Here is a 288,358-nt window from a genome sequence, read left to right as displayed (position 1 = left end):
TTTGCACATTCATCTTGTATCCTGCAATTTTGCTATATGCATTTATTAGCACTAATTGTTTTTGTGGATCCTTTACAATTTTCTATAAATAGGACCAGGCAGTCTATGAATAGAGATAATTTTACCTCTTTTTTTCACATTTAAATGCGTTTTATTTTTTTCATGCTTAATTGCACTGGTTAGAACTTCCAGTACAATGTTGAATAGAAGTAAAAATAAGCATCTTTGTCTTGTTCTTAATCTTAGGGGAACACTTTCAGTCTTTTACTATCTAGTATGATATTGAGTATGGATATTTTACATTAGGCATTTTTTGAAGCACTTAAAAAATGTTTTAATTGACAAATAAAAATTGTATATACTTACCACATTAAAATGTAATGTATATGTCATTTTGAAATATGTATATAGTTGTCCCTCAATATACATGGGGATTTGTTCCAGGACTGCCCATATATAACCAAATTTATGCATACTCAAGTCCTGTAGTGAGCCCTATGGAACCTGGGTATACAAAAAGTTAGTAGCCCTCTGTGTACGCAGATTTCACATCTCCTCAAATACTGTAGTTTCAATCCATGTTTGGTTAAAAAAAAAAGCTGCATATAAGTGGACTCACGAAGTTCAAACTCATGTTGTTCAAGGGTCAACTGTACATTGTGGAATGACTAAACTGAGCTAATTAACATATGCATTACTTTACACACATTTTTTGCTCTCATCAGTTTTCAAGAATACAATACGTTGCTATTAAATATAGTCACCACGTTGTACAAAAGATTCCTTTGTACAAAAGATTCCTTAGGCTTATTCTATCTATCTCTGGTAAACACCACTTACTCTCTACTTCTATGAGGTTGATTCTTTTAGATTCTACAGGTAAGTGAGATCATGTGATATCTGTCTGTCTCTGCCTGGCTTATTTTACTTAACATAATGAAAATATGATATATATATATATATATACATATACACATAGTGGAATACTATTCAGAAATAAGAAAAGAAGGAAATATTGTCATTTGCAACAACATGGATGAATCAGGAGTACGTTAGGCTAAATGAAATAAACCAAATATTCAAAGGCAAATACCATATCATCTCACTTGTGTATGGAATCTAAAAAAATTGAACTCATAGAAAAAGAGTAAAATGATGGTTATCAGGTTACCAGAGGTTGGGGTTGGTAGGATTGGGAGATGTTGGTCAAAAGACACAAACTGTCAGTAAGATAAGAGGAATAAGTTCAAGAGATGTATTGTAAATCATGATGACTATACTATGTAATTAATAACACTACATTGTACACTTGAAAATTGCTAAGACAGTAAGTAGATTTCAAGTATTTTCACCACAAAAATATAAGTGAGATAATACATATATTAAATAGCTAGATTTAGCTATTTCAAAATTAATACATGCATCAAAACATTATATTTTATATCACAAATATATAATTATTATTTGTCAATTTAAGAAGATGAATGGAAATCAGGATTTTATGCAAATGCTCAAAATTTATTTTTTTGCCATGACAGCCAAAAACTGAAAACAATCCAACTGCCCATCAACTTACTAAAATAAATTGCCTGAGGTCACACAGCTGATACATCCTGGTACTGGGATTTGAACCTGGGCAGTCTCCCAGAAACCAAACACTTAAGACACTATCCTCTATGTCTCTCATATTGACGGTAATATTTATGTTAAGGATAAGATGTTCTCTTCATTATAAGGTAGAGGGACTACTACAAGGATAAACATTAACCAGAATATTCACTGAAACACAAAGATCAAGGTACATTAGAGTGATACTATCAACAAGGCAATAGCAGAATGATCATAGTACTTACCATCCCAAGTGTAAAGCAAAAGGATCAGTTAAAACATAAAGAAATGACCATCTAAGTCAATAACAAGGATAACTTAGATGTATTCTCAGGAAGCAGTAAGAAAAAGCGCATTTTTAGAAAAAGTTGCAAAAATAGTGAAGGATGTTTTAAAAATGTAGGTCAGGCCCAAACTGGTAAACACCAGGACCTTCAAGTATTAGTTTAAGATGATTTAAACAATTGAATGTATAACAAATAATTTCCACTTTTAGATTACACATCCTTTTTAAGTATGTAAAGTCTTTAACATAAAATTAATATTGGAGGGATCTAGAAAGCAACATGCATCTGTGGAAAAAAAGGACAATACTTGGCAACTTCCTCTGGTTTATAGGCTTAAAAATTGGCCTAAGTTGTTTAGTAAGGCTAAAATAGAATACCTGTTGTCAAAGAAGGAGCTGCATCTGCAAAGCATTTGCTTTCCTCTCCATTCCTCCTCAAAAATTTGACTGGTATTTCACTTCTCTGGCTCAGTAAAGGATGACTTTAAAAGGTCAGAACTATTGGTGTGCCAAATGAGAGACAAAAAACGTAAAATTCAGAAAAACTATGATGATATGCCTCATGCTTGCAAAATGTCTCCTTTAGTCAGGGGCCGTATTACTTTGACATAAGTCTGATGTATTCACCTTGCTTGGCACCTAAGGCTTATGCTAACAACTGCCTCGTACCCCATTATGGCAAGTTATCACTATAAGTATCTTTTCAGAGCTATATTTGTCTCTTTTCACTTCCCTCTGATAAATTTAGAGGGAAGTTCAAACCACTTTAGAACAATTTAGTCTTTACACTATGTGATTTTTAGATAATCCCATTTCTTTCTTGTCAAGCCAATATGATGTTTCTTTTAGAAATTTTCTTTATTTTTCAACTTCAACTAGCATTTTCACTTCACATAGCTGCATTTATTCGGTGTGAATAAAAGTTCATTTTTGATTATCTACTTAAACTCAATGATTGATCTTATTGGCCCATCAGAAACCTGAGCTAATAGATCAGCCATTGGAAACTGCAAAGAGTCATTCTCATTTAGAGACTGGATACTTCATGGTGCTTCAATAAGTAGAGTAGAGGAAACAACCCCCTTGGCTCATGTTAATTTGATAAAGTATATACCTTCCATGCCTCTGAGAATACAGAAATAGAACAGAGTCAGTTGAATTGATATGAGATAGACAATGATTCAATGTATTAAAATACACTGAAGAATGCACTGTTTCCTCTTCCTAGCCATTTGTTAACCATTCCACTAGGTGGTTAAAAAAAAAAAAAAAAAAACTTTGAAAGAAATTCAATGAATTGGCAATATGAAGAATTTCCACTAATACTAAATCACTTGGATAGATTTTAATGTATGTCTCTGGAGCCCATTTTAGTCTGTTTCTATTGTTTGTTGCTCTGCTGATTTTTGTTCCTGTAGCCTTGTTGTCTTTTGTACATGATTATTTTAAATTTTTGGCTCTGCATTGTATTTGTACAATTGTTTGCAGAAATAATCATTTACCAGAAAGAATATATATTTTCTTCTGCTGAATGCCTATTAGTACTTGTGGATTGATATCATCTCAATCTAATTTTAGGAAAGGAGATGGCCTACCTATCCACTGGTGAGTGATAGACTCCAAATCTTATCTCCATAAACCTGAAAGTCATTCACAGTACAACTCAGCATCTAAGACTCTCAATTGCCTGCTCTGGATTCACTTAACACCCAAATGTTCAATGAGTAAATATTTTAAGCTTTAAAGGCCATAAAGTCTCTGTTGTACCTACTTAACTCTGTGGTTGAAGTAGGAAAATAGCCAAGCGCAATAACTAAACAAATGGGTGTGGCCGTGTTACAATAAAAGTTTATTTACTTTTTTTCGTTGTTGTTGCAGTTTGGCCAAGGCCAGGTTTGAACCTGCTACCCTTGGGTGCCACCCAAAAGTTTATTTACAAAAAAACAGGACATAGGCTGGACTTGTACTACATAGTTTACCAATCCTGCCATAAGAGAAAAATGGCTTCTTATTTCCATCCATCTGCAATTTTTCCGTGCTATCCCACATCCTAACACAGTAATTCTCTGCAGTGTTGTTAGATCACAAATAGTTCTAAGAAGATGACTTACTTTTTAATCAGCTACTGTAGTTATCCTCAGTAGGAGGATTAGTTGAATTACCTAGCTCACCATTACTTAAATTTAAGTACTTTTTAAAATATTTTGGGTCAAAAACATTCGATGAAAGGAAAACCCATCAACTCTAATAAAATCTAGAATTACTATTGGCTAGAATTGGATTAACTATCTGCACATTGTTAGGAAAATCATATTTTCATTAAAATCTCTATGGATGTATTTTCCCCTTTGGGTTAATTATCAAAAGCCTGGAAATTGCCTTCTATGTTAATTATCAAAAGCCTGGAAATTGCCTTCTATGTCTATGCTCATGAAATGTTAAATATTTATTGAGCAAGCGCTTGTCACTTGATTATACCCAAAGGCTACAAAATCGAATTATTTACATTTCATTATCTAAAAGTAAGACATTAGCAGGGATAATTCCACTCTTTGGGAAAGGGTTCCCAGTCCATTCTTCTCTAATCTTACTGGTTACTTCTACAGAATTTGCCACCAATAAATAGGGTGATATGTTATATGCACTACTAAAGAGCTGAACAGATTTCTCAATTTAATCTCCACACATAACTGGGTACCCTTTCTTTTAAATCAAATCATTTCTTCAATTTTCAATAAAATGTACTGGGTAAATCTAACATATTTAAAACTTTTCCCATAATTATGAGGATAGTATTCCTTTTTATTTTTTTTTTTACTTCAGATTAATAAAAAGGCACAAATGTTTAGGTTACATTGCTTTCATTTCTATGGTAAAATTAAAGTTGTAGCTGAGCCCTGCACCCAGGGAGCATGCTGAATACCTTCACATTGTTTACATTAGGTGAGATCTTGCCAATCAATCTCCCTCCTCCCCCATCCCCTTTTGCTTCTCTCTCCTCACTCTCACCAGACTATACTTGTGTTTTTATTTCATGTGTGCTTGTAGTTGTTTATATATTGGTTTCATACTAGTATTTAATACATTGGATATATTTTTTTCCATTTTTGAAAAAAAAAAAAACAACTCATTTTCCATTTTTGAAAAAAAAAAACAACAACTCATTTTTACTAAGAAGAATGAGTTTCAACTCCATCCAGGGCGGCGCCTATGGCTCAGTCAGTAAGACGGCGGCCCCATATACCGAGGGTGGCGGGTTCAGGCCCGGCCCCGGCCAAACTGCAACCAAAAAATAGCTAGGCATTGTGGCGGGCGCCTGTAGTCCCAGCTACTCGGGAGGCTGAGGCAAGAGAATCGCTCAAGCCCAGGAGTTGGAGGTTGCTGTGAGCTGTGTAAGGCCACAGCACTCTACCAAGGGCCATAAAGTGAGACTCTGTCTCTACAAAAAAAAAAAAAAAAGCACAAAATATGTAAAGTCTCCATCTTTTTATGATTTAATAGCACTCCATGGTATACATATACTACAGTTTGTTAATCCATTCATGGTTTGGCAGGCACTTGGGTTTATTCCATGTCTAGGCAATTGTGAATTGAGCAGCAGTGTACATTCTGGTTCAAATGTCCTTGAGGTAAAATGATTTTTGTTCTTCTGGGTAGATACCTAGTATGGTATTGCAGTGTCAAATGGAAGATCAACTTTTAGTTCTTTGAGAATTCTCTATACTTCTTTCCATAGAAGTGATATTAGTTTGCAATCCCACCAACAGTGCATAAGTGTTCCCTTCTCTCCAAATCCATGCCAGCATCTGCAGGTTCAGGATTTTGTGATGTGGGCTAATCTCACTGTGGTTAGGTGATATCTCAGAGTGGTTTTCATTTGCATTTCTCTGATGATTACTGACAATAACCATTTTTGTGTGTTTGTTGGCTATTCATCTGTCATCTTCAGAGAAGTTTCTGTTCAAATCTCTTGTCCACTTATAAATGGGGTTATATGCTGTTTTCTTGTTTATTAGTTTGAGTTCTCTATAGATTCTAGTTATCAGCCCTTTGTCAGATTCATAGCATGTAAATATCTTCTCCCATTCTGCAGGCTGTCTGTTTGTTTTAATATTGGCCCACCTTAGCTGTGCAGAGGCTTTTTAGCTTGATCCTGTCCCATTTATTTTATTTTATGTTTTTTATTTTTATTATTTTTATTTTTTTGTAGAGACAGAGTTTCACTTTATGGCCCTAGGTAGAGTGCCATGGCATCACATAGCTCACAGCAACCTCCTGGGCTTAAGCGATTCTCTTGCCTCAGCCTCCCAAGTAGCTGGGACTACAGGTGCCCACCACAACACCCGGCTATTTTTTTTTGTTGTTGCAGTTCAGCCGGGGCCGGGTTTGAACCCTCCACCCTCGGTATATGGGGCCGGCACCTTACCGACTGAGCCACAGGTGCCACCCTATTTTATGTTTTTTTTATGATGTTGCTGCTATTGCCAGAGTGGTATTATCATGAAATCTCTTCCCAGGCTGATTTTGTATGTTTTATGTCTTAAATTTAAATCTTTTATTCAGCAAGAGTCAATTTTTGTCAATAGTGAGAAGTATGAGTCCAATTTCAGTCTTCTACATGTAGCTAAGCAATTCTCCCACCACCATTTATTAATAGGGATTCTTTTCACCAGCACATGCTTTTGTTTGGTTTATCAAAGATCAGATGGAAATATGTGGCTGGGCTTATCTTGTAGGTTCTCTATTCTATTCCATAGATCTATATCTCCATTTTTGAGACAGTACCATGCTGTTTTGATCATTGGAGACTTTTACTATAGCCTGAAGTCTGGTAATGTTATGCCTCCAGATTCGTTTTCATTTTTTAAAATTTTATTGACTATTTGAATTTTTTTTGTGGTTCCATATGAAACAAATTACTATTTTTTCAAGTTCTTCAAAGTTTGAAGTTAGTACTTTGATGGGGACCACATTAGATCTGTAGATTCCTTTGGGTAGTGTAGACATTTTCACAATGTTGATTCTTCCCAGCCACAAGCATTGTATGTTCTTCCATTTGTTAATGTCTTCTGCTATTACTTTTCTCTGTATTTTATCATTCTCCTTATAAAGGTCTTTTACATCCTTTGTTAGGTATATTCCCAGATATTTCATCTTCTTTACAGCTACTGTGACAGGTATTGTGTCTTTGATTTTATGCTCAGATTTTTTTCTGATTGGCATATATGAAGGCTACTGATTTGTAGACATTGATTTTATACCCTGAGAGGTTACTATGTTTCTTGATCACTTCTAAATACTTTGTAGTTGAATCCCTGTGGTTTTCCAGGCATCAGATCATGCTGTCAGTGAAGAGTCAGAGTGTTAACTCTCCTCTGTCTCCATTTGAATATCCTTTATTTCCTTCTCTTGCCTGATTGCAATGACTACGATTTCTATCACTAAGTTATATAATAGTGGCAATAGTGGGCATCTTTTTCTAGTTCCAGTTCTAAGTGGAAATACTTTCAGTTTTACTCTATTCAGTATGATATTGGCTGTGTGTTTGTTGTATATGGCCTCTATCAGTTTAAGAAATATCCAATCTACGGGTGGCCCCTGTGGCTCAGTGAGCAGGGTGCCGGCCCCATATACCGAGGGTAGCGGGTTCAAACCCGGCCCCGGCCAAACTGCAACAAAAAAAAAAAAGCCGGGCGTTGTGGCGGGTGCCTGTAGTCCCAGCTACTCGGGAGGCTGAGGCAGGAGAATCGCCTAGGTTCAGGAGTTGGAGGTTGCTGTGAGCTGTGTGACGCCACGGCACTCTACCGAGGGCGATAAAGTGAAACTCTGTCTCTACAAAAAAAAAAAAAAAAGAAATATCCAATCTATGCCTATTTTCTTAAGTGTTCTTACGTGTCAGAAAAAGATGCTGAATTTCATCAAAGGCCTTCTTCTCTGCATCAATTGAGAGAATCATTGGGTCTTTGTTTTTTATTTTATTTATGTGATGAATTACATGTGTGGATCTATGTATATTAAACCCATCTTGCATCCTTGGGATAAAACTGACTTGATCATGATGTATAATTTTTTTCATGTGTTACTGTACTGTTTTTGCTAGGATCTTACTGAGTATTTTTGCATCACTATTCATTAATGGCATTGGCCTATAGTTTTCCTTTTTGTTATGTCCTTTCCTGGTTTTGGAATCAAGGTGACATTTGCTTTGTAAAACATGTTGGGGAGGATTTATTCCTTCTCCATATTTTGGAATAGGTTATGCAATGTAGGTACTATTTCCTCTTTGAGGGTATCATAGAATTCTGGTCCAGGGCTTTTCTTTGTTGGAAGATTTTGTATTGTTGATGCAATATCAGAGCTTTATATAAGTCTATTCAAAATTGTAATTGTTTCTGGTTGAGTTTAGGAAGGTGGGATGCTTCCAGGTATTGGTCCATTTCCTCTACATTTACAAATTTCTGGGCATACAACTTTTTGTAGTAATCATTGATGATCTTTGATATTTCTGTGGTATCTGTTATTATTTCCCCTTTTTGTTTCTGATTGAGGTTATTAGATATCTCATTTTTCTGTTTCTGATTAGTTTGGTGAAGAGTTTATTGATTTTATTAATCTTTACAAAGAACCAATTTTTTGTTTTGTTGATCTTCCAAATGATTCTTGTGTTCTTGATTTCATTTACTTCTGCTCTGATTTTGCTTATTTCTTCTGTTGGGTTTGAGGTTGAATTGTTCTTCTTTTTCCATGTGCTTGAGATGGCCCATTAGGTTGTTGACTTGCTCTGTTTTCTGGATGAAGGCATCTAATGCTATAAATTTGCCTTTTAGTACTGCCTTTGCAGATTCCCATAGATTTTGATAGCTTATGGGCTTCATTATTGTTTTGTTCAAGAAATCTAATGATTTATTTCCTAATCTCATCCTTAATCCATCTTTCATTCAGTATAAGGTTATTTAGTTGCCATGACTTTCTGTGGGTATGAAGACTTCTCTTGGTGTTGAGTTCAACTTTTATTCTGTAATGGTCCAAGAAGATACAAGGAATAATTTCTCCTCTTTTAAGTTTGCTGAGGTTTTGCTTGTGCCCTATGATATGATCAACCTTGCAGGATGATCCATGAATTGATGAGAAGGATGTATACTCAGTTTTATTAGGATGTAAAGTTCGATATATGTCTGTTAAGTCTATTTGTTCTAGGGTAATGTTTAAGTCCATTACTTCTTTGTTTAGTTTCAATTTGGCAGATCTGTCCAGTTCTATCAGAGGAGTTTTTAAATCTACTATTATAGAGCTGAAAAATATTGTATTGTTCAGATCATTTAGGGCTTTTTCTATGTATCTAAGTGCATTTAGATTGAGTATATAAATGTTAATGATTGAAATCTCTTCATGTTGTATGCTTTCCTTGACCAGGCAAGTACTGTCCATTCTTGTCTTTTCTTATTTTTGTTGGTTTAAATCCAATTGTATCTGCAAATAAGAACGCAACTCCTGCTTTTTCTGATGTCCATTGCCTGGATAATGGTTTATATCCTTTAGCTCTGAATCTTGTTTGTTTTTTTTTTTTCCCCCTTAGATGTTAGTTTATTTCTTGGAGACAATAGATATTGTGTTTTAGCTTTTATATCCAGTAAGCAAGTCTCTGCTTCTTCACTGGGGAATTCAGGCCATTCATATTTGTCGAGAGAATTGATAGGTATGATGGAGTATTGTTTTGTTTTGTGGGGGTCCAGTGCTTAGTTTTATCCTTTGTACCATTGTGGAAGATAGGTTTTGTTCTTTAATTTCTGGATGTGTTTCTTTGCTGAAGGACCATTGTGCTGGTCAGGATGAAGAATAGGTCTGAGCACTTCCTGTATTGCCTGTCTTATCATGGTAAATTTCCTCAACATTTGCACGTCAGTAAAATATTTGATTTCTCCATCACAAATTAAATTCAGGTTACCAAGATACAGGATCCTGGGCTACAATTTTTTTAAGAAGGTTCTAGTCCAATAATCACCCTATTCTGGCTTGAAAAGTTTCAGCTGAAAGGTCTGCTGTCATTCTGATATTTTGCCCTTGTTAGGTAAGACTTTTCTTATACCTGGCTGCTTCTGGGATTTTCTTTTTCGTATTGACTTTGTCAAGTCAATGCGTGTAGGAGGTGCTTTGCTTGGATTGAGTCCTAATGGGGTTCTAAAACTTTCTACTACCTGAATTTCTGTCTCTCTTGCAATGCTTTGGAAATTCTTCACCATAATATCTTAAAGTTGAGCTTCAGTGATTTTAGGATCATCCTCTTCTCCTTGAGGAATCCCTATAACTTTAATGTTCAATATTTTGGAATAAGCCCATTACTCTCTCAGGGAATATTCTAATTTTGTTCTCTCTCTCTCCTCCCTTTGAATGATTTTATTGGTTTAAAAGCCTTATCTTTGATTCCAGAAATTTTTTCTTCTCCATGTTCTGCTTTATTATAGAGGCTCTCTACTGTGTTTTAAAGTTCCTTAAATGCTTCTTTCAATTCCTTAAACTCTGCTATATCTTTCTCATTATGTCTATACCCTTGGTGACTTTATTTTTAATTTCACTAATTTCTTCAGAAAAATTTTTGACTATTATTTTTATTTCTATTTCCATCTTGTCCTCAATTCCACTTATCTTATTTGCCATCCATATTTTGAATACTATTTCTGACATTTCAATAATTTCTCTATGGGTGGTATTCTCTGCTGTAGCTCCCTTATAATCTCTCAGGGGAGTTGGTCTGTTCTTATTTTGCATGTTGCCAGAATTCTTTTGCTGGTTCCTCTCCATGTGTATTTTCAGTTTTTTTTTAATATTAATTATTTTTTTAGCTGAAATGTTAGATTGTTCCTAAATAATTATTGAGAGATAATCTAAGTGGAGACCCTTAGGAAGCATCCCAGACACCTATTTGGCAACTAAAACTGGTGGGGTGAGATCAGATCTTGAAGCCCTAAGAAATAGACTTTACCACCTCTTTGCCTATAATGTGGGGTTTGTGCTTGTGGCCCTTTCCCTGAAGCTTCATGAAGCTCCCTCCTTTGCAGGGCTACAGAATGAGAGGCTCTAAGGGCCAGCCTTGATTAGATAGAGAAAACTGATTCTATCCTTGTGTCCTCAGACTGTCCTCCACCCAGTTTAAAGGAGCCACTGTATTTTGTTAGAGTCCCTGCTGTAAAATATTTGATTTGCTGCTGCCTCCCACTGGGGACAGCTGGAGGAAGTGAATCTGCGGACAAAACCCCTATTCTCACCCCACATAGCACCAATACTCCTTTACACAAACAAATTCAAATTAGGTGTGAACGCAGACCCACTTCCAGTAGATATCTGGTTCCTGGATCTTTCCATGGGAAGGGGAGGCATGCCTGAGGCTAGGCCTATCTCTCTCCTAGTTGGTAGGACGGTATCTGGGGTCTACCAGGCATAGACAGTGAGAAGTGCCTCTCAAGAGGGCAGGGAAATGGTTCCCTCTAGCAGGCAGGGAAGCCGGGAGGGACCACACAAACCAAAGTTAGTGGTGCAGCACCACAATTTCCTCTCATAGTAGGGAGTGGGTTGCACTGGGCATAGTGGCCTACACAATGCATAAGTCTCTCAGAGATCTTGACAAACACATTGGTGTCCTCAGGGGCCAGTTCATCAAGCATCCAGAGATAGGGGAGGGTGGTCTGTGAGCTCAGAACTGCAAGAGAAATGTAGTCACTTTTGTGCTAGGCATAATGGGGATGCAGAGGTGAAAATTCCTAGGTTCAGAAGATCTGGGACTTTTGGCTCTCTCCTGTGGAGTGAGATAAGATGTCCTTTGTTCCCTGCTTTGCTTGAGGAAAGACCATGGCTGGGCCTCCAGATTGGGGGTGTCTTCGTTCCCCTTCTACACCAAGCACCTTAAGTTTAGTTTCTCCACACCTAGTCTCTGTTATCTTTCTTCCTCTTTCTCACCCCTGCAGTTTGTCTAAGTGGGGATTATGTGCACCTTGATTTCTTCTCCTTATGCTCAACTCCCCAATTTCAACTTCTATGAGTTCACTTCAGTCCAACTTTTCCTCTTCTGGAGAGGAGCTTCCAGCAAAAGTTGCCTCTAGTCAGCCATCTTGCCCCTCCACCCCTTTTAAATCTTACTTGTCAGTGGTATCTCACAACTGGCAAAAGAACTCTCAAAAACTTAGTAGGCTTCTTATCCATTTTATTATAGTCAGTTTCACATGCCAGAATCCTTAATGACAGTTCTGTTCAAGACACAATTTCCAGAAATACTTTATTGGTTTTAATACTTCTATTAGTATCTATTCAATTACAGGCAGTCCCCAAGTTACAAACATCTGACTGACATACAACTCACATTTATGAACAGAGACTATTAAGGTAATAGGTAAATATACTTGCTCCAATTTAAATACAAATTCAATTTAAGAATAACATATAGAACCTACCTCCTTTGTAACAGAGATACTGCCTGTAATGGCCAGTAGTTTGAGCCTCTAGGACTTTAGCATGAGAGATTCTCTTAGATTCTGTTCTCTGACCCATTTTATCCAAGGGAAAAGTTTTCCTTAAATTTGTTTGCAGTCTCAGATAGGAGTTTTTTCTCCGCCAAACATTACTGGGCTTTAAAGTTAATGCCATTTATCATAGGGATTTTTGTTGTTCTTGTTGTTAAAGCAGCACTTCATTTCTGGTACCAACATTAGTATCAGTCAGAGAAGGCTAGGTTATGCTGTGAGGAGCAAACAAGCTCTAACTCTCAGTGGCTTACAAAGAACAAGGTACATTTTTTGCTCTCTCTACATACCCATTATGTGTTTCAAGGGCTCTTTGTTCCACATCATTTCCACTCAAGAGTCCAGAGTGATGGAGACTCTACCATCTGTAACTCCACCTGCTGGTAGCTAGGGGGAAGGAGAATGTATAGAATTGTCCACAAAGTCTTTTATTTTGTGCTGTATATATTTTTTTATTATTAAGTCTTTTGTACATTGATCATAAATACATTTATGCCATTTTCAATGTGTTGATTATTTGTACAAATTGGAGTGCTTACATCATACTAATCAACATAGCTTTCACCTCATTTACCCAATTATAGCATTAGGACATTTTTGTTCTAGACATGATAGATCCAACTTGTACTTGCAATGTGCTCCATAGGTGTGGTCCCCATACTATCCCCTACTATCCCTCCCACCTCCTCCCCTCCCCTCTCCTTCCCCCTCATTCCTTCATCCTAGGCTAAAGTTGTGTTTCATTTTTCATATGCAAGTGTGAGTGATTATAAGTTGGTTTCATAGTAGTACTGAGTACTTTGGATACTTTTTTTCCATTCCTGAGATACTTTACTAAGAAGAATATTTTCCAGCTCCATCCATGTAAATATAAAAGAGGTAAAGTCTCCATTTTTTTACTGCTGCATAGTATTCCATGGTATACATATACCACAATTTATTAATCCATTCATGGGTCGATAGGCACTTGGACTTCTTCCATGACTTGGCAATTATGAATTGAGCTGCAATGGACAATCTGGTGCAAATATCTTTATTGCCAGATGATTTTTTGTCTTTTGAATATACACCTAGAAGAGGAACTGCAGGATCAAACGGCAGGTCTACACTTAAATCCCTGAGTGTTCTCCAAACTTCCTTCCAAAAGGAATGTACCAGCCTGCGTTCCCACCAGCAGTGCAGAAGTGTTCCCTTTTCTCCATATCCACGCCAACATCTGTTGTTTTGGGATTTTGTGTGCTATATTTGAAGCAGAATCAATCTCTATGTTGCTCCTCCTAGAGTACAATGGTGTCATCATAGCTCAATGTAACCTCAAACTCCTGGGCTCAGCCTCCTGAGTATCTGGGACTACAGGCATGAACCACAATGTTTGTTGTTGTTGTTGTTGTTTTGTTTTGTTTAGACAGAGTCTCAAGCTATTGCCCTGGTAGAGTGCCATGGCATCATCATAGCTCACTGCAACCTCAAATTCTTGGGCTCAAGCAATCCTCTTGCCTCAGTTTTTCTTTATTTCTTTTTAGTAGAAACAGGGTCTCAGTTTTGTTCAGGCTTGTCTCAAACTCCTGAGCTGAAGCATTCAACCCACCTCAGCATCCCAGGGTGCTAGGATCACAGGTATGAGCCAGCACACCTGGCTGATGTTTTTGTTTTGTAGGAACTATTGCTCTTGGTCAGGCTGATCTCCAACTTGAATTCCTGAGCTCAAGAGATATTCTCCCCTCAGCGTCCCAGAGTGCTAGATCACAGACATAAGCCACTCCATCCTCGCTGACTACTAATTTTTAAATGCTTCAACCCAGAAAGAGTACATGTCACTTCAAAGTTTCATTGGCCAAAAGCAAACACACACCTAGCTTTAAGAAAGTAGGGAAGTGCTCCTGGTTGGAGGCAAGGTAAAAGGAACAGACATATTGGTGAACATTATTATTCTCATTATGCTCAGAGGAAGGGTCCTTAGAGATATGTATATGAATTCTATCATTTAATATCTAATACTTGAAAGCCAGAAAAGGGGTATTGCTTTTTCACAAAGATAATACTTGTTAGATCTTGAACTAGAAACAATCTCTAGAATCCTATTTCAATGTTGTTACTGTGTAGTTTTGTCTCAGCTGATTGTTATTATTCTATCATATGACACTATAACTTAGGACCTGAAAACTTCAGTTTTCATTTACAAGTTACATTTTTTTTTTTATTGTTGGGGATTCATTGAGGGTACAATAAGCCAGGTTACACTGATTGCAATTGTTAGGTAAAGTCCCTCTTGCAATCATGTCTTGCCCCCATAAAGAGTGACACACACCAAGGCCCCAACCACCTCCCTCCTTCCCTCTTTCTGCTTTCCCCCCCATAACCATAATTGTCATTAATTGTCCTCATATCAAAATTGAGTACATAGGATTCATGCTTCTCCATTCTTGTGATGCTTTACTAAGAATAATGTCTTCCACGTCCATCCAGGTTAATACGAAGGATGTAAAGTCTCCATTTTTTTTAATGGCTGAATAGTATTCCATGGTATACATATACCACAGCTTGTTAATCCATTCCTGGGTTGGTGGGCATTTAGGCTGTTTCCACATTTTGGCAATTGTAAATTGAGCTGCGATAAACAGTCTAGTGCAAGTGTCCTTAAATTAATGTATAGTATATATAAGTTTACAAATTTATTTATCATTGACACAATTGAATTTTGTGATTCCATAGCAATGACACTAGAGTCATGCAATGTAACGGTGGTTGAACATTTTTCTATTAATATCCAATAATATATGTAAAACAGAAGATATAAGTAGAGAACAGTCTTTTACATTGAAGAGTTTTTAAATTGAAGGCTAAATTTTATCTGTATTCTATATAGACAAAAATAATACCATTTAAAATTAACAAAATTAACTTTTTAAAATCAAGAAGAGCTAACACATCTATATATTAACTGAATGTGATGTTTCCTAATGAAAGCTTTTGTTCATACATCTTCATACACTCTGAATGGTGTATATCTACAGTAGTACACCAACAAGGTAATTGGACTCAAGGAAATGGGAAAAATCACTTGGTCTAAATAATGCCTTGGCTATTAGGTCTCCAGACATTTAATGGAGTCCATATAATTTATGTTTTCCTCTTATGTTTGTATGAAGTTTTCTTTAGATTATGTCATCAATATATTTCCATAATGAAATACATTGAGAATCATTTCAGGATTATCAAACAACATCCTTAAAAGTATTAAAATAATAGTATAGAAAATGCAGTCAACCCCTAGAATAGTGTACTTGGAAGATTGGTTCTGGGAACATCACTCCCACCCCATACCAAAATCTGCACATACTCATGTACTGTAGTTGGTTCAGCAGAACTACTTATATGAATAGCCAGCCCTCCTTATGTGTGGGTTTCACATCCACAAATACTATATTTTCAGTCTCCATTTGGCTAAAATATCCACACATGTAGACCTGTGCAGTTCAAACCCATGTTGTTCAAAGTCAACTGTACACATTTACTGGTTTGATCAAGCAAGAGACATTGTGTCCTATTTACATGCTTTTCTAAAGAAGTTATCCATAGCACTGGCTGCTTAGGTAGTTTTTTACATTGTGTGACCTTCTCACAATTCAGTGCAGACTTGATAGATTCAAATTGGGCACTGGCCAGAATGTAGACAGTTTTTAGGCTTGCTAGCAAGCTATGATTTATAACCGGTTTAAAAAACAAAAAATGACTTTGTCTACTCAGATTTACCAGTATAGGATTTATGTGAAGTACTATAAATGAAGTGCTTACCTACTTGGGCCTGAAGTTGAGAGAGTGCCACCTCAAGCCATGGGAAAGGCAAGATTATAAAGGAACAGTAAAGAAAGACAATAAAGAGCAAATATGCCAGGCAAAAGAAAAGGGAGCAGGCTACTAAGGAAGAAGGGATAAAAGAAAGAAAAAGGGAGTGAAAATGAAATCTCTGGTAGACCTATTTTGATTTCTTGATAAGTTTTTAGTTTTGGTATGTGTATATCGTAAACTCTTTGTTTTGTGATCATTTGAATGTCTCTATGTTTTGCATTAAAATAAACTAAAGCAATATCTCATTGGAGAAAAGAGTAAAGATCTTCTGGGGTTTTTTTAATACAAAACAAATAGAGTTTTATTTTATTTTAATTTTATTGTTTGGGATTCATTGAGAGTACAAATAATTAAGTTACACTGATTTGTTAGATAAAGTCCCTCTTATAATTGTGTCCTGCCCCCAAGAGGTGTGCCGTACACCACGACCCCTATCCCCCTCCCTCCTCCTCTCTGCCCACTCCCGCATTTCCCTAACCCCACTTGTATTAGCTCATTTTCCTGTGGCTACTGCCTTCATATTGGAATAGAGTACATTGAATACAAATAGAGTTTTTAAAGGAGAAAATTAAAAATTAAGCCTTAACTTTAAGAAAACCATACTTTGCATTCAGTTTTGGGGTCTATGTTATGACAGAAATAAATGTTTCCACTTAAATATTGTGATTTTAGGTACTCTAGTATAGAGGTTTTAATTACTGTGATGCCTTTTTTATGTATCATTGATAGAAAGATTTGTATTGTCTGCATAAAAGTAAACATTATTTTCACTTTAATGAATATACATTGCTTTTTGAGGATGATTACTGACCACTGAGCTCATTGAAACTTGTTTAATATTGCTAATGGCTTTTCTAAATGTAATTGCATTATTGAGTTGAAATGTCCATATGGACACATTACACTTGGTAATCATTTGAACTCACCACACAGCAGTTAAATAGAACATATTGTCTTATGCAGAATTAATAACTTTGTCACTAATATTGTATTTCTAGTGGATTAAACTTAGGATCATCTATAATCACAAACTAGTTTTCTGTTGTCACTGTCTTTTTTAAATAAAAGCTTCATTGAGACATAACTCACACAGCATAAGATTCACTGATTAAACATGTACAATTCAGTGCTTTTTTATTATATTCACAGAAGTGTACAAACCCACCACAGTCATTTCAGAATTTTTTTTAATTATTAAATCATAGCTGTGTACATTAATGCAATCGTGGGGCACCATACATTCAGAATGTTTTCATTATTACAAACAGAAACCCTGTATGCTTTAGCCATCACCCCCCATTTCCACATCCCTCATCCTTATACAACCATTTTTCTGTCTCTTCAGACTTACCTATTCTGGACATTTATGGTCTTTTGTAGTTGGCTTCTTTCAACTAGCATAATGTTTTCAAGGTTCATCCTTGTATAACATGTATGAGTAATTCATTCTCTATTAAGGCTGAATAACAATATTCTATGGTATGGATTTTATCACATTTTGTTTATCTTTTTATCAGTTCATATAAATTCGGTTTGTTTTGACTTTTGGCTATTATGAATATACTGCTGTGAACATTTCGTGTACAAATTTTTGTTTAAACATACATTTTTATTACCCTGGGGTAGACACCAAGGAATATAATTCTTGCATCACAGAATAATTATATGTGTAAACATTTGAGGAGTATCCAAACTGTTTTTCAAAGTGACCAGATGTGTATAAGGGTTACAATTACTCTGTACCTCAACAACACTCAATTATAGCCACCATAGTATGATGTAGTATCTTTCCTTTTTAAAAAATTTTTGAAACAAAGTCTTGCTCCATTGCCTGAGTTCCTGGGCTCAAACAAGACTACAGGTATGTGCCACTACATCGGGCTATTTTCTTTCTTTTTTTTTTGAGACAGAGTTTCAAGCTGTCACCCTGGGTAGAGTGCGGTGGCATCACAGTGCACAGCAACCTCCAACTCTTGGGCTTAAGCGATTCTCTTGCCTCAACCTCCCAAGTAGCTGGGACTACAGGTGCCTGCCACAACACCCAGCTATTTTTTGGTTGTAGCTGTCATTGTTGCTTGGCAGGCCCAGGCTGGATTCAAACCTGCCAGCTCTGGTGTATGTGGCTATGTGGCTCGCACCCTAGCTGCTGTGGCTATGTGGCTGGCACCCTAGCTGCTGAGCTACAAGCGCTGAGCTGAGGCTACTTTTTTTTTTTTTTTTTTCCATTTTTGGTAGAGATGTTATCTTGCTCTTGCTCAGGCTGGTTTTGAACGCCTGCCCTCAAGTAATTCTCCCACTTCAGTCTCCAGAGTGCTTATAAGCATGAACCACTAAGCCTGGCCTTATTTTGGTTTTGATTTGCATTTTCTTTATGACTAATGAGTACTTTTCATGTGCTTACTGGTCACGTGTATTTTCCCTAGATAAATGTTTATTCAAATTCCTTGCCCATTTTTTAATTGGGTTATTTATTTTTTATTATTGAGTTATAAGTATTTTTTATATATTCTAGATAAAAGACTCTGCAGAGTGATGATTTGCAAATATTTTCTTCCATTATGTGGGTTGTATTTTCACTTTCTTGATGGCATCCTTTGAAGGAAAAAGGTTTCTAAATCTTAATGAAATATAATTCATATATTTTTTCCTTTGGTTGCTATTTCTTTTGTCTTTTAAAGAAAGTATCAGGTTAAGATAAGCAGTCAAACTGTTTTGTTTTTCCCCACGGGCACAGACACAATCTTATTATTTACTTTTCCCATCCCTATAAATTTATAATCACTACTTTTTAAAGACTTTACTATTCACCTTAGAATGCAATTATACATCACTAGTAATTTTATTTTCTTGCATACATGGTGAAGTTTAAGTGACTTTTATTTACTATACTAAAGTTTGCTTTATAATCATATAAACCCAACTTACTTTCAGTTCTTGCAGGCATAATTTTTATTCTATAATTCATAATTATTGTTAGAAACTTCCTTGCTTTTGCCTTCCTTTAATCTGGTTAAAAAGTTTGGATACTTTACAAAAACAAATGACCACATGAGATGTGAAGCTAGGTGCACAAGTTTGTGGATGCCATGAAAATGTACCAGATAGCTATCTTTACGTAGGGAGCATAGTTGAATGATAGCCTTATCTGTTGCTTATCTACATTCACCATCATATTAGAGCCAAGGCCTTACTTTCCCTTAACTATTCATAGCTGAAGACTGAGCAAAACAGTAGAATTATTACAGGCTGTTACTTATGTGGCATGTGATTCTATTAATGGGAAATTTTGCTGGCCAAAATTGTCTTACAACTGCATTGCTTTCTGAGACTTTTCCTTAAATCCTACTTGCTTTCCATTCTCCTTTCATAGGTACCATATCTGTTTCATAGTAGAAAGGCTCTTTCTGTCTACTCTGCTTTCTTCTCATTTATCCTTCACAAGATTTAATTTTCTTCCCCATTTAATTGCATCTTAGTATGTGCTTCTTGGAAGAACTAAACTGACACAAAAGGTTACAGAGCTTCTTCTGAATCATAAAAATGAACATAAATCTTGGTCATGACATGAATATCCACAATAAGGTCAAGGATCAGAGTTATTATCTGAATTTCCGTCAAGATTAAGATTAGATTTGTCTTCAGAAGAGAGATTGTAAGGCACACTTTCACACACATCCACAGGGCCAATGCCTGCTAAGGATGTGAATGAAAGAGGAGAGGAATTGGTAAGTTTAGAGGAAACAAAAATATGATCCAAGATATAAGGAAAGAAAGTTAGAGCTCTAACCACTGAGGAGAGAGGACTTTATCACTAGCCCTTGTGAATATAAGAAATTGTATGGAGTTGAATGAATTGGCACTTGAAGGAAATTGAATGTTTTGATACTTTGCAAAAAGAATTTCCTACCCCTCAGGATTCAGACATATAATAGTTAAATGGTGGTTTTTCTCTTTGAGAGGGAGATTAAAATGTGTCACCTAATTTAAAATAAAAGAAGGATAGCATAGTTGATTTTTTATTTAAGAAAAGTTAATTTAAATTGAGATTAAAAGTACAAACTCTAAAGTCATATATGGACTCATGATCTGACTCAACCCCTCAGAAGACATAGCTGAGACTTAGTTTTATCATTATGAGAGCAATATTACATACCTTATAAAGATATTGTAAGAGAAATATAATATGTGGGTCATTATGAAAGTTTTGAGAAGCACAAAGATCAAGAAATGCAAAATCCATGAGGATGGAAAAAATGAAGCCTTCCCAGCAACACTGATAAGCTAAGCAAGTTGAAACTTGCACAGATGAATCAGAAAGACACTGTTGACTGTGTTTCTTGGAAATAAAATAATGGATCATACTGAAGTCTGTCTCAAAATGTTTGTAGTGAAGTATGTATGAAGGAAAGACACATGTCAGTCTTAAAATAATAATACATCAAGCAAAAAGGATGGAGTGACATCAATGTAAATGGCACTGCAAAAGCAGGTAGTGTGGATGAAGCAAAATTGTAAACTATCTGGCTGAGTGTTGAAGGCACATCCCAGCATAAACACAGAGTTCCTAAGAAAAGACTGAGAGGCTAATTGGTTCTAAGTATTTAAGAAAATTTTTGATGATTATTCACTGACCACTGAAATAACTGCAAAGAGATTTCAATGTCCACACCTGGCAAAGATACAGACTTTACAGAATTAGTTTAGAAAAGTCATTTTAAAAATTGCAAAACCAGCAGCAACAACCAGAAACCCTGGGGAAGAGGGAGAATATGATTTCCAGGATTGCCACAGTATAACATATAAAATATTCAAATTTCAATAAAAATTATAAGGCATGCAAAGAAACACTAAATACATAATAATAAATAATATTAACTATCACTGAGGAAATTCAGATATTGGACTTACTAGATAAAAACTCTAAAATCAAGCTAAATATTCTTGTTATAAATTAGAATGCTAATTGTCATCCCCCAGGAAACCATTAAGAAATGAAGTGGGCCTGGCATGGTGGCTGGCATCTGTAATCCTATCCCACTGGGGAGCCAAGGAGGGAGGATGGCCTGAAGCTAGGAGTTCAGAGCCCAGCCAGAGCAAGAGCAGAGACCCTGTATCTACAAAAAATAGAAAAACTAGCCAGGTATAGTGGCATGGACCTATAATCCTAGCTATTTAGGAAGCTGAGGCAGGAGGATCTCAACCCAAGGAGGTGGGGTTGTAGTGAGTCATGATGATGCCACTGCACTCTAGCAAGGCTAGCAGAATAAGACTCTGTCTCAAACAAATAAACGATAAGCAAAAAATTAAATATACACCAATATTTTAACTCTTCAATAGAACAAAATGGCAGTCCATAAGTAAACTCATTCTATGGCCAACTGATTTTTGAAATAGATGTGAAAGCAGTTCAGTGGAGAATGAATAGTATTCTCAAAAAATGCTGCTGGGACAATCATATATATATATGTGCAATACAATGAAGGTAAATCCTTGCCTCATACCATATATAAAAATTAACTCAAAACAAATCAAAGAACTAAGTATAAAAAACAAACCTTAGTGATACACACCTTTGAGACTTGAATCTCACAATGGTTTCTTAGATATGACACAAAAAACATAAGCAAGAAAAGAAAAATAGTAAAGCAATCAAAGTAAGAAGGCTCGGTGATTTAAGGGACATTACCAATAATGTAAAAGGAGAAACCACAAAATGGGAGAAAATAATTGTAAATCACATGTCAGATAAGGCCCTAGTATCTAGGATATATAAAGAACTCTTTACATTACAACAATACAAAGTCAAATAACTTAATTAAAAATGGAGAAATGACTTGGATAGCCATTTGTTTAAAGAGAATATACAAATTGCCATTAAATATTGTGGCAATGCTCAACATCATTAGTCATTACAGCAATGCAAAGCAAACCCATATTGAGATACCACTTCATGTCCACCAGAATGGCTATACTCAAAAATTCAAATAACCAATCCTGACAAGAATGTAGCAAAATTAGAGCTTTTATACATTGTTGATGGAAATGTTAAATGATGCAGATACTTTGAAAATCAGTTTGCAGTTCCTCAAATAGTTATATAGAGTTGTCATATGGCCTAATTATTCCAGTTTGGGGTATATATCCACAGAATATGAAAACATATATTTATGAAAAACATGCATACAAATGTTCAGAGCTGCTTTATTCAAAAAGTAGAAACAGCTGATGAATGGATACACAGAATATGGTATATCCAGAATGGAATATTATTTGGCCATGAAAATAAATGAATTAGTAATTCATGGTACAACACAAATGTCTTTAAAATATGATGCTCAGTGGTCTGGGTGTGGTGGCTCAGGCCTGTAATATTATTATGCTAGGAGGCCAAGGCAGGTAGATTGCTTGAACTCAGGAGTTCTGAGACAAGCCTGAGCAAGAGACAGACCCTATCCCTACTAAAAATAGAAAAAGTAGCTGGACATTGTGGTGGGCAACTGTAGTCCCAGCTATTTAGGAGGCTGAGGAAAGAGGATTGCTTGAACCCAAGAGTTAGAGGATGCTGTGAGCTATGGTGCCACTGCACTCTACCATGGATGACAAAGTGAGACTTTGTCTCAAAAAAATAAAATAAAATAAAGCAATGATGTTAAGCAAACAAAGTGAGACATGAAAGGTGAAGTATTGTAATGATTTAATTTATAAATTTTCAGAATGACCATATTGAGACAGAAATCAGATTAGTGGTTTAAAGTGATGTTGAGGATGGAATATAAGAGATACAGGGTTTCTCTGTGGAATGATGAAAATGTACTGGCACTAGGTACTGTTGATAGTTGCACAATTTTGTGAATATACTAAAAACAATTATATTTTTCACTTTAAAATTGTTAATGGTGAATTTTATGTTGTGTGTATTCTATCGCAGTAAAAATAATATGAATTTAATGAATTATCTGAACAAAATATCAGTTTAAAATATCAATTACATTTATTTATTTAACTCTAAATTAATATGAGGGTACAAATTTTTAGGTTAGATTGTTCTAACTTCCAAACTAAAGTTGAGATCATAGTTAAGCCCTTCACTGGGGCCGGGGGTGCTGAACACCCTCACATTGTGTACATTAGGTGAGATCCCACCAATCAACCTCCCTCCTCTCCCCAATTGCCCTCCACCTCCTCCTTCCACCACCCCTCCCTCCTCTTCCCTTCCCCTTGCTAGATTATATTTCTTTATTGTTCATGTGGACATGTAATTGTTTACATAATAGTTTCCATATTAGTATTGAGTATATTGGATATATTTTTTGCCATTCTTGAGTTACTTTACTAAGAAGAATGTGTTTGAACTCCATCCAGGTAAAAAATAAAAGGTTTCAGAAAGTCTTCAACTTTTTTTCTGTTTTTTGTAGAGACAGAGTCTCACTTTATTGCCCGCAGTAGAGTGCTGTGGCGTCACAGCTCACAGCAACCTTCAACTCTTGGGTTTAAGTGATTCTCCTGCCTCAGCATCCCTAGTAGCTGGGACTACAGGTGCCCACCACAACACCCTGCTATTTTTTTTAGCTTGGGCTAGATTCGAACCTGCCAGCTCTGGTGTATGTGGCTGGCATCCTAGTTGCCTGAGCTACAAGCTCACAGCCTTCAGCTTTTCTGATGACTGTATAGCACTCCATGCTATACATATGCCAGTTTGTTGATCCATTCAATGGATGATGAGCATTTAGGTTGCTTCCACAACTTGGCAATTATGAATTGAGCTGCAATAAACATTCTGATGCAAATGTGCTTGTGGCCAAATGACTTTTGTTCTTCTGGATAGATACCTAGTAATGACATTGTGGGATCAAATCGAAGGTTGACTTTTAGTTCTTTAAGAATTCTCCATACTTCCTTCCAAAAAGGTTGTATTAGTTTGGAATCCCACCAGCAGGGCAAAAGTGTTCCCTTCTGTCCACATCCACACCAGCAGCTGTGGTTTTGGGACTTTGTGATGTAGGCTAATCTTATTGGAGTTAGATGATATCTCAGAATGGTTTTGATTTGCATTTCTCTGGTGATTAATGACAATGAGCATTTTTTCATGTGTCTGCTAGCCATTCATCCGTCATCTTCAGATAACTTTCTGTTCAAGTCTCTTGCCCACTTATAAATGGGATCATTTGCTTTTTTCTTATTGATCAATTTGAGTTATCTATAGATTTTAGTTAGCAGGCCTTTGTCAGATTCATAACATGTAAAAATCTCCCATACCAAAGGCTGTGTGCTAACCTTGGTTCTGGTACTCTTAGCGGTGCATAAGCTTTTTAGCTTGATCAAATTCCAGTTATTTATCTTTGGCATTGCTGCTATTGCCAGGGGATCTTCTTCATAAAGTCTTTTCTCAGACCAATATTTTCAAGTGTTTTCCCCATACTCTCTTCTAGGGTTTTTATTGTTTTGAGTCTTAAACTTAAATCTTTTATCCAACAAGAATCCATTTTTGTCAGTGGTGAGAGATGTGGGTCCAATTTCAGAATTCTACATGTGGCTAACCAGTCCTCTAAGTACCATTTATTAAATATGGATTCTTTTCCCCAGTGTCTGCTTTTGTTAGGCTTATCAAAGATCAATGACAATATGTATCTGGGTTTATCTCTATATTCTATATTATATTCCATAGTTCTATATCTCTATCTTTGTGCCAGTACCATGCTGTTTTGAACACTGTAGACTTGTAGCATAACTTTAAGTCTGGTATGATGCCTCCATATTTGTTTTTATTACCAAGTACTATTCAAGGTTTTTTTCTCATTCCATATGAAGCAAAGTACTATTTTTTCAAGTTCTTCAAAGTATGCCTTGGTATTTTGATGGGGATTGATTGCATTAAATCTGTTGATCGCTTTGGCTAGTATGGACTTTTTAATGATGTTGATTCTGCCTAGCCACAGCATGGTATGTTTTTCCATTTGTTAATCTCTTCTGTTATTTCTTTTCTCAGGAATTCATAGTTCTCCTTATAGAAATCTTTCACTTCCCTTGTTAGATAAATTCTCAGATATTTCATCTTCTTTGGAGCTACTGTAAAAGGCATAGAATCTTTGATTTTATTTGCAGCTTGATTGTTATTGACATATATAAAAGCTACTGATTTATGGGCATTTATTTTGTATCCTGAGATGCTACTGCACTCCTTGATCACTTCTAAGAGCTTTGTAGTTGAGTTCCTGGGGTTTCCCAGGTATAAGATCATGTCATCAGTGAAGAGTGAGAGTTTGACTTAATCTGACCCCATTTGAATACCCTTTATCTCTTTCTCTTGCCTACTTGCAATGGCTAGGGCTTCTAGCACTATGTTGAATAGCAGTGGCAACAATGGACAGCCTTGTCTAGTTCCAGTTCTGAGTGGAAATACTTTGTTTTACTCCATTCAATATATGGTAATGGCCATGGGTTTGTTTTAGTTGGCCTCTATCAGTTTAAGAAATGACTCACTTATGCTTCTTTTCTTATTTTTTAAATTAAATCATAGCTGTGTACATTAATGCAATCATGGGGTACAATGTGCTGGTTTTACATACAATTTGAAATGCTTTGATAGAATTGGTCAATATAGCCTTCAAGGCATTTTCTTATTGCATTAAGACATTTATATTCTACACCTAGTAAATTTCATATGTACCCTTATAAGATGCACTGTAAGTGTTCTTATCAAGAAAGAATGGTGGATATCATTAAAAGCCTTTTCTGCATTACTTGAGAGAATCATATGATATTTTTTGTGTTTTATTTATGTGAATTAGTTTTATGGATTGTGTATGTTGAACTAGGCTTGCATCCCTGAGGTAAAACTGACTTGATCATGGTGTATAACATTTTTTAATGTGCCTGTATATTCTTCTTACTAAGATATTATTGAATATTTTTGCAGGAATATTATTAATGATATTGACTATAATTTTCTTTTTTACTTAGGTTCTTTTCTGGTTTTGGAAATCAAGGTGATATTTGCTTCACAGAACATGTTGGAGAGATTCCTTACTTCTCTATGTTTTGGAATAGATTATGTTATATAGGAATTTGTTCCTCTTTGAAGGTTTGATAGACTCCTGGTGTGAAACCATCTGGTTCAGGGTTTTTCTTTTTTGGAAGATTTTGTATAGTTGATGCTATTGCAGGCCTTGAAATAGACCTATTCAAAATTTCTAAATCTTTCTGGTTGAGTGTAGGAAGGTGCTGTAATTCCAGTTATTGGTCCATTTCCTCTACATTTTTGTACTTGAGGGCATAGAATTTTTGTAGGATTCATTGAGGATCTTTTGTATTTCTATGGAATTTGTCGTTTTTTTCTCTTTTATCATTTCTGATTTCTGTTATTAGAGATCTTACTTTTCTGTTTCTGGTTAGTCTGGCCAAGGGTTTCTCAATTTTATTAATCTTTTCAAAGAACCAGTTTTATGTCTTTTTGATCTTCCAAATGATTCTTTTGTTTTTAATTTCATTTAATTCTGCTCTAATGTGGGTTATTTCTTTTCTTCTGCTGGGTTTGGAGCTAGATTATTCTTCCTTTTCCTGTTGCTTAAGATAGCCCATTAGGTCAGTGGTTCTCAACGTTTCTAATGCTGCAGTTCTTTAATACTACGGTTCCTGTGGGTTGCAACACAGAAGTTGAGAACTGCTGCATTAGGTTGTTAACTTTCTCTTTTCCTATTTTCTTAATGAAGGCATCTAATGTTATAAATTTCCCTTTTATGACAGCCTTTGTAGTATCCTACAGGTTTTGATGACTTATAGGTTCATTATCATTTATTTTTAAGATATCTAATGATTTCCTTCTTAATCTCATCTTTGACCCAGCTGTCATTCAGCATAAGGTTATTTAGTTTCCACGACTTTATTTGTGTATAAATATTTCTGTTACTGTCGAGTTCAACTTGTATTCTCTGATGGCCTGAGAAGACACAAGGAATAATTTCTATTTTTTTGAATTTGTTAAGGTTAGACTTGTGCCCTAAGATATGATCAATTTTGGAGGATGATCCATGAGCTGATAAGATGAATGTATATTTACTTTTGTTAGGATGAAAAGTTCTATATATGTCTATTAAGTCCACATGTTTTAGGGTCATGTTTAAGTCCATTATTTATTTTTTTTTAGTTTCTTCTTGATCTGTCCAGTACTGTGAAAGGGGTGTTAAATTATCTAACTATTATAATTAAGGAAGATATAATAGTGTTCACATCATTTAGAGTTTAATGAATCAGGGAGCCTTCAAATATGGTGCATAAAAGTTAATTATTAAAGTCTCTTCATGTTGTGTACTTCTCTTGGCAAGAATGTAATGTCCATCCTTGTCTTTCCTTATTTTTGTTGGTTTGAATCCAATTGGTTTGAATACAATTAAGATTGTAACCACTGATTTTTTCTGATTTCCATTTGCCTGTATCAGTGCTTTCCATCCCTTCACCTTGAGTCTTGATTTATCCTTTGAGGTTAGTTGTGTTTCTTGTAGACAACAGATTTCAGACTTGAGTTTTGTGTCTATTCAGACAACCTGTGCCTCTTTAGGCATTTATTGACAGAATTGATAGGTATGGTGGAGTTTTGTATCTTTCATTTTTCAGAGGTCCATACCTTATTTTTCCCCCAAGAACCATTGTGGAGGCTAGGCTTTGTTCTTTAATTTCTTTTATTTATTTATTTATTTTTATTAAACCATAGCTGTGTACATTAGTATGATGTGTTTACTTCAGTGATGATGGGCCATAGTGCTGGTCATTATGAAGAATAGGTCTGAATATTTCCTTTTTTGCTGGCCTAGTTGTGGCAAATTTCCTCAATGTTTGCATGTGAGAAAAATATTTGATTTCTCCATCACAAATGAAACTCAGTTTAGCAGGATATAGGATCCCAGGCTGCAAATTGTTTTAAGTAGGCTAAAGGCCAATGACCATTGTCTTCTTGCTTGAAAAGTTTCTATTGAAAGATCAAAATGCTCATCATCTTTAATAATCAGATAAATGCATATCAAAGACATTTTGAGATATGATCTAACTCCAGTAAGAGTAGCCCACATCACAAAATCCCTCAAACTACAGATGTTGGTGTGGATGTAGAGAAGAGGGAGCACTTCTACACTGCTGGTGGTAATGCAAGTTAATACGTTCCTTTTGGAAAGAAGTTTGGAAACACTCAGGGATCTAAAAGTAGACCTGCCATTTGATCCTGCAATTCCTTTACTATGTGTATATCCAAGCGACCAAAAATCACTTTGCAACAAAGATATTTTCACCAGATTGTTCATTGAAGCTCAATTCATAATTTCCAAGTCATGGAAGAAGCCCAAGTGCCCATAGAACTATGAATGGATTAACAAATTATGGTATATGTATACCATGGAATATTATGCAGGCTTTAAAAAGATGGGAACTTTATCTCTTTTATGTTTATATGGATGGAGCTGGAAAATATTGTTCTTAGTAAGGTATCTCAAGAATGGAAGAAAAAGTATGTACTCAGTACTTTTATGAAACTAATTTATAAATACTCACACTTTCTTATGAAAGATAGATCATAAATATAGCCCAAGATGAAGGAGAGAAGTTGAGGGGAAGGAAGGGGGAAAGTTTGATATAGGAAGGGTAAATGGTGGGACCACACCTGTGGAGCATATTGCAAGGATACAAGTCAAATCTATGAAATATAGAACATAAATGTCTTAACATAATAATTAAGTAAATGAGGTAAAAGCTTTATTAATTAGTTCAATGTAGACACTCCAAATTATATAGAAAATTAACACATTGTACCCCACAAATGCATAAATGTATTCATGATCTATGTGTATATGACTCAATAAAAAAAAAAGAAAAGAAAACCACTTTGCAGTAAGTATGAGGAAGAATACTTATTAGGCTAATAACAGCAGAATCATAGAAATGAAGCATAGACAAATCTGCCTATAGAAAATGATATGGAGTTACAGAAGGTTAAAAATCTGTAAAGATCAATGGATGCCAAAATCTAAAAATAGATAAGCAGCATGAAGAAAAAAAAGTGAGAAGATCTGTGGTCATCTTGATATTTTTCCCTTTGTAGGTAAGACTTTTCTTGCAATTACAGAATTTTTTTCCTTCATATTAGTTTTGGTAAATTTAATTACAATGTGTCTAGAAAGTACTTTGTTCAGACTGAGCGTTGTTAGAGTTAACTATCTGCTATCTGAATTTCTGTGTCTCTCACAATGCTTGGGAAATTCTGCACCATAATGTCTTAGAGTAGAGCATCAGTGCCTTTAAAACTATCCTATTCTCTTTCAGTAATCCCTATAATTCAGATGTTTTATCTTTTGGAATGATCCCATAATTCTCATTGAATATTCTGTTTTTGTTCTCCTTCTTTCTGCCTCGTTAAATGCTTGTAATAGTGATAGGTCAAAGGTCTTTTCTTCAATTTCTGAAATTCTCTGTTCTCCACAAGCTCCTTGACTGACTCTTTTAATTCCCTACACTCTACTATATCTTTCCTCACCATGTCCATATCCTTGGTAACTTTGTCTTTAAAGTCATTAATTTCCTGAGACAACTTTTAGACTATTTTTTGGATTTATTTTTTTATCTTCTCCTCCATTCCAATCATCTTATTTACCATATTCCAATCATCTTATTAGCCATATATATTTGAAATTCTATTTCTGACATTTCAGCAATTTCTCTTTGGATGCTATTCTCCACTGTATCTCCCTTATAATCTTTTGTGGGAGTTGCCAGAATTCTTCTGCTGGCTCCTCCCCATGAGTATTTTCTGCTTTTTAAAAAAATATATTATAATTTTTTAGTTGGAATGATAGGTTGTCCCTGAATACTTAATGAGAGATAAACTAGTTTGGTACACTTAGGACATGCTGTACTGATGTAATTGATAATTAAAACTGGTGTGGTTAGACTGGATTTGAAGTCCCCAGGAACCAAAGCTGACTGTCCCTTCCCATATTAGCTGGAGATTGTGTTTGTGGCTTTCCCCTACAACCTCACAAAACTTCCTTTCAGGGTTGTAACCAGAGTCTTTGAGTGCCAACCTGGCTAGACAGCGCAGGTTGGCTCTGTCCTGGAGTTAGCTTGCCTTCCACCCAATACCAAGGAGTTGCATCACTTTTGTGGAACCTCCACTGAACCAAGATCTGCACACCAGTGGCCTACCAGCTATAGCTGGAGGAGAATTTGTGATCAGACTCATGGGATCCATCCCTCCCTATTACAACCTCACTTACCAGAGCACAAAGTCAAACACGCTGTGAACCTGCAGCCTCAGTCAGTGGCGCAGGACAGCATGATTCCATGGCCAACTTTGACCAATATTTTCAGCCAAGCTGGCTCAGGCAGCATGAGCAGCACCCACCCAAACAAACTCAGAGGGATGCCAGCCACTAGAGAACAAGAATCCTCAGGCAGTTCTGACTGAGAATTCCTGGAGGGTCCATGGGAGGGACTCTTTCCATGGGAAAGGGAGGCAGCTGAAACCACACCAAAGTTATGACTGCAGAAGCAGCACTGTTTCCATGCTGCTGCCACCACTCATTGACCCATGCAAAGCCTAAACACTCCATCCTCTAGCAATGGTTCTCAATCTTCCTAATGCCATGACCTTTTAATACAGTTCCTCATGTTGTGGTGACTCCCAACCATAAAATTATTTTCATTGCTACTTCATAACTGTAATTTTGCTACTGTTATGAATTGTAATGTAAATATCTGATATGCAGGATATATTTAGGTGACCCCTGTGAAAGGATTATTTGACCCACAAAGGGGTTGTGACCCACAGGTTGAGAACCACTGTGAGAGGGAACAGTCAGGCAGGCAACCAGATGTGGGGGAAGGATGGACTGTGGGCCCAGAACTGTGGAGAGTAAGTTTGTTTTCTTTTGAGCCAGGCAGGATGGGGACTGGGCTCAGCTGGATCTTCCAGGTGCAGGATAACTGGGAACTAGCAACTCTTTTCTGTTGGCCAGGTGATAGATCCTTTGTTCTTTCCTTGCTGTGGATAGCCCTTGGCTTGGGCCTCTCTGTTGGGGGAGTGGTCTCCCGACCTGTCAACAACAGGAGCCTTCCTAGTAGTTGCTCAGTACCTGTATTCTGTTAACTTTCTTCCTCTATTTGGCCTCACAGTTTGTCCTAGTGGGAATGGTGTGCACTTCGCATTTTTTCTCTTTGTGCTCAACTCCCCACCTTCGGCTTCTTCCAGTTCACTTCTGTCCAGCTACTCTCCCTCTGCACAGGGGCTTATGATGAAAGCTGCCCCTAGTCAGCAATCTTGCTCTGCACCCATGAATCATCAATTATGTTTCAATATCTATCTATATTAGCAAGAATATTAAAACATAAAGAATACAACCATTATGGAAAACAGCATGGAGGTTCCTCAAAAAAATATATATATATATAATTACCATATGATCCACTAATCCTACTTCTGGCTATAAATCCAAAGAAAATAAAATCACTGTTGTAAAGTGATGCATGCATGTTCAGAATAGCCAAGGTATAGAAACCTAAGTGGTTATAGACAAATGAATGGATAAAGAAAATGTATGTGTGTGTGTGTGTGTGTTGTGCAGCCAAGGTCGAACAATTAACTTCATGAACTCATCTTACAAAAAGTGCTACCTACAGAAGATGGAAAAACATATGGAAGGGGGAGAGCAAGATGGCAGCCAAGTAACAGCTTCCTTGCAACTGGGCACAGTGAGTCTGGGGAGACAAGACTCCAGGCATCTCTGGCATGTGGGATCTGCCCATAAACATCCCTTTGAGGACACAGGGAGTCAGCAAGAGACTTCTGGACCCCATGAGGACAAAAGCAGTGAAAAACTGGCAAGTGGTTGCATGTGTTCATTTGGTCTAATCCCTCCGGCAGCTGTTAGTACAGCAGCAGTGACATTGCAAACTGGAAAGGCCTTATCTGTGAGCTGTTTTGGTACTTTTGGACTTGGAACTCAGTTGAAATACCTTGGGCAAGACTAGGGAGAACTTGGGAGAAGTTCCTTGGGAGAACTTAGGCAAGAGTGCAGAGGAATTTAAACATTGTCTAGGGCCCCAGTCTGAGCTGCTGAGCCAGATGGAGCTAATAGTGTTCAGCTGTGGGCTGTGTGGAGCCATTCTGGGAGAAGTGCCCTGGCAAGCTTTGCCCTCAGGGTCACAGAGCAAAGATTGGGCAGGGGCGAGTAATCTAGTGACTGAGCAGCCTAAAGGCTGCAACTGAGATGCCTTACAGCCTTAGCCCTCAGGGGCATAGAGTGAGACAAGTTTTGGCACACTGGGTAAGTGGATAGCCACTTCAGGAGTGATACCAGTGACAAGTGCTTTCCTGGGAAAGCTTCTACTTAGCCAAGTTTAGCAGTTTAAAGTAACTTTTAAGAGGGCTGAGGTGAGATTTAGGCTCTCCACACTGTGGGGTTTGAGAAATCAGCAGAGGCCTCCAGTCTCTATCTTGTACAGCTGTATCAGCATTGTGATTAACATCTCATACCCCAAAAGATCACCTGTTGCCCAGACAATGTTCAGCAAGATATATATACTGCTTTGTTTTTGGTTTTGTTTTGTGGGTTTTTTTGTTTGTTTGTTTGTTTTGTTTTTGAATTTCAACATTTTCCCTATAGATTTTTCTTTTCTTTTTTTCTTTCTTCATTTTTCTAGTTTAAATATAATTTCCCATTGTTACCTTTTTCAACAATTATAACTTCATTTTTGCTAGTGTTTCTATCTCTATTATTTGTTTTCTCCCCCAATTTTATCCCATAAATTTTTCTATTTGCTTGTTTTGGTTTGATTTATAGCATTTTTGGCTTTCCTCTCTACTTGGTGGAAATGGGGTACTATGTCCAAACAGGATAGCAAAGAGCTGCTGACCTCAAGGGAACCACCCAACCCGGCACCCCAAGAGGTTGGGGGTTTTAAGGTTGTGTCAATGTACCCTACTGTACACCTATATTGCTCTGTCTCCCTCTTTCTGTGCCTCTCTTATTTTTGTCAATATTTCCTTTACCCACCCCCTCTCCTTTCTCTTTTTTCTTTTTTCCCTTCTTGCTCTTCAACCTTCTCATCCTTCTGGTCCTGCCCCAAAAAGGCTAATTGAAACCTTATTCCAGAGGAACAGCAACTTAAAGAGCAAGAGGAAGTGAAAGGAAAATTAGGACAAGGAAACAGATAAAATAAATCAGTCATGAGGAAGAATCAACAGAAAACTCCTGGCAACATGAAGAACGAGTCCAAAGCAACCCTCCCAAAAGACCGTGATGGAGCTACTGCAGAGGATTCCACCTATAAAGAATTGTTAGAAATGACAGAAAGGGAATTTAGAATACAGATGATGAAAACAATGAAGGAAATAATGGAAATAATAAAGGAAACTGCTGATAAAGTGGAAAATAACCAAAGGAAAACCAAAAGCAGAATCAAATAAGAGATGAACGATATGAAGAATATAGAAAGGATGTCGCAGAGCTGCAGGAACTGAAGCAGTCAATTAGGGAATTTAAAGATACAATAGAAAGTATCACCAACAGATTAGACCATGCAGAAGCAAGAATCTCAGAGGTAGAGGACAAAATTCTTGACATAACTCAGATAGCTAAAGAGGCAGAAAAGAAGAGAGAGAAAGCAGAACATTGATTGACAGAATTATGGGACTTTTTGAAGCATTCAAACATGAGTTATAAGTATCCCAGAAGGGGAAGAAGAATGCCCCATGGGAATGGAAGCCATACTAGAGAATATTATAAATGAAAATTTCCCAAATATCACCAAAAATTCTGACACACTCCTTTCAAAGGGATATTGGATCCCAGGTCACCTCAACTGTAACTGAGCTTCTCCAAGACATGTTGTGATGAACCTGTCTAAAGTCAAGACAAAAGAAAAGATTCTTCATGCTGCCAGGAGTAAGTGCCAGTTGACCTATTGGGGCAAATCAATCAGGGTGATTGCAGACTTCTCTAATGAAACTTTCCAAGCCAGAAGACAATGGTCATCTACCTTTAATCTACTTAAATAGAACAATTTCCAGCTCAGAATTCTATGTCCTGCTAAGGTAAGCTTTAAAATTGATGGAGAAATCAAATCATTTACTGATATACAAACATTGAGGAAATTCGCCACAACAAGACCAGCTCTACAGGAAATACTTCAACCTGTTTTACACACTGACCATCAAAATGGATCAAAAGCAAAGTAAGAACTCAGCAATTAAAGGACAGAACCTAACCTCCACACTGATGCAAAAGATAAAACTAAGTAATGGACTCTCCAAAATAAGATGAATAGAACACTGCCACACTTATCAATTATCTTAATAAATGTTAGAACACTCCATCCCAAAGGTAAAGTATATACATTCTTTTCATCGTCCCATGGAACATTCTCCAAAATTGATCATATCCTAGGCCACAAAACAAGCCTCAACAGAATCAAAAGAATTGAAATTTTACCTTGTATCTTCTCAGACCACAAAGCACTAAAGGTGAAACTCAACTTAACAAAAACTATTCAACACCACACATAGGAATGGAAAGTAAACAACCTTCTGTTGAATGACAGTTGGGTGCAGGAAGAAATAAAAGAGGATATAATTAACTTCCTTGTGCATAACAACAATGAAGACACAAGTTACCAAAACCTGTGGAATACTACAAAAGCAGTTTTGAGAGGAAATTTTATCGCAATAGATGCCTACATTCAAAAAACAGAAAGAGAATGCATCAACAAACTCACAAGCCATCTTATGGAATTGGAAAAAGAAGAAAAATCTAAGCCTAAATCCACTAGAAAAGAAATATCCAAAATTAAATCAGAGATCAATGAAATTGAAAACAAAAGAATCATTCAGAAAATTAATGAAACAGGAGTTGGTTTTTTGAAAAAATAAATAAAATAGATAAACCTTTAGCCAGACTAACTAGAAATAGAAAAGTAGACTCTCTGGTAACCTCAATCAGAAATGATAAAGGGGAAATAACAACTGATGCCACAGAGATACAAGAGATCATCTCTGAATACTACCAGAAACTCTATTCCCAGAAATTTCACAATGTGAAGGAAATGGATCAATATTTGGAATCGCACCCTCTCCTTCGACTTAGCCAGGAAGAAATAGAGCTCCTGAACAGATGAATTTCAAGCACTGAGATTAAAGAAACAATAAAAAAAAAAACTTCTAACAACAAAATGCCTTGGTCCAGGTGGCTTCACACCAGAATTCTATCAAACCTTCAAGGAAAAGCTTATTCCTATACTGCAGAAATTATTCCAAAAAAAATTGAGGAGGAAAGCATCTTCCCCAACACGTTCAATGAAGCAAACATTACCCTGATACCAAAACCAGGAAAAGACTGAACTAAAAAGGAGAATTTCAGACCAATTTCACTAATGAATATAGATGCAAAAAATTCTCAATAAAATCCTAGCCAATAGATTATAGCTTATCATCAAAAAAGTCATACATCATGATCAAGTAGGTTTCATCCCAGGAATAAAAGGCTGGTTTGGTGTGTGTCACACTTTATGGGGGCAAGACATGATTGCAAGAGGGACTTTACCTAACAATTGCAATCAGTGTAGCCTGGCTTATTGTATCCTCAATGAATCCCCAACAATAAAAAAAAAAAAAAAAGAAGGAAAAAAAAAAAAAAGGCTGGTTTAATATACACAAGTCCATAAATGTTATCCACCATATTAACAGAAGCAAAAACAAAGACCATATGATCCCCTCAATAGATGCAGAAAAAGCATTCGATAAAATCCAGCATCTTTTCTAATTAGAACACTGAAGAGTATAGGCATAAGTGGCACATTTCTGAAACTGATTGAAGCTATCTATGACAAACCCGCAGCTAATATTCTACTGAATTGAGTCAAACTGAAAGCTTTTCCTCTTAGGACTGGAACTAGACAAGGTTGTCCTCTGTCACCATTACTATTCAACATAGTGCTGGAAGTTCTAGTCAATACAATTAGGCAAGACAAGGAAATCAAGGGAATACGAATGGGAGCAGAGGAGGTCAAACTCTCCCTCTTTGCTGATGACATGATCTTACACTTAGAGAACCCCAAAGACTCAACCATAAGACTCTTGGAAGTCATCAAAAAATACAGTAATGTCTCAGGATATAAAATCTATGTCCGCAAGTCAGTTGCTCTTGTATACGCCAATAACAGTCAAGATGAGAGCCTAATTAAGGACACAACTCCCTTTACCATAGCGTCAAAGAAAATGAAATAACTAGGAATATACCTAACAAAGGTGGTGAAGGACCTCTATGAAGATAATTATGAAATCCTAAGAAAGGAAGTAGCAGAGGACATTAATGAATGGAAGAACATACCATGCTCATGGCTGGGAAGAATCGACATGGTTAAAATGTCTGTACTTCCCAAAGCAATCTACCTATTCAACGCCATTCATATTAAAATACCAACATCGTACTTTCAAGATTTGGAAAAATTGATTCTGCGTTTTGTATGGAACCAGAAAAAACCTGTATACCTAAGGCAGTTCTTAGTAATAAAAACAAAGCTGGGGGCATCACCATACCATATTTTAGGCTGTACTACAAAGCCATAGTGGTCAAGACAGCATGCTACTGGCACAAAAATAGAGACATAGACATTTGGAATCAAATAGAAAACCAAGAAATGAAACTAATATCTTACAACCACCTAATCTTTGATAAACCAAACAAGATCATACCTTGAGGGAAAGACTCCCTATTCAATAAATGGTGCTGGGAGAAATGGATATACACATGTAAGAGACTGAAACTGGACCCACACCTTTCTCCACTCACAAAAATTGATTCAAGATGGATAAAGGACTTAAATTTAAGGCATGAAACAATAAAAATCCTCAAAGAAAGCATAGGAAAAACACTGGAAGATACTGGCCTGGAGAAAGACTTCATGAATAAGACTGCCATGGCAATTGCAACAACAAAAATAAACAAATGAGACTTCATTAAACTGAAAAGCTTCTGTACAGCTAAGGAGACAACAACCAAAGCAAATAGACAACCTACACAATGGGAAAGAATATTTGCATATTTTGAATCAGACAAAAGCTTGATAACTAGGATCTATAAAGAACTCAAATTAATCTACATGAAAAAAGCCAACAATCCCATATATTAATGGGCATGAGACATGAATAGAACCTTCTCCAATGAAGACAGATGAGTGGCTAACAAACATATGAAAAAATGCTCATCTTCCTATTTATTTGAGAAATGCAAATCAAAACCACCCTGAGATACCATCTAACCCCAGTGAGAATGGCCCACATCACAAAATCTCAAAACTGCAGATGCTGGCGTGGATGTGGAGAGAAGGGAACACTTTTACACTGCTGGTGTGACTGCAAACTAGTACAACCTTTCTGGAAGGAAGTATGGAGAAACCTCAAAGCAGTCAATCTAGGTCTCCCATTTGATCCGGCAATCGCATTACTGGGCATCTACCCAGAAGGGAAAAAAATCCTTTTATCATAAGGACACTTGTACTAGACTGTTTATTGCATGTCAATTTACAATCACCAAAATGTGGAAACAGCCTAAATGCCCACCAACCTAGGAATGGATTAACAAGCTATGGTATATGTACTCCTGGAATACTATTCAGTCATTAAAAAATGGAGACTTTACAGCCTTTGTATTAACCTGGATGGAAGTGGAACACATTATACTTAGTAAAGAATCACAAGAATGGAGATGCATGAATCCTATGTATTCAATTTGATATGAGGACAATTAATGACCTAGTATATGGTGGGGGTGGGGGAAGTGGAGAGCAGAGAGAAAAAGAAGGAGGGAGTAATGGGGAAAGGAAGAGCAGAGAGAGGGAAGGAGGGATAGGGGTGGGGGCTTGGTGTGTGCCACACCTTTTGGGGGCAAGACACAATTGTAACAAATGCAATCAGTGTAACTTAGTTTCTTGTACCTTCAGTGAATCCCAACAATAAAAATAAATGGTTAAGATAATAAAAAAAGTGCTACCTACATACCTCATTATTGAATATAACTGCAGTCACCTTCAAAGTACTCCCCTTTGCCATCTGGAGACTATAGTGTTATTCAGCAATGACTTATGTAGCACTTTTTCTAGGCTGAGTTATCCAACTTCATTGTCAGAACTCTTATGATGACAGAGGTGATGGCCATTCCAGAAAAACGTTTCTATATGCTTTGAAGTTTGGACTAGGTACTTGCATTGATGCATAGCTTCTGTAAAGGAGTACCTCAAACGTGACTATAGTGATATTTAGCAGTGAGGCATGTAACACTTTTTCTAGGATGAGTTTGCAAACTTAAATGTCAGACATCATAGGAAGACAGCTCTAATGGTCATTCCAGAAAAAGAGTTCCAAAATTACCTCAACGAGTGGGCTAGGTGCTGGTGTTGGTTCTTAGATTCCCAAGGGAGTGCCTTGAAGTTGACCATAGTGGGATTCAGCAATGAGGCCTGTGGCACTTTTTCTAGGATATTTTGCAAACTCAATTGCCTAAATATACACACACACACACATACGTGTATATATATATATACACACACAAATATATATGCAAACACACAAATGGAATATTATTCAGCCTTTAAAAGGGAAGCAAGTCTTGTCCTTTGTGACAACATGAGTGAACTTGGATTATATTATGTGAAATAACTCAGATGCAGAAAGAGAAATAGTACATGATCTTTTTTATCTATCAAATCTAAACAAAGAGTCAAATTCATCAAAATAAAGAAGATAATGGTGTTACAGTGGCTGAGAGATGGAAAAAAATGGGGAGATGTTGATCAAAGGGTATAAACTTTTAGTTACATAATAAATGAATTCTGGAGACCTAATGTACAGCATGGCAACTATAGTTAATAATAATGAATTGTATACTTCAAATTTTCTGAGACATTGTATCTTAACACATACAAAAAAATTGATAGCTAGATATGTTAGATAACTTGATTGTCGTAATTATTACACTATATATATGTATATATATCAAAATATAATGCTGTACACTATAAATATTTACTATTTTTATTTGCCAATCATACCTCTTAGAAAAGTAGACAAACGAAAAAAAATTAAATTAAAAGGATAAAATTCCCACTAACATTAATAATCTCAAAAATCAAGCTATACAACTACATGGGAATCTACAAACATTATTCAAAGACACTAAAGAAGCCCTAAATAAACAATTATACTATATTTGTATATTTGAAGGTTCAACATTATAAAGGTATTGTTTCTCAAAACTTTCTCTGTAGATACTATTCAAGCATCATTAAAGTTGTAATTTTCTTTGTGTTTGAAAGAACTGATGCCTGATTTAAAAATTGCTATCCGCAGTGTTATATTGGTACAGGGCTATCATATAGACCAATGAAACAAAATAGAGCTCAGAATCAGACTTAAATATACAAGGAGAATCAAGTTATAACACAATTGTCATAGCTAAGTAGTAAGGCAAGAATGACCTTTTTACACAAACGCTGATAGAATAATGGATATCCAAGTGAAAATAAAATGAAATTGAACCCCGACTTCACATTATACACAAAAGTAGCTCCAGTTAGTTTTTAAACTTAAATGTGGTATAAAAAACAAATAATGCTAAAGAAGTTAACATAGAAGAGTATCTTTATAACCTTCAGATAGAGAACAATTTCTTAAATAGAACACAAACTTCACCAAATGTAAAAGAAATGACTGATGTCTGGCCTCCATAAAATAAAGAAATTTTGTTCATTGAAGAATGCCATTAATGGAGTGAATGTGCAAGTTGTGAAATGAGAGAGGATATTTGAAGCACAGACAGATGAAAAAAATTGCATTCAGAATATGTAAAGAATACCTCTAAGTCAATAAGAAAACAACCAGTAAACAAACAAAAAAAAATTAGAAAAAATGTCTTGAATAGGTACTAGTTGAATATGGAAAACTTATTAGCCATCAAGCGTATGAACACTTTCTCAATCTGGCCATTATGGAAAGCAAGATAAAAACACATTGGATACCACCACATGCCCAAGAAAATAGCTAAAAATAAAAATTCTTTCAAATACAAAATGTGAACAAGGTTATGAAATAACTAGATCTCTTATACCCTGCTACTGGGAATGTAGCCACTTTGGAAAAATGTTTGGTAGCATGTAAGAAAGCTGTACTTATGCATATACCCTTTGACCTAGCAATTTCATTCATAAGAATATACCCTAAGCAGCGATTGACAAACTATATTCATTGGGTGAAATCTGCACCATGAGCTAAGAATGATTTTTACATTTTAAATTATTTGTGAAAATAAAACCAATAAAACAAAAAATAACATGTGACAGATACCATATGTGCCCAGCAAAGCCTAAAATTTATTACTTGGACTTCTACAAAAAGTGTTTGCTGAGCCCTGCCCTTGAGCAGTTTGTGCACGTGTGCCCCGAGAGGTATCTTTAAGAATATTCACTGCTGTATTATTCATAAAAAGCTTTATCTTTGCTTTTGTTTCCCTTCAAACAGACTCTGAGGCAGGGATTTGAGTTCAGGTGGTTTATTTGGGAAGTGATCTCTGGAAGTACAATTAAGGAAGTGGGAAGAATGAGACTAGCAAAGAGGGAAAACCAATAAACTTTGCATTTTTAAACTGAGCAGTATTCTGGGCAACTGGGGCTCATTTGTGTAATGAAGAACTACATTGTATTCACCTAAAACTTGTCCCTCCAAAAGCCTGCTATTCCTCACTGGTTGAAAACAGATCCTGGGAAAATGAGCTTCTATGTTTTTCTTGGCTGCCCTGCCAGCAGGCCCGGCAATCAACTGAGGCTTTGGGGAAAGACTTGAAAAAAAAGCAAAAATAAAATCTAGACTGTCTGTAAGCGTTGATTCAGCATGGTTGCTTCTGTGCTAGCATGCGGGAGCACTGCTGCTCACAGCTACAACTGAAATCTGATGGTGGCCACAGGAATGTGGTGCAGGGCATATATAAGAAATGCCCAAATGTCTATTAGCAGTAAACGGATATATAAATCATGGAATATTCATACAATGGGATATAACACAGCAATAAAAATAAACCAAGTATAGCTAAAAACTACAATATGAATAAATCTGAAAAACAATTACTATGATTTGAACATTTGTCCCCTGCAAAATTCATATTGAAACTTAATTTCCAATGTGCCAGTATTAAGAAGAAAAGCCTTTCAAAGTTGAATGGGTCATGAGAGGTCTGCCCTCATGAATGGATTAACTCATTCACTGGATTAATGAATCAGTGGGTTAATTGGTTAATGGGTTATCATGGGAGCAGATCTGGTGGCATTGTAAGAACAGATAGAGAGACCTGAGCTAGCACTTTAGCATGCTCGACCCCCTCACCATATGATAGTCTGTGCTCCCTCAGGACTTGTCAGTGTCCCCACCAGCTAAAAGGCTCTCACCAGATTTTGCTCCTTGACCTTGGACTTCTCAGCTTCCAGAACTTAAGAAATAAATTCTTTTTCTTTATAAATTGCTTCGTTTCAGTATTCTGTTATAAGCAACAGAAAATGGACTAATACAACAATAGTGATAGAAGCAAATTACAAATACATACAACATAATTGCATTTATTTAAATGCCAAAATTTGGCAAAACTAAACAATTGGTGTTTAGGAATACAAACTTAGGTGAAAAAATATAAAGATATCAAAGAAAGGATTAAGAAAATCAAGATGGCAATTAGTTTTATTGGACAAGAACAGGTATTTAATCAGAAAGGGCCCACACTGGGCTTCTAAGATGTAACTATCTTCTATTTCTTGACTTAGATGGTGGTTACACAGATGCTCCCTGTATAATTATTTATTAAACTATGTTTATGCTTGATACAGTTTTTTGCATGCACATCATATGTCGCAAGTTCAAATGGAAAAGATATGGTTGCTCATGCTTACAATTCCAGTACATTGGGAGGCCAAGGTGGGAGGATTGCTTGAGGCCAGGAGTTGAAGACCAGCCTGAACAACATAGCAAGACCTCATGTCTAGAAAAAAAGAAAAATAATAGCTGGGCATGGTGGCACATGCCTGTAGTCCTAGCTACTCAGGAGGCTGAGGCAGTAGGATCATTTTAGCCCAGGAGAATGAGCTTGCAATGAGCTATGATAACACCTCTGCACTCTAGCCTGGGGCAACAGAGTAAGATTCTGTCTCAAAAAAGAAAAAAAAAAGAAAAAAAAAAACTACATTTCATTCCACATACTTTCTCAAGCTACTATTCATTTTTTCTTTCCCATTAGAGTGAAACTCCTCTAAAGATTCATTGGAAATTTCTCTTTCCCTCCTTCCAATTAGGCTTTAAAACTCACCACTGCCCTGAAACTACTCTTGCCCAGATTGCCAATATCTCCACATTGCTAAATCCATTTGTCTGTGTACATTTTATTTATCTATCCTCAACATTTGATACAAACACTGTCTTCTCCATAAAGTACTAAAATTTAAGTTGCCCTTCAGAATTTCACACATTCCTATTTTCTTTTCATTCATTCACTTCAATTCCTGTTAAAATTGTAGTGTCTCAAGACTTAGTCCTTAGATTTCTTCTTTACCTTCAGTCACTCCCTTGGTGGTCTAATTAGTTTAATTTGGGGTGTCCAAACTATTTTCATTTTTGCCATTCATTGGAAGAATAAGAGGCCACACATTAAATACAAAAACACTAATGAAAGCTGATATGCAAAAGAAAAAAAGATCTGTGCATACTTTTGGAGATATCCAACACTGCAAATAAGCAAAACAGGCCTCAAATAATCTGCATGTAGCCTAGGGGCTGCAGGGTGGACAGCCCTGAATGTTTTTAATTGGTATTTATTTTCTGATGATTCTTGAGTTTTTGTCCCCATCCCAGACATCTCTCCTAAGATGCAGACTCCTATGTCAAACTGCTGACTTGACATTTTCACTGGAATGTTCAATACGCATCTCAATCCTAAAATGTCCAAAATTGAATCCTCGATTGTCTTTAAAGATATCTTCTTCTCTCACTATCTTTTCCGTATCAATAAATGGCATATCAGTAATTGAGGTACTTTTGGTTATCAGTTTTAAAATGTTAGGGTCATTCTGGATGCCATTTTCTCTTACTCCCCACATGCAAAGCATAAGAAAATCCTTTGGTAGTACCTCAAAAATATATGAAAAATCAATCTTTCTGCTGCTATCTAATTGCTATTGCCATGGTACAAGTTACCATCATTCTCTCATCCAAATTACAGCAATAGTTTCCTAAATAATCCTTGTACTTATATCCTGGCTCCTTTATTCTCCATTCAGCATCTATAAGGATCTTGTAAAAATTTAACTGTGATCATATCCCTTATTTGCTCCAAATACCCCAGTGGTTTCTCTTCTTATTCAGAGCCTTTGAAGTCATCTACAACATCCCACAAAATAGGTCCCTGCTTCGATTCTCTGACATCTCCTATTTTTCCATCAACTCACTCAGCTTCAGCCATGCTGGCTTCCTTGCTGTTACTAGAATATGCCAGGCCCATGCGCTAGATTGCTCTTGGTCACATAGTCAAAGCTCGTTCCTTCATCTCTTTCATGTTTTTGTTCTAATGTTACTTTTTCAGGGCGCCATCTCCTGACTGCTCCTTTATACACACAGATTCTATTGTTATTTCCTGCTCATTTTCTTCCTAGTATTTCTTGCTATTTGCAAAAATATGTGTACACATTTTAAGGAAGGAAAAACTATTACAGTTATAATAATTAAGTCACTTTTCACTTCTACAATTATAGGAGGTGCTCGACATGATTTGTGCAAATCTTTTGTCATCAGTATATATTGAATATTACAATTTTAATACAGTTTTTTCCTTTTCTATAATGCGTATACACATTATATGTGTATGTGTGTGTATATATACACATTATTAACATATGCACACACTGATTTGTTGTTTGCCTCTACTCAAAAGAATGCGAGAGACATAATGGCAATAATTTTTGTTTAATTTCTTTTCTGCCATGATCCCAGTGCTTAGAAAAGTGTTTGCCACTTTGTAGTCACTCAGTAAATATTTGTTGATCTGAAGGAAGAAAAGGCAGATAAATCTCTCTGACTTTTCTAAGTCTCAACTGGCAATTTATGATACTTACAGAAGTTTTATAACCTTCTCAGTATTTGTTATCTTTAATCAACTCACATCCATTTCCCTGTAGTGAAAAGCAAGAAAGAGCTTATTTTAAAAAAAAATAAATTGTAGCTTTTGATTTTTAAAGACAGTCTGGAGAGGAAAAGTTGCAAGTTTTATTGAGGGGTGCTGCAGGAGGCTGAGAATAAAAAGTGAAAATTGCGGAAGTATTAACTAGCTCCTCGTTCTCTTTCTTTGAGAAAAAAGGTAAATAAATGTACACATTTATATATGCACAGGTGGCGTTATATAGGGATAGCAAAATGGGCCCTGAGGAATCAATGTGTATAGATGACAATATTGACACTATTGAGGTTATAGCAGTCACTCAAGATCACACAGCTAAGTGTTGGAACTGGATTAGGCTAAAACTCAATTCTCCCAACTTCTATCTCAGTTCTCCTTCATCCATATTAAAAGATGAAAGGAAATGGAAGCAAAGTTTTCATTATGCTTAGGTGGGAAGGGGATATTTGCATAGATACTTGATACCATGAAGGACAATGATCTTCACTTTTGTTCTTACCACAATAGAAGACTATTTGTCTATTGAACATGCCAATTCTCCCAGTTTACACTTTGTGCTCTTACAGTCTCCCCACTTCCGCCCTCCCTGCTTTCCTTTATTTTTCTCTCTCTCATTTGTCTCTCCCTCTCTCTCTTTTTCACACGCATGCACACACACATGCAAATGAGCCTACGTATGAACGTGTACTTACAGACACTACTAGTCTATGTGGGTTTCTGTGAAAATCATAACAAGCCACACTCTATAAACAGTTAAATCAGGAAAAATAGATGGTTCCGTAGGCACAAGGTTTGGTGATCAAATGTACCCTTTTGAATATCCCTACCTCTCGGCATTATCCACCACTACACCAAAGTATTTGTGGAGGGCAGAGTGGATTTCAGCAACCTCTGTTCCCTGAATGGGTACAGGTGCGTGCACACATACACAAGCACATTCTTTGGTTTAGCTAACTACTCTTTTTCATAATGTGAGTTTGATCCATCAAATCATTAAACAGTGGACTATTTTTTCATGTGGACAAAATTTCCATTTCTATCACAGTGAACTTTTGCAGCACACAGGGAACAGGATAGAACTAAATGATCTTATAGATGATGGAATTGTTTTCAAGGGCATAAGGGGCAACAGACCTCAACAGACTGAAAGGCAAATAAGAATAATGGAACCACTTTGTGTGGGCTAGGGCCATTGGCATTCTTCTGGACTGAAGAGAAAGAAATAGCTGGAGCTACTTCTTTTTCTTTGAATCTAGGATGAAACTGGAAATGTGCATAAACTGAAAGCTTTTTGAAATGGCAGAGAATCAGTATTTGGAACCCTGAAACTGTAATCATTAATATAGAATGATTGGGGGAGTGACTGAATTATGACTTTTGCTATACCTTGTGGGTGGCTGTTTTCAACATGAGGAATATTTCTGCCTTCTACATTGCCACTCTGCTGTGACCATTCTTTGAAGCTCAATGACTAAGTAAAAACTGAATGTCACTTTGAAAAATGAAATTTTCAGCAGCATCAAGTTTGATGAGGAAGAAAGAAGTAGCAGAGTAAGCAAAGAACACAGACAAATATAATTTCCTATAACACCTTGGTGGCTACTTAGCTTAGTGAACTAGAACACTGAAATAACAAGGTCAATTTATAAACCATACTGAATGCCTTGTCTGTGCAAAGCTAGTATGAGTTCTTTTGAGACTATAAAGGTGATTTTAACACAGAGTCAACGGAAGATAAGACTGGAAATGCCAGAACAGGACAAAGGGATGGTGTGTCTCCATGTCCAGCCTGTACTTAATCCCAGAAGGCCAATGTTTTTTAGCCTTAAATGAGTATCAATATTCTTCATGGAGCTTGTTAAATACGTAAGTTCCCTGGCCTTGGAAATTACATTTTCTTCAAGCTTTCTAGATTCTTCCGATTTATGCCACATTTGAAAAAACACTGTCACAGCCATAGGGAAAACACTGAATGTTTTAAATCAGGCAAATGGCAGCATTAACTATTTGCTTATGAGATACAGCTCTGGAAATCATGTGCATGTAACATGGAGTAAGACGTGTAGCATGGGGAAAGGCTGGAAGGGAAAAAGAACATTTAGGCTTAACTCTTCTGTGAATTCATTTGTTTGTTTCTAGCCCCTATCACAGAATGCCACCTTCACCTCTGAAACTAACTGGCCAAATCAGAGTTTTAATGAACAGGGGCGATGGATAGAAAGGTTATGGTTCATCAGCTCAAAACCATTCCCATTCCTGGAAAATAATTTTGATATAAGTCAGGAAAAACAAATTTAATATATGGTATTAAAAAAGTATGATTTTTTTTTCACGTTAATGTCAAATATTCCCTTTCATGAGTGGTTGAAAGTAAAAGAAAAAGGACAAGAAAGTTCATTCAGATCTTTAATCTTCTCTGGCTACAATTACCAAATTGTTGTCTCTGTTCTCAAGGAGCTATTATTCTCTTTCAAATTATTTGCTAAAGTCCCTTTCTATACAGAACACTGTACTAAAATAAACCCTTTTTATATAAGCAGTACAAAAAGATTTAAGTTTCAGCCTCTCTATTAAGAATGAGACATGAAAAAAAAAAACACTGAACAACACTTACAAAACAATATTTAGTCAAAAGCAAAGTAAAATAATTCACAGGAGTATAGAATGAAATAGGTGGGACTACAGGTCCTTCGGAGCCAGATTGTCTGCATTCATAATCCAGTCTCTTTACTGACTAGTAGCTCTCAAAGACTGGACAAATTACATAACTTCCTTATATTGAAGGGTCCTCACCTACAAAATGGGAATTGCAATGGAATCAACCTCAAGAAGGTGCTGTGAGTGCCAAATGAGTCAGTTCATGCACAGTGCCTAGAACAATATCTGGTGTATAGTAGACCTAGCAAATGTTACCTATGATTATCACGTGAAATACGGAAGTACAGTAAATAAACAGAGAACATACGTGTGATTTGAGCTAAGTGGTATTACCAGGAGGTACCTAGAAGAGTTAAGTTTCAAACTAGAATTTGAAGAAGATTGGGAAGGAAAAAGTATCTTCTAAGGACCACTGAAACACTGTGGAATACTGAAACAAGTACAGTAATAGGCATTGGAAGACATGAGTCCCAATCTCAATATTGCCACTTATTAGTTATATCATTTAATTTTTGGAAATTTCAGTTTCTTGATGCATACAACAGTGAACAGAGCATCTTCCCTGCCTATATGATGTATAACTAAGAATATACATAGCTTATGTGTGTGTGATATATACAGTGTACATAGATAGATAGACATATACATCCATACATAGACAATGTAAAATATTTTGAAAACCATAAAATGATATATTAACACAAATGTAAGTTTTCACTACAAAGGTTAATTATATGATGCTCTAGCATTCTGTAGTATACAGTATAATAGTATTAGGGAAATAATGTGATCTAACAAAAAGAGAATGGGCTTTGGAGCACACACACACAAAAAAACCTAAACCCCAAACCCCCCAAAACCTGACCTTCAAATACTATTTTGGCTAACATCGTAGAACATTTAACCTTATGAGCTTCAGTACATTCATCTGTAAAATGGGGTAATAAAATCTTCCTCAAAGTGCTGCAATAAATATTAAATGAATATTACACGTATATAAAAACCTTAACATTATCTAGAATATACTTGGTTATTATTAAAATTATGTTCAAATAGGGTACACAGCTTCAGACAGTTGGAGACAAGAAAGAAAACACAATTTACACAAACAGTAAATGATTCTAGAAGTCATCTAACTTAACGTTATTTATCCATTCAATATAACATACTTTAGTCTCCCACTTTGTGCCAGACACTGTGATCAGAACAGCCACTAATCCTTATGCCAATAGCTTTGACTCTGATAGTGGATTCTGTTTTCTTTTTTGTTTTGAGACAGAGACTCACTATGTTGACATCGGTAGAGTGCTATGATATCACAGCTCACAGCAACCCCAAACTCTTGGGCTTATGTGATTCTTTTGCCTCAGCCTCTCAAGTAGCTGGGACTACAGGCACCTGCCACAATGCCCAGCTATTTTTTGATTGTAGTTATCATTGTTTAGCAGGCCCAGGCCTGGTTCAAGCCTGCCAGCCTCAGTGTGTGTGGCTGGTGCCCTAACCATGAGCTACGGGAGCTGAGCTTCTGATAGTGGATTCAAATTATATTCTTCCTCTCCCTGTGTGTGCCTGTTCACTGTCATAGTCCTAGCACCTAGAACACTGCCCAGAACATCGTCAGCATTCAGTAAATATCTATTGACTGAACAGAAAGAGGAATTTGAAGAGGAAAACAAAACACAAGTGAGAAGAATGATTTTTTTGAAGAGATGAGAGATTCTTTCAAGTGCACCTGGAATGATACCATGTAAGCAGTTTTTATGCTTCATCCTGCATCCTCTGTGTCTGAAAGCCACCTGTAGAAAAAGACAGCCAGATCTCACTTTAACCTTACCTTCAATCCCCCACTCATTATCTGAATGGGACTTCCGGTTACTTTGCCCTGGGAACCCCTTGTATCACCTGTAATCTCTATATGTTTTGTGTTGAGGGGATTCAAATCATTTTATTGAGGGGAATTGGGGGCAGGGAACAAAGAAGTGCATGGGATGATGGGATCCAGCAGCTTTGGCCAGACTGGGATGTTGTTGGCTTTGCAACCAGGGAAAGTTCCATATGTTTTTTTAAGATTCTGTGGCAATTATTGAGAGCCTCACTTCCTTGCTTCTGTAAGCCTGAGGAAACTGAAATAGAGGGTGCCACTTGCTCTTTTCACACCCTCCCAGCATGGGCTTACTTAGAAGGTCTCCTACCTTCAGAACTATCTAAACCAGAAATGGAAACATGATCTCTATGCTCCTGTGGGCTCCTAAACTTCAAGAAACAACTATAAAGGGATGTCAAGAAACCAATGTTCTTACCTTTTGCTCACAAGAACATAAGGTAGGCCTGCTGCTCTTATCTTGGCAAGCACATATGCCACGGTGAGTGATGTAGTGTTTCCTTCTTAAAAGTGATGTCCAGTCTTCAGATGATCTTTCTAGAACTCCCCTTTACTTGGCATAGAGAGAGAAGACTGAGGAAAAGACTCTTCTCTTACTAAAACCCTGTGAAACTACCACCCCCATTTTTTCTTTTTTCTTTTTCTTGCTTTCTTTTTTTTTTGAGACAAAGTGTCACTATGTCACTCTCAGTAGAGTACTGTGATGTCACAGCTCACAGCAACCTCTAACTCTTGGGCTTGAGCAATTCTCTTTCCTCAGCCTCCCAAAGTAGCTGGGACTATAGGCACCCGCCACAACACCTGGCTATTTTTGTCTTTGTTGTTGTTGTCATCATTGCTGTTTAGCAGGCCCAGGCTGGGTTTGAACCCACCAGTCCTGTGTATGTGGCCATTGCCCTAACCACTGAGCATGGGCAGCACACCCAAATTTTTCCATATCTAATTATCTCGGGTAGGGTTGGAAGAATAACAGTTTCTTAGAAAGGCCTATAGGAAATAGTATAGCCCTAAATTGGTGGCTAAAAGGATTCTTTTCTTTAGAATATGAGAGTAGTTAGCAGTTTTTGCTTTCAGCTCAATAATTTTGTCATCAATTCAGTGTAACAGGGGAAACGTCAGGCAATAGAACAAATGCCAATCAAGATCTTTGTGTTATCACCCTACCTACATCTATAGCTACATCTACGTAGCCATCTGTCTACTTGTTACATAATTGTCATACTGCTAAAACAAAAATGCATACATATACTTAATTTATCTATGTATCTATCCTCATCCTGTGTGTGTGACTAAAAACTACATTAGAATATAAACTCCATGAGGGAAGAAGCTGTGGCTATTTTGTTGTAACTGTTTTAATTCCAGGACCTAGAATAATGCCTGGCACATGGTTGGCACTCAATAAAAATTGTTAATGTAACCCCAGTGAGAATCGTCCACATCATAATATCTCAAAACTGCAGATGCTGGCATGGATGTGGAGAGAAGGGAACACTTTTACACTGCTGGTGGGACTGCAAACTCATACAACCTTTTTGGAAGGAAGTACAAAGAACTCAATCTAGACCTCCCATTTGGTCCTGCAATCCCATTACTGGGTATCTACCCAGAAGGAAAAAAAAATCCCTTTATCATAAGGACACTTGCACTAGACTGTTTATCGCAGCTCAATTTACCATGCCAGAATGTAGACGCAGCCTTAATGCCCACCAACCCAGGAATGGATTAACAAGCTATGGTTTATGTATAGCATGGAATACTATTCAGCCATTAAAAAAGATGGAGACCTTAAAAAAATTGTTAAATAAACAAAAGAATCAAAGAGACAACGGGCTTATTGAGGCCTTTGAGCCACTGAATTTGCTCCATGATCAAATCTATCAAAACATAAAGACAATGAGATTTTTAATGTCAATATTGCAATGGTGTCATCTTAGATATCAGGGGAAGATACCAAACAACAATGTGCTTGAGTGTGTGTGTCTTGCATGCGTGTATGTGTACATTTGTTGTTTATGTGTCTGTGCCCATTTATGTCTGAGTTGATATCTTAAATATTTCAATTTCTATCATAATTTTCAATGTATTTTTTTCTAATGAGAGTTTAAAATGTTGGTTAATAGGAAAAATGGAAGAAGGGGTTCACAATCAATCACAATGCAATTGCTATGTTTTCTTTAATTGCTGTAATATTGTTTGCTAGAATCTTGGAAGATCAAATAAATCAAAGGGCATGAAAAAGCATTCTGTAATTAAATTGAAGACCTTAAGAGTAACTTGAATATAGCTTATTTTATTGAGAATTGCATTATTCATTTATTCAAGATCTTATGGAGAAGTAAAATGAATAAACATTATCTAACAACTTTCTGTTGATTAGTAAACTCCATATATCCTATGTTGTATTTCAATGACTAAATGTAAAAGAAGTTCAAATTATGTGTGTATATTTAATAAAGCATATAATATAAAAACTATGTAAATGCATATCAATATTAACAAATCTTTAAGACTGCAATGAACAGCATCAAATTTATAATGTGTCAAATAATGGCGAGAGGAAATTCAAACCAATTAATATAAAAATTAAATGAACAATGGAATGAGGTCTCAGCACAACCAGAATTTATTTCATCCAAGCAGAAATTGCCTTTAAGATTATTCTCTATAGTATAATTGAAGTCTATTGATGTTTCTTGCTTAGGTTTACAGTGCACTACAGTGAAAGTCAGAAAAAATAATTTAAAACCAAAAATTTTTCTCTTAGTTAGAGTTATTTTCCTCACTAGCTACTGAAAAATGTTATTGTATCTTGAATTGTACATGTAGCAAGCTGGTTTCCTCAGGGGAACAGAAGTAAAGTATTGACTTATTGACTCAATAGAAGTGCCTTTAATTCCTGTGACATTCAGTTGTTAAACTGCTTTATAGTTTCAATCAGCCAAACCATTCAATGGTACATAAAGTTATTTTCTCAGAAGTGTTTCTGCTCTTTATCTTCATCTTTAATATAAAAATATTAAAAGGGAAAGAAATTAACTATGAAAACTCAATATTTGCAATTCTAATTCATAATATAAATTATTTCTACCTTTTTAATAGGCTTTTTTCTAAACAATGTCATTTTCTAAACAATTTCTTATAATATTTTGAAGAATCTCATAACATTTTATTTCATTTTTCATTTCAAATAGCATACTGTGTTTTTTGAATTTATGATTCATACATAACAATGGTATATATATTGAGGGGACAACATTATGTTTTCAGCCAGATTGAATGTCCCAAATATGACAATCTGAAATGCCCCAAAATCTGAAACTTTTTGAGCACTGACATGATGCTCAGAGGAAATGTTCATTGGAGCCTCTCAGGCTTTCAGATTCAAGATGCTTAACTAGTAAGTATAATGCAAACATTATAAAATCTTCAAAAGTCCAAATTCTGAAACACTTCTAGTCGCAAGCATTCTGGAATATGGATCCTCAACCTGTGTGTATGTGTGTGTGCATACACACATACATATATATAGTGTAATGATCAAATAAATCAGGGTAATTAGCATATCTATCACCTTAAACATTTATCATTTCTTTGTGATGAGAATATTCAACCATATCTCTTCTATTTTGAAATGCATGTTATTGTTAGCTATGGTCATCTAGAGCACAATAGAACACCAGAAATTAACTATAGCTTTATATCCACTGACAAATCTCTCCCCATCCCATCTCTTCCCCACCCTCTACAGCTTCTGATAACCTACTATCTTCCTTTCTACTTCTATGAGAACAACTTCTTACATTCCACAGGAGTGAGTTCATGCAACATTTTTCTTTCTGTATCTGGCTCATTTTGCTTAATAGATTGTCCTCCAGGTTCACTCATGTTGCCACAAACGACAGAATTTCCTTCTTTTTTATAACCGAATAGGATTCCATTGTATACACATACTACCTTTATTTTATCCATCTGTCCATTGATAGATACTTAGCAGAAAAAAGCATTTGACAAAATTTAACACTTCTTGATAATAACAAACTAGGTTTAGAAGGACCATAGCTCAACTTAATAAAGTCCACGTATAACAAATACACAGCTAGCATTATACTAAATGGATAAAGATAAAAGCCTCTGGAACAATATAAGAATACCCACTTTCACTTTTTTATTTTTTTCTTTTTCTTTTTTACTTTCACTACTTTTATTCAACATAGTACTGGAAGTCCTAGTCAAAGCAATCAGGCAAGAAAAAAAAAAAAGGTTGTCCAAATCGGAAAGGAGTAAGTCAAATTGCCCTTGTCTGCAAATGACACGAACATATATATATGTGTATACACACACACACACACACACATATAACTCCCCCCAAGACTTTACAAAAAGACTATTGGAACTAAAAAGGAATATGACAAAGTTGGAGGATACAAAATCAACATACAAATATCTGTAGCATTTCTATACACCAGTGATTTTCAACATTTTTTATCTCAGGCACACTTGAAACACAAGTGTTAAGCTTCCACAGCACACTTAAATTACATTGATCAAAAAAAGGAGCAAATAAAAAATATACTTACTATGCTTTGAACTTCTTTCAAAAATAATTTTAATGGATTTAAAGAATTTTTAGAGCATACCTAAGATCCTCTCATGGCACACTGGTTGAAAATCACTACTATATACCAATAGAGAGTTATCTGAGGAAGACATTTTAAAAAATCTCATGTACAAAGCTAACAAAAAAAAAAAAAAGCCACCAACAACCCTAGGAATAAATTTAACCAAGGAGGTGAAAAATCTCAAAAATGAAAACTATAAAATGTTGATGAATGAAAGTGAAGAAAACACAGAAAACAGAACTATATCAGATATTCATAGATTGAAAGAATTAATATTATTGAAATATTACCACCCAAAGTAAACTACAGATTCAGGACAACCCCAATCAAAATACTAATGGTATGCTTTACAGAAACAGAAAAAAACAATCCAAAATATCATATGGAACCATTAAAGACCCTGATAAACAAAGTAAGCTTGAGCAAAAAGAACAAACCAGGTGGTATCACACTACCTGACTTCAAAACTTACTACAGACCTATAGTAACAAAACCAGTAATGTACTGCAAAAAAAAAATAAAAATACATATGACCAATTGAACAGTAGAGAGCTAAAAAATAAATCCACAAACTCACAGTCAATTTTATTTTCCAAGTTGCTAAGAACACACATTAGAGAAAGGAAAGATGCTTCAATAAATGGTACTAGGAAAAATGAGTATCCACATAAGGAAGAATGAAATTAGACCCTTATCTTTTACCATATGTAAAAATTAACTCAAAATAGATTAAAAATTTAGATGTAAGACCTGAAACTATTAGAAGAAAATATAGGGAAGAAACCCCATGACATTGGTCTAGACAAGGATTTTTTAAATAAAACCTCAAAAGCACAGGCAACAGAAGCAAATATAGACAAATGCGATTGCATCAAACTAAAATGTTTCTGCACAACACTCAACAGAGCAAAACGACAACCCACAGAATGGGAGAATATATTTGCAAACTATACATCTGTTAAGGGGTTAGTATCCAAAATATATGAGGAACTCAACTCAGCAATAAACAAAACAAATAACCTGATTAAAAAATGGACAAAAGATCTGAATAAGCATTTCTTAAAAGAAAATATAAAAATGAACAATAGAGACGTGAAAAAAATGCTCAACATCACTGAATATCAAGGAAATGCAAATAAATCAAAGCCACTATGCAACATTCCTCACTCTTGTTAAAATGGCTACTATCAAAGAATCAAAAGGTAAGTAAGTATTGGTGAGGATGTGGAGAAAAGAACCCTTGCAAGACTACTTGTGGGAATGTAAAGTAGTACAGCCATTATGGAAAACAGTACGGTAGTTCCTCAAAAAATTAAAAATAGAACTACCATGTCATCCAGCGATCCCGCCGCTGGGTATGTATCTAAAGGAAATTAAGTCAGTATGCCAAACAGTATCAGATTGTATTGGTTCCTCCAAGATGCAGCTGCAAATAAGGCAGATAAGGTCCTGGTCAACATCCCCCTGGAAATGGGTTACATCAGACCCCATGTCTCATCACCGACACCCAGGTCCTTCCAAATGTTGGGGGGAGGTTTCTGTTCACAAGACTCCAATCCCCTGATGCCTCCACCCTGTACCTCTTAGGAGATGCGCCATGGTTATTGTACCATGGTTATTTGGCGAGGAGGATGGAAGAGCAGGAAGATTTCCCTGACGCCAAGCTGGGGGACTGCCGTCTCCGCCGACCTATCGGATTCACTGAAGCTGCTTGAGGTAAGCTTGAGAACCCTGAAACTGGAAACGGCTCTGTGGCCACGCTGTGTAAGTGGGGCATTTCCAGCAAAAATTAAAATTGAAACATGGGAGGAAACAATATGAGTATTCAGCAATTCTCAAGATGTGGAATCAATCACACTGTGTTTTTTCTATTTATTTAACACCTGTTTCCTTATTAGGCTGTAAGAACTTAAGTCATGTCTAGTGTTTACCACCTCAGGACCTAGCACAATATTTGATACATAGTATATGATCAAGAAATGCTTATTAAAATGATGTCTGTGACCTTCTTCCCCCTCCTTCCGGTCCCAGAAAAGGCTGAGACCCAAAGCCCAGGATGTCGCGGGGCCAATGCAGCTTCAGCTCCAACCAGTACAGAGTACAGAGAATCCGGGCTGCCTTGGGTGGTATGCACTGCGCCTGCGCCATCTTCCACTTATCAAATGAGGGCTCCTGATTGTGACGTCATATCCATCTCCACCGGCAGAGAAGGCAGACTCCACCGGACGGTAGCCAACAAGATGGGTGACTTGGCGCATCTCCTGAGTGGTACTGAGTGGAGGCATTAGGGGATTGGAGTCTTGTGAACAGAAACGTCCCCCCAACACTTGGAAGGACCTGGGTTTCGGTGAGGAGACATGGGGTATGATGTAACCCGTTTCCAGGGGGAGGTTGATGAAGACCTTATCTGCCCTATTTGCAATGGCGTCTTGGAGGAGCCAGTACAGGCACCCCACTGTGAACATGCTTTCTGTAGCTCCTGTATCACCCAGTGGCTCTCTGAAAAACAGATATGTCCCGTGGACCATAGCGTTTTGACGATTGTCCACCTGTGCCCGGCACCTCGTATCATGCGGAACATGTTGTCGAAGTTGCAGATTGCCTGTGACAACGCTGTGTTTGGCTGCTGTGCCGTTCTTCAGCTTGATGACCTCATGTCCCACCTCAGAGACTGTGAGCACAACCCGAAGCGGCCTGTGACCTGTGAACAGGGCTGCGGCCTGAAGATGCCCCAAGATCAGCTGCCAAAGCACAATTGCGTTAAGCACATGATCTCAGTGATACAGCGGCAGCAGACACGCATTGCTGAGCTGGAGATGATGTCAGTGGAACAGAAACACCAGCTGGAGGAGCAGAATCAAGACATCCAGCTGCTAAAGGCATACATGCTTGGGATTCACAGCGTCAACCCCAACCTTCAGAACCCGGAGGAGACAACTGACTACAACGAGGTCCTAGAGTGGGTGAGTTCTCTTAAGCCAGCAAGAGTGACCTGCTGGGGAGGGATGATCTCAACCCCAAACTCTGTGCTCCAGACTGTGATCAAGCACTCCCTGGTGGAGAGTGGCTGTCCCGCCTCTATTGTCAACCAGCTGATTGAAAATGCTCATGAGAGTAACTGGCCCCCTGGTCTGGCCACGCTAGAGACAAGACAGACGAATAGGCACTACTATGAGAACTACATGGCCAAGTGCATCCCTGGCATGCAGGCTGTTGTCGTGATGGCCTGTGAAAACCAGCATATGGGAGAAGACATGGTGCAAGAACCAGGACTTGTCATGACATTTTCTCATGGTGTGGAGGAGATATAGGAGAACTCCAGAGACTATCAGGAAGAGATGGAAGCAGGAAAATCCCATTGCTCCAGCAGCTAAATCCTGAGTCCTCCCCACTATCCTTAATACTATAGCTTATATTTGAGCCATACATCTCCCGTTCTTCTGGCCCTGAAGGGACCTGGAGTATTTTCTCCAGCCTTTCAGGTGGGAAACCTAGATTTTCTCCCTTTGCCATATTTCTTCCCCTAAAATGTTTGTAAATTCTGTGGTTGGGAAATTTCCACTTGTATCCATTGTCCTGCCTAGGATCTCTTGTTCTACATATTTTCAGAAAGCACAAAGAGATTGGTTTTCCCAGGAGGATTAAGAGAAAGTGAGGAATCTAATCAGTCCCTCTCCTCCAAAACCAAGGACCAGAATAGGCAGGCCTGTGGACTCCAAGCAGCATTTAGAGGGCATCTCTGGGGAGCATACATCTCAAAGAAAAGTAAGGGCTGAGCCAACACCCTGGGAATAGTGAGGCCTGTGACTGGCCATCATTGACAGCCCTTAAGAGCAGACTGGATTTCTGTGCCAAGCAGTATTCTTGTTAAGCCCACCTTAAAGGTGCAGGCTCCCACCAGGCCTTGGGGTCTACAGGTTGGGATGCTAAAAATTTCCAGATTTCTTCTTTCCTACACTTTTCATAATTAGGGAATGCCAGGGTCGGGATTAAGAATTAGTTTCTCTGGTTTTCTGCATTCAGCAAGAAGCTGCTGTCTGGCTTTTGCTGAAATGGTGTAGGTCCTGCCTCTTATGGTACAAGCCATCATATTTCCACAGCAGACCCTTCACTAGCCCTGTGAATGTAGTTGGTTATTTTGATAGTTTCCCTTGGCCATTATTTGTTTATATTTCACAAGCCCCACCTTCTCTCTCTCTCTCTTTAAAGAATGGCTTGGTTATAGCTACCCTACTTTCTAGCCCACCCACACTGTTGGCAATTTATTCATTTTGTTGAAAAAGGAAAAGAAAAAAAATCAACAAAACTGAAAACAAATAAAATAAATTAAAAAACATAATATGATGTCTGTGTCTTAAAATGTCTCAAGTATTCTTTAAAGTAACTTTTTTTTGAAAAAAAACCACGTGCTCCATAATATTCCATGGTGTACATATACCATGATTTATTAATCCATTCGTGGATCGATGGGCACTTGGGCTTTTTCCATGACTTAGCAATTATGAATTGGGCTGCAATAAACATTCTGGTACAACTATCTTCATTATAATGTGATTTTTGGTCTTCTGGATATATACCTAGTAGAGGAATTATAGGATTGAATGGCAGATCTATTTTTAGATCTCTAAGTGTTCTCCAAACATCTTTCCAAAGGAATGTATTAATTTGCATTCCCACCAGCAGTGTAGAAGTGTTCCCTTTTTGTATCTCAAGAATGGAAGAAAAAGTATCCAATGTACTCAGCCCTACTATGAAACGAATTTATGGCTTTCACATGAAAGCTATAACCCAGTTATAACCTAAAAATATGGGGAAGAGGGAGAGGGAAGAGAGGGAGGGAGCAGGATGGACAGAAGAAGGGTGATTGATGGGATTACACCTAGGGTGCATCTTACAAGGGTACATGTGAAACTTAGTAAATGTAGAATATAACTGTCTTAACACAATAACTAAGAAAATGCCAGGAAGGCTATGTTAAGCAGTGCGATGAAAATATGTCAAATGGTTTATAAAACCAGTGTATGGTGCCCCATGATTGCATTAATGTACACAGCTATGATTTACTAATAAAAAAATTTTTAAATGCCATTATATCATAAAAGAAAAAATCATGTGCAATCTTAATAATAGTAGAGAGCACTGTACATTTCCATATAATAACAAAATGACACTCTTCTTGTATACTTTGCATTCTAATTTGCATTACATATATTAGCATAAGCAATGTAATATGTGAATGTGCAAATCTCTATCTCTTAGAGGTACCCTAATTAGAAGGCAACAATGCGAGTGATTAGTTGACATCTCAAATACCCAAAATTAAAATCTACAGGAAAAGATTTATTAATTAAATATAAGGTATATTAGAGATATTTTACCACTGGTACAATGAACCATGTTGAAAATAGGCAACTGATTATGCAGATTTGTACAAGTCCCATTGCCCTTGCATGAACAAAGTATAAAAATCTGACAAGACAGCTTAAGATTCTTCGGGCAGTGCTTGAGGTCTGCAGCCCCATTATTCTTGAATCCTGTGTTCAGCACATCATTTTATTTGTCTTTCAGTGAGTCTTTCACATAAGGTATAAGTTAGAAAGCCTAGGGCAAAGTCCGGAAAGTCTGGTGCTTCTGGAAAATTTTTTAGGGAAGGAGATATAAAGGCCTAACTTGGCTGTAAGTCTAGGACACTACCAATATTCACAAAAGCAATCTGTCATTTGCTTAATGCTGAAATTGTCTAGGTCAGCTCACATCAACTCTTAAAATAAATCCCTGCTTATAAAAAATGCTCCTTATGAACCTATTCATACTATTTGGACACATGCCAACCCTATAATCTTTGACAAGCGTTAATAATGGTGTGATTCAAAATGATAATGTAAATATTAAAAGTAATACCGCTTAAATTACTTTATTTTTCACAATGTTTATACATCTGTTTTCTCATTTGAGACAGCATTCCTGTGATAATAATAAAATTTTTTATTATTCTCAGCTTTTAGTGAAATTAGGTGACATGACCCTGATTATTTAGCAGCTAAACTTCAGATCTGACTCCCAGCTCAGTGCAGTGTAATTTTGTTTCTATCTGTTCTAAGTTTTGCACAGCTACTTTTCTGAACAGCCTGGAATCTTAAGATAATCTCAATAGTTTCTGAGATAAACATTTCATCCTTTTAGAAGTCAGAAGAGTTAAGAAAGGTGAAAATGTATGTTTCTGAAAAAGCTTAAATGAGAACTACTAGTAACATTCGAAACTGCCAGGGGTTTCCTCTGAAAGTAAACAATACTTCAGCTTATTTTCTTGCTAACTGCTTTATTAAATGTTCCACAAATCTCTTCAAAAAGTATTTTAGAGTGAATTAAAATACAAAAGTAGAAAATAAAATGCTAATGCAGAAAATAAAAGCAATAACAATTTGATTGATAGATTGGGAGTTTATGTATAATAAACAGTAGCAGGCATTGCACTTAATTGCTTGGCTTTTTAAATAATGTATATGTAGTATTATTTTAATTCCTGGCCAGTATAAAACATTCATTCTATAACATTTCTATGATTTAAGTTAATTTTATAGTAACAGTATAGTAACAAGCATTTCATTAAATCTTCCATTTTTCTGGAATATTACCCATAAATATTCTGGTATATAACAGAAGGACTTTTACAGTGTTTTCATCTAAAGCTAGGATAATGTATTTATTTTTGTATTTTATTTTATTTTTTTTTATGAGACAGAGTCTAACATGTCACCCTCAGTAGAGTATCATGCCGTCACAGCTGACAGCAACCTCAAACTCTTGGGCTTAAGGGATTGTCTTGCCTCAACCTCCCAAGTAACTGGGACTACAGGCACCCGCCACAATGCCCAGCTATTTCTTGGTTGTAGTTGTCATTGTTGCTTGGCATGCCCGGGCTGGGTTTGAACCTGCCAGCTCCAGTGTATGTGGCTGGCGCCTCACCGCTGAGCTACAGGTGCCAAGCCAGTACCATTTTTTGTATTTATTTTTCTAATGATCTACAAAGTAATGTAGACTATGCATCTGTGTGTTGATATCATTTAATATTAGCATAATTAAATACATCCCTTTACATTAATTATGATTTTTAGAGGCCCATTTTTACTTTTGCAAATTCTTGAAGAACAGAATTCACTTGACTGAAATGCACCAATAAGACAAACTTTAAAAATGTCATTCCCTTGACTCACGTTGGCTGTGAAGTGAGCATGATGCAACCAGCAGAAAAGCTGTTTTGTTTAATTCAATTGTTTTCAAAATTTTAGTGAGGGAAAGAAAGAAGGAAAGAAAGCATAGAGCTTCAAGTCAGAATCAATTGGGATCAGAGGTCTGGGGCACTCTGTCAACATTGCTTATGTGGCCACTTCTATAGGTAAGAAGGGATCAACCAGGTGGAATTGTAGGGAATGAGGAAGTGAGAGGTAGGAAATGCAAACAAGTGTGGAAGTAGGACTCAAAGAAACCTCCTGAGGTGCACTGTGAACTCAAAATTATTTGCTGAATCTGGAGTCCAAGCAGAAAGCCATGCCTTTCTTATTTGGTCTCAAGGGAAAGAGAAAGCATAACCTGGAAGCTTAGAGGGTAATGCTCCAGATTTAAGATTTCTGTTACTAAGGAGCTTGACACTGGGCTATGCTCTCTTCTTCATGGAGCACCCACTTAGTGGCAGGCATTGCACTTAATGTGTATACTGTGGAGTTTGGGACAGGGGCAAGGTGCAGTGGGGGATGAAAATAACTAAATGAAATGATGACATGGTTGCAGACCTTGAGGATTGGAGAAGGTAGGAAGACAGGTAAAGATTATCATAAAGTGTGAAAAATATTCTAGTGAAGGATGTTACAATATCAGTAATAACTAACACTTATGAAGTGTTCACTATCTTCCAATTTCAGTGTTTCACATTTGCTTACTCATTTAATCCTAATAACAGGGTCATGCAATAAGTAGTAATATTATACTCATATTATAAATGAGGGAACTAAGACTCGAGGTTAAGTAACTGGTCTAAGGTAGCTTGTAAGAGACAAAACCCAGAATCATATTCAAGAAATCTGGCTCCAAGTCTCATGGGTCAATTAATTTCTTTTTTTTATTGAGCAATAATAATAATAATGCAAAAAAGTAACATTGACATTGTCAAATAAGAGTATGTCTATTATTGAATTCTTTGACTCTGAGGTTCAGTATGGAGTCATCAGTTAACTTCTTATTTTTTTTCCAAAGTCTAAAAAAATAGACAACTAATATTTATGAATAAAAATAAAAGATAATTTGAAAAAGCAGATCATGCCCAATCTTATCCAGGGGTCCTCAAACTGCGGCCCATGGGCCACATGAGGCGGTGTGATTGTATTTTTTTCCATTTTGTTTTTTTACTTCAAAATAAGATATGTGCAGTGTGCATAGGAATTTGTTCATAGTTTTTTTTTTTTTAAACTATAGTCTGGCCCTCCAACTGTCTGAGGGACAGTGAACTGGCCCCCTGTTTAAAAAGTTTAAGGACACCTGTAGAGGCGGAGCAAGATGGCAGCCGAGTAACAGCTTCCTTGCATCTGGGCACCGTGAGTCTGGGGAGATAGGACTCCAGGCATCTCTGGCTGCTGGGATCTGCCTATCATCACCCCTGAGAGGATACAGGGAGTCAGCGAGAGACTTCTGGACCCCAAGAGGAGGACTAAAACAGTGGAAAACTGGCAAGTGGTTGCATGTGTTCAATCTGTCTAAACCCGCTCGCAACTGTAAGTTCAATAGCAGCGAGACTGAAAACCAGAAAGGCCTTACCTGTGAACTGTTTTGGTGTCTTTGGACTTGGCACTCAGCTGAACTGCCTTGGGGAGAGCCTGAGCGGGAGTGCAGAGAACTTTGGCCTTTGTCTAGGGCCCCAGTCTGAGCCACTGAGCCAGACAGAGCTAATAGTGTTTGGCTCTGGGTCACAGGCAGCCATTGTGAGCGATCTGCCCCGGCAAGCTCCGCCCTCAGGGTCGCAGACCTAGAATTGGGTGGGAGCTGGTAACCCAGCAACCAAGTAGCCTAAGGGCGGGGTCTGAGCCGCCTTGCAGCCCTAACCCTCAGGGGCAGAGGAAGACCAGTTTTGGCACACAGGGTAAGTGGATAGCCACTTCAGCAGTGATTCCAGTGACAAGCACTTCCCTGGGAAAGCTTCTGCTCAGCAAGTGAACAAGTTCAAAGTGCCTTTTAAGTGGGCTGAAGAGAGATTTAGGGTGTCTACCTGCTGGGGTTTGAGAAACTAGCAGCCTCCAGTTGTATCAGAACTGTGATTAATATTTCATACCCCGTGTTGCCCAGACAATAATCAATAACATATACATACTGCTTTGTTTTTGGTTTTTTTTTTTTTTTTTTGGTTTGGTTGTTTTTTTTTGTTTATTTTGATGTTGTTAATGTTGTTCTGTTTTATAAGTTCAACCTTTTCCATACAGATCCTTTTTCTTTCTCAATTTTTCTAGTTTAATTATACTTTCCCATTGCTGCCTATTTCAATAATTAGAACTTCATTTCTGTTAGTGTTTCTACCACTATATTTGGTTTTCCACCCAATTTTATCCCGTAAAGCTTTCTGTTTGCTTGTTTTGGTTTGATTTATAGTATTTTTGTCTTTCCTCTCTACTTGGTGGAGGTGGGGTACTGTGTCTGATCAGGTTAGCAAAGAGCTGCTGACCTCAAGGGAACCACCCAACTGGGCACCCCCAGAAGGTGGTATTTTTTTAAGGTTGTATCAAAGTACCCTACTGGACACCTATAATACTCTGTCTCCCTTTTTCTGTGCCTTTCTTCTTTTTGTCAATATTCCTTCTACCCACCCCCTCTCCTTTCTCTATTTTTCTTTTTTTTTCTTATCACTTGGTCCTCCTTTCTTTCATCCCTTTTTTGCTCTTCAACCTTCTCACCCTTCTGGTCCTGTAACCCTTAGTCCACAGGCACGAGAACTTAAAAAGCAAGAGGAAGTGAAAGGAAAGTTAGGGCAAGGAAACAGATAAAAGAAATAACTCATGAGGAAGAATCAGCAGAAAACTCCAGGCAACATGAAGAACCAGTCCAGAACAACCCCACCAAGGGACCATGAGGTAGCTACTGCAGAGGATTCCACCTATAAAGAAATGTTAGGAATGACAGAAAGGGAATTTAGAATACACATGTTGAAAACAATGAAAGAAATGATGGAAACAATGAAGGAAACTGCTAATAAAGTGGAAAATAACCCAAAGGAAATTCAAAAACAGAATCAAATCAGAGATGAACGATATGAAGAATATAAAAAGGATATAGCAGACCTGAAGGAACTGAAACAGTCAATTAGGGAACTTAAAGATGCAATGGAAAGTATCAGCAACAGGTTAGACCATGCAGAAGAAAGAATTTCAGAGGTAGAAGACAAAGTTCTTGAGATAACTCAGATAGTAAAAGAGGCAGAAAAGAAGAGAGAGTAAGCAGAACGTTCACTGTCAGAATTATGGGACTTTATGAAGCGTTCCAACATACGAGTTATAGGAATTCCAGAAGGGGAAGAAGAATGCCCCAGAGGAATGGAAGCCATACTGGAGAGTATTATAAAAGAAAATTTCCCAAATATCACCAAAGATTCTGACACACTGCTTTCAGAGGGATATCAGACCCCAGGTCACCTCAACTCTAACTGAGCTTCTCCAAGACACATTGTGATGAACCTGTCCAAAGTCAAGACAAAAGAAAAGATTCTGCAAGCTGCCAGGAGTAAGCGCCAGTTGACCTACAGGGGTAAATCCATCAGAGTGATGGCATACTTCTCCAATGAAAATTTCCAAGCAAAAAGACAATGGTCATCGACATTTAATCTACTTAAACAGAACAATTTTCAGCCCAGAATTCTGTACCCTGCTAAGCTAAGCTTCATAATCGACAGAGAAATCAAATCATTTATGGATATACAAACATTGAGGAAATTCGCCACAACAAGACCAGCTCTACAGGAAATACTTCAACCTGTTCTGCACACTGACCACCACAATGGATCAGCAGCAAAGTAAGAACTCAGAAATTAAAGGACAGAACCTAACCTCCACACTGATGCAAAAGATAAAACTAAGCAATGGACTCTCACCAAATAAGACAAATAGAATACTACCACACTTATCAATTATCTCAATAAATGTTAATGGCTTGAATTCCCCACTGAAGAGACATAGATTGGTTGACTGGATTAAAAAACACAAGCCATCCATTTGCTGTCTGCAAGAAACACACCTGGCTTCAAAAGACAAATTAAAGCTCTGAGTCAAGGGTTGGAAGACAATTTTTCAGGCAAATGGAATTCAGAAGAAAAGAGGAGTTGCAATCTTATTTTCAGATACATGTGGATTTAAAGCAACTAAAGTCAAAAAAAGACAAAGATGGTCACTTTATATTGGTCAAGGGAAAAATACAACAAGAAGACATTTCAATTCTAAATATCTATGCACCCAATTTAAATGCTCCCAGATTCTTCAAACAGACCTTTCTCAGTCTGAGCAATATGATATCTGATAATACCATAATAACGGGGGACCTTAACACTCCTCTTACAGAGCTGGACAGATCCTCTAAACAGAAATTAAACAAGGATATAAGAGATTTAAATGAGACCCTAGAACTACTGTGCTTGATAGACGCATATAGAACACTCCATCCAAAAGATAAAGAATATACATTCTTCTCATCACCCCATGGAACATTCTCCAAAATTGATCATATCCTGGGACACAAAACAAATATCAACAGAATCAAAAGAATTGAAATTTTACCTTGTATCTTCTCAGACCATAAGGCACTAAAGGTGGAACTCAACTCTAACAAAAATGCTCGACCCCACCCAAAGGCATGGAAATTAAACAATCTTCTGTTGAATAACAGATGGGTGAAGGAAGAAATAAAACAGGAAATCATTAACTTCCTTGAGCATAACAACAATGAAGACACAAGCTACCAAAACCTGTGGGATACTGCAAAAGCAGTTTTGAGAGGAAAATTCATCGCTTTAGATGCCTACATTCGAAAAACAGAAAGAGAGCACATCAACAATCTCACAAGAGATCTTATGGAATTGGAAAAAGAACAATCTAAGTCTAAACTCAGTAGAAGAAAAGAAATATCCAAAATCAAATCAGAGATCAATGAAATTGAAAACAAAAGAATCATTCAGAAAATTAATGAAACAAGGAGTTGGTTTTTTGAAAAAATAAATAAAATAGGTAAACCACTGGCCAGACTAACTGGAAATAGAAAAGTGAAATCTCTAGTAACCTCAATCAGAAACGATAAAGGGGAAATAACAACTGATCCCACAGAGATACAAGAGATCATCTCTGAATACTACCAGAAACTCTATGGCCAGAAATTTGACAATGTGAAAGAAATGGATCAATATTTGGAATCACACCCTCTCCCTAGACTCAGCCAGGAAGAAATAGAGCTTCTGAACAGACCAATTTCAAGCACTGAGATCAAAGAAACAATAAAAAATCTTCCAACCAAAAAATGCCCTGGTCCAGATGGCTTCACACCAGAATTCTATCAAACCTTCGAGGAAGAGCTTATTCCTGTACTGCAGAAATTATTCCAAAAAATTGAGGAAGAAGGAATCTTCCCCAACACATTCTATGAAGCAAACATCACCCTGATACCAAAACCAGGAAAAGACCCAAACAAAAAGGAGAATTTCAGACCAATCTCACTCATGAATATAGATGCAAAAATTCTCAACAAAATCCTAGCCAATAGATTACAGCTTATCATCAAAAAAGTCATTCATCATGATCAAGTAGGCTTCATCCCAGGGATGCAAGGCTGGTTTAACATACGCAAGTCCATAAATGTTATCCACCAATATTAACAGAGGCAAAAATAAAGATCACATGATCCTATCAATAGATGCAGAAAAAGCATTTGATAAAATCCAGCATCCTTTTCTAATTAGAACACTGAAGAGTATAGGCATAGGTGGCACATTTCTAAAACTGATTGAAGCTATCTATGACAAACCCACAGCCAATACTTTACTGAATGGAGTAAAACTGAAAGCTTTTCCTCTTAGAACTGGAACCAGACAAGGTTGTCCTCTGTCACCTTTACTATTCAACATAGTGCTGGAAGTTCTAGCCAATACAATTAGGCAAGACAAGGAAATAAAGGGAATCCAAATGGGAGCAGAGGAGGTCAAACTCTCCCTCTTTGCTGACGACATGATCTTATACTTAGAGAACTCCAAAGACTCAACCACAAGACTCCTAGAAGTCATCAAAAAACACAGTAATTTTTCAGGATATAAAATCAATCTCCACAAGTCAGTAGCCTTTGTGTACACCAATAACAGTCAAGATGAGAAGCTAATTAAGGACACAACTCCCTTCACCATAGTTTCAAAGAAAATGAAATACCTGGGAGTATACCTAACGAAGGAGGTGAAGGACCTCTATAAAGAAAACTATGAAATCCTCAGAAAGGAAATAGCAGAGGATATTAACAAATGGAAGAACATACCATGCTCATGGATTGGAAGAATCAACATTGTTCAAATGTCTATACTTCCCAAAGCAATCTACCTATTCAATGCCATTCCTATCAAAATACCAACATCGTACTTTCAAGATTTGGAAAAAATGATTCTGCATTTTGTATGGAACCGGAAAAAACCCTGTATAGCTAAGGCAGTTCTCTGTAACAAAAGTAAAGCTGGGGGCATCAGCATACCAGATTTTAGTCTGTACTACAAAGCCATAGTGCTCAAGACAGCATGGTACTGGCACAAAAACAGAGACATAGACACTTGGAATCGAATTGAAAATGAAGAAATGAAACTAACATTTTACAACAACCTAATCTTTGATAAACCAAACAAGAACATACCTTGGGGGAAAGACTCCCTATTCAATAAATAGTGTTGGGAGAACTGGATGTCTACATGCAAAAGACTGAAACTGGACCCACACCTTTCCCCACTCACAAAAATTGATTCAAGATGGATAAAGGACTTAAATTTAAGGCATGAAACAATAAAAATCCTCCAAGAAAGCATAGGAAAAACACTGGAAGATATTGGCCTGGGGAAAGACTTCATGAAGAAGACTGCCACGGCAATTGCAACAACAACAAAAATAAACAAATGGGACTTCATTAAACTGAAAAGCTTCTGTACAGCTAAGGAGACAATAAGCAAAGCAAAGAGACAACCTACACAATGGGAAAGGATATTTGCATATTTTCAATCAGACAAAAGCTTGATAACTAGGATCTATAGAGAACTCAAATTAATCCACATGAAAAAAGCCAACAATCGCATATATCAATGGGCAAGAGACATGAATAGAACTTTCTCTAAAGACGACAGACGAATGGCTAACAAACACATGAAAAAATGTTCATCATCTCTATATATTAGAGAAATGCAAATCAAAACAACTCTGAGATATCATCTAACCCCAGTGAGAATGGCCCACATCACAAAATCTCAAAATTGCAGATGCTGGCGTGGATGTGGAGAGAAGGGAACACCTTTACACTGCTGGTGGGACTGCAAACTAGTACAACCTTTCTGGAAGGAAGTATGGAGAAACCTCAAAGCACTCAAGCTAGACCTCCCATTTGATCCTGCAATCCCATTACTGGGCATCTACCCAGAAGGAAAGAAATCCTTTTATCATAAGGACACTTGTACTAGACTGTTTATTGCAGCTCAATTTACAATCGCCAAAATGTGGAAACAGCCTAAATGCCCACCAACCCAGGAATGGATTAACAAACTGTGGTATATGTATACCATGGAATACTATTCAGCCATTAAAAAAATTGGAGACTTTACATCCTTCGTATTAACCTGGATGGACGTGGAAGACATTATTCTTAGTAAAGCATCACAAGAATGGAGAAGCATGAATCCTATGTACTGAATTTTGATATGAGGACAATTAATGACAATTAAGGTTATGGGCAGGGGGGAGGAAAAGCAGAAAGAGGGAAGGAGGGAGGTGGGTGGGGCCTTGGTGTGTGTCACACTTTATGGGGTCAAGACATGATTGCAAGAGGGACTTTACCTAACAATTGCGATCAGTGTAACCTGGCTTATTGTACCCTCAATGAATCCCCAACAATAAAAAAAAAAAAAAGTTTATGGACACCTGTAGAAGAAATACTTCAAAATCATTCTACTTCATCTGGATATTCCTGATATTAAAATTGGAAAAATATATTATTATAAAGGGAAATTAAAAACATATTTCACTTATAAATGAGGATGCAATAACCTGAGCAACATATTAACAAGTTTAATTAAAAAATAATGTTTAAGTAATGTATTTTGGTCAACATTAAATCCAATTTATGTGAGAATTAGTCACTATTTTCTTTTCTTTTCTTTTCCTTTCCCTCATCCCCTCCCTCCTTCTCTGTCTGCTGTCCCCTTCCCCTTCCCATCATGTCATTGTCATTAATTGTCCTCACATCAAAGTTGAATACATAGGATTCATGCTTCTCCATTCCTGTGATGCCTAAGAATAATGTGTTCCACCTTCATCCAGGTTAATACAAATGCTGCAAAATCTCCATTTTTTTAATGGCTGAATATTATTCCATGGTATACATATACCACAGCTTGCCAATCCATTCATGGGTTGAAGGGCATTTAGGTTGTTTCCACATTCAAGCAGTGGTCTCAAACTGCGGCTGACGGGCCACTTGAGGTGGGTGTGATTGTATTTGTTCCCATTTTGTTTTTTTACTTCAAAATAAGATATGTGCAGTGTGCATAGGAATTTGTTCATAGTTTTTTTTTTTTTTTAACTATAGTCCGGCCCTCCAACGGTCTGAGAGACAGTGAACTGCCCCCCTGTTTATAATGTTTGAGGACCCCTGTAAGAGATTGTAATTGAGCTGTGATAAACAGTCTAGTACAAGTATCTTTATTAGAAAAGGTTTTTTAATTATTAAGGATCTTAATTAATGGAATTATACACTTTATTCATAATCAAATGTCTCAATATTGATAATACAATAATTCTTCCCCTATCATCTATAGATTCTAGACAAATCTAAATTCTAATTCCAGCGGGAATTTTTGGAGAAATTGATTAGTTTATTTTCAATCCCAAATAGAGGTTCAAATAACTAGGAGCATTAAAATAAGTTTTGGAAAAAAAAAACAAACTTATATGTAATAACTTGTAATAACTATATCTTGAATTGTATCTTGCCAAGGACCACCTTTATGCTTAAGGACATTTAATTACCTCTGTGGTCAACTTGGTGGGCACAGAATATTCTGCACCTACAATATATAAAATTGTAATTATAAATTATAAGTAATGACAGTTTTTGAATTATATCTTGCCTTCTTTGCATCCCCCTTTTATCTTAGAAAGCAGGAAACACCAAAGTTCTCAGCACCTTAGTTATTGTGAGGAATTTCTGTCGTTTTTTTCTTTCAAAAAATAATTGCTTCTGGGCAGCACCTGTGGCTCAGTGAGTGGGGCGCTGGCCCCATGTGCCGAGGGTGGCAGGTTTGAGCCTGGCCCTGGCCAAATTGCAACAAAATATAGCCACCCCATTGTGGGTGGCAGGTGCCTGTAGTCCCAGCTACTGGGAGGCTGAGGCAGGAGAATTGCCTAAGCCCAGGAGCTGGAGGTTGCTGTGAGCTATGATGCCACAGCACTCTATGGAGGGCAAAGGAGTGAAACTCTGTCTCTAAATAATAATAAAAATAATTATTGCTCTTGATAGAGTTTGGATGTTTGTCTTCTCCAAATCTCATGTTGAAATTTTTTCTTTGCTTTATTTTAATTTTTATTTTATTATTAAATCATAGCTGTGTACTTAATGCAATCATGGGGCACATGTGCTGGTTTTATATACAATTTGAAATGTTTTCATCAAACTGGTTAACATAGCCTTCACTGCATTTTCTTAGTTATTTTGTTAAGACATTTCATTTTACATTTAGTAAATTTCACATGTACACTTGTAAGATGCACCATAGGTGTGGTCCCACCAATTACCCTCCCTCCACCCATCTTCCCTCTCCCCCCTCCTCCCTCTTCCCTTTCCCCTTCTTCTTGGGCTATAATTGGTTTCATAGTAGGGATGAGTACATTGGATACTTTATCAGATCCCCAGTGTTGGCGTTGGGGCCTGGTGGACGGTATTTGAGTCATGGGGGTGGAACCTTCATGAATGGCTTGGTCTGCAATGAGTGAGTTCTTGCTCTATTGCTCATGCAAGATCTGGTTGCTAAAAACAAAAAAACCTGTGCTCCCCATCCTCTCTCTTCTTCCCTCTTTCTATGTGACATATACAGTTACCCTTCACCTTTCACCTTGACTGGAAACTCTCCAAGGAGCTCAACAGAAGCCGATGCTGGAGTCATGTTTCTTGCACAGCCCACGAAACCATGAGCCAAATAAATCTCTTTTCTTCATGAAATAACCAGCCTCAGGTCTTCCTTTATAGTAACACAAAATGGCCTAAGACACTTCTTCTCGATACATAGGTAAGAGAGAGTGACAGATTGATCATTACAGCAAAGGAGACAAGACACTGAACAAGAAATAGAGATGTATAGAAAGGCGTAAGAACATTATTGAAAACATTAAAGATAACTATTGCCTTCTCCAAAATTTTACTGAAGTCTAATCCCTGACATTAGGTGATAGAAGATTGTGACCCAAAATACTGAAACTTCCTGAAAAGGCTTTTTTAGGTTTCTCTTTTCCTAAAATCCCACTCATGGGTGCAACTTTCAAAAAGCAGATTTGGACTAAAAGCTAGCCTTGCTTACAGTTTATTTTTCTCCATATCACCTGAATCTTTTGAAATCCTAGCAAAACTGAAAAAAAAACGTAGGAAACAAAATTGAGAGCCATCCAAAGATTGTTTTCTATTTAGAATTGTGGACCTGAGAAACAATTTGTGTATTCACAATTTTATCTTCTCACATGTACATAATGACTTCTAGGTCATCATGTTTTAGTAAAGAAAACTATGCTGCACTGCTACCTAAATCTGACAGAAATGAACATAGGCTGTGAAATGAAACACGAGGAACTAAATATTTAATTGTATTGCATTTGTGTTAACCTGTCCAACTCTTTGATTCAGGATGGACTGAAATTTCAGTGTTCTAATGTCCTCATTGTAATTTTATTTTCAGTTAATTTTGGTGATATTGTTGGTTTGGTCTTGAAAAAAAATAAAGCATATTGTAAGAATATAGCCATTTTGGTAAATGTGCCTCTAAATTTCAAAAATAGAGATGTCAATTTATAAGAATTACTTGATATTTCCCTGTTAGAGTACCAAATCAATTTTAATTAGCTTATCAGGCTTTGTAAAACGTATTTTTAAAAAAAGAACTGAATGCTACTTTCTGTTATTACATTGGGAGGAAATTAGTGAGACTATTAGATCCATGGCAGAGTATTTTTTAGTAAATACAATTATTTTACAAACTAAAAAAAATTTTTCTTAAGCCTAATCTGAATTTATTTATGTAGGTTTTAATATTTTTATTAAATTTATCATAGAAATTTATATGTCATAAATAATCATTTAAGATTTTACTTCTTACAAAACCAAAATTTATACTCAAAAAAGTTTAATAATCATTTTTAAAATTAATAGAACATTGGTATGGTTTAGATGTTTAACCCCTCCAAATCTCACGTTAAAATTTGATCCCAGGTGTTGGAGGAGGGGCCTGGCGGGAGGTGTTTGGGTCATGGGGGTGGGTTCTTCCTGAGTGGCTTGGTGTCCTACTCAAGGTAATCTGTGAGTTCTATTTGTTCCAGAGAGCTGGTTGTTTAAAGGAGCCTTACCCCTTCTCTCATCCTCACTCCTGTTCACCATGACCCTTTACTGCTTCATCTTCCACCTTGGTTGGAGGCTTCCTGAAGACCTCACCAGAAGCATATGCTAGTGTGACACTCTCCTACAGTCTGCAGAATCTAGAGCCAAATAAACTTATTCTCTTTAAAAATTACCCGGGCTCAGATATTTCTCAATAGCAATGCAAAACAGACTAATACAAACATGATTGGGATTTATCTCTAACTTTCATGTGCCTTTTATCTTATTTAATTAATTTATCTTTTGCTAGACACATAGTTGCTTCTAATGTTTGTTCTTCCCAAAATACGTGTTGTGGATAAAAGGGTATACGTATTTTACAATGTGCTAGATTTTGCCCAATTACCCTCCAAAGATGTACAAGTTCATACTCTTTCCAAAATGTATAGGTTCAGGTCTGTTTGTTTTTCTCTGACATCCTTACCTATAATGAGTCCCATCAGACCTTGACTACTCTATAGGCGAGACATAATATGTTACTATTATTATTGCTATTGTAATTGATCTTTCCTTAATACTTTGATAGGTTGAGTAATCTTTTAATCATACCTGTATATTTTTTTCTTTTCTGACGTGCCTCTTTATGTCCAATTACCTTTTTTTCTCTAGTGTTTGTTTTTCATTGATTTTTAAGGATTTTTGTGTTGTACGAGACATCATTCCTTCATGCTTTCTTTAGAATGGGGCATAATATTTATGCACAATTATTGACAAACAGATAAAGTTGTTTAAAACCTTAAAAAACTTATTTACATAAATTATCAGAATTGTTGAATAAAATTGCGGATAATTTCATAAGAGGAATGAACTATACATTCATTGAATGTCTGTTTTATGTTAGAAAGTCTCCTATACACTGTCATGTATATCTCTGTATAAATGCTTTCAGAAAGCCAATGAGGTGGTTATTTATTTTATTTTATTATTATTATTATTTTTTTTTTTTTTTGCAGTTTCTGGCCGGGGATGGGTTTGAACCCACCACCACCGGCATACTTTTTGAGCCACAGGCGCCACCTGAGGTGGTTATTTTTAATCTCTGGTTTTATAGTTGAGAAAACAGAGTCTAATATTTAGGCAAATTGATGAAAGACAAACAACAAGTAAGTAGAAGTGGAAATTTAGCCTAGATCTTTCTTTTTCTGAACAACAATTGATAACCTCAAGTATATGTTGCTCGTAGAAGGAAATCAAACAACCGTTGAAAAAAACAAATGAATATTAGGAATACTGTCAAGTAGATTAGCTTGCCTGAAAATTGTTCAAATACTTGGCAATGAGTCTACTGTGAAACAAATGAACTGTCCCTGAGAAAGCATGAGCCATGCTATAGCCAAGCATCTTCAACTATTTTACCAAGAACTGTAAGTGAAGAACCAAGAAAATTCACATGCACTCATGGAAAAACTCACCAGTAAAGTTGTCCTATATTTTTCCAGCTTTACTGAGGTATAATTGACAAATAAAAATTGTATGTATTTGTAGCATACAATGAGATGTTTTGATATATGTATACATTTGTAAAATAATTACCACAATCAAGCTAATTAACATATCCAACCCCTCATACATTTACCATTTTTTGTGGTAAGAATATTTAAGATCTATTCTCTTGTCAAATTTCAAGTATACAGTATGATATTATTAACTATAGTCCCTCTGCTGTACATTAGCACTCCAGACATTATTCTTTCTGCCTAACTGTAACTTTGTTCCCTATGATCAACATTTCCCTCAATTCCCCCACAGTGCAGTCTCTGGTGACCATCACTCTACTCTCTGCTATTATAAGTTCAACATTTTTTAGATTTGACCAATAAGTCAGATTATACAGTATTTGTCTCTCTGTGCCTGGCTTATTTCACTTAGCATAAAGTCTTGTAGCTTCATCCATGTCATTACAAATGACAGGATTTCTTTATTTTTAAAGGTAAGCAATATTCCACTGTGTGCAAATAACATAATATATACATATATCATATTTTCTTTATTCATTCATCTGTCAGTGTACACTTAGGTTGATTCTATATTTTGAATATTGTGAATAATGCTGCAAGAAACAAGATACAAGTAAAAATTTTTTGGATATATATCCAGAAGTAAGATTGCAGGATCATATTGTAGTTCTATTTTTTAATTTTTTGAGGAAACTCCATGCTGTTTTTGATAGTGGCTGTACCAGTTAGTGTACAAAGGTTCTCTTTATCCACATCTTCACCAAAAATGCCTCTCTCCTTTTGATGAGAGATATTCTGTTAGGTGTGAGGTAGTATCTCATTGTGGTTTTGATTTGCATTTCCCTTATGAATGGTGATATCGACCATTTATTCATATACCTACTTGTCAGCTGTATGTCTTCTTTTGAGAAATGTGTCTATTCAGGTCCCTTACCCATTTTTTAGCTGAGTTATTTATTGTTGAGTTGTTTGAGTTCCTTATATATTTTGGATATAAATCATGACTTCTTTATAAGATGTAGGGATTATAAATATTTTTGAGTAATCCTTAAGTTGTGTCCTTGCTCAGTTGATTGCTGCATATGTACAGAAGCACTTTAGCTTGAAACAATACTGTTTGTCTATTTTTTTCTTCTGTTGCCTTTTCTTTTAAGGTCATATCCTAACAATCAGTGCTCAGACCAATGCCGAGGAGCTTCTTCTGGTAGTTTTACAGTTTAAATTTATATTTTAGTCTTTCATCCACATGAGTTGATTTTTTTTATATGGTGCCAGGGTCTAGTCTCATTCTTCTGCATGTGGATATCCAGATGTCCCAACACCATTTATTGAAGGGACTCTTCTTTCCTTATTGTGTGTTCCTGACATCTTTGTCAAAGATCAATTGACTTTAAATGTAGGGACTTATTTCCAGACTCTTTATTATGTTCCACTGGTCTATTTGTCTGTTTTTAATTACCAGCATCATGCTGTTTTGATTTCCATAGCTTTATAATATATTTTGAATCAAAAAGTATGATGCCCTAGCTTTGTTTGCTTTGTTCAAAATGTTTTAGGATATTTTGTGGTTAATATAAATTTTAGGGATGGTTTTTCTATTTCTGTGAAAAATGTCATTGGCCTTTTGATAGGAATTGCATTGAATCTGTAGAAAGCTTAGGGTAGTGTGGACATATTAATGATATTAATTCTTCCCATCCATAAACACAATATATCTGTTTATTTATTGTGTCTTCTTATATTTATTTCATCAAAATTTTGTAGTTTTAAGTGCATAGATCTTACACTTCTTTGGTTAAATTTATTCCTAAGTATTTTTTTGATGGTATTGTAAACAGGATTGCTTTCTTAATTCCTTTTCTGGGTATTTTGTTGTTAGTATATAATAATGAAACTGATTATGTATGTTGATTTTTCATCTTGCTATTTTACTGACTTAGTTCTATCAATTTTTGGTAAAGTCCCTATGGTTTTCTATATATAACATCATGTTGTATTCACACAGAGACAATTTTATATATTTTTCATTTGAATTTTTATATTTCTTTTTCTTGCTTAATTGCTCAGGTTAGAACTTCCAGTACCATGTTGAATAGGAGTGGTAAGAATGGGCATCTTTACATTGTCCCTGATTTTAGAGGAAAAAAGAAAGATGTTAACTGTGGGCTTACTATACATGGCCTTTCCTATATTGTGGTACATTCCTTTTCTAACAAATTTTTGAGAGTTTTTATCATGAACAGATGTTGAATTTTGTCAAATGCTTTCTCTGTCCCTATTGAGATGATCATATGGTTTTTATCTTTCATTTTGCTAATGTATCCACCAGGATTACTGGAATTTGTGGGGACAAGCCTGGAGCCTGAGTTGTTGGCCGAGTGCCTGGATCCTTTTTCTATGGGTCCTGGCTGGCCTAATGCCTGGGGATGCAGTAACTGAACTGCAGCATGGGTCTGTAAGAACCATCTAGTACTAGGGTAGGCCTATAAGCTGGGGTTCATGGGTGCTGGACAGGAGCCTAAAGCCATGGTGCCAGTTTGACAGAGAGGTGGTCCTGGAGCCTGAGTCTCTGGGGAATGTTAGATCCCAGGGCTATAAAGGCAAGCCTAGTGCTGAGGAAGGCCTACATCCTTGAACTACAGAGGGCAGCCTAGAACCTAGCATTGTGAGAACTGGGCTGGTTCTAGGGCTCACTTCAGCCTGGTGCTGAAGTTTGTAGTGACATTGAGGACTCACTTCACTCTCCTTTCCACCATGCAGAAAGTATTTTTCTCCATGCTGTGCTTCTCACAACCCAAGTTGTGAGTAATATGAAACTGTCCTTTCTACCCTCTTAAATACTTTTAAAAAGTACATCGACAATGTGTTTACAACATTTCAGGGAGGGATCTGACTACATTACAAGCCCAGAATTGTTTATTTAGTAGCCCCACTATACTATCCCCTGAGTAGGTAGTTGAGCACTGGTGAATAAAGCTGCATCTATATCAATGTTGCTGACAAATCTATCTGCTAATTTTGCCGTGGACAGGAAGAATCATACTACTTACTCTACACAGGGAAAAAAGAAGGTAATATTTTTGTGCTAAGTTATTTTCAAATTGGTAAGCCTTTGTATTCCTAGCCTTATAATTAAATAGGCTTATCTTCCCCTATATTTTTATGCGATACTTTATTCCAGATTCATATAAATTGTATAAATATAAAATCCATCTGTGATCCTTCCTCTCTTGTTCTTCTTTCAAATGAAAAGCCACTGAAGAACATAGTATGGATATGAAGACTATCTGCTATTTATTCCTATCTTCTGCCTTTATTGTTTGACTAATTATAAATGATATTTCTCTTTCTTTCAACTTAGTTCTGTTTATAACATATAAATTCTATTTTCAAGTTTGTCATACACATTCTAGTGTTCCAGACAGAGGGATGCTTAAAAGATCATGACATCCAGGATGGGTTTTCCCCTAGTTATGAAAATTATATTCTATAGCCATTGGCACACCACAGGTATAATTAAGAAAACATAGCTTATCAATGACAGATATCATAGCGAGGTGGCATTTTTCCAAGGTAATAACATTTATGTCATTATCCAGATAACCCATCTGGATCCATGTTTTCTGAGCAGTTAGTGCCCTGTAAAATTGGCACATTTCATAATGAGCAGGCACAATGCCATACAAACATAGGAACAGAACTGTAGATAAGTCAAAGATGCATACCTAATAATCCATTTAATAAGATTATATTTCTGCCAGAATAGTCGTCTTCTATTGGTGTATGCTCCCAAATCAAAAGAATTGTAGTTACATTAACTTATAATTCAAGTTTAAAGTCACAGATAACTAAAGTTAATAGAAAGGGGATGTATGTGATCATATAAGATACATTTCTAAGAGGGGACCAAATTAAATCAGAGAAGGAAAAAGTCTAAGATCATAGGAAAAAAGAAATAAATTTGTGATATATGGAAAATAATTTTTCTTCTATGCTAATATACAGTTTATGCCTTACACATTGATACTTTTCTGAAAATACAATTTAAATGTAACATTTAGGTAAAATTCTTCACTTAACCTCAAGCTGCAAAGGAAAATAGGATTTTAGAAAACTTGTCAGCTTGAAAATTAATTACATAAAATAAAATTTCACAGAATGCTATAGAAGTAGACACCTATAAAAATGAGAAGCTCAAGGACGGTGCCTGTGGCTCAAAGGAGTAGGGTGCTGGCCCCATATACTGGAGGCGGTGGGTTCTAAACCTGGCCCCCGCCAAAAACTGCAAAAAAAGAAAAAAAATGAGAAACTCAACATTACAGCTTCCTGCTTTTTAGTCTTTTATAACACTACACACACACACACACACACACACATTGGAATAGTGTATGTACAACTCACCTCTGATGTTGTTAAAAAGATTATTTTCTATCCTCACTAACCATATGTTTGATTACGTTGGCACAGATTGGGGTATATTATATTACTACATTCCAAGAAATGTTATTGTTCACCCACTCAAATTATTTTAATTCACATTGAGGAATATTGTGAAATAAGATTGATCTCAATAATTTCACCAAATAAATGTTTATTTGGAGTTTCTTACCAGCCTTTCAGTGGGCAAATCCAATAACAGTACTTTACTCTTTTAGAAGGAATTTCCCAGGTTTTCTGTGTGCCCTTGTCAACAGTCTGAGAGAGACAGAGAGAAGTAAAATAATTTTTATCTTTGGTCTGCACACATAAAAAATTCAATTTAATTAATTTCTCCTTTTAGGAAGTTCCAATTTGTCTTTTCTGGTCTGTGTGACTTCAGATAAATGGTTTATGACATAGTGTTTACTCTTCAATTTATTATTTTGTTATTGCTCTAAATTAGGAGTAATAGAGAATAAGATCCACAGATATAATTTATATGATTTGTATGGTTTATATAAATATATGAGGGTTAGAATCTGACTTAAGGCTTTTCAGAACTATTCAAACAATAGGAATAGACTATGAAATTCTTAATTGACACAAACACAGAAGAAATGCAACACATAGCAAAATGATGGCTTGGGCATTTATTCAAAACATTTTATACTGAACGGTTTTAAAAAATAATGTTAAAGTATATATTTCTAAGATCTGTTCTAGCTTTTCACCACCATACTAAAAATGTAAGTGATAAAATATAAATTGACTCATCAATCACGATGTAGCAATAACATTATTGCTGCAATCATTTGGCTGGTAAATTATGATTTAATTATATCCTTTGATTAATAAATTTATTCTGTATTTCTTTTCCTGACTTCTGTATATCAACTCAGAGGCTTTTTTTGTTTTTATTCATTTTATTAAGTTCAAATTTTATTTGTGAGATGCATTTCATGAACAAAGCATTTGGCAAAGCCTAATGAAATTATTAGATTGTAAACTACACAAAATTAAGCACTTAGAAATAAGAGAAATGAAGGACAAGAGTTAAGATCCTTTTCCTTATTTACATAACTGGAAACTCTGAGGCTATCTTATTCCTATCTTTTGCCTTTTAAGAAGGACCATTTTAAACTTGTTTACTTGTCTGGTTGTTGATTTTCCTCTTCAGAGGTTGCACCTTCATCAGGTGTTGCAAGCTTACTTGGTATCTAGTGAGTTTTCTACTTGAGACCTCAAACAATTTGATGCCATGCTATATACATTTTGTGCTGTGGTTGCTCAAAATGGGTATAGTTGAGGGACGGTGTCTGGACCTTTGGGGGGAATATTGGAATGTCCCTCTTGAGATGCACAAGTCATACCATATGAATGCTCATCACACACGTTCTTCAATTCATATCCGCTCCCAGTACTGTCAGCCCTTTACTTGCTCCTTCCTGCCATTCATTGTTTTCCTGTCCGAGTTAGTTGGCATGGACTGTCACTCCATCACCTTTACAATATTCTCAGCTCCTTTTCTTCTTTATATTTTTGCTTCATTTCCTTAGCAAAATGCCAGTCTTGCCAGGCTATCACATGCGCTTATACAGGCTAGTCAGAGGTGTTGCCATTTAAACTATAATGTGAATGTGTCCCTCTACGGTAGCTCAATGCACAACTTGCATTATCATTTTATGTAGCCATTACTGGGTCTAACTCAGTATTCCCTATACTATCTTCTGATTGCTGAATATAAGATAAAACTCACACTACAATACCAACTGTTGCAATATAGTTTTGCGGTCTCCAACCTAAACTTAGCCATAATGCTACCAAGTAATTCTTTTTTCTTCTTTTTTTTTTTTTTTTGCAGTTTTTGGCCAGTGCTGGGTTTGAACCCACTGCCTCTGGCATATGGGGCCAGCGCCCTACTCCTTTGAGCCACAGGCACTGCTCCCAAGTAATCCTTTTTCCTTCATTAATTCTCTCTTCCATCCTTCACAGCAACTGCTATCCATTCTACCTCATTTTTGCATCGTTATTTCCCTTCCTTTGATTAGGTAAATGTGAATGCTTCCTCATTGAGAAAATGCAAGAAATATATACCATTAAGGTGTTGCCATGAGTTCTACAATATTATCTGTATATTTTTCTCCTTCTCAAATTTTAGGATGAAAGCAATATCCTGCATCCTTTGTAACAATCATCTTTCCACCTATAAACTGCTTCTTCTCTTCCTCATTTTCAACAACCTAACTTTATTTATCCTCCCTGCTTGATCTTTAAACTCTTTTATACTGGCTCCTTCTCACCATAATTCATGTCTTCTTAGGCTTCTTTTCATGGTAAAGAAAAAGAAAACAAGCAAACAGAAAAACCTTCCCACACTCCATATATTTCATATTTTTAACAACAAAACTGTATGAATGGATTATCTAATCTCATGAGTATCACTATTAAAATCTCATCTCCTACTTACCCCTAATTAACCCCTGGCTTCAGCCACTTCTACGAAATTGCTTGTGCAAAGGTCTCCTGGAAATTCTTTGTTGTATGCCTAATGGATACTATTTTATATTTACCTTATCTGACTTCCGGGTTGGTTTTGTCGATGTTGATCATTCCCCTCTTCTTACGTTGCCCTATTTCGATTCTATGGTATCACTTTTTTCTAGTTGTATTCCACTAGCTGCTTAATCACTTTCCTTAAGGGGCTCTTTATTTTCTTTTTGCCTCTTTGGCTGAGGAGAGCTCAGAAACGAAACGTGCCAATTGAGGCAACCAGTGATCTCAACAACTGTTAGGATACACTGTGGGCTACTGGACATTCTTTGGTTTCTTACTGATCAAAATGATTCACCTAAGTTGGTTTCAGTTCTCACTATGTGTACAAATTATCTCAGACCGAGTTTTAGGAAATATTGAGAAGAGTATGATGCTTATAGACTCAAACCCAGTAACAAAACAGTAACATGTGTCACCAAGTTTTGTTTGCAAAATGAACAGAGCCTACAGGCCTCATTCTCATCAAAGGAACATCTTGTTTGAATGCCTATAGGTGTTGCTCGCATTTGAACGATTAAGAAATTTTGCATTCACAAATTTCTTGTAAGTTCTCTTTTTTTATTCTGCACCCACTCTCTGAGTTTATCTTGCCCATGCCCATTCCTTCAATATAATGATGATGCCCAAATCTTTAGCTCCCGCCTACATATCCATTCGTAGTTACAGAGGCGCACACACTCAAATGGACATGTTCACGTGAATGCTCCCTAGATTCACTTAACAAGGTCCAAATTAAACTTCTTCAATTCTTAAACCTCCCAGTTAATATGCTCCATTGTGACACTGGTCACCTCCATGGAAACCCTGACTTCTTTTTCTTCCCCACTCATAGTTCATCAAGCAGTTATTCTTCCTATTACTATCTTTATAAACGATCCCTTATTTTTGTCCACAGCTTCCACTTTGTTTATCTTGTTTCAGCCTCAATTGTTCCAAGAGTTTTTCTGTACTACCTCCAGGGCAGACCCCATTCTTCTCCCCTTGTCAGCCATTTAATCAGCATTTTAATAAGGTTCCTTATTCCTCAGTTGTTTAGACTTGCCACACTGCATAGTGTGTCTCATCCCCAGGCCTTTCTTCTATCTGACAGCTGGAACACTATTAACCACTATCTCCTCTTTTTCTTATTCTAGCTAATGACTTGTCATTCGTCATAGCTCACATTTTCTGGGAAATTTTTCTTGAATCTCAATGTATGCTTCAGACATTTTCCTTACATTTTCCCATAACATTTTTCTCCTTTATAGCACTTAAAACTGCAATTTTAATTGTTGAATTGTTGAATTTTCTACTTCTCTTGGATTAAGAATGGTTTTGGCCTCTGCCTACCTCTCGGGTTGCTTCATCCACTGTTATCAGCTGAGCGCTCTTGGATCTTTCATTTCATGGCTCACTAGACCCCCAACCATTTTTGAGTCTTTTTTTTTTTTTAGCTATTCTCAGGTCTGGAATGCTCCTACCCTCAATTTTACTGGTTTACTAATATTTATACTTTATATACGGAGATAAATTTCACTTCCTCTAGGAAGCGCCCACCCCCATCTAATCCAACAGACTGGCACTGATCACCTTGTTTTATATTCATCGCATTTAATAGACTTTAAGGTTATATACATATATGGATTATTTTATTAATGTCTATATTCTCTAAACTGTAAATTCCAAGAGATCTCTAGTGCCCATCATGTAAATTGGTTCATTAGTGAGTAACTGAATATAAGCTGTTTCTGCAGAAACCTTCTGGTTACTAAGTAAATATTTTCCCCTTTTTTTGATATAAAAGTATAGACTTTATTTTATTTTAGAAAAAGAGAGGGAGTGAGAGAGGGAAGAGTGTGGAGGAAGGGACAGAGAAGAGAGGAAGATGACATGGGATGGATCCCAAAAGAAAGGAAAGGAATGATGCCTACCACTAAGTAAATATTCTCAAACAAGGGTGATACATTAGCCTCCAATCAAGCAAAAATGCAATTATACAGATTAACATGCCACCTTGAAGAATATACATGTGTCAGAAGGAATAAATTCATGGACCATAAACATTTTAATATAAATAAAAAAGGAGATGAGACATTTCAGGTCATTAATGTGCTGCTAGAAGAGATCACCACTAGGTAGGGCATCAAAGTCTATTTTCTTATTTGTAAAGTGAAGAATCATGCTAGTACTTAGCTCATAGAGTAGCTGTGGGATATTAATGGGTACTTGGAGTAATGCATGTAACTAAGTAAGCAATCACTAAATGTTATGAATTCAATTTCCTTAAATGAAAATTAATTGCAGTGAGTGGAGCAACATAATGGAATCAGACACTCAGAAAAACTACAGAGGAACTTCGAAAGTAAGGTAAAGTCTTCAGCTTTCTTTAAGGCTGCATAATATTCCATAGTGTACATATACCACAATTTATTAATCCATTCGTGGATCGATGGGCACTTGGACTTCTTCCATGACTTAGCAATTATGAATAGGGCTGCAATAAATATTCTGGTACAAATATCTTTGTTATGGTGTGATTTTTGGTCTTCTGGGTATATGCCCAGTAGGGGGATTACAGGATTGAATGGCAGATCTATTTTTTGATCTCTAAGTGTTCTCCATATCTCTTTCCAAAAGGAATGTATTAATTTGCATTCCCACCAGCAGTGCAAAAGTGTCCCCTTTTCTCCACAGCCACGCCAACATCTCTGGTCCTGGGATTTTGTGATATAGGCTAGTCTCACTGGAGTTAGATGGTATCTCAAAGTAGTTTTGATTTGCATTTCTCTGGTGATTAAAGATGATGAGCATTTTTTCATATGTCTGAAGGCCGCACGCCTGTCTTCTTCACAGAAGTTTCTCTTCAAGTCCCTTGCCCAGCCTGTGATAGGATCCCTTGTTCTTTTCTTGCTAATGCGTTTGAGTTCTCTGTGGATTCTGGTTATTAAACCTTTGTTGGAGACATAACCTGCAAATATCTTCTCCCAATCTGAGGGCTGTTTGCTAGCTTTACTTACTGTGTTCTTGGCTGTGCAGAAGCTTTTTAGTTTGATCAAGTCCCAATAGTGTATTTTTGAAGCAGCTTCAATTGCCCGGGGGGTCCTCCTCATAAAATACTCCCCCAGACCGATTACTTCAAGGGTATTCCCTGCTTTCCTCTAGTATTTTTATAGTTTCATGTCTTAGGTTTAAATCTTTAATCCAGTGAGAGTCTATCTTGGTTAGTGGTGAGAGGTGTGGGTCCATTTTCAGTCTTCTACAGGTTGCCAGCCAGTTCACCCAGCACCATTTGTTAAATAGGGAATCTTTTCCCCACTGAATGTTTTTAATTGGCTTGTCAAAGATTAAATAACGGTAAGTAGCTGGATTCATCTCTGGAGACTTTACCTCTTTCATGTTTACATGGATGGAGCTGGAACATATTCTTCTTAGTAAAGTGTCTCAAGAATGGAAGAAAAAGTACCCAATGTACTCACCCTTATTATGAAACTAATGTAGGACCTTCACATGAAAACTATAACCCAGTTACAACCTAAGAATAGGGAGAAGGGGGAAAGGGAGGGGAGGGAGGGGGAGCGAGGGGGAAGGAGGGGGATTAATGGGATTACACCTGCAGTGCATCTTACAAGGGTATATGTGAATCCTAGTAAATGTGGAATGTAAAGGTCTTGGCAAAATAACTAAGAAAATGTTACAAAAGCTATGTTAACTACTGTGATGAAAATGTGTCAAACGATCTATGAACCAAGTGTATGGTGCCCCATGATCATACTAATGTACACAGCTATGGTTTAATAAAAATAAATTAAAAAAAAAGTAAGGTAAGAGAATGCTGGATACAAATGACAGCCCCTGAAATTAGGTCTCAGTTTGAATGGTAAAAACAGATCCTGGGGCTCTAGGTCATGTACTCAAAATGCAGCTTGACTAGAAATATGACTCATTTAATAAAAGTCAGGATAAGAAATTGACATTTCTCTTCAATCCTCCATTTTTAGGGTGGTACAGATGGGAGTAACTCACAAAAAAGATCAGACTTTATTAAGCTAGGATTTGAATTTCTTGAAGAATTTCATTATCTTACTCAATAGGGCCTGGCTTTGGTCATGATTCTTGGGTTTTTCAGTAACCTCCATCAGTGGGAAATTATCTTAATGTCTAAAACATAAAGTTACATGTGTGTATGTATATACTACATAATGTATAAAAATATTATTGTATTAATTTCCTTGCTTTTCACTTATTATAATTTACCTAACTTCCTTTTTTTTTTACAGATTTTGGTATGAACATAAGTTTTTATCAATGAGTGCAATTGTGCGCTACATTTTTTAAATGTTATTTTTACATATACATGTATTAATTAGATTTCCAGTTTTTTGCCTTCACAAAATTAAAACGACTTAAAGTTTAATAACAATAACAATGTTTAAGATAAGGACTAGAAACAAAAACCTCATAAATAACGAATGAACATAAATACATTCAGAAAAGGAATCAGACAATTGCTACATAGAAATCTTAAGCAATAATAATAATAATAATGCAAAGAAAGTAACATTCACATTGTCAAATAAGAGTATGTCTATTATAGAATGCTTTGACTCTGAGGTTCAAAGTATGAGTATGCAGTCATCAGTTAACTTCCTCTTATTTTTTTAAGTATCAAAAATAGACAACTAATATTTATTTATTTATTTTTATTATTGGGGATTCATTGAGGGTACAATAAGCCAGGTTACACTGATTGCAATTGTTAGGCAAAGTCCGTCTTGCAATCGTGTCTTGCCCCCATAAAGTGTAACACACACCAAGGCCCCACCCCCCTCCCTCCTTCCCTCTTTCTGCTTTTCCTTCCCCCCGCCCATAACCTTAATTGTCATTAATTGTCCTCATATCAAAATTGAGTACATAGGATTCATGCTTCTCCATTCTTGTGATGCTTTACTGAGAATAATGTCTTCCACTTCCATCCAGGTTAATACGAAGGATATAAAGTCTCCATTTTTTTTAATGGCTGAATAGTATTCCATGGTATACATATACCACAGCTTGTTAATCCATTCCTGGGTTGGTGGGCATTTAGGCTGTTTCCACATTTTGGCAATGGCAAATTGAGCTGCAATAAACTGTCTAGTACAAGTGTCCTTATGATAAAAGGATTTTTTTCCTTCTGGGTAGATGCCCAGTAATGGGATTGCAGGATCAAATGGGAGGTCTAGCTTGAGTGCTTTGAGGTTTCTCCATACTTCCTTCCAGAAAGGTTGTACTAGTTTGCAGTCCCACCAGCAGTGTAAAAGTGTTCCCTTCTCTCCACATCCACGCCAGCATCTGCAGTTTTGAGATTTTGTGATGTGGGCCATTCTCACTGGGGTTAGATGATATCTCAGGGATGTTTTGATTTGCATTTCTCTAATATATAGAGATGATGAACATTTTTTCATGTGTTTGTTAGCCATTCGTCTGTCGTCTTTAGAGAAAGTTCTATTCATATCTCTTGCCCATTGATATATGGGATTGTTGGCTTTTTTCATGTGGATTAATTTGAGTTCTCTATAGATCCTAGTTATCAAGCTTTTGTCTGATTGAAAATATGCAAATATCCTTTCCCATTGTGTAGGTTGTCTCTTTGCTTTGGTTATTGTCTCCTTAGCTGTACAGAAGCTTTTCAGTTTAATGAAGTCCCATTTGTTTATTTTTCTTGTTGTTGCAATTGCCGTGGCAGTCTTCTTCATGAAGTCTTTCCCAGGCCAGTATCTTCCAGTGTTTTCCCTATGCTTTCTTTGAGGATTTTATTGTTTCATGCCTTAAATTTAAGTCCTTTATCCGTCTTGAATCAATTTTTGTGAGTGGGGAAAGGTGTGGGTCCAGTTTCAGTCTTTTACATGTAGACATCCAGTTCTCCCAACACCATTTATTGAATAGGGAGTCTTTCCCCCAAGGTATGTTCTTGTTTGGTTTATTGAAGATTAGGTGGTTGTAAGATGTTAGTTTCATTTCTTGGTTTTCAATTCAATTCCAAGTGTCTATGTCTCTGTTTTTGTGCCAGTACCATGCTGTCTTGACCACTATGGCTTTGTAGTACAGACTAAAATCTGGTATGCTGATGCCCCCAGCTTTATTTTTATTACTAAGAACTGCCTTAGCTATACGGGGTTTTTTCCAGTTCCATACAAAAGGCAGAATCATTGTCTCCAAATCTTGAAAGTACGATGTTGGTATTTTGATAGGAATGGCATTGAATAGGTAGATTGCTTTGGGAAATATAGACATTTTAACAATGTTGATTCTTCCCATCCATGAGCATGGTGACAACTAATATTTATAAATAAAAGTAAAAGATAATTTCAAAAATCGGATCATGCTAAATCTTATAGACAATAGAAAAAGAAGAAATACATCAAAATCATTCTACTTGATCTGGATACACCTGATATTGAAGTTGGAGAAAATAAGTTATTACAAAGGAGAAATTACAAATATATGTCACTTATAAATGAGGGTACAATATGCTAAACACCATATTAACATGTTGAGTTAAAAATTAATGTTTAAGTAATATACTTTGGTCAAAATTAAAACCAATTTATGTGAAAATTAGGCAGTACCCTGTTTCCCCGAAAATAAGACAGTGTCTTATTTTAAGGTGTGCTGCCAAAGATGGGCTAGGTCTTATTTTCAGGGGACGTCTTATCTTTCCTGTAAGTAGGTCTTCTTTTCAGAGGATGTCTTATTTTCGAGGAAACAGGATATTTTCTTTTCTGTTCTTGTTCTTTTTTTTCTTCTTTTCCTTTCCCTTACCCCTTCCCTGCTTCTCTGTCTGCTCTCCTTTTTCCTCATGCCCCACCATGTCATTAATTGTCATTAATTGTCTTCAAATCAAAATTGAGTACATAGGATTCATATTTCTCCATTCCTGTGATGCTTCACTAAGAATGATGTGTTCTACCTTCTTCCAGGTTAGTACAAATGCTGCAAAATCTCCATTTTTTATGGCTGAATAATATTCCATGGTATACGTATACCACAGCTTACCCATCCATTCCTGGGTTGAAGGACATTTAGGTTGTTTCCACATTTTGGCAATTGCAAATTGGGCTGTGATAAATAGCCTAGTACAAGTGTCTTTATAATAAAAGATTTTTTTTTTTCCTTCTGGATAGATGTCCAGTAATCGGATTGCAGGATCAAATGGGAGGTCTGGGTTGAGTTCTTTGAGGTTTCTCCATACTTCCTTCCAAAAAGGTTATATTAGTTTGCAGTCCCATCAGCAGTGTAAAAGTGTTCCTTTCTCTCCATATCTGCACCAGCATCTGGAAGTTTTGAGATTTTGTGATATAGGCCATTCTCGCTGGGTTAGGTAATTTCTCAGGGTGATTTTAATCTGCATTTCTCTAATAATTAGAGATGATGAGCATTTCTTCATATGATTGCTGGCCATTCTTCTGTCGTCTTTGGAGAAGATTCTATTCATCTCTCTTCCCCATTGATGTATGGGATTTTTGGTTTTATTCTTGTGAATTAATTGAAGTTCTGTATAGATCCTGGTTATTAAGTGTTTGATTCAAAATATGCAAATATCCTTTCCCATTGGGTAGGATGTCTATTTGCTTAGGTTGTCTCATTGGCTGTACAGAAACTTTTCAATTTAATTAAATCCCATTTGTTTATTGTTGCTGTTATTGCTATTGCCATAAGCAGTCTTTCTCATAAAATCTTTCCCCAGGCCAATATCTTCCAGTGTTTTTCCTATGCTTTCTTTGAGGATTATTATTATTATTATTATTATTATTTGCCTTAAATTTAAGTCCTTTATCCATCTTGAATCAATTTTTGTGAGTGGGGAAAGGTATGGGTCCAGTTTCAGTCTTTTACATGTGGATATCCAATTCTCCCAGCACCATTTATTGAATAGGGAATCTTTCCCCCAGTAGATGTTCTTGTTTGGTTTATCGAAGATTAGGTGGCTATAAGTAGTTGATTTTATTTCCTGGGTTTTCTATTTGATTCCAAATGTCTATGTCTCTATTTTTGTGCCAGTACCATGCTGTCTTGACCACTGTGGCCTTGTAATACAGCCTAACATCTGGTATGGTGATACTCCAGGCTTTGTTTTTATTACTAAGAACTGCCTTAGATATACGGGTTTTTTTCTGGTTCCATACAAAACACAGAATCATTTTTTGCAAGTCTTGAAAATAGGATGTTGGTATTTTAATAGGGATGGCGTTGAATCAGTAAATTGCTCTGGGAAGTACAGACATTTTAACAATGTTGATTCTTCCCAGCCATGAGCATGGTATGTTCTTCCATTTGTTAAGGTCCTCTGCTATTTCCTTTCTTAAGGTTACATAGTTTTCTTTATAGAGGTCCTTCACCTCCTTTGTTAGGTATAGTCCTAAGTATTTCATTTTCTTTGGGGCTATGGTGAAGGGAGTTGAGTTTTTAATTAATATCTCATCTTGACTATTGTTGGCATATACAAAAGCAACTGACCTGTGGACATTGATCTTATATCCTGAAACATTAGTGTATTTTTTAATGACTTCCAAGATTCTTGTGGTTGAGTCTTTTGGGTTCTCTATGTATAAGATCATATCATCAGCAAAGAGGGAGAGTTTAATCTCCTCTGCTCCAATTTGGATGCCCTTTATTTTCTTGTCTTGTCTAATTGTATTGGCTAGAACTTCCAGCACTATGTTGAATAGTAAAGGTGACAGAGGACAACCTTGTCTGGTTCCAGTTCTAAGAGGAAAAGCTTTCAGCTTGACTCCATTCAGTAAAATATTAGCTATGGGTTGTCATAAATAGCTTCAATAAGTTTCAGAAATGTGCCACCTATGCCTATACTCTTCAGTGTTCTAGTTAGAAAAGGATGCTGGATTTTGTTGAATGCTTTTTCTGCATCTATTGAGAGGATCACATAGTTTTTGGTTTTACTTCTGTTGATATGGTGAATAACGTTTATAGACTTGCATATATTAAGCCAGCCTTGCATCCATAGGATGAAACTTACTTGGTAATGATGTATGACTTTTTTGATGATAAACTGTAATCTGTTGGCTAAAATTTTGTTAAGAATTTTTGAATCTATATTCATTAGTGAAATTGGTCTGAAATTCTCCTTTTTATTTGAGTTTTTCCTGGTTTTGGTATCAGAGTGATGTTTGCTTCATAGAATGTGTTGGGGAAGATTCCTTCCTTCTCAATATTTTGGAATAATGTCTGCAATATAGGAATAAGCTCTTCTGTGAAGGTTTGATAAAATTCTGGTGTGAAGCCATCCAAACCAGGGCAGTTTTTTGTTGGAAGATTTTTTTTTATTGTTTCTTTGATCTCAGTGCTTGAAATTGGTCTGTTTAAGAAATCTATTTCATCTGGGGTAAGTCTAGAGAAAGGGTGTCATTCCAAATATTGATCCATTTCCTTCACATTGTCTAATTTCTGGGCATAGCGTTTCTGGCAGTATTCAGAGATAATCTCTCATATCTCTATGGCATCAGTTGTTATTTCCCCTTTGTCATTTCTGATTGAGGTTACCAGAGATTTTACTTTTCTATTTCTAGTTAGTCTAGCCAATGGTTTATCTATTTTATTTATTTTTTCAAAAAACCAACTCCTTGTTTCATTAATTTTCTGAATGATTCTTTTGTTTTCAATTTCATTAATCTCTGACTTAATTTTGGATATTTCTTTTCTTCTGCTGGGTTTAGGTTTAGATTGTTCTTCTTTCTCCAATTCCATCAGATGGCTTGTGAGTTTGTTGATGTGTTCTCTTTATGTTTTTTAAACGTAGGCTTCTAAAGAGATAAATTTTCCTCTCGGACTGCTTTTGCTGTACCCCATAGGTTTTGGTAACTTGTGTCTTCATTGTTGTTATACTCAAGGAAGTTAATGATTTCCTTTTTTATTTCTTCCCTCACCCAACTGTCAGTCAGCATAGGTTTGTTTAACTTCCATGCCTTTGTGTGAGGTCAAGCATTTTTGTGGAGTTGAGTTCCACTTTTAGTGCCTTGTGGTCTGAGAAGTTGCAAGGTAGAATTTCAATTCTTTTGATTCTGTTGAGGTTTGTGTTGTGTCTTAGGATATGATCAATTTTGGAGAATGTTCCATGGGACGATGAGAAGAATGTATATTTTTTATCTTTGGGATGGAATGTTCTATATATGTCTATCAAGCACAGTTGTTCTAGGGTCTCATTTAAATCTCTAACATCTTTGTTTAATTTCTGTTTAGAGGATCTGTTCAGCTCTGAGAGAGGGGTATTGAAGTCCCCTATATGGTGTTATAGGATATCATATTGCTCAAACTAAGCAAGGTCTGGTTCAAGAATCTGGAAGCATTTAAATTGGGTGCATAGATATTTAGGTTTGAAATGTCTTCTTGTTGTATTTTTCCATTGACCAATATGAAGTGACCATCATTGTCTTTTTTGACTTTAGTTGCTTTAAATCCACATGTATCTGATACATGTGGATTTAGATTTACCTAACTTTCTATAAAAACACGTAGAACTCCACTTCATCCTTTTAATAGATGTATACTATTCTATTTTAATGATGAATATCAATTTAATCTAATTTAATTTTAAATCAGCTTTACCTCACCACCATTTCAAACAATGTTGTAATGAAACATTGTTAAGTAAATTTTGTCATACTTTTGTCATAATTTTGTCATTTTGTTAAGTAAACATTGTTAAGTAAATCTTGTCATACTTTTGTGAGTATAATCAAAGAGTAGATTCTGAGTAATGGATTTTCTGGGTCAAATATATACCGTATATGGGTATGTAGATATCTATATATTTAAGTGTACTTAATAGCTGCTTGTTCAATGAATGCCCAATGAATGAATGATTTTATAATACATATATGCAAATATTTTAAGGTAGAGGTGAGAGAACATTTAGGGTATGTTTTCTTTTTACAGTTAGTAAACATACATAAATGGCATGTGTAACTAGTTACCCAGAAATGGTTCAAGCTCAATATTGCTTGATAAAGTTTATGTTACTGAAATGTTTTATGACCTCTAACTTTACCTACTTTTTCATATTTCCTTAACCCTTCCTGAGATCTGTATATCTGAAGAAAATTCCTGACAAATTTTAACATCAGCTTAACTCTTAACATTTTTCAAAATTTCTTTTTGAAAGAATGCTCCTCCATACACACACATTTAATACCTATATTTACTCATCCCCTCAAATATGAACATATCCATTATATGTCTTTAGAGAGAATCTATTGTGTAATTTGCATGATCTGCATTCTAAAAATTATGTCATTTGATTAGGTTGGAATAATTTGAAGAAAGTTAGAAAGCTGCTAGAGAGTTACCAAATCTATCTAATTCCAAGGAACAATAAATCTAAGAAATTGTTCCTTGAAGTAGCACACTCTGTTTGACTAGAAATTAAATAGACTGCTAAGAGGGAGAAAAGAATACCCTCTTACAAAAAGAAGGTAAATAAAAGATCTGGATCTCATATTAAAATAATCCTGTAATAAACACCCAGTCTCTAGAGCAATGTGAATGAGGTACCCTTCTGCTATGGTACGAATTTGTATCCTCTAAAATTCAAGTGTTGCCAATATGATGGTATTAAGAAGTGAGGCCTTGAGGAGTTAATCAGTCCATGGGGGCTCCTCCTCCCTAGTTAATGGTATTGAGTCATTTGTAAGTATTGGTCTTCTCAGCCTTCTGCCTTCTACCATATAAGAACACAATGTTCTTCCTCTCTAGAGGAAGCATCAATAAGGTGCTATCTTGAATGCAGAGAGAAATCCTCACCAGACAATTGAACCCGTTGGTCCCTTGATTTTTGAAATTCTTAGCCTCTAGAACTCTGAAAAAAATAATTTCTGTTCTTTATAAATTATTTCCATCTCAGTTATTCTGTTAAGGCAACACAAACAAACTAAGACACCTTTACTCCTTCCATACATAACATCATGGTGTCCTTGATGATATGTTTTACATGTCAGGATGACATTAATATCCCTACAAATCTATTTTTCTGACAATGGTGAATGTTTGGGAGAAAGAGATAATGGAGCAGCATTTGCTAGGAAAAAGCTCTGTGATTTTTCTGTGAGCCCAACCTCACTTTTGGGCAGTCTTTTCTCCTAGTTAACATGCATGCATACTTTATAGCAATCTTACTTATCCTAACTGAGTATTATAGACAGTTTGTGCTTTCCATCACTACGAATTTCCTGTTTAAAAAAGCAAACTAACAACAACAACAAAAAAAAAAAAAACAGGCCCTAAGCATCATCTGGAGAGGGTGCAAGTCTGCAATTTCCCACCTTAGCCACTAGATGGCAAATATGCAACAGTAAGCCAGAATGCTGCTGGGTTTCCAGAATCCCCAGGGGGATTTCTAATAATTCTAGCATTAAGGTGGCAAAAAGTGAAACATAGGTGTTTTAAGGAATAATGCAATGACTGTATCAGTAAAATAAGGGGAAAATTGAACATAACCAATTCGAACATGATGAAGACTTTTTAGCAATTTCTTAACTCATTCTTATTTTTTTTAATTTTTTATTTATTTATTTTTTTATTTTGGGATTCATTGAGGGTACAAAGAATTAGGTTACACTGATTGCATTTTAACTCATTCTTATTGACAAGAATTTGGATTCCTCCATTGCAGGACAAAAACTACCTCAAATTCAAAGTCCAAGAATATAATTAGTGATTCAAGAGAAAAGCTATATATTGCAAGTGGGTAATGTAGTTCCTATTGGGTATGTTTCCAGATTAATGTTCTGAGATACTTCTGAGGATTAAAATGGTCTTATTGGACTAGATAGTCCTAGATATCTCTATTTTTTTAAATTCTTTTTTATTATTATATTTTTATTGTTTCAGGTTAATTTGAGGGTACAAAGAATTAGGTTACAATGTTTACATTTGTTAGGTAGAGTCACTCTTATAATTTTGTTCCACCCCAAGAGTTGTGCCATTGCCATACACAGTAACATTGTGCCCATTATGTGGGAGCACACCCATCCCCCTCTCTTCTTCCTTCTCCATACTCCCTCATTCTTCCCCTTCCTACCTTTAATTGATTTGAGTTTTTCTTTTATGTGGGAGTGTATTAGATCATCTACTGGCTTCATATTAGAATTGAGTACATTGGATTCTTGCTTCCCCATTCTTATAATACTTTATTAGGAATAATGTGTTTTAACTCTATCCAGGTTAATAAAAAAGGTGTAAAGTCTCCATCTTTTTATAGCTGAATAGTATTCCATAGTGTGTATATATGTGTATATATATATATATATATATATCACAGCTTGTTAATTCATTCCTTGATTAGTGGGCATTTGTCTGTTTCCACATTTTGGCAATTGTAAATTGAGCTGCGATAAACAGTCTAGTGCAAATTTCCTTATGGTAAAATGATCTTTTTTTCTTTTGGGCACATGCCTTGTAATGGAATTGTAGGATCAAATGGAAGGTCTAATTTGAGATCTTTGAGAATTCTCCATACTTCCTTCCAAAAAGGTCATATTAGTTTGCAGTCCCAGTTAGAATTCTTAAAGATGCCTATATATCTTCATTCCATGTGATCTAGTAATTCCACACATAGGAGAATATCCTGAACAAACAATGCCAAGTACAGGAAAAATATTAATCACCTGTTCTTTAAAGCATTATGATATCTAAACATCAGAAACATTTAAAATGTCTAATAAAAGGAGTGAAGTTTAAGGAAACGTTGATGTTTCCATGTGATGAAATATATTATTCTTCTGTTCAAAATAATGTTTATTAAAATTTTGTAATAATACAGGAAATATTTATAGTATAAAGAAATCTTGTAAAAACAAAAATGTGAACTGTTTATATGGCATCTTTAAACATAACAAGGAAATGCTGTCCACTAAAACAGTATGAGTTATCTCTGAGGAGTGAGCCTGTGAATTGTTTTTCCTTCTTCCTATTTTTCCTTATTTCTCAAATGGCCTATAATTTTTTCAAATGTTCTGTCATGAGAATGTATTATTTTATAACTTGAAAAATAAACAAATATTTTAAAACAGAAAAAGTACATTATTTAGACAAAGGCAGTTCAGAAAATTGAGGACAGAATCAAAATATAACAGAAGTTGCGCATTTTAATTTCTCTCTAATGATCTATTTTCAGGGGTGATAATTGGGGAAAAGAAGAGACATAAAGTAATGGCATCTTGAGGTAACTAACTTCCACCTGTTCAAGCAAAGTCGACTTCTTCCTCTTGGCAAGAGACATAGTCACTCTCTCTAAATACATGTGAGTTTATTTCTAGATACATCTGAATTGAAATAGAGCAAAAGGTAGAATACCTCCACTCATTTGGATTGTTTTAAAGCTGTACTTTTATTTCATATGGGTGAACCATTTTATTTCCTCTCACTATTTGGCTTCTTGTACTCTTCTTTCATTCATTAATTCATTCAAAATAATTATCAAGCACTTATAGCTGGTCATACATTGTGCTAGATACTGAGGATACAATAGTGAATTAACTAGCCCTTGAAGGACAAAGATAATAAAGAAATAACCAAATAAGTATATTATTTAGAAGAAAAGGGGAGAAAGTTATTTTTTATATTTTCTAAAAATTCATATTTAATGAGTACCAAATAGGAAAAAAAAAGAGAAAGAAATACTGATTACATAGGGTTTATGAAATTTAAAGGAGTCATTCAATATAGTTAACCTAATATAAACAATTTGCTTTTATGATTTTTAATAGGCATTTTCATTGATTTTTTTTCTCTTAAGGCTTTATTTAATAACATATGGCTATCATGAATAAACAATACCCCAAAGTGACAAGTTCAATGAACTGCAGTCCTCCAATCACTTATCCTAGATTGTAAAATCTTAAAGAGTTCTGGAAACTTGAAGTTTTATTTACAAAGCATTTGGTAGCAAAATCTAATATTATCTAATCTGACCACAAAACCTTCCCTGAGCTTATGTGAGGGTGTGTATGGTTTTTATTTATCCCATCTATCATTTTCATAAATTTTGCTCCAGAAATATTTATTTCTTTGATTATGCAGTGCTGTCCCAGAGTTGATGGATGATGTTACATAATATACAGCATATGTACTCATTATCTTTCTAAAATTCAAGCAAGTCTAAACTGTGAGAAACACCTGTTTCCAAGAGTTTTAGTTAAACAATTGAAGACTTATGGGCGGCACCTGTGGCTCAGCGGGTAGGGCGCCGGTCCCATATGCCGGAGGTGGCGGGTTCAAACCCAGCCCCGGCCAAAAAAATAAAAAAATAAAAATAAAAAAAAGTAAAAAAAAAAAAAAAAAAAAAAAAACAATTGAAGACTTAAATTAAGGTTATATTAAGTCTACTTCAACTCTTCTCTTCTTACTTAAGTTACAAAACTCAGGTTATACAGTGTACTAGCATTAGTAGTACATGTGCATGTACTAGTACTGCATGTACTACTAATGCTAGTACACTATATATTAGCCTAAGGAAGTTATACAACTAATAATACTTTTGGTGTTTTATTGCCTTGGTCTATAAAGGGAAGGTGAGATCACAGATGAAGGGCCAGTCTTACAATATAAAATAAATTAAGGAAGCCACCAAAAACTCAATAGAAAAAGGATACAAAAGTCATAAACAGATAGTTCATACAAAAATGTACAACTTAGCTTTAGCTCAGCTTTCACTTAGCTTAAGATACAAAAAAATTGTTAAACTCATAGTAAGAGAAATGCAAATCATTTCTTAGTTCTCAGTTTCGCAAAAGTTCAAACACTTGCCACTAAAATTGTTGGAAGGTTTTAGGAAAACTTTTATTTTCATACATTATCAAAGGGAACATAAAATGGTACTAATGCTATTGAGTATCCAGCAATATCTAACAAAATTAAACATTTGTTTACTCTTTAAATTATCCTATGTCTAGGCCCTTTTCAACTGTCTTTAGGGAAAAATACATGTACAAGTTTATTCATGGTGGTATTATTATTATTCACATACTGGAAACATCCTGGAAACAACCAAAATGTTCACACTTGGTATATCTAAGCTATGAAAAATAAGAAAAACTAGTTAACTAATATTGAGTAATTTTCAGAATATATGATTAAGTAAAAAGAGGAAGGTACAAAGATTATTTAGGATATATTGCATTTTGTGTAAGAATAAAGGAATATGAGTATGAATGTACTTATATTTGCCAAAATAAATGCAGGAAAGGTAAATCAGAAACTAATTAAATTGATATCTATAGCAAGTGGGTAGTGATGAGGTTAGAGTAATAGAGAAGACAATGAGTCTTCTTGCAGTATCCTGTTTATATATAGTTTTTGTTTTCAAACCATGTTAATGTTTTGGATTGTAAAAAAAAAAAAAAAATCATAGCAAGAGGGCAAGCTCACCAAACCTAGCCCCACTCAGACATACTCTCTCACCTGCCTGTGCCATGGGTGGGAATAAGGACTCATCTGAAGTTCCAGGGACCCACCCACCACCTGGGGCAATCAAGTCCTTCTGAAGAATGAGAACTGGTCATAAGACCCAAAGTTCACATTGCAGCTTGTTCCTTTCACCAAGTGCTACCCATTGACAGGAAGGTCAATTTGCATGCACTTTAAAACATTCACCAACTCAGTCATAGAGTGTGTAGTAGAGTCTTACCCACAAGCACCACCCCCTTTTTCAGGGATTAAACTGGACATGTGATTATCTAATAAAAGAAATCTTAAAATAAGCAAAAGCTGCTCCAAATGAGAATAAATCAGTGAAAGATCTCCAGATACATGAAAAATCAGAGGAAAAGGACCACCCACACAAGAAAACAATCACTACATACCAATGAAAACCAACCAAAATGAGGATATTGACATTACTGGTAAAGAAGTTCCAATATGGATTGTTGGGAAGCTCAATGTTATGTAAGACAAAATAGAAACTCAACACAAAGAAACCACAAAACAATGAAAGAAGTGAATAAAGAAATAGAATTATTGAAAAAAAAAACAGAGCTTCTAGAAATGAAAAGTTCATTCAAAAAATATACAAAACACACTGTAAAACCTTAAGAATCAGGGCCCTCATAGCTCAGTGTTTAGGGCACTGGCCATATGCTCCAGGGCTGGAGAGTTTGAACTTGACCCAGGCCTGCTAAACAAACAAACAAAAAAGACAGCCAGGCATTTTCCCAGCTGCTAGGGAGGCAGAGACTCGCTTGAGCCCAAGAGTTTGAGTTGCTGTGAGCTATAACACCACAGCACTCTATGGAGGGTGACAAAGTGAGACTCTGTCTCAATGAGAAATAAAAAGGGAAAACCTTAAGAATAGATTAGACCAGCAGAAGAATGAATCTTAGAACTAGAAGATAATGCCTTTGAATTAAACAAGTCAGTCAAAGAGAAAGAACAGAGAAAGAAGAGGAACAAAACCTACTAATTCTGTATGGAATTATGTAAAGAGGCCTAATACAAGAATCATAGCCATCCCTGAGGGTAAAGAAGAAATAAATACACAGGGTTGGAAAACCTACTTGAGGGGATACTGGAGGAAAATTTCCCAGGTCTTACTATAAATCTGGACATCCAGGTACCAGTGGCGTGATGGACTCCTGAGAGGTTTATCACCAAGAGGCAATCACTATGACAAAAAGCCATCAGACTGTCCAAAGGTTAACACAAAAGAGGAACTTCTATGAACCATAAGGTGAAAGCATCAGGAAACTTACGAAGAAAAACCCATGCAACTAACTATGCAGACTTCTCAACCTAGACCTTATAAGCCAGAAGGGACTGGGACCCTATTCTCGGTCTTCTCAAACAGAATAATGGCTAGCCTAGAATTTTGCATCCTACAAAACTGAGTTTCTCATATGAGAGAAAAATAAGGACTATCTCAGACAGGAAAATGCTGAGGCAATTTGGTAAGAGCAGACCTGCCTGGCAGGATGAGCATTATACACTGATCAGCACAATTGACACCCACCCGTTTACAAATATACAAATGTTAAAGTTCAGAGCCCTGATACCATAATGGCTCAAGAGGTAAAACAAAGCAACACTGTTCTATGAAACAGAATGGTCAGAAATCCACCCCATTTTTCATTTCTTTCCATACATGTGGATGGCTTGAACTCTCCACTGAGGAGACATAGAATAGACTGACTGAATGGACAAAAAAAAGTACAAGAGTCTTCTGTCTCTAGGAAATGCATCTAACCCATAAGGAGTCATTTAGACTCAAGGTAAAGAGATAGAAAACAATATTCCATGCAAATGGAAACCAAAAGGAAGCCATTGTAGCCATTATCATATCAGATGACATTGAATAAAAGTCAATAAAAGTAAATAAAGACAAAGCTGGTCACTATGTAATGGTGAAAGGAAGTTTAACAAGAACATTTAACAATTCTAAATAATTCTGCACCTAGCATAGGAGCACCCAGATTCTTAAACCAAATTCTACTTAATTTAAAGAGCTAATGAGACATTTTCTAAAACTGATCACAACCCAGGCCACAAAACATGTCTTAACAAATTAAAAAATAAAAATTATACTATGTATCTTTTCAGACTACAGTGTAATAAAATTGGAAATCAATTCCAACAGAAACACTCAACTTTACACAAAGTCATGGAAATTAAACATCTCACTGAGTAATGATTATTGGGTCAAGAAGAAAATTAAGCTGAAAATCAAAAGATTCTTGAAATGACAAAATGTCATTCTAAATGACAAAGGGAACAAAAATTGCCAAAATCTGTGGGATGTTGCAAAAACAGTCCTAAGAGGAAAATTCATAGCCTTCAAATGCCTATGTCTGAAAGACTGAAAGACCACAAATCAACAATCTAAAGGATCATCTCTAGAAATTAGAAAAGGAAGAGCAAAGCAATCCCAAACAAGATGGAAGAAAAGAAGTAACTAAAGTCAGAACAAAACTAAATGAAAATTATACAGAAGATTAATAAAATGAAAAGTTGGTTCTTTGGAAAGATGAACAAAATATATAGGCCTCTCACTTGATTAACCAGAAACAGAAAATAAATACCCTAATAAGCTCAATCAGAAATGAAAAAAAAAAAAAACATATTACAACTGATACCACAGAAATCCAAAATATATCTGAATACCACAAAAATCTTTAATACAAAATATCGTATCTGATATCTATAAAAATCTTTATGCACACGAACTTGAAAATGCTGAGGACATACATAAATTCTTGGAAAGACACATACCTCTTTGGGCTCAATCAGGAAGAAACAGAACTCCTGAACAGACCAATATAAAGTAACGGAATTAAAGCAGCAATAAAAAAATCTTCCAACCTGGTTATCAAATCCTTGTCAGAAATATAACCTGCAAATATCTTCTCCTATTCTGAGGGCTGTCTGCTTGCTTTACTTACTACATAAAATAAGCACATTGTGTCCCATAAATGCAGTAATGTACACACTTATGATTTTTTTTGTTTTTTATTTTGGCCGGGGCTAGGTTTGAACCCGCCACCTCCGGCATATGGGACCGGAGCCCTACTCCTTGAGCCACAGGCGCCACCAACACACTTATGATTTAATTAAAAAAATCTTCCAACCTAAAAAAGTCTTAGGCCAATGGTTTCACAGCTGAATTTTACCAGACATACAATGAAGAACTCATACTTATACTGAAGAAATCATTTCATAATGCGGTGCATCTTACAAGGGTATATGTGAAACTTAGTAAATGTGGAATGTAAATGTCTTAGCACAATAACTAAGAAAATGCCAGGACGGCTATGTTAACCCGTGTGATGAAAATGTGTCAAACTGTCTATGAAACCAGGGTATGGTGCCCCATGATCACATTAATGTACACAGCTATGATTTAATAAAAAAAAGAAGAAGGAACCCTTCCCAAATCATTCTATGAAGCCAATATCACCTTAATACCAAAGCCAGGAAAGGACACAACAAAAAAAGAAACCCATAGAACAATATCCCTTATTAATATAGATGTGAAATTTTTCAAAAAAATTCCTACCAAACTATATGGAGCTGCACATCAAAAAAAATAATCCACCACAACCAGGTAGGCTTCATCCCAGAGATGCAAGGATGGTTCAACTTACACAAATCTATAAATGTGATTCACTACATAAATAGAACACAAAACAAAGACCATATGATCTTCTCAGTAGACATACAAAAGCATTTGACAAAAATCAGCACCATTTTATGACAAGAACCCTTAACAAAATAGGCATACCTCAAAATTATAAAAGCCACATATGACAAAACCGAAGCATACATCATAGTGAAAAGGAAAAAAATGAGAGAACATTCCCACTTAGAACTGAAACCACTACTTCTCTTTAATACAGTGCTGTAAGTTCTAGCCAGAGCAATCAGGAACAGAAGAAAATCAGGGGTATCCAAATGGGGAAAGAAGAGGTCAAAGTATTGCTCTTTGCTAATGATATGATCTCATATATAGAAAACCCCAAGATTCTACCAAGAGAATCTTGGAATTGATAAATAAATTCATCAAAGTCTTAGGGTTTCAACATCAATTTACACAAATCCATAGCATTCCTATGCACCAACAACTGTCACACTGAGATTCAAATCAAAGACTGAATACCTTTTGCAATAGCAGCAACACCAATAACAACAAAAATTTCTAGGAATGTATTTAACCAAGAAGGTGAAAAATCTCTTCAGAGAGATTACAAGACACTGAGGAAGGAAATCACAGAGTATGTAAACATATGGAAAAACACGTAATGCTCACGGATCAGCAGAATTAACATTGTTAAAATGTCTATACCACATTTTACAAAGTGATTTACAAATTCAATGCAATTCCCATTAAAATAACAACGTAATTTCTCTCAGACTAAAAAAATAATTCTATGCTTCCTATGGAACCAGAAAAGACCCCATATAGCCAAAATAACCTTAAGCAAAAAGAACAAATCAGGAGGCATCATTTACTACACTTCAAGCTATTTAGCACTGGCACAAGAACAGAGACATATACCAATGGATCAGAACAGAGAACCCAGGTATAAAATCATCTTCATATTGCTGTGTGATCTTTGACAAAGCAGACAAAAACATACACTGGGGAAAAGAATCCCTATTCAATAAATGGAGCTGGGAAAATCGTGTAGCCACGTGTATAACACTGAAACCTTTCACCACTCACAAAAATTAATTCATGATGAATAACAAACTTAAACATAAGGCATGAAGCTGTAAGAACTCTAGAAGAAAATATTGGAAATATTCTTATAGACATCAGCCTAGTTAAAGAATTTATGAAGACCTGAAAACAATCACAGCAACAAAAAAATAAATAAATGGATTTTTATTAAATTAAAAAGCTTCAGTACAGCCGAGGAAACAAACAACAGTGCAAATAGACAACCTACAGAATGGGAGAAATTGTTTGTATACTATACATTTGATAAAAAGCTGATAACCAAAATCTACAAAGAACTCAAGCCAATCAGCAAGAAAAAAATCAAACAACCCTATTACAAAGTGGGCAAGAGACATGAATAGAAACATTTTCAAAAGAAAATAGACTAATGGTCAACAAACATTTGAAAAAAGGTTCAAAATCTCTAATCATCAGGGACATGCAAATCAAAACCACAGTGAGATGTTATCTAACTCCAGTAAGGATGGCTTTTCTCAAAAAATCTCAAAACAACAAATACTAGTGTGGATTCAAATAGGTAGAAACACTTCTACACTGTTTGTGGGACTGTAAACTAGCATAACCTCTATGAAAAGTGGTATGGAGATACCTCAAACAACTAAAAGTAGACTTACTATTTTGTCCAGCATTCCAATTTCTGGGTATTTACCCAAAGTAAAAAAATACGTATATATATTTTATGAAAAATATACATGGACTTAAATGTTTATAGCAGCATAATTCACAATTGCAAAGATGTGAGAACTACCCAAGGGCCCATCAATACTAGTAGATTAATAAAATGTGGTATATGTATATCACAGAGTGCTATTCAGCCATAAAAAGTGGTGAATTAATACCTCTTGTATGAATCTGGATAGAACTGAAGACCATTTTTCTAAGTGAAGTATCATAAGAATGGAAAATCAGGTCTAGAACTTTCAACCCACCCAGCCTGGTCAGCGGTCAGCAAATTGGAGAAGAATCTGACAGGAGTGTGTAAATGTGAGCTAAAAAATGTCTTGATTGTACCTGTTCATGGTTTAGCTTTGTATTTAAACAAACAAAGGAAACAAACTTGAAAATTATTCATTATCATAAAAATGAAGCAAAAAAATTAAAATATTTATAGCCAGGAATACACACACAAAAGGAATGGAAAATCAATCAACACATGAACTCACTATTAAATTGGAACTAATCTATCAACATTTACATTCATATATAGAATTAACACTCATTGAAAATCAAGCATGTAAGTGGTGGGATGAGGGAAAGGGTAATTTCACATACAATGGGTACAATGCATACTATCTGGGTGAAGAGTACACTTATAACTTTGCTCCAAACTGTACAAAAGCGATTTAGGTAATCAAAATATTTGTACCCCTATAATATTCTGAAAAAAATTAGCAAAAGTTAAAACAGCTAAAATTGAATATTAAGATAAGCAATGGATTTAATTATTAATCAAGTTGCTAACAAAATCACAGAGAGAGAGAGAGAGAATTAATCCAAGTAACACAGGACATATACCATTCTGACCATAAGTCCTCGGTGAGTTATATTCTAAAGACAAAAATATCATAAAGACATTAAGAATTTGGGCAGCGCCGGCTCAGTGAGTGGGGCGCCGGCCCCATATGCCGAGCGTGGCGGGTTCAACCCAGCCCCGGCCAAACTGCAACAAAAAAAATATAGCCGGGCATTGTGGCCGGCACCTGTGGTCCCAGCTACTCAGGAGGCTGAGGCAGGAGAATCGCCTAAGCCCAGGAATTGGAGGTTGCTGTGAGCCATGTGACACCACGGCACTCTACTGAGGGCAATAAAGTGAAACTCTGTCTCTATAAAAAAAAAAAAAAAGAATTTTACTTAATAAACTTGTTATTATAACATGCAGTGCTACTTATACAATTAATTTGTATAAACTGTAGAATTGGGCGAATAGGGAAATATATTTTTATTTAGGGGAAAACAGTGTTCTAAATATGAGAATGGAAAATACAAATATGGAATGGATAAAGAAGAAAAACCCTCTGCTATTAGATTGGAATTGGAAATACCAGTATAAATTCATGAATTAAAGCTCTGTCCTAACTCTAATCCTAGACACCTAAGAGCAATAAAAACATCTAGTGCCCAAGTCTTAGTCTCTAAGCATTATTCTCCACTGAAAAGAAACATGACCCTTTGAGTGATTCCATGTCTGAGGAAGGATAGTATAAGCTGAGCTGGGAGTATCTTGTTGAGCTAAAATGCAAGAAAGTACTCAAACACTAAAGGAGATATGTCAAGAGGACTTGAAAATCAGCTTGAAGAGGAATTGTTGGATCATTTCTGAAAGAATTTGACCATTAAAAATAATGATACAGTGAATTGAAACATGGTGACTAAAAAACTGAGTATAAAGCTATGTTACCAAGGTGGAGTAGGGATATAAATTCTCCTTTATGGAAAATTCTATCTAATGAAAAGAATGATAAAATTTGAAAACCAACATTTTACAAACACCATAGCAATAATTTCTTCAATCAAGAATCGTCAATAAGAAAAAGCTTGAAGAACAAGACATTCTTATAGTCTAAAATTATCACTGGACAAATCACTTGTTAATTATAAAGGAGAAAGATACCTCCACAAGAGAAGCCTATTGCACACAGTAATCAAGTGATCTAAATCGAAATTCCTGATAGTCAGACAAAATTACTTGGTTATGTGATATACAAAGGAGGATAAAACGTCATTTATATGGTATTTTTGTTGCACATCTTTAACCTAAATTCGGTCATGAAGAAATAATCGTACTAGTCCACATTGGTAGATGCTACGCATAACAGCTGGCTTGGACTCCTCAAAGGTGTTAATTTCATGAAAAATAAAAAGGGAATATGGCTGAAGAGCTATTCTAGATTAAAGAGATTAAATAGGTATGAAAAACAACTGCAGTTCATAATCTTTGATTGGACCCTGCATTAGGAAATGAAGATCTATGAAACACTGATGGGGCAATTGAAGAAACTTAGGTATGGATTGTATGTTAAATAATAACAGTATCACTTCAGTGTTCAAGTTTTAAATGTGATTATTGTATTGTGGTTATGTAGGAGAATGCCTTTGTTTTAGAATTTACATGGTAAAGAATCTTGGAGTGAAATGCTATGAAATACAGTATTCAATTAACATGTAAGTACTAAATAAATATGGGGGGAGAGACCCAAGAAGAGGGGAAAGAGTAAAGGGAATAGGAAGAGGATGCACAGATATAGAATCATTATATTAATAATTGGTGATTACAGGTAAAGTTTATGTGGTAGTTCATTATATTTTCCTTACAAATTTTGTGTAGGTTCAAAATTTTTTAAACTAAAGACTTGAGTAAAGAAAATATAGTTAGAAATTACATGTATTCTATTGATAGCCTCACTACCAGATGGCACGTTACAATGAAAGCAAGTCTTAGGCTGCATTCTGTCACATTTACAAATATTAATGATGGGAAAAAATACCATACATCCTGTCTTCTATGTTCTTTGGAGTCATAATCAACTATTTTCTTAGACACTAGGTACCTTGCATGAAAAGTTCAACTTGGAAATGGGTGCACATTCTGATGGCAGGATCAACAAGTCTTTGTATCACACCAGACAGCAGATTCCTACAGTAAGTATGGGGGCTGTGAGTGGATGGTTGGGGTAAGTTCAAACAATGTCTTGGATTTAGGGAATTTCTTTTAAGTTGATAGTTGGCTGAGCTTTCCAGGTCCTTATACACAGAAGTGGAGGTTAACATACAACTTTCTAACCAATCAGAAAATTTGAGGTATTCTAATTTCACTAATGAAAAATTATTTCATATACTAAAGAATTCTATTTTGTGCATTTACATAGAAATATTTGAAGAACTTGGAGCATGTCCTTGGAATGATAACTACCCACTACAGGAATATGGATCTCTAAATAAAAGTAATTCATTGTTAACTAACTGTACCTAGCTTATAAATTAATATTGACCACACCTATGTCTTCACCACATTGTGAAGTTTAAAGCATTTAAAATTACTGACAAATTAATGTAAGCTCAATGTCTTTTTCTTCAAATAATCGTATTGCCTTTGTTAGATATGATATTTGCCGACCTTGGTTGTTCATTTGTTCATGAATTCACTTATTGATTCATAATTTATGAATTCCCTCATTCAATATTTAACACGTATTCATTGAGTGTTTATTATGTACTATGTGTTAAAAAGGATACAAGTGGGGATGGTACATAGTGATTGCCATCAAGCTAATGGCAGACTGAGGTGTGTAATGTAAGTCCTAGAAAGAAAGAGTTGCGGAAAGTTTCACAGAAAATAGGACATCTCCTCTGGTTCTTCAAGGATGGGAAGACAGGCAACAGATAGTAAGGTGAAGAAAAGCACACCAGGAATAGGAAACTTGATGCCTAAAATCACATTGACCAAACAGAGTGTGGGGCAATTCAAAGAAGGGTGAATAGTTTGAGGTGGTTAGAATAAATGCTGCCTCAAACAGTAGGTTAGAAAAATCAATTGGGATGAAATTGTGATGTCCAATTTTGTGTCATTTTAGATTATTTAGATTTGTTTAGAAGAATCACCTAAAATGTTTAGAAAATACTGATTTCTGTGCACTGTCCCTCCAAATTATGCATAAGAAACCTGGAGTGACTCCATGGCAAGTAATAACTTTAATATGTTCCCCACACAAGGGAAGACTCAAAATAGGACAGGTTTGGAAAGTAACATTTTATACAAATTTTATGCCACATTTTTTCTGCTTGATATTCTGAGATTCCACAGAATCTCACTTCAGAAACAAACAGAAGTCAGCTGACTCTTATTTATTTATTTATTTAGATTTAATCTCTCCCCCACCTATCTTCATTCTCTTACACTTCTCCCTCCCCACACATTATCACTATGGAGATTTTGTACATGGAAACAGCCATTTGACAAAGTCTTGGGTCTTTTTTTCTTGTGGTGTCACTGGTTTGAGTGTGATGTGAGAACTTAGGCAGTTCTGGCAGGAGTGAGCACGTGAGGCAGGGCCGGGCCAGGCGGGGCAGGGCGGGGCGGGGCTGCAGGTAGGACCCCTTCCAACACGTGTGTCCACCGCCATCTTTTCATCTCCACAGTCTCACTTGGTGCTTGGGGCACCTCACCTAGAAGTTCTCTTCAAGCAACAATCTGCGTCAATGGCACACACATAATGGTATGGGAAGGAGAAGTCTTTGTTGTATCAGCCCAAGGTGGCGCCAGCCTCCTGGCAGCGGGAACATTTCATCTCTCTGGCTGTTTCCAACGCGTCCTGCAGAGCCTGCCACAAACCAGGTAGATTCCATTGGCCCAGAGAATACAACCCCCATGGACCCAAAATTCTTTGCTGTCAAGCAGTAGTTCAGAGATTTTTAACTCCATCTCAGGGCCACCTTCTGAAGTGGTGGGCACAGAGGGCTTTGAGTCCAAAGCAGTCTTTTTGCTGCCGCCTTTAGTGGCTGCTTTTTAACAAGGGAAATACCGGGACAGGACGGGGGCCTCCGCCACAGTATTCTGAGAGGTGGCGCCTCTTAAACCTGGGGTACGTGGCCAAGTTCCTCTGCACTTTCTGCTGCTGCTGCTGCTGCTCCTCTTCCTCCTCACCGTCCATCTTGGAGCCATTCCTTAGAAGCACTTCTGTGCTGTACCTTCCTTTTGCTCTGCATTTCCAAGGCTCTCTTAGAGGGTGGATTCTTCCAGAGAGTGGCTGCATGCTCTTGGGGGGAAAGGGTCCAAAATGTCACCCATATTTCAGTAACTGGCCAACTTGCCACACAGGCAGCAAACCAAGTGCCCCATAACAGAACACTCTGTCCCAGTAGGTCCCTGCCGCATGAAGGGTAAAGCTGGAAGTGCCTTGCTTTCACTGCTGCTGAGTGAAGGGGTCAGTGACCTCTGACCCTTCTGACCTCTTACCAATTTGGTTTGTTCTTCTTCCACGCTGATGACTGTACAAAAGGCTCTAAGTTCACACTGATTTTGGAGAAAAGACTTGTTCTTGGTATCAGTTTTATCCAGTGGCTGGGTGGTTCTTGGGGTTTTACAATGGGAACAGCTTGTTTGGTTTTTATCTTCCTGGGCTGGGCCCCAGGCTTTTTTCTCTCCCTCCTTTGCCTGTTCCCTTTGCCTTCCCTCCTCCCCCGCACCCCCCACCCCCGCCCCTTTGGCTTTGGCTCTCCATCTGCAGAACCTTCTGGTATCTGAGGGGGGTGGGAGGGTAGAGGTGGTGGCTGCTGTTGTTTCTTCTGCTTATTCTCACCACCAGTGGGTCTACCCCTCTTTCCTGATGGGAAATATCCCTTTGGGGTAAAACCCTCTTATCTGGGTGAAATTGTAACTGCATTGTTCTCTTTCTCTTCAGCCTTGGGGTTTGCCTCAGGGGCCAATATGCCCACTGGAGGTAATTTCTTCAAGTCAGGGAAGATTAAAGGTGCTGTTCCACCCAGGAAACCATCTGACCTCCCTTGGTAACTGCCAAGTTTTTGTGAGGTTGCAGATGTCATGACACCAGGGGGTTCTTTTCCAGTAGTAACTGTTTCTGTATGTGTCTCTGTCTTCCCTTTGTTGTCCCCACTGCTATGCCACTCTTTTGAAGACCTTGGAAGAGGTTTCTCAATATTCATTTCCTGGCATCCTGGTTTGTTGGACCGACTAGGTCAGATACTAACTCTCCTTTTCTCTTCTGCATCTCAGCATCCTGAACAGCAATACTCCCACCTTCTGGAGGACCACTCGTTAAAGACAGGGTGTTGTCAAATGTAACTGTGTCTCCTCCAGCCTCTACACTGTTGGAGGATATTTATCTTCCTAATATTTGGGGACGTGATCTTCTGAACAATAGCTTCCAATTTCAACCCCCATCCTTTCTGCAGGGGCAGTATTTTGGTTTTAGCAGGGCTTGTGAGGGCAACAGAAGGGCAGTTTCTATTATGTGGACTTGGAATGTCCTTGGAGGACTATCTGTTAGGTATAGACTTGATATCTTGACTGTGAGAGAGGTGAACATAGGAATTGAATGCTTTCTCGCTGCCTTCTTTTGATGGGTGAAGGAGGCACCCTTTATCTTCAGTGTTGCTGTTCTTTACATCTTGTGATTCTCTCTCTCTCTTTTATTTTATTTTATCTTATTTTTTGAGACAGAGTCTTACTATGTTGGTATGTAGCCCTCAGCAGAGTGCTGTGGCGTCACAGCTCACAGCAATCTCAAACTCTTGGGCTTAAGTGATTCTCTTTGCCTCAGCCTCCCAAGTAGCTGGGACTACAGGTGCTTGCCATAATGCCCGGCTACTTTTTTGCTGTTGTTGTAGTTGCTGTAGTTGTCATTGTTGTCAAACCTTGCCCAGGTCAGATTTGAACCCACCAGCCCCATTGTATGTGGTCAGTGCCCTAACCACTGAGATACAGGTACCGAGCCCTTGTGACTATCTCTTACTGGGAATCAGAGAGATGAAAGAATGGACATGCCTCCTCATGATTAAGGGGTTCTGAGAAGAATGATAATCTTGGCTTGCTTAGCATAAAATTACTGGATTACTGGGTTTGGATGACTGTGTAGACTCAGCTACTCCATGTCCATCAGCCTCGTGGGGTGGCCTATACCTTTATGACTGGACATTCCTGGAGGATCACTGCTTTTGGCTGGGGAAGTTTGCTGCGAAAGATCCCAACAAGATTCTTGTTGTAAATTCTGGGAGCTGTGCTTTAATTCCTTGCTTTAGTTAGGCAGATCATCCCTAGATGTGAGGCAGCACCCCACCTCCTGAGTGCTGGGTTCATGGTAAGTCCCTACGGTGGGGGCCGCACACCATATCATCTTTGTCATTTTTCAGAGAGCTACATACTCCGTCAAGAAACTGCTGCTGCCTTGGGCTCTTTTGTGGCCACTCCAGCCTGTGTTGTGCCACAGCAATTACTCCCTGAGCAGATGTGCTGCCAGTTTTATAATTCTCCTGCTGTTCTTGGTACCTTTGTCTCTTATAGTGGAGCTGAGAAATCAAACCTGAATTAGGGTTCCCATAAGCATGAACCTGTGTGTTCATTTGACAGGCAGAGGCCAGGCTTTCTGAGATGGGAGAAAAGGGAGAGTATAAGGAACTCCTGTTGGCCCTTTCTGAAAAGGTCATATGTGGAGTCATGCGATGACGGTCTCCCCCTTGGCCTCTGCTCCTCTTAGGACAGTGGTTCTCAACCTTCCTAATGCCTCCCAATGCTATGACCCTTTAATACAGTTACTTATGTTGTGGCAACCCCCAACCATAAAATTATTTTTGTTGCTACTTCATAACTGTAATTTTGCTACTTTTATGAATCCTAATGTAAATATCTGATATGCAGGATGTATTTTCATTGTTACAAAGGGGTTGCAACCCACAGGTTGAGAACCGCTGTCCTAGGAGGCATCTTCAGTTTTTCTGAAAAGTCATGATACTGAGAAGGAGACCAACCCCTCATGCCCTCTCGACCCCCAACTCTGCCAAGGACCTAATGCATTGGTGTGGGTCTGCTGCATTATGGGCCGTAATCTGAAAAGGAATCATGGGTTGCTGCTCCAGGGCTGGTGTTGTCATGATAAGACTTATGCTTGATGCTAGTAGGATGGCAGTGGTCTCCAGATTTCTTGCTGTTGATATTAGCTTAGGATTTTGATTATTCAAAGTCTTCTTCTTTAATCTGCCCATTCTCGGATTATATCTTTGTTTCTATGGACAACAAACCACCTGGAAGAATGACTGGCAGATTTAAACTTGTATTGAGACCTTCATTCCTCCCAATTCTGGTCTTGGCACCCATTCGTCCCCATGAGTGAGCTCCTGGATCCCTGACAATCTGTCTTAGTGGAGAAATATCACAGATCATTGATCTTTCAGAAAGGGAACCACCAGGCTCATGGGCTGATGACTGAGGTTCTATTTCAAATGTTCTAGGAATTGGATAGTCAGCCAAATTGATGTGTTTCATTTCAGAAGCTGTGCTGTTTGATTTCCTTTCCCAGGTTCCCCATTGTAGGTTTTCTGATAGAAGGCCCCTGCTAGCGAATTCATTGGTTTGACTCACTAAGACATTGGGCCTTGTGGTTCTTTCTAGGTCACTAGCCATCCCCTGATGCTCCTGAGCACTTCTAAAATATCATCTATCAGGGTGGTGATGATAACCCTGGAGCACTTCCTGAAGGAGGCTTGGGAACTTCTCATTTCTACCCTTTCATTCTCTGTGGCCAGTGAAATACCCCTTTTTTTCTCCTGTAGGATACTGAGGAAAACCACTGACATTCTGTGGCACAGCTGACCCAAAACTATCTTTGTAACTATAGCACAGGCTTCCAGGAGATTTGCTGGGCTCAGTCCTTCCTGTAAAACCAGGGCCCATTGTGGAGTGCTACTCCGGTCATTTCCCTATCCATTGTGGTTGGAGTTCATATATCCATTTTTATTTCCTTTGCTCCCTCCTCCTAGAGGCTCTGGCTGTGGAAGTGATGTATATCTGGTTTCCTTTTTCACACCACTGCTAGGTGACTGCAGGATAATTTTCTTAGGAGCTTTTATTTTGTCCACCAGGCTTTGCTACCCAACATGTTGTGGCTTCTCAGGAGATAATCACCCAATTGTTTTCTCATTGACATTTGGGTTCCCCAATGATGACAATGGAGTGTCCTTAACACCTGGTGAGGTAGCCTCTTCTTTTGCCTTGGGACTGGCACTGAGTCTGGGGGGTCCATTCTGAGCACCTGATGCTGGCGGAAAGGCAGCTTTCTCTGAGGCTTCACACTTATAGGTAGTGTTAGAGCTAGTGCTCTGACCACTCAGTTGCCACACTCTCTTTTCTTGGTCCTCTAAACTGCTGGAGGAGCCCCCCCCCCAGTGACTCTACCATAGGGGACTTCAGTTGTTCTTCAGAGTTTGTGCAGATATCTACTTTCTTGAAAGATGAGTGTCTATTGGCGGTCTTCTTCAGAGGAGTCCTGGCATCAGAAAGTAATGCACTGGACAGTATTAGGAAGATTGGCCACTTGAGTACTCAGGGCACTCAAACTACTCAACCCAGGATCTATCAATTACTTTTCTGGCATCTTTCTAGACCAAACCCTTGGAAGCCTGCAGCATGAGAATTAGAACTGGGCAGCATTGATGGGGTTGGACTGAGTTGAGACATTAACTGTAAAATTATGTTTCTGGAACCCATGTGCACACCACCTTGTCCACAGTAGAGATCCTCTCCACTCTGCATTAGAGAACATAGGGTAGAGCTACAGCTTGGAGACTGAACGACATAGGCAGTTGGAGAAGGGTTATAAATGGGGCTGAAGTTCTGGTGAAAGTGCATGGAAAACTTCAGAGGAACCTCAGGCTGACTGTACTGTCCCACTTGGATTTACAGGGGCAGCTTGGTGGCAGTGTTGAGATGCTGCATCACATGCTGAGGAGGATGTAGTTATAGTTGCTGCTGGTGCTGCTACCACTGCTGGGTCCCTTGGAATCTTTGCTTGCCTAAAATTCTTCAAAGATTGAGGCTGATAGCTGTAATTTGATTGTGTCTGAATTTGCCATAAGCCTGTGCATTAGAGCCCACATTATGTCCTTCATACTGGGATCCAGCATTCACACTGTAACTGCCATCATAGCTCTGTCCAGACTGACTAAAATGTTGTGGTGAGGGGAAGAAGGAGGAGGAGGGGAAAGAGGAGGAAGAGGAGGAGGAAGAAGACTGGTAGTGTTGGCCAAACTGACCCACTCTTAACTGGTAACCAGCAGTAAAGGATGACAGAGTTGAGGGCCATTGCATTGGCTGGAGATGGGATGAGCCAGATGCTGGCTGCCCTGCAGCTTGTGGCAGAAGATGATGGGATTGGTAAAGCTGTTTTCTCAACTGCTGGACTTGCAGCTGCTGATGGACTCTTATTTCATTTTGATCTTGTTTCTGTTTTAGGCATCAGAAGGGAAATGAAACATACAAATTTATGTTTTAGAAAGGTATTTGACAACAGTGTGAAGAATAGATTGGACATGAAATAACTGAGTCAGAATGTCATCTTAAGAACCCTCTGGAACATAATGAGGACTTCAGGTCAGGTCTCAGTGGAAGGGATGAGGATGAGAAGATAGATGTAGGCTCTATGGAGAAGGTAGACTGGATAGGGCTAGTTTTGACTGGAAATTAGCTGTGAGGGAGAAGGAGATTATGAAATGACTACTAGGAGTTTAGTTTTAGTGATCAGGTGGATGGTGAATCTATTAACTGTTAAAAAAAATATGAGGTGAAGTGTCAAGTTTAGTATGATAGTTCAATTTGAAGTGACTCCAGTACAAACAGGTTGAATTTTCCTATAGGTAATTGAAAATAAATGTCTAGAACTCAGGAGAGAGGGGCTGAAAATAAATTTATTCATAATTCATTTCTAGGTCAAGGATTCTTAATCTAGGCATTGGGAGAATATAACACTTCTGAATACATGTGAAAAATATTGTGTGTATATCCACATATATGTATCTATATAATTGTGAAAAAATTATGAAAATCAGACAAAAACGTGTGAGTTTGGAGATGGGCCTACATTTCATCTTATTTTATAAAAGTTCTCTGACCTCCTAGCAGATAAGAACAACTGATCTAGATAGTGATTCAAACTTATGTAAAGTTGAGCATTATTTGCATTTGGGTTATTTTATCCCTACTATGGGATGTGAGAGCTCACCTGGAATTTCCCCCTGATTATAATATCTCCTTATAATATACAAATTTAAAAATAATGTTTATTTTAGACACTTTGAAACAGTGCTGTGGTGTCATAGCTCACAGCAACCTCAAACTCTTGAGCTCAAGCCATCCTTTGACTCAGCCTCTCGAATAGCTGGATCTACAGGCACCCGCCACAATACCTGCATATATATATATATATATATATATATATATATATATATATATATATTTTAGAGACAGGGGTCTTGCTCTTGCTTTTGCTCAGGCTGGTCTCAAACCTGTCAGCTCAAGTGATCCACCCACTTCGGCCTCCCAGAGTTCTAGGATTACAGGCATGAGGCCCCATTCCCAGCAAAAAATTTATGTTTTAAATGATCATCTTCTGTATAAAACTCACATTATTAGTATTATAGCTATACTAGGTATTTCTTATATAACTTGAATGTCTAATATTACTTGGGAGAAAATGAAGGATAAACCTTTTGTCCATTTCCTTCAATTGCAGCAAAACACAATGTTCTAAGTTAGTAATTACTCTCCATGTCAAAGAAGTAGTGTATTTAGGGTGGGCTTACTCAAAACTTAGAAAAGAGTAGAATAGTTTGTTTCATTCCATATCTTAACATGTGAATAAAAATGTGTTTCTGAAAACAGATGTTTTCAACTCTCTTTCAACTTTAAAGAGATTTGAGTTTTTATTTCATTAATCTGTTATTAATGATGCTATTTGTAACTTCATTGTAAGTTTATTGCCAGCAGTTTTTTCTGTGATAAGCTTGAATACACCTAAGGTTAATATTTATATTTAATAAGAGGAAAAGGGATATAATACCATTTCTAGTGTTTCAAAAATTAAAGAGAGTTCCCTTTCTTGTTAATGTGGAGTAAGCACACTTCACTCTGTCTTTCCTCCTCAAAGATTGCAAGAAAATCTCAGGGCAGATGGAATGGTGCATCAATCTGGGGCATTTGAAAAGTAAATGGGAGCAGGATGATTGAGTCAATAAACTGGAACTGGAAGAACAAACAATTGGCTGTTGAAAACTTGATAATACCATATCAAGAAAAAAACTTGATAAACTACCATAATTGTGTCATGTTAGCAATGAAAAATTGGCATATTGGGTTTAGAGCCTTCCAATTTAGAGGTTAGAACTTGGACTCAAATGGAGTCCAAGAACTTGGTCTTGGAACAACACCAAGTATAGAGAGAAAGAAGTTCAAAGGAAGCCCCCGCTTTCTGGGTCTGAGTCAGGAAGGAGGATACCGAAGATCTGTATTCCTGCCCACCTACGCCTGGCCAGTAAGCAAGCCCCATTCCTAGTACTGCAGCCCCGTGGTGGAGGTAGAGCATCAGGCATACAGACACCTAAAACCCGGAGGAGGGAAAATCCCCTTGTCTGAAGAATTGTGGCCCAAAGAGTATGGGGGAAAGCCTGTTGCTTAATTTTCTATTTCTACTTTTCTGCCACTTGGCCCCAGAGATAAAGCCAGATACAGAGAGTTTGTGACAAATCATAGAAAAAAAAAAACAAAACAAAACTGGCTTTCTAGTGACATAACTAAAAAGCAGGACTTTGTAAAATGGAGAACATGGATAAGACCAGGGAGAAGAAGAACCTCAAGAATGGGATCCAGTAAAGTTGCCATTTATTTATTCTGGACTCACATCCAAATTGTACATACATTAATATATGCTGTTACACAGTGTATCAAAGGTCTCACACTGGGCTTGGTGCCTGTAGCTCAGCTGTGAGGGTGCCAGCCACATATACTGTAGCTGGCAGGTTCCAATGCAGCCTGGGCCTGCCAAACAACAATGACCACTACAACTAAAAAATAGCCAGGCACTGTGGTGGGTGCCTGTAGTCCCAGCTACTTGGGGAGGCTGAGGCAAGAGCATCGCTTAAGCTCAAGAGTTTCAGGTTGTTGTGAGCTGTGATGTCATAGCACTCTATCCAGGGTGACAGCTTGAGACTCTGTAAAAAAAAAAAAAAAGTCTCACACTGGCCCCTGGATTGTGCACACAGCAGAAAGATTCAAGTAACACTGCTAAAACTTTGGAAACTGAACTTGTGTTGGAACCATCGCCAAATGAAGGCAAGTTGAAACATGTTGCCTGTACCTAATTGGTTCAATAGTTTAAAAAATCTTCATAGGATTTGTTTAAAGAACCCAAATCTTATAATATTAAAAATGCCCAAGAGATAATCCAAAAAGCACTAAATACACAAAGACCAGGAAAATCTGACAAATTTTCAAGGGAAAACATAATAGACATCAGCTCAGACACTGACAAAATGCTATAACTATTCAGCAATACTTTATAGCCGCTATTATAACCATACTCCATGAAGTAAGTGAAAATAGTCTTAAAGGGAGGGAAAAACAAAGTCTCTGGAGACAAATATAAGGCAAAATATATATTTATATATGTATATGTAGAATATTTGATATATATACAAATATCAAATGTGACTTTTATTACTGAGCCATCCAATAAAAGAAAAATTTCACCAAACATGGTCAAAAGAAAAGGTCAATAGAAAATGCCATAAATAAATACCTCTGGATCCCCTATAATGTTGGAATAAAGATTTCTGAAAAATGGCTCCTCTATAAAAGCAGTGAAAACACAGGCAAAAATTTTCAAAATTAAATTTTTCAGAACTCTGCAAATTAATAAGGTTTGCATCAATCCAATGTAGGAAGATCTTGGCAAGAGTGATAAATGCTGTAGCACTTTACCATGACCTTTTCTAATTTCTCTATCCCCAGTTCTTTGATAGCCTTGAAAACCAACATCCCTGCAATTATGGTAACTATAAAAATCAGCAGCCTAGAAACCACTGGAGTGAGAGTATTGGGTTTGGAGGTCTCCAACAGGCCTCATTCCTGGAAAACTATTATTATTTGACCTATGTGGCAGTATCCTAGGGCTCCCACTCACAGGAGTTTTATTTATGTTACCTGACTCAAATATTTCTCAATGCTAACAGCCCTTTCCCTGGGAGCATATGTTGAAAACAATCAGATGCAGTTGTTTCACATCATAGCTGCCTGGCAGGGTGATAATCATTAGGGCAAACAAGGATTTAAAAAAAAAAAACTTAAAAGGAAAACATGGGGAATGAGATGACCATAGGGGGCTTTGTAAAGTTCCAAAGTATTCTTGAGACTCTATTAGATAGTGCACATATGCTGAGCTGTGCAAGTGCCCAAGGAAGACCTGAAAAGGCCAAATCTATCACCTGTGACTGACCCTGGGGCTCTTTGCAAACACTAAGTGAAAGTTAAGGGAGAATGGTAAAATGCCTGCCTGGAAATTAGAAAGGTGCCCCAACAGACATGCACAGAGCCACTTAGCAAACAGTGGGAGATATATTAGTTCTAACCATTGAAGAAAATCTCTGTCCAGTCACTAAGCAGAGATTTCAGTAGCCACACATTGCAAAAACAGAGACTTTACTGAGTCTAGGAAAGTCACCCCAAAATACACAATAACAAAGCTAAAAACAAACATTAAAAACAACAAGCCCTGGGAGGGAGGGATGTGATTTACAGAATTGCTATGTTATTTAACACATGCAGTTTTCAACAATAAAAAAATTACAAGACATGCAAAGAACAGAAAAATAAGGCTCAGAAACGGGGAAAAATCACAATATACATAAACTGTCTCTGAAGAGGCCAGATGTTTTACTTACTAGGCAAAGAATTTTAATCAGCTTTAAATATGTTCGAAGAACTAACTGGCATAATTGGTAAAGAATTAAAGAGGTATATCAGAAGGGTGACTGACAAAAGAGAATATCAATTAAGAGATACAAATTACAAAAAAAAGAACCAAATAGAAATTATGAGTTAAAATTACAATATCTGAAATGAAAAATACAGTACGGGGCTTAACATTAAATTAAGCTTGTAGAACAATCAGTGAACTGATGGATCAATTCAAGATGGATCAATTGAGATTATCTGCCCAGGAAACAAGGAAAAATAAAGGATGAAGAAAAATGAACAGAGAACTGTGGCTCACCACTAGGCACATAATGGGAATAGAGGAAAGAAATCATGGGGAGAAAAAATATTTCAAGGCTCCAAATTTATCACATTTGATGGAGATCATTAATCTGTGCAACCAAGAAACTCAATGAACTAAAAGTATTTATGCATATACATGAATGTTTTCACCAGGAATGTGTGTTGAACTTTGTCAAATGATTTTTCTCTACTTTTACTGACATGATCATGTGGAGTTTTTTTCCTTAAAAAATATGGTAAGATGGTTAATTTTTCACATGTTATATCAAATGAGCATTTCTAAGATAAATTTCAGTTGGTCATGGACTCTCAATGTTCTTACCAAGATTTAGTAGATTTTTTAAATCAATGGGTTTGTTTTTTTGTTATTGTTGTTCACTTTTTATATGATCATAATACTATTTCAATAGACTTTGCATGGTTGTTTTTAAAAAAGTAATTTTTAAAAATTATGAATGTTTTGATGGGAAGGCAGATTGTGCAGCTCCTTATACACCACTTTGTCTCAACTGATTTTGACAAAAGGGCAAAAGTAATTCAATGGAGAAAGGAAGACCTTGCTTACAAAAGGTATTGGACAGATTGAACATCCATATACTAAAAAAAGATAACTTCAATCTATAATTTATAGATTATAAACATTAACTCAAAAATGAATCATAGATATAAATGTAAAACATAAAATTCTAAAACTTTTAAAATACTGTAGAAGAAAATCTTTATGACTTTGAGTTAGGTAGAGTTCTTAAATATGATAGCAAAAGTGTGATCTGTTATAAAGTGATAAATTAGGTTTTGTCAATTTAACTGTTTTTCTTTGTAAAAAAAAAATTGAAGAGATTGAAAAGCACCTGGAAATATTTAGAAATCTCAGATCCAACAAGTGACTTTTATCTTGAATATATAAGGAATTCTTAACACTCAATAATCAGAAAGCAAACAAACTAATAAAACAATGTGAGGATGATTTTGACAGATATTTCACTAAGTAAGCTATATGGATGGGCAAATAAGCACATAAAAAGGTGTTCAACATAATTAGTCATCAAGGAAATGCAAATTAAATCCAAAATGTGATATTGCTACCCACTTACAGGATGAGAAAAAAAAAAAAAAAACTCAAAATATACTTAATGCTTGTGAAAATTCAGGAGCAACCGGAAGACATTGCTGGTAGGAATCTTGAATAGTACAATCAGTCTGGAAAGCAGTTTCTTGTAAAATTAAATGCATAATTGCAAAATGACACAGAAATCCTACTCTTAAGTATTCCTTTAAAAAATGAAAACTTACATTTATACAAAAACTTTGACCAGGTGTTGGTGAGAATGTGAAGAATTAGAACCTGTCATACACTGATGGGAGGAATATAAATGGAAGTAGCCACCTTGCAAAACAATAAGACAGTTTCTCAAAAAGAAAGTTAAAGAAATATCATCTTACCCAGCAATCCACTCCTGGGTATATAACCAAGAAAAATGAAAATATGCCTATACAAAAACTTGTAGATGAATGTCCGTCACAGCTTTATATGTAATCAACAAACTAGAAATAACCCAGATGTCCTGTAAGGAATAAATAGAATGGAGAAACAAATGACAGTAGAGCAATTAAAAGGCTTAAGTATTGATCTATGAGACAGCATGGATGAATCTCAAAGACATTATGCTGAGTGAGAGGAGCCAGTTTCAAAGGGTTGTATATTTTGTATGAATCCATTTATATGACATTTTGGATAAAGCAAAACTATAGGGACAAAAAGCAGGTCAATGATTCCTAGTGTTTAAGTATGAGAAAAGGCTTTGACTACAAAGGAGCAGCATGAGGGAATTTTTTTAGGTGATGGACTTGTCTTGTGCACTAATTGTTATGATAGTTACTGAATATGTTCCCGTGTTAAACTCAGAACCACACAAGAAAAAGTTAGTTTTACCATACACTAGTGCAAACTATTTTTAAATGGTTGAAGCAACAATTATCAATTCTAACTGGTATCAATTTTAACAGTATTAAGCACAATGGAAGCCAAAATTCTGTAAATCTGAATTATACTAAATGATATTTATTACAACTTACTACTACAACAAAGCTAATGTTTTCATTACGTTGAAGTAGTATACATTAAACATACAAACATTTTTCTATAATTGTACATGATCCCAAGAAATTTAACTTTCTTTTTTCAGATTGTAACCTCACTTCATATTTTCTTGTTCTTATTCAGTAAAGTAGAAGCTGAAGATCTTTCCATTGATACCTAATATCAAGGCTTCCATAAGCAGTCGTGCCCTACTTTAAACAAATGTGATATGGAAAAGCATCACCAGCACCCTAGTAATGTGAACTTTAACTTGATGAAATAATTTTTTAAACCTAAATCAGTGAAAAATACCCAGCTTCCACATAAGAATGTCTAGAGAAGTTTTGAAGTCGGGAGGAGACTTTCTAATTTTAGGGAAGTGATTCTCAAGAGAGAAGAACTGAAGGAGCAGGAAAAGAGGGATGGGAGAGGAGGAAACATTGGAATCTAGGGGCTGGAGATAAGTTCACTTAGAAAACACAAAGTAAGTTCTAAATTATCTTTGTTTTATTTTAAATTTTAAATGTTCAAATAAAATTAAATATAGGTATAAGATAGGGTAGACTTCTGTAAACAGACTTAGCTCCATATCTCTTGTTCTGAACAGTAGTTGAAAAACCAAAGATCAGCCCCATGTCCCTGTGGAATCCAGCATCCTCAAGGCAGCAGCAACAAAGACGTGGTCAGTGTATGTACTCTGTTGTTTTTTTTTTAATTATCAACAAGAAATATGGAAAGAAAGATAATTTTCATTGGTACATATTAAACTAGAAGTTCAGTTAAATAGAAGTTAGTTTCTTTAGCATTCTTAATGGAGTTTTCACCCTGATAATATGAATGTTTGTAAGTTTTTCTTAAGCTAATATAATATTTAGTGACACTCAACATTATACTGTAACAGAACAAAGGTGGTGGCGGGCTGGAGAGGCGTGTGCTGGCTGTAAAATGCAGATTTCAGACTTTGCCTCATAAATTCTGATTTTCATTTTTGAGATATGGGTCTGTGATGAGGGTGCAGGAAACTGCTAGTATACAAAAGACTCCTCTATGATTCTGATGTAGATGGTCAGCAGATCACACTTTGAGAAACACACATTTGTGGGGTAGTTGATCATTGTAGAATATGATTGTTATTTATAGCACATTTTTACAAGATTCCTTTAAAGAACAAACTTCCTTATGAAATTTCAATATACTTTTATGTATAGCTCCTAGATAGTAATGCTTTTTCTCCCAAATAAAAGATTCAATTTGCAGTACGACTTTTGAGGTTATATGAATGTTATTTTGTGTCCATTGATACTACCTGTGACTTTGGAGTTCTTAACAAGACAGAAACCTACCTCTGTCAATGCAAAATCCTATTGATAGAATTACTCCACTGTGGTCATGTTAACCTATGTTCTAGCAATCTCCCTTTAATGTCAATTCTTCTTCGTTGTTTTATACTTATAAATACTTTTATACTATAATTAATTAATTGTTTAATTAAAACAAAGTGACAGCACACATTAAGTTCTGTTAAAAGACAAAATTTCAACAGATTTAGCTTAAAAGTCTATTTGGCTTTTAGTTGCAATTCTAGAATTAGGCAACACCTCACTCTATAAAATGAGAGTTCCATTGAGCTGAGCAGAGGAGGTTGGCTTTAGAGGCAGAAAAGGGCTGAAGAAAACAGAACCAGACAATAAAAAGTAGATTGGTTGTTTCAAAGTTACTTTTTTAATAAGGCTAATAAAAAGGGTTTTTCTTTTTATGCTAACTCAGATTAACTGGAGTCTTCTGCGTATTTTTTTAAAAATTGGCCCATTTCAACATTCAGTTTAATTAGCTAACATTTAGCACAAGAGACTACATTTTGGTTTGGTGTAATCTGCTGGGCCTAGTGCAAAACAATGGTTTCCCATAAACTTTGTTTAACAGGTCTATCTTGACAGTACACTGTGTGACATCAGTTAATTCACCTGTTTTTTTTTCTGGTCACAGGTTTCATATATCTGTGCTTAGAGATGGATAATGTTTGATATCTTTTTCATGTCTAAAATTCTGATTCTTTGATTTGTTTTGGAAAAAGTTAATCTACCCCTTAAAACATTTTATTCAAAATATTATTGAAAAACTATATACAAAATACAGTACTTATTTAGGAAACTGTTCTTTTTGAACTCGTTGAAATAATAATCTGTAGTCTGAAATAGCCAAGGTAAAATAAGAGTTAACATGCTATAAATCTTATAAAATCTTATAAAATTGTGTATATATATATACTTATATAATAGTCACATTACCCCCACCTTATAAAACTTACATGTTGGCCTGAATAAATTTTTTTAAGTACCAACCAAGTGATAAATAATACTATATTGGTGTAAGTATACCCCAATGTTGAACCATTTATTAATTTTTGTTACAATAAATAAAAATTTTTTCTATTGTCAACAAAACTCATTCAACACAGGACTTGATATGTGGGATTAGAGCTATCAACTATGCCTCCAGGAAATTATTATGATCTTGTAGCTCTGGTTAGACTGTTCCCTGAAGATATTGCCCCCAAAGTGTGAAAGTGGTTAACTAAGGAAAGAAAAATATTGGTAATTGCAAGGAAAGTTTATAGGAACTAAATGTATTTTTCCTTTGAATCTATAAACTTCCCCATAAATGCACACAGTTATAATCTAAAAAAAAAAGAAAGAAAGAAAAGAAATAAGATGAGCTACATTTATGGGGGAATAAAGAATATACAATAGAACTTATTGTCATAGACTGGACATCACATGCACACATCAATACAGAAGGCCTAGTTCCTTACGTTGACCACCTCTTTATATTGACCACCTCTGTATATTGACCAGTTTGTTACAGTCTCCTTGGGTGGTCAGCTTACAGAAGTTCTTTGAAACACCCATGGAAATGCTAGTATAAATGACTTACATTTAGGATTCTGGCTAACCCTTCAATAAAAAAGGAATTCATACTGATGTTGCAGAATTAATTTCTGTGATCATTCTTTGATACCAAGTAATTAAATTCAGAAGTAACCATTGTCAGAGCAAATAAGCTGTAGAAGAGTCTGTTGGAATTTAAATCACAGTTGTCTTACAATGCACCATTACAGCAGCAGCAAAACAATCTTCCCCTCCACTGATAAAAGTACTTTGTAGATCTTCTCTGAGCTAGCACTGAGTTTTTTCAAATGGAAGTCAAATTTAAGCAAAGCCACCTTAAAATAATTGGTTTTTCAATTCAACATTGCCATTAACCAAACAAGCATTATATTATTTCTACTTTATTGACAAAATGAACTACACAATAAGAAGGTATCAAAAATTACTGGTACAATTTAGTTTCTCACCACTTGACAATCTTGGAAAACAGAAAAAAAGAAAGTTATTTGCTGTCTACACACAGTTGCTTATTATTTTTGTTGTACTTTAAAGTTCTAAATGCATAACATGGAAAAATAGCAAGAAGGAAAATAGGCTTGAAATTTATGGTAAATCTGAGTGATTACCCAGTTGGATTATATATTGTAGCATATTGTATGTAGATTTAAGTGATCACAAATAATACGTATTTACTGCATCAGTTTGCCTCACTTTTTCATTTGCCTTTAGAAACACTTTTTATTTTGCTTTACAAACATTTGAAATTGATGTATATTAACACTTCTGAAATTGATCTCTAAGCTATATTTTGTGACTAATAGTTTATAGTGGGAGCTCATACTAAGATCGTAACAGAGAGCACTATTTTGAGAAAGAAAATGCAGTCGATTCCAAAATACTGCATTGGAATTTCTTCCTTTTGAATGATTTGCCACACTGATAATATAATCATTTACTGTGTCAGGCGGGGCTCATACAATAACATTAAAGTGCACATTTAGAATAAAATCAAGGGGGAGAAAAGCAACAAGTGCGTGTTGGAGCAACATGGCATACACCATCATGTTCAGTCATTTTCTTTTTAAGGTTAATCAACTTTTTAGAGCAAACTTCCTTTAAAACTCTTAAAAAGAAATATGTTGTTTGAGCAAACTAGCAGTCTAGATAATCACGGTGCCTAAGTGAGGCTTAGGAAGCTAACTGAATCATTCAATTATTTTATTTCAATTAGCTTATTACAAAAGAATAAATGAACTAAGGAGTGAGAATCTGATTGACAGATCCTAGTGGGACAGAGTTGAAAAGGAATTGAGTAGATGGTGAGGGACAGAGTCCTATGTTCCCACAGAAACCTTCATTGTGTTTGACATAGTAGCTTTTATTGGTTTTTGGATTCTCTTGTTTTTTAGAACTAGGAAAAAGAAGTCCAAACAGCCATTCAACAAGATAAATAGAGACACGTAACCTAGGAAACCTTAAAAAGTGCCAGTGGAGCCTGGAATCAGTTGGATAACAACACTGATAGGCTAGATGAAGAGAGAAAAGTTTATGTTGTAAGTGACACAAACAAGTTTACAAAGTATGCACATATGTGGACATTGATGGATGTAAAAATATGTATAAGCATCCCTGAAAGAATTTATAAAGCAACATGTAAATGAGTGAAAATACTTTAAAAAACCACTTCTTTTTTTTTTTTTTTTTTTCTGTAGAGACAGAGTCTCACTTTATAGTGCTGTGGCATCACACAGCTCACAGCAACCTCCAACTCCTGGGCTTCAGCGATTCTCTTGCCTCAGCCTCCCGAGTAGCTGGGACTACAGGCGCCCGCCACAACGCCCAGCTATTTTTTGGTTGCAGTTCAGCCGGGGCCGGGTTTGAACCCGCCACCCTCGGTATATGGGGCCGGCGCCTTTACTGACTGAGCCACTGGCGCCGCCCTAAAAAACCACTTCTTAAGAAATAAAGAAATAGAGACAAGGAGGAGTAAGAAATAACAATATATTCAAGATTTCCTCTTGCCTCTTACAGGTCAACCTCACCCAGCAAACATTCAGATTATGCATTTCCACAAAATATAATGGCAATCATATTTGCATATCTGCCGTTTCGCGATGTTTCAAAGTCAAGATTATCTCTTTGTAGTCCTCAAACTTTTATGCCTAATTTAATAGAATTAAAATAGTCTTTAAGAGTTTTATAAAAAGAACAGCATAAATGGTAAAATATTAGGACATCTGATTTAATTTGGTTAATTACTTTAGTATATCATGAAAAAAACACGCGAATGATACTAAAAACCTATTCGATGAAACTCCAAATCCATTCTTAGTTGAAAACAGTTCAATTTTTAACAAATTAGAAGTACAAGAAATTATTTTTGACATGGTAAAAATATTTGTTCTAAACATAAAATAAAAAAACTCATCTAAGAAAAACTTAGAACTAAGTCAAGGGAAGAAAAAGATAATAGGATATAGTAGCACTTTGAAATACTATATTAAAATATAATATGTTGGAGAGTTTTGTCAACACATAAACATTGAACAAATAAGATGTATAATTATCAATTATCATTAGCTGTAGAAAATATGACTACATACCAGAAAAAAACACACAAAATTTTGAAACTATTAAATTTAATTTATTGAAGTACTGTGTGTAAATTAAATATAAAAACTTGAGAGATTTACTGTAAATCAAGGATAAATTATTATCAAATATAACAAATACACTTTCTTCAGTTTAAAGACACATAGACACAGAGGAAAGTCCCTAGATAGAAATGTGTAATGTACTATGACAAAGACCCAACAATTTTACTGAAGGATACACAGATTTGAAATAATAAAGTTTATTTAAAATTACAAAACAATAGTCAGAAAATATTTTTAAGAGTAATGAAAATTAGTGAAAGATATTCAAAACATACTGTAGAAAGTAAGAAAACTTTTAAAGACAAAATCTTGTTGCTGCAAGAACAAAATTCTGAGCTAGGCATAGTGAATCACGCCTATGATCTCAGCCAATGGGGAGGCTGAGACAGGAGAATCACTTAAGCCTAAGAATTTGAGGCTACACTAAGCTATGATAACATCACTGTACTCCAGCCTGGGTGATAAAGCAAGACCTCATTTCTAAAAAAAAATAATAATAATAATACTAGAACAAATTTTGGAATAGAAAAGAAAAGCCCCAAACAGACTCAACTACTTGCCATTTTACAGCATATGCTAAAGACAGTTCAAAAGCAGTGAGGAAAAAACAGAATCCTTTATTATGTGGTGCTGGAAAAACCAGCTAATGATTTGACAAAAAGTTAAAACTTTTTCTAATATCATATATCAAATAAATTTCAGATAGAATTAAAAGACAAAGGTTTAAAGGTTAAAAATTATAAAAAACAAAATATTGGTGAATATTTACATGGAAAGAGAACAATTGCCATTCTAAGGATGACTTTAAAGGCAGAAACCATTAAGAAAAAGACTGATAGATTACAGTATATGAACACACTAAGTAGCTATATGTTCTATGTCCAAAAATGAAAATAGGTGAGATTCAAGTGCAAATGACTAGCAAGGACGTAGTGGTATAGAACTAGGCTGTTACATATGGTGCACATAAAAGTCTATTATATTATTGTAAATTCAAGAAAAAACAATAAGAAAATGTGCAAAGGGCACAGTTGAAAAGAAAAACCAAATACAAATGACAAAATAATGGTATGAACCAAAGGAAATATTTGTTTCCTTGGGTTACGCAGAGATTCCTTGATAAGACATAGAAAGCATGAATCACAAACGAGTATATTACAAAATTAGAGCTCACCAAAATTAAAAATGTTTGCATTTTGAAAGATACTCTTAAGAAAATGAAGTCAAACACATCCTAAATACATATATAATCAGATAAATGCATTGTACTTACAATACATGAAGGACACTTAAACTCAAAAATTAAAAAAAAAATGACCTAAAAAAATAGGCAAGAAATTTTAACAGACACCACAGCAAAGAAAATATACAAACAACATATAAGCACATGAAAAGATGCTCATCATCACGAATTCTAAAAAAAGCAAATGAAAATAATAATAAGAGAGTACACACCCTCTAAAATTGTCACAATTAAAAATACAGTCATGGCTGTGCAGAGCTTTTTAGTTTCATCAGGTCCCGGTAATGTATATTTGGTGTTGCTTCAATTGCCCAGGGGAATGAGATGTTTGTAGGTTATATTTCTGACAAAAGTTTGATAACCAGAATCCACAGAGAACTCAAACTAAGAAAAGAACAAGTGATCCCATTTCATTGTGGGCAAGAGACATGAACAGAAGTTTCTCTGAAGAAGACAGGCGCATGGTTTATAGACACATGAAAGATCTGTATACTACATTGTGGAGCAAAAGTGAAGAACTAAACAACTGGGAATATATACCATGTTTATTGACTGTAAGAGTTAATATTATTAAAGTGTTAACTCTCTTCAATCTTATTTAGATATTTAATATAATCCCAGTCAAATCCTGGCAGTATTTTTGGTATAAATTGGCAAGTTGTGTATAATATTTATATAAAATGTGAAGAAACCACAATAGCCAAAATTATTTTCAAAAGAAATATAGAAGGCTTATGCAACCAGATTTCAATATTTACTCTAAAACTACAGTAATGAGGAGAGTAAGGTATTGTGGTAAGGACAGACAGTGTAACAAACTAGAAAGTTTAGAAAAATATGTGTGTATATATGGTCAATTGGTTTTCAGCAGATGTTTCAGGTAATCCTATAGGTATGGAAAAATCTTTTCAACAAATAGTAATGAAAATTAGTTATCCATGTCGGAAAAAGAAAAGTAAAGGAAAGAAGTAGCTTTGGCTCTTGCATTATACCAGATACCAGCAAATGAAGGCTTGGGACAAACACCATATGACTTGCAATGGTGAAAAGTGGTTTTGGTTTGCCAATTATACCTTGGTTTGCATTTCTCTCCCAAATACTTAACTCTTCCATTATAATGTGAAAGCATCCAGAGACAATACTTACATGTCTATGACTATGTTCCAATAATATGTCACTAAGTATTTTATGATTTTCTTATTGTTTGGGATTTATTGAGGGTACAAAGAATTAGGTTACACTGATTGCATTTGTTAGATAAAGTCCCTCTTATAATTGTGTCCCACCACCAAGAGGTGTACTATAAACTGTGACCCCCCCATAATCTTCCCTCCTTCCTTTATCCCAAGATTTTTCCAAATCTTGAAAGTATGGTGATGGTACTTTAATGGGGATTGCATTGAATCTGTAGATGCTTTGGTAGTATAGACATTTTCACAATGTTGATTCTTCCCAGCCATGAACATGGTATGTTCTTCCATTTGTTAATATCTTCTGATATTTCTTTTCTTAGGGTTTCATAACTTTCCTTGCAGAGGTCCTTCACCTCTTTTGTTATGTATATTCGAGGTATTTCTTTTTTTTATTGAAGTTACTGTGAAGGAAATTGTGTCCTTGAATAGCTTCTTATCTTGGCCGTTATTGGCATATACAAAGGCTACTGTTTCGTGGACATTGATTTTATATCCAGAGACATTGCTGTATTTTTTTTATCACTTCCAGGAGTCTTGTGATTGATTCTTTGGGGTTCTCTAAGTATAAGAGCATATTGTCAACAAAGAGTGAGAGTTTAAACTCCTCTGCACCCGTTTGGATGCCCTTTATTTCTTTCTCTTGCCTGATTGTATTGGGCAGAACTTCCAGGACTATGTTGAATGGTATTGGCGATAGAGGATAACCTTGTCTGGTTCCAATACTAAGTGGAAAAACTTTTAGTTTCACTTCATTCAGTATAATTTTTGCTGTGAGTTTGTCATAGATAGCTTCAATTAGATTAAGAAATGTGCCATCTATGCCTATATTTTTAAGTGTTCTAATTAGAAAAGGATGCTGAATTTTATAAAACGCTTTTTCTGCATCTATCTCAATGGATTGTTCATGCTTCTGTTCACATGGTGAATTACGGACTTACGTGTGTTAAACTAGCCTTGCATCCCTGGGATGAAGACTACTTGATTGAGATGAATTATTTTTTTAATGTGTAACTGTAATCTACTGGCTAGGATTTTATTGGGAATTTTTGTGTCTATATTTATTAGTGAAATTGGTCTGAAGTTCTTCTTTTTAGTTCATTTTTTTCCTGGTTTTGGTATCAGGGTGATGTTTGCTTCATAGAGCATTTTGGGTGAAGATTCCTTCCTTCTCAATTTTTTGGAATAATTTGTGAAGTATGAGAATAAGCTCTTATGTGAAGGTATGATAGAATTCTGGTGTGAAGCCATGTGGACCAGGGCATCTTTTTTGGGGGGGAGATATTTTGGTTCTTTGAACTCAGTTCTTGAAATCCGTCTGTTCAAGACATCTATTTCTTCTTGATTAAATCTAGGGAGAGGGTGTGATTCCACGGATTGATCCGTTTCCTCCACATTGTCAAATTTCTGGGCATAGAGTTTCCTGTAGCACTCAGAGATGATCTCTTGTATCTCTGTGCATCTGTTGCTATTTCCCCTTTATCATTTCTGATTGAGGTGATTAGAGATTTTTTGTTTCTGTTTCTAGTTAATCTGGCCAAAGATTTATCAATTTTATTTATTTTTTTCAAAAAAACAACTTTTTGTTGTTTTGTTTATTTTCCGAATGATTCTTTTGTTTTCAATTTCATTAATCTCTGATTTAATTTTGGTTATTTCTTTTCTTCTGATGAGTTTGGGATTAGATTGTTTTTCTTTTTTTCCAATTCCATAAGATGGTTCATGAGTTTCTTGATGTGTTCTCCATCTGTTTTTTGAATGTAGGCATGTAATGTGATAAATTTCCCTCTTAAGACAGATTTTTCTGTATCCCACAGATTTTGGTAACTTGTGTCTTCATTGTTGTCATGTTTGAGGAATTTAACGATTTCCTCTTTTATCTTTTCTTGAACACAACTATCATTCAGCGTAAGACTGTTTGATTTCCAAGTCTTTCTGTGGAAATTAATGTTTTTTTGGAGTTGTGTTCCACCTTTATTGCCTTGTGGTCTGAGAAGATACAAGGTATGATTTCTATTCTTTTTGCTGAGGTTTGATTTGTATCCTAGGGTGTGGTTGATTTTGGAGTACATACCATGGGCTGATGGGAAAAATGTATATTCTTTAGCTTTGGGATAGTGTGTTCTGTGTATGTCCATTAATGCCATTTTTTAGGGTCACATTTAAGTCTTTTGTATCTTTGTTAGTTTTTTTTTTATTAAATCATAGCTGTGTACATTAATACAATCATGGGGCAACATACACTGGTTTTATAGACCGTTTGACACATTTTCATCACACTGGTTAACATAGATTTTCTGGCATTTTCTTAGTTATTGTGTTAAGACATTTACGTTCTACATTTACAAAGTTTCACATATAACCTTGTAAGATGCACTGCAGGTGTAATCCTACCAATCACCCTCCCTCCACATACCTCCCCCCTTACTTCCCTCCCTTTCCCACTCTCCCTTATTCTTGGTTTATAACTGGGTTATAGCTTTCATGTGAAAGCCGTAAATTAGTTTCATAGTAGGGCTGAGTACATTGGATACTTTTTCTTCCATTCTTGAGATACTTTACTAAGAAGAATATGTTCTAGCTCCATCCATGTAAATATGAAAGAGGTGAAGTCTCCATCTTTCTTTAAGGCTCAATCATATTCCATGTTATACATATACCACAATTTATTAATCCATTCGTGGATCGATGGGCACTTGGGCTTTTTCAACGACTTAGCAATTATGAATTGGGCTGCAATAAACATTCTGGTACAAATATCATTATTATGATGTGATTTTTGATCTTCTGGGAATATGCCTAGTAGAGGAATTATAGGATTGAATGGCAGATCTGTTTTTAGATCTCTAAGTGTTCTCCAAACATCTTTCCAAAAGGAATGTATTAATTTGCATTCTCACCAACAGTGTAGAAGTGTTCCCTTTTCTCCACATCCATACCAACATCTCTGGTCTTGGGATTTTATGATATAGGCTAATCTTACTGGAGTTAGATGATATCTCAAAGTAGTTTTGATTTGCATTTATCTGATGATTAAAGATGATGAGCATATTTTCATATGTCTGTAGGCTGTGTGCCTGTCTTCTTCAGAGAATTTTCTCTTCAAGCCCCTTGCCCAGCCTGCGATGGGATCACATGTTCTTTTCTTGCTTATACGTTTAAGTTCTCTGTGAATTCTGGTTATTAAACCTTTGTCAGAGACATAACCTACAAATATCTTCTCCCATTCTGAGGGCCGTTTGCTTGCTTTACTTACTGTGTTCTTGGCTGTGCAGAAGCTTTTCAGTTTGATCAGGTACCAGTAGTGTATTTTTCAAGCTGCTTCAATTGCCCAGGGGGTTCTCCTCATAAAATACTCACCCAGACCGATTTCTTCGTGGGTTTTCCCTGCACTCTCTTCTAGTATTTTTATCATTTCATGTCTTAAGTTTAAATCTTTAATCCAGTGAGAGTCTATCTTAGTTAATGGTGAAAGGTGTGGGTCCAGTTTCAGTCTTCTACAGGTTGACAGCTAGTTCACCCAGCACCATTTGTTAAATAGGGAATCTTTTCCCCATTGAATGTTTTTAATTGGCTTCTCAAAGATCAAATAATGGTAAGTAGCTGGATTCATCTCTTGGTTCTCTATTCTGTTCCAGACATCTACTTCTCTGTTTTTGTGCCAATACCATGCTGTTTTGATCACTATCGATTTATACTATAGTCTGAGGTCCGGTAGTGTGATTTCTCCTGCTTTTTTTTTATTTCTGAGTAATGTCTTGGCTATTCGAGGTTTTTTCTGATTCCATATAAAAAGAAGTATTGTTTTTTCAAGATCTTTAAAGTATGACAGTGGAGCTTTAATAGGGATTGCATTAAAATCGTATATTGCTTTGGGTAGTATGGACATTTTAATAATGTTCATTCTTCCCAGCCATGAGCATGGTATGTTTTTCCATTTGTTAACATTTTTAGCTATTTCTTTTCTTAGGGTTTCATAGTTCTCTTTATAGAGATCTTTCACATCCTTTGTTAGATAAACTCCCAAATATTTCATCTTCTTTGGCACTACTGTGAATGGAATACAGTCCTTAACTGTTTTTTCAGCTTGCCGATTATTGGTATATATAAAGGCTACCTATTTATGAATGTTGATTTTATAACCTGAGACGCTGCTGTATTCTTTGATCACTTCTAAGAGTTTTGTAGTAGAATCCCTGGCGTTTTCCAGATATACAATCATATCATCTGCGAAGAGTGAAAGTTTGATCTCTTCTGACCCTATATGGATACCCTTGATCACATTTTCTTCCCTAATTGTGGTGGCTAAAACTTCCATTGCAATGTTAAAGAGCAGTGGAGACAAATGGCAGCCCTGTCTGGTTCCTGATCTGAGTGGAAATGATTTCAATTTAACTCCATTCAATACGATATTGGCTGTGGGTTTGCTGTAGATGGCCTCTATCAGTTTAAGAAATGTCCCTTCTATACTAATTTTCTTAAGTGTTCTGATCATAAAGGGATGCTGTATATTATCAAAAGATTTTTCTGCATAAATTGAGAGAATCATATGGTCTTTGTTTTTTAATTTGTTTATGTGCTGAATTATACTTATAGATTTACAGATGTTGAACCAGCCTTGAGACCCTGGGAATAAAACCGACATGGTCATGATGGATAATTTGTTTGATGTGTTGCTGGATTCTGTTTGTTAGGATGTTGTTGAGTATTTTTGCATCTATATTCATTAGTGATAGTGTTCTATAATTTTCTTTTCTTGTTGGGTCTTTTCCTGGTTTGGGGATCAGGGTGATGTTTGCTTCATAGAACGTGTTGGGTAGTCTTCCTTTATTTTCTACATTTTGGAACAGGTTGAGTAATATAGGTACTAATTCCTCTTTAAAGGTTTGGTAGATTTCTGACGTGAAGTGATCTGGTCCCAGGCTTTTCCTTTTAGGGTGGTTTTGTATGGTTGATGCTATTTCAGAACTTGATATCGGCCTGTTCAACATTTCCACTTGATTCTGGCTAGGTCTTGGAAGGTGACGTGCTTCCAAGTATTGGTCAATTTCCTTCAGATTTTCATATTTCTGAGAATAAAGTTTCTTGTAATATTCATTAAGGATTTTTTGAATTTCTGAGGAGTCTTTTGTTATTTCGTCTTTGTCATTTCTGATTGATGAAATTAGAGATTTACTCTTTTTTTCCTGGTTAGGATAGCCAAAGATTTATATATTTTATTGACCTTTTCAAAAAACCAACTTTTTGATTTATTGATCTATTATATAATTCTTTTGTTTTCAATTTCATTTAATTCTGCTCTAATTTTGGTTATTTCTTTTCTTCTAAGTGTTTGGGGTTGGAATATTCTTCCTTTTCCATTTGCTTGAGATGTCCCATTAAGTTGTTAACTGCCTCTGTTTCCATTCTCTTGAGGAAGGCTTGCAGTACTATAAATTTCCCTCTTAGGACTGCCTTTGTGGTATCCCAGAGGTTCTGATAATTCGTGTCTTCATTGTCATTTTTGTTCCAAAAATTTGGCAATTTCCTTCTTAATCTCATTTCTGACCCAGGTATCATTCAGCATAAGGTTATTTCACTTCTAAGTTTTTGTATGAGTATGCAGGTTCCTGTTGTTACTGAGCTCAACTTTTATTTCATGGTGGGCCAAAAAGATGCAAGGAATAATTTCTATTCCTTTAAATTTACTGAGGTTAGACTTGTGACCTAAGATGTGATCAATTTTGGAGTATGTTCCGTGGGCTGATGAGAAGTATGTGTATTCAGTTTTGTTGGGATCAAATGTTCTGTAGATGTCTGCTAAATCCAAATGTTGGATGGTTAGGTTTAAATCTAAGATTTCTTTGCTCAGCTTCTTGTTGGAGGATCGATCCAACACTGCCAAAGGAGTGTTTAAATCTCCAACTATTATGGAGCTGGAGGAATCAAGTTGCTCATGTATGTTAGAATTTCTCTTATAAATTGAGGTGCATTCTGGTTGGGTGCATAGATATTAATAATTGAAATCTCATCATATTGAGTATTACCCGTAACAAATGTGAAGTGACCATTCTTATCCTTCCTTACTTTTGTTGGTTTAAAGCCTATTGTATCTGCAAATAAAATTGCAACACCTGCTTTTTTCTGATTACCATTTGCCTGAAATATGGATGACCATCCTTTCACCCTGAGTCTATAGTTGTCTTTGAAGGTAGGATGTGACTCATGTATGCAGCAAATGTTTGGCCTGAGTTTTTGTATCCAATCAGCTAACCTGTGCCTCTTTAGAGGACAGTTTAAGCTTTTCACATTAATGGAGAATATTCATAAGTGTGGTAAAATTTTGGGTATTGATATTTTTGAAAGTCCAGTGGACATTTTTAATCCTTTCCCCACTGTGGAAGTTGGAGTTTGATCAAAAGTTTCTGAGTGAGTTTACTTTTGTAGTAGAGAATTGGGCTGTTCATTATGGAGGATAGGTCTGAGAATATACTGAACAGCTTGTTTGTTTATGGCAAATTTCTTCAACATATGAATGTTATTAAAGTATTTAATTTCTCCATCATAAATGAAACTCAGTTTAGTTGGATACAGGATCCGGGGTTGAAAGTTTTTTGCTTTAGGAGATTAAAAGTCGATGACCACCCTCTTCTGTCTTGAAAAGTTTCAGCAGATAGATCTGCAGTCATTCTAATATTCTTCCCTTTGTAGGTAATGGATTTCTTACATCTGGCTGCTTTGAGAATTTTCTCCTTCATATTAACTTTAGTGAAGTTAATTATGATATGCCTGGGGGATGTCTTACTGGGATTGAGTCATGGTGGGGTTCTGAAACTGTCTGCTATCTGAATTTCAGAAGCTTTTGGTATGTCTAGAAAATTCTCTTTCCTAATTTCATGCAGAAGGGCCTCTGTGCCCAGCAAGGCCACTTCATCACTCTCAGGGATCCAATGAGGCAGATGTTAGCCTTCTTCGAATTATCCCAGAGCTCTCTGAGAGAATGATCTATTTTTGCTCTCCATTTCTCTTCCTCTTTGAGAGTTTGGGAGCATTCAAAGGCTTTGTCTTCAATGTCAGAAATCCTTTCTTCTGCTTGCTCCACTCTGTTACTGAGGGATTCTACTGTATTTTTCAGATCTTTGAGGGCTGCAAATTCTTGCTTCAGTGCATCAAAATCTTTGGTGGTTTTGTCTTTAAATTTGTTAAATTCTTGAGACAACTTTTGAATTTCTCCTCGAATTTCTAATTCTGACTTTTGAATTACTGCTCGAATTTCTAATTCCAAATTTTCCTCCATTTTATTAATCTTGTTTGCAATCCAAATTCTGAATTCGATTTCTGACATCTCAGCCAGCTGTTTATGAATGGGATCTTCAGTTACATCTGCCATATCTTTCCTTGGGGGGGGGGTTGATTTATTCTGGTTATTCATGTTACCAGAGTTTTTCTCCTGATTCTGCCCCATGATTGTTTTATACCATTTGATTTTTTTCCCCTGGAATTTTGCTGAGGACCCGTACAGTGCTATGGCCTGTGAAACTGGCGCCCTGTTTGGTGTGATGGGGCTAAGTGGCTCTGTCTTGTTTTCAGCTGGTTTCTGTTCGACCCTAGTGAAACAGTTACTCTGTTTTGAAGTCTCAGCTGTGGAGAAATACCAGCAATTAAGTCATCCCGCCCCCCACAGGCAACAATCGGAAAAGGAAAATCAAACCTTCCTACAACCACACACCCAGGGCACAACATGAATAGTCCTCGGGTGATTGGCTCAGTTCAAAAGGTCCAAATCAATTGTTTCAGTCAGCACCTGTCTCAGGTGGTCAAATTTAAAAGGTCTCAGGCAACTGGATCACAGGGATCTGGTGACTACTCTGATATGGCTTGCTCCAGTGCTCTGTGGAGTCAGGAGGAACCACCCAGCAAACAGATCAGTCTGGGAAGGTTGATGCCTCCTTCCCCACCTTGCACCTCTGTCACACCCAGTCACTGATAGCCCCGCAGTTGTCTGACCCAGTTGCCTGTAGTGAACAGATACTCTAGGAGTTTGTACCTACCTGAATCACAAGGCAATCTATTTTTGCTCAGCCAGGCTGCTGTGCTCTGCCTCTATCTAGCAGGGCGAGGTGAGGCCTGACAACCTCAGGCTCTTGATGGAGGCTGGGGGGTGTTCACTCATTTCCAGCCTGGCCCCTGATTGATATTACTGACAGAACAGAACAACTTTGCAGGAATTTGTTTCTGTCCCTGCTAAATTCCCCATGCTGAACAGAAGCTGTTTTGAGTTCTCAGAGCCTGCCCCTCAGGCCCTGTCTTTGCTCCTGCAGGTTTGTATTCGGTTAGCTGGCAGTTCTAGCCTCCTGCTGTCCTTTGTTTATAGGCTGACGATCCCCTGAGGGCCGGGTGCGTCTTAGGCTCAGTAAAGCAGTCCTCTGGGTCAGCCTGGCCCTGGGAACTTTCTGGGTCCGCGAGTGTGTTTCTAGTCCCTGTGCTCCATCCAGGTCGGTACCGCCTCAGGCAAAGCCTTTACTCACGGGGCCTTCGTTTCTGTCCCAGATCTGTTCCATGGTGGTTGCCACCTGAGTAGATGCCCGGCCTCCTCTGGTTGCCCAGGGAGACAGGGGTTGTGGCTTCAGAATATCCGGGAGTGAGCCCTATTATTGCTAAAAGACGGTGGCTGCTCTGCGCCTCAGGGCACTGCTGCTCCAGTGTGGTTCCCTTTGAGCCAACTGTCCTCTCCTCACTCCCGTGCCAAAGAGTCAGCACTGACCAGCTGCAGTTTAGGCACTGTCCACACCCCTCAAGAAATCACCTAAGAATCTGGACTCCTGGGGGACAGGCCTCCAGACCTCAGAGTGAGAGTGGAGGGGAGTGCTGGGAGCTCAGAGTTGCAGGTAAAGAATATATACAGTTTTATACAGTTTTATGCCTGGCAGGAGAATGCTGTGGCACCCTAGTAGGGGAGGTAGGTCCAGTTTTTTGATGGTCTCTCCTGTGGAGTGTAGTGGGAGGCCATTTGAACTCTGCTGGTTTGTTTGTGGGGCACTCTGAGCCATTCTCATGGGGGAGGGGACTTCCGTCCACTTGGTGATGGATTTTGTACCTTTTGTTTGTATCCTTGGGTTTGCAGCTTGCCTCAGCAGGATTGATGTGTGTTCTTCAACCTTCTGTCTTGCTGCAGCTCAGATCCACCAGGTTACTTGCTAAATTTCTGTCCTTTAACTCTCCTTCTGGACGGGAGCCTCTGTGGAAAGCTGGCTTCAGTCAGCCATCTTGTCTCCATGTAGCTTTGTTTAGTTTTTATTTAGAGGATCTGTCCGGTTCTGTCAGAGGAGTGTTAAAGTCCCTGGCTATTATGGTTTTAAGGGACATCATATTGCTCAGATCTATCAAGGTCTGTTTCATAAATCTGGGAGAATTTAAGTTGGGTGCATAAATATTTAAAATTAAAATGTCTTCTTTTTGTATTGTTCCCTTGACCAGTATAAACTGTCCGTCTTTGTCTTTCTTAACTTTAGTTGCTTTAATTCCACTTGTATCTGAAAATATGATTGCAACCCCTCCTTTCTTCTGATTTCCATTTGCTTGAAATACTGCTTTCCATTCCTTAACCCTGAGTCTTGATTTGTCCTTCACAGCTAGGTGTGTCTCCTAGACACAGCATATGGATGGCTTGTCCTTTTTTATTCAGTCAGCCAACCTGCACCTCTTTAGTGGTGAATTCAGTCCATTGACGTTTTTTGAGAGAATTGATAAGTGTGGTGGAGTTCTATTCATCTTATTTTGTGAATATCTGTTGTGTAGTTTTATCCTTTGAGCCATTGTGAAACCTAAGTTTTGACCTTTAGTTTCTTTGGGTTTACATTGCTGGGTGTTCATTGTGATGGTCAATGTTGAAAATAGCTCTAAATATTTCCTACAGAGCTGGTCTTGTTGCGGTGAGTTTCCTCAGTGCTTGTTTATCTGCAAAATATTTGATTTCTCCATAAATTATGAATCTTAGGTTAGGACGATACAAAATTTTGGGTTGAAAATTGTTTTGTTTAAGAATATTGAAGGTGGATGACCATGCTTTTCTAGCTTGGAAAGTTTCAGTTGAACAGTCTGCTGTCATCCTCATGGCTCTGCCTCTGTAAGTCTGTTTGTACTTGCTCCTGGCTGCTTGCAGAATTTTTTCTTTCATCTTGACTTTGTACAGGTTCATTATAATGTGTCTTGGAGAGGCTCTGTTTCAGTTGACATGACCCGGGGTTTGATATCCATCTGAAAGGAATGTGTTGTGGTCTTTAGTAAAACTTGGGAAGTTTTCATTATGATAGTTTCCAGTAGGGATTCCATTTCTTTAGGACCATCTTCTTCCCCTTCAGGAATTCCTATTATTAGTATGTTAAAATGCTTGATGAAGTATCATAGTTCTCTAAGTGCCTGCTCTGCTTTCTCTCTCTTCTTTTCTGCCTCTTAATCTCAAAAACTTTATCCTCTTGCTCCATGGTCTAACCTATTTTTGATCATTTGTACTGCATCTTTACATTCCCTGATTGTCTCCTTCATTTCCTTAAGCTCTGACATATTCTTTCTATATTCTACATATCTCTCATACAACTTTTAGTTCTCTTTCCATTTCCTTGTCCATTCCTTTGTTTTTTTTTGAGAGAGTGTCCTGTTTTGTTGCCCTTGGTAGAGTGCCATGGTGTCACAGCTTACAGCAAGCTCAAACTCTTGGGCATAAGTGATTCTCTTGTTTCAGCCTCCTAAGTATTTGGGACTACAGACACCTGCCCTAACATCCAGCAATTTTTAGAGACAAGGTCTCATTCTGGTTCAGTCTGGTCTTGAACCTGTGAACTCAGGCAATCCTCCCATCTCAGCATCCCAGAATGCTAGGATTATAGGCATGAGCCACTGCACCCAGCTTCCATGCCTTTTACTGTCTTTATCATCCATATTTTAAGTTCCCTGTTAAGTCCATTAATTTTTTATAAGTGAAGTCTTCTGCAGTAGCTGCCTCATGGTCCCTTGGGGGAGTTTCCTTTGTTTTTGTTTTTCATGCTGCCTGAATTTTTTTCTGTTAGTTCCTCCTCATGTGTTCTTTCTACTTGTTCACCTCCTCATCCTCCTTTTTCCTTATCACTGCCTCCTTTACTTCAAATTACCTTGTCCTCAGAACTTAGGTCTTGAAGTGGCCTCAGCCTTAGCAAAGCCAGCCTTTTCCTCATGGCCAAAAAAAAAGAAGTCCTTGCTCTTGATGACAATATGTTGCAGTATGTTGCCTGGACACCAGATGACCGTGTGTTTTTTTAGGAGAAGAATAACACAGACAGCAACCTCTATGGTCCTTATTCCATATTTAGTTGGCTTCGTGATTGCCTGATTGTTTCCTCAGCATTCAGACCCTGCAGGGTTGGGATCTTAATGATCACAAGACTTCTTAGGGGGCAGATCTGACAGTGCCCCCTGACTGAAGCTCCCATGAGGTGCTGGAGTCACTCAGACTGTCTCAAAAGTGGAGTTCTGATCCCCGCAGGCAGAATTAAGACAGCCGTGCTTTAGGACCTGTTAAGACCTTTTCACCACTTTCCCTCAGTGGCAGCCCCTTGGCTGCCAAGACCTCAGTATGGCTGCCTGTCCAACCACCAAACCTGTGGCAAATCCACTCCAACCAACGTTCAAATCTGGTTGCTGTGTACTGTTCAAGTCTGCCCAGTATTCCAAGCTTTCCACTGGATGTGCAACTTCTCCCAACAACTGAAAACTCTGGAAAGGTTTCCTCCCATTTTGGACCTCTGTGGGCAGCCAGCCAATTACAGCCAATCACAATCGCTTGCCTAATTCATCAGATTTCCACTGCTCAGGACTCTACACTGCATCCGGCTCACCACTGCCTCACTGTGCTCCCTGAGCTACAACTCTGGGTAAGGTCCCTGTGCCAAATATGGCTGGGTTCTCTCTTTTTCCAGTTATAGGAGAACTCTGCTAAACTATTCTTCTGGGCCACCATCTTGCTCCACTGACATATTTTATGATTTATTTAACTGAACCTTTTATTGAAATTATTGTGTTTTCACATGCAATTGTAAAAGACAATTGTAAGAGAAATTATTTGTACACTTTACAAAATGACATTTTGTAAAACTATAATATCAAATTAACATATTGACATTGATATAATCCATTGATTTTTTTTCACATTTTGCCAGATTTGCATTTACTTATGTATATGTATATGTGTATTTAGTTCTATGTAATTTTATCATGTGTAGATTCATGTCAACCATCATCACAGTCAAGGTACAGCACAGTTCCATCACATAATTCTACCTTTTATAGCCACAGCCATCTCTCTCCTTCTACATAAGATGCAAAATTACATAGCCACTCTGGAAAGTAGATTCACAGTTTATTTTAAAACTAAAAATTGACTTGCTGTATTACACAAGCCCAGATATTACATTATTAGGTATTTTAAATAATTTAAAGCTTAGGTTCACACACACACATACACACACAACATACATAAATGCTCATTGTACTTTTCTTTGTAATAGCCCTCAAATGGGAAAAGTATGCATGTTTTTTATTAGGAGAATGGATAAATTGTGGCACATTTTTATGATGGAATACTATCAGATCAAAGGAATGAACTATTGAAATACATAATAACTTGTGTGAACTCCAAGGGAATTATGCAGAGTAAAGAAAAAGTCAAAAGTTACAGAATAACTGATTTCACTATTTTCACATTCTTGAAATATCAAAATTGTGGAAATGGAGACTAGAGTACAGATTCTCAAGGGTAAAGAATAAGAGGGAGTTTGGCAGGGTTGTAAAAGAACAATATAATAGAGAGGTAATATGGCTAATTAGAGACATTAGTCAGCAGATTGTCTCAGAAAGAAGAAAACTTTTAGATGAAAAATTTAAAAAAAGAAAAGCCCAGGTGTAAATCTGATGGAAAAGTTCTAGCACCTAATGGAGTTTCCACAGGATTAAGGTGAGGAGCAAAACAAGGAGGAAGATTTGGTAGAGATGAATCCCTGAGAAATTTGGAGCCCTGTGGAAAGGCCACTGGCACAGCCATTACAGTTCACATGTGAGTCAGCATGGTGCCCCAAATGACAATTGATCCAGGGGTCTCATGAGTGACTGTTTCTCTTCTGTTGGTGTTCCCACCACACCCAGGCTTCCACAGAGATAGAGGCTCATGCCTTTTCTCTTAAATACCTGCAGCAGACCAAGGGGTGATCAGACCATGAACTCTCTACTTGACATCTGATACAGAATCTCATGGCCAAAGTCAATGTGAAGGGGGAACTCTTATGGGCCATGAAGTGAAATCATCAAGTTATTTACATGTATAAAGGAAAACCCATCAGACTAACAGCACAATTCTCAGTGGAAACCTTACAAGTCAGAAAGGAATAAGGTCCTATTTTTAGTTTTCTTAAACATAATTGCCAGCCAAGAATTTTGTATCCTGCAAAAGTAAGTTTCACAAATGAATGAAATAAAATCTGTCCCAGATAAGAAAACACTAAAGAAATTTGTCAACACCAGATCTTTTTCACAGAAATGTTTAAAAGTGTTCTACACATGGAACAGAACAATAGATGCCCACTAGTGTTAAAAAAAAAACCCAAATTTAAAACTTATAGCTATTATAAAACAGTGACATGAGGGTGAGAACAAAGCAACTAGGTAATAATAAAAATGATGAGCAGAATAGTATCTCATATATGAATACTAACATTGAATATGAGTTGTCTTAATGCCCATTTAAAACACGTACAGTGACTGAATGGATAATAAAAACATAATTCAAATATATGCATTCTTCCAGACACCCATTTAAGTTGACTCAAGGTAAAAGAGTAGAAAAAAATTCCATGCAAATGGAAACCCAAAATGAGCGAGAGTAGTTATTCTCATAACAGATAAAATAGACTTTATTTTTTTGAGACAGTCTCGTTTTGTTGTCCTGGGTAGAGTTCCATGGTTTTACAGCTCACAGCAACCTCAAACTCTTAGGCTCAAGTGATCTTCTTGCCTCTGCCTTTCAAGTAGCTGGGACTACGGGCACTTGCCACAACGCCCGGCTAGTTTTTAGAGATGAGGCTTCACTCTTGCTCAGGCTGGTCTAGAACTTGTGACCTCAAGCAGTCCACCCTCCTTAGCCTTCCACGGTGCTAGGATTATAGTTGTGAGCCACCAGGCCTAGCTAAAATAGACTTTAAATCAACAATGGTAAGAGAAAAGACAAAGATGATCCTTCTATAATGATAAAGGGATCAATTCAACAAGAAGATAAAATAATACTAAATATATATTCACCTAAGACAGGAGTTCCCAATTTCATAAAATAAAATCTAGGCTTAAGCCAAGAAATAAACAGCAGTATCACAATAACCAGAGACTTCAACACTCCACTGACAGAACAAAACAGATCATTGAGGCAAACAATTAATAAACACTGGACTTAAATGGGACTCTAGCCTAAATAGACCTAACAGATTTACCCCCAAACATTCTACCCCCAAACAGCAGAATATACATTCTTCTCATCAGCACATGGAACATTTTTCAAGAGTGGTCATATGTTATGCCTCAAAACAAGTCTCAGAAAATTTAGAAAAATTGAAATCATACCATATCTTCTTAGACCACAATAGAATAAAACTATAAATCAATTCCAAGAGGAACTCTGAAAACTACACAAATACATGGAAATTAACCTACTGTTGAACAAATTTTAGGTTATGGACAAAATAAAGATGAAAATCAAAAAACTTATCAAATTGAATGACAAAGATGACAAAAAGTGTATGAGATACAGAAAAGCCATACTACAGGGAAACTTCATAGCCTTAAATGCTTAAATAAAACAAACAAAAAACTGAAATGGTTACGTAGGGCTGAAGGTGGGGGTAAGGGTGAGGATGGGTATTTTTTTTTTCTGAGATAGTCTCACTTCGTTGCCCCCCACAGAGTGAGGTGGCATCATAGCTCACAGCAACCTCAAATTCTTGGGCTCAAGTGATTCTCTTGCCTCAGCCTCCCGGGTAGCTGAGACTATAGGTGCCCGCCACTCTAGCTCAGGCTTGAAAGAATTCAGTTGTGGGAAATGGATATTGACTGCTAATAGGCATGGGCTTCTTTTAGGGTGACAAAAAATGGTCTAACATTAGATTATAATGATTTGCTATATAATCCTATGAATTACACTAAAGATATTGAACACTTAAAATGGGTAAATTGTACAGCATATGAATTATAGCTCAATAAAGCTATTTAAACTTTTTTTTTTTTTTTTTTTTGTAGAGACAAGAGTCTCACTGTACCACCCTCTGGTAGAGTGCCGTGGCGTCATGCAGCTCACAGCAACCTCCAACTCTTGGGCTTACGCGATTCTCTTGCCTCAGCCTCCCGAGCAGCTGGGACTACAGGCGCCCGCCACAACGTCTGGCTATTTTTTTTTTGCAGTTTGGCCGGCGCTGGGTTTGAACCCGCCACCCTCGGCATATGGGGCCGGCGCCCTACTCACTGAGCCACAGGCCAAAAAAAAAAAACTGAAAGCTACTTGGGTGGCTGAGGCAAGAGAATCACTTAAGCCCAAGAGTTTGAGGTTGCTGTGAGCTGTGACGCCATAGCACTCTACCAAGGGTGGCATAGTTAGACTCTGTCTCAAAAAGAAGAAAAAAAAAAGATCATAAATTAATTATCTAATTTCATGCCTCAAGGAACCAGAAAAGGAAGAACAATCAAAACCCAGAAGGAAAGAAATAACAAAGATCAGAACAGAAAGAAATTAAGTGTACACCACAAATATTACAAAGGATCAAAGAAACAAAAAGTTAGATCCCTGAAAAAATAAACAAAATTGATAGACCACTAGCTATATTAGCTAGAAATAGAAGAGAAAGAACTCAAGTAAGTTCATTCAGAAATCAAAAGGAGAAATTACAACTCATATCACAGAAGTACAAAATATTATCAAAACCCTCACAGAAGTACAAAATATTATCTATTACTATTGTGAAAACCCCTACTCAAACAAAGTAGAAAACCTAGAGGAAATGGATAAATTCTTGGAAGCATAAAACCTACCAATTCTACATCAGGAAGAAATAGGAATCCCACACAGACTATGAACAAGTAGCAATATTAAAATAGTAATAACCAATATTCAAACAACAAAAAGTCTACTCCCATATAGATTCACAACTTACAAATAAGAAACCTACAAAGAAGAATTGGCACCCATTCTACTTAAACTGTTCCATAACATCAAGAAGGAGGGAATCCTCCCTAACTCATTCTATAAAGCCTTCAACGTCTTGCTAACAAACTCAGGAAAGGACACAACAAAAATGAAAACCACAAACCAAGATCACAAATGAACATAGATGCAAAATTCCTCAACAAGATACTAGCAACCTGAATTCAGTAGCATATGAAAAACATAATCCTCCATGATCAAGTGGGTTTCATCCCAGGGATGCAAAGATGGTTCAATATACATAAACCAATAAATGTGATTCACCACATAAACAAAAGCAAAAACAAAGACCACATAATCAATTCAGTAGAAGCAGAAAAAAGCATTCAATACAATCCAGCACTGCTAAGTGATACAAACCTTCAACAAGCTGGGCATAGAAGGAACATACCTCAAAATAAAAAAAGCTACATATGACAGACCCAGAGCTAACATCATACTCAATGGGAAAAAGTTGAAAGCATCCCCTCTAAGAACTGGAACAAGACAAGAGTGCCCATTTTCACCACTTCTATTCAATATAGTACTGAAAGTTGTAGCCAGAGCAATCAGACAAGAGAAAGAAAGAAAAGGTATCCACCTTGGGAAAAGGTCAACCTATTCCTTGTTTGCTGACAAGATGCTCCTGTATTTAGAAAGCTCTAAAGATTCTACCAAAAGACTCTTAGAATTGATAGATAAATTTAGTAAAGTGTCAAGTTTCAAAATCAATGACAAAAATGAGAAGCTTTTCTATATACTAATAACAGTTAAGCTGAGAGTCAAATTAAGAATTCAATACCATTCAAAATATCTTTATAAAAAGTAAAATACTTAGGAATATACTTAACCAAGGAGATGAAAGATCTCTATGAGGAGAACTATAGAATATTAATGAAGGAAATCATAGATGATGCAAACATATGGAAAAATATCCCTTGACTGGAAGAATCAACAGACTGGAAGAATCAACGTTGTTAAAATTTCCATACTGCCCAAAGTGATTTATAGATTCAACACTATTCCCACCAAAATTCCAATGTTATTTTTCACAACTATAGAAAAAATAATACTAAACTTCACATGGAATCAAGTGAGTGTTTTAATAGCCAAAGAAATCTTAAGCAAAAAAAAAAAAATAAATAAATAAATAAATAAAAATTGGGAGGCACCACATTACCTGACTTCAAATTATACTACAAGCCTATAGTAACAAAAACAGCATGGTACTGATATAAAGGTAGAAACTTAGAAACTTAGGTAGAACAGAAGAAAGAGCCAAGAAATAAAATTGCATGGGTACAACCATCTGATTTTCAACAAAGTATAGAAAAACACACACTGAGGAAAGAAAGTCCTATTCAATAGTCAGTACTGGGGTAATTGGATAGCCATATGAAGAAGAATGAAACATGATCCCTATCTATTGCCATATACAAAAATTAACTCAAGATATATTAAAGACCTAAACATAAAACGTGAAATCATAAAAAGTCTGGAAGAAACAGTAGGAAAAACTCTTCTAAACATCAGATTGGCCAAAAAATGTATGCCTAAGACCTGAAAGGCAAATACAAGAATAGCAAAAATAGATAAATGAGACAAATTATTATAAAATATTTCTGCACAGCAAAGGAATTAATCAAGAGAGTAAAAAGACAACATACAGAATGGGAGAAGATGTTTGCCAACCATACCTCTGACAATGGGATAATATCCAGAATCTATAAAAACTCAAATTAGCAATAAAAAAACAAACAATCTCATTGAAAAGTGGGCAAAATATATCTTGTTCTGTATCTTGAATGTGGTGGTGGGTACACAAATATACACCTGTAATAAAATTGCATAGAACCATGTACACACAAACACATGTCCACACACACTCATTTACACACAGATGTGTAAAAGTGAAATAGGGATCAGTCACATAACAAAAGCAACAGTTAGAGAGGCATCGGCTATTTCCTCACAGGTTAATTTAATGATTTTCACTGTTAAAATGAAATGTTTATAATCTAGGGCTTCATTCATGTTAACTAAATGGAGAATTGAGTCTCTGACTTAAATAAATGTTTATATAGTAGATGTTCAGGTAAATTTATGACATTCAAGATCAAAAGGAAATAAAAAATACTATCAGCTTAAAATAAAAAAGAAATGTTGAATTAAGGAAATTTATTTATAATTGGATAATTCTAAATTTTAAGGGTTTTAAAAAATAACTTAAGGCTTATACAAACCACTATTTAGTGAATTTGATAAGCCAATTCAGTCAAATTTATTATTACAATTTCTCATGAACAGAAAATAAAATCAATGGGGTTTCAATATAAAGCAAACTAATATCATGGAAAGCATACTTGATTTGTCCCTTTAGAGTATATTTTGAAAAAAAAATGCTGTATTAATCCTCTTGGACTGCTATAATAAAATGCCACAGATGAGGTAGCCTATAAACAGCAAAAATTTATTTCTCACAATTCTGGTGGCTGGGAAGTCCAAACCAGTTCCTAGAAATTGGCAATTCCAAGGTGCTATCAGATTCAGTGTCTGGCTTTCTCATAGATGGTGCTTTCTACGAGATGTATACTCCCCTAAAAATTATGTTGAAATCCCACTAAGGATTAATGTAACTGTATTAGAAGCATTAGAAATAGGGACTTTGGGGAAGCCATTAGGGTTCTGTACTCATTTGTAGGTTGAATACCCTATAAAAGGAGAATGAAAGAGTTCCCTTAGCCTTCCATCATACCAGGTTATGGTAAAAAGATGGTCATCTGTGAACCCGGAAGTGGGTCCTCACCAAACACTGAATCTGCTGTACCATGGTGTTGGACTTCCCTGTCTCCAGAACTATGACATATAAATGTTTGTTAGCCATCCAGTTTATGGTATTTTTGTTGTAGCAGCCCTTTGGGGAGAAAGAATGAAATTCCAAGAAATAAAATTTGCCAAGTTAGGTTGTACAAAGTAGAACCTGGGGAAAACTAATTTTCTCATTATTGAAAAAAAATGCACCAACATTACAGTTAACAAACAGAATGATTAGCTATGTTTAATTATAGCTGTAAGTAATCTAACAATGTCAGGATGATCTGCAAAACTACCAGATATGTCACTTTGACTGGCCTCTTTCCACTCCCCGTGGTAAATACATTACCAAATCTTATCAAACTTTTCTGTGTATTGAAAAAATGTTTTGAAAGATATTTTTAATCCATCTGTTTTTCTCTCTCCACCAGAAATCAAGCCATAGTCATCTCCTGCTTGAACTATTATAACTGACTCATGCTTATTTTCCCCATTATCTTTTCTGCTGATCTTCAGGAAGTGCTCTCCAATTCAGTTAAAATTATCTTTAAAATATATCAATATAAACAATATAAACATGTATGCCTCTTGTGTAAAATCTTTGTTTCAGGAGGCTGAGGCAAGAGGATTTCTTGAACCCAGGAGTTTGAGGTTGCTGTGAACCATGATGACACAGCACCCTACTCAGGGCAACAGACTGAGACTCTGCCTCAAAAAAATAAAATAAAATAAAAAATATAAGATAAAATAAAATAAATACATAAATAAACAAACAAATAAATAAAATCCTTCTATTGTTTCCCATCAAGTCCTTTCCCATAAAGAACTTTGATTCTCAAGCCAGAATACTTGAGTTTGAATCCTTTCTGTACTATTTGCTAGTTATCTTGGGCAAGTCATTTAACCTCTCTGTTCCTCACTTTCTCATCTTTAAAATGAGAATATTACTTGTACCTATTTCTCAGGGTCTCTGTGAGGATTAAATGTTATGATATACTGAAACTAAAGTATGGCACTTTAGAACAGTTTCTGACATACTTAGGGTCTTATTACTCTAAACATGAAAACAGTAAGGCAGATAAGATCTTATATGATTTGACAGTTATCCACCTCTCAAATTTCATCTTATTCCCCTCTTCTCCTCACTAAATTTCAGTTATACTGGCCTTGCTATTCTTTTTTTTTCTTTCAAAATTCATTGTAGCACATTCCTGCTTCAGAAAGTTTGCACTTGTTTTTCCATCTACTTAAATATTCTGCCCTCAAATTTCACCTCCTTGGCCCCAGTCATCTTTCTGGCATGAGCTTGAAAGTTACTTCCCACAAAGTGGCTTTTCCTGACCGTCTAACTTAAAGTAGGTCATACAATTGTTCTCTGTAATGGTATATAGTTTGTTCCTTCCTAGAATATACTTACATTGTTATTTGCATGCTCATCTGTTGAATATCTGTCTCCTTTACTAGATTATAGCATCTATTGAGATGTAAAACACTTCTTTTCAATGTATCCCTACAACTTTGAAAATTATCTGGTACAAAGTTCTTAATAACTATTGGCTGAAATAGAAAGACATATGTAAAGGAAATGAATATACTACTGTTATATAAGCCAGCAAGGAGGTATACTCTTAATCTGAAATGTAAAAGTTAATTATTTTTAATGAATTTATCAGATTATAATGAGAGGTCATAACCATAATAAACAGGGGAAGTCAGCAATCAATTCAACCATAACTCTACAAGAAAATGTAGTATCAGAAAGAAGTAGAGGAGAAAACAAAGGAATCAAAGAAGCCCTGGAACATAAGACTTTCTGCTGCTGATATAGGGAATCTGGATTATTCATCACTACTGGCTGCCAAGAGGCCTGGCTTTGGGCCCGAGACAAGCTCACCACTGTGCTAGTGTGACTAGAGAATCTTTAATGAGGGAAGATGATGCCTATTGAGGCAATAAAAAGCTTAGTATGTACATAGGCTTAAAAATAGACTTTATATTTAGAGTAATTTTAGGTTTACAGAAAAAGTGAGCAGGAAGTACTGAGAGTTTCCATATACCTACTCTCTTCCATGTCACTTTCCCTTATTAAAATTTTGTACTAGTATGACCCATTCATTACAATGGATGAACTAATATTGATTGTAAGTACTTTTAGTATGTGTGTCAAGGTTTAGTTTTTCTAGTAGTGGTAAAATGCACATGAAATTTAGCAATTTAACCAGTTTACAGTGTATAGTTCAGTGACATAAAGTATATTCACATAGTTGTGCAGCCATCATTAGCACCCATCTCTGGGATTATTTCATCCTACAAAACTGAAACTCTGTACTCATCAAACAATAACTCTTATTCTCAAAAAAACCTTACTCTAGTCCTGTCTCTATGAATTTAACTACTCTAAGAATGTCAAATACATGGATTCATATAATATTTGACTTTTTATAACTAGCTTATTTCACTTAACATAATTTCCTCAAGGTTCATCCATGTTGTAGCATATAACAGAGTTTCCTTTCTTTTTATGCCTGAATAATACTTCATTGTATGTATGTACCACATTTTATTTATCCATTCATCTCTCTGTGGACATTTGGGTTGTTTTCACCATGTGGCTATCTTGTATAATGCTGCTATTAACATAGGTATGCAAATATCTGACACCCTGCTTTCAACTATTTGGAGTATATACCAACAAGTGGAATTGCTGAATCACATGCTATTTATTCTATTTTATTATTTTCAAGGAACAAAAAAAAAAAAACAGAAAACTACAAAAGAGATCAAAGAAGTACTAAAAAACGAAGACATAATTCATGTTCATAAATAGGAAAATTCAATATTGTCAATATGTCAATTCTTCCCAACTTGATATGTACATTCAATGCAATCTCAACCAAAAATTTTAAAAAGTTATTTGGTGGATATCAACAAGGTGTTTCTGAAGCTTGAATGAAGAGACAAAAGATCCAGGATTGTCAACACAATATTGAAGGAGAACAACTAAATCAAAAGACTGCCACTACTCAAAATCAAGACTTACTAAAAAGGTATGGTAGTTAGGATAATATGGTCAATACCAAAATGAAGTGGACAAGTTTATTTGTGAAATGTTATTTGTAATAGAATAGACAAATATGTCAATGGAACAAAGTAGATGGCCCAAGAATAAATTCACATAAATATAGTCAACTTATCTTTGACAAAGGAGCAACGGCAGATAGTCTTTTTAACAAATGGTGTTGGAACAGTTAGCTATCCAAATTTACTCAAAGTGGATCACAGACCTAGATATAAAACACAAAACTATAAAAGTTTTAGAAGACACCATAGAAGAGCTAGATGATCTTGAGTTTGGTGGTAACTTTTGAGGTACAATACCAAAGGAATAATTCATGAAACAAAGAATTAATAAGCTAGACTTCATTAAAATAAACAAATTTCTTCTGTACAAAAGATTATCAAGAGAGTGAAAACTCAAGTCACAGTCTATGAGAAAATAATTGCAAAAGACATCTCTGATAAAGAATTGTTATCTAAAATATATTAAAAATCTCTTAAAACTCAACAATGTGAAAACAATCTGTGGAAAAATAGGCCAAACACCTCACCAAAAAGATATACACATGGCAAATAGTTTATGAACTGATGCTTTACATCATGTCATCAAAAAATTCAAATTAATTCAGTAAATTCCCAACTAATGAGTACAATGTAGGGGTAATATGACACACTTACTGGGTGAAGGACTCAACTACAGCTTAGTCTTTACCTTACAAATGTAAACAGTGTAACCTGATTGTATGTACCCTCATATTAACCTGAAATTAAAAAAATGCAAATTAAGACAACTATGTGATGCCATTATACACCTATTAGAATGGTCAAAATTCAGAACACTGAGAACATCTCATGCTGGTGAGGATTTGAAGCAATATAAATCCTCAGTCATTGTTTGTGGGACTACAAAATGGTACAGCCCCTTTTCAAGACAGTTTGGCAGTTTCTTACAAATGTAAACATATTCTTATCATATGAATCAGCAATGGTGCTCCCTGGTATTTACTCAAAGGAGTGGACAATTATATGTCCACACAAATACCTACATATGAATTTTTATAACAGCTTTATACATAATTGTTAAAACTTAGAAGCAACAAAAATGTACTTCAGGGCAGTGCCTGTGGCTCAGTGAGTAGGGCACCAGCCCCATATACTGAGGGTGGTGGGTTGGATCCTGGCCCCAGCCAAACTGCAATAAAAAAAATAGCCAGGCATTGTTGTGGGTGCCTGTAGTCCCAGCTACTTGGGAGGCTGAGGCAAGACAATCACCTAAGCCCAAGACCTGGAGGTTGCTGTGAGCTGTGACGCCATGGCCCTCTACCGAGGGCAACAAAGTGAAACTCTGTCTCAAAAAAAAAAAAAATGTACTTCAGTAGGTGATTGGATAAACTGTAGTATATCTAGACAATGGAATATTATTTGGCTCTTAAAAATGACTTACAAAGCCATGGAAAGACATGGAGGAAACTTAAATACATGATACTAAGTGAAAGAAGCCAGTCAGAGACTGCTAAATACTCTATGAGTCCAATTATGATGTTCTGGAAAAGTCAAAACTATGGAGACAGTAAAAAGATCAGTGTTGCCAGGAGGTGGGGGGAGACAGGGGTGAATAGGCAGAACACAGAAGATTTTTAGGACAATGCAACTACTGTGTATGTTACTATAGGTGGATATATGCTATAATATAAACATTTGTCTAAACCCATAGAATGTACAACACAGAGTGAACCCTAATATAAATGATGGACTCTGGATAAGAATAGTGTGTAAATAGGTAGGATTATCAATTGTAACAACTGTACTATTCTGGTGAGAGGTGTTGATAATGAAGGAAGCGATATATGTGTGGGGATGAGGTGAGGGTAGGTGGAAAATCTTTGTACATTCTCTCAATGTTATTGTGAATCCCAAACTGCTCTATAAAATAAAATCGTTTTTAAAAAAGTGTATTATGGGGTCTTTCAGAGTCCATGGACTTTGGAGAGGTTCACATAACTGAAGGACAGGCTAAATTTGGGGGAAGGAAGATTCTAATGCTTACTAACTGTTAGAGTTAAAGTATTTTCTTTTGTATTTTTCTTATACATAGCTAAAAACATAGTGCTGTCAATTTAATTAAAGGGTTTTCAGAAATCCAAATCCAGATTAATGTCAAACCCTCTCCTCTTACACATCTAAAAACTCGAATGTTTAAAAGTTTTCCTTTAAAGTACCAAGTGTAAAACCATATATTATTTGTGTTTGCTTGTCTTTAAAGTCAGGTTGTTTGGAAATTAATGTCAGATACAGAGCTGCAACTTAGGGGCATCAGAAAGTTGCCCATAGTCTAGAAATGTGAAAAATATGGTGTTAAAAGTGTATATAATCATGCAAAGTAAGGAAGTTGGGCCCCTATCTGACATCATACAAAGATTACCTCAAAATAGTAAAACTCTTAGAAGAAGATAGGTGAAACAAAACAAATTAAAAAAGAAGATAGGTGAAAATTCTCATTACATTGGATTTAGCAGTGATTTCTTGGACATGATATTGACAGCACAAGTGGCAAAAGAAAATAAATAAAGAAATTAGATGATATTAAATTAAAACTTGTGTGCATAAAATGGCACTATTAACAGAGAAAAAGTTAACCCACACGAGGGGAGAAAGTATTTGCAAGTCATGAATCTGGTAAGAGGTTAATAACAAGAATAAATAAAAACTCCAATACTTTAACAAGAAAACTAATGACTTGAAAAATGAGCAAAGGACTTGAATGAACATTTCTCCCAAGCAAGTATACAAATGGCCAACAAACATTTGAAAAGATGCTCAACATTGCTTATCATTAAGCAAATGTTTGCCACAAGACCAGCTCTACAGGAAATACTTAGGCAAATATAAATCAAAACCATAATGAGATGCCACTTCAGAGCTATAAAGATAGCTATTCTTAAAAAAAAAAAAAGAAAGAAAGAAAGAAAGAAAATAACAAATACTGGCAAGGATGTGGAGAAATCGGAAACCTTGTAGAAATGTAAAATGGTACAGCCACTATGGAAAACAATTTTGTAGTCTTCTTCATATAAATATTGCACGTATTTTGTTGGATTTATACCTAAGAATTTCATGTTTGGGGAAGCTAATGTAAATGATATTATATTTTTGACACAATACTTTTTTTCTGATTTTCTCATCATTTATACTTCAAATAGGCAAATTTTTAGAGCAATTTTAGATATACAGAAAAATTGAGCAGAAAGTACAATTTCAATACATTCCTTTCTCCTCAGTTTTTCCCTAGCATTAACAACTTTCATTAATTGTCATTATTGATACATTATTATTAAAGTCTTTAGTTGCATTAGGATTTACTAGGTGTACATTTTATGAGTTTTGACAAATGTAGGATACATATCATAAACAATAGTTTCACTGCCTTAAAAATTCCCTATGTTCTATCTATTCATCCCTTCTACCCTGTCCTGGCAGCCAGTGATCTTTCTACTGCCGCCATAGTTTTACCTTTCTATAAAATCACATAGTTGGAATCATACGGCATGTAGCCTTTTTAAAATGCCTTCCTTCACGTAGTAATACAACTGAAGGTAGCTAATTTTTTCATGGCTTGATAGCTCATTTTTTATCAATGAATAATATCGCACTGTGTGAATGCGCCACATTTTGGTTACCCATTCATTCAATGAGGAGCATCTTGATTGCTTCCACATTGGCAATTATGAATAAAGATGCTATTGATATTCGTGCGCATATTTTTATGTGGACATAAATTTCAATTCATTTGAATAAATACCAAAAATTGCAAGAATAAACGGTAAGAATAGGTTTAGTTTTGTGAGAAACCATCATGGTCGTCCAAAGTTGTTATAGCATTTTGCATTCCCACCAGCAAGATTTCCTATTGCTCCACATCTTCATAAGCATTTAGTATTGTGACTGTTTTGTATTTTAGCTGTTACAGTAAGTGTGGAGTAGTATCTTCTTTTTGTTTTAATTTGCAATTCCCTAATAACATATGATTTGAGAATCTTTTCATATACTTATAAGTCATCTGTGTATCTTCTTTAGTGGGTTACTTGTTCACAATCTTTTGCCTAATTTTTATTTCAATTGTGTGCTTTCTTATTGTTGAGCTTTAAGAGATCCTTGTATATTTTGGATAACAATTCTTTATCAGATATGTGGTTTTGCATATATCTTCTTCCAGGCCATGGCTTGTGTTTTCATTTCTTTAATAGAATCTATAACATAGGACAAGTGTTTAATTTTCAGGAAGTCAAAACCTCCAATTGTTTCCCTCATGCATCATGCTTTTGGTATTGTATTTAAAAGCCACTGCCAAATTCAAGGTCATCTAGATTTTCTCCTATGTTAACTAAACTCCTTTTCTTAATAACCTTCTTTCTGATTTTGTATACATTTGATGTTTTCTATTATTTTTATTTCAGATTAATATTTAGGTATAAATGGAGAGGTTACATTGTTTGCATTTTTTAGGTAAGGTCTAAGTTGTAGATGAGCCCTTCACTCAGATGGTGTGCCACATACCCCTATGTTATGCTTGTTAGGTGAGAGCTTACCAAACCCCCTGCCCCCTCTTTCAATTATTTTTTGAAGAAAATGCTTTTGTATTTAAACCTGTCTGAAGATTGAGTTAGATGTGCATGTGATTTATTGACTTATATGACTAACATATACAATATGTTAGTATGAAATTCAGTTGTAAATAAATGTATTATGTATAAATATATGTATGATAATAAACTTAGATATATAACTACATATTTCTACACTCATATATAGCATTATATACATATAAATAGTTTTACAAAATGGTCAAGTCTTTTAGAACCAATTATGGAGAAAAACTTTTAAGTTATCTATTTCACTTCAAGACATATGACTCCAGCATATTTAAAAATTTATATACTGACAGAAAATTTGAAATAAGCACAAGCTTTCGATCAGTTACTATAATCATTAAGACAAATAAGTAAAGTTATTAAAAGGATATTAATGTTATTGCTTTCACTTTTCTCCAATCTAAAATTTGTAAGATTCCTGACTTGATGAAAATAATCACCTTCTAAGTGTGAGACTAAACTATCTTTGGCACATGTCACTACATTGATTGCTTGAATTGATATCTGTTACCTAAGAGATTTCCAGAAGCTCCGTTGCTATTTGGAAGCCTGGACAAGGATTCTTTCACACTCCAAATGTGTTAGCTATAAAAAATACAAAAAAAAAAATTCTTATTAAATTGAAGAAAGCCAATATTCTACCCTAGCTATAAACTACCTTACCAATTAGAATCTCCAAACCAACTTTTAAATATTGTTCGCCTCTTTCTAGCATCCCTTTGTACCTGAAAACAGGTGGTAAACCAGATACAGACTGTCTATATAGATCAGCTGCTACTTCAATAGCCTATATTAATGCTTCATTTTTGTCTTATGTGTCTCAAGTTCCCCAATTAAAAATGATGTATATTTATATTTCTGCCTAAAATGCCTTTCTCCCTGTCTATTTTTTGCTCGCCTTGAGAAACTGTATGTGCCTCTCAATGGTTCTAGTGTCACTTTTGTGACGGCTTCTTTGACACCCACAACTTAAAGATCACCCTTTCTCTGGATGACACAGCACTTTGATTATGCATGATTTCCTCACTTTTGGCAGTGTATTCTAATTAGTTTTATCTCCATGTACTTTCTTGCTTGATTTTGAGCTCCCGGAGAGCCAGGATAATGTCTCATCCCAAGACAATACCCAGCACGTTGGAGGAGCATAATAAATATTTAATTTATAAGAGAATGAATAAAAGCAGTTAGAATATTTACAAACAAATATTAGTAACATTATAAGATATTGAGGGAGAATACTTGGAGGTTTTTCTCTGAATGAATGTAACCATAGGCCCCCAAATAACTGAAATATACTTTCAAGCTCATTAAAGGTCATTACAAAGCTTTGGATTTTGAAGCTTGTGATTACAATTCACAGTCAACTTTCCTTCAATATTTTATTGACTTTTAACCAACAGAAAATTTCTAAGTTTATTTATCTTGCCTCCCTTCTCACAAAAGAGAAATTTCAGAAATCTGAGTGGTATGAGGATGTAAATACAAACTCTCATCAGGAAATGTAGCATCCTAAAAGTGGGAGAAGGGACAAAAAAAAAGTCTTCAAACTCAATTATGAAATTGTAAAATGCTGCATATTTATTATTATTAACCTAGGTTAAGGCAAATCATGTCCAATGTTAATTGTATGTATTTAGGAAGGCAAGGATATATATATATGTATATATATATATATATATATATAGGCTTTGAGGGGGTTGTTTTCTTATCTTTGTTGTTGTTGTTGAGACAGAGTTTCCCTGGGTAAAATGTCATGGTATCATGGGTCACAGCAGCCTCAAACTCATAGGCTCAAGTAATCCTCTTGCCTCCACTTCCCCAGTAGCTGGGACTACATGTGCCCACCACAACATTCGGCCAGTTTTTCTACTTTTTAGTAGAGATAGAGGGTCTTACTCTTGCTCAGGCTGGTCTCAAATTCCTGAGCTCAAGCAATCCCTCTGCCTTGGCCTCTCCAAGTGCTAGGATTACAGGTGTGAGCCACCGTGCCTGGCTATATATAGGTTTTAGGTATATAAAAAAAAGTACAAGATTTTATATAGATTTCCTGTTAAAAAATTAAACTTTTTTAAAAAATAAACTTTTAGATTCATAGTAGTGCTTTCATGATAAGTTGCCTTGAAAATGTGCTTTTGTGGAAAACCTAATTCCTAAAAGATAGTAGATACCATTATACTACCTAGTTCTTGGTATATACAGACCAATAGTCTGTGGAATTGTATTTGAAAGAGAAAATGCATATGTTACCTTTCTAAGGATGTAGGGAGAAAGGAGTACACTATTAACCTATTGACACTATCAAGTCAGAAAAAAGTTCTGCTGAAGAATGTGGCATGAGAAATTGAAATCACTAACAATGCCTCTCATGAGGAAAGGACCTGGCAAATATCAAATGCAGAAACGTGATACAAATGCACCCCCTTTTTACAGATGAAATAAGTAAATATCCTCAGAATAAAACTTGAAAATAGCTGTAACCTTCTGATGGTGAGAACATTATGCATTGACACAACCTACAAATTATTGTACTAGATGTAATTTATATCTACCTACTCCTCTTCTGAAAGTGAACTGCCTTGTCCAAAGAAATATGCAGGGATAATCATCATGTTTTACCAATTACATGTCCTCATTCTGGTGTTGATTGGACCAAAGGCTTAAACCTGAGCCAGATGTGGCCCATGCACAGGTTTGCCAATGATTCATATGGTCTGACAGAACAAGAGAAGGACGATGAGAATTCTTTCTTAAAGTTTTTGAACTAGGAAACCAAAGCTGAAGCAATTACCAGTGTGGGATGAAGCAGAGAGAATGCTATAAGGGAAGAAAAGAGAGTAAAGCATCTAAAACATGGCAGGATGCACCTATGTGCAAAACAAATATATTAAGGAATAGAAATGAGGTAATTATGCAAATTAGGTAATACAAATGGTCAATGAAGTAGGCAAAATGGAGCCAATTACCAAATATATGTTTATTAGAAAGCATTTAGTTGAAGTATCATTATAACCAACAACAGTGGTGTAAAAGATAGATGCATTTATTTTATATTCAACTACAAGTCCAGAGGTTGGTTTCCAAGGTTGATCAGTGATTCTGCTGTGTCATCAAAGATCCAGGCTTATTCCATCTTCTAACTCTATCATCCTCACAATAATTTCCATCTTTAGGCTTGCTGCTATTAAGGAGATGGACGCTACACTTCCAGGCTTCACATGATAGTACCCAGAGAAGGAAGGAAAATGGTGCAGGAAAGAACTGTCCTCTCTGATTTCCATCTCTTATCAGGGACAAAAAGCATCCCTAGAAAACCATAGCAAGTTTCTCCTTCTCTTTCCTTGGTCAGAATTCGGTATCATACTCATTTCCAATTCTGTCACTAAGAAGAATGAGAGGGTTATGACTGACATAGACCATGGTTTGGAAAACTATGGCTCCCACCCAATTTTGTGAATAACATTTTATTACAGCACAATCATACCCATTTATTTATGTATCATATAGGCTGCTTTCCTGCTATAAGAGCTGAGTTGAATTGTTGCAACAGGGACTATATGAATCACAAAGCTTAAAATATTTATTACTTGGACATTTACATTAAAAGTTTGCCTACTCTGACTTCAGATCTATCATGATTCATCCCCTGGAGTTGAACAAATTTCGTCGTCTAAATAAAGTTGAAGTCCTATTAGCAGAGAGGATGAAGGAAATGGCTATTTGATAAAATGTAACATACCACAGGGATGGAGAGAGAAAGAACAAGAATGAGAGAGAGAGGAGAGAGAGAGAGAGAGGAGAATGTATGAGGATGAGTGTTTCCCTATTTTCTGAAAAGTTTTTAATTTACAGTTCCAGTTATTGAGTAGAAAACAGACTGGAAATATAGGCTAACGTCAAGGTAAATGTATTTACTTCTGATAGAGTTAATCACTCTTTGGATTGAAAACATGAGAAAATTAAAAGTTTACTTCAAACTGGTTTTTAATATAAAATTGTAAAACTTTTAGTCTTAGAATTTACAAGAGAATGCTGAGCTGAATAGAACTTACAGCAAACGCTGTTGGCCTTTTCTGAACTCAGCCAATCATGAAACATAATCCCCACATTTAATTTGAAATAGGAGATTCACTTTGTTTGAAATAATAATTGGCATAAATGTACTCTCATTCTTTTTCCTATCAACTTTTAATATTTGCACTTTCTAAGAAATCAGTGATGTGCTAATTATGTGACTGTATAATGCTTTCAAAATTAATTCTAATAAAAAAGTATATGGTTTCATTTTAAATTTGTTAAATGTAGTTGTTAAGTGAATCTAAGTTCCTGTCTCTATACAGGAACAAAACTAAAATATTTTATTTTTTTCCTTTTTTATTATTAAATCATAGCTGTGTATATTAATGCAAACATGGGGCACCATACACTGGTTTTATAGACCATTTGACATATTTTCATCACACAGGTTAACATAGCCTTCCTGGCATTTTCTTAGTTATTGTGTTAAGACATTTATATTCTACATTTACTAAGTTTCACATGTACCTTTAACATTCCAATATTCCACCTTGTCTTCAGAGTTGATATTATAGATAGACAGATATTTAGGCAGCATGACTAAAAGAGAGTCATTGTTTAGAGTCAAATAATTTTACCTCTGGACTAGGCACAAATACTTACTAGCTGTGTGATATTATTCAAGTTATTTAAGCTTTCCTGATCTCAGTTTCTTTATCAACAACATCGAAATAATACTCTTTGTCTACAGTATATATAAAATAAATTATGGTTATGAAAGTACTTTTAAAATGCAATCAGTATACAAATATAACGATTTAACATTCTGGTTCAAGTTCCATCTCTCTGAATAAGTCATTATGTTAATGTATAAAGTTTAAATATTTTAGGAAATTACCTTTTATTGTTTTTTAACTTGTTAGCAGGAAAGAAGACACAGAATGGGAAGAATTAGAAGTTAGTAGTTAAAAATGTCTTGACAAAGTAACTAGGAAAATGCCAGGAGGGCTATGTCAACTAATGAGATGAAAATGTGTCAAATATTCTATGAAACAAGTGTATGGTGCCCCATGATCATATTGATGTACACAGCTATGATTTAATAAAAAAAAAAATGTGAGTTACTTAATTTACATGCCCTGGGTGGGGTAGTTTAGGAACATAGAGAAATTAGTTTCTGCTAGCTTATTAAAGGAGGAAGAAATAAAGGAAAATTCAAAGAGAAAGGGGAAAGATACAAAAAAAATTTTATAATTTGTAATTATGCACAAATCTGGTAACACTTAACAAGTCATAAGTATTTTAATTTAACTACATACATATTGAGTATATAAAGGACCAGTTAAGACTGTATAAAAAGGAAATTGGATTTGGGGGAAGATGTTGCATTTAGAACTAAGACAGATGAGAATGGGAGGGGAAATCCTCGAGGAAAAGCATCTTACATTGAGAACAAAATGTGAACAAAAGCATAGAGATAGAAAGGACATATTTTAAAATAGACATTAATTGACCAGTCTGGCTAGAAGAAAGGATATAGTAAGAACAAGTATAAAAATATATAATAATGCACAAAATTGGAGAGCTTGAAGCCAGATAAAGGTAGGTTTTAAAGGAATTGTTTTTACAGGTATAGTAAATATATGTAGCATGTAAAAATATGTAACATGATGAAATAGTAGAAATCATGGCAAGATAGCATGGCTATTAATCCCTTTTATGCCAAATGTTCAATCACAAACTTTTGTGATCATTAAACCTAATATTGATTCCACTTTCGCATCTATTTCTCTATTTAATTAAAATTTTATTTAATTAAGTCTCTAAATACTATAATGAGTAGTTCACTTTTAAAATTTCACAGTGTAATGTTTTCATCATCAGAAGCTAGATCATAGAGAAAAGATGACAGAATAATTAACGCTTTGTAAATTTGCTTGGCTATAAATGGACTCTGAGGTTTTTTTTTTTTTTTTTTTTTTTTTTTAATAGTAGATCTATGTGAAGTGCTTTTCTGGCTTCTGTTGAACTCCACAGTTGAATCTTTGAAAATGATAGAGGAGTCTGAGTTACCCTTATTTGTGAATTTCTCTTGTGAAAGCAATCATGGACAGTCTTAGTAGTTTTATATGAAGGAATGCTATCCTTCATTAAAATTAAGTAGAAAGATATTGAAAAAATTTTTGCTGACATTTCTAGGTGTATGCTGTTTATTCTGTATCCCAGGAGAAGACTATATTAAAGAATTCTGCTGCCAGAAAGGACTTGGAGAGTTCAAACAGCCCAGCCACCTGCTCCCAGGTAAGATAGCACCTAACTAAAGTTATCTATTCTATTGTTTAAAACTATAGGAGAGCAGAATGCTTTCAATATGCTACTTTTAAAGTCTAGAAATAATGGGGAAGACTATTTTTATTGTTTGTTAAAAAGCAGGATGGGGTTCCCTTTTCAGTTTTTTTTTTTTAATGAGTTTATTCCACTCAGCAATTTGGAAATCACATCTTTTCCCAAGATACTTCCCTCATATACTATTCCACATAGTTCCTCTGAGACTAATCAAACCATTATACCAGCAATCTTCTAGCCCAATTCTGTGCCTTCCCCTTTGGTATTTTCTCATCCAGTATCCAATTCTTTTAGAGATACATTGTCCACTAACATTAAGATAAGTAGTAATGAGGTCCCCTGGCAAACCAACCCATGCTCATATAATGGCAAGCTAATTTGTTGCCTTTAATGTTTTCGTCTTCTTAATATGTGATTAATGTTTTTAAAGAGTGAGTAATGCTGAGTATGATATAAAGAACTGTGGTGTAAAAATTTGGGTACTGCAACCTCTGATTACTTTTGAAATCAATCATTCCACTTATTTTAGGTTGAAAAACATAATGGTGATTTAGTAAAGGAAATATTTTCATATTAAACTACAGATTTATGAAAAGACAATATCATTATCAAGAAAACTTCTCAACTGAATATATCATGAGGATCTTTTCTAGAAATACCCAGTCAGTTGCATTCACTTAAAGAATGTTTAAATTTCCTTGTTTTGAAAATAATTTTGAGCCAAAAAATGTAAAACACAGAAGTGTATGTACTGTGGGATTTTATTTACATAAAACACTGCTGATGAGTACAGAATGGAGAAGAACATGGGATTGTCTTCTGGGGTTCTAGTAATACTCTGCTATTAGCCTGAGTACTGGTTGCCCAGATTTGTTCAGCTTGTCAAAATTTCAGCCAGGGTACACTTAGGATTTGTGCTTTTCATGCTGTTATAATCCTAAAAATACATAAAAAAATTTTAGCAAGTGGGACAATGCTATCATAGATATCATTTTTCTAGGTAACACCATTAGAGAAAGGAATATAAACTAACATTTATTGAATACCTAACATGAGTTGTGTAGTAAGCACTTCCTCTTATGTGACATCTCAGTACTGACAAAAACCTCATGAGAGAGATATTATCCTGATTCTCAATTATGTGGCCAAGGCTACACAGCCAGTAATTCTCTTTATAAAAATCCCCAGCAATCTGATCTGGTCCTTAAGAAAAAGGGAGATAAGTCCTTTGAAAAGTTCAGTGGATCAAGAAACAAGAGCCTTGAATTCTAACTGTAGCCTTACTCATTCATTCATTTTAATCTAACAGTATTTATGTAGCCACCACGTGCCTATGTGCTAGGGATATACATACATACACACACACACACATACACACATATATTGTACATACATACATATATACATATATATATAGAGAGAGAGGGAGAGAGAGATTATATCCCATGGAACTCTGTGTCTTTATCTATAAAACACTAATATATATTTGTTTGTCTAATGATCTCAGGTCTGTTTCAACTTTAACATGAATTTTACCATTTGCTTCATAGCAGCATTTCCCAAACTAACTTACAAGAGAATCCAGTTTGTTGGCTATTATATAAAATGTTAGAAAAAACAAATCATGGTCAAATGAGCTTGATAAATGTTGCATTATTCAAGGCAAGACGGATGTCATTATTGGGACATTTCTGGAACTCTGTAACATGCAGGCGCTGAATTATCAAGTGGGATGACAGAGTTTGCAGAATCTCTCAAATTAATTTGACTCAGAAACCTTTGGCATTTTATGGAATGCTCTTCCTAAGAAAAGATCTTAGGACAAAGTACTAAAAAATTTTGAGCCACAGAAAATCTAGCAGGAGGATAAACTATTTCTTATCAGTCATTTTTTGGGAAGCAATCACAACTTATTAAGTTATCCTCTTTTAAAAATCAGTATAATTATAGCTTTTTTACATGCTCATAGACTAGATAGATAGATATATATAGATAGACAGATAAATGAAAAACAGTACAAACATACCATTTTAGTTTTCCAGGTTGGCAGAATATTGGCTCTGATTGGTTTATAATTTTTTTTAAATAACCAACTATATTATGAGCAACCTGGATATGTATGACATATTTACAAGTGAAAATATTATTTTAATTTATATACAATTTACACTTTCTGCTTTTGATTGATCATAAAATGTTTTGAGGTTTACTTCTTCACTATTTTAGAAACTATGATTGGGACTATTACCTGTGTAACCCAAGAGAAATTTAATAAAAATATAAAAGTGAGGCAATTTTCTTAGTTTGTTTTCCTAAAGGATGTTATTCATAGTTCTAGGGATATAAAATAATGATTGTATGATTTACCTTTTCAGGCAGTTCATAATAATTCAACCAAAATAAATGTATTCTTGCCCATAGTTAACTGGGTGGGTGGGACAGTGCTCTTAAGAAATCATAAGTAATAAGGCAAGTATTGATTTCAATTAAAATATCATAGATGTAAGGGCATATTTTACTTGTAGAATGAAATATTAAAACATATATTGAAGCCTGAAGGTGGTTATGCTAAAAATAAAATTGATTTAAATACCATTCATTTATCTTTTAATAGCTCATACTCTAACAAACATGATTAATATAAATTAATTTTATTTCAAATGGCGGAAGAAAAGGAGAATTGTGTTTCAAACATAATGACAAATAAGAGCTACTTTCACCTCTGGGTCATTCCTGTATATTCCCATGATCAAAATAACCAGAAATAATTATAATAAACTTTGTGACCATAACATTAAAGTCTAAAATGTGGACCATAGTAGTGGGCTAACTAAGTTACATCATCTCCAAATTGCTACATCTCCTCTAAGGTAGAGTTTGTTCTTTTTACCAACCAGATTTGCAGATAGCTTTCCTTTGCAGTCATCTATCCACTTAATGATTCAGAAGTCATAATATCAAGATAGGGCTTTTTGTTTATTGTGAAATTTTTCCTGATTTAATTTTGTGTGTCTTTAACAGAAATTTTATTAACATGACACTAATTACTATGCAAATATTTAGAACAAATGTTTCTAACTAGTAGAAGTTTTGTGAAACTTCAGATAGATTTTTTTCCTTCTCCTTTCATTTTCAAGGGTTTTGCATAGTTAGAAATAAATGTTCAGTAATCCTGCAGAGGTACGTATCAGTTTATGGTGTGATATTTACTAAATTTTTTTGCTAGGAAATTTTAAAAGACATTTTATTTTTCGTGGTCAATTTTTATCACTAACTTTACAGCATTTAATTATTTCATCCAAATATTCCCTGGTGGAACTATAATTGAAATGTCCTTTTCTGGTGGTGAAGATAATATAAATAAGTGTTGTTTATATGTCTTGAAGTTTCATCAATAGTCTAATCTGATAGTGAAATGGAGAAAATGCTTTTATTTCCTATATGAGCATGATAAAAACATTTTGAAAGTTGGAAAAATGTAATTAAAATTGATCATTCAACATATAATTGGATTCAAAGAACACTAGGAAAGTCCACCTATCATTAATATAACACCAGGAAAGTCCCCAACTAACAGGGAAAATTTTGTTTCCTTGTAAATATAGTGATTTGGTTCATAATTGGAAAGCAATATTTTGTTTTGTTTTTGTTTTAACCCATATTTTGTTATCTAAATCTACCTTCATCCCATGAGATGAGTCATATAGCAATTAACTTAAGCCAATCAGAACAGGGCAAAACTAATATTCTATGTGAAAGCCACTGTCAATAAATTTTTGGGATCTGGACCAGGAATCACAACAGTTAATAAAAAAAGAACCCCTTATAGAAACAAAGAATTTCTTTTAAAAATAGATTAAAAAAAGAATGAATCTGAAATGATAATTCATTGCAAAAAAATAATTTCTGATCAATTGCTTAGAAATGCATTTAAGGGGAGGAGTCCAGGTGGCTAACTAGAAGCAGCTTTAGCCAGAGGCTCGTATCCAGAGTGAGAGATGTTTGACTGAAGTGGACTCGGAGACGCCAATGGCAGGGATTTTAGCACAGGGAGAAGAAAGTTAGGTGCATCTCATCCCTGCTGAGACAAGCTGTGAGGCCAAGAAAGAGGAAGAAAGACAACACAGATCAGGTATACAGCAACTAGTCAGAAGGTGCCTGTTGCCAACGGGCCAGGAGACCACTCTCTCAATTAAGAGGTCCATGGCAGCCTTTCCAACCACAAGCAGGGAATGGGAACATAGAAATTCTCACTTCACCCCATGCCAGCCTCTAAATCCTAGTCCTTTTACAACAAGGAGGTCTCACCCTTGAGCCTAGGCCCCATCCTACCTGGCACAAAAGTGAACAAATATTCTCTCTGCCATCCTAACCCCACAGCTCACTCTCCCCCTATCCTGGTTGCCTGATGGACTTCCCCTTGTAGAGGATGGAGTGTTTGGGGAGTTGACTGAGAGGCTGGGGCATTGTGTGGGCCACTGAAAATAGTGGCACCACAGTTCTAACTTTGATAGAGAGAGAGGTGAACTATCCTGACTCTCCATCCCACTAGAAAAGACTCTTCTCCAGCCACTCAGGCACTTCCAGACTGATCTGACTGCTGATTTTTATTTTCTGACTACCTGATGACTCTCTGAACTCTTTTGTGTGAGTGTTGCTCATGTTGCCTGAGTGTGTTTTACTGGAACTCTCAGCCAGAGCTGTCTATGGATTCTTATTCTCTTGCTGCCCTGTCTGGGGCTGCAGGTTCACCACTTATTTCACTTTCTTTGAGTGGCAGTGGGGAGATTGGGACAGTGAAAGGGGGGATTCATCAAGTCTGCACCCAGATAGCCCTCCAGCTGTCTCTGGTGAGGGGCAGGCTGCAAGTGTTGATATCTTTGCCCAGCATATATTCAAGCAAAATACTGCAGCTCCTTAGGTTTAGGTAGAGGGCAGGAAGATATGAAGACAGACTCAGCTTGTGCTATCTCACCAAACTGGACTTCATAGTCCCTGCTGTAGCCCTGAAAGGGACCTTTGCAAGATTGTAGGGGAAAAGCCACAATCACAAGCCCCAGCTCATTGGAGAAGGGGTGGTTAGCACCAGATCCTTGGGCCTCCCAATATGGTTTTACCTCACCAGTTTTAATTGCCAAATAGGTTAGTACAGTGTTTCCTAAGGGTGCCAGATTAGATTATCTCTCAGTAATTATTTGGGGACAACCTATCATTTCAACTAAAAAAGTATAATTGATATATATATATATATATTTTTTTTTTTAAAGCTATAAATACTTATGGAGAGGAACCAGCAGGGACAACTCAGGAAACATGAAAAATCAGAGCAGATCAAGTGCCCCAAGAGATTACAATGGAGATACAATGGAAAATACCATTCATAGAGAAATTGCTGAAAATTCAGAAATAGAATTCAGAATATGGATGTCAAATAAGATGATGGGAATAGAGAAAAGGATAGAAATAGAAATCAAAAAAATAGTTCAAAAGTTGTCTCGAGACATTAAAGAATTCAAAGAAAAAGTCACAAAAAATATGTACATAATGAGTAAAGATATAGCACAGGTTAAGGAATTAAAAAGGACATTTGAGGAGCTTCAAAACACAGTAGAGACCCACAATAATAGAGTTGAATAGGGAGAAGAAAGAATTTCAGAAACCGAAGACAAGACTATTGAACTACCACAAGTGTTCAAAGAGACAGAAAAAAGGAGAACAAAATCAGAGTATTCCCTGAGAGAGTTATGGGAACATTCCAAAAGATCAAACATGCAAATCATAGGGATCTCTAAAGAATAAGAGGATGGTACTAACAGCACAGATGCTCTACTCCTAGACATTATGGTGGAAAATTTCCCAAGCATTGAAAGAGACACAGAAATTCAGATAGTTGATAGTTTCAGAATGCCATCATGATTAATCCAAACAAATAATCTCCTAGACACATTGTAATTAACTTTGCCAAAGTTAATATAAAGGAGAAGATCTTGTAAGCAGCCAGGCATGAGAAAAGTTTTACCTACAAAGGGAAAAATATCAGGATGACTGCAGATTTTACAGCCAAAACTTTTCAAGCCAGAAAAGGATGGGCATCAACCTTAACCTTCTTCAACAATTCAGCCCAGGATACTGTTTACCACTAAACTGAGTTTCATTTGTGATGGAGAAATCAAATATTTTACTGACATGCAAATGTTGAGGAAATTTGCCATAACTAGATGAAATCTACAGGTAGTACTCAGACTCATTCTTCATAATGTCCTACATGATGGTCCATCATCAAAGTAATCACATGCAGAAATTAAATAATAAAGCCTAGCTTCCACAATGGTGAAAAGGGTAGAAATAAGCTCTGAACTTCTGAAAAATAAGATAATTCCACCATACCTATCCTTTGCCTCAATAAATATAAATGGCTCTAATTTTCTTCTAAAGAGGCACAGGTTGGCCAACTGGATACAAAAGCTCAGACCAGATATCTGTTGTCTGCAACAAACACACCTAAACTCAAAGAATAAAACAAGACTCAAGGTGAAGGGATGGAAAACAGTAATCCAGGCAAATGGTAATCAGAAAAAAGCAGGTGTTTCAGTCTTATTTGCAAATACAATTAGATTTAAACCAACAAAAATAAAGAAAAACAAGGATGGACACTACATACCTGTCAAGGGAGGCCCACAACATGAAGAAATTTCAGTAATTAACATTTATGCACCCTACCTGAATGCCCATCAATTAATAAAACAAGCCCCAACTGATGTGAACAATATGATATCTTCCTGAACTATAATAGTTGGAGATTTCCACACCCCTTTGGCAGTACTGGACAGATCCTTCAAGGAGAAACTAAACAAAGGAACAGTGGATTTAAACATGATCCTAGAACAAATAGACTTAACAAACATATATAGAACTTTTTATCCTAACAAAACTGAATACAAATTCATCAGATCAGCCCAAAGATCATCCTCCAAAATGGATCATATCTTAGGACACAAGTCTAATCTCAAGAAGTTCAAAAGAATAGAAATTATTCCCCGTATCTTCTCAAACCATCTCAGAATTAAAGCTGAACTCAACAACAACAGAAATATTCATACTCAAAAAAAAAAAAAAAAGTCATGAAAACTAAATAACCTTGTGCTGAATGACAGCTGGATCAAAGATGAGATTAAGGAGGAAATCATTATATTGCTGGAATAAAATGATAATAAAGTCACAAATTATCAAAACCTGTGGGATATTGCAAAGGCAGTCCTAAGGGGCAAATTTATAGCATGAGATGCCTTCCTTCAAAAAAAAAAAAAAACAGGAAGAGAGCAAGTCAACAACCTAATGGATCATCTCAAGTAACTAGAAAAGGAAGAACAATTCAATACCAAACCCAGCAGAAGAGAAGAAATAACCATTTCAAAGCAGAAGTAAACGAAATCAAGAACATAAGAATCATTCAGATCAGCAATACATAAAGTTGATTCTTTGAAAAGATTAATAAAATTAATAAACTCTTGGCCAAACTAACCAGAAACAGAAAAGTAAGATCTCTAAAAACTTCAATCAGAAACAAAAAGGTGAAAAACAACAGATTTCACAGAAATACAAAAGATCCTCAACAATTACTACAAAAACTCTATGCCCAGAAATATGAAAATGTAGAGGAAATGTACCAATACCTGGAAGCACTTCATCTTCCTAGACTCATTCAGAAAGAATTAGAAATTTTCAATAGACCTACATCAAACACTGAAATATCATCAACTATACAATATCTTGCAACAAATAAAAGATCTGGATCAGATGATTTCACAACAGGATTCCACCAAACCCTCAAATAGGAACTAGTTCCTATATTGCATAATCTATTCCAAAACATAGAAAAAGAAGGGTTCTTCCCCAAACAAATTCTACAGAGCAAATATCACACAAATCCCCAAGCCAGGAAAAGACCCAACAAAAAAAGAAAACTATAGACTAATATCATTAATGAGTAGCAGTGAAAAAAAAAATTCAATATCCTAGCAAGCAGAACACAGAGACAGGTTTAGAAAGTTATATGCCATCACCAAGTTGGTTTTATCCCAGGGATACAAGAGTGGTTCAACATACATAAATCCATAAATATAAATCACCACATAAATAAAATAAAAGGCAAAGACCATATGATTCTTTCATTTCATGCAGAAAAGGCTTTTGATAATATCCAGCATCCTTTCTTGGTGAGAACAGGTAAGAAAATAGGCTTAGGTTGGATATTTCTGAAACTGATAGAGGCCATCTATGACAAACCAACAGCCAATATCGTATTGAATGGAGTAAAACATTTCCACCAGAACTGAGTGAAAGCATTTCCACTCAGAACTGGAGCTAGAGAAGGATGCCCACTCTTGCCACTGCTATTCAACATAATGCTAGAAGTCCTAGTCTTTGCCATTAGGGAAGAGAAGGAGATCAAGGGTATTTCAATGGGGACAGAGGGGCTCAAACGTTTGCTACTTGTAGATGATATGATCTTACACCTGGAAAATCCCAAGGACTCAACTATAAAGCTCTTAGAAGTGATCAAGGAATATACAGCATCTCAGAATACAAAATCAATGTCCACAAATCAGTAGCCTTCATATATGTCAATAATAGTCAAGCTGATAATAAAATCAAAGAATCTATCCCTTTTATAATAGCCGCAAAGAAGAAGAAGTACCTGGCAATACATCTAACAAAAGATGTGAAGGATATCTGTAAAGAGAACTATGAAATTCTGAGAAAAGTAATCCAAAAGACATTAACGAATGGAAGAACATACTATGCTCATGGCTAGGAAGAATCAGCATTGTTAAAATGTCCATACTACACAAAGCGATCTACAGATTTAATGCAATCTCCATTGAAGCACCAATGTCATACTTTGAAGAACTTGAAAAATAGTACTTCACTTTATATGGAACCAGAAAAAATACTGAAAAAGCCAGTACAATCCTTAGAAATAAAAATAAATCTGGAAGCATCACATTACCAGACTTCATGTTATACTACAAGTCTGTAGTGAACAAAACAGCATGGTATTGGTGCAAAAATAGAGATATAGATCTATAGAATACAATAGAGAATCTAGAGATGAACCCAGCCACATATCATCATTTGATCTTTGATGAGCCTAACAAAAGTAGGCACTGGGGAAAAGAATTCATAGTTAATAAATTGTGCTAGAAGAACTGGTTAGTTGTGTGTAGAAGACTGAAACTGGACCCACACTTCTTACCACTGACAAAAATTGATTCTTGCTGCATTAAAGATTTAAATTTCAGACACAAAACAGGCTGGGCATGATGGCTCATGCCTGTAATCTGAGCACTCTGAGAGGCCAAGGCAGGTGGATCACTTGAGCTCATGAGTTTGAGACTAGCCTGAGCAGGAGTGAGACCCTCTCTCTAATAAAGAGGATAATCTGAGGCAAGAGGATCTCCTGAGCCCAACATTAACGTTGTTGTAAGCTGTGACACCACGGCACTCTACCCTGGGTGACAAAGTAAGACTCTGTCTCAAAAAAAAAAAAAAAAAAGATGTAAAAGAATAAAATTCAGATGTTTGTGTGGGAAAAAACGCTTGAAAATATTGGCCTGAAAAAATATTTTATGAGGAATATGCCCCCCCCAGCAATTGTAGCAATAGCAAAAACAAATAACTTGAGATTTGATCAAGCTAAAAAGTTTATGCACAGACAAGGGTACCACTACCAAGGCAAACAGACAGCCTTCAGAATGGGAGAAGATTTTTGCATGTAATGAATCTGATAAAGGCCTGATAACTAGGATCTACAGAGAACTCAAATTAATCAACAAGAAAAGAGCAAACAATGGCATTTCTAAGTAGGCAAGAGACTTGAATAGAAATTTCTCTAAAGATGACAGACGAATAGCCAACAAACACATGAAAATGTGCTCACGGTCTTTAATGATCAGAGAAATTCAAATCAAAACCACTCTGAGATATGACCTTACCCCAGTAAGATTAGCCCACATCACAAAGTCCCAAATCTATGGATGCTGACACGGATATGGAGAGAGGGAACACTTTTACCTTAGTAGTGGGGTTGCAAACTAATACAATCTCTATGGAAATAGGTATGGAGAATCCTCAAGGAATTAAAAGTCAACCTTCCATTTAATCCTGCAATCCCATTTCTAGGTATTTACCCAGAAGAATAAAATTCATTTTACCACAAAGACATTTGCACCAAAATGTTTATTGCAGCTCAATTCATAATTGCCAAGTCATGGAAGCAACCAGAATGTGCATCAACTCATGAATTGATTAACAAACTATGGCATATGTATACCATGGAATACTATTCAGCTGTAAAAATGATGGAGACTTTATATCTTTTATGTTTACCTGGACGGAGTTGAAACACATTCTTCTTAGTAAAGTATCTCAAGAATGGAAAAATATGAATTGAGACTCTATCTCTACCAAAAAACAAACAAACAAAAAAAAAACTTCCTTGGGCCTGGCATAGAACCTTCCAAAAATGAAGATAGAAGAGTGAGAACAAGAGACCCAGAACCCTGGCTGGTAAGACTCACAGTGCCAGAATTTCATGGAGATACAGAACCTGATTCTAAGCATCTAAAGACTGTAAACACTCCCTTCCACCACTGTGTCACAGCATCCTATTGTTCAAAAAATGATTCCAAGTATTAAAAGGGTTATTAATGCCTGTAATGCATAAGGAATATACAAATACCAATCCAAAGACCTCAAAATACAAATGAGCAACAATCCTGAGCAGAAATTACAGAAAAACTTTCCAAAAGTCTGATAACAGATGTTTACAAAAGTGTTTGCCTTGAGTAGAAATCAAAAGTAAAATAAATTTCCTACTTTTGTCAAACAAACAAAAAGAGAATGGAAAAATAATATCCAATGTACTTAATACTAATAATGAAACTATTATATAAACAATTACACGCCCATATGAACAATCAAATACAGATATAGTCTAGCAAGGGGGAGGGGGAAAAAGGCAAAGGGGAGAGACAAGGGGAAGGGGGGGAGGGTAGTTGGCAGTATCTCACCTAATGTGCACAATGCAAAAATGTTCAGCATGCCCTCTGGGTAAAGGGCTCTTCTACAACTTGAACTTTACTTTGTAAGTGAGAACAATGTAACCTAAGAATTTATACTCTTATGTCAATTTTAAATAAATAAATAAAATAAAATTGTTTGCAAAAAATAAAAAAAAAGAAATACATTTAGGTTTGTTTTTTACTTTCTCTTTCTCCTATATCTAAGGTAGTTAACTAACTACAATGTAAAAGCACTGAGATAAAGTCAGTTGGGGACAGAAATACTTAGAGATAACTTGAAAACTCTGAATGGCATTTAAATCAGCAGGTCCTAATGATTGGTGACTAAGGATTCTAAAGGCAATGGTGCATGTTATTGCAAAGCTCTTTGCTGCTATTTTGAGGAAGTTGCTCAGAACCGAAGACATGCCAGAAATCTGGAATAGACTCAATGCCCAATTTTACTAAAAGGATGATCTTGGAAAATTGTAGACCTGTTAGCATAACATTAGTACCTGGGATGATAGTGAAAATGTCATTATATTATCAATTTGAAAATGCCTACAGGGGCACAAAGTGCTGAATAATGAGTAACATGGCTTCCCAAAGAACAAAGAGCATCAGCACATTTTATCTCCCTTTCTAGCAAAGTAGCATCATTTGCAGAGAGGGAGAAAAGAATCATTATATGCCTGCAAACACCATTTTAATGTTTCCATTACTCCAAGTCTTAATTTTCCCCACATTTTCCTCTGTCTTCATAGTAGGTAGTTAAGATGTTATTTCAGAGACTCTGGGGGGCAATTTTGCTGCTTTCCTAAATAAATTATTAATATTTAGTACTTCATTCTTTTGGCTTAAGACTCTTTGACATTACTGACAAGCTGTGTGCTTTTGAGAAAGTTACTAGATTTTCTGAGTCTATTTTCACATCTGTAGAAGTTGAAGTTCTCTTCCAGCCCTCTATTACTGAAAATATGTTGCACATTCAAAATAACATTCTAAGATGATTTAGTATATATAAGAAGTTTATTCAAGGAATATATAGAGTCATTCAAATAGTGTGACACAAACACAAATAATTAGAAGTAAAAATTATGGTTTGAGATGATGATGAGATGAATAATAATAGCTAATGTGATTATAGCACTATGTGTTGGAAATTAATCAGAGTTTTACATATTGACGTTAAAAAGACAAAAGGAAAAGAAAATTCCTTTAGAGTAAAGAATGTATACCCAACAGGATTTAAGAATATAATGATTGAACATAATGATGGAAGTAAGCAAAATCCATTAAGTAATTTCCTGTGTATACTTGTCATGACTAAATCTTTCCCAACTGTATAACACCTCGGTTCTTATACAGTTGGGAAAGATTTAGTCATGACAAGTATACATTTACTTTAGGATTCCATAGTTAGAAAAGAACTGAGGTATTATACAGTTGTTTTAGCAGAGTGGAACTAAAAAGGATTAAACATATGAAAGAGTCCAAAAAGAAATTTAAAGCACCTTTTTTCCTTTGTGGGAGGAGAGAGAGAATAGAAGAGGTAGAATGTTGACTAGTTAAGTGACCAAACTGATGCAGTAAATATTTAACTAATACATCCTATTGATTACAGCTTGCAACTGTGGTAGAAAAAACCACACGGCCATCTCTCTTTTAACATGGAGTTTATATTTTTACTAGGAAGGCAAATATGATGTAGTCATGCTAAGGAAAAGAAATCTTTATAAGATGTATTAATACCCAATGTCAAAATCAGTAGTATAAAGAAGAAATGAAATCAGTATCTAGGGAAGAGAGAAATGAAGGCGGGCAAGTCACACATATTTTTCCTAAAGCTTGGATTTCCCTTGCTCTCTGCTCCCATCACCTGGCTAATCTTAAGCTTCTTCATTCATAGAACCTCTGGAAAGCTTTCTCTGAACCGTGGCCTCTCCAGCCCCCACCACAATGCGCATACATTACATACAACTGGCTTAGGTTCCCATGCTGTACCACTCAGTGTCTTGCACTTGCCTGTGACTCGGTCCTTCTCACTCTGTATTACAATTGCCTATTTACTTGTCTGTGTCCCTCAATAAAAAGTGAGTCCCTTGAAAGCAGGCAGCAATCTTCATTTATTGTTCTCTGTCTCATCTACTACATGGTTTATATATTAGGAAGTTAATTAATATGTGAAGAATAAAGGGAAAATAATGAATGAAGGATATGTTCCATCATTGTAACGTGATAACAGTAGTTGTCAACAAATTTCTCTCAAAATCCACAACTGACAAGTAGGACTAATTAGTCTATATAGTTCTGTTGTGACAAACTTTATGTATATTCCAATCTCTTCAGGTATAACTCTTACCTCTTTTTGGTTCCCACTGTGTGCTATAGTCACAAAGAGCTCTTTGTGATTTTCGTAAATGTTTTTTTAAATCTAGTAACTTTCTCAAAAGAACACAGCTTGTCAGTAATGTCAATGTTCCCTCTAATCTTTGAGGCTTTTTTGCTCATAGTTCCAGAATAAACTCTTCTTCCTTTCTCACTGCTTCCTGCTGGTCCTGTCTCTGCCACCTCCTTCATCTGGCTAGCTCTGACTTACATAGTCTTTTCTCTGGGAAAGTCTTTTCCTGGCAATTTACTCTCCAATCTTTACTGTAGGTTGATTTTGGTTTCCCTGATGTGTTTTCCAGATCATACAGTACTCACTTCTTAATGAATTCTTCTATGAATTCCTTGAGATTACTTGTTCATTGCTTTAGAAGCAATGCTTAGTGAAGGATTTTTTCTTTTTTTTTGGAGACAGAGTCCAACTTTGTCACCCCCCAGTAGAGTGCCGTGGCATCCTTGCTTACAGCTTGGGCTCAAGTGATTCTCTTGCCTCAGCTTCCCAAGTAGCTGGAACTACAGGCACCTGCCGCAACTCCTAGCTTTTCTTAGAGATGGGGCCTTGCTATGGATCAGTCTGGTCTTGAACTCCTGAGCTCAAGCCATCCACCCACGTCGACCTCCCAAAGTACTAGAATTATAGACCTAAGCCACCACACCCAGCCTTAGTGAAGGATTTGGCATCAAAACAGTTCACCATAGATATTAGGAGATGGAATGCTTGAATGGACTTGGAAGGTTTCATGAAGAAGTTAAATATAGCTAAAAATATTGATTGCTATACACCAAAATATACAACTCATTAAATAATCTCAAAGACATTATAAAATAAGTGAATGTTGTTATCCCAATTGTACAAATAAGGAAACAGGGGAACATAAATGTAAGAAATTTGTCCAAGGTTGTACACAGTTGTCAAGCGACAAAATGTTGTATAGCTGAGTGTTGTGGCGAGCGCCTATAGTCCCAGCTGTTCAGAAGGCTGAGGCAGGAGAATTGTTGAGCCTACTGAGCTATGATGCCATGGCACTCTACAGGGGGCGACAAAGTGAGACTCTGTCAAAAAAAGAAAGGAAGGAAGGGAAGAAGGGAAGGGAAGGGAAGAGAAGGGAAGGGAAAAATGCTGTGAAATACTACCCCATTTTGTCTCTCTACTTAGAATCATTGATGGTCCATGGAAGATGGATTCAACTGGGAATGAGAGAATCAAGGCAGAAAGTGCTGCAGATGGGCAAGCATGGGCTGAAGAACAGAACATGACATCCAAAAACAAAAGACAATTAGGAGAATGATCTGATATTGTTTGGAATGTTTATATTGGAAAGTAGTGGGAGACAAATTGTATAAGTAAATAGGTAGGTCATAGATAGTGTTACCCACCTAAGGTTGGGGGTTCATTTGCTTGGCAGATGTTGACCCAATAGGCAAAAGCCAAGTAGGTTGCAACAGGGGAGTTTTATCATTTGGCACAAATGAGGAAAGCACTAGAGATAGTTCCCAAAGCAGTGTCTCCCCAATGGTGACACAGCTTTAGCTTTTGTAGAGCTAAAGTAAAAGAGTTGGGCTTATTTGGAGGTGCAGGAATGTTTGGGACAGTTTTAGCAGTTCATGTAAGCTCATGTATCTTTATAAATTGCATGTTATTAAAATAGCAAAATAAGCTCCTCCCTGGGTGGAGATTTTAGTATTGTAATAAGGGGAAAACTCCTTCTAGTCCACTTTGCACAAACCCAGATCTTTCTGGTTCCTCATGTCTTCAGTTAGATTAGTTGTGGTTAGCGCTTTCTGGAGCATCATTTCTGCAAAAGCTTGTTAGGCAATGTTAGCAAGCAAATCTAAAGGTGGGACCCTTAACTCTTTCTTCCCCTAAGCTATTGAGTCAAAAATTCCCCTGCGAGAAATTTTACTCCTCATTCTTGAACGAATAAGGGTGAACTTCATTTTTTCTGTAACTTCTTTAAGCTGATCAGGGCCATAAGCTTTAAGGGAATTAGAGGAGTGAAGTAAGTTCTTAGGTCTCCAGAGTTTGAGCTTAATGGCTGGTTCTGTTGCATGACTGTCCTTTGTAACATAAACTGTTCTAATCTAGAGCTAATGAATTTAACAAGCAAATTAAAAATGCAGAGACCAAACAAAAGTAATAGGAGTACTCACATTAGTGGTGCTATTAAGGACAAAAAAAATGATGTTAGGCTTGGTATGATTTTATGGTCTGCTAGACAGAGTCTGAAGAGTGTCTTTGCTACTTAAAAGAGTGTAACCGGGAAGCTTAAGCATATATTTTTCTTATGTTAATCTCGACTTCTCCTGAGTTATTTACTCAGGTTTAACAAGAAGAATTGGTAATAGCACCTACCCTCCCTTGCCCTATCAGAAAGTAGTCTGGTGCTATGTGATTATCTAGTACATTAGTCAGTGAATTTAAAGAGATCTGCCTGTTTTGGAGAGCATTTCCAGTATTAGTTACCAGATATTTAAGAACCGGGGTAGGTTTTTTAAGGTGGCCTTGTGGTGTGCAACGCCTCCCTCCCCAAGGGCAGCTAAGCCTACGGTGGTTCCAATGTCTGTCAAAATCAGCCTATTGGCTGTCTTTGGTCTATTATGTTGGCAAGTTAGGTTGTAGACAGTTACTTCTTTGGGGCCTGTAAACCCTAAAGTGTTCTATTATCCATGCAAGAGTGGGCTGCTGCCAGTAGTAAGGAGGAGAAAACATTAGGACACAGGTGGTTGGGAAGCCTGTGGAAAGGATAGTCACAGATGAAAACATAACCAAGAGGGGCATGTATCCTTGTATGGATAGTGGGATTTAACCATTTTAGTCACCTAGAATGCCAAATGGGGTTTTATGTCATTGCATTGAGGGGACAAAGGCCTTCCCTCATTAAGGTATAGTTGATTCAGCCACTTGGGGCCATTGCCACACCTTTGGGGAATAGTACCTTAGCTTTCAGTATTCAGGCTGCTTGTTTATTTCTTTTCAAGGTTTACATTGATTTGTGTAAATTTCATCATCTCCTATGTCCCCATAGTCCTCGGTTAGGGGATACCAAAGGATGGTGTTATACTCACAATGGACAGTGAGATTAAATGTGAGAGGGTAAAATGTTGAACTCCTCCTCTACACTCCTTGTAGACCAACATTTTTTCTCCTTTTGGAAGAAATTTAGCATCTTTTTGTGGTTGGTTTTATGGGCGAGGTCTGTGCAGCTAATAGTGTGTAATTGACTCAGTCAGCGACATTTTCTGATGGAATTTTGATCTCCATTTTATTATGGTTATATTGAGGTCTCCATTTATAGGATAAGCCCCTGGCCATCCTATGCTGGCCTGAGAATGTTTGTGGCATATTCAGCATTGGGAAGTCTTATTTCTGTTGGCTGTGGTGTTAGAGAAATTCACCAAGACATTATTTTCCCAGAGACTACGTGTATGAGCCAAAAGGATGAGTTTTAAAAGCAGACAGAGAAAGAGTGTATTACTTATCTATTGTGTGCCTTTGAAAGAGAAAGTTTAGCACGTATATGGCAAAGGAGCCTGATCTATGACTTAAGGTTCTAGAGATTTCTTTTTACCCACTAATAGTAGGCTCATGGGATAGTCCCCTGTAATTTTAGAGAAATGTGTGTGGTCATCAATACCAAATGAGGTCTAGTCCAGATAGGATTCAGCTGGTCTTGTGGAAAACCAGCTTTCTAGGCTCCTAAATAGAACTAGTCATCCAGTTCATATGGGCATAATTTCATCTTTGTAGGCACTGGCAATTTCTGATCAGTGTATTGGTGGGGGGCACATATGACAGGTCCCCCCAAAAAATAATATGTTTTATGGTCTTTTCAACTTCTCTGTCCAGACAGGATAAGAGACTGATCATGGTGGGATCTGGCCCACCATACATGAGCTTAAAGGGGCTTAATTTCAGTTATACTCTTAGTGTAGCTCTTTTATGTGCCCATGCCAAGGGCCACATCTTTAGCCAATTTTCACTGGTCTCCCGGCACAATTTGGCCAGTGTTTTTTTTTAGGGCTCTATTTGCTATCTCAGTTTTCCCATAAGATGGGATCCTCCATGGTGCGTGTAGCTTTCATTAAATACCTAAGGCCAAAGACACCTTTTTCATTACATGGAAAGTAAATGCCTGATTGTCACTTTGAATAGATCAAGGTAGTCCAAACTTGAGGATGATCTCTTTTAATAATGCCCTTATAACCTCCCTTGACTTCTCAGTTCTACATAAGTAGACCTCTGTCCAGCCTATAAAGGTTAGAAGGTATTTAAATTGAAGTGTTTAAATCCTCCCAGCACTACCAGTAAGGCTGTGAAATCAATTTGCCAGTTTGCTGGTCTTCTCCACATAATTCAACATAAGATGGCAAATTTCCCCTTGATTGTATAGTCTTTGACAAGGGAGGTGCCATCAACCTGGTTTGAATATTGTTTTGGAGGTAGTAGGCATTTTGTGCCCATGTTTTATTTGTTAATCCCCTCCAGTTCTTTCTCCTGAGGACTTTCATGAGCCAGTTGTATAGGACTTCTTTCCCATTACTGGTGGAACCATGGGTGTACTTGGTAAGTAACCGGCTCAAGTTTTTTGTAAATCAAATCCTGTCTTTTTTTTTTTTTTTTGTTCGTTTGTTGGTTGGTTTTTGAGACAGAGTCTCACTCCATTGCCCAGAATAGAGTGCTATGGCATCAGCCCAGGTCACAGCAACCTCAAACTCCTGGGCTCAAGCAATCCTCCTGCTCAGCCTCCTGAATAGCTGGGACTACAGGCTCCCAGCACAATGCCCAGCTAATTTCTCTCTCTTTTTTTATTGTTAAATTATAGCTGTGTACATTAGTGCAATTAAGGGGTACAATGTGCTGGTTTCCTCTTGGTAAGGCTGGTTTCAAACTCCTGAACTCGATCAATCAACCCACCCACCCAGTCCTAGCTTCCCAAACTGCTATGATTACAGGTGTGAGCCACTGGGCCTGGCCTCCTGCTTTTATTGTTTATTGCTCATCCTTCTGAAGAAGGATTTTAAAGATAATTCTCTTTGTCTTCAGCAACTCTTTCTGGAGTACTTAGGTTGGGATTTATAAAGGAGCAGGGAAGCAAGCAATTAAGCTGCAGGACTCTGCCCCCTTTGGGGCAGCACTTTTGGTTGTTGCATCAGCAAAGCTTTCGCTTTGGATGACTTCAGATTCTCCCTTTTTTGTGTTCTCTGCAGTGTACACTGCTATTTCTCTGGGCAGTGTTACTTCCTGCAATAATGCCAATATCTCTTTTGAGTATTTGATTTCTTTATTATTGGCATAAGAGCCTCCTTTTCTTCCAGAGAGCCCCATGGGCATAGAGAGCCAGGAAAGCATATCTAAAATCTGTATGAACTGGTAAAGACTTATCCTTTTCTAATTCTAAAGCTCTAATCAAGGCATTAAGCTCAGCAGTTTGAGCTGAGGTTCCTGCTGGGAGGCTTTTGGCTTCAATAGTTTGTTTTAACGATACTATTGCATAGACTGCTCTTATGTGTCCATTGTCTATGAAGTTACTTCTACCTACAAGCCAGATTTCCTCAGGATTAGACAGGGGTTCACTCTGTAAATCTTTTCTGCTAATACAGACCACATCAATAACAGCAGAGCAATCATTCTAGCGTGGCTCTTGAGAGATTGGCAGCAGAATGTCAGGGAATGTTTGACACACCTAAAGTTAAATATGGGAAGTATTTATCAATAATAGCAGGGCCTAGTACTGGGCTAACCTCCTGTAAGTAACCTCATTTGGTCTCTAGGACTGTTGTTACCTAACGTAAGACTCACACAGTCAAAGGTTGCCCCGTAGTTAATTTCTCTGGTGCTCAGGTGACCAAATGAGTCCAAAGGGACGGGGGCTAGCCTTTTGCCAGCTGATTCAAGTTGTTTGGAGGGGTATGCCATTAATTTCTTGAGAGGTCCCAGCATGTAGGTTAGTACTCCCACCACAATTCCCTGGGTTCCATAAATATATATGGCAAAGGTGTGTTTATATCTGGCAAGGCCTGGGCCAGTACTGCCATTAAAAGCTCTTTGAGAGTATTAAAGGCCTGCTTACTCTCATTATCCAATTCAAAGATGTCCATTTCTGGTCATTGATGTTTTTCATAGAGAGGTTTTGTTACAACCTTAAAATTTGGGATTCAGATGTAACAGAGCACTGCCATTCCCAGAAATCCTAAAGTTTCTTGCGGTTCTGGGGATGGGCTAGCTGACAAATGGCCAGTTTTCTATGTGGTGGGCAATCTATGTTGTCCCTGGGCTGTGATAGATCCCAGATAGCATACCTCCCTTCATGAGTTTTCTTTTGCGACACATTATAACTCCTCTCTGCTCAGAAGCTGAGGGTTCTGCTAATATTCTTACCTGAATCTTCTTTTGTGGGACTTGCAATTAGTATGTTATTTATGTAGTACAAGATGGTTCGCTGAGGTAACTGTAAGTCTCACAAATCCCTATCTAATACCTTATCAAATGTGGTTGGGGATGATTTGAAGCTGTGCGGCAGAATAACCCAGCAATATTGCTATCTCCCACTCACATGCATGTAGTTTCTGAGGTTCTGGTCTCAGAGGAACACAAAAGAAAGCACCTTTAAGTTCTAATACTGTATATCATTAACAGAGCACAGGGGTAAGGAATAACTCTGTAAATGTCCTGATGTATCTCTGATAGCTCAGAGGACCTGAACAGACCGATATTCTCCAATCCCTGGTTTCTTTACTGTAGAGGGTACTGTAAGGAGACTGGCAAGGCCTGATAATACTCTTTGGGAGCAACTGAATCAAGTTGTTTGGAGGGTATGTTATTTACGTAGTATAAGATGGTTCCCTGAGGTAAATGCAACTCTCACAAATCCCCATCTAGTAGGGATTTTAACTCTGCTCTGGTGTTAGTAGGTCTTTTAACACTGGAAATATCCCCTGTATATTTACTTGTGGGGCTGGAAAGTCTAGTTTAAAAGTCACCTGGGAGCAGTATCTGTGGCTCAAGGAGTAGGGTGCCGGCCCCATATACCAGAGGTGGCAGGTTCAAACCTGGCCCCGGCCAAAAACTGCAAACAAACAAACAAACAAAAAAAGAGTCACTTGAGTCACCTGGATCAGCTGTGCCATTTTGGCTCCTCCTACCTTGCTTTGAGTACACTCTTCTGGATTTACTGAGTTTATGATATTGCTTGGAATCTCCTCTGACCTCTCTTGATCCCCATGTAGGAAAGCGAGGAAGGCTAGGCCTTGAGCCTTGGGTGCCTCTATCTCTAAAAGGACAGTCACTCCAAGCTTAAATAGTCAATCCCATCCAAGCAGAGGAAAGGGACATTCAAGAACAAGAACATAAACAGTACATCAAGATATTAGATTATAACTCACATGTCAGAGGCTTCAGAAATCTTTTGATAGCACGTTTTTCCAGAACCCCTTTTATATTGCATTTCCTCCTGCAGATGAAATTTTCCTCAGTAGTCATTTCTGAATATGTGCCTCCAGTATCAATTACAGATGTCACTGGCTCTCCCTCCACCCCAAGGTAACCTGGGGCTCTTCAGGGTAGACTGCAATTATATTAAGGGAAGCCATTTGGGAAATCTCTGGGTTCTGCCACATCTCTCTTTCAGTGAAAGGGAATTAGTGATCTCAGGGCTTCCCTCTCCAGTGACCTTCTTGTTTACAGTTGGAGCACTGAGCGCACTTCAACTTTTGCTGTCATGGTGGTCATGGCTTAGTCCCACATTGAGAGTTAGGGTTACTCATACAAAGTAGCTTCTTTCCTTTTCCCAGGTTATCTGGGGGCAAATTGGAGGGCCAGCACTTACAAGGAGGACTGTGTTTCCATCATCTTCTGCTCCACATTCTCATCTGCCACATCTAGATTATTGAATACCTCTCAAACTTCCTCAACCAGATAAGAAGGGCTGGTACCAGGATTTATAGCCAATGTTTGAAGCTTTCTCTGAATATCTGGAGCATCTGAGCTATAAAGTAGGTACTCAGGACTCCCTAACTTCTGCTGCCTCTGGATTTCATGAGGTAGAGTCATGAAGACATTTCTTCAGCTGAGGAATGTTTATCAGGACCTTGCTAGCTTTTTCTTATCTTCCTCATTTAACTAGGGCTTTGCTAACTTCCTGAATTCCCTTCAGTAAGGGACCTTAGTAATGTTTTAGGGCTCCCTGGTTTCCCCAGCTGTTTAGGATCCATCCTGGGTCCATAGTCAGGACCAAAGTCTCAGCAGGTCTCAAGATATCAGGAGGGCCTGAATTTCTGGACAGTTTGGGCCGTGGGTTGAGAAAATTTCCTTCAATAAAGTCACAAACTCTTCTGGGTTTGCTCTTAGGCCTTTTCTACGTCATTTTCAATTTTGCAGGTCTGTGTTAGGGGAGGGCACATGCATATGAACCAGATCCTCTTCCTTTTGGGGGATTTCTCAGAGAGGGAACATTCTCCCTTCCTTGTTTAAAGGGATGGCTGATATATATGATATTAGCTGGTAGTGGGGCATATAAAGAGGAAAGAGGTCTCTAATTTTGCAGGGGTTCCCCTCATAGGTTATTATATGTCCCCAGAAAGTAAGGAGGAAGTACCTTCTCTGGGTCTAGGGCAGATTGCCCTGGGGACTGGGGAGACTGATCTTGACCCTTGCCTCCCTTCCCTTACCTCTCAGTGGAGGGAGAAGGTCTTCCTCCTCGGGGGGTCACTCTGATACTGGCAACAATTTCCATGGGGACTTTACTGTAAAGTTTGCATTTGTTCTGCAGACTTTCATTCCGGGTAAAGGGCCACAAAACATTGGACATAGGGATTCTCATCTCATTTTTCTTGCCTCTCACAGAAGAGATCTAGTTGTAGAATTGAATTATAATTCAAGGATCCATTAACAGGCCATTTATCCTGACTCTCTAGATCATATTGGGGCCAAGCAGTCTCAAAAAAGAAAATCATTTGTCTTTTGGTCATAGTCTTATACCTAGAATTTTTCAGTGACTAGTGATGCACCCTAGAATCCCTTTCCTCTGGGATGATGAAAGCTCAGTTCCCCATATTCTAAGGCCCTTTCTTAGAGTCTGTCTTAGCCTCCAAGGTGCTGCCATGCAGGGTTTGTGGTGACACAGATCCCACTACTGCTAGCCCACAAGAGATGGCAGGTTTGCCCCCAGTTTATTTCCTGAGTCACGATCTTCTCTGTCACTCTCCTGACTTAACCTTTTGAGGTAGTTGTAGTTAATTCACCGCCTCCCTCTTTTGCTCTCTTAACTCCTTAGAAAATTTCCAGTATTGTTCCTGCAAGGACTGGAGCCTGTCTCATTTCTCTTTGTTGTTTAGCCAGTGGTCATCCTGTGACTTACCCAGACGGCATCATGGCTGGAAATGTCTCCCCTTCTCCCAGACCTGCAGTTAGGCTGCACAGAACTGCATTTCTCTAATTCTGTTGGTACAGCCTGGAATAATGTGAATATTCATCCCATGGGACAAGTCACACTTATTTCCCTCTAGGACAGTGATTTTCAACAAGTATGCTGAGAGAGGATGTTAGGTGTGCCACAAATTTTCCAAGATCATTACTTAAATTATTTTCCAAAGAAGTTCAAAACACAGTAAGCATATTTTTTAACCTTTTTTTTTGTCAACATCATTCAAGTATGCTACAGAAGTTTAACTATAGTTTGAAGTGTGCTGTGAGATAAAAAATGGTTGAAAAACACTGCAAAAGCTCAGAATGAAAGGTCCAAATAGCTGCTCTGCTCCCTCAGGGTGACTTCCTGCAAGTGCCTGGTGATCGTGGACCAGGCAAGGGGTTCTCAGACAATCCACAGCCATTCCTTGTTGGCAACATAGATGACTTAACGTGGGATGAACTGCTACTACCCCTGCTTACCCTTTTAGGAGCCTCCAAGGAACTGGGCTACTGTCCACCCTTTTGTCCCATCAGGGTTACCAGATTTGTTATTCACCTAACGGGGGGGGGGGGTTCATTTGCTTTGCAGATAATAACTCCAATAGACAAAAAACATGTAGGTTGTAACAGGGGAGTTTTATTGTTTGTCCCAAACAGGGAGAGCACCAGGAATAGTTTCCAGAGTAGTGACTCCCTGCAGCTGGGTTATCAGCTTTTATAGGGCTGGAACAAAAGGGTTGGGATTATTTGGGGATGCAGGAATGTTGGGAATGGTCTTAGCAGTTCACATAAGCTCATGTCTCTTTACACATTGCATGTTGTCCAAGTGGCAAATTAGCTCCTCCCTAAGCAGAGAATTTAATATGGTAATAAGGGAAAAATCCCTTCTAGCCCCACTGGAGTTAGTCTACTTTGCCCCAAACCAGATCTTTCTTGCTCCTTATTCGTTCAACTCATACCTTCAGTTTGATTAGCTGTGGTTAGAGCTTCCTGGAATGATGGTTCTGCAAAAAAGCTTGTTAGGCAATGACAGCAAAGAAATTTAAAGCTTACCTTTAACTCTTAGGCTACCCTGTCACAATAGGACAGAATTCCAAAATGTACAATTTAAACCAGAGTAAACAAGGAGTAGGAACACAATGTGTTCTTGAGTAAGTACATGACATGATAGAATCACTTTTCAGAAGGTTAATACAAGGGGATGTGCATAATCAAGATTGAGGAAAGCTTATAGCCAGCTGGGGTTTTCAGGACAATATTACATTGTTACTTTCACCATTGTCCAAGGTCCAAGTCTTACATGTAGTACCAAAGGTTTAGAAAATCTGTGTGCTCTGAAGTTTATAAGAGTCTTAAGTGACTGATTCAAACAAAATAATCCATCAGCAACTATTTTTTGAGCACCTCCTTTATAGCAGGCATTATATCAGACTTTGTATGGTGATGAAGAACAGATAATTTGCTATCTCCATGGAGGTTAGTAGGTTAGACATACCCTAAATAAGGTGATATGTATTATAAAAGTTGGAAGAGAGGTCTATATAAAAGAAGTTGGTATCCCTCACTGGTCTAGGATGTCAAGGGAAAACTCCTGGAGGAGATTAAAAAGAAGCATAGGACTGAAAGACAATTAGAATTTAGTTAGACAGGGCGGTGCCTGTAGCTCAAAGGGGTAGGACCCCGGCCCCATATGCCAGAGGTGGTGGGTTGAAACCTAGCCTTGGCCAAAAACAGCAAAAAAAAAAGCATGTAGTTAGACAAGGATGAAAAAGGAAGAAATCCCAGCAGAAAAAAATAACATGTAGAAAGCACTTGAGATGGGAGAGATCATATCATGTTCAAATAGTTGAAAAAAGTTTGTTATGGCTGGAGCAGCAAAGTAAAGTAATGTAAAATAATGTTACAGAAGAAGGCTACAGGTAGTTTAGGCAAGATCTTCCAAGACATGGAAAATAATTTATTTTGGCTGAGCGTGGTGCCTTACACTGGTAATCCTACCACTCTGGGAAGCCAAGGCAGGAAGATCCCTGTCTTGGAGTTCAAGACGAACCTGAGCAAGGAGACTCAGGCTCTACCAAAATTAGAAAAAAATTATCTGGGCGTTGTGGCAAGCACCTATAGTTCTAGCTACTTGGGAAGCTGAGGTAGGAGGATCCCCTGAACGTAGGAGTTTGAGGTTGCTGTGAACTATACTGACGCCATGGCACTGTAGCCTAGGCAACAGAGTGAGACTCTGTCACAAAAAAGGAAGGAAGAAAGGAAGGAAGGGAGGCAGGGAGGGAAGGGAAGGAAGGAAAGAAGGAAATAAATTTATTTTTATCCTAAATGTTATCAGAAATTAATGAAGGGTTTTATGCAGTTCAGAGATATGTTCATATAATTTGGTTTACAAATTTATTTATTTATTTATTTACTGTATTAAGTCAGATACACATAGATCATGAATACATTTGTGCATATGTGGGGTACAAGGTGTTGATTTTTTTTATGCAATCTGACGTGGTTACATCAAACCAATCAACATAGCTTTTGCCTCATTTACTTGATTATTGTTAAGACATTTATGTCCTACACTCAACAGATTTGACTTGTACCCTTGCAATATGCTCCATACATATGGTCCCGCCTTTTACTCTCCCTCTATCAAACCTCCCCTTCCTCTCCCTTCCTCTATGAAACCAACTTATATTTGCTCACACTTTCTTATGAAAGGTAGAACACAACTATAGCCCAGGATGAAGGAGAGAAATGGTCTACTAATTTAAAAAACCCTTCTCGGGGTGGTGCTTGTGGCTCAAAGGAGTAGGGTGCCAGCCCCATATGCTGGAGGTAGCGGATTCAAACCCAGCCCTGGCCAAAAACTGCCAAAAAAAAAAAAAATTAAAAACCCCTTCTCAAATTTCTTCTTTCAATAGGTTGGTGAACAAGATAAGTTTACTGACCTTTAAAATCAGACTAATTAAAAACGCTGTATTTATTATTTCTTTATGTGAATTAGTAAGAAAATGAGAAACACACCGAAAAAGTCAAATAAATGAGGAAAGTAAGAAACTGAAAAAAAAAAAAAAAATGAACATAGCATTCAATAGAGCACATGAGGGAGTTCTTCCAAATATACTAAACATTTTTTTGGAGGGGGTTGAAACAACAGATTTTACTGTTTAAAGATTAAGAGGATATATCTAAGTCTGAAATCATGGTCTGGCAGCTCTAGGAAAGCTTTCTTTGCTTTTTTTCAGTTTTAACCTTCAATGTTGTTGGCAAGACCAGCGACTGGTGGCTCCATCACTCCAGTCACGTGAGTCTTATCCTTATGTGTCTTCGAATTGTCTTTATTCTGTGCATGTCTCCAAATATGAACTTTAACTTCAACTTTCATAACCTCATGGGGCTTAAGAGACACACGGTAAGTCCCAGGGCCCACCCAAGGTATAGAAACTAATATAATATCCAAACTTAAATCTTGAACACCAAATTAATAAAGCCATTCTGATGGGTGACCTAGAAATAAACTGGACAAGTATTTTAAAAATTAGGCTCTAGATTGTACTTTTGAATAGCTGAATAGTTTACCTTGGGCCAATTATTTTGCAGGTAAAAACTATAAACTTTGGAAAATATATTTAAAAAAAAACTACTTGAAGACATTGGGAAGCGAATAAAGCAGGAAGATGACAGTGGGACCTCATATCTACATGGAGGAAATAGTAATAAATGAGTTTCTCATTGTCTTCACTTTTAGCCTGAGGAGAGGCCTCAGTTACAGTATTGGGGTGTGGGCACGAAATTCAGAAAGAATCTAACAGTTTTACTGGTTTGAAAAACCAGAAAATAAAGTCTGAGGCAATCACAGCAGCTAGAAAGTGAGGTAGAAATCAGAAATGATAAAGCTGTAGATTAAGGAGTCCTAATTTTGTGTACAAGTCCTACTCAACTGTCTGGCTTACTTTTTCACCATGCATACATAGGACAGAGTTCTAGAACCCAGGATAAATGTAGAAAAAAAAACAAAAAAACATGAATCAATATTTTGGAATTTGGGGTATGAATTCACACAAATCATCATTTTACCAAAAAAAAATTAAAATCAGTATGCTTCAAAAAAATTCAAAGTCTCTACAATATATCAACCAGAAAGTATAGCATACAAAAAAAAATTACTGAACATATGAAGAGACAGGAAAATATGACCCATATTCAAGAGAAAAGATAATCAAAGAAGACCAATACCAAGACAAGCAGAAATTAAAATTGTCAGACAAAGATTTTTAAGCATCTCTTACAATTATACTCAAGGAAAAAAAGAAAAATGTGCTCATAATATATAAAATATAAGAAATATCAACCAAGAATAGAAAATTATTAAAAATAATCACATGGAGAATCTAATACCTAAAAATACACTAGCTATAAATTTTACTACATAGGCTTAAAAGCAGGTTGTTAACCTGTAAGAGAGGCAGTAAACTTGATAGATCACTAAAAATAATCCAGTCTAGAGGAGAAAGGGAGTAGTAAAAGAGGACTAAAAATAAATTAATTAAGAAACCAGTTTACTCAGTGGTCTTTGAGGAAAAGTGTAATGAGCAAAGAAGGAAATAACTTCTCTTAGAATAGCATGAACATGACTGAGCTTATGGGATCCTAATAAAAACTCATATGGGTTTTTATTAAAAATTTGCATTACCTGCCTGATACAAAAAATAATTCATTTCTGGAATTAGTTTCAATTTTCTAGGACACATAGTATTCACAGAAAACTCCATCTGAAGCAAAAATAAAAATTTTCTCTGGACGAATCTATGTTTAGTCATGCCCCAAGAAATAACAATGAATACTTTTCTAAGGAAAAATGAATAATACCACCCAAAATACAAACAAAGCAAAAATAAATAAAAAAAAAGTAACTCTTGGGCATGACCAAGGGTCAGTTGAAAAAGCAGGCGGCAAATCAGACTGACGATATTTTCAGATACTGGAATTCCCAGGCTCAAAATATAAAAGTTGTATATTTGATGCTTTTAAATAAATTTTTAAAATTTAAATGTGATTACAGAGCAAAATACCATAAAAATTAGCCAAGTACTGGAACAAAATCGAAATATAATCACTATAACTAAATATAATAATGTAAAATAATAAGTCAATATATAGGATCAATGTCATATTTGATTCAGCTGAGAGAAGTATTATAAAACTGGAAGATAGATCCCAAGAAATTATACAGATTTTCAGCACAGAAAAACAATAGGGAATAGGACAGGGTGAGATTATCCATATATATATATATATATATATATATATAATTTACTTCTTAAGAGCAAAAAAGGAAGCCAATATACAGTGAAATACTAATTTGGTTTGCTGAAAAGAACACCTAGTAACCTAGGAACTTAAGTAACCAGGTTCTACAACTGGCAAGAATATATTTTGAAGAAGAAAGGTGAAAGTAAAGTTACTTTCAGAACATCTAAATTTAGAATATTTGCTACTGACTGAACCTAATTAATGGAAATTCTGCCAAATATAGAGGTAAAAGGGAAAGGATTACAGATGACAGATGAAAGAAATAAAATGACAAAATAACAGAAATTGTTGAATATGTGAGTAAATGTGAAAAGATGTTTTGGTTATCAGTTGTTCATAAAATCACCCTAAACATAGAGGCAGAAAGAAGTGACACTGTTATTATGTTCATAGAGTCCGGGGAACAAGAATTCAGACAAGATACTACAGGGATGGTTTATCTCTCTTCCAAAATTTCTGGAGCCTCAACTTGAAAGACCTGAATGGCTAAGCTGACTTGAACAATAGGGGACTGGAATCATGCAGTGGCCTCTTCACCTCCATGTCTCTTGTGTTATAACCGGTGTGACTCAAAAGCAGGGCTTATCTGGGACTGCATTTTGGAGAGAATGCACATAACTTCTCCGTGCATTATGGACTTTGAAAGGGTGTATCCAGGAGGGAATAACAGGAAAACAAATGTGCCAAGACATCAAAGAAAAATCTCAAGACTTTTTTTCTAAGGTAAGCTAATCTGTCACTGAATATTACTCCTGTCACATATTGCCAAACAAGTTACCAACACTAGCCCATAATTAAAGGGAAGGTAACTAAATTTCACCTCTCCAAGGTGAAGTGGCAAGATCACAACCTACAATGGAGAAATAAAAATAATGTCATGTGTTCAAAACACAAAGCAGAACTACAATAACATATTATAAGAAAATCATATATGTCAGGTGAAAGGGTGTTTGGCATTAAAATATCTTAAAGATATAATATCTACAGATATTATAAGGTCCTTGTGTTATTTCAGAAAAAGCTAAAAATATCAATTAAACTTAGAGCTTGATAACTTATGTATACATTTGTAGTGTTAACCATTAAAGGAAAAGAAACAGTAAATACATTTCAAAATGTGATAGGGAAAAGTGTAATTAAAGAACAAAGAGTAAAACTTAATTCAAAACAAATTGAAGAAACATCCAGAAAGAGGATATAAATAGCAAGCACAGAGGAGGTAATAGAAATACCATATTTGCAATTATAGTAAGTACTATAGGGCTAAATTCTCCAGTTAAAGGGAAAAAATGAAAAAATGGATAAGCATATAATAAAACAAAATCCAGTTATGTATTATCTACAAGATACATACTAAAAACATAAGAATACAAAATGTTTGAAAGTAAAAGAACTGGATTGCCAGGGAAATGAAAGAATACTGGAATTATTACATTAATATGAGACAAAATAAATACAAATGTAAAAAATTATTAGATTTTAACAAGGATAATAAAATATTCACTTCAAGAAACAATGTAACTATTCTAACATTTTAATTTGTTTTTTGAAAAAAGTAAATACAAATGACAAATATGTGACAAGACCAATATGGGAAAAAGAAGATACTAATAAAGTAGATTAAGAATGAGAACGAAGGCCTAAGTTTAGATGTTACAGATATTATAAGGATTAAATGGAACTATTATAAACTTCATGCAAATAAATAAAATCCTAGAGGCAATGTAAAAATTCCTAGAGTATATAATTTGACAACACTGACTGAAGAAGAAATAAAGAACTGAAATAATCTGATAACTACTAAAAATATTGAACCAATAGCTTAAAATATACTTACAAAATTTTTCTACTCATAAAGGTTTTGATCAGGAAGTTCTAACATTCATAAACATTCAATTATATTCATACACAAAACATTCCTAGCCAATGGCCGTGATGTTCCCTGAAATAATTTCCTTTTTATTGAGCAGTAGGAAACTACATTTCCCCGCCAGTTTGGGCTAAGTGGAGCCATGTGTCTAGTTCTCACTAATAGAATGCAAGATGAAATTATGTGTCATTTTTGTTCCAAATCAGTTATGAGTGGGTGTGTCTTTTCCACACCCTTTATACTTTCATCATCTAATGTTTTAGCCATGTATTGAGGATCCATCCCAGAGCCAAGCCGTGGAAAGACCCTTGGTTGTTGGGTCAGCACATGGAATATTTTTGGATAGATATCAATCAGAATAGAATGTGACATGAAGAAGCCATAAACATTTGCAGTATTAGCATAATGAGATTGACAAACTAATTCTAAATGTATGTGGATGAAGAAAGGCAAACCATTCACTCCCCATGTTGTCTCAAGTATGTAGCACAACCTCTACCAAAATCTTTCTTTTTTTTTTCAGACGGAGTCTCTCCCTGTTGTCCTTGTTACAGTGACCTAGTATCATAGCTCAGATTGACCTTAGACTCTTGTGCTCAAGTGATCCTGTTGCCTCAGCCTCCCAAATAGCTGGGAATACAGCCACTAGCCACAATGCCCAGCTAGGTTTTTTTTTTCTATTATCAGTAGAGATAGGATCTTGCTCTTGCTCAGGCTGGTCTTGAACTCCTGAGCTCAAGCAATTCACCTGCCTCAGCCTTCCAAAATACTTCCTACAGGTGTGAGCCACCATGCCAGCCTCTACCAAAATCTTAAAAAGGTATTGGTAAAAATAATTGCTCAATATGATTCACAAACATACATACTGAAATCTTCAACCATGTCTGCACAGGGAGGTAGCTAGTTACGAATTAAAACTAAAGTCAAGAGCAAGTTGGGTTTAAGGTAGAGTATCTCTCAATTACTTATTGCTGTGCAAAAATTTACTCCAAAAAGTAATGGCTAAAAACAACATTTATTATTTTTTTCTGATCTGAACCAAGTTTGGCTGATGTATCAGAATGTCCTTATGTATCTGTGGCTGACAGGTCTTTTGGAGGCTGCATAGTGTAAGATAGTCTTAACTGGGACTATTTGTCTCTGCTCCATGAGGTCTTTCATTCTTTAGCAGACTAGCCTGACCTTGTTCTAATGGTGCAGACTGAGTTTCACAAGTGATAAAGCCTGATAATGCAAGAAAGCAAGTGGAACACAAAACCTATTGTGTCTTAGATTTAGAACTGACAGGCTGTTAGTTTTGTCACATTTCATTGAACAAAGTAAATTACAAAGCCAGTCCAGAATTAGAATATCTGGGGACAACAAAATTAGCAGGCATCAATTGGGGGCATCAAAGCTATCAACCACATCATTTAATTGACTTACCATCTTAACATGTAAAAAGACAAAAATCATGTGATCAGCTCAATAGATGAGGAAAAAAATTGATTGATTTAATAATCCATCTGTAAACCCACACATATGCACACATCCCCCCAAAAAAAACCAAAAAAAAGTCTTAGAAAATAAATAATATATGGAAGAATTTTATGAGATAAAGGGTGTCTACCAAAAACCTACAGTCAACATTATATCTAATGGTTCATTCAACATTGAAAATTTTTCCTCTGACATCAGGAAGAAGATGGAGGTCTTCACTATCATCACTTGTATTTAACATCATACAGGAAGGCTTAGCTAGTATAGGACAGATAGACAACCTTCCCAGTACAAGATGAAAGAATTAGAAAGGAAAAAATTAAATTGTCCTTGATCTCAGATGTTAGGATTTTTCAAGTTTAAAGGATAAAATACTTTACTTAAAAATTATTAAGACTGATAAGATTTGGACAAGTCTGCTGGCCTTATTAAAAAACTATGTATGTATATATATGTGCTATACATATATGTGTATACTGTACTATATACAAAGGTATATGAATTACTAGTATATATACACTAGCATAGTAAATTTACATGGAATACATATACTACATTTAGTATATATATGTACAACATATATATATATACTATATGTACTATATGAATACAATATATACACTATATATACTATATACACATAAATACTATGTATGATATATAGCATATATACTAAATATGCTAGTATACTATGTATACTGTATATATACCATATATACTATATATACATATATGTGCACATATATGTATATATACTATAGTATATAAGTATGAATATATATATATATATACTATATATAGGGCATATATACACTATACATACTGGTATACTATACATAAAGTAGTGTACAATATATTATCTACTACATATATATACTATCTATACTGTGTACACCAGTATATACAATATAGTAGTACATATAGTGTACATATACAGTACATATAGCATATGCAATATACTATTAGAATAGATACTAGTATAGATAGTGTATATACTATAGTACATATACAGTATACTATATGTACTATATATGCAGTACATACCTATACATATATACATATATACATGTATAGTACATATACAGTACACTATATGTACTATATGTGCAGTACATACCCATACATATACTGTATATACATATGTATATTCAGTATGCTATACAGTATACAGTATACTATATACAGCATACTATATACTTAGTATATATACTATATAATATACATAGTATATATACTATATACAATATATATTGCATATAATATATACTGTACATTATATATACTATGTATGTATGCATATATGTATATAATATGTACCACTTAAAGTATATATAGTATACTGTATGGACTATGCTATACATAGTATACAATATACCATACATATTACATATACTATATGTAGTACAGTATATATACTATATGTATATGTGTAAATATGATATATATGCTATATATAGTATGTAGAGTTTATAGTATATATAGTATACTGTAATAGTGTACTATACACTATTATATACTACACTATATATACTATATATTATATAGTATATACTGTTATAAACTATGGTATGTACTATGATATACTATACTATCCCATATATTATTACATACTGTACTACATACAGTATTACATATTGTAGTATATAATATATACTGTGCTATATATTATACTACAGATAGAATACTATATATAATATAATATATAATATATAATAGTATACTATTACAGTATACTATATTTACTTTAAACTGTATATACTATCTATAGCATACTATAGCATACCATAGTACATATGTACCAAATATATAGTATATAGTACATACTATATATACTATAGAGTATATATAGTGATACTATAATATATGCTACATATGATATACTATATACACTTATATAGTACATATATAGTATATTATATATAAAGTACATACAGAGTATATAGTATATACAGTGTATTTATAGCATATAATTTATATTGTACTAAAATACACAGTATGTATACAGTATATGTATAGTAAGTATATACAGCATATACTATATATATAGTATAAGGGTTATATACTTTAAATATAGTGTCCATAGTTTAGTATGTATATAGTACTATATAATATAGTTTACTATATATTATATACTCCACTTACACTGTATTTATACTATATACCATATATAATCTATATAGTACAGTATATATGCTATATATAATACATGTGCATATATCTATATATATACTACATATTATATATTGTACTATCAGTATGTATACTATATATACAATCTATGTACTATACTACATATATAGTATATATATATATACATGTATAATATGATATACAGTATATATACTCTATATATACCATATATACTTATATGTATATATTTAGTATATATTATATATTATGCAGTACAGATAGTATACCAAATAAACTGTATATATACTATATATAGTACATTGTATATGTATATATCGTACATTATATAATACAGTGTATATATAGTAAATATATAGTGTACATATGTACTGTATGCTATGTATAGTATAGATACTATATACTATATAGAGAGTGGTATATATGTATGTTTAGTATAGTATATAAAGTATATCTCTAGAAGTATACATATAGTACTGCATATACTATATATGTACATATAGTACATAAATACTATATATGTACTATGTACTGTAGTGTACTGTATATAGCATCTACTACGTAGTACACATAGTATATATGTGCTATATACTGTATATACTATATACGTGTAGTGCAGTACATGCAGTAGATATATATTACTATACATATAGTATATTATATATATAGTATACATACTATTTATAGTACTATATATACCACATAGTATATATTGTATATATGTAGTACAGTATATACAGTATATCTGAAGGACTCTACGTATAGTATAGTATATGCCATATATGTATATATTGTACATATACAGTATTGTATATATACTATTTACCATATATAGTATAGTATAACTATATATGTACATATATACATGTGTACTATACATACACATGTATAGTATATATATATATATACTATGTATATGTATATATGTATATACCACATATATATATACTATATGTACTATACTTGTATCTATATGTATAGTTTAGCATACATATATGTGTATAGCATTTGTATGTTATATACATATTTAAATATGTAGTTTTTTTAAAAGGCCAGCAGACTTGTGCATATCATATTCTTAGATACATATATATGTATATATATGTATATATATAAATACATATATTTATAAGATTTAATATCTATACACTGACATCCAAACAAGAATATATCATTCTTAAATACAAGTTTTAAATATCAAAAACCTAAATTACTAAACACCAAACTTTATAAAAATATGCAAGATCTTTTGAATAAAATAATAAAATTTTATTTAGAAGTATTAAGAAACGCCCACATATAAAGGTAGATAGCCTTTATTTTTAGACTAGAAGACTTAATATTTTGAAGATATCAATTTGCAAATTGGCTTATAGATTTAATCCACATGTGAAAAGTTTTATTGTTGTCATTTGTTTTGGTACTGAAATTCATAAGCTAATTCTAAATGTGTATGTATCAGCCAAGGGCTAATGAATAGCCAAAACATTGCAGAAGAAACAGTAAACAATTATTTCATAAAGGTAAAATAATGCTTTTTGGTCTTACTGCATTAATAGATAACTGAAACAATAGAACAGAAAAATAATTTGTGACAGTCCCATCAGTAAGAAAGAGAAGTGGATTTCAGAATAAAGTAGTTGAAACCATTGGTTAACCATGTGGAAAAAATGAATCAGACCTCTGCTTCACATGCTATGCTAAAATTAGTTCTAATCTATAAAACATTTATAATTCTAAACTACAAAACATTTATAATTATAAACTATACAACATTTTTAAACAACATGGAAGAATATCTGTATTGCTGTGTGGCAAATAAGGATTTCTTAAGCATGACAAGTTTGCAAATAGCAAAGTGAAAAACTCATAAATGCATCTACATTAAAATAAAGGACATCTATTCAAAACACAACCTAAAGGAAGAAAAAGACAAGGCACAAAATGGAGCTAGGGATTTACAATATACAACCAAGATATTTGGACTGATGTCCAAAAAAACAAAACAAAAAAAAAACAAAGAAACAAAAGGAAATATATATATATACAGAGAGAACTCCCTTGAATCATGCAAAAGAGAAACCTAGGATAAAAAAATGGACAAAAGACTTTAACAAGAATCTTGTGGAAGAAACCTAAACGGTTATAAACATATGAAAATATGTTCAATCTCAGCATTAATAACAGCATTCCTAATATAAATATAATGAAATAATATTTTATACTATCTAGTTTGGCAACATTAAGAAATCTGTTACATAGTAAAAGCTGACTAAGATTCAGGTCAATTAGAGCAAAATCACAGCTGATGGGATTTGCTATGGTCTGAATGTTTCTGCCCTTCCAAAATTCATTATGTTTAAACCTAATTTTCAATGCGATATTATATTAAAAGGTGAGACCTTTAGAAGATGAGTAATGGTGGGGACTGACTTTCACTAGTGATAAAGCTTTGCCTTTAGAAAAAAGGCCTGAGGGAGCTTGTGAGGACAGGAATTGAAGGCACCATCTTTGAAGCAATGCTGGAGACCTTGTTAGACCCTGAATCTGCTGGTACCTGGATCCTGGAATTCCATGCCTCCAGACCCGTAATACATTTACGCTGTTCATAAATTATCCAGTCTAAATTATTTTCTTATAGCAGCCTGAGTGGTGGACTAGGAGAGGTATATAAATCATCACAACAGCATTGAAAACCTGTATAAGATGACCTTAACCTACAATAAAACAATTTCTGCCCCAGGAATATACCCTAGAATAAAGATTTCCTATCCTGAGTTGCATGGTAGCACTTAAATGTCATATGAACTTTGATGGCAAAAAAATCACTTCTTTATTTCCATTATTCTCTAAGTGAAATTTGCATTTTTAGTCCCTTTATAAATATTAACAACAAACCACAGTTGTATTATCAGTACTATGACTTTGTCACTAAAGAAACAAAAATATTTTCTTTTCACATTACAATTATTGAAGAACTATAAGTGTAAATATCCTTTCCATTCATTACTACTTCAAAACCAGGGAGGTTATCAGATCTACACCTAGATCTTGTTACATAGTTTATTAATAAAGAAAAATATTTAATACCATATAACATTTATTAACACCTTCGAAACTGTCTTTCAATATAATTGGTTTCATTTGTAATTCTAAGGTTTAATTTTGCACATTTAAATACTTAGTCTGAGAAGGAATTCAATAGATTTCATAAGATTCCCAAAATGGTCCATGTTACAGTTAAAAACCTCATACTATAAAAACTCCTCTTTCACATAATGCACAAAGCAGGGCTATTTAGAATAGAAAAAAAAACAAAAACGTTATGGACCCAAATATCTATCAACAGTAGAATGTACAAATACATTGTGGTATAGTCATGCCATATATGAATATTTTACTGCAGTAAAAATGAATGATTTATAGTTATTTATGACACGGATAAATTTTAGATAAGTGAAAAATGGAAATTGTAGAAGAATATACAGTATATGATTCAGTGTGAAGAAAGTAGAAAAAAACAAGCAAACTAGGCAATGTATTGTTTAGGGTAACAAATATGTTTAATTATCAATAAATGAAAGGGAATGATAAACACAAAAATCATTAATGAGTTGCCTCAGAATCAGGAGGAAAAAATATGAGATGAGAGAAGAAACTTCAAAGGCAATGTTTTTTCTTTATGTTACATATGTGATAATCTGTCTTAGCTTGGGTTGCTATAACAAAATATCATAAACTGTATGCTATTTGTCTGAGAGTCTTAAAAAACATTTCTATCTCATAGTTCTAGAACTAGGAAGTCCAAAATCAGGGAGCCAGCATAGCCAGTTCTGGTGAGGGCTTTCTTCCACGTTGCAAAAAGTGGGATTTTCCTTGTATCCTTCATGAAAACATAAGAGAGCTCTTTGCAGTTTCCTTTATAAGGGCATTAATCCCATTCATGAGAGATCCACCCTCCAGACCTAATTATCTTCCAAAGACCCCACCTCCCAATACCATCAGATTGTGGGCTAGGATTTCAATGTATGAATATTGGAGGAACATAAATATTCAGTCTATAACATAATCATAGTATGATTCTTTATAATTTACATGCATTTCTTTTTCTTTTGTTTGTTCAATGTTCACTCAAAGCAGCTTTGAAATGCATATAATTTTTCCTGCTTTATGATGAATGAAATGAAGAAGATCCATAGCAGAAACGAACAGTCTTCTAAGGTAAATGTTGTGGTTTGAGCTAAGATCTGGGTAGTTGGTAGACACAGTGAGAAGTAGTAACATTCGGGATTCATCTTAGAAGTAGAAGCAGGAAGTGAATGCTGAAGGAAAGAAGAAAAGAAACAAGATTTTGCCTGAACAAATGGATGGAGATAGAGTTGTTCCAGAAATGGAAGATCTCATACAAGGAATATGTTTAGAAAGCACATGAAGGGTTCTCTTTCAGACCATAAATTTTAAGACACCCCAGTAGAAACGGCTATTTATATATATGATACATAAACAGAAACATAGGAGCCATAACATTATTGAGCCAGAAAAGAACCCTGAATTCATTTCCCATTCTAAATCTGAAAACAAAAAATCCTGATGGTTCCCTTATGCCCCTATCTCTCCAATGATTGTAAGTAATTTTGAGAATAGCTAGCAGTGACTAAGTAGTCCTTTCAGACTAGTCTGTTTTTCCACTAAACTGCCAAAACAGGAGATTCTTCCATTTGAGATTTTCACAACTGAGTTAATTGGGTTTATTTACTTTTATTTTTAAATTAAAAAATTATAGTTTTATATACATATTGAGTAAAAATTGGTGGTATGATTCATGAACACAATGTGCAATAATTGTATCAAGCTAATTAGTATATCTAATACCTAAAATACTTACCTTTTTCTCTGATGACAAAAAACTGGGAAATTTTTGTCATTTGAAATTTAAATTTACTCTTTGTGATTTTGAAATGTAAAATATGTTATTATTTACTATTTTCTCCATGCTGTGGCTTATTATTCAATGTAAAAAAAAAAAAAGCTTTTATTCCTCCTCCTGTCTAATTGAGGCTTTATACCCAACTCCCCATTCTGCCCAGCATCTGGCAACCACCATTCTAATCTCTGCTTCTTTGATTTTGATGGTTTTTGTGGAGAAAATGAAATGCTTGAACAGGGAGAATTTATTTTCTGCCTTTATTTAGAATGCCTCAAACCCTTCTCTGACTTCCAATGCTGAATCACATCCTAGTAAGGTTATGGCATCTAGGTTGGGATTGGATTTATATTGGGATTGGACTTCAGACATTACAAGGAGCTTTCCCATATGTTACTTCATTTACATATTCTAGCACTTTGAAATAGTTTGGAATGATGCTATTATCCCAATTTTTAAGATGAATCAATTAAGACACCTAGTGGTGATGTGACTTGCCCAAGGTCATATTTATGAAATAGCAGAGCATAAATTCTATCCAAACTCTGCTGGCTCCCTGCGATCTTGTGTTTAATCTATATCTTATAGTGGTTACATGTTGAGAAAAAGCACCAGTTCTTGGCTCCTGGGTAATTGTACTCTAAAGATATTTGCTGTAAGTTTTTAGATTTGCATAATGAAATTAGCAATTAGAATGCTTTGCTCCAGGTAACTAATATAACATCACCGACATTGTAATTAAAATTAAAAAAAAGGCTATAGTTGTGGTTCAGGGTTTTTTTCTTAAAAATAATTTCCAAACAGTCCCCTATATATTATAAATTCTTTGCTGCCTATTACACTCTCATAGACTGGCTGTGGCAATATTATTATTTGGAAAATGAAGAAATGGAACCAGAGAAAGGTGAAGCCAGCTGCAAACAAACTACTAATCTACCCCTGTGATTCCCAACATCTAGACATTTTGCTGAACTCTACTGTCATGTATCATTGAAATTTTCTTTGGAGAATCCCTACATTATGTTAAAAATAATACTGCAACAGAAGTGCATTCTAGTTGTTGTCTTATGCAGAATTTTAATGCTTAAAGAGAATGCCGTGCTAAGTAAGTTTTCGATATTGATATGTATATTCAGAATGAGGAGCATTGTCATAGGTAGAAATCCCTCACATAACAGAATATATTTAAATGTTCTAAATGAACTAACAGATCTTTATTTTATTTATTTAACAAGCTTCCCCCCCCCATGATACAGTTTTAAAGATAATCTTACCAAGAAAGCTTTAATTTAAATAATTCCCTGCCTAAGCTCCTTCCAACAAACCTTTGGTAACCTGAGTTTGAAATACTGTTTTGACTGTTTATTTAGAGTCAAAATTACAGCAAAATTTCATTTTTTAATTTTTTTATTTTTTTAATTAAATCATAGCTGTGTACATTGATATATTCATGGGGCATCATTCACTAGCTTCACAGTCATTTTTTAATGTTTTAAGTTAAATTTTCAGAATCAGTGTATGTCACTTTTGTAATCAGAAAAAACAGCCAAGAAGTCATTTAAAATGTTTTCAACTGTGATATCTTCTGGAGTTTTTAGAAAATATCATTTCCTTTTCTTATAATAGCTGAATGTAAAATAATATACAGAGCGTTGCTAGATTCGAGGTAACATAATCGCCATACTTCTATTCAGGCATTATGATTCTTTGAATATGTGATGTGGTTTATGCTAATCTAATCAGATCATCTTAGACAAATTCAGGCCCAGGAATACTTAATGATACAGTTTGAAACAACTGTAGTCTTTGAAATTCACAAAAATATATAGCATAAAGATTTTCTGGGACATATTTCTGCCAGCAGTTTGTTTTTTCCTTACTTTACCCTTAAGTGCAGTAATCATGAAGAGGACACTGATGCTTAAAATATACCCTGGCATTTATGTATATGATAGAAGATATTTTTTCGAACCCTGAATGTTCTCCAAACGTCTTTCCAAAAGGAACATATTAGCTTGCATTCCCACGAACAGTGGAGAAGTGTTCCCTTTTCTCCACATCCACGCCAACATTTGTAGTTTTGGGATTTTGTTATGTTCTAAAAATTGACCTGCCACTGGATCCTGCAATTCTCTACTAGGAGTATATCCAAAAGAGCAAAAATCACTTTGCAAAAAAGATACTTGCACCAGAAGCTCCATTCATAATAGCCAAGTCATGGAAGAAGCCCAAGTGCCCATCAACCCATGAATGGATTAATAAATTGTGGTATATGTATCCATGGAATACTATGCAGTCTTAAAAAAAGATGGAGCCTTTAACTCCTTTATGTTTACATGGAGGGACCTGGAACATAGTCTCCTGAGTAAAGGATCTCAAGAATGGAGGAAAACGTATCCAATGTACTCAGTACTTCTATGTAACCAACTTATATTTACTTACCCTTTCTTATGAACGATAGAACACATCTATAGCCCAGGATGAAGGAGAGAAATGGAGTGGGAAGTGAGGGGAGGGGGGAGACTTGATAGAGGGAGGTTAAAGGGCAGGACCACACTTATGGAGCATATTGCAAGAGTACAAGTCAAATCTGTCAAGTGTAGAACATAAATGTCTTAACACAATAATCAAGCAAATGAAGCAAAAGATATGTTGATTTGTTTGATGTAAGCATGTCAGATTGTATAAAAAAATCAACACATTGTACCTCACATATGCATAAATGTAGTCATGATCTATGTGTATATCACTTAATAAAAAACAAAGAAAATAGAAGTCAAATACATGTCTCATTCTCAAACATCAAATCTGGATTTCAGTTCTGAAACTCTGATTCAACATCTTTATGTTAAGCACCATGAATCAATATTTGATTCAAGCTATTTCCAACCTGATTTTAAGAAAATATGGGCTAGAGGCTGGTCTCTAATGCCATTAAAGAAAATGATGATTTGGGGAATCCCTTCAATGTGGGTATAAAAGTCTAGAATAAAGAATGAATACTTCATTATGGTGAGGGGAGGGAACCTTAGAAATGTAGTACTTTCCTTGGTTAGAAAAATATTTTAGAACCCCTGTTGTGTATCTGTTTTTTTCTTTTGTTTTCGTTTTTGTTTTTATTTCTGTTTAACCAAATGCCACAAAATGTCACTGTTCTTCTAATATACTTGTACTCATTAAATTTGATTGGAGGCTCTGAGGCCCCTATTGGAGAGAGGAGAAGAGACTTTTACACTTCGTGGTTGATAAAAAGCCTCGTGGCCACCCTCTCTTAGATTCTCCTGGTAATCAACTATAAAGCAAAATAAAAAATTAAATTACAAGTTTTTCAAGGCCTACGATATCTCAGTTCCAATGATGCAGCTGTTTCAAGCTCATGTCTTTTCACTATTGGTGATAATTAGTATGTTTTACCTAGAAAAGGCTGTTTCCACAGGCCCCATATATTGAATAGTTTATCCCAAAGTGAAAAGGTAATTATGTACCTAGTGAGGTAACACAGCTTGCTAAATGGTAGCAAATGTAAAATTGGAGCAACAACATCCAAGTAGAACCTAAGTAGAGAATGTTGTTCTAATACTCGCCCATCAGTCTTGAAAATAGAGGATGGAAACTAAACAGAGAGCATAAACTGAAACTCAGGCTCAGGCCAATCTTCCATCCAACCAAAGGAAAATCCAAAATGGGAGCAGTAACTTCCTATGAAAAGGCAACTTCCTATAAAAATAAAACTTAACTTGGAATCAAGAGAAAGTATTGGCTACTCTTGTTTTTAAAAATATCAAAGTTACAAATGAGATAAACAATAAGATAATAATTTACTTCTAATTCCTTAAGACCAATGTTACTTTGAATTCCTATTTGCTACATTTTCCCCCATATTAAAATGGCTCCAGGAAATTTTAGGATACAGCTAAGGGGAGGTGTGATAGTGTAAAATATATATTTGGTCTTCATCTCAGTTTCTTGCATACAACTCCTAAAATCCTCAGACTCTCCAAAGTGATTTCTTTTTGTATGCTTATGTTAACTTATGGCTGGCTTACCCTAGGAAGCTTCTGGATGAGAATTGGTCACTAGAAAGACCAAGGCAGGATTAGAGGGTTGAAAGTCCCTCTAACAGGGGAGGGGACTGAAAATTAAATTGATCACCAATGACCAGTGGTTTAATCAATCATGCCTATTTAATGAAGTCTCGATATAAGGCCCAAAGGACTGGGCTCACAGAGCTTCTGCATAACTGAACACATGGGGGTTCCTGGAGGTTGACAAGCATAGAGAGGTCATGGAAGCTTTATGCACCTTACCCTATACCTCCCCCTACACATCTCTTCATCTCTATCCCTTGTAATATCTTTTATAACAAATGGGTAAATATAATTGTTTCCCTGAGTTCTGTGATCTACTCTGCCAAATGAATCAAACCCAAAGAAGAGTTTATGCGAACCCCAACTTAAAGCTGGTCAGTCACAAGTCTAGAGGCCAGGACTTGCCACTGGTGGGAAGGGGGGCCAGTCTTGTAGGACTGAGTCCTCAACTGTTAGAATCTGATGCTATCTTTAGGTAGATATTGTTGGAATTTAATTGGAGGACACCTAGCTGGTGTCTGATGCAGCATTGATTGCTTGTCGGGTATGTGGGGCACAGAAGTAGTCTGTGTTGATGTTTGTATTGGTGTAAAAACAGGGGAACAACGTGGTCTGAGTTTTTCCTAAACAGGACATATTTCATAAAAGACTTAATTTGGCTTTAGTGTGATATGTTTGTGCTTTCTCAATTATTCTGGTAAATAGTTAAGTTATTGCTAGCTGTTCCATTGTAGAAAGGTCTCCAGAATATTCTTGTTCACCATGCCACCCAACCATCATGATATGAAGGTGCAGGGCCAGAGATTAGCTCGCCCAGAACCAGAAGTACAGTAGAACCTCCATAGTTGGCAGCCTCTCTACATTGACAACTTCCTTAAGTTGATCTAATTTACAGGTCTAGTTCCTTATGTTGACCAGTTTGTTACAGTCCCTTGAGAGATCCTCTTACACAAACTCTACATATATAAATAGTATACACAATGAAGCTAATATGCAAATATGTCTCCTTAATCTTATAACTCACTTAGGAAAGAAATTTGATTCAGGTTTTACAAATTTGAACAGCTTAAAATTTAATATAAAACATCAAATAAAAACTTGTGAAGCTTAAAGAAAAATTTCTATCAATGACAAAAACAAAATTTTGAACAAATATCCTAGAGGAGAGGAAGATAAACATAGTTAAAAATAATAGACAATGTTAAAATAAGTTTTTTCTTCATTTAATTTTTTACATTTCATGATATTGCTAAGAGTAACACATGTGATGGTACTCTCTACAAAAATAAAATTTTGTATTGTCTTAAATAATTCTGTTAAGGAGCCAAAATTGAAATAAAACACTAATACTGATGTTTCAAAATATCCACCCACCTCAAAAAAAACAGGTACTTTTTAAGGGTAAAATAGGGTAAAATTACAGGGATCAGATTCTGATGTATACTAAAAATATTCCTAACCATAAATTATCCTTAAGGAGAATTATCATTGTGTCTTTTTTATATCTAATTGTTTGGGGGGCAAGGTATAGCAGATAGACTTATTCAAAACAAGGCTATTGAATTTCAAGTAGAAAAAGCTATGTTGAAATTATGTACATTTATATATCAAGAAATGTCAGCTATACTCAGATGCTTTAAGGTTACATGAGAAAAAATTTTGTTATTTGGACCTGGGAAATTTAAGAAAGTGAATACACTGTGTATATCACTGAAAATATTTAAAATTTTACTTTAAAAGAATGAAAGTTTTAGTTTGAATGATATTTTTTCCTGAGCCAGAAAAGCTGTCTCACTGACTTTGGTGACAATTGTATACTTTAGAACTAACTGGTATTATTAATAAAGGAACTGAAAAAGATTTTTTTCAATGTGATACTTTTAGTTCCTTTCCTTTTTTGATGAGATGCAAACTGTGAGCTATTTGATACACTCAAAATACTGTTAAAAAGCTGTCATTAGCATTCTGAACATCTTTAGAAATCCTATGCAGCCTGATGTATGGCATGATAATGAAGTAAAAGGAATGAATAATGTCTTTCTATTCATAGGTACTACATCTACAATGACAACTACAGGTGGGTAAATGGTCATGGATTAATTTTATTCAAGCAGGCAGAACATCTTGATATGGGGTTTGAGAAACAAATTATTACTGTAATCCCTCCAATGTCATGCTGGGTATGAAAGATGACACTGCAGAATAATACAGCCTTGCTGAGAAGTTCCCATTTTTATTGGAGTATGCAATTTTCCTTTTCCTTGCTGGTTATAAAAATAAATTTGAGATACAGCACTATTTAAAAAGAAAGGTGTGGCTGGGCATTGTGGCTCACTCTTGTAATCCCAGAACTTTGGGAGGCCAAGGTGGGAAGATTACTTGAGCTCAGGAGTTTGAGGCTAGCCTGAGCCACATAGCAAGGTCCTATCTCTACAAGAAATAAAAAATTAGCTGCACACGGTGGGGTGCCTTTAGTCCCAGCTACTCAGGAGACTGAATCAGGCAATTGCTTGAGCCCAGGAGTTTGAGGCTGCAGTAAGCTATGATCAGGCCCCTGTCTTTCAAAAAAAATTAATTGAAAAAATAAGTTTGTATGTATACATATTATATAGATAGATGTCACAGTGACACTTAAGTTGTTTCCATATCTTAGCTACCATGAATAATATTACAGTGGCTACAGTGAGCATGGGAGCACAAATATCCCTATGAAGTACTGGTTTCCTTTCCTCTGAATATTTATACAGAAGTAGGATTACTGGGTCATATGGTAGTTCTATTTTTAGTTTTTTGAAGACCCTTCATACTGTTTTCCAGAATGACTATATCAATTTACATTCTCAGCAGCAGCATACAAGGGTTCTCTTTGGTCCACAACTTTACCAGTAGTTGTTATCTCTTGTCCTTTTGGTATCAGCCATCCTAATAAGTGTGAAGTGATATCTCATTGTGATTTTGATTTGCATTTCTGTGATGATTACCACCTTTTTATTTACATGGTGACCACTATTATGCCTTCTTTGGAAATTATTCAGCTTAAAAAAAAAGAAAGAAAACCCTCCCCCATGATAACATATCTGATGCTAGAAGAAGGGAATTATGCTAAGTGAAACAAACCAGATGCAGAACAAAAAGTACTGCATGACCTCACTTATGTGTGGAATCTATAAAAGCTAGAGACATAGAAATAGGAAATATACAGTGGTTTCGAAAGGGTGGAGGAAATAGATGTTGGTCAAAGGGTACAAAGTTGCAGTTAGGATGAAAAAGTCTAGAGATCTACTGTGCAGCATGAGGACTGTAGTTAAGAATATTGTGTTGTATGCCAGAAATTTGTTGAGAGTAGATTTCAGATGTTCCTACAGAAAAGTTAAAAAGGTAATAGTGTAAAGAGATGGATATATGTTAATTTACATGGCTGTAGTAATCATTTCACTATGTATATGTATATTAAAACATTATGTTTTTCACTTTAAATATACAGTAGGACCTTTGTAAGTTGATGAACCAAGGGACTCTAACAAACTGGTCAACATACAGAGGTAGCCAACATGAGGCCTTAGTACATGTGGTGCATCTCAGGTTTATGAAAATTAAGTCAACTTAAGGTGGTGGTCAATGTCAGAAGGTGGTCAACTATGGAGTTCCTACTATATATGAATTTACGTAAAAGGGAAAAGACTTCAAGATTATCTTGCTATTAAACTGGCACAGGTTTCTCACAAGGCTAAAGAACAATAAAGGCAAAAGGAAATGGCAGAATGTAATCAACTAAAGGATATATAGGAAAATTCCCTAACTACAACCACAGAGTATGTGGGTACAAATGTACACTTTCAGCAGAATATAAATGTTTTGAAACAAGGAGGTATTACTTAAGGGTACTTACCTTAAGGAATAGCATCAGTGCTGTCATCGTTTTAGGCAAAGGAACTATTTTCTAAGCTACTATTGATTATTTATAAATGAGAGAATGGGATAAAAAAACAGTGAACATTTCAGTTGCTTGGGAAATGCTGTTCTCTTCCTGTCTCCTGTCATTTTATTGGTACTTTTAATTAAATGCTACAGTCTTAAAAAGCATATTATCATCGAGTCTCATTCTAAAGATAGACATTGTAGGCTATATAAGTGGATATTACGATGGGTTGTGGGACTTCTTACCTCTATGGCATACTTAATTCTGATTATGCAAATTGTAATAGCTACACTTTTGCATAATGCAGTTGAAAAAGACATGGTATCATATTTATCTATTGTGATAACTGTCTTCTCCCCTCAACTATGCAGATAACTGAGTAAATGGCAGTGATTTTCCTTTCCCGACTGGATTTCTTTCCTATTCTATAAATGTACCATCTACTTCTCTTGCCAAATATGTAAAATGTAACAGTAGTTATTTGTATTGATGTCCGGATTTTTTTCCTTCAGTCAGGCAGTTAACCATTTTTACTTTTTTTTTTTTTTTAAAGGGGCTTATCTCAAAAAGTAGAATAGCTCAAAGTGCATAATAAGTAACAACCTGCTATCTTCTGGGCATAACAGACTTGATACCACCGTATTATCTTGAATAAAAATATGGCAGTTTTCACAGCCAGATAACTTGTATTTTCTAAGACAAAGTTATTACACATTTTTTTTATAGGCAGTAGCATTTTTTTCTTTTCTTTTTCAATGTTAGAAACCAAGCCAGTGTCACACTGTTGTCAATGCTGGCAGGAAAAAAAAGCCTAAGAAGGCTTATAAGGAGCCAGCATTTTAAGACACTTCTTATGCTTTTCTTATGCAGCTTGTGAGTTTCAATTTATGAAGATGTAGAATGTGTTTACCTTTGCCTTTGATTGCTTGTATTTTCATTAAAATCAAAACACTCAACTCCTATAGAGCTACTTTATAATATCACTCATTGGAACTTAGATTTGATGATATCACTCTCTAAGCTTAACACCCATAAAACAGAAAAAGTTGGTATAATAGCATTCATCTCTGTGGCAAATGTAATTGACTTTGCTTGACATCAGCATGGTAAAGAGAAATCACATTTTTCTAATGTATTTCTGTGTAATACATCTGTTTACTTGCAGCTTATCACGCAGGCCAGGAAAGAAATTCAATTTCATTCCTTTTGGGGACGTGAATATGCAGATTTGACAATGGCCACATTTTCAGAGCAAGTAAAATATCTCCGATGTAGTAAGTTTACAGGTAACTCTTTAAACAATTGTTTTTTATTCCTTATTTTTCTGACAAAGCAGAACTTTTAAAAATTAAAAATATAATTCAACATATGTCAAGTCAAAGACTTTATTCAAATTATTCATTGTTATGGGAACTAGTAAGATGGTAAACTGATTCAAACAGAATCTGGAGAGGAAGGCATTTATGTGTACAAGCAAGCTAATAACAGAAACCTAGGATAAGATTGTTAGAAATAAAACAAGTCTATGCCCTTTCAAGGTTAATAAAAATATACTTTGGTGGGGAAGTATTTCCTATTGAAGAGAAATAACTTCTGTCTCTACCAGATATACCAAGTTTACTTATCATATACAGCTTTTCTGAATCTGGAAACTTACAACCAATGGTAAGCAGTGAGTCAAAGTACATAATCCTAAATAATCCTGGGGTAGGCCTGAAAACATTGCTTCCATATGATATTGAAAGGATATTCTGCCCCTTCCTTTTTACCTTATTTTCTAGTGTCAACAGAAAAGTATTCATATTCTGTAAAATAGTCTAAAGAGGTTTATTCACATTATTCAAATGTGAGGACCATGGCCTGGAGCCACACCCAGGAAGCCTTGAGCTAGTGGACTTCGGTGATGGGCTGACGGTTTGATTTTGTACATTCCAAGGATAATAGAATTACTGACAAAGTCATAAATCAGTATGTGAAAAGCATACATTGGTTTGGCCTGAAAAGGTGGGACATCTCATTGTAGAGGTCCACGGGTTATAGGTGGGTTTGAAGATTCTTTAGCTGACATTTGGCTAACAGAGTTAGACTCTGTCTAATAAACCACGAGTCAGTGTAAAGGAATGCCCAGTTAAGATAAGGGTCTGTTAATCAGAGACAAACTACCAGACATATGCCCAGACTCAAGTGGTTTGTTGTGCTTATGAGGACATGCAGGTATGTCTTGCATAAGCCTTAGACCTGGTAATGAGTCACAAAGGATATCTCTAGAAAGGAGGGTGACATCATGAGGCATGTCTGATCCCCTTTCTCATGGCTAACAACTCATTTTTAGGGAATCCTCTTGGCCAAGAGGGGGTCCAGGCAGTGAGTCTTTGAGGGCAGGGGGGAGCCTTAAGGTTTTATTTTAATTCACACTAGTATCAAAAAAAAACTTTTTCATATGAATAAATTCTCTCCATATGCAAAGATTGAACAAAACATTGGAAGGCAAAATCTCCACATTTAGAATACATTTTATTTCCCAAATGTTCACGTAACCGGCTCCACGAGCAAGAAAATATTTTAAAATAATTTTTATAGTTCTCTTACATTTCAATTTCCCTAGCCAGTAAGATTTGCTGACCAAAACTTTGTAACTTTCTGTCGCACTGATGCATTCCCTTTTGATTTTCTTTCCCAGGAATGGTAAAACCTCCTTGCAGTCATGAGATAACTACAGAGCACCACTCATTTGTCTGGAAAGGACAAGATAAGCGATGCGCCACTGTAGATTGTGCCCAAGGACCCACTGAGCCTGCGCAGAAGGCTTAAAGACTGACCAATGCTGTCTCCTAGCTCATTATAATACTAAAATCCCCATTCTGGGAGGGACTCATCCACCAGTTTTTGTTCATGGGATTTCTCACTGCGCTTGCGTGCCCTGCACTCTGCCTCCCTGGGAACCATGAGGCTTTTCACTCCCCTTGTGCATTATTCATTTCCACCTTAAGAAAAAAACCTTGACCCTGTTGGTTAGGGAGGTGGATTTGAGGCAGTCTGTGCCTCCCCCTCCCAGCAGATGCATTTCCTGAAGTAAGTCCTTTCTTCTTTGACAATTTTTGTTGTCTCAGTAATTGGTTTCTTGTGCAGTGAGCAACATGAATCTCCCTTGTGGGTTCATTAACATTCACAAATCAATTACTCTACCATGGCTTTCTAAACAATCTGTTTGGTCCAATAAGTGAAGTAGGGACAGACTCCTTGAAAGAAACCTAAGGGAAATGAACAACTGACTATGGTTTGTAACAATCTGAGTCAAAAGTTTAAGTTAATAAATTTGTGTTCCCTCCTTTCAATTCAGAATAATTTGTGATTTTCTTTGTTACGTAACATATGTGGTTGATAGCAGAAAGGTTAACCTATAAAAACAGAGCTCAGGCATACTTTCAACAGAAAATAAGCTTTGACAAGGCACAGTTAGAATTGGATAGTATGACCTTTTACTAGAAAGTCACTAGGAAAGTTTAATCTTTCCTCATAGATTTCAAGAAAGCATAGCCATAGCCTTAGGTTCTTCCCCAACATTTCAGCCACATGATTCTCTTGCTTCTCGTGTGCTTATTCCTCACATTTTCCAATAAAGAATCACAGGAACCCATTTAGGCAAAAATTTGGGGCTGTTTACGTGTTCCCAGGATCTAGCACAGTGCTTGATTATAAATGAGTGTGAGGATGGATCAAAAATAAGAGTCATAGACATTGAGAGTTTCATGCTGAAGCCAGCTTTCTCTTCTCTGAGTTCAAAGCACTGAGAGCCCAATCTCCTTTCTTATCATATGTAACCATATTTAGTATACAGAATGTTGTCTAATCCCCACACATTTATGCTTGTCTGTCTTTTCTTTCCCAGTATCCATCCTCCCTTTCCTCCCTTCTTCCTTCCTTCCTTTTTCTTAAATTTTTCTCTTCTCTTCATTCCTAAGAGATAATCCATCTAACCCAAACTAAAAACTCTCGTAACACCAGGATACTTGAAGTTTTAGTTCAACAAGTTCTGTAGGTTTTAATAGGGAAGAATGGAGATAGTAACACTCGAAAATGCAAGGAGTGGAAGAAAGCATTTCTTTCGTTGTGTTCAGAACTGTACAGGAAATGCAGATGTGGAGCTCTGATGATAAATCCCTGGACACAATTTACCAAATGTTGACTTTGTCCACATAAGACTTATTTTGCAAGGACAGCCATTTCAAATTGCTATTGTTGGTGCATGACATCCACAATATGTAGTCACATACTTTATTTGAAAAACTTTCAACACACTGAATTCTTAATCCTTTCTTCAGAATCCTAATGCAGATATAGGATATAAAAGAACTAAAAAAATAGGTTTGTACCAGGGTTAGGCTTTATTGAAAAAACCTCTACCTTGGATAATGGATTCAGGATTTTTTTCTTTTTTAATTAGTACAACAGTAGACACTGCTGACTCACTAATATCTGGTTGTCCTATATTTCTGGGTACATAAAAGATTATATTTTCAAGCTCTCTTAAAGTGAGGTGTGACCACGTACCTTGTATTGACCAATGAAATATGAATGGAAGCATCCTGCCGCTTTTGGTCAGGAGCCTTTAAAAGCTGACACATCACTCTTAAGTTCACTTCCCTTTTCCACACTATTGTAGAAGCATATGCAAATACAGATGCCATAAGACTGAAGCAGTATGGAATAAAAAGCCCCTCATTTTCAGAAAAGCTGTTTTGCAGAATTTTGCAGACCAACAATGGACTTTATATGACTGCAAATAAAATTTAGTGTTGAGCTGCTGAAATTTTGAAGTAAATTACTACCACAGCATAACCTAACTACACCTGACTAATGCACAAAACAAATAGATATGAAGGAAAATTTGCCCAGATATCTGGTTAGAAGGATCTAATACACTGTTTTTTTATGTGGAAGTATGGTAAACGTGAATATTTTCCACCAAAGAGATTTTTTTGAGTACTACCTAGCAAAAATGTCTTTGAAGATTCTAGTGGGAGTCTTGACTTTGCTTCAGCTTCCATTGCTGAGTAACTTTGGGGAAGTCATAACTTCTACTTAGAATAACAACATCATTCCCATCATTTCAAATCAACACTATAAGTAAACTTGCACAAATACTTTCAATTCAATTGAAAAAATGTTTATGCAAGTTTTTGTATATGCCTCTAACTGGGCTAGATAATGATATCAAAATGCCAGATTAGCTTACGTGACTGGGATAAGTATTTTCCAAAGAAAAATTTTAACCAGGTTAACTCAGATGTAATTTATAGAAAAAATTATTTTTGTTAGTTATACAATTCTATGAAGTTGGCAAATGTATACAGACTTGTCACCACCCAACAAATTAAGATTTAGAATATTTTCATCAGAACATTTTCTTATGCCCCTTTGTAGTCAATCATCCTTCCCACCTCCAAACCCTGGAAATACCTGATCTCTTTCTTTCCCTGTAGTTTTGCTTTTCAAGAATATTATATAAATGTCATCATATGGTATGCAGCCTTTTGGATCTGGCTTCTTTCTACGTAGCATAATGTTTTTCTTATTCAAGCATGTTGCATATGACAATAATTTATTCTTTCTGTTGATGAGGAATATTCCATTGTACAGATATGCATTTATGTGTTGATCCATTCACTAGTTGCAGTGCATTAGATTGTTTCTTGTTTTTGGTAACTATAAATAAAGCTGCTATAAACATTCAAGTATACCATAGTACCATACATTTTCATTTCTCTAGAGTCAATACCTAAGAGTAGGATTGCTGTTTTTTTATTTAAAATTTATTTAAATTTATTTAAATTTATTATTTATTTATTTTTTGCAGTTTTTGGCCGGGGCTGGGTTTGAACCCGCCACCTCTGGCATATGGGGCTGGCTCCCTTCTCCTTTGAGCCACAGGCGCCGCCCTATATGTTTAATTTTATAACAATCTATTAAACTTTTCCAAAGAGAATTTACTATTTTGCACCCTCAAGAGCAATGCCTGAGAATATCACTTATTACACATTCTCACCAGAACTTAGCATTGTCAGTTTGTTAAATATTTTTGCTCATTGTTAACCTTTCTGATAGCTGTATAGTTGTATCTCTTGGTATTATTAAATTGGCATTTATCCATGACTAATGATGGTGAACATCTGTTCATGTGCTATTTGCCATAATTATATCTACTTTGGTAAAGTGTTTTAACCTTTGCCCATATTTTGGGTAACAGCTTTATTGATGTACAATACACATATCATACAGTGTACAATTCAATAATTTTTAGTATATTCAGGATTACACAACCATTACCACAATCAATTTGAAACCATCTTCTTCATCTCAAAAGGAAATCTTTACCTTTTTAGCTAATCACTCTGGAATACTCCCTAAGTAAACACTAATCTATTCCCTTTCCTATGTGTATTGGCCTATTTTGGACATTTAATGTAGCCGGAATGATATACTATGTGGTCTTTTATAATTAGCTTCCTTCCCTTAATCTTAAATCCTAAACCTTTTCAAGGTTATCCATACCATAGCATTCTTTTTTTATGGCTGAATAACTTTCCTTCACATTTTATTTATCCATTCATCAGTTGATGAATATTTAGGTTTACTTTGAGCTATTATGAATAGTGCTGCTATGAGCATTTATGTACACATTTTTCTGTAAACAACATTTTTGATTCTCTTGTGTACATAGACAGGAGGTAACTCTATGTTTAACTAACTGAGGAACTGCCAAACTAATTTCCAAAGCAGCTGCACCACTTTCCATCCCCAACAGGAATGAAAGATGGTTCTGTTTTTCACACACTTTTCCTACTACTTGTTAATCTCTTTCTTTTTTATTATGGTTATCCAGTTAGATGTGAAGAAGTATCTCATTGTAGTTTTTATTTGCATATCCCTGATGACTAATAATGTTAAGCACCTTTTCATGTGTTTACTGGCCTATTTGTATGTCTTCTTTGGAGAAATGCCTATTCAAATAACTTTCCCATTTGTTAGTAGAATTGTGTGCTTTATTATTAAGTTGTAAGAGTTCCTTAGTCTAGATACAAATATCTTATCAAATATGATTTACAAATATTCTCTTTCATTCTGTAGAGTCTTTTTTTACTTTCTTGATAGTGTCTTTTGAAGCAAAAAAGTTTTTAAATTTGATGAAATCCAATTTATCTATTTGTTCTTTTGTTGTTTGTTCTTTTGGTGTCACAGCTTTAGAAGTCATTGCCAAATCCAAGGCCATGAAGAATTATTCCTACTCTTCTACTAAGAATTTTATAGTTTTTCCTCTTACCCTTATGTTTTAGATGCATTCTGAGCTAATTTTTCAACATGACGTGAGATAAAGTTCTAAATTTTTCTTGTGCATGTGGATATCTAGATATCTTAGTACCATTTGATCATTCTTTCCCCATTGAATGGTCTTAGCACCCTTGACAAAAATCAATTAACCATAGATACGTTGTGTGTCAGGTGTTTCCAAGACCACCGTAAGGCTATATGATTTGCTAGAAATGATCATGGGGCTCAGAAACTCTGTTATACTCATGTTTGCAGTTTATTGCAGTAAGAGGATACAGATTAAAATCAGCAAAAAGAAAACATACAGGAGGTGAAGTCTAGGAGAGACCAGAATCAAGCTCCCATATGTTCTCACCCAGTAGAATTGCACAGAGGTATTTAATTATCTCAGCTGTGATATGTGACAATACATGGAAAATGGTGTAACCCAGAAAGGTTACCTGAGCATGAGTAACTGGGGATTGGGGATCACTTATGTAGACATACAATACTTCCATGACTGACCTTACTACTCAGACTCCAGATTCAAGAGCAAAATCAAGCATTCATCATATATCACATTGTTAGCTAAACTGTTTGTTCAAATGGATACCACATAGCCAAAGACATCAGGCATTCAAAAATACACTTAGCAGACAGACTATTCTAAGGACTCAGAAGTCATCTTCTAAGAGCCAATCAAGTGTCAGTCTTGAAGACAGGTAAATTTTGGAACTATTTGGAGTTTGAGTAACCCATAAATTTTGAGTTAACACTTTCAAAAGGGTACACTTTCAAGATTGTTCACTTTCTTGCACAAATAGGATTATTTCTATAGCATAATTTCTATTTCACTCATCTGTGTCTATCCTTGTATTATTACCACCATGCTTCGAGATTACTGTTGCTTTGCAGTAAGTTTTATAGTTAAGAAATGTAAGTAACTGAAAGTATCAGCTTTGTTCTTCCATTTCAAGATTTTTTGGGGGGGCTATTTTAGATCCCTTCAGTTTCTATATGAGTTTTAGAGTGTATTCTCAATTTACATGCACTAAAAAGCCAGCTGAAACTCTGAGAGAATTACATTGATCTGTGGATCAATTTGGAGAGTGCTACTATCTTAACAATATTAAGTCCTTCTGATTCACGAACATAAGATTTCATTCCACTTATTTACATCTTTAATTTAACTTTCTTTTTAGTTTTCAGAGTATAAGATTTGCATTTATTTTGATAATTTTACTCCTCAAAATTTTATTATTTTTGATGCTATAAAAATGAAACTCTTCTTAATTTCGCTTGTGAATTGCCTATTGCTCGTGTATAGAAATACAATTAATTTTGGAATATTGATCTTGAATCCTGCAGCCTGCATGAAGTTGTTTATTAGATTTAATAGTTCTTTTAATGAAATCCTCAAGGCTTTCTATATTCACATCTGTGAACAGAAACAGTTTTATTCTTCCTTTACAATCTGGATATGCTTTATTTAATTTTTTTCCCTGATTTCCCCAGCTAGTACCTCCAGTACAATGTTCAGTAATTTCCATTTAGTTCTTCTTTTTTTTTTTTTTTTTTTTGTGATTTCTACCTCTTTATCAGTGTTCTCTACTGGATGAAATTTTGTCATCATACTTTAATTTTTAAAGCATGGTTTCCTTTTGTCTTTGAATATAGCTATAAAGACTACTTTGGTATCTTTTCTGTTGCTGTTGTTAAATCCAAATATGTTCAGTTTCATAGGTAATTTCTGTTGTCACTTTTTTCCTCCAACTGTGGGTCAGACTTTCTTGTTTTTTGCATACCTCATAATTTTTTGTTAGAAATTGAACACTTTAAATAATATAACAGCTCTGGGTTCTGTTCTCCCCATCTTTGAGATGTCTTACTGTCAGTTGCTTGTGTATTGGCTGACTGGAATTATTTTAATAAAGCTTCCTTTTGTCCTCCCCTCTAATGTTGTTCTCCCATCCCCCAGCGATAGACTCTGATTTTCTATTTGGAAGGTGTAGCCTTAAACATGTGCACAGTCTCTATGGAATATTGTAAATGATACTTTTGTGTTTTCAAATGTCCTATTTTCTATAATATATAAAAATACGATTACATATCTGCATATTTACCTTTTATCCTACCACTTTGCTAAACACTTGATTAGTCCAGTTTTTGCAAATTCTTCAGGGGATTCTCTAAAAAAGAAATTTTCATCTGCAAATAAGTACTTTATCTCTTCCTTTACAATCTGCATAAATTAATTTATTTTTATTGTGTCTTTGGATTGGCTAGGACCTCCAATATGATGCTGAAGAGGAATAATGAGAGAAAATACCTTTTCATTATTCCTGATCTTAGGAGAAAAGCCTTCAGTTTTCATTACTAAGTATAATATTGGCTAGAGATACACTATGTCTAGAAGAAGCTGTCTTTTATTCCTTTGCTCAAATTTTTAAAAATCATGAATGGATAGGGTGGCGCCTGTGGCTCAAAGGGGTAGGGCACCGGCCCCATATGCTGGAGGTGACAAGTTCAAACCCAGCCTGGGCCAAAAACTGCAAAAAAAAAAAAAAAAAAAGAATGGATATTTGACTTTTCCAAATGTTTTTCTACAAATGTTGAAATAGTCAGATTACTTTCCTCTGTTAGTTGATAGTGTGCATGCAATTGACTTTCTCATGTTAACTATGTATATTTAAATATATATATGCACACATATATATTCATAATTCTTTCTCTCTCTCATTCTATTTTTCTATATATCTGTATTTTTATTCCAGGATCCAATTAGCTATTTATTTGTGAAGGAATTTTTCATCTGTGTTCTAGAGGAATACTTTTCATTCAGTGGTTTTGGTCTCATGCTTCTGTAACCTTATACAATTAGGTCAGATGTATTTAAGTCTCCCATATTTTCTAGAAGACTTTGTCTACACTTGACATTAATACTTCCATAAAAGTTGCTAGTATTTATCCAGAGTACTATCTTTGCTTGGACTTTTTATTCTTGTAAGATTTTAAATTGCAAGTTCAATTTATTTAAGAGATCTATTCTTTTTTGAGTGAGTTTTGGTAGTGTCTTCTAAGAGATGGGTCCATTAATCTAAATTATCAAATTTATTGGCATTAGGTTGTTCTTAATGTCTCCATATTATTATTTTATTATGTATGATCTGTGATATCTATAGTAATAACTGCTTTCATTCTTGACATTTACAATTTGTGTCACTTCTATTTTTTGTCTGTCAGTCTGCATAAAAACGTATCTTTTTTATTTTTTCAAACAGACTTTTGTTTAATTGATTTTATCTATTATTTCTGTTTTCAGCATCATTGATCTCTTCTACCATTGTTATTACTTCCTTCTTTCTGCTTGATTTAGTTTCTTTCTCTCTTCTTTTCCTCGTTTCTTGTGGAAGACTCTCAGAATGTTTATTTAAGACCAATTTTTCTTTCCAATATAAGCACTTAGTTCTCTCAATTTCTCTCCAAGTGCTCTAACTGAATCTCACAAATTTTAATATGATGCATTTTCATTTATATTCGATTAAAACTGTTTTCTAATTATCCTTGCCACTCCCTATTTGACTCATAGGTTATTTAGAAATGTGTTTTTTTAATTTATAGATATTTCAGACTTTCCAGGTAGCTTTCTATTATTGCTATCCAGTTTATTTCTACTGTAGCCAGGGAACACATTTTGTATGATCTCAATACTTTTAAATATGATGACATTTGTTTTATGACCCAGAAAATGTAACAGTCATTAATGTTACCAGTGTACTTTAAAAGAGTCTCTGCTCTGTTATTGGTAGGTATAGTGTTACATAAATTTTAATTAGGGAATATTGGTTAAAGTGTTTTCCAAACCTACATTCTTCTTCTATCAATTTTTGAGAAATAATATTCAATTCTCCAGCTATAGTTATCAATTTATCTGTTTTTCCTTTTGGATCTATCAATTTTGGCTTCATGCATTTTGAAATTTTGTCATTAGGTACTTATTTTTAGGATTGTGATTTTTTCTGTGAAATAAATCCATTTGTTATTATATAATGTACTTCATTATCCCTGATAGTCACACTGTACAGATTTCTATTTTGTCTGATACTCATAGAACTATGACAGCTTCTTTTTAAATTAGTGTCTACATATTATATTACCTTTTATTCTTTTATTTTTAGCTTATTTATGATTTTATATTCTAGGCAAGTTTCATGAAGATAGTATGAACTTAACTCTTGCTCTTTATCCACCCTTACAATTTCTAACTTTTGAGTCACTTAAGCCATTTATTTTAAGGTAATTATTTATATACTTGGATTTAAAGCTACTTTTTTTCATGTTATTTTATATTTGTGTCAACAGTCCTTTGCCCTTTATCTCTTTTTGCCTTTTTCTAAGAAAGTTTAGTAGCTTTTTACAATTATTTTCTTATTTTTTTTTTGAGACAGTCTCACTATGTCACCCTCAGTAGAGTGTCGTGGCGTCTCAGCTCACAGCAACCTCAAACCCTTGGGCTTACGCGATTCTCTTGCCTCAGCCTCCAGAGCAGCTAGGACTACAGGCACCCGCCACAACACCCGCCTATTTTTGATTGCAGTTGTCATCGCTGTTTAGCAGGCCCAGGCAGGGCTCAAACCCGCCAGCTTTGGTGTATGTGGCTGGCATCCTTACTCACTGAGCTACAGACACGGAGCCTACAATTATTTTCTTATCTACACTATTAGCTTATTATTTATGCCTCTTTTATAATTTTTTAATTGCCCTGTTGCCTTATTCCTTATATCAATGTCCAGTTTCGAGTAATATCATGTCACTTCACATAGAGAGTAAGAAACGTATGACAGGATCCAGTTCTTCCGTTCTGCCTGTTAGTGCTGTCATTGGCATACACTTTACTTCTATATGTAATTAACCCCACAATATATTTTTACTTTTTTGCTTTAGAATATCTATTACCAAAAAAAAACTATTATCTTTTCAACTGATTAAAAATAAGAAAAAATGTCTTTTATGTTTATTTACCATTTTTATCATTTCTGTAGCTCGCCATCTTATTGTGTAGGTCAAAGTTTCTGTCTGGTATCATACACCTCTGTCTAAAAAACTATCATTAGCATTTATTTGGTAGTAAATTGTCTTATAATTTATTATATTAGAAACCTGATTTATTTCACCATATGTGAAAGATATTTTTAGTGAGTATGGAATTCTGAGTTGACATGTTTTTCTTTTTTCTTTCAGCCCACTGAAAATGTCACTCAATTTTCTTCTGAAATTCATATTCTTGACAAGAAGTCTACTATAATTTTTATCTCTCTTTATTTAAAGTGTTTCTTTTTCTCCAGCTACTTTCAAGATGTTTAATTTATTTTCACTTTAAACACTATAAGTATTGATATAGTTGAGATATTTGTCCCTTCCAAATTTCATATTGAAATTTGATCTCCAATGTTGGAGGTAGGACCTGGTGGGAGGTGCCTGTGTCGTGGAGGTAGATCCCTTGTGAACAGCTTGGTGTTCTCCCTGAGGTAATGAGTGAGATCTTGCTCTGTTAGTTGACATATGAGCTGGTGGTAGAACCTGGCACCTTCTCCTGTCTCTTGCTCCCTCTCCTGCCCTGTGACATGCATGCTGCTCCTTTTCTTTCTACCATGAGTAAAAGTATCCTGAAGCCCTCACCAGAAGCAGATCCTAGTGCCAAACTTCTTGTCCAGTCTGCAGAGCCATGAACAAAATAAACTTCTTTTCCTTATAAATTATCTAGTCTCAGCTATTCCTTTGCAGTGATGTGAAATGTACCAAAATAACTGATATGTTTAGATGTGGAATTTTGTTGTCATTGTTATTTGTGGATTAGGATGGTTTTGTATCTGGGGTTTGGTATCATTCATAAATTGGGGGCAATTATTTGTCATTATCTCTTTAAATACTTTCTACCACATTCCTGCTCTCTTCCTTATGTCATTAATAAAACAGTTACATTGTCTTATGTTTTTTAGTTGCTTTGCCATTTTTTTTCATTCTTTTTCCTCTTGGTGTTTTGGTTTAAGTACCTCCCATGGAACTATCTTCAAGTTCATAGCTTTTTTGTCTTGTTGAGTTTACTGATGAAATTACTAAAAACATTCTTCATCTCTGATACTGTCTTTTTTATTTCTAAAATTTCCATGTGATATTTTTCTTATAGTTTCCATCTCTCCTAAAATTTTCCATCATGCAATTGTTCACCTTTCCTACTACATTCTTTAATATGTTACAATTAATTTAATGTTCCTGTTGCAAAGTTCCAACATTTATGCCTCCTTTGCATCCAATTTTGTTGATTAATATTTTGTTTCAAAAAAAAAATTTTAATGCCCCAGATCATGTGTAGAATACAAGAGACTGTAGTAAATGCTACTAACTCCCGCATATAGGCATACCTTTTCTTTTACCAGACTGTTTGTGTGGGGAATTGAAAGAATCTTGTCAGTAATGTATCTGTTTGATGCTGTACACGCATATTGTTCCTCTGGCAATAGAATGCCTTTGATTCATGCTTAGGTTGGAGGCAGATTTGGCAATGGGTGTTTTTCTTGTAAGTGCCCAATCTTAAGCTTACAACTATGTCCACACACTTGTTGCACAGAGTGGCTCTCACTTTAGCTCTTATTCTTCCCTAGTAAAAGACAAGGGTAGCTTATTAGTAGGTGCGAGGTTCATTTTGGGGTCCCCAGTAGGTGGATGTCTGTTGTCTTGATCTGACCTCATTCTTAAGCAAATGCAGTGTCCTGGGCTTCAGAGGAGGGATTCTCTCCACATTCCTTCTCCTCATTTTCATATCAGGAAGCCAAACTCTGCTTTTTATTTTAGGTGAGTTTAATATAGGAGAAAATTTCCTTCCCTGGCATCTCATGGTATTGGTATAGGATCCTGGATCCAGAATTGATTCATGCTTCAAGACCTTTTATTCTTGCACACTTCTAGCCACAACAGAAAAGGTTTCCCAATATTTTTCTATTCGCTTTAAGTTTTCTATGAAATTAAGAGAAAGTTTGGGAGTGAGATTAGTGAAAATGGCAGATTAGGGACTTTTGAAGAATTTTTTTCTTTTTAAAAAAATGCTAAAACTTGATCACCCCTGTGAGGATACAGGGAGTCAGCGAGAGAATTCTGGACCCCAAGAGGAGGACTAAAACAGTGGAAAAACGGCAAGTGGTCGCGTGTGTTCAATCCGTCCAAACCTGCCTGCAACTGTAAGTTCAGTAGCAGAGAGACTGCAAACCAGAAAGGCCTTACCTGTGAACTGTTTTGGTGTCTTTGGACTTGGCACTCAGCTGAACTGCCTTGGGGAGAGCCTGAGCGGGAGTGCGGAGAACTTTGGCCGTTGTCTAGGGCCCCAGTCTGAGCCGCTGAGCCAGACGGAGCTAATAGTGTTTGGCTGTGGGTCACAGGGAGCCATAGTGAGCGATCTACCCCGGCAAGCTCCGCCCTCAGGGTCGCAGAGCTAGAATCGGGTGGGTGCTGGTAACCCAGCGACCAAGTAGCCTAAGGGTGGGATATGAGCTACCTTGCAGCCCTAACCCTCAGGGGCAGAGTGAGATCAGTTTTGGCAGACTGGGTAAGTGCATAGCCACTTCAGCAGTGATTCCAGCGACAAGCGCTTTCCTGGGAAAGCTTCTGCTCAGCAAGTTTACAAGTTCAAAGTGCCTTTTAAGTGGGCTGAAGAGAGATTTAGGGTGTCTACCTTCTGGGGTTTGAGAAATCAGCAGCCTCCAGTTGTATCAGAACTGTGATTAACATCTCATACCCCAGAAGACCACGTGTTGCCCAGACAATATTCAATAACATATACATACTTCTTTGTTTTTGGTTGTGTTTTTTTTGTTTTGTTTTTTTTGGTTTGGCTGGGGGTTTTTTGTTTAATTTGATGTTGTTGATGTTGTTTTGTTTTTTAATTTCAACCTTTTCCATACAGATCCTTTTTCTTTCTCAATTTTTCTAGTTTAATTATGAGTTCCCATTGCTGCCTTTTTCAATAACTAGAACTTCATTTTTGCTAGTGTTTCTACCTCTATTATTTGGTTTTTCACCCAATTTTATCCCATAAAGTTTTCTGTTTGCTTGTTTTGGTTTGATTTATAGCATTTTTGTCTTTCCTCTCTACCACCCAACTGGGCACTCCCAGAAGGCGCAGTTTTTTTTAAGGTTGTGTCAAAGTACGCTACTGCACACCCATAGTGCTCTGTCTCTATAGGTGAGGAGCTGAAGGAACTGAAACAGTCAATTAGGGAACTGAAAGATGCAATGGAAAGTATCAGCAACAGGTTAGACCATGCAGAAGAAAGAATTTCAGAGGTAGAAGACAAAGTTTTTGAGATAACTCAGATAGTAAAAGAGGCAGAAAAGAAGAGAGAGAAAGCAGAAAGTTCACTGTCAGAATTATGGGACTTTATGAAGCGTTCCAACATACGAGTTATAGGAATATCAGAAGGGGAAGAAGAATGCCCCCAGAGGAATGGAAGCCATACTAGAGAATATTATAAAAGAAAATTTCCCAAATATCACCAAAGATTCTGACACACTGCTTTCAGAGGGATATCGGACCCCAGGTTGCCTCAACTCTAACCAAGCTTCTCCAGACACATTGTGATGAACCTGTCCAAAGTCAAGACAAAAGAAAAGATTCTGCAAGCTGCCAGGAGTAAGCACCAGTTAACCTACAGAGGCAAATCCATCAGAGTGATGGCAGACTTCTCTAATGAAACTTTCCAAGAAAGAAGACAATGGTCATCTAACTTTAATCTACTTAAACAGAACAATTTCCAGCCCAGAATTCTGTACCCTGCTAAGCTAAGCTTAAAAATGGATGGAGAAATCAAATCATTTACGGATATACAAACATTGAGGAAATTCACCACAACAAGACCAGCTCTACAGGAAATACTTCAACCTGTTCTGCACACTGACCACCACAATGGATCAGCAGCAAAGTAAGAACTCAGAAATTAAAGGACAGAACCTAACCTCCACACTGATGCAAAAGATAAAACTAAGCAATGGACTCTCACCAAATAAGACAAATAGAATACTACCACACTTACCAATTATCTCAATAAATGTTAATGGCTTGAATTCCCCACTGAAGATACATAGATTGGCTGACTGGATTAAAAAACACAAGCCATCCATTTGCTGTCTGCAAGAAACACACCTGGCTTTAAAAGAAAAATTAAAGCTCCGAGTCAAGGGTTGGAAGACAATTTTTCAGGCAAATGGAATTCAGAAGAAAAGAGGAGTTGCAAACTTATTTTCAGATACATGTGGATTTAAAGCAACTAAAGTCAAAAAAGACAAAGATGATAACTTTATATTGGTCAAGGGAAAAATACAACAAGAAGACATTTCAATTCTAAATACTTATGCACCCAGTTTAAATGCTCCCATATTCTTGAAACAGACCTTACTCAGTCTGAGCAATATGATATCTGACAATACCATAATAACAGGGGACTTTAACACTCCTCTTACAGAGCTGGACAGATCCTCTAAACAGAAATTAAAGATATAAGAGATTTAAATGAGACCCTAGAACAACTGTACTTGATAGACACATATACAACACTCCACCCCAAAGATAAAGAATATACATTCTTCTCATCACCCCATGGAACAGACTCCAAAATTGATCATATCCTGGGACACAAAACACATATCAACAGAATCAAAAGAATTGAAATTTTACCTTGTATCTTCTCAGACCATAAGGCACTAAAGGTGGAACTCAACTCTAACAAAAATGCTCGACCCCACCCTAAGGCATGGAAATTAAACAATCTTCTGTTGAATAACAGATGGGTGCAGGAAGAAATAAAACAGGAAATCATTAACTTCCTTGAGCATAACAACAATGAAGACACAAGCTACCAAAACCTGTGGGATACTGCAAAAGCAGTTTTGAGAGGAAAATTCATCGCTTTAGATGCCTACATTCGAAAAACAGAAAGAGAGCGCATCAACAATCTCACAAGAGATCTTATGGAATTGGAAAAAGAAGAACAATCTAAGCCTAAACTCAGTAGAAGAAAAGAAATATCCAAAATCAAATCAGAGATCAATGAAACTGAAAACAAAAGAATTATTCAGAAAATTAATGAAACAAGGAGATGGTTTTTTGAAAAAATAAATAAAATAGATGAACCATTGGCCAGACTAATGAGGAATAGAAAAGTAAAATCTCTAGTAACCTCAATCAGAAATGATAAAGGGGAAATAACAACTGATCCCACAGAGACACAAGAGATCATCTCTGAATACTACCAGAAACTCTACGCCCAGAAATTTGACAATGTGAAGGAAATGGATAAATATTTGGAATCACACCCTCTCCCTAGACTCAGCCAGGAAGAAATAGAGCTCGTGAATAGACCAATTTCAAGCACTGAGATCAAAGAAACAATAAAAAATCTTCCAACCAAAAAATGCCCTGGTCCAGATGGCGTCACACCAGAATTCTATCAAACCTTCAAGGAAGAGCTTATTCCTGTACTGCAGAAATTATTCCAAAAAATTGAGGAAGAAGGAATCTTCCCCAACACATTCTATGAAGCAAACATCACCCTGATACCAAAACCAGGAAAAGACCCAAACAAAAAGGAGAATTTCAGACCAATCTCACTCATGAACATAGACGCAAAAATTCTCAACAAAATCCTAGCCAATAGATTACAGCTTATCATCAAACAAGTCATTCATCATGATCAAGTAGGCTTCATCCCAGGGATGCAAGGCTGGTTTAACATACGCAAGTCTATAAACGTTATCCACCATATTAACAGAGGCAAAAATAAAGATCACATGATCCTCTCAATAGATGCAGAAAAAGCATTTGATAAAATCCAGCATCCTTTTCTAACTAGAACACTGAAGAGTATAGGCATAGGTGGCACATTTCTAAAACTGAAGCTATCTATGACAAACCCACAGCCAATACTTTACTGAATGGAGTAAAACTGAAAGCTTTTCCTCTTAGAACTGGAACCAGACAAGGTTGTCCTCTGTCACCTTTACTATTCAACATGGTGCTGGAAGTTCTAGCCAATACAATTAAGCAAGACAAGGAAATAAAGGGAATCCAAATGGGAGCAGAGGAGGTCAAACTCTCCCTCTTTGCTGATGACATGATCTTATACTTAGAGAACCCCAAAGACTCAACCACAAGACTCCTAGAAGTCATAAAAAAATACAGTAATGTTTCAGGATATAAAATCAATGTCAACAAGTCAGTAGCCTTTGTATATACCAATAACAGTCCAAGATGAGAAGCTAACTAAGGACACAACTCCCTTCACCATAGTTTCAAAGAAAATGAAATACCTAGGAATATACCTAACAAAGGAGGTGAAGGACCTCTATAAAGAAAACTATGAAATCCTCAGAAAGGAAATAGCAGAGGATATTAACAAATGGAAGAACATACCATGCTCATGGACGGGAAGAATCAACATTGTTAAAATGTCTATACTTCCCAAAGCAATCTACCTTTTCAATGCCATTCCTATCAAAATACCAACATCGTACTTTCAAGATTTGGAAAAAATGATTCCGTGTTTTGTATGGAACCAGAAAAAACCCCGTATAGCTAAGGCAGTTCTTAGTAATAAAAATAAAGCTGTGGGCATCAGCATACCAGATATTAGGCTGTACTACAAAGCCGTAGTGGTCAAGACAGCATGGTACTGGCACAAAAACAGAGACATAGACACTTGGAATCGAATTGAAAACCAAGAAATGAAACTAACATCTTACAACCACCTAATCTTTGATAAACCAAACAAGAACATACCTTGGGTTAAAGACTCCCTATTCAATAAATGGTGTTGTGAGAACTGGATGTCTACATGTAAAAGACTGAAACTGGACCCACACCTTTTCCCACTCACAAAAATTGATTCAAGATGGATAAAGGACTTAAATTTAAGGCATGAAACAATAAAAATCCTCCAAGAATGCATAGGAAAAACACTGGAAGATATTGGCCTGGGGAAAGACTTCATGAAGAATACTGCCATGGCAATTGCAACAACAACAAAAATAAACAAATGGGACTTCATTAAACTGAAAAGCTTCTGTACAGCTAAGGAGACAATTACCAAAGCAAAGAGACAACCTACACAATGGGAAAGGATATTTGCATATTTTCAATCAGACAAAAGCTTAATAACTAGGATCTATAGAGAACTCAAATTAATCCACATGAAAAAAGCCAACAATCGCATATATCAATGGGCAAGAGACATGAATAGAACTTTCTCTAAAGATGACAGACGAATGGCTAATAAACACATGAAAAAATGTTCATCATGTCTATATATTAGAGAAGTGCAAATCAAAACCACCCTGAGATATCATCTAACCCCAGTGAGAATGGCCCACATCACAAAATCTCAAAACTGCAGATGCTGGCGTGGATGTGGAGAGAAGGGAACACTTTTACACTGCTGGTGGGAATGCAAACTAGTACAACCTTTCTGGAAGGAAGTATGGAGAAACCTCAAAGCACTCAAGCTAGACCTCCCATTTGATCCTGCAATCCCATTACTGGGCATCCACCCAGAAGGAAAAAAATCCTTTTATCATAAGGACACTTGTACTAGACTGTTTATTGCAGCTCAGTTTACAATCGCCAAAATGTGGAACCAGCCTAAATGCCCACCAACCGAGGAATGGATTAACAAGCTGTGGTATATGTATACCATGGAATACTATTCAGCCATTAAAAAAAATGGAGACTTTACATCCTTCATATTAACCTGGATGGAAGTGGAAGACATTATTCTTAGTAAAGCATCACAAGAATGGAGAAGCATGAATCCTATGTACTCAATTTTGATATGAGGACAATTAATGACAATTAAGGTTATGGGGGGGAGGAAAAGCAGAAAGAGGGACGGAGGGAGGGGGGTGGGGCCTTGGTGTGTGTCACACTTTATGGGGTCAAGACATGATTGGAAGAGGGACTTTACCTAACAATTGCAATCAGTGTAACCTGGCTTATTGTACACTCAATGAATCCCCAACAATAATAAAAAAAAAAAAACAGCTAGAGTTATTGTTTTAAAAACTGCAGCTAAAGGTAATTAATAATGATAATAATAATATTTTAGACTTTGGAGGGACCTACCTGGAGTTGCCAGATAAAATGCACATGCTCAATAAAATTTGAATTTCAGAAGAAAACAATAGTATAAGCATGTCTCATGTAGTGTTTGGGACATACACTAAAAAGAGGTTGTTTATTATGAAATTGAAATTGAACTGGTTATTCTGCAATTCTATTTGACAAATCCAATAACCCTAAACCTATCCTGTTGGGGGGCTTCATGTGGCCTTACACACACACCGCCAAAGACAAAAGACACAAAGAACCTGGTTAGTTCCAAGGACCCTAACTCACCAAAGCCCTCCTGGCAGACAGTAGAATTTGCCCATCCCCTATAGCCCCAAATAAAAGGGGGTCTATAACTGCCCCCAGGTGCAGGTGCCCTCTTTGCATTGCCCAGGCTGGTTGCTGTCTCTTTCAACAAACCTGGCCTGAACAACTCCACTCCAGTCTGTCTCTGGGCACTGCTGCTTACACCTTTCATACCCCAAGTGTATAAATCCCTGAAGAACTGTACCCCTATTTTTACTTGCTATTATACTTTCCCATAATAAAATGCAGTGCTGAAAACCTCCCCAATTAGAATAGATTCTGTCAATGAGAGCTCATTTATGAAAGAATTATGGGAAGTTACATTTACTTAGCACAAGATTTTCCAAAAGACTTCAGTATTTCCTTTTATTCTCCAACATTCAGAAAATGGATAATTTTATGAGGGAAAAGTTGGCCACATTGCCATGCTCCATTCATGGTAAATTTAGAAGAAAATAATCTAGTTTCTTAGCGAGCAGAGTAATTACACAATTGTGTCCTTGGGTGACCATGTGAATTAAGTACTTTGACATGCAAGTGGCTTTTTGCTTCTTTCCTATGGCAATTAAGCTGATTTGCAAAACAAAAAGAAATCCTACTTAAAGAGTTTAGTGTGAATATATTAGTCCCTCCTAAGCTGCTTCAAATCCTGTCACATACTTCTATAGATCTACACTGTAGGAGACTCATTTTAATAGTCCTTTAAAATATTGCCAAACTTTCTCAATATTAATTTTAAGATACTTGAAGTTATTTCATTCTCTTTCAGCATTAGCTAGAAGCAGCTATTCTTTTATTTCCAAACAACTTTAAAGTTAATCTTAATTTTTTTCTGTTAAAATGTTGAAAAGTTGGCAAGAGTGTAAAAGCAATAAGACAACAGAGATTTGAACTTACATGTTGATCTCCCTAAAACATACTGAGTCTTGTCAATTATTATTCTGATCTTTGCTCTTTGGAAGACTGGGATGCTCACTAATTCCTTTTTTCAAATAAAATTCTGGACATTTAAAAGTAGGAAGAATAAGAAGACATTATGGGTCCGGAAGGGTAGTTGCAAGGCTATACAGTCAAGTTAGCAGAAGGCTAAGGTGAGAATTGGGACTGCGAAATGTCTAGGCAGGTAATCTCCAGGGAAAAAATCAAGACATAAATAAGACCTTTGTTTCTAGCAGGAAAAAGGGAAGAGTACTCAACAAGTTGAGGGTGCTGAAGACCTGGGAAGTCTGCTTACAAGTGACAGGGAGTATATATTTTTTCTCTATACCTTTCCCCCATTTTTACTCCTCCCCCTTTCTTTTTATGCTTTTTGCTGCCCCAATCCTGATTTCTATCTAATGCCTCAGCTTCTTTTCCTACAGCTTGGCCATAGCTTTACCTAAAAAGAACACTAGCACCTTCCTGCAATAATTTTACTTAGCTCCTCCAAGAATCTTTGTTCTGTCAAACTTCTATGGCAAAGTAAATGAGACAGAATTAGATCACATTTGACACACAATAGCTGCATTTAGAACAGAATCTTACAAAATGAACTTTTGAAACCTCAATCTTGATTTACTCACAGTTTGCCAAATTATCTTAAGGTTCACATACAAAATTATGAAACATAATTTTGGACTCTTAATTTGGGAAATAATTTGGTGAGGAGAGCAGTTACAAATGGAAATTCCACAAATAAATTCATTTTAAACATTGTCATATATTTTGTGTAATATAATTTTTCAGTAGAAAATACTAGTTTCTCCTATTTCCAAAGTTAAAGTGGCAGACCATACTTAGAGAACTAGCTTTTTGGTGATGCGTGATTTACTTTCATCTCCTTTCTCTAGAGCTTTAACCAAATAAAATTAATTAAAATATGCATTAACTGTGTACATGTTAAATGTGTTCAATGTAAATGTTGGAAAGATCGATTAAAGTGTAAGCACACACAGGAAAATAATTGTTGGGTGGGCTGAAAAAGTAGACATCAGCTTCTCACTGAAAATATCAGTGACATTCTATTGTAAACTTTGATATTTCACTTCTTGGCTAAAATCTAGCTGGAAATTTATCTGTTTTCCTGGTTACTAGTACTCTAACTTTTCTACTTGTTCATATTTTGAAAGTGTTTATGTTATTCCTTCTTAGAGATGATTTCCATCTATGGATAACAAATAACATGCTATGTTATTTGATTCATGCGAGTCAGTCCAACAAGTCCATTTCCTATGAGGAAAGAAAACACAAAATCCAACTTTCTATTTGTGTATGTCAAGACAGACGCTAAAAATAGTAAAGCACCTGAACAGTTATTTTGACCCTACATGCCACTTAACCCATGTTTGCCACTGAGTCTAAATGTTCCCCTTTACCCATTCCTTTGTAAACTAAGACACTGAAGCAAATGCTTGACATAGACTTGCTGTCAGGGACATGTTCAAGAAGTTACCCATCTGGTGTTGACAACAAGAAGAAGAATATCCACCTTCATTGTGAAGTAATAGGTTTGCATGGGTAGAGAGAGGAATTGTATAACACTGATATTTGCGATATCCCACTGGAGGTTTTCCCTCCAGCAAGAATCACTCTTCTTCCCTTTAGCTTATTCTCTTAAATCTGTAGTGGATTACTGAAATAGGAGACTCTGGGAACCGAGATGATAATGCCTGCCTGATAATTTTATTTGGTTAAAGCTCTAGAGAAAGGAGATGAAAGTAAATCACGCATCACCAATGCCTGCATTATCATCTCGGTTCCCAGAGTCTCCTATTTCAGTAATCCACTACAGATTTAAGAGAATAAGCTAAAGGGAAGAAGAGTGATTCTTGCTGGAGGGAAAACCTCCAGTGGGATATCGCAAATATCAGTGTTATACAATTCCTCTCTCTACCCATGCAAACCTATTACTTCACAATGAAGGTGGATATTCTTCTTCTTGTTGTCAACACCAGTAATTAAAACATTGAATATGGTAGTGTGAGTGGCTAAATCTTTCCTCCTGCGTGTATAATGATACCAACTTCTTTCCCTATTTTTATCCCTCATCAAGCTGCTACATATCTTCATTTACTATAAATACAAAAAAAACCTGTAAAATGTTAAGAAAACAAGGCAACACCAAATTGAATTTGTTCAAGGAAAAGTCATCTAAAAGAGATAGTCTTAAAAATGAAGGCAATGCATGATAAGAAAACCGTATTAGAGAAATATTTAGCAAGCGTTGTATGTGTATTAATATTGAGTCTCCTATTGAAACAATTTGAAGTTTCAGATAAGAACTTTTACCCTCAGTAAAGGATAGGTGGAAATATTGTCAGTTAATCTAGTGGGGGAAGATTCTTCCCACTGGAAAGGCAGAGAGATGGCTTTCGAATGATAGAGAAAAGATGTAGATTGATAAATACAGAGAAAAGAGAAGCAAAGAAAGCAAGTGGTCACAAGGTCATAGAGAGCAAAGAGTATTCCTTATTGATTCAAGAAGGAACAAGAACCAGAAGAGGGAGGTAGGAGCAGAATATGCAGAAATCACTATATCAAATGTTTGCTAAAATACAAATAGAAATATATAAAACCGTCACTTTAGTTGAAAAGGTAATATATGGAAAAGAACTTGGTGGCATTAAAAACTGTATACTAAAATACTTACTTCCTAACTCTCAATTTTACATGACAGTGCTTTTCTTAAAATATCTTCAGCATCTACGATGCCTACTTTAATTCCCTGGTACCTGGGGAGGGAAGGAATGAAAAGATCAATCTGTTTTTATAGCTAAACAAAATAGTCTTTGTCAGTAATTATAGGATTTAATAACTACAGATGTTTATTAGAAATAATGTATGGCTTCAAAGCCAAACATAAAGGACAACACTAGAAGACAAAGGAGAAAAGGACTATTTTGTGGTCAACAGAAATAATACAGGCAACCAGGAAAAAAATGGTTCAGCAAAAAGGCTTAACACATTTTTTTCCTCTCCTTTTATTTTATTATTTGGGATTCATTGAGGGTACAAAAAATTAGGTTATACTGATTGTGGTTGTTAGGTAAAGTCCCACTTGTAATTGTGTGCTGCCGCCAAGAGGTGTACCATAGACTGTGACTCCCATCTCCCTTCCTTCTTCTCCTCTCCCCAATCCCTCATTCTCCTACCCCACCCTTTGTATTAACGTTACAGTGATATCAGGCATACATTTACAAATACGGCAGTTTCTCAAGTAGAAAACTTACTTTTGAGGAAACAATCTGTTATCTTGCTGTCTGACCAAATGATGGGACAGTACAGCTAGGAAGCAGATATATTTAAAACAAAATAATAATGCCATTGTTCTCTTATGGGAATTTGTCATTGAATAATCTCACCATTGCCATAAAAATGACTAGACCAATTGAGGGGTTCTTGGGACACAAGTGTAGTCTCATCTTAAAGCTCCTATACAAAGTGCATGATAATGAGGTGGATGACTAAAGTGCTTTGAACACTGCCATCTTTGAATAGGTAGCAAAAGAATATATGCAGTGCAACATTTTTTTTCATAGATACTTCTATGTGTTGCAAAGAAATGATTCAGGGATCCCTGCCACTGGTTGGGTGAGACTTTATTATTAAGTACTTAATGCAACAGACCATTTTAATAGCTTTACACAAAACTGGCTCTGAAGGTTTACAACTTTCAAGCAGAAGATAGTTTAACAAGAATAAAATGATTTTTTGAACAGAATGCTATTTGTTGTCTATCTAGAATATCTTTTAAAGATGTCTAGCCCTGATATATGTAGGGTATGAGCAGCATAGTTCCTATCATTCCTCCTTCCTTTCTTCAGCAAACATTGTGAAGATTCATTTGTTTCCAAATAACTCAAGCCCTCATGAAGAGGCACAAAATAGTTCTCGCAATATACAGGGTGTCCCAAAAGTTGCCCCTACAGTCACCACACATAGGGAAAATAGGAAACTGTAGCTGACTATATCTTTATTTACAAAACATTCATTGCAAACTCTTACAAAATATTCGCTACATCCTGGTCACTTCTTTGTAAAAATTGGAAGTGGATATTTTGTAAATAAAGGTACATTTAACTACAATGTTCCTTTCTCCTTATGTACGGCAACTTTGGGATTGACTTTGGAACATCCTGTATCAGACACTATATGTATGTATATTTTCTTCAGTATATGTCAGAGTGTAACTAAACTGTTCATTATTTGTTAAATGAATGATGAAGAATGATTGTCATTTTAGAGAAATCAGGAACCTATGGATTTAATAACTTACCCAAGATTACACAGCTATCAAGTGGTGAACTAGAGTCAGGTTTGACTCAAAATGTTCCTCTTTGTTTCCAAAATGCTTTCCTGTACTGCCTCCCTATTGTGTAATCATTAGGTGACAGATTATAAAAAATCAGTTTATTGTCTTAATTGTATAAAATTCCTTTCATTTAAAGTACTGACTTTAAATGAATAAATAATATACTTCAATGAAAGTATATTATGTATCTTAAAATTAGCAAATCTGCTTTGTGTATCATGATTATCACTTCATTATAATTATTCCTTAGACATTTTACCCAGCCAGCATATAATCCATTATATTAATAATTGACCATTCAGGAGGCAGGTCAAATGAGTCACATTATCAAAACACTTTTACTGACACTGAAATAGGTTTATGTGTTTATGATTGGAGTTAATGGTCCTGTGAAAACAGGAATATGGCTGTTTGTGTCCTCATACCCTCTACATAAGGAAAAATAATCAAATGCACAGCCAATCCCATATATAATTCACTAAATCATATATTTATTATTTTCACTTGAAGTACTTATTAATGTATAAATAAAGGTTAAATAGCTACAGTGACTACGTTGATTTCAGCAACAAAATCACATTCAGCAAACAACTAATGGATGATTTTTATGTCTGTGCTAGACACTGACACTACTTTGCCTCTTCAGCTTTTTAATTTTTATAGTAATTCTAAAGAAGTCAGTACTATTATTACCTCTATTTTACAGATTAGCAGATTCAGACTCAGAGAGGTTAAGTGGTTTGCTCATGATCAAACAATTAAATCAGAGAATCAAATCAGAATCTAGTAAAATCCTTTGGCTACATAAAAAAAAAAACCTAAAAGGAAAAAAATTACACTATTTACATCAGAATCTGAATTCAGGTTCAGAAGCCAGCTGAAGAAAAGAAATGATAAAGTTGACTGTGATACTTTAATATTATTTGCTGGATTTTATTTCTTTTTTAATTTGTTTTTTATTGCAGATTAATATGAGGCTACACATTTTTAAGTGCCATTGTTTCCACTTCTAGGGTAAAGTTTCATTTGTAAAAGAGCCCGTCACTCAGCGGGGGTGTGTTCTACACTGTCACAGTGTGCACATTATGTGAGATCCCGCCTCATGCCCTCTCTCCTTCTGCCAATAGTCCTCCCCACCAAATTCCTCTACCCCCGTACTAGACTATATTTTTGTTTTATTGTTCATATGAGCACGTAACTGTTTATATATTGGTTTCATATTGCTATCGAGTACACTGGATATTTATTTTTCCATTCTTGCAATATTTTTACTAAGAATAATGTATTTCAATTCCATCCAGGTAAGTGTAAAAGATGTAAAGTCTCCATCTTTTTAATGGCTGATAGTATTCATATTTATTGATCCATTCATGAGATGATGGGGACATAGGTTGCGTCAACTATTATGAATTGAGCTATAATAAACATTCTGGTGCAAATGTTTTTGTGGTAAAATGATTTTTGTTCTTCTGGATAGATACCTAGTAATGCAATTGCAGGATCGAATGGAAGGTCTACTTTTAGATCTTTGAGGATTCTCCATACTTCCTTCCAAAAAGGCTGTATCAGTTTCAATCCCACCTATTTGCTGATTTTTTTTTCAGTTGCACAAACCAATAAACACACCTTTATTGCTAATTACCATTTTCTTTTTGTGCTACTGTTTGCCAAATGTCTTTGAAAGCTGAAGCACAGATACTCATTAACATCCTTCTTGATTTACTGATAATTCAGAACTAACAGTTTAATAAGCTTAGGATTCAACTCAGAGATTATTTGTCACCACACTTTGGGGACAGTGACTTTACTCACCTCCTAAACCAAACAGACTGTCCAGTTTTTTAATAATTGTATAAAGAATATAAGTGCTTTGAATTTATATTTGTAATTAAAAGCTTAAAACATGTATCCCCCATTATTCACTTTATCTTCACAATAATATCTCATTTCATGAACCTCCTTTCCTATAAGGAGAAATGGAGAAATATGCCCAAATGGTATTTAATCTTATTTGATCTATCTATAGCTACATATAGAGAGCAAAATATGATAATTTCTTTTTCTGAGGGATAACAGAGTTCTTAAAAATGTATCTTTCCTCCTCCTGGATGCCCTTCGTGGAGAAATATCAGATGTGATAGAATAAAATATCCTTTTTTTCCTTTATTAAATCATAACTGTGTACATTAATACATTCATGGGGTACAGTGTGCTGATTTGATATACAATGTGGAATGCTTACATCAAACTGGTTAATGTAACCATCTCCTCACTTACTTATTTGTTGTGGTAAGACATCTATACTCTTCTTAATAATTTTGAAATGTACCATTGCATTTCTCTGAAGACAGGAGCATGGCCTACAAACATATGAAAAAATGCTCATCATCTTCAATCATCAGAGAAATGCAAATCAAAACCTCTTTGAGATACCATCTGACTCCAGTAAGATTAGCCCACATCAAAAATCCCAAAACTAAGGATGAGATCTTGGTGTGGATGTGGAGAGAAGGGAACGCTTCTACACTGCTGGTGGGAATGTAAGCTAATACGGCCTTTCTGGAAAGAAGTTTGGAGAACACTCAAGGAACTAAAAGTAGACCTACCATTTGATCCTGCAATTCCTCTACTAAGTATATACCCAGATAATCAAAAATCATTTTACAACAAAGACATTTGCACCAGAATATTTATTGCAGCCCAATTTATTGCAGCCCAATTCATAATTGCCAAGCCATGGAAACAGCCCAAGTGCCCATCAATTCATGAATGGGTTAACAAATTGTGGTATATGTATACCTTGGAATACTATGCAGCCATAAAAAGATGGAGACTCCATATCTTTTATGTTTACCTGGATGGAGCTAGAGCATATTCTTCTTAGTAAAAGTATGTCAAGAATGGGGGGGGGAAAGTATCCAATGTTCTCAACACTACTATGATATCAATATATAATCACCTACACATTCATATGAATGGTAAAACATAACTATAGTCCAGAAAGAAGGAAGGAACAGGAGGGAAAGGGTAGGGGAACAGGGATGCCAGGAGGAGAGAGGGTATTTGGTGCGACCTCACCTAATGTGCGTATTTGCTGAATTTTAATACTCAGTTATTTTAACTATTAAAATCTGGTTCTAATCAAGGGCTTAAGAGTTAATTATGCCTTAATATACTTATTCTTATTGCTAATTAGAAGTATTTTTGGGTTTTCTTTTGTTTGTTTGTTTCGTAAAGGCAGGGTGAGCAAACTAACTGGGAGATAGTTTCTGACATTTTTTATTTAGCTGAGAAATAAAATACACAAATATACAAGTTTTAGATATATGACTAGCATCATTATCATACACTTTTAAAGTATAACAGTTAAATTAAACTAAGGTATCACACACAAATTGAAATTAACTTACCATTTTACTTACAGTAGAAGACAAGATCAGATTTTGACACAGAAGCTAAAAAGCTCTTCTATTGGAGATGTTCAGTGAAAATGTATTCAGTTTTCACTAATGCCGAAGATTTATTCTAGAAATTAGAAAATGTTTTGATTGGCTTTGTTTTACTGGGAATTTTATTTCCATCAATATGTTTAAAAATACTATTAACTTAAGAGACACCTTAAAAATTATACTTGAAAGAAATAAAATGATTACATTGAACTGAGAAATGTTATCTGAGTTTTCAGATAACTACAGTATGTCTGGTCAATCAGACATTCACAGATTACTGGGTATATCTCCAAAAGAAATGAAACCAGTGTGTCAAAGAGATAGTTGCACTTCCACATTTATTAAAGCATTATTCACAATAACCAACATATGGAATTGTCCTAAATGTCCATCATTGGATGAATGGATAAAGCAAATGTGGCATATGCACCGTTCAACCATAAGAAAGGAAATCCTCTCATTTGTGACAACATAGGTGAGTCTGGAGGACATAATGTTAAGTGAAATAAAACAAGCACAGAAAGAAAAAAAAAATGTCTGGTACTCTCCCTCATATGTGGGATCTAAAAGAGTTGATATGATAGAAATAGAGAACAGAATGGTGGTTGCCAAACTCTGATGTGGTTGGGAGGGAGGTTAGGGGATATGTTGGTTAAAAAATACATTACATTACTGGGATCTGATCAAACTAAAAAGCTTCTTCACTGCCAAGAACACAGTAAGTAAAGCAAGTAGTCAGCCCTCAGAATGGGAGAGGATTTTTGCAGGTTATATTTCTGACAAAGGTCTAATAACCAGAATCAACAGAGAACTCAGACTTATTAATAAGGTAAAAACAAGTGATCCCATTTCATTGTGGGCAAGAGACATGAACAGAAGCTTCTGTGAAAAAGACAGGCGCACGGTCTACAGACAAATGAAAAAATGCTCATCATCTTTAATCATCAGAGAAATGCAAACCAAAACCACTTTGAGATATCATCTATTTCCATTAAGAGTAGCCCACATCACAAAATCTCAAAACTACAGACATTGGCATGGATGTGGAGAAAAGGGAACACTTCTGCACTGCTGGTGGGAATGTAAGCTAGAACGTTCCTTTTGGAAAGAAGTTTGAAGAACACTCAGGGATCTAAATGTAGACCTGCCCTTTTGATCCTGCAATTCCTCTAATAGGTGTATATCCAAAAGACCAAAAATCACTTGGCAACAAATATATTTGCACCATATTATTCATTGCAGCGCAATTCATAATTGTCAAGTCATGGAAGAAGCCAAGTGCCCATCAACCCATGAATGGATTAATAAATTATGATATATATATATATATATATACACACACACACACTATGGAATACTATGCAGCATTAAAAAAGATGGAGCCTTTACCTCTTTTATGTTTACATGGATGAAGCTGGAAAATATTCTTCTTAGTAAAGTATCTCAGGAATGGGAAAAAAAAATATCCAATGTACTCAGTACTACTGTGAAACCAATTTATAATCAGTCACACTTGCATATGAAAGATGACTCACAACCATAACCCAGGATGAAGGAGGGAAAGGGTGGGGGAAGGGAAGTGAGGGGGGTAGTTCCATAGAGGGAGGGTTAATGGTGGCACCACACCTACGGAGCGTATTGCAAGGGTACAAGTCAAATCTATCAAGTATAGAACACAAATGTCTTAACACTGTGATTAAGTAAATGAGGTGAAAGCTATGTTAATTAGTAGCATGTAAGAACTCCAATTTGTACAAATAATCAACACATTGACTTCCACAAAGACATAAATGTATTCATGACTTATGTATATGTGACTTAATAAAAAAAATGCATAATTAGAGCTAGATAGGAAGAATAAGTTTCACAGCTCTACTGTACAGCATGGTGACTACAGTGAATGACAAAATATGCAATTTTCTCACCACAAAAATGATAGCTCTGTAAGGTAATGCATTTGTTAATTAGCTAGATTTAACCATTCTACAATGTGTATGTTCTTCCAAACATCATCCTGTGTATGATAAGTACATAGTATTTTATATTTCAATTAAATTTTTTTCAAAAGAAAGATATTTAGAGGTAGATCCAGCTATGATACTTTGCATCTGTACAACCTTAGACAAGTTAGTTCTACTTGCTAAGCCTCAGCTTCCTTATCTGAAAAAAAATGTGGGTAATAAAAAATGTACCTTACACATTAGTTTTAAGGATTAGTGACTATAGAATGGAGCTTCACTTAGTACTTCACTCACAGCAAAAAGTTTATAAATTATAACTATTCATATTAGCAGATAGCAGGTGGTTTACCAACACCCTTTAGTTCCTTTTCATATGTACGTATAATTTTTGACAAATACTTTAGACAGGAATTTCTTCTACTTTAGGTGACTATTTAATAACATAATACCTTGTCAGTTAGCTTTTGCTGTGTGACAACTTCAGGATCTCAGTGTCAAAAGACAATAAGCACTCACTGTTCATGTGTCTGAGACGTGAGGCAGTTCTGCTTATCTTGCTGGGCTTGCTCATATGTTTGTGAGTTAGCTTGCTATTCTCCTATGTCAACCGGGGTACATAGGTTGACTCAGGTCTGCTCCATGAATCTTTTCCTGCATTACAAAGGTCAGCAAACTCAACTGAGCCCACTACCTTTTTGGGTAACATTTTATTGGAACATAGACCTGCCCACTTGTTTACATATCATGCATGGTTGTTTTTGCACCACAATAACAGAGTGAAGTAGTTGGAACAGACACCATATGGCCCACAAAGCCAAAGAAATTTATTACCTAGCCGTTTATAGGAAAATTTTGCCAATCCTTGCTCTAAAAGGCTAGCCTGGGTATTTTCTCCTGTTGATGACAAAGAACAGGCATCAACCCATCCATCCTTTTTGACCCTCTGTTTGTGTCAGATCTGTTAATATCCAATTGGCCAAAGAAAATCACATGCCTGCAACCAGAGTCAAGGGTCAAGGCACCACAGGGTTACGTGGTAAAGGAGTGGCACAGAAGGGTCAAGTAATTGGGGCTAATAATGAAATCTATCATAACTAATTATTATAATCTTTCTTTTTAAGAAATACTCACATGTTTACTTATTTAGCACTTGCTACTTTATCCTACTTCCAGCAACACTTTGGGTACATAAGGAAACGATATTTTCTTCCAGTAACTTGCAATATTTTCTCATAAAGGGCCAGATGCTAAATATTTTAGGCTTTGTCAATCATATGACTTCTTTAACAACTACTCAAAGCTGTTGTTGCAGCATGGAACATAGACCATATTAAAAGGCCATAGTTTTCTTGCCCTTAATCTACCTTATATAGAAAATAAGAAAATTGGGGCACAATGATCGTAGAGAACTTGTCCCAAAACACTATGAATTCATTAAACACGATCACAAACTGTAGTCATACTATGGCCAACCCAGCAGGTGAATTTTGTTTGGTCTACACAAAGTTACAAAAAGATTTGAATTGTTTTTTAACATGTAAAAAATAGGAGCGCTCCCATAAGTAGCCAGATATCTAAGTTTTCTTAGAAATTGGAGCATATGAAGTACTGTACTCCTATTACCACAATGCAACAATTGGTTAGAGTCAAGTAACTGCCATCCCATTAGATGTACTCTCAGCTCCACCAATTTTTATGATCCCGTGCACTTGACCCAGCTCATTCATTTACATGATATTGCTGGCCGTGTGGGCCTAAGAGTTTACCACCATGAACTTAGAGCCCAGGCCTCTAAAATTCCCAGTCTCAGGTTTTTTCCACTTGACTACTTTATCTTATCAGGCCACTCTGGTATGGTAAGTTTGGGGCTTTAAAACTTGGTTTTAACTTTTAAGAATGCCTTTATTAAGAAGTATTTCCCTCCTCTATGGATTTCTGGAGATGATGAGACTTCCTGATTTAATTAGTTCGGAATCCATAAAAATGTGTTTCAGAGAAGTAATTTGTAACCAAATCTCTCCTTTATTACAATTGGAGGTATAATTTGCAATGCCTACTGAGGTGATTTTAAGCTGTGGACTATTTTTAATAAATATTTCTTAACACATGAGTTAGAAATATTGGAAAAGAAAGTGGGGAAAATGATTTAAGGACATGTACTTTATGCACACACTTCTGCACCTATCTTATTAAAATTTTATGGTCATTAAATGAATGCTAGGTTTGAATATTATTTAGAGCCAGGAGAGTTGATAGATTTGCATTCACAGAGAGTCTTTGTTTTCATTTGAGAATAGGTGAAAACGATGACATTCTTAGCAAATTTTACTTCATGCACTGAGGTTCGTACATGACGCGCATCTTTCCGGTAATTAGCTCCCTTTGTTCAGGTATTCAAAACAACCACTTGATTACGATTAAAGATACTTTACCATACAAATCTACATCATACAACAAATACCTGTAACAAACACCCCCAGCAAAGATTTGTAACATATCTCATATTAAAGACTGAGATGGTGCTGGGGAAAGAGGAAAAGAACACGGAAGGAAACTAACATTAATTAGCTTTTACTACAACAAGAGTCAACATGGTACATGATTTCTAGACATTTAGAACACAAAAATCCCAGTGGAATAGTACTTTGATTATTTCTATCTCACAGTTGTGGGAACTGAGATTCAGAGTGTATAAGTTATCGTCACAAAACCATACTAAGTGGCAGAAGCTAGATTCTTAATGTGGGTTGTCAGACTCCTATGTAGTGAGTTGCTTGGGGTAGAATAAGAATAACAAATGCAGCTGCTAGATGGGAAAACTAGAAAATATAGTAGTGGCTTTTTGTTTAGTAAGCCCGCGAGACCAGATCGGAGCAAGGCCCAATCAGGGCAAAAGGCAATGATCAAAGATAAAATAAGCAAAGCAATTCTAAAGCTTCCAGATTACAAAAAGGTATCTCTTTGTGATTCCATACAGAATGAGCCTGGTGCTGTTGTGCTTACTCTGGCAGTCAAATGAAAAATTTTTGCTTTGGGAGGTTTGCTCATAGAAGTGTTCCCAATTTGCGGAATTCTAATAAAAGGCTTTCAAACATTCATCAATCCGTTCTGAGCTATTGTGGCGTTCTTTTTTTTGTCAAGGATTTTGAGTGAGATTATTTGCCTGTGGTTATTAAGGCTCTTGCAGAGGCATATAAAGCAAGCTTTCTTGAAGTAGGATTTAACTCATTAAGTTCTGTCCTGCCTAAGCTACACACTTGCATTGTTCTGTCCTTCCCTCTGAGAAAACTGATGCGTATTCCTCTTGTCCTGCAAAACTAATTGCAATTGTGCTAACAGAAAATTTCTAAGAATGCCTCTTGGCGTGATATAAGGTGAGATCTTACACAAAAATAAATGGAAATGGCTTTCAAAAGAGCTAAGAAAGCAGTTGACTGCAAGTTGCAACAGCTTTTTGTACACACGATTGCATGCCTAATTGAGCATGAAGATGCATGTGCAGAACATCAGATGTTCAAAAAAGATTTTGTGCACAGACTGACATTCTGATCACTGCCCATTTTATCATTGGCATGAATGACCCAAAAGGTATGCATATAACTTTAGGTACACTTCTTGTGGCATCAAACTCTTTTTCCATACTGGAAAGTATTGCTTTTAAAAAATACAGTTAGCTACAAGGGAGACTGGAAATGTAAATAAAGAGGGTGGGGGAGGTTACTTGAAAGGCTAGTCATAAGCAAATGGAGATTTTCAATCATTTATTTTTGTTTGGCTTAGTTCCATCTCCTTCATTCTATACTGGTCATTTTTAATATTTTTGTAACTCATTTTCTATTTTTCCTGATCTTTTCCAGGATACTTTTACTACATCAATAATATTAGAATAGTCAAAATTAAACAAGACAATGAAACATAAGAAAAATAAAGATTTACAGATATAAGTTCTCACACTACCTGTTTGAGGCCATCCTAGTTAACTGGTATGTGCATATTGCTGGCTTATGAAGTTTCAAATAGAAGAAAAACTCAAAACTTTTTTTTTTTTTTGTAGAGACAGAGTCTCACTTTATTGCCCTCGGTAGAGTGCCATGGCATCACACAGCTCACAGCAACCTCCAACTCCTGGGCTTAGGTGAGTCTTTTGCCTCAGCATCCCGAGTAGCTGGGACTATGGGTGCCTGCCACAATGCCTGGCTATTTTTGTTGTTGTTGCAGTTTGGCCGGGGCTGAGTTTGAACCCACCATCCTTGGTATATGGGGCCAGTGCCCTACCCACTGAGTCACAGGCACTGCCCCAAATCTTATTAACACTGAACTCAGGGTGCTTGCTTATTTTTATATATGTGACTAAATTAATGATATAGGACTTCAGAAAGTTGGTTAGGGGAAGTATCCATATGGTATGCATAAGACTAACCACTCTAGGGCGGCGCCTATGGCTCAGGGAGTAGGGTGCTGGTCCCATATGCCGGAGGTGGCAGGTTCAAACCTAGCCCTGGCCAAAAACCAAAAAAAAAAAAAAAAAAAAAAGACTAACCACTCTAGCTATTTTAAACAAAAAGAGATTTTCAATATTGAACATTTTGTGCTTGCTTACAAGATCATTGGAAGAGATAGGGGAGCAAGATTCGGGCTGTAAACCAGGAAAAAAAGTCCCAGAACAGAGCTGTCCCTTCACAGGAGCTGCTATCCATTCCAACAATCAGGGAAGTTAGAGAAAAACATGCTGCACAAAAGTATCACAAACCTGAGCTACAATCTGGAACTCAGAGAGCCACTGATAGGGCTGTTAGATGCAGAGCCATACCAAGCTCATTAGATCTGTACCAGCAAAATAAATGTTTTCTATGTTAGTGTCTCTCCTGATAGTTAATGTGGTTTATGAATGCAAGCATTGAGTTAATGTCTCTGGTGGGACACTTGGAACCTTAGCTACAAGGGAGATAGGCAATGTAACTTTTGATTTTCCAGCATTTGCTGTTCAAGAGGATACTCTAAGATGGTATATGGAGAACATATGGAGAATATATGGCCTTAAGGCCACATAAGGCTTTCGAGTTTCATAAATGTGGCCTTTTGACCAAATGAAAATTTTATAGAACTAATCTTGTTATTTTTATTAATACATTTTTGTTCATTTTTAACATTGTCACTTTATTTTTTACATTGTTATTTTATTTTTTACATGAGTGCATTTAAAACACAAGGTATACAATAAATTTTGATGTAATTATCCTTTTAGATTGACCGGCACAATTACAACATCAGTAAGCCATTAGTCCTAAATCAACAGCTTTATGCTGATGATTTAGTTCTAACTTCCCCCAGCTAACTGGCAACTCTGTCATAAGAGGCTGGTCGGCGAGAATTTACGGGGGTCGAGTATACCAGTCTGTTATCAGCTTTTGATAACAGTGTACTGCATTTCTGTTTGAAGTGGAATTTGTGAAAAGTTTGCACAGCTCAACAGTATTTTTTAATTCTATCTGCTTAACAGCCCATTCTTCTTCCATGTCAAAGAAGACCAAGAGAACACTAAAGGAAGAAAACAGATTTTTTTTTTTTGAAAAATATGGAACGCTTCACGAATTTGCGTGTCATCCTTGCGCAGGGGCCATGCTAATCTTCTCTGTATCGTTCCAATTTTAGTATATGTGCTGCCGAAGCGAGCACAAGAAAACAGATTTTTTAATGAAGATTGGGAATTGCATTACTATTTTGTTTCTGCTAAAGATAAGACAATTTGCTTGCTTTATGATACTGCAATATCAACATTAAAGAAATTCAATGCTCATCAGCATTATAATATTCATAAAGAACACAAATATTTTAAATCAAAGGGAGAGGCACAAAAAGTTGTACTGCAGAAAAGATGAAAAGCAAAAACAAAGACAACTTTTTCAGGCAGCAGTAAGACCTAGAAATAATGCCACTGAAGCAACTCATAAAGTATTACAGCTTATGTATTCAGAAAAAAAAAAGGGAAGCTATTCAGTAGCATAGAAATTGTGAAAGAATGTATTATGGGAGTTGTAGGATGTTTAGACCCTGATAATATTTCAAAGTACAAATAACTGCCTCTTTCTTGGAGAACTACAACCAATCACCAGCATGACTTAACCTTCATCTTAACAGAACAACTTAACACAATACATCAACAGGAAAATATATATCATTCAATCACTTTGGATGAAACAATTGATACTGCAGACTCAGTGCAGGTTTTAGATTTCATTTGGGTCATACCAGAAGATTATCTTTGCTATGGGCACTTTGGGCACTCTTGTGACCAGAACACAGGAAATAGATACCTTCAACAACTTTCAAGATAAATGTTGTGAAGTTGAACTGAGTTTAAGAAATTTAGTGAGTACATGTATAGATGGTACCTATTCCAAGATTGGAAAACATGAAGGGTTTATTGTACAGATTTTTTAAAAAAGTATTAACAGGACCAGATGCTTTCATTTTTTTTTTTAATCGTGGTACCTTGCATCAGCAAAATCTCTGTGCTAAAGCTACTACTTTAAGCGACATTTTGCAACAAGTTATAAGTATTGTTAACTGTACTCAGGCAAATGCAGCAGTATGCAGTCAGTTTCGTAACCTGCTCAAGTTTAACTATGAGGTATTCAGTGTGGATTTGCCATATCATCTTAAAATGCATTGACTATCTCAGGGACAGGTGTAAAAATTTTATCTCTGTGAGAACAGGTAGTTAAATTATATGAAGAACAGAACCAATGATGAGAATTTTTCAAAGAAGATTTTTCTAGGAATGCTGCATTTCTGTGTGATATCATGTCAAATCAAAATGGCTTGACTATTTCTTTGCAAGGCAAAACTAAGTATATATGTGGGTATGTGGTGAAAAAAAAATTCTGTATTTTCTCAAAACACTTCTTCTTCAGAAAGAAATTTCAGATGAACATTTTCTCCAGTTAGCAAAGGTCATTTTTGAGCAGAATTGTGTATGAAAATCATTTGAAGAACACACAGCTGCTATAGACCTGTTAATTGGAGACTATACTAAAAGGTTCCTTGACTTTGAGAATCAGGATCTCACACTCAAATTAGCATTTCAGCCTCACCTAGTTGTAGATGATGTTTTAAAGTCACTGTTTGAGCCTAAGAAAGAGCCAATGGAAAAAATGCAGTAGAACACCCACACTTTTGGCAACTTGCCTCAAAAATGCTTTCTTGCTTTTCAACTACTTATTTCTGCAAATATATATTCTCCTACACAACCCAAATAAAGACACCCTTAAGGTCACAAATGACTGACAGCCTCTCTAGAGGATCAACCGACAGTGCAACCAAATATTCAAATACTATCCAACCGAAAGCAGACACAACAAAATCATTAAAAGATTACTTTAAAATTAACAAATAGTTTTCAATTTTTGAAATTATCAAGTACATAATAGTTATATTTTAATAAAATGATGTAAATTTGTAAATATATCTAATTGAAGTTCCTTGAATGTGGCCTTATTTGATTATAGTTAAACTCAGCCTTCCAACATGAAAAGATTCCCCACTCCTGCTCTAAGATTTAAAACAGATATTGAATAAATAGGTCTATGCCATCTGCTATACTAAACGATTGGATAAAACCTTATTACAAATTCTTAGTTTTAAGAAATTGAGAAACTAAAGTTACTTTATGAAGGGACTTAATATTTGGTACTTATAAATAATTAAGTATAGCAATGAGTGATCTAATAAGTCACTATTGAATTGTGCATACATTTTAGGAATACCCCTCATTGCTATATTTGGGAACTCAGTATTTCAGATAATATTTATTGAGCACCTATGCTATTGAAGGAATTATGTCAGAGGAGTCAGAAATGGCTACTGTCCTTGAGAAATCTACGTCACTTTCTAACTAGAAATATAAGTGCCAGGGGGCAATTAGCAATACAAAGTAAAATGTAATAAGTGCTGCTGAAGTTTTGACTGTATTAATGAGGACCAAAGAAAGGTTTCAGGAAGGACATGCCTTTTAAACTTGGCCTTAAAAAATGAGTACTGCAAAGCAAAAGCAAACTAATACTTGTAACTTTATAGCATTTTTCAATTACAGAATACATTTACATATATTTTCTCATTTCACCTTTACAGCAATTATTGCATATAACTAATGTTTTTCCTGTTCCGTAGATAACAAGATTGTTGTTGCGACCACACACCTGGGAAATGTCAAAGATGGAAAATGAACTCGTTATGTTTCACTCCAATCCTATTGATGGCACTCCCAGAGAGACTTAGAAACATAGGAACATCGGAATAGGCATTTCAGGCCAAGAAAGCAGTATGAAAAAATTACATTGGAATAAAAGTTGTTATACATTAGAGATGGCAAACCATTTAGTTTGATTGGATTGCAAAGAATTCAAAGAAAGTACAGAGACTAGAAAGCAAAGGTGAGTTAAAGCCAGATGGTAAATAATTTTGAATAACAAACTAGAGCATCTGTAGGCAATAAACATCCAATTAAATTTTAGAAAGACATGATTACTGCAGTGATTTATAAAAATCATACATCAATTTGTGGGATTTACATGCAGTATGAAAAAGACTGGAGAATGGAATAAGAGGAAATAAGGATCCCATAATTTTCCAAGGTAAAAGCAATGAAGATGTAAATTAGTCTGATAGAATTAGAATCAAGACTTCTTTCTGTAGCAGTATGATTAACTAGATGTTTTAACACACAGCTCAGCAGTCCCTAAAATGCAGAGGCGATGGGCAAAATCTAATAAGTATCTTTTCAAATTAATACATAGCTTAGTTCATAAAAGGTAAGGAAAATTTCCAAGGATGAAAACTGAACAGGGATATGGAAAACAAAATGGTGCACTGAAGCTAAATCTATAAGAACCTTGGAAGTGTTTGCCAATCTCATTAACTAAAAGCCTTGGGTCTGTACAAGGTAGGGATTTGGTACAGCAGAATTAGAGCAGCTAATAAATGAGATAGCTGGGCTACTGTGGCTGAAGGAGCTCAGGTAAGAATTAATTACACATAGGAAGAAACTTTAATTTAAAAAAACCCTAGATTCATTTCCTCCTTCACCCACCAAGCCGGGCACCTCTCCTTACACCAAAGCGCCTTCACTATCCACTACGCCCCTTCTTTCTGCACTATTTTTCTTATGCTGTTTACAAACTACACCCCCCCCACCCAATGCTCGAAACTCGGCCCCAGAACTCTTTGAGGCAAACTGTGCATCTCCAAGTTCCACTCAGAGAACCTCCCTTCCCAGGGGTTGGCATGCCTGCCACTGTGCCCCTGCCTCCAACCCCTGCCCCAGTCAGCTACCTGGAAGGGACAGCAGACGCTTCCAATCTCTGCAGCCCTCCATTGAGGTTCTTCACCTCTGGCAGCGATTCAGAGTCCGCCAAAGGCCTGGGCCCGGGACCAGGCCCTGCCTCATTCTAGGCCTCATCCCCACTAGGGGAACAGGAGGCCCTGGTGGCAGTGGTGGCAGCACCACCTTTGCATGAGGCCCTAGTCGGGGCCTTGTTTGAATTATTCAGTGCAGGAGACTTGGGGAAGAAGCTGTACAAGGTACTCTGTTGCACATAGCGACCGCCTGGAAGCACAACCATTCTGTTGGACCAAGCACTTAAAGAGGCTTCTGTCCAGAAGGAAAGTTAAAGGACAGAAATTTAGCAAGTAACCTGATGGATTAGAGCTGCACCAAGAGAGAAGGTTGAAGAACACACATCAACCCCACTGAGGCGAGCTGCGACCCCAGGGATACAAATAAAAGGTACAAAATCCATCACCAAGCAGACGGAAGTCCCCATCCCCCATGAGAATGGCTCGGAGTGCCCCACAAACAAATGAGAAGAGTTCAATGGTCCTCCCACTACACTCCATGGGAGAGACCCTCTAAAAACTGGACCTACCTCCCATACTAGGATACCATGGTGTTCTCAGGCATAAAACTGTATAAAACTGTACATATTCTCTACCTGCAATTCAGAGCTCTCAGCACTCCCCTCCACTCTCAATCTGAGGTCTGGAGGCCTGTCCCCCAGGAGTCCAGATTCTTGGGTGATTTCTCGAGGGGTGTGGACAGGGCCTGGACTGCAGCTGGTCAGTGCTGATTCTGTGGCACAGGAGTGAGGAGAGGACGGTCGGCTGAGAGGGAACCATGAAATAGCAGCGGTGCCCCGAGGTGCAGAGCAGCACCCATTTTTGGCAAAAATAGGGCTAACCCCCGGAAATTCCAAAGTCACACCCCATTTCTCTCTGGGAAGCCAGAGGAGGCCAGGCATCTTCTCAGATGGTAACCACCATGGAACAGATCTGGGACAGAAACGGAGGCCCCGTGAGTAAAGAGTTTGCCTGAGGTGGTACCAGCCTAGGTGGAGCGTGGGGACTAGAAAATGCACGGGGCAGAGCCTGGAGATTCCCAGGACAGGGCTGACCCAGAGGACCACTTTACTGAGCCTAAGATGCACCCGGCCCTCAGGGAATCATCAGCCTATAGACAAAGGAAGGCAGGAAGCTAGAAATAACAGCTAACCCTGTGAATACAAATCAGTAGGAGCAAAGACAGGGCCTGTTGGAAAGATCCTACAATAAGAAACTGAGCAAATAAATTTTAGATTTAAACATAACCATCCAACATTTGGATTTAGCAGACATCTATAAAACATTTCATCCCAACAAAACTGAATACACATACTTCTCATCAGCCCACGGAACATACTCCAAAATAGATCACATCTTAGGTCACAAGTCTAACCTCAGTAAATTTAAAGGAATAGAAATTATTCCTTGCATCTTCTCAGACCACCATGTAAAAAAAGTTGAACTCAGTAACAACAGGAATCTGCATATTCATACAAAAACATGGAAGTTAAATAACCTTATGCTGAATGATAGCTAGGTCAGAGATGAGATTAAGAAGGAAATTATCAAATTATTGGAACCAAACGACAATGAAGACATGAATTGTCAGACCTCTGGGATACCACAGAGGCAGTTATAAGAGGGAAATTTATAGCACTGCAAGCCTTCCTCAAGAGAACGGAAAGAGAGGAAGTTAACAACTTAATGGGATATCTCAAGCAACTGGAAATGGAAGAAAATTCCAACCCCAAATCCAGTAGATGAAAAAAAATAACCAAAATTAGAGCAGAATTAAATGAAATTGAAAACAAAAAAATTATGCAAAAGATTAATAAATCAAAAAGTTGGTTTTTTGAAAAGGTCAATAAAATAGATAAACCTTTGGCTAACATAACCAGGAAAAAAAGAGTAAAATCTCTAATTTCATCAATCAGAAACGACAAAGACGAAATAAAAACAGACTCCTCAGAAATCCAAAAAATCCTTAATGAATATTACAAGAAACTTTATTCTCAGAAATATGAAAATCTGAAGGAAATTGACCAATACTTGGAAGCACGTCACCTTCCAAGACTTAGCCAGAATCAAGTAGAAATGTTGGACAGGCCAATATCAAGTTCTGAAATAGCATCAACCATACAAAATCTCCCTAAAAAGAAAAGCCCGGGACCAAGTGGCTTCACTTCAAAATTCTACCAAACCTTTAAAGAGGAACTAGTACCTATATTACTCAACCTGTTCCAAAATATAGAAAAAGAAGGAACACTACCCAACACATTCTATGAAGCAAACATCACCCTGATCCCCAAACCAGGAAAAGACCCAACAAGAAAAGAAAATTATAGACCAATATCACTAATGAATATAGATGCAAAAATATTCAATTAAACCCAAGATCCTAACAAACAGAACCCAACAACACATCAAACAAATTATACATCATGACCAAGTCGGTTTTATCCCAGGGTCTCAAGCTGGTTCAATATCCGTAAATCTATAAGTATAATTCAGCACATAAACAAAAGAAAAAACAAAGACCATATGATTCTCTCAATTGATGCAGAAAAAGCTTCTGATAATATCCAGCATCCCTTCATGATCAGGACACTTAAGACAATTGGTAGAGAAGGGACATTTCTTAAACTGATAGAGGCCATCTACAGCAAACCCACAGCCAATATCGTATTGAATGGAGTTAAATTGAAATCATTTCCACTCAAATCAGGAACCAGACAAGGCTGCCCATTGTCTCCACTGCTCTTTAACATTGTAATGTAAGTTTTAGCCATCACAATTAAGGGAAGAAAAGGCGATCAAGGGTATCCATATAGGGTCAGAAGAGATCAAACTTTCACTTTTTGCAGATGATATGATTGTATATCTGGAAAACACCAGGGATTCTATACAAAATTCTCAGAAGTGATGGAGGAATACAGCAGCGTCTCAGGTTACAAAATCAACATTCATAAATTGGTAGCCTTTATATATACCAACAATAGTCAAGCTGAAAAAAACGGTTAAGGACTCTGTTCAATTCACAGTAGAGCCAAAGAAGATAAAATATTTGGGATTTTATCTAACAAAGGACGTGAAAGATCTCTATAAAGCAAACTATGAAACTCTAAGAAAAGAAATAGCTGAAAATGTTAACAAATGGGAAAACATGCCATGCTCATGGCTGGGAAGAATCAACATTGTTAAAATGACCATACTACCCAAAGCAATATACGATTTTAATGCAATCCCTATTAAAGCTCCACTGTCATACTTTAAAGATCTTGAAAAAATAATACTTCATTTTATATGGAATCAGAAAAAACTTAAATAGCCAAGACATTACTCAGAAATAAAAATGAAGCAGGAGAAATCACGCTACCAGACCTCAGACCATACTATAAATTGATAGTGATCAAAACAGCATGGTACTGGCACAAAAACAGAGAGGTAGATGTATGGAACAGAATAGAGAACCAAGAGATGAACCCAGCTACTTACCATTATTTGATCTTTGACAAGCCAATTAAAAACATTCGGTGGGGAAAAGATTCCCTATCCAACAAATGGTGCTGGGTGAACTGGCTGACAACCTGCAGAAGACTGAAACTGGACCCACACCTTTCACCATTAACTAAGATAGACTTTCACTGGATTAAAGATTTAAAGTTAAGACATGAAACTATAAAAATACTAGAAGAGAGTGCAGGGAAAACTGTTGAAGAAATCGGTCTGGGTGAAGAAATCAGTCTGGGCAATTGAAGCAGCTTCAAAAATACACTACTTGGACCTGATCAAACTAAAAAGCTTCTGCACAGCCAAGAACACAGTAAGTAAAGCAAGCAAACAACCCTCAGAATGGGAGAAGATACTTGCAGGTTATGTCTCTGACAAAAGTTTAATAACCAGAATCCACGAAGAACTCAAAGGTATAAGCAAGAAAAGAACAAGTGATCCTATTGCAGGCTGGGCAAGGGACTTGAAGAGAAACTTCTCTGAAGAAGACAGGCACACGGCCTACAGACATATGAAAAAATGCTCATCATCCTTAATCATCAAAGAAATGCAAATCAAAACTACTTTGAGATATCATCTAACTCCAGTAAGATTAGCTTATATCACAAAATCCCAAGACAAGAGATGTTACCGTGGATGTGGAGAAAAGGGAACACTTTGGGCGGTGCCTGTGGCTCAGTCGGTAAGGCGCCGGCCCCATATACCGAGGGTGGCGGGTTCAAACCCAGCCCCAGCCAAACTGCAACCAAAAACTAGCCGGGCGTTGTGGCGGGCGCCTGTAGTCCCAGCTGCTCGGGAGGCTGAGGCAAGAGAATCACTTAAGCCCAGGAGTTGGAGGTTGCTGTGAGCTGTGTGAGGCCACAGCACTCTACAGAGGGCCATAAAGTGAGACTCTGTCTCTAAAAAAAAAAAAAGAAAAGAAAAGGGAACACTTCTACACTGTTGGTGGGAATGCGTATTAATACATTATTTTTGGAAAGATGTTTGGAGAACACTTAGAGATCTAAAAATAGATTTGTCATTCAATCCTATAATTCCTCTACCAGGTATATACCCGGAAGACCAAAAATCACATGATAACAAAAATATTTGTACCAGAATGTTTATTGCAGCCCAATTCATAATTGCTAAGTCATGGAAAAAACCCAAGTGCCCATCAACCCATGAATGGATTAATAAATTGTGGTATATGTACACCATGGAATATTATGCAGCCTTAAATATAGATGGAGACTTTACCTCTTTCATGTTTACATGGATGGAGCTGGAACATATTCTTCTTAGTAAAGTATCTCAAGAATGGAAGAAAAAGTATCCAATGTATTCAGCCCTACTATGAAACTAATTTATGGCTTTCACATGAAAGCTGTAACCCAGTTATAACCTAAGAATAGGGGGAAGGGGGAGAGGGACAGGAGGGAGGGGGAAGGTTAACAGAGGGAGGGTGATTGATGGGATTACACCTGGGGTGCATCTTACAAAGGTATATGTGAAACTTAATAAATGTAGAATGTAAATGTCTTAACACCATACCTAAGAAAATGCCAGGAAGGCTATGTTAACCAGTGTGATGAAAATGTGTCAAACGGTCTATAAAACCAGTGTATGGTGCCCCATGATCACATTAATGTACACAGTTATGATTTGATAAAAAAAACCCCTAAATTATCACAAGAATGGAAAAGCAAGCATCCAATGTACTCAATACTAATATGAAACTAGTAGATGTACAACTACATGGCCGAACAAGAAAAAACACAATTAAACCCAAGGAAGGAAGGGCAGGAGTAAGAGGGAAGAGGGGAGGAGATGGGGGTTAGGTAAGCTCTCACCTAATCGGCACAGTGTAGGGTATATGGCACACCTCCTGGGTGAAGGGCTCAACTACAACTTGGACTCTACTTAACAAATGCAAACAGGGGCGGCGCCTGTGGCTCAGTGAGTAGGGCCCCGGCCCCATATGCCGAGGGTGGTGGGTTCAAACCCAGCCCCGGCCAAACTGCAACAGAAAAATAGCCGGGCGTTGTGGCGCGCACCTGTAGTCCCAGCTGCTCGGGAGGCTGAGGCAAGAGAATCGCGTAAGCCCAAGAGTTAGAGGTTGCTGTGAGCCGTGTGACGCCACGGCACTCTACCCAAGGGCGGTACAGTGAGACTCTGTCTCTACAAAAAAACAAACAAACAAAAAAAACAAATGCAAACAGTATAACCTAATCATAGATATCCTTATATTAATTTGATATTTTAAAAAGGAAAAACCACAAGGAATGCAAAAGTGAGTAGATGGACTGAAAAGCAAAGGTAAGTCATGTATATATGAAGAAAATTTTTCTTTAATTTATAGATGTGATTGGATACATATAAATCATTTTGGCTCTTTCAATGAAGATAAAGCGCAACTGAAAAACATGGTAAGGGGAAGGATATTGAATGGTGAGACTATAAGGATATACCCTTAATGAAATAAAAAACTAGACTAAGGATACTATAAAAAAGTAATAATATAAAGGCAATTATTAGGACAAAAAATACAACCTTCCTAAATACCAACATTGATACCAAAAAAAAAAAAAGGAGAGAAAGAGAGACGAGGGAGAGAAAATAAGTGACCCTCTAGAAAAAGACTTTGGATAAAGAATAGAATGGAGACTAAATATGTCACAGATATTAATAAACAAATAGTCAACAATTACAAATTAGAAGAAAAAATTATTTTTAGATTGACTAAAAAGCAAAAATATATTTCTGCACTTTGTACAAAAACATATCTAACATAAAGAAATTAAGAATGTTAGGAAAAAGAAGTACCCGTTGTCATACGAAACAAAAGCAAAGAAAATGAGAGTAAGAATCAGGAAGCTGATATATAACAAGTTCAATTCAGACTACAAAACAGTAGAAAAAGAAACATTTTAAATTACTAAGTTTACAGTTAAAAATGATGAGATATTAATATCTCTGCACCTAAGATGAAAGCAAACTTTTCTATAAACAGAAAGTACAGTTGGTTCAAAGAGAAATAAACATGAACACACTAATAATAGAAGATTTGCTTGTATCCAATACGCATGAAGTTGACAAAAATTTTAGAAAGTACACAGAATATGTAAACAATATAATCAATATCTTTTAGGTAAATATTATCCCTGCTACCTTGGATTATAGAGAATATAAGTTACTAGAGTGCTCACAAAACATTTGCTAAAACTAACTGCATATTAGAGTAGTGTGAAAATACCAATAATTTCAAAAAATGGAAAGGTTGCAAACAGAATCCCTTGCTGTGAAAAAATAGGGATTAATAACAAAATAACTTTTAAAAGATCTTTTCTATTGAATAACTTTTTTAAAAATGTTAGCAAACAACACTTAGGTCAAGGTGGGAAAACAAAACAAAAATTGGAGAATGTCTTGCAAATAGCAATAACAGAATAGAGCAAAAACAGGTATTAAATGAAAATTATGAATTTAAATAACGCATATCAGTTGGACTGAAAAATCAAAATAAATGAATTAACTACTCAAATTGTAAAACTCCAGGAACAGAATGAGAATGGAAAAAAATAAAAAAGAATGAAGGAAATAGTAATCAAATGAGCTATTGAGTTAGGAGATAGAAAACTATAGAAATCATAAATAAATATGCAAGCAAGAAAGCAAGCTAGTTTGGCAAAAAAATCCAAAAAAATGTACAAATCATTAGGTAACCTAATAAAACAGAGAAAGGAACTATAAGAGCATATAATTAGAAGTGTCAAGTGGGAAATAGCTATCAATTGCTTTAAATGAGAATATTTTACCCAAATCTATGCAATTCCATTTTAAACTCTAGAAAAATAGTTTCCTAAAAATATATAGTTTACAAACTTTGAGTGCAGTTTAAATAAAACTATTATGCAGACCATTTCCCATAGAAAAATAGATACAATTATAACAAATTCGTCTATCAAAAGCACTAGACTGACAGGGCTTCCCAGGGGAATTCTACAAAACCTTTAAAGCTTTGTTAATCCCAATGATTCTGAAACTATTGCAGAGCATAGAAACAGGAAAAAAATTCAAAGATCTTTTTGTATAGCAAGTATAACATTGATATCCAAATGAAAACTATGGTCTGGCATCACTTAGACATATGTGATTCAAAAATCTTAAATAAAACAGCAAACAATCCAGCAGCACATTAAAAAATAACATATTACTTGGGATTCCATAATGAACTGGGGTTTACTTAAGAAAGCAGTGCTGGTTTAACATGAAGAGAATACAATTATCATATTAATAGAACTAAGAAGAAAAAATACATTACCATCTTTATAAGATGCCTAAAAGCTATTTCACTAAACTCAAACAACCTTTAATTTTCCTAAATATTAAGCTAAATAGGAATTGATAGATACTTTCATACATATAAGCGCCAGCGCCAAAATAAGAATATTTCTCAACTGGTAAACATCAGAGAGTTCCCCACTAAAGTATGCTGTCTCCACTGCTACTTACTTTGCATTAGATGCATTAGCCAGTGTAGTTGTATAAGAGAAAGCAATTGAAAATGTTAATCCAGAAAAAGTAAAAATCCGGGTATCTTAACTTGCAGATGATATGATTCTATAACTGACAGCCATAAAAAAGCAATGGAAAATACTATAAATATTAAAAGAATTTAGTAAAATAGCAATATGTGGTAAAATTAACATACTGAACACAGCAGGCCTCATACATAAAACCAGTCAGCTGGAAGGTATAATGGAAAAAGAGACCGTATTTTCAATACACTGAAACAAAATATTTCGTATCCCAAACTTGACAGGATGTGCATAAAGTACAGGCTTTATTTCTTTATGAGGATGTCTATGAAACAGTCCTAAAAACTAAGTAAACTTGAACAAATTGATGACTTTAAATTATGAATGTATGGAACCGGAAAACACCCCGTATAGCTAAGGCAGTTCTTAGTAATAAAAATAAAGCTGGGGGCATCAGCATACCAGATTTTAGTCTGTACTACAAAGCCATAGTGGTCAAGACAGCATGGTACTGGCACAAAAACAGAGACATAGACACTTGGAATCGAATTGAAAACCAAGAAATGAAACTAACATCTTACAACCACCTAATCTTTGATAAACCAAACAAGAACATACCTTGGGGGAAAGACTCCCTATTCAATAAATGGTGTTGGGAGAACTGGATGTCTACATGTAAAAGACTGAAACTGGACCCACACCTTTCCCCACTCACAAAAATTGATTCAAGATGGATAAAGGACTTAAATTTAAGGCATGAAACAATAAAAATCCTCAAAGAAAGCGTAGGAAAAACACTGGAAGATATTGGCCTGGGGAAAGACTTCATGAAGAAGACTGCCATGGCAATTGCAACAACAACAAAAATAAACAAATGGGACTTCATTAAACTGAAAAGCTTCTGTACAGCTAAGGAGACAATAACCAAAGCAAAGAGACAACCTACACAATGGGAAAGGATATTTGCATATTTTCAATCAGACAAAAGCTTGATAACTAGGATCTATAGAGAACTCAAATTAATCCACATGAAAAAAGCCAACAATCCCGTATATCAATGGGCAAGAGACATGAATAGAACTTTCTCTAAAGATGACAGACGAATGGCTAACAAACACATGAAAAAATGTTCATCATCTCTATATATTAGAGAAATGCAAATCAAAACCACCCTGAGATATCATCTAACCCCAGTGAGAATGGCCCACATCACAAAATCTCAAAACTGCAGATGCTGGCGTGGATGTGGAGAGAAGGGAACACTTTTGCACTGCTGGTGGGACTGCAAACTAGTACAACCTTTCTGGAAGGAAGTATGGAGAAACCTCAAAGCACTCAACCTAGACCTCCCATTCGATCCTGCAATCCCATTACTGGGCATCTACCCAGAAGGAAAGAAATCCTTTTATTATGAGGACACTTGTACTAGACTGTTTATTGCAGCTCAATTTACAATCGTCAAAATGTGGAAACAGCCTAAATTCCCACCAACCCAGGAATGGATTAACAAGCTGTGGTATATGTATACCAAGGAATACTATTCAGCTACTAAAAAAAAATGGAGACTTTACATCCTTCATATTAACCTGGATGGAAGTGGAAGTCATTATTCTTAGTAAAGCATCACAAGAATGGAGAAGCATGAGTCCTATGTACTCAATTTTGATATGAGGACAATTAATGACAATTAAGGTAATGGGGGGAAGCAGAAAGAGGGACAGAGGGAGGGGGGCGGGGCCTTGGTGTGTGTCACACTTTATGGGGCAAGACATGATTGGAAGAGGGACTTTACCTAACAATTGCAATCAGTGTAACTTGGCTTATTGTACCCTCAATGAATCCCCAACAATAAAAAAATAATAATAATTTTTCCCAAGTTAACTTATAAATTAATACTTTCTCAAAAAATTACCATCAAGTTTTTTTTTTGTGTGTGTTAGAAAAGTTATCTGTAACATTTTTTAGAAAAATTGCTAAAACTAAGAGCTGAGAGAAGTGGTGGACGAAAGTAGTCAGTGATTCCAAAACACAAAATATATTATAAGTGGGTCATTAAGAAAGTTTTGAGATACACAAAAATCAAGAAACATAAAATCTGCATGGAGGGAAACAAAGAAAGCCCTCTCAGAAACACTGATAAGCTGAGCAAGTGGAAAATTGCACGGATGAATCAGAAAGGGCACTGTCAACTGTGTTTCTTGGAAGTGAAATAATGGAACATACGTGTAACAACACATCAACACATTCTGTCTCAAAACTTTCATAATGACCCACATAATGCCTCTCTACTGAACACAGAGAGACAAAGCAAATGAAAACATCCAAAAGAAGATTCAATGCCCTAGGAAATGTAATATATGCTGAAGTTGATATCTCAAATCAGTGTGAAATAATTTTTAATAAGTGATGTTGGAGCACAGGATAGTCATATGGAAAATGATAGAATTGGATCCATTATATGATACTTTAGCCCAAGAAAATTCCAAATGGATCTGATCTCTAATTGTAGAAAATAAAAACATGAGTATAAGAATAAAACATTGGCAAATTTCAGTATGGTCTGAGAGTCCAGAACTCTTTTAATAAAAATCCCCAAACAATATAATAGTGGAGAATATTAAAATAAAATTTTTTTTTGCACATCATCAACAAAAACTCCATAACACAAAACTTAAAATATACAGGAGAGACAGAGAAATGTATTCTTAACACTCGAACGTACAATGAGTTAATATGTCTATTATGTAAAAAGCTTTTAGATATTGTGAAAAAATATGAATCAATGAATAGGAGAATGAGCAAAGATATAAACAGAAAGTACACAGAAGAATAAATATGAAAAGCCCTAAGACATGAAAAGTTGTTCAATCTTGTTTACAATAAAAGAACAGCAATATAGAACTATCCTTAGATATCATTTTTTCACTTTATAGACTGGCAAAGCCCCTAAAGTTTTACAACAATATTTATTGTTGACATCATTACTCTCAAATACTGTCTGTATTAATTCATTATGGTACAAAGTGAATGAAGAAGAGTTTGCAATAGCTAGCAAAATTACATATGGATTTTCCTACTGAACCAGAAATGCCACTTCTAAGAGTCAGTCCCAAAATACGTTGTCAAATACATGAAAAGTCATGCACAAGGCTATTTCTTGCAATATTATTTGCACAATTACTGAACTGGATATAACCCAAATTCTATTAATAAGTAATTGGATAAACTGTGATGCATACCACAATAGCGTACTCTGCAGAACTTCATGTTGAAGTGAATATCTCTTTTCTGCTAAGGACTAATCTCAAGGATATTATATTAAGAAAGAGAAAGAAAAGAAAGAGAGAAAGAGAAGAAAGAAAGAAAGGAGGGAGGGAGGAAGGAGGGAGGGAAGGAAGGAAGGAAGGAAAAAATGAAGGAAGAGAGTGATAGAGAGGAAGTATGGAAATAAAGGAGGGAAAAAGGAAGGAGACATTGATATGCTACATTTTGAGAAAGAGGCTAGTGGATATAGATAATAGATACATTAGAAACAGATTAATGAGATATAGACGATACAGAGAGAGATATGTTAACCACTGTGATAAAAATGTGTCAAATGGTTTATGAAGTGAGTGTATGATGCCCCATAATCAAATCATTGTATACAGTTATGATTTAATAAAAAAAAAGAAAAATTTAAATTTATTTTTGAAGGGCTCAGATATGAAAGTTAAATCTCTCAGAATGTACTCTCATTTAGAGTTTTGATTTTGGAGCCATGAATTTTTTTTTTTTATTTTTCCATAATTCTTTTAAAAAGAACTAAGCCAAAAATTTAAAAAGGAAAATTCTTGCAAGTCAACAATGAACCTAATTATATATCAAAGGGATGCCATAATCTACATAAGGAAAGATAATTAGAAATGACTTTACAAAAACCCGGAATTTTATGTATATCCCTACATATATAGGGGAAGAAAGAATTCCTCAAATCTTAAACTGCTTTTAACTTTTGTTTCTAGTCCTTATCTTAAACATTGTTATTGTTATTAAATTTTAAGCCTTTTTAATTTTGTGAAGGCAAAAAGTGGAAACCAAATGAACACATGTATATGTATAGAGAAAATTTTTTAAAAACCTGCTTTTAACTGTCTATTGGTGATGATTATATTTGTATTGCAGGTTTGAATCTCTTGTATATTGTAGTATAAAGCAAATGAACAATTCTGTTAGTACTGGGAACATTGATTTTCATCATAAGAGAAAAGATAAAAATCAAACAATTAAGTAAATGCCTTTCAACATTACATTTGAATTGGAAATATTAGTATGAGCTCACTTTTGTTCTTCTCTTTCTCTTTCCAAAAATATGTACTTTCTAGTACTTTTCACTGAAAAAGACCACAAGCAATGCCAGCATGATAGTAATGAACACCTCCAGTTTCCGGATTGTGGTATTTAAAGGCCATCTTTTATCAAAGGTGTTCCTGAGAGAAATGATGTTTCAAGATGTGAATGAAATGTACAAAATAAACCCAACTAACTTATCCAGCCAGAAAGGTGGGAAGTTTTCAAAGATTTCCAATGTTATATCAAAAAGACACTGCCCTATTATAATTTGTTTATTCCGAGAGACAAACAAGTAGCTAAAACATAGCAAATAAATAAATGTCTACAGGTTCATATTGATATGCTTTTCAAAGTCACCATTGGTCACTTAGAAGATGGATGAATAACCAGCTTATTATTTTGAAATAATAAGGACAAACTAGGATGAACCTACATTGATGTATTATACTCATCAAAAGTTCATAGTTTACATTAGGGTTCATATTGGACAAGTGTATCTACAAATGACATGTACATTATGATATGAATAGTATCATAGAAAATATTTTCACTGCCATAAAAATCCTCTGTGCTCAGCCTATTCATCATTCCATGTCCCAACTTTGACTTCTTTAGAATGTCATATAGTTGGAATCATACAGTGGGCAGCCTTTTACTTTGTCTTCTTTCACTTTGTAATGTTCATTAAGATTATATCACATCTTTTCATGGCTTAATAGCTCATTTGTTTGTCAGCGTTACATAATGAATTCCACCAAACACTCAAGAGATTGATAATTTTAATTTATATACATTATTCTGGATTGGAGAAAAAGAAATGCTCATTTAACAAGGTTAATACTGTATAATTTCATACTGAAACTAGAATACAGAGACTCCAGAGAAAAGCGAAATTACAGGTGACTCACATCAAACAAAGATGTAAATATGGAAATAAAATATTGATAAGCTGAACATAGTTATATTTTTTTATTAAATCCTACCTGTGTACATTAATGCAATTATGGCACATCATACTGATTTTATATATAATTTGAAATATTTTCATCACACTGGCTAACATAGCCTTCCTGGCATTTTCATAGTTATTGTGTTAAGATATTTATGTTCTACATTTAGTAAGTTTCACATGTACCCTTGTAAGATGCACCGTACGTGTGGTTCCACCAATTAAAATATAGGCATATTCGTGTATATGCACATATCTGTCTATCTATCTATTGTTACATGTCCAATTAATTCCAGGAATAATAATAAATGACATTTGAAAACAACCAAACATAATATACCACAGGAACACATTAAAGAATCTTTATGACCAGGAGAAAATTCATTTGATATAATTCATTTAACATGAACATGACAAATATTAGCAAAGCAGAAATCAAAAGAATTGTGAATGGAATACTACAAACAAAAAGATTTTAGGACATCGGGGAAATGAAGACATGTTAGTCAAAGGGCATATACACGCTTTCAGTTATGAGTAAGTTCTGAGTATCTAGCATACAGGGTGGTGACTATAGCTAATAATATTGTATTGTTTACTTGAAATTTGCTAAGTGAGCAGTTTTAATGTCCCAACACAAACACACACGAAATGGTAACTATTAGTGATAATGGAAGTGTTAATTAATTTGACTGTTATAATCAGTACATAAGGTATATGTATATAAATTACTATATCGTATACCTTAAAGATATACAATTTTTATCTGTCAATTAAATATTTTTAAAGAAAGAAAATTAATTGACCACAAATTTTTGTAAAACAATACAGATTTCAAAAGGACTGGCTCTCAGAAAACAAAACAAAACAAACAGAGATTTTAAGAAACACAAAATTACTCAAGTTATAGCCAGGCTGTTCACAGTAGAAGACAAGTGACAAGTGTTTTCACAACATCATGAAAAGCTTTCACAATTCAATGTTGTAAATTTTGGAATGAAGACATGTATAAGAGTGTTTATAACCACATTGCTTTAAATTTTAAAACTAAGAAAAAACAACCCTAAATGCCCATCAGTAGGAGAAAGAAAGAAATTATGATTGCGTTCTTTCAATGGAATACTACAGAGCAATATAAACAAAAATTATGTAATTAAATCCATCAACACAGATGAATGCCCAAAACATAAAAACCAAATTGCATAAAAATGTACATGGAAATTTTTCATTTAAAATAAGGTGTTTGGGGGATTTTATTGTTTGTTTTGAGATAGGTTCTTGTTCTGTCTTCCAGGCTAGTGTGCAGTGGCATCATCATAGGTCACTGCAACCTCAAACTCTTGGGCTCCAGCCATCCTTCTGCCTTGGTCTTCCAAGTATCTGGGACTATAGGCATGAGTCCCATGCCTGGCCTAAATTAAGTTTTAAAACATTTGGAGTGATATTAGAATATTATTTAGAGACACATATATATGTAGGTATAAAAATTAATATCAAAAATAAATAGAAGACTCAGGATAGTGGTTTCTTGGGGGGTGGGGGGACAATTGAGGGTGATAATGGAGAATGTGACCCAGAGAACAGAGTGGTACACAGGAATTTTTGTACTTTTTATACGATATAATATTTTAAGCCACTTATTTGGAATTCAGGTGTTCATTCCATACCTTTTGTATGTATGAAATATACATATTTGCTTAATGAAGTATAAATTGTGAGACTTAGATATATGGGATAGAATTAAGGATAGACTGTTGAATTTGGCCAGGTCATTGGTGAGCTTTCAGAGAGAAACTTCCACAGAATGATAGTGAAAGATCAAAGAAATGTCATCAAAGCAAAGAAGCCTTGAGTGTGTTTTAGCTTTTCTGGAAGTTTCTGTAGCAGCATCTGTACAATTAGAAGGTAGGAAGGTCAAGGAAGGGATTTTTAAAGGAATAGATTGTGGATATATGCCAAGGAAAACAAACCAAAAATCTTTCCATATAGGGGCGGTACCAATGGCTCAAGGAGTAGGGCGCTGGCCCCATATACCAGAGGTGGTGGGTTCAAATCCAGCCCCGGCCAAAAAGTGCAACAACAACAACAACAACAACAACAAAAACCTTTGAATACAAAAAAGTTCAATTCCTAAGAATGACATTTGTTGTGCTCAGATGGTGGATCAAGTCCATATGGAGGCAGATTTATCCAGGGGAAAACCAGAGTTTCTTCTCTGAAACTCTAATAGCAAAAAGAAGAGGACAATAAAGATACAGATACAAAGATTACAGTTGTCAAGTATTATGTATTTAAAAACTTCTAAGGAGTGAAGGGACCAATTTTCAAAGCAATAAATTAAGAACATTGATCAAACCGTTGAAAATATGACTATGGCACACATGCACATATGCACAAACAAGCTATGTCATGGGCCCGTATGGTTCTTTAAATGATAAAACTCATATAGCACAAACATCCAATAATAAGAATATAATCCTTTCCCCTAACACAAGTACAAAATTATTTCTCTTTTAGATAACTTAATTCAGACAAAAATAAGTGTTAGTGTTTAAGTAATAGTATGGTACCTGTGTCACTGTCCAACATGATTGAATCAACTACATGCATCCTATATCAGGCGTAGGGTTTTTGGAATGGTCTGTATTCTGTTTGGGATTTTTGCCACTAGATGGTGATGCCAAGGAGCAAGGCTTTTAGTAAAATCTCTGATAACAAGCACTTGCCATCAAGGGATTTTTGTCAAATTGTAAATTATTTATTCCTATCACAATAAATATTATTCTGACTTAAATAGGTGACTGTTAAGCTGCAAAGTCTAGGAAGGGAATTATAACATGCCATCCCAAAATATATCACTTTGGCATTAGTATTATTTCGAGTTGAAGGGAATTAAGAAGCAACAAACACAGAGCAATATAAACTTCCCTTTGTGGGTAGAACAACTGTTACCACTGACGCAGAAAGCCAGCACTGAGATGAGTCTGAATAAATAAACCTTATTAAAATCATTTTTATCTTCCTTTAGTTTCACCCATATATTAACCTTCACAAAACTTACTACCCCTAGAAGCTCAAATCCCTTTTCCTTTATCTTGTTAATTCTCCACAATTTCTTGCCCTTTGTTAAAAATCACATAAGCCTCCAGGTCTAACCACTTCTTTGGGTCTTCACTTCTTTGGGTCTTCACTTCTTTCCTATGAAGGCCACCATGCATGCAAAAATTAAAATATTAACATCAAATAAAAATTTGTACGCCTTTTCTCCTGCTAAACTGTGTTTTTTTTTTTTTTTTTTTTCAGGTTAATTTATAGGCCCTAGCGCATTAGAGGAAAGAAAAAAGATATTTTCTTCCCCTACAATTCCCGCAACCACAAATGTGAGTTGTTGGGACACCCTACTTGCTTCAGAGGCTATAGCTGAGTTTGCGGAACATCTGACAAAGCTGGAAAAAGGGAAAAAATGTTTTACCGAGTCAGCCTCCCGGATTTCTACCTGCAGGGTCCAATTGAATGAGGAGGATAAGATTCTCTTTATCCTTTCCTTTCTAAATTTAAATACCAGGAGAAAAGATTTGTAAAAATTAGTTCTCTGGTTACTGAGATTCATGTAAATTTTGAGTATTCGTTGGTTATTGATCCATTTCCTGCCAGTAGTAGCACAATTTTCATTTATCTCTGCCCTTTGTGTCAATTACTATAAAAAAGAGAATCCTGAGAAGGAAGAGAGGTATAGGTCCTACGGCTGTTTACCAAACTGTCAACACAGACAGTTTATGGTTCTCACTGGAGCAATATCCACTTGGACAAACTTTGCTGTGAGTCACCAACTAAAAAAATGAATGACATTCTTTTTCTGTCTTGTTTTATGTCCTAAGAGCTAGGCTTAGATCCAGTAAAATCAATCTCTCTCTCTCTCACTGTTTTTTTTTTTTTTTTTCTTTTTTCCCTGCTTGTGGGTACAAGCCTGCATCTGCAGGTGGCCCACCATTGGGCAAGGGACCTTTGACACTTGCCTCCTATGTCAGCTCTCAAGGTGTTTATCTAAACAAAGGGTCTCAGTGTTTAAGGGGCCTTTGTGAAATCTTTCCTCATTTTCTTAATAGCCTTACAAAAGTCCAATTTCAGTACTGTCTACCCAGTATCACAAATTACTGAGTCCATGATTAGAAGCATATCATTTTTGTGGGAAAATGGAGTCATGACTTTTTGCACATACATCAAAGTTTTCAAACATATAAAAATCGAGAAACAAAAAGTCCACTCAGACAGAAATAAATGAACCCCTCCCAGCAACACTGATAAGCAGAGCATACTGAAATTTGTATAGGTGAAGGATGCTGGTGTAGACTATGTTTCTTGGAAGTGAAATAATGGACCATAGCACATTCTGTCTCAAAACTTTTGTAGTGACCTACCTACCCTTCATACTGCCAGTGGCGACTGCACTGTTGCCTTTCTTTCTCTTTGGGGTAACTTTGGATCATGGGGAGCATCTTTTGCATCCTCTTTGGGGACCCCTCTTGCATCCATGGTTAAGCCATAAACGGCTTATTGGTTTTGTTTTTAGAGTCATATTGAAATAGGTATATCTTTCAAAAAGAAAAGGAATAAAATAATGTCATGGCCATCTTGAAAAACTCCCTTAACCCTTAACAAGCTTAGGAGGCAGAGATCAGACTTTGAACAAAAGTTGAAAATTATAAAAAAACTTTGTGCCTTTCAGTGTGTGCAAGTTACTTATATAAATGCTTATAGGCAAGAAATAACTTTGGCTTAGGCAGGTAAATCCTGGAAAAGTTTGCTAAAAGAGGATGAAGGAACTCTCAACATTAAAATATAATCCCAAAGAATGACTTCTCATGTAAGGTATTTGGTATTGATGGAACATTTAGAATATTCGACATTCATAATAATTAATACCCATATGAAGGTTCAATATTGACAGTTCAAATTCTTTTTCAGTAATTATGCTTAATGCTTCTACAAAGCTTTCTGCTCACAAACCTCAGAGAAGACAAGTAGACCTTCCATCTGATCCTGCAATATTATTACTAGGTATCTACCCAGAAGAAAAAATATTTTACCATAGGGATATTTGTACTAGAATGTTTATTGTACAGCTCAATTCACAATCACCAGTGTGTGGAATCAACCCAAGTGCCCATCAACACGTGAATGGATTGATAAACCGTGGCATATGTATACCGTAGAAATGTATACAGTTATGATTTAATAAAAAAAAAAAAGTGGTGACTTTACATCTTTTGTATTTACCTGTATGGAGTTGAAGAACATTTTCCTTAATAAAGTATCACAAGAATGGAAAAGAAAGTATGCAATGTACTCAATACTAATATGAAACAGATAGAAAAACAACTACAACAACTACGCTCCCACACGAGAGAAAAACACAATTAAATTCAAGTTGGGGGCAGAAGGCAGGAGGGAGAGAGAAGAGGAAAGTAGAGTGGTGGAATGGTAAGCTCTCACCTAATGAGCACAATGTAAGAGTATACTGTACAGCCCCTGGGTGAAGGGCTCAACTACAACTTGAACTTTGCCTGACAAATGAAAACATTATAACCTAATTATCTGTACTCTCATATTAATCTGAAATAAAAAAGTATTGAAAAATATATATTAAACTAAAAAACATTACTAAAAACTTTTAAAATTTCATGACTTTGGGCAAAAATGTTGAGCTTTTGAGAATTAAATCAAACTGTGGCTGCCTATAAAGAAAATGCTTTTTTTATAATCTTGCAATTCATTTTCATCCTCCACAACTCTGTGGTCCATTAACTTCTATTTCCTAACATAACTAGAGAAGCCATTATCTTTACACAATTTCCACATACTCAGTGAGCCTTCTCTAAATGCAACACACAGAATTTGGAATATCTGTTAAAATAATGCTGCAAAGTTCCAGAAAATTGTTCTCCCAAATCGACAATCTACCTCTATGATTTAAAATTTCTGTCTGTCATAGTATTTCCCTTGAAGCTTTGAAAGAGAAAGCTTCATTGATGTTTGTTTCCATAATTGTGGATGTAATTTCTGTGTTTTTAAAAGAAAATGCAAATTTTCTCAGCCATAAACAAGTCTAGTGAGATTTCCTTCACTCAGTTGGGTTGAATTTTAAAGGCAAGCCCAATAGAGATTACTAATTTTGCTGGAGTCACAATGTGATGATGGTGTTGGAGAGCATAATAACAATGATGGCAGGGCGGCGCCTGTGGCTCAGTCGGTAAGGCGCCGGCCCCATATACCGAGGGTGGCGGGTTCAAACCTGGCTCCAGCCAAACTGCAACCAAAAAATAGCCGGGCGTTGTGGTGGGCGCCTATAGTCCCAGCTACTCGGGAGGCTGAGGCAAGAGAATCGCTTAAGCCCCAGGAGTTGGAGGTTGCTGTGAGCTGTGTGAGGCCACGGCACTCTACCAAGGGCCATAAAGTGAGACTCTGTCTCTTAAAAAATAAATAAATAAATAAAAAATAATGATGGCAAAAATAACTTTCATTCATTAAACATATTAATACAGCAGCCACAGTGCAAGATGCTTCTATAGGGGCCAAGGAAAAACTTTCCTTTGGCCCTCTGAAGGTTCTCTAAAAAATCAACTGATAGAAGTCAAATTAATTGGAAAAAAGGCATACAAATTAATTAATTAATTAATGTGCACTCAAGGAACCTCAGAGTGATGACTTCAGCTCTCCAAGGGAGTTTAGAACCTTATGCTATCTTCAGGAACAGAAAGAATGTAGGCTCAAATCATGACAAAATATGTTATGGTGGCAAATTAGACTGTGGGTGAGGGAGGAGATACTTAGATAGCAAAGGTGGTCTTGATTTTCTTCACTTTACTCCTGGTGTCTCATGTTTATGTGGGCTCTGTCTCACATTCCAACATTACCCCTGTCAGCATTTTGTCTCCCATTTGGTAGGAAGCTCATAACACACTTCCCTTCCCACTTATTCACTTTAGCATTACTAATACAAGGTCTGTCACATTCTATGCCAACTGATTATTTCATAAGAAGATTTAGACTCAAACAGGCCTTTTGTCATCATCCAGAATTCATTCCTTTAAAAAAAAAAAGAACACCTTATAATTTACATGCCATAAAATCCATCCACTTAATGTGTACCATTCAATGGTTTTAATAACAATAATAATGGCAGAGCTGTGCAACCTCACTCACCACAATCTATTTTTTAATATAGAAACTATCAACACCGGTCACTCCATTTCCCCCAACAACCCCTTAACCTTAGGCAACCATTTATGTATATTTCCTCTCTGTAAGTTTGCTTCCTCTGGACGTTTCATATAAACTAAACCATACATCTTGGGATATTTTTTGATCAGTTTCTTCCACGTAGCATATTATTTTCAACAGTCACGTGTGTTGGAGAATTTATTAGTGCTTCATTCTTTTCATTGCTGGAAAATATTCCATTGTATAGATATTCCATATTTTTGTTTCATTTGTCAACATTGCTCCCTAAATTAGTCCATGTGACTTTCTGAACTTCAACTGAAAGAGGAATAATGTTTTCAAAATACATAGACTAAAAACATTCAGGTCAAAATGAGAAATGTTGATATTAGTTAATATTTTGGGTACTTTTATAGGTGTAACAAACAGTACAACTAGAATATTATGTGAGACTAAGAAATTTAAAGTTTTTATTAATCCACTCATCTTCTAATTTCCTTTTCCTTTCTAGATGCATAGGACTGACATTACCAAATATATTTGTTTAGTATTATATTTGATGTTAATATCTATAAACCAATATGCATTTAGTATATATTTAATATTAACATATATGTATATTTGGTAATATCAATACCATTATATATGTACATGTATATATAATGATTTTTAAAGACCACTGCACAAATCACTACTAAAAATGTAAATTCATTAGAATGTTTCACATGAACATGGCTCTTATTTTAATAATTAAAAATTAAGTTTTGATTTTCTAGCTGCTATTAAACATGGTGTTAAAGAAAGCTTTTCCTAGGTGATAGTATCATATAAAGCATCTTCTAATCTTTATTGAGTGAATAAAATTTTAATTTCAAATGAAATCATATATAAATGATATAAATATATAACAGGTGCAAAACTTGCAGCATAAATTGAAACATAAGTGCTGTTATTTTCTGCTTAGACTATAGGGTCCTTAAAAGAGATAATGAGAACACGAAGAGGTACGTTTAAAAAACTTAATTAAAGTTTGTGTTTTCCTAACATTTTAGTTGTTTTTTAAGGATACTTTGTTGTCAAAAGATGCTAATGATCATCAGAGCCTTCACCAAGTTGTAATCTTTTTGTTGAAGCAGGGTCTTGCCTGGAAGTTGATATGACTGTTCATTGATGAGGGTGGTGGTTGCTGAAGGTCAGAGTGGTTATGACAATATCTAAAAATAAGGCAATAGTGAAGTTTATCACATTAAATGGACTCTTCGTTAAACAATTCTCTGTTGCATAGGATGCTATGTCATACCATTATACCCCCAGTAGAAACTTTTTTTTTTTTTTTGCAGTTTTGGCCGGGGCTGGGTTTGAACCTGCAGCCTCCAGCATATGAGGCCAGCGCTCCACTCCCACAGGCACCCCCCCTTTTTTAATAAAAAAATTGCATTTACTTAGAAGCATTCAGAATGTCAACAAAACAGATGCAACTTTTTTTACAATTACAACAGAATTGGCAATAGAATGATTATTTCATATAAGCTGCATCAGAGACAACTGAAGATGAAAAGCTACCATCGCCATATATAAATAACTTGTGCTATGCACCAACAAGAACCTGCTTTAAATTTCCATGCCAATTTACAACCCCCAGACTGAACCAGGCAAGGTTAGTGGCTATTGAAAATACCACCAGGACAGGGCTATCTAAGGACACATTTGGTAGTGTGTTAACTATACAAAAAAAAAAAAACAAAAAACAAAAAAAAACACCCTACAGTTTAAAAATAAATTTTACACAGCCTTACATTTCAATTTTTTTCTTTAAAAAGAGTGAATTGTGTACAGGGGATTAAATGCTTTATAGACAAGGGAAAAGCTGCACTAGAACCAACTTATTCATCATCATCTTCAATTCATCCTCTTCATCCATCTTCATCCTCTTCATCGTCTTCTTCCTTCTTTTACTTGCTTTTTTCAGCCGTGACAGCTCCCTTTTTCGCTGCATCAGGCTTTCCTTGAGCTCGGTATGCAGCAATATCCTTTTCATATTTTTCCTTCAGCTTTATAGCCTTCTTTTCATCAGGATACTTGTCATCCACAGCAGTGTTATTTCACATCTCTCCCAGCTTCTTTGCAACATCACCAATGGACAGGCCAGGATGCTCTCCTTTGATTTTTGGGCGATACTCAGAACAGAACAAGAAAAAGACTGAAGGAGGCCTCTTGGGTGCTTTGGGATCCTTGAACTTCTTTTTTGTTTCCCCTTTAGGGGTGATATAGGTTTTCAACTTTCATAACAGGCCTTGTCTGCCTTTGCTATATCTTCACATTTTCATTTCTCTTCAGCAGATAGGGTCTTCTACCTTTCCCAGAACTTCTTAGAAAACTCTGAGAAGTTGACTGAAGCATCTGGGTGCTTTTTGTGCTCTTCCTGACAAGTTTGCACAGAGAAGGCATGTGATGACATTTTACCTCTCAGCTTCTCAGGATCTCCGTCGCCCATGTTTAGTTATTTCCTCAGTGAGGCACAGAGTTGCCCAGTGCCCTTCTGGCTCTCACTTGCCCCCGCACTGTCTTAAGCAGAAGAACCTTTTGAAATTGTAGTTAATCCTCTCAAACCATGCCACTGTTATATCTGCTAAGTTTATGGAATACTTTAAATACTTTGTTTTCATTTCAGTGATTTTCACAGTATCTTCACCAGGAACAGATTCCACCTCAGTAAATCACTTCCTTTGCTCATCCAAAAGGAACTCAACGGTTTTATCACGAGATTGTAGCAATACAGTCACATCTTCAGACCCCACTTTTAATTCCAGTTCTCAGGCTATTTCCACTAGGTCTGCATTTACTTTCTCTGCTGAAGTCATCCATGAGGGTTGTGATCAACTTTTTCCAAACTTCTATTACTGTTGATATTTTGACCTCTTGCAGTAAATCACGAATGTTCTTAATGGCATCTAAAATGCTGAGTCATTTCCATAAAGTTTTCAATTTACTTTGCCCAGCTCCCATAAGAGGAATCACTATCAATGGCAGCTATAGCTTTATGAAATATATATATATATATATATTTTAATTTTCAGATTAATATAAGGATACTTACAATTAGGTTACTTTGTGTTTGTTAGGAAAAGTCCAAGTTGTATTTCTTAAGCAATAGACTTGAAAGTTGAAATCACTCCTTGATCCTTGGAGTTGCAGAATGGATGCTGAGTTAGAAGGCATGAAAACAACATTAATCCTCCTGTACATCTCCATCAGAACTCTTGGGCGAGTAGCTGCATTGTCAATTTGCAATAATTTTTTTTGAAAGAAATCTTTTTTCTGAGGAGCATGTCTTAGTAATGAGCTCAAAGTATTTGGTAAACCATGCTGTGTACAGATGTGCTAGCATCCAGACTTTGTTGTGCCATTTCTAGAGCACAGGCAAAGTAGTATATTTAATGTAATTATTATTGGCCCTAGGATTTTCAGAGTGGTTAGTAAGCATTGGCTTTAACTTAGATTCAGCAGGTGCATTAGCCCCTAACAAGCAGGTCAGCCTGTCCTTGAAGCTTTTAAAGTAGGCATTGACTTCTCTCTAGCTATAAAAGTCCTAGATGGCTTCTTATTCAAATAGAAGGCTATCTGGTCACATTGAAAATCTCTTACTTAGTGTAGCCCCTTCATTCATGATCTTACATAGACATTCTGGATAACTTGCTGCAGCATCTATGTTAACATTTATTCTTAACCTTTCACTCTGTGTTCTAGAGACATTTTCTTTCCTTAAACCTCATCAAGCTTCAAACTTTTCTTCAACCTCTGCAAGCTTCAAACTTTTCTTCTCAAGCTTCTTTACCTCTCAGACTTCAGAGAACTGAAAAGAATTAGGGCCTTGTTTTGGATTGGACTTTAACTTAATGGAATCTTGTGGCTGGTTCAGTCTTTTATCCAGATCACTAATGCTTCCTCTACATCAGAAAAAAAAAAAAAAAGCTGTTTCATTTTCTTATCAATCATGTGTTCTTGGGAGTAGCACTTCTAATTTCCTTCAAGAATTTTTCCTTTGCATTCACAACTTGGCTAACTGTTTGGCACAAGAGGCCTGACTTTCAACCTGTCTTGGCTTTTTACATGTCTTCCTTACTAAGCTTAATGGTTTCTAGCTTTTGATTGAAAGTTTGAGATATACTACTCTTCCTTTCACTGAATTCTTAGAAGCCACTGCTGAGTTACTTGTTAGCCTAATTTCAGTATCATTGTGTTTCAGGGAATATGTAGGCATAAAGACAGAAAGAGAGAGGAAGGAACAGTGAGTTGATGGAGCAGTCAGAACACACACAACATTTACTGATTAAGTTTGCTGTCTTGTATGGGCCCAATTTGTGATGCCCAGAAAGAATTACAATAGTAACTTCAAAGATCACTAACTACAGATACCCAAATCAGATATAATAATCAATAAAAAGTTTTAAACATTGTGAGATGTATCAAAATGTGACAGAGATGTAAAGTGAGCTTATGCTGTTGGAAAAATGATGCGAATAGACTGGCTAGGTGCAGAGTTGCCACAAACCTTCAAGTTGTAAAAAACATAGGATCTGTGAAGTACAATAAAGCAGTAAATGAGGTGTGCCTGTATTAGAAAAGAACACACAAATTTTAAATAAAAACAAAGAAAAATAAAATAAATCTCTTTGAAATTATGAAAACTTTAAACCAAAAGATACACACAAAGTAATATGTGAACAATAAAAAGATTGAGTGGATAGATTAACACTATATTAGTGCTGGGAGAAAACACATGAATAATCTGTTTTTCTCTGATCATTTTCTTATGTGTTGAAAAAGCTTCTACTCAATATAAGAACTTCTATTAGGACTTCAAGAAACCTTTCAATAAAAGAAAGGTTTATACACATACGTATATAGTACATGAATTGTATCAGCTATTTAATATATGCGAGAGAAATTGCATCTTTAGCCATATATTATTTTTTAGGATCAGATAACTAACATTGCTTTGAAAGTAGGATTAGATCTAACTTATATTAAAGGCATAGTTTTTACCTTATTTTATATATCAATATATGACCAGAGTATATCAATCTTCTTAATTTTTTTATTTATTCTAATTCTCAAAATTATGACCTAGTTATTTCCAATATACTTTTCATATTTTTTCAATTCTTCAAAATACTTTATCCCTACAGATATACAATTTTACGTTAAATAAATACAATCTTGTAGAAAAGTGCTTCTCAAACTTAGCCAACATCTGGAAAGCTTTAAAAATTCAGACACTTTAACCACACTCCTAGAGTTCTATATAATTCTTTTTTTTTTTTTTTTTTTGCAGTTTTTGGGCAACAGTGGGTTTGAACCCGCCACTTCCATCCAGCATATGGGGTCAGCGCCCTATTCCTTTGAGCCACAGGTGCCACCCGAGTTCTATATAATTCGTGTGGGGTGTGGTTTGGCATCAGAATTTTTTTTTTCTCTTGCCTCAGCCTCCCAAGTAGCTGGGACTATGGGCGCCAGCCACAATGCCCTACCATTTGTTGTTGTCGTTGTTGTTGTTGTTGCAGTTGTCATTGTTGCTTAGCAGGCCCAGGCCAGGTTCCAACCTGCCAGCCTCAGTGTATGTGGCTGGCGCCATAACCACTGTACTACGGGCGCCGAGCCGCAAAAGTTTAATTATTGAATAAGCGTTTAACCAGAATGTGATGCGCTTCACAGGCAACCTGTTAAGGGGACTTACAAAGTCAGAAAAAAACTCACTCTTTTATATAGTTAAGGAATACAATCTACTTAATATTAGGCAGATTTTGCGATTTGGAATTATATAATAGCAGAAGTTATGGTCATCTCTTCCTGTGAAATTGAGAGAAAGTTATTTCAAAGAGATAGCTCTAAGGTCCTCAAGGAAGCATTCTCAGTTGGAAAGATTTGACCTTACAAAGGTTAACTCTTGGTGAGTCAAGAGAATTGTGTTCTCCTGATAAAAAACAAAAGTGATGGGTTTTGTTTTGCTTAAGAGATGGCCAAGTGAAAATTTAAGAAACAGTTTTCTAATTTTTTCCCAAGCAAAGTTTTGCCTCTGATCATAATCTTCCTTGATTTAATATTTTTCATGTGTTTAAACATACACAAGTCTCTATTACATTTTTGTTTGTTTGTTTGTTTAGAGACAGAGTCTCACTTTATGGCACTAGTGCGGTAGCGTCACAACTCACAGCAACCTCCAACTCCTGGGCTTAGGCCATTCTCTTGCCTCAGCCTCCCAGTAGTTGGGACCAAAGGCGCCCGCCACAACACCTGGCTATTTTTTGTTGCAGTTTAGCTGGGGCCAGGTTTGAACCCACCACCCTTGGTATATGGGGCCAGTGCCCTACCCACTGAGCCACAGGTGCCGCCTTCTATTAAGTTTTAAAATACATAAATCTTATGTTTTCTCTCTGTATGCTATGTATTTCAGCAGTTGCTACTTCAGTTCGTAAATCTGCTGTAGCTTGTTTTCCCCAACACCCACGTTTTCAACTTTTGGCTTTGGGATTTTTTTTTTTCTAACTTCTAAGGCCTCCTAAGGAAGGCCTTCCAGTTTAGAACTGGGTTAATGTCCTTCTCTCGTTTAATCCCTTTCCTCTGTGTACCAAAGGTCACTTTTTTCTTTTATTTTCTTTCTTTCTTTCTTTTCTTTTCTTTCTTTTTTTTTTTTTGAGACAGAGTCTCACTATGTCACCCTCTGTAGAGTACTGTGGTGTCACACCTGACAGCAGCCTCAAATTCTTGGGCTTAAGCGATTGTCTTGCCTCAGTCTCCCAAGTGGCAGGGACTACAGGTGCCCGCCACAATGCCCGGCTATTTTTTGTTGCAGTTGTCACTGTTGTTTAGTTGGCCCAGGCTGGGCTGGAACCCACCAGCCTTAACCACTGTGGCTGGCTCTGTAACCACTATGGCTGGCACTGTAACCACTGTGCTACGGGCGCGGAGCCTCCAATGGTCACTTTTTAATAGTCTTGCTGGGTTGAAGGGTTACCTTGTATACATTTCATCCTATAGAACCCTTCAGCAATGCGACTTCTTTTCCCTTATAGTTAAAAAGCCTTTCAGTACCATCCTATTCTCACCTACTCTCACTGTTTCGTGGGAAATTACCTGTAGTTATTTTCTAAGTACTCTACAAACCTTCCTGATTCAGTGTGCTAATTAGAACCAGAACAGGGATCCAAGGACATCTCAACTATAGCTCACCAATTAACATAGCCAACCACCAGGCCTTGATGTCATCAACAGGCACCCAAATCTTAAAGTCTCTTGTATACTGAATACTCCCTGTCTCATTAACCACCTAAATGAGAAGCGTCCCGTCCATCGCTTTTTATAGCATACACAGGCTAACCAGTCTTCACACAGAGATCGTTTGATGCTGTTTTAACTTTAGTCCACACTTAATACCGTGGATAGTGCTAAGGATTTATAGTACTTTAACAGTAGTATATTAATCTTTTGCTGGACCATAATTAGCCTATCAATCTTTACCTAGCTTGTCGCTACACACACACACACACACACACACACACACACACACACACACACACACACACACACACACACACACACACACACACACACGCCAAGGGCGCCTTGAATTGCCCAGACGCAAAAGAACGAGTAAAACCAGAAAATGCGTTAGTTAATGAGTGTAATGGCTCATTAAGGGAGAATATGGGGGAGGGGGGCTGAAAGGGTCCTTTTGATTGGGAACAGAAGCAAGAGTATAGTTAGCCACCGAAACCATACAAAGTACACCCCCGGTGTTTCAGAGCGTACACGATATCCATTGCGGAAACTGTCTTCCTCTTGGCGTGTTCAGTATAAGTCACCGCGACCATGATCACAGCCTCAAGATACACTTTAAGCGCTGCGCGGACTTCTTCATAGATGAGAGCGGACAGACGTTTCACTCCGCCGCGGCGTGCCAGTCGCCGGATGTCGGGTTTAGTGATACCTTGTATGTTGTTGCGAAGAATTTTATGGTGCCGCTTGGCTCCACCTTTTCCAAGGCCAATCCCGCCCTTGCCGCGGCCGGACATGGTGAGAAAAGCTCTCAGCATCAGGATATCTTGTAACACCTCGAGTGATACAAAGGTACAGCTAAGGCTCAATACCACTGTTCTAGAAGTTTACATACAACATAGGCAAGTTGTTATGGCGACTTCAAGATTGACAAGATATGTCATAATGATATTGACCTACTAGGGCTTATATTTGGGTGACCCCCACCCAAGATGGAAAGTGACGTTGAGAAGGTAGATCTTATTTGCATGAGATCTACTTGGTTTGCTAGAAGACCCAGAATTTCAATCAAATGATGATACTAAGTAGAAATCCAGTTTTTTGTTGCTGTTGTTTGATTAGCTATAATTAAAATACTTTTAAGACACAGAAAATTCTGCATCATTATTCAGTAATGTGAAGCTGTTCATAAGCATGTTCTCGGTTTGGATTTATAGGGCAAAAATTCAGAGGCTTATTACTTCCTATGCGCCATCTGGATAAGTGCCACCAGATGGCATGTGGGTGGCAATGATCATATGGCCTAAATAGAAAATCTCAACTGGGTTTTAGGTAACTAAATGAAAGAGTATTATACTTTCCCAGAGATTTGTGATTTATTTATTGAAATAGAATTATATTAACTGAAACTTAATAGTAAGATCAATGCTAATAATTTTATATTAGATAACACAATACAGGCTTTTTTTTGTTTGTTTGTTTGTTTTTTGTTTTGTTTTGTTTTGTTTGCAGTTTTTGGCCCAGGCTGGGTTTGAACCCGCCACCTCTGGCATATGGGACCAGCGCCCTACTCCTTTGAGCCACAGGCACTGCCCCACAATACAGTTTTGATTAAGATTAATTTCGTTTATTTTTATTTTCAAAATATTTTCTCAAAGTATTTAATAAATTTTCTCACATATAAAAGGCTTATAATAAAAAGCAACAGATTTCTATTCACCATTGGAAAGCACCTCAACTGTTCCTTTGGTATCTTACATGTTTCTTAATTGATCCAGTTGATGAGGATTTAGAGTATTTTGAAAGGAAAGCAAACTTACATCCAGAAGTTAGTGACAATTCCAAAATTACTGCTTAAATGTAACACTACCCCTTCCCTAAACTAGGAAGACATCTTGATTTTATGTTGAAGTTATGTGACATAACTTACTTCTGTACATCTGACTGCATCTTTTGGGAGTCAAAAGCACTACAACATTTCTTCTGCTCTTAAGTCTTTCGTCTACCACAGGCTTTCTTTTTCTGCTAACTGGTGCTTAACTCTTATCATATGATTAACTGTCCTATAATGTACAGTATATTGACTATGATTAATAGTACAATTTCATTGAAATTTGCTATGAAAGTATAGTATTAGTATTAGTATAGTATTACCTCCCCCCACACACACACAAGAGTAACTATGTGTGCTGATGGATGCATTTATTGATTCAGGCGGTAATTATTACAGAATGTATACATATAGCAAATTGTCATGTTGTGCACCTTGAATATACTATGTAGACATTTTTTACCTGTCAATAATACCTCAATAAATCCAGGGGAAAGTACTTATCCTCTGTTTATTTACATAATGTAGAAACTGATTTATTCCATACAGCTTACCAAAATCCAGCGATGAAATATCGATAGGCTCACTTTGCATATGACTACCATTTTTCCCCAATAAGGGATAATTTTTCCTCCTAAGGGAGCTGTGTTTATTCTCCTCCAACAAGATATTACTAGATGTTTCCTGCTTACTTGTATAATGTGCATAAAAAAGTATTCTCTCCATCAACAGTCTAGCAAGATTTATACTATTTTCCAATTTTCCCTTTAGCATACTCTTTATTTATTTTTTATTTCAAATTAATATGAGGGTACAAATTTTTAGGTTACGTTGTTCTCACTTCCAAGGTAAACTTCAAGTTGTAAAAGAACCCTTCACCCTTACATGGTGCACATTAAGTGAGATGCCACCAAATGCCCTCCCTCCTCCTGCCAATCGCCCTCCCTCCTCCCCACTCCCTACTCAGTCTTCAGCCTTGCTAGACTATATTTGTGTTTTGTCATTTGTACCAGAATGTAATTGTTTATATATTGGTTTCATATTAGTATTGAGTACATTGGGTATGTTTCTTTCCAATCTTGAGATACTTTACTAAGAAGTATGTGTTCCAGCTCCATCCAGGTAAACATAAGAGATGTGAAATCTCCATCTTTTTTATGACTGAATATTACTCCATGGTATACATATGCCACAGTTTGTTAATCCATTCATGGGTTGATGGGCATTTGGGTTGCTTCACAACTTGAACATTATGAATTGAGCTACAGTAAACATTCTGGTGCAAATGTTTTTGTGATAAAATGATTTTTGTTCTTCTGGATAGAAACCTCACAGTGGAATTGCGGGAGCAAATGGAAGGTCTACTTTTAGCTCTTTGAGAATTCTCCATACTTCTTCCCAAAAAGGCTGCATTAATTTGCAATCCCACCAGTAGTGTAAGAGTGTCCCCTTTTCTCCACATCCACTCCAGCATCTGCAGTTTTGAGACTCTGTGATGTGGTCTAATCTCACTGAGGGTTGATGATATCTCAGAGTGGTTTTGCTTTGCATTTCTCTGATCATTAAAGACCAGAAGCGTTTTTTGTGATGTGGTCTAATCTCACTGGGGGGTGATGATATCTCAGAGTGGTTTTGATTTGTATTTCTCTAATTATTAAAGACCAGGAGCATTTTTTCCTGTGTTTGGTGGCAATTCGTCTATCATGTTCAGAGAAGTTTCTGTTCAAGTCTCTTGTCCACATAGAAATAGAGTTGTTTGCTCTTTTCTTGTAGTTTAATTTGAGTTCTCTGTAAATTCTAGTTATCAGGCCTTTGTCAGTTTCATAATACAGTATACTCCTTTTAAAAGGTTTTCAAATTGTGAATACTGACCCATTATGATTTTTCTGGTGTCATGACTTGCACAGTCCTCTTTGTTTCACAAACATGGACACACACACACACACACACGTATATATTTGCATATGTAAATTCAATAAAAATCAACTCATTTTAAAATCCAATATTCTAGAATGTGGATATTTTCAAAAACAGATTTAAACAAGGGATCACATTTTTACTACTGAGTTATAAAAAATTTTGTTGCCTAGATTCAATCATGAAAATTTGTCAGAAAGACAAGGAAGAGCATTATATGATGACAAAAGATTCAATTCACCAGGAGATACAACAATTAGAAACATACATGCAGCAAATATTGAAGCACCTAAATATATAATGTAAAAATTGGCAGAACTAAAGTTAGAAATACACAGCAACACAATAGTAGTATATTTCAGTACTCCAATTTCAATAATTGGTAGAGCATCCAGACAGAAAATCAATAAAGAAATGAATGGTATGAAAAATGCTGAGGGCTAGATAGACTTAGCAGACATATGCAAAACTCCACCAAATAGCAGCATAATATACATTCTTCTCAAGCATACATGGAACATCCTCCAGGCTAGGTCATAGGCTAGGTCACCAAACAAATATTAAAACTCTAAGAGGGTTGAAATCATATCACATACTAGAGCTACATTAACAGAAGAGAAACTGGGAAAATTACAGATATGTGGAAAGGAGTATAAAGGCTGCAAAGTGTCAATTATTCAGGATGAATAAGCTCTAGACATCTACTAGTGCCTATACTTAACAATACTGTCTTGTGCCCTTAAAAATTTGCTAAATGGGTAGATTTCAAATTAAGTGTTCTTACCACAAAAGAAAGGTTCTGGGAAGAGGAGGAAAGATCTGGAAGTGATGGATACATTTATTACTTTAATTGTGGTGATGGTATCATGGGTGTTTAGATGTGTTCAAACCTATTGAATAGTGTAAATTAAATATGGACAGGTTTTGTATAATAATTGTACCTCAATAAAGCAGTTAAAATAGATATTCCGTACCCATGTCCTCAAAGTCTTAGTATTTTTAAGATAGAAATAATATTCATTGAACTAAAGAGTTAACGTAATCCCTATCAAAAAAAAAAAAGATTCCGTACAATCCTTGTCAAAGTCGTGTCTGTCTTTTTTGCAGAAACAGATAAGGTGATCTTAAAAATCATATAGATACACATGACCCCCAAATAACCAAAACAGTATTGAAAAAGAACAATGAGGACTAACACATTTAGGTCTCAGAACTTACTACAACGCTACAGAATCAAGACTGTGGTGCTGGCATAAGGATAGGTATATACAAGTAGCTAATAAGCACTCAAAAAGGTGCTCAATGTTATTATTCATTAGAGAAATTCAAATTAAAACCACAATGAAATGCCACTTTCCACCCACTAAAATAGCTATAATTTTCAAAACAAAAAAATCAGCAAGTGTTGGAGAGAATATGGCAAGAACAGACTCATCCTACAGTGGTATTAGTGATGTGTAACAGAATGATACAGGTGCTTTAGAAAACAGTTTGACAGTTCCTTAATAAGTTAAAAATGAATTTACATTCCTTGCTATAGACACAGGAGAAATTAAAATCTATGTCTATAGGAAAACTTGTATGTGAATGTTCATAGCAGCATTATTCATAATAGTCAAAAAGTTAGAACAACTCAAGTGTCCGTCAAATGAAGAATGCATAAACAAAATGTAGTTTATCTACACAATGGAATAGTATTCAGTTATAAAAAGGAATGAAGTGCTTATATGTGCTACAATATAGCTGAACCTTGAAAATATGCTAAATGCAAGAAGGTAGACACAAAAGATACATATTGTATGTATCCATTTATATGAAATATCTAAAATAGACAAATAAAGACACGAAGTAGATAACTTGTTTTCAGAGGCTGGGAGGAAGAATGAATAGGATGACTGCTAATGGGTAGAGGCTTTCTTTTTGAAACAATAAAAATGTTCTGGAATTAATGGTGATGGTAGAACATTGTTATCAGTTTAGTAAAAGCTATTGTATTTTAAAAGGGGGCGTTTTATACTGTGTGAATTGAATCTCAATAAATATACTGTGAAATAAGATATTTTAATAAAACTGTCTTAGAAATATCAAAAAATAAAATACATTACTTTATACTGAAATAATAAAGTCAATAATAACAGAACAAATAATATTAACTTTGACTTACCAATCATACTGTATACAAAAATAAATTCAAAATTAAATATAGACTTAAAAGTAAAATGGAAAAAGAATTTTTAGAAAAAAAACAAAGAGAAAATATTCAGCATCATGGACCATGCATAAATTTCTTAGACTTGACACCAAATGTACAATCCATAAAAGGGAAACTTGATATTTGTACTTCATGAAAATTCAAAACTTTTGGTTTTCAAAAGAGGTAAAGATGAAAAACAAAGTAAAAACTGGGAAAATATTTACAAACCACCTATCTAACAAAGGACTAATATTTAGAATATAAAAAAAAATTTCTCAAAATTCAACAGTTTAAAAAATACCCGATAAGAGAGAAAAAACATGGAGACATTTTGCCTAAATACAAATACAGAGAGTAAATAAGCACATGAACATCACTATAGCTATTAAGAAGATGAGAATTGAGACCACAGTGAGATACACTACACACCTATCAGAATAGCTAAAATAAAAATAGTGACAACATGAAATGCCAGTGAGGATATAAAGAAATTGGATACATCTGCTGGTAGGAATATAAAATGGTACAGCTACTTTGGAAAATAATTTAGCCATTTTTTTAAAGAAACAAAACTTGCAACTACTATATGAACCAACAAATGCACTCCTGGGCATTTATCCCAGAGAAATGAAAACTTGTGTTCACATTAAAATCCGAACATAAATATTTATAGAAGCTTTATACATAATAGCCCCAAACTGGAAATAACCTAGATGTCCCTCAATGGTGAATGAATAAACAAACTTTTTTACATTCATACCTTGTAATATGTACTACTGAATAATAACAATGAACGAATTATTGGTACAGTCACCATTTTGGATGGGTCTCCAAAAAATTATAGAGTAATGGAAAACAGCCAATTCCAAAAGCTTACTCACTGTATAATTCAATTTTTATAACATTCTTAAAATGACAAAACTATAGGAGTGTAGAACAAGTTAGGAGTTGTCAGGATTAAAGAGGAGGTTGGGGCACTTAGGGAGGCTGAGGTGGGAGGATTGCTTAAGCCCAAGATTTAGAGACCCCATTGCACAACCCCCCCTAAAAATTATGCACAGGTACTCTTGAATTATTTGTTATTTATTACAACTGCATATGAATCTACTATTTCTCAAAATAAAATACATAATTTTTTTAAAGTCTTAAAACACATTTTTTCAGTCATATTATGTAAGTTTAATTTCACATGGGTTCAAACAAACTCTAAAACAAAAAATAAATTTATGTCAGTGACGATATTTGGAAATTTGGACACCAATTAGACAAGTGTTTTTCATCCTTTTTTATCTCACAGCACACATGAACTAATAGTTAAACTTACGCAACACACATAAATTATGTTGATAGATAAAAAGAGTAAAAAATAATATATTTACTATGCTTTGGACTTCTTTTGAAAAAAAATTAATAATATTTCAATTTTTAAATTTTTTTTGGCATATCTACTATCCTTTCATGGCACACCAGTATGTCATGGCACATTGGTTGAAAATCACTGGATTGGACATTTGATTAGATATTAAATAATTATTTAAAATGTTTAGTTGTCTTCTTTTTAGGTTGTAAAAAGTTTATCTTTTCAGATCCATACTGAATAAACAAAGTCTGGGATTTGCTTGAAAATATGCTATGTGAGGGAAAGGGTGGGAGAAGAAACAAAGTTTATGATGACTTAATGATTGCTGAAGCAATACAATGGGTACTTGAGGGGTTAATACACTTCTCACTACTTGTGTGTTTGTGAAACATTTCCATGATAAAGAGATGCTGTTTTTAATGAGCCAAGCAAAACATTTAATTGCTAAAAATTGAGAAACTTTCAAGAAATAATCATTGGTTAGACTTTGTTTTACCTCCAAGGAGCCTTCTATTGTGCAAAGTTAAGCACATAGGAAACAAAAATTGTAGAAGCATGTTGCTTATAAAAGACCATCGCCCAGGTCCTTGTATGTACTATGCCAGTCCCAACTTTACAAATGTTATTTTCCCAACCTCTCATATCATCCTACTTACCAAGTCTCTCTAATTAGCAAAACTTCAACCTTTTTCTGCCTTCGTCTAAATAAATAAGAACTGATACGTTCATTGATAAACTTCCTGATTAGTTTAGTATTAGATTATTAAGGAAAGAAGCTATACTGGTACTTTTCCCTTAAAAAGCACAGTGGCTTTAAAGCAGTCTCTCTGTTGCTAGGGTTACACAGTCATCCAGACCCAAGCTACTCTGAATCACTCAGATATTATTCTTTTTCAGAGGCTCAGGAAAACTGTGCTGACCTATCACACTGAGAGCGTTAACCAAATTAGCTATTCGAAGGAGATAAACCTACAAACAAAATAAGGGGAATAAGGCAATCAAAGGTTACTTGTAGTGAAAATGCCAAGGTGGCATTTTTATTACAGAGACAAATTCAACTGAATTCTACTTTAAATTCTAAAGTGGAGAAATGCATAGTTTTATCCTAATGAAGTTTGTTCACTTGCCTAAGAATGTTTATGAAGATGTGAATCCTCTATAGCTTTAATAAGACAACACGATCTCCATATTTGGGGTTAGTAATTCCACCAGAATAGTTGGAACTTTTCAAGATTTTGAGAAACTCCAGTCATATTTCTCTACAGAATTTAATTTCTAGAAATTCTGTGTATTGTGCTACAATGATCAATGAAGTTCTCCAAATATTTTTCATTCTAAATAACACCTCCTTAACCAGAGATTTAGAGATGGGTGCCAAGGAATGTCAAAATCTAGGGCATAAATCTATGAAGAAAAGTCCAAAAAGAGTACCATGGAAAATAAAGGGTAAAAGGCCATGGTGTTTCCCAAGTAAAAGATGAACCCAGCAACAATTAGTGACTTCTGCTAGGGTAAGGAAATCCATGTTATTAATGAATACTACAGAGAGTTAAAGAATCATTGCCAATTATACAAATTAGCTGATTCTTTATAGGACAAAAAGAAGATGCCGAGTTTGTGAAAAGAAATCACAAAAGATCAGCAAAGAAAATGAGAAATCTCTTTCTTCCAAAGGATAATGTAGACTTCTACATATATCACACTTTGAGGATTCTCTAGAAGACAGTCTTCATAACTCATTTATTATCTCTATTCACATTTTTTCAATGTGTTTTGCCATCTTTATTCAATGCTCTCCTACCATTGCCCTATTGCATGATGTAGTATAAAAGATGTGTCAAATTATAAAGAAAAGTTTGAAAAGATACTTAGCGACAATACATGTATTTTGGTTCCAATCTGCACAGAAGCATATCCATTCGAGGGTTTCACGTTGGCCTATTCTGCTGTTAAGTTCTGCGGAGGTGTCTCTTAGCCCTTGTGCCTCATAATAACCCACTAACTATAGTAAAAAATGCATAATTTGTTTAAAACTCTTCCTTTCCAGAGGGCAATAAATTTTGTGTCATCCGATTCATCCTATGCAACAGTATCAAAGCAAACTCATTTCTGATCAATTAGCATATCTGTTTGTTGTACCTGTGATCCTGTCAATCCCTTTGTACCCCATTGTGAAACACTTTTTTATGAAAAGATTTTGTAAACTTTTAGATATGTTTGAAATCATCTACCTAAACATGACTAATATTAATCCATGCTTTAAGGTAAAAATCTCTTTTCAGCACATTGTCCATTCCCTTCTGATTAATTTCTGTAGTAGTAGATATTCTGGCCTGCAGCTTTTAGTAGCAGTGAATATCAACTATAATTTTGATCCTCAGCTTTTTCTTGTGTCAACTGTGGCTCTGTCAATGAATAAGTTAAGTAACACTTAAATATAATTTAACATAGTCTATGTGGAATAGTTACATGAGATCTATCTCAGCTCCTGAGAGACATAGTGCAGGCTGATGAGCACTGGTTTCAGCGCCAGCATCTCAGAGTTCTACCCCTGAATCTTTACCAACTAGCTTTGTAATCCTGAGTCAGTTGACCTCTCTTTTCAAAACCTGAGGCTCTGCATTTGGAAAATAACAGAGCTTGATGTCCGAATCCTAACACTCTAAAAGTTTGAAAATATTATATTTTGACAATTTCTGATCTTGTAATTCTAACATAAAATAAAACAACTTTTTAAAACCATATAAGGTACTATAACTTGTATCATTCATGTGTTTGAACATTTTAACCTGAAAATCTTTCTTAAAGTCTACTGTATGGTTGGCTGTGTGACAGACATTAAAGAGAAAAGGAAAAGAAGCCCCTTCTCTCAGAGAAGGTTATTTCATGGAATATAGTGGGGGAATATATATGTTCATACATATATATATACACATATACACAAATGCATTTTTCTAATACAAGATATAAGAAGATAAACATCATAAGATAAGTCAAAATAAAATGCTATGGAAACCAATACAAGGAAGACATTGCTTTCAGGTAGTAAGATGATAAGTGGATTTGGGTAAAAGTTAGTATTTGAGCTGGACCTTGAATGCTTTTATATCTGGCCAAAATGGAGAAGGCAGAGGAAACTGGATAAACAAAAGGCGAGCAGTAGCAAATTGAGGCCTGACTTCAGGTGTAGTTTAGTGTGCTGACATTGTTGTAACAGTAAAAAACTAAAGGCAGGGAGAAGATTTTTTTTTTGCAAGCAGCAGAAGCTTTTGCTTTGTGGATTTTAACTTGGAGCATCTCTACAGAGCACACACAATTAAATTATTCTGGGTAGTCCCATATAAGTTTTTTCTTCATTCGCATATATTTCTCTACACTTTTTACAATAAACTCTACTGGAGATGTGTACATTCATTCTCATAAAAACAAATAGGAATTTTTGACTAAGTAACCTGTTTTTAGTTTAGTCTTTCAACAGCAAAGGGGTGTGCATAAAATGTGATTAATACATGAAGGCAATTTGAAAAGCAGAAATGATTGATCTAAATTAAGTATGTTTTCTATGACAAAGTTTTTCTTTCTATGTGAAATCATGTGGAGTATTAGTTAGTCAAGAATATGTGGTTAGAACAGCATTTTCTGTTGTTTACATTTTTAATTTGTTAGCCCTCTTAACTTAATTGGTCTTTTTTTTTTTTCCTTAAGTTAATTGATCCTTAGTGGCACATACTTTCCAAAGTGCTTTGCACCCTAAAAGTCTTAGTCTTCTGCCCCCTTAGCATATAAAAAAGTTTTCTTCACGTGAGTGAAGACACCCCAGATATTAGAGGAAAGCTATCACCTGACTGAAATGTAAACAATATTCCACACATGATTAATTAAGCATTGTCTTGCATTCTCTTTGAGCTAGACATCATTTTCCCCATTGCCCACAATTTTCTTGGGGAACTATCTTTCTACAAACATATTCACTAAGAATGAGTCTATCCTAAAACATGTACACTTTTACCCCACTCTCTTTAAAGGTGAATTAACATTGCTTACTTTATTTTGGTTGCTAGGTTGAAGATTTTTGTAGACAAATATGCAAATGACATTTTCTCAAATGCTAACAACCCTTAGCTATAAAGCTATGTGTCTAAGAGTGTGCATGGGAAAGGTACATATGTGGCCCTCTTGGATCATCTTCTTTCTTCCATTTAACTCCAGAATCTTTAAAAAAATCTCTTTTTCAAACAGTCTAACTTCAAAATTCTGAATAGGTTTATTTACATGGAAAAGCAGTACATTCAGCAAAAATGGAAAAAAGAGGGTCTGAAGGGAGGTTTTATCTATACAGAATGGATATTAATTTTGAGCTTTCCAGAAGAAACCAGTTTGGTGGTTTTGACTTACATGAGCACCCAGGCTTTTGAGAATAAATGCTCTAAGTTTTGAATGTCTCTAAGCACTTGGAAGCTCACAAGCTTACAGCCAGGATGGTCTGAATTTAGATCAGGGCCTCTTTTTGAGAGAGAATACATCTTCTACATCTCCTTTGTACTGTTTTGCCAGAACTTTGAACTATTGAAGTGCCTAGAATTTAAAGAGACAAATGTTACAGAGTTCTGAGAAGCTTATGGATCTTCAAAATTGCTGCCTCTTCCAGCTTAGATGGTGTTCATCATTATACTACCATGAATTCTTCCAGCTCTATGGATTTATTGGAAGAGT

At 35.8% G+C, this 288,358-nt stretch overlaps 2 protein-coding genes, 1 non-coding gene and 2 pseudogenes across 3 annotated transcripts; 1 reads left to right on the top strand and 4 right to left on the bottom strand.

Moving 5' to 3' along the window:
* Positions 1-56,008: 56,008 nt before the first annotated feature.
* On the top strand, positions 56,009-56,962 carry LOC128577813 (E3 ubiquitin-protein ligase NRDP1-like). The gene has a single exon (XM_053580157.1). It carries the CDS (start codon positions 56,009-56,011, stop codon positions 56,960-56,962), a length of 954 nt encoding a protein of 317 aa, XP_053436132.1.
* A 50,332-nt stretch (positions 56,963-107,294) lies between these two features.
* LOC128577004 (transcription factor 20-like) lies at positions 107,295-271,064 on the bottom strand (annotated as a pseudogene).
* LOC128578617 (U6 spliceosomal RNA) lies at positions 244,731-244,837 on the bottom strand. Its single transcript, XR_008377756.1, has one exon. It is a non-coding gene; the product is annotated as a U6 spliceosomal RNA (small nuclear RNA).
* Positions 271,065-271,074: 10 nt separating the features above from the next.
* On the bottom strand, positions 271,075-271,562 carry LOC128576663 (high mobility group protein B1-like; annotated as a pseudogene).
* Positions 271,563-276,828: 5,266 nt separating this feature from the next.
* LOC128577429 (uncharacterized) lies at positions 276,829-277,143 on the bottom strand. Its single transcript, XM_053579662.1, has one exon. It carries the CDS (start codon positions 277,138-277,140, stop codon positions 276,829-276,831), a length of 312 nt encoding a protein of 103 aa, XP_053435637.1. The 5' UTR covers positions 277,141-277,143.
* Positions 277,144-288,358: the final 11,215 nt, after the last annotated feature.

This window comes from Nycticebus coucang, chromosome X (assembly GCF_027406575.1).
Source record: "Nycticebus coucang isolate mNycCou1 chromosome X, mNycCou1.pri, whole genome shotgun sequence".
NCBI lineage: Eukaryota > Metazoa > Chordata > Mammalia > Primates > Lorisidae > Nycticebus > Nycticebus coucang.
Note: the sequence above shows the minus strand (reverse complement) of the source record. Positions and strands in the feature narration are given on the sequence as shown.

Bases quoted from the DNA above. Each gene is read 5' to 3' on its own strand.
- LOC128577813 (XM_053580157.1), top strand. From the start codon at position 56,009: ATGGGGTATGATGTAACCCGTTTCCAGGGGGAGGTTGATGAAGACCTT.
- LOC128577429 (XM_053579662.1), bottom strand. From the start codon at position 277,140: ATGTCCGGCCGCGGCAAGGGCGGGATTGGCCTTGGAAAAGGTGGAGCC.